At 47.8% G+C, this 274,145-nt stretch overlaps 2 long non-coding RNA genes across 2 annotated transcripts; one reads left to right on the top strand and one right to left on the bottom strand.

Moving 5' to 3' along the window:
* Window positions 1-66,463: 66,463 nt before the first annotated feature.
* On the top strand, window positions 66,464-219,982 carry LOC146812392 (uncharacterized). The gene is made up of 3 exons (XR_014966844.1): window positions 66,464-66,792; window positions 144,024-144,179; window positions 219,775-219,982. It is a non-coding gene; the product is annotated as an uncharacterized LOC146812392 (long non-coding RNA).
* Window positions 104,374-173,450, bottom strand: LOC146812393 (uncharacterized). Its single transcript, XR_014966845.1, has 3 exons — window positions 171,477-173,450; window positions 107,444-107,831; window positions 104,374-107,230 (listed from the first exon to the last, which is right to left on the bottom strand). It is a non-coding gene; the product is annotated as an uncharacterized LOC146812393 (long non-coding RNA).
* Window positions 219,983-274,145: the final 54,163 nt, after the last annotated feature.

Raw genomic sequence — 274,145 nt, forward strand, 5'->3', positions numbered from 1 at the left:
TGTTAGGGTTCAGTTTTAGATGGTTAGAGTAAAACCAAGATTGAACCTTGCTCAGTGTGATGTTAAGATGAAGGATGTCGCTGTGAGATATGATTTTATAGTAGAGTTGTGTGTCATCAGCATAAAGGTGATACCTGATCCCAGCTTGTTTCAAGATGATGGTAAGGAGTTCCTTGAAGAGGTTGAAGAGAAAGGGGGAGAGTATTGAGCCCTGTGGGACACCGAGAGAGACAGGAATAGGAATTGAGAGGCAGGAATTGATTTTAATTTGTTGTGTTCGGTGTTGGAGGTAAGAAGTGAACCATTTAAGGACTGTGCCTTTGAGGCCAGAGTGAGACTTCAGAGACATCCAGTAAGGATGAGTCGTTGACTGTATCGAAAGCCGCTGAAAGGTCCAATGGGATAAGGAGGCAGGCAATCTCTAAGGAACGATGTATGTCATCGGCAATGTTAACATGGCGGTTTCTGTGCTGCCGCCTTTCCTGAAACCAGATTGGAAGGAGTCCTGTAGGTTGAGTTTGCCTATGTGTCTGTCAAGTTGTTGTAAGACATTTCTCCATTGTTTTGGCTAGAAGCAGGAGGTTAGAGATGGGACAGAGGTTGTTGAGATCATTAGGGTCAGACTTGTGGTTTTTAAGTATGGGAGTGATTTGCCCAAGTTGAAGGGAATCAGGTACACACCCAGAGGTAAGGGAGGAGTTAATGGTTTTTGTCCAACATGGGGTGATGATGTGGTCTAGGTTGTGTACTAGTTTTGTCGGGAGAGGGTCTTTGGTGTGTGAGGTTGGCTTTAATTTCACAATGATATTAAAGACTTCTAGCTCGGTCATGGGTTTGAAGTTTGTCCAATTAGCGTCATTTTTCAATTGGGTATTGAAAAGATTGTCTTCGGTTTCAAATTGAGTTGATTGATTGAACAAAGGATCCGGAGGTTGGGTTGTCGTGGAGAGAGGGGAGAAGTTAAGAGAGATTAGCCGAGTAGGACAGGCCAAGACTTGAAGGAAGGATTGATCGATTTTAGCAATTTTGTCTGTGCAGAAGCTGTCAATTTCCTCACATCTTTCTATGGAGGTGTGTTAAATAGTTGATTCTTCCATCAAAGATTAGATGAGAGTAAGTAGATTTCCTTAGGTTCTTTATTCATAAGTATAAAGGTACAACAGCTCAGCCACCCAACTGCCTCTTACTCCGCTCCTCAAGATTCTCTCCACCACCAAGCTCGCTTATCCATTCTAGAACCCTCAGATGTCATCACAGCCATGATAGACAGCTGACAATCTGAAGCATGACAGCTGACAATCTGATGTGTACAAGATAATGAGCATAAACTTTACAACACATCTCCCTCCTTAACACACTAACATTTGGACGAAAAGTCAAAGGAAGAAAAGAACACCATACAATTAACATATAAATATGACTAAATCATTTTACTACATAGTCGTTCAAATATGAAGGAATATGAGAAATTCTGTTAGATTTCCTTAAGGTTCGTAAGCCATCATTGCTATCAATATTTTTTGAAAGATCACTCACATGACGCATCTTGCCACATACAGCGACTCTATTTAAATTCCACACTCTGTTGTCAGAAGTCCTCACAGCATTGTCAAAGACCTTAATTACCTTTAAAGGTTTCGTGAATTTGGCACCAGAAACACAGAAACCAGGTCTTTTGATCATGACAAAATCACCAACAGAAACTTTAGTAGATCTAACAGCATGTCTCGCATCATAATTTTCTTTACTTTTCAAACACTTATAATCCTCCCTTTCCTCCCACGAGCTTACATCCGGAACACCTCCCTTGGCCGAGATACATTTATTAACCCAAGGCGGTTCCAAAAAAGTATCAGGTTGCGTCCCTCTGAACAAGGAAAAGGGAGACCTTCCAGTCATGGTATGAGGCGCAAAGCGATAGACACCAACTCTCCTAGAAACCTCCTCCTTCCAGTCAAGACAATTCTGTTTAGCCAGGGAAATAGTGTCTTTTAGGACCCTATTAAACCTTTCAACAGTGCCATTAGATTCAGGGTGATATAAGGCACATTTTTTGTGAACAATACCACAATTAACAAGGAAGTCTTCCATTTCCTTTGACACCAAATGGACACCATTGTCAGTCAGCAAAGTCTGTGGTATACCTTCCCTTGAAATTAACACTTTCAGAAAATCGATAACGCTTTTAGTATTAGTGTTTCTAGTGAAAGACATTTCAGGCCACCTAGAGTAGAGATCCATGACAACAATAACAAAAGTATCCGACCCATCACCATGCACTGGTCCCAAAATATCTAGAGCTATGTCCTTCCAAGGACCACTGGGGCGCGACCTTTTTTCCATGGGCTGAGTCCTGATCTTTAAACTCTTCTCACTTAGAGAACATTTAAAAATTCATATTTCCTCATTCCCTCCTTGTCCCCTACGGACCCTTCATGAGATATCGATCCTCAGGAATCCATCAATCTGTTCATGTAACATCATTTGCTCTTCTTTCTTCTTACGGGATTTTGAATGAGAACTTGAGTGTGGAATACATGATGTGGCACACAGGCCGCAAATCGCTGGTCCACATTGTAGACACAGGCAGCAACTGAATACTATGAGAAGGGCAATACCTAGGAAGGATAGGACTTTCCATCCCCAGGCTGACAACACGCTCCAGAACCAACCGGACCACGTCCAGGTGCCTGGATTCTGGTGTATCTGACTTGCAATCTTATGAAGACGAGTTATGGCTTTATATACTGATGGCGCGTTTTCTGGAATGAAAACACAGCAACTTGATCCGATGACTCTACAGGCTCCGCCCCTATCGGCCAGGATGACGTCAAGGACGAGACGATTTTGGAGAACAACAATCCGCATCGCAGACTGCTCCTCTGTTAAGTTGCCTAGGGCAGAGGTAGTTTCATTCACTACTGCTTCAAGGGTTCTGGTTAATCTGCGTATCAGTTTACTATTAGAGACAACACCTATGTAGGGGAAGAGACCTTTATTGAAGTCTGTATATTGTTCCCATGCCGTTTCAGTGTAGTCGACAATCGGGAGATCTCTCTGGGGTCTATTGTGTACTAGATGGGTGTTTCTATGATAATCAGGAGGGGCTAGGAAAACAGGTGGCAGAAGGAATGCAATGTAACAGGTACCATCCCAATCTAGAGGTAAACGTATATATGCGGTATGACCACAAATGACCTAAATGTAGACTTGCCTTGATCACTGAATTCGATCACAGTGGTACATTTACTATGACCCAAGTGTACTGTACCATTCTTTCTTACACATAATTCACCTTTGACTGGTAATACGGACATAGCAGGCAAGACTGGTGCGGCTTCGGATTCAACATTCAGAATCATGAGGTTAAGTGTAAAATTACCTAATCCATATACTTCATTTTCTAGATCAGTTCCTGTCCTTTTGGGAAGTCCCTCCTTGTTAGGGTAGCAGGCTTTAAGCAAAACTAAGTTCAGGTTTCCCCATACCCAGTTGCTCTGGTAAACTACGGTATTTGAATCTAAGGAATTAATCAAACTAAACCATGCGCCACAGGAACCATTGTGTGTGAATGGATATGGAAAGAGGGGCAGAACTCCCTTGTATTTCTGGTAGGGAGGGAGTCGGCCACATTTCCAACAATTTGTAGCGTTGTTGGCCTGATGGGAGTGATGTAACATACTAATGAATGTGTTATTGCGCAGCGCAAGTCTGTAGGGCAACTCATGTGGAGGTAATTCGCTAAAAGAGTGTTCGGCAGTAACATCGGAAGCAGAATGTGCACGCTTGAAAATAGGATAGTATATGTGCAACAGTATACTTGCAGCAATAATCAGAAGATTTAGAAAAAACATAATCAATAATGTCACTATACAGTGACTACGAAGTGATTTACAATATGCACGTTTCTTGAGCTGTTTCTGTCTATCTTTCTCTCTGTTTCGGTCTAGAGGATACATGTCAGAGACTAATTTAACCGATTCACATAGGAGAGGACTTAAACAATCAAATTGTCTGACTTGCTAGACCTTAGTTTCAGTTTATATTCTTGGGAAGCAGTTTTCTCGACCAGGGGGAGTTTTGAGTCAGTCTGTGGAGGAGGGTAGGGCTGAGAGTTCAAATCAGAAGGCAGTCCATGAAATTTCTTGATATGGCTCGAATGTAGCCAACCCTTGTGACCCTCAATCTTCACTGCTGTCCTCGTGGTCAGGAGTACTAATTTCGGCGTTTGCCAGCGAGGCTCCAGCGGGCTCCTCCTGTCGAAATTTCTTATGAAAACAAAATCTCCGGGAACCACTTCATGGGGCTTCACCTCGGTGTTGTCGGGAAAGGCTGCAGCTACCTGTGAACGGCAAGATTGTAGTGCAGACATCAAGGAAGCAAGGTAATCTGTCAGCATATTACAATCAACATCAGTGATTTTACGAGGTATAGGCGTCCCCCACATATTTGGTGGCCTACCGAAGACCACCTCGTACGGGGATAGCCCTGTTCGAGAATGTGCTATCATTCTCATGTAAAAGAGTGCAACTGGTAAAGCTACTATCCAGTCGACGCCTTTGTCTCTGCAGATTTTAGAAAGTCGTATTTTCAGAGTCTGATTATGACGCTCCACGAGACCTGCTGCCTCGGGGTGCCGGACACAGTGGAATTTCCATTGATAGCCTAACAGGAGTGAAATGTGTTTCATTAGCTCGGATGAGAATGGTTGACCATTATCTGAGTACACGATACGGGGCAAACCATACCGTGGGAAGAATTCACGAACCAGCTGCTTGGCAGTGGTCGGGGCAGTGTAATCTGAGACTGGATATGCTTCTGTCCAACGGGAAAGTGCGCATACAACTACGAGGACATATTTGAATCCTCGACAACGTTCCATCTGGATATAATCCATCTGGAGGACTTCAAAAGGGTGATCGGGAGGTTGAAATCCACCTTGCTCTACAGGAACGCCTTTACCTGGGTTGAACTGACAACAAATCATGCAAGTACGCACTTTCTGTTTGGCTGCAGCTCGTAAGTGTTTATTAAACCAAATGTTTTGAATACTGTCTAACATAGCTTTCTCTCCTAGATGTGCTGGACTATGTATTGTGTTAACGATAACTTGAACCATGGAGTCGGGGAGAAACCATGTAGATTTTCCCTTCGTCATCCATCCCTGATCTGTTTGGATCCCTCCTAGTTCAGTCCATTTCTTGATTTCCTCTGGTGTAGCATGTGTCTGTATGTCAATTACATCAAGGGCGGGATCCCTAACTGTCATGCAATGTGTCGATGTCGGAACTATTGTCTTTGTCAAGTCAGTTGCATGAGTCCGATTCTGTGCTGTTTGCTTAGCTGTTCGGTCTGCTAGGTCGTTACCCTGGGAAATGATATCGGTAATTTTTGTATGGGCCTTGCACTTCATGATAGATATTGAAGTAGGCAGATGTATTGCATCTAACAGAGCTTGAATGAGGGGACCGTGTTGAATGTTGGCACCGTGAGAAGTTAAATAACCTCTCTCTCGCCAAAGGACTCCGAAGTCGTGTACAACTCCGAATGCATAACGTGAATCTGTGTATATGTTGACTCTTTTATTTTTGGCTTGAATACAGGCTTGTGTCAGAGCGATGAGCTCTGCTGCTTGAGCTGACAATGTGTCAATACAATTCGTTTCAATAATTTCGGTGTCTGTCGTGACTGCGTAAGTGGCCACTAACTCTCCTGTACTTGTTCTCATGCATGAACCATCCACATAAAGTGTCAGGTCCGGATCTGGTAACGGAACGTCTGTCAAGTCTTGTCTGGGTTTCGTCGTAATAGTAACGACTTCAATACAATCATGTGCCAATGGGTCTGTTCCACTTAATGGCAAAAGTGTGGCAGGATTTAATGTACTACAGCGTCTGATTTCTATGTGTGGCTGGAACAATGTTAATTCATAACCTGTCAGTCGTGCTATAGTCAAGTGCTGAGTCTGAGTTCGGTTTAAAAGAACTTCCACGGAGTGTGGAACTTGCACTATCAATTGATGTCCTAATACTATGGAATCGCTTTGTCTGATCGCTAAAGCTGTCGCTGCGACTGATTTCAGGCATGTAGGCAGAGCCTGGGCTACTGGATCTAATGTGCTAGAAAAGTAAGCACACGGCTTGTGTGAACTTGCTTGTTCCTGAGTGAGTACTGACAAGGCAGTACCTTCGCGTTCTGTAACAAAAAGTGTAAAAGGCTTACTGTAACATGGTGTCGCTAAAACAGGTGCTTGACATAAGGCTTTCTTTAAGTCTTCAAAAGCTTGTGTATGTGCCTGAGTCCAAGGGAGGACAGTCGAAGTCGCTGCCTCCTGGGTTGTCAACTGAATGAGTGGCTTTACTAGAAATGCATATTGGGGAATCCATTGCCTACAGTATGAAGTGAGACCTATGAAGGCCCGCACCTCCTTTTGTGTCTTGGGTGGTGGCATGTTTACAATTAACTGGATGCGGTCAGGTGTGAGCTGTCTCCCCCCCTTGGACAGCAAGTGCCCAAGGTACACAACTTGCTGAACACAGAATTGCAGCTTCGAAGGGGACACCTTGTGCCCCTTGTCGGCCAGGAAATGTAAAACCGTCAGTGATGCTTTTTCACATTCGGGCTCGCTTCGGGCGGTGATCAGCAGATCATCGACATACTGAAGCAGGGCAGTGTTAACAGGCATGTGGATACTGTCAAGTTGTCTTTTCAGTGCTTGGCTGTAGATGCTGGGGCTTTCTGTGAATCCTTGAGGTGCGCGTGCAAATTTGAAGCTTCGTCCATTTAAACAGAATCCGAACAAATATTGGCTTTCCGGATCGATTGGGACGCTAAAGAAGGCGTTTTTGAGGTCAATTACAGTAAAGAACGTTGCTTCTGAATCAATAGCTGTTAATAATGAAGAGATATCTGGAACCACGGAATACTATCGTACAATGCATTTATTCAATTCCCGCAGATCAATAATTAATCGATAAACTGGGGGTGCATTTGGATCAGTTCGTTTAAGAATTGGAATAATAGGAGAATTACATACATTGGAGTCGGTTTCCACAACCACTCCTTGTGCAATGAGCTCGTCAATGATTTGCAGCAAAGCCACTACAGCATCTGGAGGTAACTTGTATTGTCGAATTCGTGGTAATACCACTCCTGCTTTGAGTGTAACTCGATATGGTGTAATATGCATACAACCTACATCAGTGGGGCCTTGTGCCCATAAATGTGCAGGGACATTCTGTAACCGGTGATCCACGTCTCTAAATACGTAGTGACCTTTAAAGTCACGCAAAAATAGTCGTACCCCTTCCGGGGAACAACATATTACAGCTCCTAGAGCTTTCAATGTCTTTATACCTAACAAGTTTTCTGGGCACGATTTTGTTAGCAATAAATCTGTAGTCCGTGTCAATGGACCAACTGCAAGAGGAAGAGGTTGCGATACTTCATTAACAATAGGTTTTCCTGAAAATCCAAGGGAAACATTCTGTGAGCCTGAGAGGGGTGCCCCTGGAACCTCGTCGTGACTTATAGTTGTTCTGCTTGCCCCTGTATCAATTAAAAACTTTCTGTCCTTCCCTAATACTTGACTATGTACATAAGGACCCTCTTGATCTACAGGAACCTCAATAAGGGGTAAGCCAACCTCCCTCTCTAGGCTGTTTCATGTGTATCGCTGATAATCGGGATAGTCATTTTGTGCATACTGATACATCTGTTGTGTCGTGTTTTGTGTTGCGACACTAGGCTGTGGTTGTGGTACCGCTACGGTCTGTTGTGAAGCTGGCATAGGCTGTACATTCTGAGGTACTTGTTGTTGGATCTGATCCTGTCTAGGTGGACGCGGTCTCTCCTTGGTTTTACCCGTAGAGATATTATGTTTCAGAACTGCACAATCGTTTATATAATGACCTGGCTGTTTACAATAGTTACATGTCCCTTTAACAGGAACCGCTGAATTACTGGACTGTGTCGCACCCTTTTTATGACTGTCAGCTGGAACTGACTGGGCGACGAGCATTTTCATTTTCGTGTCTTTCATACGTCTTTGTTCGTGTTCTTGTTCTTCTCTAATTCTATTCTGATGGTACTGTAACATTTGTAACATTTGTGACGGGGTGTTAGCTTGCCAAGAGCTCTCTACTTTCAATACTCTGTTCTTAACCTGTGGCAAGGAATTCTCGACTAATTTTGTTACAAAAAGATGTGGATATGAATCGCTACTTGCTTTCAAACCGCTATTAATACCAAAACATTTTTCAAATCGGGAATAAAAATCACTAGTGTCTTCATCGGGTTTCTGTTTGCAAGCTGAGATTGCACCCCAGTCTTCCTTTTTCGTGGTTAATAAACGTGGCAATACTTGTACTAATAATCCTGGTAATGCTTTAGTTTTGTCCCCAAGCCCTAGGCCTGCAGTTCGGGCATTTTCTTTGTTTTCTAATGCTGTCCAATCAATCTTTTGCTCTCCCACCTCCCATTCTTTTTCTTTGAGTTTCTCGTAAATACCGGCAGGCAATAATACTTTTAATATTTTCATAATGTCAGGATAGGTATAATCACCCATGAGTAACATGTCTTTTATTTCACGGTGAAAACCTGCTGGATCCCTGTCATGGCTGGGCACCAATTTTTTCATTTCCAATAGTTCTATTTTAGTTATAGGCGTGTACACAAACACGCGTCTAAAAGTATTATCATCATTTCTAACTGGGTGCACTTCGCGTAAGGGATTCTGTCTGTCTATGTAATACATTTTTCTTTCCATGGAGGGAGCTGGATCAAGCTCTGGACACAAAAAGGCACTATATCTGTGTCGATATTCTAGAATTACTTTAATTAGATCGGTACCTAGACCTCTCCATTTATTCATGAGTAGTTCTATCAGTATATCAGGTAGGGGACCAGGATCGGAATGTTGACCTTTATACAATATAAGGAGGTGTTGTATCATGTACATACCAACTAAACGCTGTTCGTCTGGTGAAAGATTCAAAAACGTATGTACTAGCGCATCATCACTATATTTATCAGAACTGTCAGCCCATTGTACTGCTGACCTGGCTAATTCTTGTTCATCCATAGAATCGAGTACATGGTACCCCATTCGTTCTTGAAGTATTTTATCAGTAGCCTGAAATAAGTGTTCAGGGGTCTTTGGGTTTGACATAGCTGCTTGAAAAATTCTCTTACTTTCTGGACGTATCGGATGTATTGAATTATTGAAGGATCTTCCCTTACCTACATAAGCTATCATTTCTCTAGCTGGTAATTGTAATTGTCCTGTTGTCATTTCTAGTTGTTCCTCCTCCCCCGAGGACTCAGTCTTATCTGCATCTGTTTCTCTTTCAGGTTGTTCTCTTTCACATATTTGTTCTACTGTTTTTCGGATCCTTCGGTACATACTTTCTATACTATTCTGTTTATCATGTTTTCCGTCCGCTATATTCTGACCCCATTTGTTAAGTGCTTTCATTTCTTCCGCGTCTACACCTGGCCTATCTCTGTGTCTTATCAGGCAGTTTATGAAGAAGTGTAACAACAGTTTTTGCGTGTCCACCTTCTGGTATGCCATGGCCTCGCCAATACTTTCAGGACCTTGCCCTGTTTGGACAAAGTGATATATTTTGTCTAGATGATCAATCATTCCTGGTAATATCATTAAATAGTTCGCAACTCGTCGTAGACGTACTGATGATAGCATCATTCTGTCGTCTTTACCGGGTACTGGATCATATCTACAATCTGTAAGAGGCTCTTTAAGTATGTCGTAATTAGCTGTTTGAGGTGTACGTTGGTGTGCTAAATCCCTATAAGTCAATCGACGCGCTGATGGCGGCGTATGAAAACTTCCTGTCGCACCTCCTGAGGTGCTAGGTCCAAAAGGATTCATTGGGTGTAAGGTAGGAAGAATAGATGCAGGAAGGAGTGAAGGAACGGGCGGAAGGTTTGGAACGGAAGGAGGAGTATGTTGCTGCGGAAGTGGGGGCAGATTATCTCGGGGTCGAGCGCCGTTAGCAGGTGGCGTGCGTGGCGGCGGAGCATTAACATATTCGGGGGCTACATCGTCTAAATAGGAAGAAAGGAAAATGTCCTTTGCGGTCTTGGGGAGCAATTTAGTCGGAAGCAATGGAGGTGGCAGATCTTTCGGTACTTCCAGGGTGGCCTTAGGTAAACCCTCGGCCAGAAGAGGATACATACCATTCATAAGAGTGTTTCGTTGTCTGTCTACTTGTTCTGCTTTTACTCGGATACCTTCCTCAATTAATACGTTTTCTCGGGCTTTGTCTGAATCCTCCCTACTTTTCTCTTCTTTTCTGAGCGCTTTCTCTGTGCGTCTATGCGATTCTTTACGCCATAATTCAATGGCATCTTTCTGTGACTGTCTGGCTTTCTTTTTCCATAATGCTTCTTCTACTCTCATGATGCAATCTGCATCCCATGTCCCAGCGGCGGGCCATCTCTGATTCTCTGTTAAATCCTTGGTGTAGTCCACCCACAAATCGAGATATAATACGGCATCTAGGCCATGTTTATGGTACATAAAGTACCCTGGAGTGTCCCTAGGTGGAATGGGAACGGCTTCCTCGAGTATCCCTTTTCTCGTTCTAATCTGTTTTAATTTTGAGAATAACGGCATCTTAAATCTTGCTACTTGATTCTTTCTCGGACTTGAACACAATTAATACAATAAACACAGTAATGAAGATCGAACAATCACTCATACCACGACATTTAAAACATATTAAAACATTTTAAAACGAACAATAATAATTAGAATAAAACTAGCTAACTGCATAATACTAGATGTACTGCTAAACAGTACAGATACACTGCTAAAACAGTGCAGACCGGATCTGTGTACCCAAACCCGTCTTGACCGGCACAAACCAATGCGCACGTCTAGATGCGTCCCCAGCAACGGTACTCACCGGGAAGCACGGAACGGAACAGAAGGCCTCGGAAACTCTGGTCTGGACTAGACCAGACTGGACTCGACTCGACTCGTGACGTAGATACTTCGGAACTTCGGAAACTGGTGGGCCTCTGTATACCTCGGATCTTGCTCTCTCAGCTAGGCTCTGGTCGGGATCCTCCGCACTCCTCACCGCCTCGTCTGGGTGTTGATCGCAGCCTCAGTCACCTCCGTTGGCCTGAGGGAGATACAGGAAATCCTGCAGGTACGCGTAGTTGTCCGTCCGGCTGTGGCAGGAGACCGGGTCTGCAATGCACCTCCGGCGCGTGGGGTGGGGGAGGTGTCCCTGTTCGGGCGCCAATTATGTGGTAAATTTAAATTACCTAGACTTAATTTATGCGGTAAAGTTCAATAAGAATAACTCAGTAAAAATAAGAGGCAGAATCCGTGGTATTTGAGGTTTTAAAAGGGGATTTATTCCTTACAAAGGAATTGGTTCGAACCAGGCAATCGGATTCCGTCACCACGAAGGTTCGGGAAGGGATAGAGCAATACTTTATTGACAGGTTGTCATATATATAGTAAATGCATTACAGTAAAGACATATGCAGAAGGCGTAACAGTTGAGAAGAGAGATAAAAATACACATACGTAATGAAAAAAGGCGTTACAATAGGCGTGCATAAGGGCGTGTGCTAGAAACGTCATTCTGAGGATGTCACAGGTGGGTGGATCCATAAGAGAATCCTGCAAAGTCAGCAGAAATACATGGCAGAGGTGCGCGCACGGCAGCATGACGTGTGATTGACGTGTAACTGGAGGGTGAAGGGGACTTGACATTTAGCCCTACATGAGGAGACAGAAGTCTGGGATGTCAGAACAACCTAATCCCAAATCGTATCTAATATCTTGTGTTTAAGGAACTGTATTATCTGGAAGGAAAGGTCTCTCAGGCAGAGGCTATCCTATACTGACTTCTAGTGCGTGTATAAGTGTCTACGTGTCTACATGAGATGCGAGGGGGCATGGGCCTACCATGGTAACAGGAGCTATGAATTACTTGCACGGAGACAGTAAGGCCGGGCCCTTTGCTCTGTAGCTGGAAGGATGTTTACCTAAACTACTAGACAGGAATGCATTTCTCGAGGAGCGGAGCAGATAACTTGAAGGCTGAATACAGTCTTGGCAGGCAACAGGCCGGGCCAGGCACCGTTAGCCGCGCAGGAAGTAAGACAAAGGTCATGGATACAGATGCAGGTCCAGGCTGGAGCATTCAGAGGCAGAAAGCAGGAAAAGCTCGATGGCAGAATTCAGGGCCTAACTTGCCAGAGCTGAAAAACGTGAAAGGTACTCTATATAAAGACGGTGGCAAGGCATACTTAGGAACGGAATATTCGACCCATTCATGGTGGATCTGAAAGAGGACATGTTAACGTTGGACACAATTGTATTTGCGTCTTCATAGCTTGAAGTGGAGGGAACATACATGTACTTGTAGCATGTACATGGAGCCGTTGGGGTCTAAGATAGGGGACACAATTGATCATAAAAATTCATATTTCCTCAATCCATTCTAGAACCCTCAGATGTCATCACAGCCATGATAGACAGCTGACAATCTGAAGCATGACAGCTGACAATCTGATGTGTACAAGATAATGAGCATAAACTTTACAACACATCTCCCTCCTTAACACACTAACATTTGGACGAAAAGTCAAAGGAAGAAAAGAACACCATACAATTAACATATAAATATGACTAAATCATTTTACTACATAGTCGTTCAAATATGAAGGAATATGAGAAATTCTGTTAGATTTCCTTAAGGTTCGTAAGCCATCATTGCTATCAATATTTTTTGAAAGATCACTCACATGACGCATCTTGCCACATACAGCGACTCTATTTAAATTCCACACTCTGTGGTCAGAAGTCCTCACAGCATTGTCAAAGACCTTAATTACCTTTAAAGGTTTCGTGAATTTGGCACCAGAAACACAGAAACCAGGTCTTTTGATCATGACAAAATCACCAACAGAAACTTTAGTAGATCTAACAGCATGTCTCGCGCATCATAATTTTCTTTACTTTTCAAACACTTATAATCCTCCCTTTCCTCCCACGAGCTTACATCCGGAACACCTCCCTTGGCCGAGATACATTTATTAACCCAAGGCGGTTCCAAAAAAGTATCAGGTTGCCTCCCTCTGAACAAGGAAAAGGGAGACCTTCCAGTCATGGTATGAGGCGCAAAGCGATAGACACCAACTCTCCTAGAAACCTCCTCCTTCCAGTCAAGACAATTCTGTTTAGCCAGGGAAATAGTGTCTTTTAGGACCCTATTAAACCTTTCAACAGTGCCATTAGATTCAGGGTGATATAAGGCACATTTTTTGTGAACAATACCACAATTAACAAGGAAGTCTTCCATTTCCTTTGACACCAAATGGACACCATTGTCAGTCAGCAAAGTCTGTGGTATACCTTCCCTTGAAATTAACACTTTCAGAAAATCGATAACGCTTTTAGTATTAGTGTTTCTAGTGAAAGACATTTCAGGCCACCTAGAGTAGAGATCCATGACAACAATAACAAAAGTATCCGACCCATCACCATGCACTGGTCCCAAAATATCTAGAGCTATGTCCTTCCAAGGACCACTGGGGCGCGACCTTTTTTTCCATGGGCTGAGTCCTGATCTTTAAACTCTTCTCACTTAGAGAACATTGGACACACTCCCTTACCAAACGCTCAATTTGAATGTCCATCCCAGGCCACCAGTAAGTAGAACGCACTCGTTCTTTGGTTTTAGAAATCCCTAAGTGTACCTCATGAGCTAGATCTAGAAGAGATTTCCTTAGAGACAAAGGTGGAACTAGTCTGTGACCTCTCCATAACATTCCTTCACAACAGGACAACTGTTCCCTAACTGACCAAAAATCTTTAACAGCTTGACTTCCTTCTTCCTTACAATGCCAACCCTCATGGATAAGTTTCAAAACCTCTTGAATAACTTGATCTTCATGACAAGCGTTTAGCCAGGAATCTTGAGAAATTACTTTGTAATCAATTTCACACACAAAATCATGGGAATGACTAAATTCAGAATCTAAACTGTCACTAGATTGGGTAACAGGGACCAGTCTTGAAAGTGTGTCGGCAACCAAGTTCTCTGAACCTGGAACATACCTAACTGAGAAATTAAAACCTTGCAACCCAACAATCCATCTGGAGATTCTCGGAGAAATTGAGTCAATACCCTTACTCGTTAGTACCTCACACAATGGTTTGTGATCCGTCCTAACTACAAACGAAGTTCCCCAAAGAAATTTTTTAAACTTCTTAATAGCCCAGTAGACAGCAAGGGCTTCTCTTTCAATAACCGAGTACCTAGATTCTGCACCCTTCAGACTCCTTGACACAAACATAATGGTGTTGTCAGGATTCGTGCCACCTTGATATAAGACAGCACCGAGACCCTTGAGACTAGCATCAGTAGAGATAATTGAACATTTAGCTGGATCAAAATTACGAAGATTAGGCGCATTCTGTAACTTGTACTTTATATCTATGAATTCCTTATCACACAAATCATTCCAGACAAATTTTACTCCTTTTTTAAGCAAATTTCTCATGTTGAAAGTAGCTTCTGCAAAATTCTTAATAAATTTGTTGTAATATTCCACCATCCCCAGGAAGCGCATGAGTTCTTCCTTTGAAGAGGGGGCAATTAGGTCTTTAATAGTGCTTACCAATTCGGCCTTGGGGACAACACCATCAGCTGTTACCGTGTGACCCAAGTAATCAATTTTATCAAGGCCAAACTTGCACTTCTCACGCTTAATAGTGAGATTGTGAGCGGAAAGTCTATCCAACACTTGTCCGACCCTTTTCCCATGTTCTAATTCATCACATGCATAGACTAAAATATCGTCCTGATAGACGCAAACACCAGAAACGTTGACTAACACCTTTTCCATGACTCTTTGGAAAACAGAAGCGGCAGAGACAAGACCAAAAGGAAGTCTTACAAATCTAAAGGTACCAAACGGGGTAACGAATGCAGTTAAATCTCTGGAGGACTGATCAAGCAGAATTTGATGGTACGCAGATGTTAAATCTATCGTGCTAAACACTTTAGCACCACTCACCATGCTTAACAGCTCTGTTATATTTGGAAGAGGATATTTATCAACAAGAACACATTTGTTGAGTTGTCTGAGGTCCACACACAATCTCAAAGAACCATCAGCCTTCCTTGCGGCCACAACCGGAGCCAACCATGACGTTCCTTCAACCTCCTCAATAATCCCCTGTGATTTGAGCTTCTCTAACTCCTTCAACATCTCCTCCCTAACAGTGAAAGGGACATTACGTACCTTACTGGACACTGGGACGGACCCCGGAGACAGTTTTATTTTGTGACAATACCCTTTCAAACATCCAAGTTTGTCACCAAACACTTGTGGATATTCCTCCATCAGTTGGGTTTGCAGAAGGGAATGATGATCTACAGTTTCAACAGTTTCCCTCTCTTTGAGTAAGATAGGAGGAGAGCTGTTAGGATCCACCATGACGCCTAGATCTTTCTGATGCCACCAACTGATTATACTGTCGCCCTTCTTAGAGACATATACTTTCCCAGACGTAAAGCGACCCTCATATTCAACCAAAACCATTAAGTAACCTCTCAAATCAATAGGGTCCCCACCATAGGCTGTGGGGCGAATGTCAGGTTTTAACAGATTGATTTTTGACCTTAAATTATCATCAAAAAATTTGCTTGATACAATGGTAATTTTTGCACCAGAGTCAAACAATACTTTGGTTTTATGACCTTCAATAAGAATATAATCCAAAGGTCCATCACTACCAACCTGGACAATAATCTGACCACACTCAAAATCATGTTGGTCACTCGAATTGTCCACCGCAATTTCATTAATACCTTGTTTGGACGATTTAATTCTGCAAGCAATTACAAAATGTCCCCTTTTCTTACAATACGTGCATATGGCATTTAACGCGGGACAGGATTTATCATTGGCCCAATGACCAGCATTGTTACATCTGTAACATTTATTTCCTTTATTGAATTGTAATCGAGATTTATTTTCTTTTTTTTCTTTTACTGGAGTTTTGGATTGGGTCTCTTTAGGCCTCAAATTAGGAGTTGTGTTAGTACTGACCACCGATACATCTTTACTGAGATCTTTCTTGATCTCCTTAACACACTCAAGAGAGTGTTCAATTCTTTTAGCTATGACCAAAACTTCATCTAGAGACGGCTCATCTTTGAGCCAAAGTTCGTCACGAACCTTTTCTGAAACACAGCCCAACATAAATTGGTCTCTTATTCTCTCTTCAATTAACGTATCGAACTTACACGTTGACCCTAAACGTCTAAGGTCTGTGACATAATTCTCAATACTCTCACCTTCCTTCTGCATACGTCTACCGAAATGGTAACGCTCTAAAATGGTACTGACCTTAGGCAAATAGTGGGCATCAAGTTTGTAAATGCATAATTCAAATTCATTTAGGTTAGCTGCAGCACTGTTGGGGACATCCGGAAGGTGATCAAAAACGTCTTGACCTTCTGAACCCAGGCAATGCATAAATAACGCAGTTTTCCTCTCTACGCTAAGAGAGGTACCACAAACACGGGCATACCGTTCAAAAACCTTTTTCCATTTTGACCATTTTATGGGAGGATCCCCTGATGACTGTAAGAAAAACGGGGCTGCAGTTACATTTTGCATATCAGAAATTGACAGTTATGAGCTTATGTATATAAAAGAGTGAATAAGGTAAATATAGATGTTATAATTAGCAGAGATTTGATGAATGTCAATGAAGAGGAGAAATAAAGAAAAGAAAAGAAAGAAAAGAGAGAAAAAGAAAAACAAATAACAATAATGTTCAACGAAACGTTTCACACTTTAAAATTACAACCTTAAACTAAGCTGTGCGTATCAGCGTGATGTTGACACACACGGTGTGTAACTTGGAGAAACTCCTATTCCAAGTATCTCTTGCTTGAAGATTGTGTTGAGAGTCTCTGTGGCAACCAGTATATAAGACAGGCAGTAAATATATAAGCTGTGCGTATCAGCGCTGCGAATGAATAATAATGTTCAACGAAACGCGTTTCACACTTTAAAGTTACAACCTTAAATTAAGCTGTGCATATCAGCGTGATGTTGACACACACGGTGTGAGACTTTGACTGGAAAGTAAAACCGTAAGCAGAATTATAACCCATTTAAGTGGGGTCAACAGTACGAGTAACTTGAAGAAACCCCTATTCCAAGTATCACTTGCTTGAAGATTGTGTTGAGGGTCTCTGTGCCACGCAGTACATAAGACACGCAGTAAATATATAAGCTGTGCGTATCAGCGCTGTAAGAGACGGCTCATCTTTCAATGTACGTGTTCCAACAGTACGCGCTAAATTCACCGCGAAGGATTATGTACAGCACGCAAGTGAAACACAAACTCTGAGCGTCTGCGTTGCTAAGTAACCACGGAGAAGACACCAACCAATCTGCAATGAGAGCGCGAGCATGCGCATAGGTCATAGAAGAAGATCCTTGGTAGCGCGACGTTGCGTTCCAGTGACGAGTTAGACAATGGGAAGACGTCGTCAGACCACAAACCTCAGAGGGTTACAGGACATCGAATGAAGAGACATCATCTGAGATTGCCAAAGTATGAACGCGCATCAGTAACTCACGAGGCATCCACGCGCATCAGGGGCTCACGGGACCTCCACGCGCATCACAAGGCTCACGGGCATCAACGCACATCAGAGACTTACGGGGCATTTACGCGCGTGAGACAGAAGGTAATTGAAAGTAACCAACTTTAACCGTTGAAAGTTCGGTAGTAACACAAAAGAAAACAAAAAACTTAGATATTTGGCAGTCAAAAGCTGACAAGTATAGTTTGAGAAGATTACGAAGTGAGTCTTGGAGGGCGCGCTTCAAATAAAGTGAAAGTCTTACTTGAAAGCCTTGAAAGGGCTCCTGGAACGGAGAGTACTTGATTCTATCTGTAGTTTACCTCACAGTACGGCATCTCAGATAAAACTTCAGTATCTAGCCAGTCTTCCCTCTTTGTCTTTTTTTAAAGATTTTGAAATGTAGATTTGGTTAAAACTGAGATTTTCCAGGCTGGAGTTGAGCTGCTTTTCCCAGTCGTCGCCAGTGTTAAATAGTTGATTCTTCCATCAAAGATTAGATGAGAGTAAGTAGATTTCCTTAGGTTCTTTATTCATAAGTATAAAGGTACAACAGCTCAGCCACCCAACTGCCTCTTACTCCGCTCCTCAAGATTCTCTCCACCACCAAGCTCGCTTATCCATTCTAGAACCCTCAGATGTCATCACAGCCATGATAGACAGCTGACAATCTGAAGCATGACAGCTGACAATCTGATGTGTACAAGATAATGAGCATAAACTTTACAACAAGGTGGTTCTGTCAGGAGACGCAGATGAGGTTCGTCTTCAGACAATGTTAAAGAGTTCTCAGGGCCTATTTTTTCGCACGGTCAATTTGGGTATGGAAGAAAGATGCTTTTTCTTTGAAAATGTGCTTCTTGTAAGCTAACCTAGCAGTTCTAAGGAGAGCTAAATGTAATGACGAGGGGTTTTGTCTCCAAGTCCTTTCAGCTAGACTAAGTTGTCTTCTTTCATTGTTTAGGTCAAGGTTAAACCAAGATTTGGATTGCTCTTTGTTGTTTTAGTTTGAGCGGTGCAACTTGGTCCAGAACTTCAGTTATCGCTTTGTTGTTGTGGTCAGTGAGCTCATTTGCATTTTGAGAGTGCAGGAGACATTGTGGTTGAGCATGAATTTTTGACGCAAGCTCAATTGGAGGGACTTGTTTGAGGTTTCTGGTCCAAATCTTTGGTTTGTTAATTAAGACTAGGGGAGGGTTGAACATGGTCAAGATGTTGAACAGAATGAGATAGTGGTCAGACCAGTCAATGGGAATGATGTCATTGAGGGTGACCAGTTCATTGTTAGTGATGATGACGTCCAGAGAAGCGCCTTTGATGTGGGTGGGTTTGTTGCAGAGCTGTTTTAGGTCATTCATCTCAAGAAGATTTGCGAGGCGCCTGACTGTGGGATCGTCTGCATTATTCCAATGAATGTTATAATTGCCTAAAAACACATTATTCGAGTTAGAAAGGGAGAAATTAGTAAGAAGGTCATAAAGCTCTTCAGTGAAGAGAGGGAGCATACCGGGCGGGTGGTAGATGTTGTGCAATTTGATAGATGGAGAGCCTTTGACATGGATTTCAACACCAAGGTATTCAAAGGTTGAGTATTCAGCATTCTTTAGAAGGTAGAGTTGGATTGCAGATTTGTGGATTATGGCTAGACCTCCACCAGCTCTGTCGGGTCTATCATGTCTAATGATGGACTACCCGGGCAGTGTAAGTAAGTCAAGATTGGCCATCGAGTGTTTTTTTAGCCAGGTTACTGTGAGGAAAGCAATGTCAATATCTTCACTGAGGATGGTTTCAACGATCTCCATAGCATGTAGTGCTGCAGATCAGCAGTTAACGAGCATGCAAGAAAGAGGGCAGGTATTATCCTTAGTCGAATTGAGGGTGTGGATGATGATGTATTGTGCCAGCGGTCTGGGTGAGTTGTGAGTTGCAGGGGCTCGAATAACGCCCACTATGACTGGGATGTTGAAGGAGGGGAAATGGTCAGTCACCTGGATCTTGGGAAGACAGAAGTTACAGAGGGCATTTAACTCCAGAGCAGAGAGAGTGCAATGAGCACGGAAAGGTCTGTGTGCCCGCCTGCAAAGGGGAGTGGTAGGCCACGGGGGCGTTGAGGGGAATTAGGAGAACAAGTAGGTGAAGTAACATAACGTAGGTGTAGGGGCAGGCCTGGATGTTTTGGTAAGAAAGATCCGTCTAAGATATGTTAATTCTGTAGCCAGAGAGTTGAGTTTCAGTTCCATACGGTTCAGAATCTGTGCAAGAGAGAATTCGAGGAGCAACCAGCTGTGAGGGAGTGGGAGATGCAGGAAGGTCAGTGAAGAAGGGGGAGGGGATCAACACGGTAGGAGGTTGGTCATAGACATTTGGACTAGGGTTTAATATACTCTGGTTAAGAAGCTTAGTGTCCACCTTTAGATGGAGGTTAGTGCTAGAAGGGTGTTTGTTCGAACATGTTCTAAGGGAAAGTGCCTCATCGCACATATAGAGTTAGGTGGTCTCTTTGTTCCCTATGTGGTAGCTAGAAAGATATTTCTGTCCAATATATCATTAAAACTAATTCAGATATGATAATAATCAGACAGGTGTGTGCTCATCTCATGGGTCTTTGTAGTGCATTATGTGTATAAAGTTGTATGTCAGAACACTTAACCACTTATTTTAGTTTGTCACAGGTGTTAATTGCTCCACCTGAGATAGCTGTTCTGTTGAAAGGCATAATTAGACACTTAAATGGCTGCAGTGAAAGGTTGCACATGAGGATATGACATGATCAAGTTAACCTATTCTAAATGGCTTGATTTGTAGATTTGGTGAAGGCTGTTGTTGTGCTGTGAAGTGACAATATGTAGCTCGGTGCCCTGGTAGGTGCATGATAGATGTTAATGGGGCTTCTTCTTTGGTGTGCTGTAGAGTAAAGTCTGACTGTATCTGGATGTGCCTGGGGAGGCTGCTTCAAGCTGGTCATCAACCTACTCTTTTGGAGGTTTTTGAGGCACAAAGTTGAGTTGGATGCTGTTGGTAAAAATGAATATAATGGACCAGAGGCGTATGTGCTCTGTTGGTCTCTTTTGAGATATTCACTGTGGCGTGTTCCATTTGATGTAGGACTGATTTGTGGGAATAATGCAAACGGAGCAAATAATGTAATCATTTATAGGTATACTGACCTGATCTGATATTATTTATTCATACTGTTATTACGACTACCTGGATAATGACAGATCACGCATCTTGCAGGAATTACATTGACGAGTTATAAGTATCAGGTGTTAATCAGGTAAGTTGGAATAGTTCATTACTTAAGCAACCACTGTGCAATATAAAAGTGTCATATTTTATAGATAAATTGATTAGATGAAAAAAACAAAGGGGCTCATTACGATGGCGGACGGACATCAGTCCGCCTGCCATCATTGCAGTGCTGGGACCCCCCGCCAGACGTGCAGTGGTCCCACCACACATATTAGGATGCGCCCGCCATACTGACAAGCGCATCCCAGGCCCTTAACATTGCGGATGGTGTTGCTGGATGCAGCACCATTCTCAATGTCGAATTGGCATGCACTGCATTTCCCTGCATTGCGTGGCAGACACTACGGGCCCCAATCCCCACCATTCTTTCCTTGGCAGCATCGCCTCCATGGAAAGGCCTTTTTTTACCCACATCATAACTTGGTGGACGGTGCCTGCTAGGCACCGCCACCATTTTAGGAGCCCTGCACTGTCCGCCAGGCAATTGCGGCGAAGCAGCGGATGGACTTTGCGTCTGCCACGGTACCCTCCGCCATCCTAATTGGGCGGTGGGTAATACGCTTAGTGATGGCGGAAGGACCGCCACCGCTGGCCTCCGCCATCTTAATGACCCCAAAAGTGATTAAGACAGCTCATTGGACATGAAAAAAATGTGCATATCATCAGCCCATCTCATGTTACAAGATCATTTGTACATTACCAATTTATGTTTTTCCAAACTGAAAACATATTTTAATCAGACCCTCCAGGATTTCGCGATTCGCGATTTGCAAAAAAATCGCTAAATCAGCACTTTTGCCAGCTGATCTACACCTATTGAGGCCATGTAGCTTTCCATTGACCAGACCCCCCAGGATATTGTGGCATGGATTACCAAATTGTGCAGCACAAATGTGGAAATCTTCCTACTTCCATTTAGTGCACTCTGCATGTTGCTTCCTGTGAAAATTCTGTAGCCATCTAGCATTTAATACAATATTATTTCTTCTTGTTTTACAAATGGTATGACTGACGGCTACAATGATGCCAGCAGGTTGGGGACAGGGAGGCAGGGTGGTGGAAGGTGATCATAGTGCAAATGGTGGGCTCTGGGAGGCATTATTGTATGCAGAATAGCAAAATAAAGTGCCGCAAAAATGCGGCAAAATTTCTAAATTTGTGTGCTAAGTTTCCATATTTGTGCCGCACAATTTGCAAATCCATGCCACAAAATCCTGGGGTTCTGTTTAATGAGGCAACTGCGCACAGGCTGCTTAAAAAACACATGTTCTTAGTTTGGGAATGCATTAGCAGGGACGGAGGTCTCCTGCCCCTTGCACTCACCCTTTCCCTGCAACCGCAGTTAACCATAGAGGCTCACAAATTGTGAGAATGCTAATATTCATGAGGCAGGACATTTTGGAACCACTTGTGATTGGACAATTTGCTATGTGATCTATTAGTATGTGAGGGCATATTTATGAGGGCCTAGCGTCATGCTTGCACCACGCAACTTGGTACTTGCACGATGCCAAGTCATATTTATGAAGCCACACGGTGCAGAGACAGAATATCGAGTCATAAATATCGAGTTGCACAAATATTGAGTCAGAAATATCGTGGGTCAGAAATATCGACAGCAAGAATATCGTGGTCAAGAATATCGATTTAAAGTAAGTAATATCGATTTTAAAAATATCAAAGTGTTTAATATCATTTGCAAAAATATAGTTGTTAAAAATATCGTTTTTGTTCATGTTATGTATTTTAGTATGTATTTTATAGGTATGTGATGTGTGTTTATTTGCCTAAGAATTGATTGTATTTTTAATATATGTGTTAAATTTTTAGTAGTTACTTTTTTATCTGAATTTTGCGGGTTTATAGGGGAATAGGGTGGGAAGTAATTTAATTATATTAAATGTATTCATTTATTTGTATTTGAATTTTCCGTTTTTAGTTCCGTAGCGAGTTGTGAGTTTATCGGGGAATAGGGTGAGAAGTAATTTAATTATCTTAAATGTATTGATTAATTTGTATTCATTAATATTTTATAATTTTATGTATTAATATTCGTTTAATTGAGATGTCATAGTGTTAAATGTATATAGTAAATTATATATTATTAATTACTTAATAATTGATTGTTAATTAATTTTAATTAATCAATTAGTAATTAATTATGGTAATTGTGTAATTCATTTTAGGTGTGTGTTGTGGTGTTTATAGGTGTAAAGGGTTGGAAGTAATTTATTTTTAATTTATGAATTAATAATTGGTTAATTAATTTTAATTAATCAATTGGTTATTAATGTTGGTAATTGTGTAATTAATTGTAGGTGTGTGTTGTGGTTTTTATAGGTGTAAAGGGTGGGAAGCGTGGGAAGTAATTTATTTTTAATTGATGAATTAATAATTGCTTGTTAATTAATTTTAATTAATTAATTGGTAATTAATTATGATCATTGTGTAATTACCTTTAGGTGTGTGTTGTGGTGTTTATAGGTGTAAAGGGTGGAAAGTAATTTATTTGTAATTGATGAATTAATAATTTGCTGTTAATTAATTTTAATTAATTAATGGGTAGTTAATTATGCTAATTGTGTAATTAATTTTAGGAGTGTGTTGTGGTGTTTATAGGAGTAAAGGGTGGTAAGTAATTTGTGTTTAATCAATTAATACATAGGGACCGATTCCGATCTCGCTCTGACAGCCCTCCCAGAGCTGTCCGTAGCATTACTTGCCGACCGACTCGTTCCGGGAGCCGGTCCGTCCAAACAATGAAGTACGATACGCAAATCTGTCCAAATCCTGAACGACACGCAAGCAAGATTTCCAGTACGAGGCGTCTCCGTAAAGGCAGATCTGACCCGCCCGGAACTATTACCATAGCAGTTTACGGCCGGGCAAGTACAATGCGCACTTCCTCCGCGCCGAACAGGTTGCCACCTCCAGCACGTCACAGCATCCGGAAGAGCTGTATAACAGGTCCCATTCTCAGCACAACATGAGACGAAGCTGCCATGTATCTGATCGCACATGACATCCCTGTACTGTACAGCAATGACCGCATCAACAACTGGAACCGATGCGTGCGTCGCTGACGGTAAGTCAGACACCTACCACCCACTAATACGTCACCATCCCATGAAAGGCAAAACACACATAGGGGGTGGATGCGCACCCCCCAGCACAGTCCATCCCAGAAGGGTGGATGCCCCTCCTCCAGCACAGTCCACCCCAGAAGGCTGGATGCCCATCCCACTCAGCACATTCCACCCCAGAAGGGAGTCTATATCCACCCCCAGCACAGTCCACCCCAGAGGGGTGTCTATGTCCACCCCCTGCACAGTCCACCCCAGAAACGTGGCTATGTCCACCCCCAGCATAGTCCAGCCCAGAAGGGTGGATGTCCAAACCCCAGCACAGTCGACCCCAGAAGTGGGTCTATATCCACCCCCAGCACAGTCCACCCAAGAAGGGTGTCTATTTCCACCCCCCAGCACAGTCCACCCCAGAAGGGGGTCCATGCCCATCCCCCCAGCACATTCCATCCCAGAAGTGGGTCTATGTCCACCCCCAGCACAGTGCACGCCAGAAAGGTGTCTATGTCCACCCCCAGCACAGCCCATCCCAGAAGGGAGGATGCCCATCCCCCCAGCAGAGTCCACCCCAGAAGGGGGTCTATGTCCACACCACAGCACAGTCTACCCCATAAAGGGGTCTATATCTACCCCCAGCACAGTCCACCCCAGAAGGATGTCTATACCCACCCCCAGCACAGTCCATCCCAGAAGGGTGGATGCCCATCCCCCCAGCACAGTCCACCCAGAAGGGGGTCCATGTCCATCCCCCCAGCACAGTCCACCCCAGAAGGGCATCTATGTCCACCCCAGCACAGTCCACCCCAGAAGCGTGGATGCCTATCCCCCTAGCACAGTCCACCCCAGAATGGTGTCTATGTCCACCCCTCAGCACAGTCCATCCCAGAAGGGTGGATGCCCATCCTCCCAGCACAGTCCACCTCAGAAGGGGGTCTATGTCCACCCCCAGCACAGTCCACATCAGAAGGGGGTCCATGTCCACCCCCGAGCACAGTCCACCCCAGAAGGGTGTCTATGTCCACTCCCCAGCACAGTCCAGCCCAGAAGGGTGTTCATGTCCACCCCCCAGCACAGTCCATCCCAGAAGGGTGGATGCCCATCCCCAGCACAGTCCACTCCAGAAGGAGGTCTATGTCCACACCCCAGCACAGTCCACCCCAGAAGGGGGTCCATGTCCACCCCCAGCACAGTCCACCCCAGAAGAGTGTCTATGTCCACCCCCCAGCACAGTCCACCCCAGAAGGATGGATGCCCATACCCCAGCACAGTCCATCCCAGAAGGGGTTCTATATCCCCCCAGCACAGTCCACCCCAGAGGGGGTGGGTGGCAAACACTCCACCCATACTCCCATGCCAAGTTTGTGTATTGTGTGCAAACATCCTGAATCAGTGATACATTCTGCAAACAAATGCACTTACATTCATCAATCCAGGGAAGAAAAGAAGATTGTGGGGTACAACCCCCCAGCATTGAGAAGCTCATAGGGGAGATGGGGTATCACCCCAACATCAGTGTGGTGCCGAAAAGATGAGCCCAGGGTTCAAACCCCCAACTTAGCCAAGCACATAGGGGACATGGGGTATATCCCCCCATCAGTGTTGTGACCAAAAGATGAGTGTGGATTCAAAGCACCCAGCGTTGGCAAGCACAGAGGGGCCAAGGGGTGTAACACCCCCATCAGTGCATTGTCAAAAAGGTGAGTGTGGTGTCCAGACTCACAGCATGTGCAGACAATCATGTCTGACTCTCTGAGGCCTAAAACCACAAGCAATGTAGTGACAGAATAGTGGTAGTCTGCCAAACAAACACTTATCTGTAGAAGCAGACTATTTGGACCCCACTTAAAAATACCTGCCATGTGGAGACAACCATTGCCATTGTGGGATAACACTGACACTGTTGCATTCAGTTATAGGTGTCCGTATATAGGTTTTCCAGAAACATGTCGTTATATAGGCACATTTCGCATTGCCCTTATATAGGCATAAGATCCCACTCCTTATTTAGGCATTAGCCATGCTACCCAAATACAGGCATGGTCACCTACATCTGTCCACCCCAACGTCACAACGAGTTCTTAGAAACCAGACCCTTAAGCTCTTGAGAGTTCCCCTAGCACAGGATTATTGATTTTGCCAAGAACTAATTTATTATGCATGAACCACTATTCCTTAAGGGTTCATCCCAGACGTCTTCCTCTGCCTGACTTTACATCAATGCTAACAGTCCAAGGCACCTACCAGGTATAAATATACCTTCCCTTGCCCAAGCAAGTAGGAGGAGACCTCGACTTTAGAGGAGCCCGTGTCCCAGCCTGACGCACTGACAAGAGACACTGTCATCCCTGCTCGCAGAGAATCCAGCTTCCAGTGTTCTGACTCCCTTCACGGGGTGTTAGAGTTTGAGACCCAGAAAGAGATTCCCACCTCTCTCATTCTCAAGGTATGGCGCTGACCAGAACCTAGAGGGACTCTTGGAATACCAGACTTGGCCTACCATACTATAGAATACCATACTATAGAATACATCACCTACTTCTTACCTTGTACTACACTTAGGTTAGGTACACTGGGGTAGAACTAGTTAGAGAAGCATCTTAGGAGTACTCGCATTTTTAGCCTATGTTATCTATGTATATGAATATATGTGTCATAGATAAAAGATAATGCTAGTGCAGTATTATTTCTTCCTACTGCTTACGCTGTACATAATATATCTCGCATACTGTCTTATAATTGTCTCTTACACGAGAAACAAGACTGTTCAATAAATCCTTTTATTGAAACGCCTGTCTATTCTTTCTGTGTAACTCTGAAGAAACTAAGCATGCACGATTAGCTGAGTGAAACTGATATCTGTTGTTTCCACGATTCTGAGAGTGTTCCGATTCTAAAGGGAAACAAAGCTGTCATGTTTATGCGGTTGCCAGAAACTACTCCCTTCTTGTTTACAAGGAGTTGCTAGTAGCCTCTGAGTTAGCTCGCACAAAATAATTAAGTTTAATGTACTCGATAGGGGCATACTGACCTCAGTCCTATGCCAAACCTATAGGGTACATTATTCCAATGCGCAGAGCTTATTAGGGAAATAGGAACTACACTACACCCCCAATGTGCATGATTTGGCCTTAAACAATGTTAAAACAGCATTTGCAGTACAATCCTCAGCAACAATATGTACACCCAAAAAAGTAGCCAAATTAAGAAAAATTAACTTATGAAATCACGAATCTGGAAAATAAACAAGGCCAATGGTCAGTCCATGAAATTTAGCCCTTCAGGGTCTACATCGGATGAGTTCCAATACATTCCTTGCCTGTACTTACATCACTAGGGGACAACTCCCCAAGGAGGGGCATCTTCTGGGACAGGCCAGGCACCTCAGGTACAGGATTGATGTGTAGCAGGATGGGTAATGAGAGGACTGGGGGCAACTGGAGTGTCTGTAGCAACTGCAGTGGACAAATCGGAATGAGGGCATGCTGGGGCAACCGCAGTGGACATGTTGGACTGAGGGGTTGGGGGCTACACTGCAGTGGCCATGTCAGATTGTGGGGGTGGGGTATCCACTGCAGTGCCCATGTCAGATTGTGGGGGATCCACTGCAGTGGACAGGTCAGATGGGGGGCTAGGGCCCCCACTGCAGTGTCTGGAAGTGAAAGAATGTGTGGTGTTGTGTGAGTGTAAGTGCCAGTGGTTGGGGGTGAGGGCCTAATAATCTTGGGGATGGTGTAATGTGTGGGTGATCTGGGGATGGCTTTTGGTGTGTGAACTTTGGTGGGGGTGGTCTTAGGTTGGGCGGATGCAGCTTAGGGGGTAAAGTGTGTGATGGTGGTGGGGTTTTGCCTTTCTTCTTCTTGGGGGATACACGGGTGGGGGCCTCTATGTTCCTACTCTTAGGGGAGAGTGTGCATGTGGTGGGGGATCTCCTCTCTGTGCGTGGAGACTTCCTCTTCCTCTTGTGAGTTGAAAGTAATGTGTCAGCGGAGAATAGGCATAGGTTACAGAAGAAGACGATCTGGAAAGGGGGGGTTGCAGGAGTAAAGTGTAGAGTTTTTGGACGAAGAGGTAGATGAGGAATGCGCAGTGGTTTTGGATGGCTGTGTGTTGTTCTTCCCTAACCCCTGTGTGTGTGATGTTAGTCCCCTGAGTGTGCGTGCATGTTTGTTTGGACTTTATCTTTGCTTGCTGTGTGCTGCCTTTGTCTGTTGGTGTGCGTGCATGTGACTGTGTCAGAGTGCTTTGGGCAGATAGGTCAGTGTGGACTGTGGACGGGGCAGAGGTCGGAGGAGTGAGGGACTGTTGTAAGAGGGACACTGCTGCCGTCAGTGAGGAGGCCATGGACAGATTTGTCCGATGTAGGGCAGATATTTTTGTTGATATGCCCTCCATGAATGACACCAATTGGGTCAAAAGACTTACGTGTGCATGGAGGACACTCAAAATGGATGCCTGCCCCACATGCAACTCTTTCAGCCAGTCCACAGTCTCCACACTCATGGTAGCAGCGGTGACAGATACAGGGTGTGAGGTGCCTGGACCAAAGGAGACATGCTCCCTCATACCGGAGTGTCCACGGACCTTTCAAATGGGAGAAGCTGGGAGGGTGGAGGTGGTGGTGGTGCCAGGGAGAGACTCTGTGGTTGCGTCCTCTGCTCTGGTAACAGCCAGCACCCCAAGGGAATCATCACTGAAGCTGGGTGGTTCATCAGCTGATGTTGATGTGTATGAGCGGGTATCAGTGTGGCTCCCTTCACCCTCTGTGCAACTGGGTCCCTCATCTTCTTCGACAGGGGACCCCGTCTGGCTCGCTGCTTCCTCCTGGTCCGTGGAACTCTCTCCTCAACTTGCCGATGATGCTGTGAACAAGGAGGGGAAACAGGTTCACATCAGTCATCTGCATATACTTGACACTAGATTTCAGTTACCAACACATCACAGAGCAAGGCGTAGCACAATCGCAAACCCAATAGTCCTTTAACTCACACCTGTGTAGATAGGTCACCTGTCAGTCTGCTTGTGATTCATGGTTAACAAACACTTTTTGGCAATGGAAAGATCTGTCAGATGTATCTCAATTTAAACTAAGTACATTCCCAACAGGGCACTGTCTTGCCTGTTATCTGATCTGTAATGCTCCTGAGTGTCAGTCCTTAACACAAATATGTCCCATCTCATGCAAGAGAGTCTGGAGTTGGGCACGCAAATGGGATGGACAAATACCTACATGTACATGATGAACAAACTCCCATTCCACAGTAATCAATATGTTGTGAACTCCAATGCTAAAAAGGTCTGCATGCAGGACAACTGCCTAGTACAAATAAGCATCTGACACATTTTCATGTGCCACACTATGCCACAGACCTGTCTGCCTAAACAGTCCGTAAAGACTTTTGTTACCGGGCCAGTGAAACAAGATGCACCAGTCAGCACCAGGTCGCACTCAAGTATACACTGTGCAAGTAACAACTGTAGTGCACAAGTAGATATGTCCCCTAAGTGCCACATAGAAATCAAACACTTTGACAAGCTCATGTTGTTTACCTGATACCTTTCAGTATTTGAAGTATGATATCTCAATACAGGAGCATTTTGCATACTCACAAAAAATATAAGTAATGCAGCATCCACATATCCGTTTAGTCCAGCAATATGCACATTCAAGGGAGGACACACACATGATTTGTCCTGTATACCTGAGCCAATTCACATCAATGAGATTTTTGCCCATATCCGTTACATTGCCCACATGTCAAATCAAAATAGCTTGGCCTGTACACACTGACACAGAGTCAGACACTTGAATCTTCTATTGCAATGGTTACAGTGTTTCCTGACACTCAATAATTGGATATTACACTGTCCCTGATGGCCTGAGTTGGCATACCTGTCCCAGTCCATGTGAAGCATGGGATTGCTGGGAGTACGTGGCTGCTTACCATGCATTATTTCAGCTAATACAATTCATATTTCCTAGACACCAAGTTGGTCTAACATGCTGCACGTGTGTGCAGTATTCATGTCACAACCTGTGTTCACCCCAAGCATCTCACCCTCCAATTAGGTATGTACCACACAGAGTGCAGCTCATATGTCTGTCAAGTTGCTGAAACGTGTCAGACACGCACATCACTCATGACGGTCAGCTCAATGCACATGTGGTACATGGTGCTGTACACAGTGACCTTGGACTACAGCTAATACACAGGAGTCAACACAGACGAAAAGGGACACACCTGGGCATCAGATGACAATGGGGCATCTTTGTATTTTGCAATGCAAGTGTTGTCTCAGCAGACACACGACAGCTTGAGGGAGTGCAACCCTTTTGCAAGGAGGTGACAGCTTCAGCTGGACTCTAGCAATCCTCCAGGTCCAGCCATGGAGGTCCTGCCACCTCTTCTGGCAGTGGCGGATGCGGCGTTTGACTACCCCCATAGATCTCACAGCTTGGACGATGGTCAACCAAATCTCCTGCTTCTGATGGGCATCGACCTATAAGGATGACATAGTGACACACCATTACTACACATGTGACATGTTTGTTCTTCACACACGTGGACATATAGGTCATTGGCAGTAGGGCAGAATTTTATAAAGGAGGTTCAAGTATCAAGAGTGGGCCTTCACAACATGAGTACAGTGCATGAGATGAAATAGCACAGGATACTCTTTGACGTCACTGTCCCTGTCCAGTACATGATCCCACACACTGTGAGAATTACAGTGACTGTGTGTGCATGCATGTCCTTGGTGATCAGAATGCTAGTAGTGCCTGTTACGGAAACATAGTGCACTGAAAAGTCAGTGCAATCAACACTCACCTGCTCCCCTGGTTTTCCATAGAGCTTGCTGTACTGTGGAAGGAGGCTGTCCAGCAGGGCCTGGTTTTCCTCCTCTGTGAATGCTGGGGCCCTCTCCACAGTATGGGCCATTGCAGACTCCAGGAGATGTAGAGACAGCAGCAGTGGTAGGTTGTGATGTAGTCAAGTAGCATGTAGTGCAGGCAAGTGAAGTCTCTTGGGAACAGACAGCCTTATATCTGTGCTGCAGAGGCGGTTTCTGTTCCATGAGGACAAAAAGATAGGTCAGAGATGTTTGCATTATCCTAGTTTGTCCAATCCATCACATTGCACGCCTCGGACACGCCTACCGCGTCCTTCAAAATTTCAGCATCATGACACCATAGATTTGGATACATTGTTGTTGCTTCTCAACCGAATTAGTGTGCACGCGAGTCGTACACGCTGCAAAAACGCCTCTGTCCTCTTGATGACCAAGATCCAATGTATGCGCCCGGCTAGGTCTTGGAGTGTACGCCGCGTATTTTGAATTGTCACCCGCGTCTGTACCTATGACGACCAGTATCCAATGTATGTGTCTGGCTTGGTCTTGAAGTGTACGCAGCGTCTTTTGAATAGTTACCCACGTCTGTCCCACAGACGGCCTATATCCAATGTATGTGTCCGGCTTGGTCTTGAAGTGTACGCCGCGTCTTTTGAATAGTTACCCGTGTCTGTACCAATGACGACCAGTTTTCAATGTGTGTATCAGGCTTGGTCTTGAAGTGTACGCCGCGTCTTTTGAAAAGTTCCCGCATCTGTCCCACAGAAGGCCTATATCCAATGTATGTGTCCGGCTTGGTCTTGAAGTGTACGTCTGAATTGTCACCCGCATCTGTACCCATGATGACCAGTATCCAATGTATGTGTCCGGCTTGGTCTTGAAGTGTACGCCGTGTCTTTTTAATTGTCACCGCGTCTGTTCCACTGGAGGCCTATATACAATGTATGTGTCCGGCTTAAGTCTTGTATTGTATGCCACGTTTTTTGAATTGTCAGCCGCGTCTGTACCCATGACAACCAGTATCCAATGTATGTGTCCAGCCTGGTCTTGAGTATAAGCTGCGTCTTTTGACTTGTTACCCACGTCTGTCCCACAGAATGCCTATATACAATGTATGTGTCCGGCTTGGTCTTGGAGTGTACACCACGTTTTTTTAATTATTACCCGTGTCTGTACCCATGACGACCAGTATCCAATGTATGTGTCTGTCTTGGTCTTGGAGTATATGCCGCGTCTTTTGAATTGTCACCCGCATCTGTCCCACAGAAGGTCTATATACAATGTATGTGTCCTGCTTGGTATTGGAGTGTACACCACGTCTTTTTAATTGTCACCTGCGTCGGTCACCATCACAGAAAACAGCCAAGGGGTTCCATCCACAATATTTGGCCTGAGCCTTAGGCGCTGTACAGCAAACAATAAGCCTGTCACACAGTATAGATAAAAACATTTCATGCTTCAACACATGTGTGTGTACATAGCTTCACATGTTATATTGAACAGAGCTCCTTGTAGCACACACTCCCGGGTTGTGCCCTGTTTCATGGGGACAAAGTCCATTGTGTGAGATGCACATCACAAATGTGAGTGTTAAATTTGCAGATCCCCACCCGAGGCCTGGACACAGTTCCAGGGGCACATTGTGTGATCACATGTAACATACACCCTGATTTACAACTGAAATGTACTGTGTGTTATAAAGCGTTCCTGAGTTACTATTGTGGGGTTGATCCAGAGTTTTAGTGCATTGTGCCAAGGACATTATTCATTTTGTATGTTGTAAATGTAAATCGTTTCAAACGTCCATCTGAATTTGGCGAGTGAGTTGCTGTTGTGTCTGTGTGTCACAGACATACATGTTTGCCATGCTAACAAATCTGGTAGCACATCATGTGTGCTTCATGTGTATGATGGTATGTGTACATCAGGCATTACATTAATGACAGTGTCCATGTGGCATTACAAAATCCTTGTGTGTGGACTTTACAAACACCTGTCATTTGAACAACACACCGATCCTCAATAGTCACTGAGGTGTGTATGGTATATGACATTTGCTCAGATGTACTTTGACAGCCCCTATAGATTGTTCACAGCACAGCACCGCACTTGTTGTGTCACCATCAGTAGCTGAAATGTTCGGTGAGGGGCACATAGCTAGCATATGTGTCCATGCTCAACAGCACACACCTGACTTCATTGAGTCTTGCTATGATGTAGCATGTGAATCTTTGCATGTTCATTGCCGCATAAGAAAGCAAAATGATAATCTTTCTCTGCTCACCTATGTACCGCAGGAGACCAGCTGTCCACAGAGCCTTCCCAGACCTAGAAACCATGGCTGAACGTGACAGCACCTGACGTTACCACCTCACCAGACCAGTAATTGAGGATTTAGCTGAGCAGTTGGCACCACATTTGCAACCTAGACGGCCATATCCATCAGCGCTGACCCCCAAGGTGAAGGTGATGGCAGCCCTACAATTCTTTGCCACGGGAACCTTCCAGTACACTGTGGCTACTACTGGTGTGATGTCCCAGACAATATTTAGCCATGTGCCACGTGATGTTTTGGAGGCAATGTTGATTTTTCTGAACCGGCACATTAAATTCCATGTACAACGACAATTTACTGATATCAAGAGTGACTTTTATGCTCTGGGAAGGATGCCAAATGTTATTGGCTCCATAGATGGGACACATGTGGCTTTGGTACCACCACAAGCAAATGAACAGACATACAGGAATCGTAAACATTTTCACCCCATCAATGCCCTGGTGGTATGTCTGCCTGGCATGACAATCTCACATGTCTATGCACGTTTCCCCGGATCTGCACACAACGCATACATCATGATGAATTGTAGAATCCCACAGATGATGTCCCAGCTGCAAAACCTGCGTGCCTGGCTTGTTGGTGTGTAATGTCTGTTTACCTTGTCTGCTTTTTGTTTCTCTGATTTTAACCCTCTTCTCAGACCCATGATATGTTTGCCTGTTTGTATGTAGGTGACTCCGGATACCCCAACATGCCGTGGTTGCTGACACCACTGAGGGACCCTGTTACCCCTGCTGAGATACGTTTTAAAGAGGCACATGGGCGGACCAGGTGAGTGATAGAGCGGACATTTGGGCTACTGAAAAGCAGATTTCGCTGCCTAGACTGTACAGGAAGGGCCCTCCAATATGCACCTGAAAAGGTGTGTATGATCATCATTGTCGGTTGCATGCTACACAACCTGGCAGTGAGGGAAGAGCTACCTCTCATCCAAGATTATGACGACCAGTAGCCGCCAGCAGGGGAGGATCCAGCCCTGGGTCATGTTGCCAGTGATGATGAGGGTGAGGGTGGTGTTCAGAGCCAGCTCATCAACAACTTTTTCTCATTATTATGAGTATACGGTGATGAGTTGGCTGACCGCTTTTCTTTGCCTGACGTGTCTGTAGTGCAATGTCTCTGCATACGTGTGGCTGCATGCTACTTGACATGATCCTTGCTGTGATGTGTCTGTTGAGCTAGTATGTTCTCCATTACCATGTTGACATGAGCCCAAGGTTGTTGCCACTAATCATGAGACTTGTTTGTGGAATTTCTATTGGAGATGTATGCAGATATTTATGTATTTCAATACTGTTCTCTGTCTGTCCTTCACAGGGGCCATTGGCTGTTGTCTGTTGTTATGTGACCTCCAGTACACACAATGCTGTTACAGAGCACAACTTTTCTTGGAACCCGGATGCGGTGCCACACACCCCAGTACTGACATTCCTGACCCTCTTGGTTACTTTGTGCTCATTGTCACAATGATGTTACCTTGCATCTGTTGTTGAAGTGACATGGTGTGATTGTGTAATAAACCTGTACTCCACATTGGGGTGTGCCTCGTCTGTATACACACATTCAACATTCCTTGGCATACTGTACCTGTGGCGTGATTGACACTTTCTCTGAATGAGTTTAGTGTATGTGCATTTCAGTGTCTTTTCAGTTCACAATGGTGGAGGCAATAAGTATGTGTGGCAGGGAAATTATGTGTTGTGTTGACCTTGCAATGTGTAGCTCTCATATGTGTCACATCTTCATGACTCACAAGACTGTGTTTTAATTGTGTTAGTTGTTTTCCTGAACAGTATTTGTTTAGCATTTTATCATCTCTATGTCACAAACCAAGTTTAATTCACCACAAAGGCAAGTATTGTGTGATTATGATTTAATTTAGATGCATGTGTGAAATAGTACACAAAAATTGATAGTGCTGTACCGTGTTCACAGAGGAGTTGTTGGTAGATGAAATTTTCAGAGCATAATCCACATTTATTTGATTTATAGTTCCAGCATAGACCCTCCATCCCATGTGGGAGAGTTCAGTGTCAGTCAACAAGGTGAACGCTTTGCACACAATGGAGGATATCAGGCGCAGGTGTTCACTTCCTGGGGGGGTATGCATCACTTGTCCTTCGGACGACCCCTCTTCTTTTTAGGGGGACCCTCAGGTGCAGGCTGCAGCGGTGCTGGGGACTCTCAGCCAGAGTCCTCATCCCTCCCTGTAGCAGTTGCAGATGTTGTGGCAACAGATATAGTGGGCACACAGGGAGGTGTGGTCATGTTGTCAGCACTCTGGCAGAGGCATGTGAGTATGTCCCTGTGCACCGCAGTGAGGTCATCCATTTTATCCATTTTGGACTCCATCCTGGACAAGTGGGTCTCCACCCTGGACATGTGGAAGTCCATCCTGTACATGTGCGATTTCATTTTAGAATAATGGGCAGCCTGCTGATATTGTATTGAGGATCCCAACTACCTGGCCAAAGTCTCCGGTGCATTCTCGGTAAGCATTTATGATGCGTCCTAACTGTGGGTCATCTTGCGCAGCACCACCATCTTTAGGACTTGACCTCACCCCACGCATCCTCACACCACCCCTACCCACATGACCAGGACCTGCCGTTGCAGACACAGACAACACTGAGCCTCCTTTACTGACAGTGATGTTGTTGTCTGCCAACTCCAGGGTGCCCTGTGTAGCTGTGCCGTCGGTGTCTTCTTGCCTTGGTCTGTCCGTGTTGGTAGAGGTCATCTGGTTGTTGGCAGATGTAGCAAGAGTGGTTGCAGGGTGTGCTGGAGATTCAGCTGCTGGTGCTGCGTGCTGATCCACACCGGAGGGACCAGGTCGTTCATCGTCGCCCGAAGAGGACTGAGAAACATCCACACCGGAGAGGTCAAGGTCAACCAGAGTCTGGGACTGGGATTCTTGTTCTGTTCCTGCAGTGTCCCCAGCAGGCCCTGTCGGTAGAAGAAACACACAATGTATGTTGTGGTTTTGCACACATCAACGGAGCACACACATTACAGTTGCTATTGTACTTCATGATGAGTGTATGTACATTGCATTGTCCTCAATTGTCACAGACAGAGGCCTATATTGGTTAAACACATTGTAATTACAACGTGAAGCGTTTTGATCAGCACGTAGAGCTTTGTGCATGAGAAACTCATGTATTGATTCATTGACTGTACATAGCCATTGAAACTCAAGGGCCACCCTGTGCCAGACACAGGTGTGTAGTTATTTTCTACATTTGTGCTTTAACAATGACATACGTGTACCTACTCTTACAACCTGTGGCAAGATTTGTGTATGTGTGCTGGCATTTGTGCATGTCGTTTTCCATCACATTGGTGTGTCTCACATCATAGTCACAGTTCGGTATGTATGTGGTGAATTGAGATACTATTTTGTTGTATTTGTTCCTAGTTCTTATTTCATAGCACTCATGTGATTGTGTTACCATTGCAAATGAGGTTGCTGCTGAGCTTTGTACGTGATGACATCATTTATCTTGTCCATGCCCTCCATGGAAAGAGGAGTTAAGCAAGGCTGCTTTCTTGCTTTTCAATGCTGATAACAGTGAGGTCCAGAGGTTTGTGGGTCTGTGTTATGCTGCTGTAAGTTGTATGCCTCCTCCAACCCAGTCCAGATTACTCCTTGTGTGGAAAGTGTCAATGACAGTGAGGTGAGTGTAGAGGCATAAATGCTGAGAACGCTGCTGGATGTAGAAGTTGAAAGCAGCTCACTACAGCACTTTGTGTAAATGACACCATGCAACAGTGTCTGCTATCTTTCTGTGGCCATTCCATTCACTGTCAGGTATCCCTTTTCAATGATGTATATGTACCTTTGTGTGTGTGTAGATGTGTGCTACGTCTGCATCTCACCACTTGTCCTGTACTCCACACACCTTCACAGCCAGCACAGGGGGCACCCCGGGACAATACATCCCCAGATAGTGAGTTGAAATTTACAGTTAATATGGCTGAGAGTGTGAACATGTGTGAGAGGGCCAGTGCCTAGGTGTGACTTGTGGGCAATTCATACATCAGCCCCATGTGTCAGCCATCTTGCCAAGGCATTTACTTTCACTGTCATGGAATGACTGGTCCCAAGAGTGCACTTTGTTCTGGCTGAGAAGGTGTGTGTAGAGCAGGCCTTGACAGCAGTTGGAGTCATTGCAGAACCTCCTCCTCCCCCAGAGAATCCCTCACGAACCGTGTTTCCATTTCAGGGAGTCAAAGTTCACGTTCTAGAGGTCTGACAGTGGTGTCCCGGTGTTTGTTTCTGCTAAAACGCCCAACAGGGCCTTGCGCTCCCTACACCAGAGGCCTGTGTCAGCCATCTTGACAGTACTTTTCCACTCCATGTGAGGTGAGCATGGTGCAAGGTGGTATTCCTGAGCCATGTGGGAGGATTAATGTTGACTGCGATCATGCTTTTGGCTACACCCACCTTCCCAGCAAACCCAACTGTTAGATTTGGGAGTCTCTGGTTGGCACAGGTAGGTACTTGTGACAAGCAGGGACCCTCTCCTCTAGTCAGAGTAAGGGGGTACACTCCTAAAATAACCCCTGCTCACCCTCTAGGTAGCTTGGCGCGAGCAGACAAGGCTTATCTCAGAGCGTTATAGGTTAAGCATTTGTGACCATATACAGTAACTCAGTGACAACACCACAAATGGACACCACACTAGATTTATATAAAAAATAGTGATCTTTTATATAAAGACTTAGCACAAGACCAAATAACGACAAAAATGACATTCACAGTTCAAGAATATGATTTCAGAAAGAGTTCTTAGGTTAGCGACAAAATCATTCACTTTAGCGTCAGTTTTAACCCACAGTACCTGGGAATGCGATAAAAGTTCTTAGCGGCGCTCTGGCGTTGAAAATCAAGGCGTAGCTTATCCGGTAGAAATTTCCTCGGCTGGATGTGATCAATTTCGGCACGCTAACGAGCGGGGCGTCGATTTTCCCAGCGCAGATCTGGCTCAGCGGCAGCAGGCTCTGCGACGATGTTCGCAGCGATAGAATTCTGCCCGCTAACAGGCGGAGCGGGGATCGGGGCTGGTAGTGATCAATTTCGGCACGCTAACGAGCGGGGCGTCGATTTTCCCAGCGCTGATCGGGCTCAGCGGCAGCAGGCTCTGCGACGATTTCCTCAGCGATAAAATTCTGCACGCTAACGAGCAGTGCGACTGAAATTTTCTCACTAAGCCGGCTGTGCGTGAAAAAGTGGAGATGTTTGGTTTCTTTCTTCTTGGCCAGCTTCCCAACAGCAGGCACAACTTCCAGAGGCACCACAACTGGTTCCAGCACTCTAGGAAGGGCAGAACTCACACAGCAGAGTTCAGGGGGAAGCTGGGGGTGAAGTCCTTTTGTTCTTGGGACTTCTTAACAGGAGACCAGCTCTACTCAGGCCCTTGGAGATCTTTTTAAGCACAAGTTGAAATAAAGTCTTTTGTAGTCTTTCTCCTCTCCTTCAGCAGCAAGGCAACCACTGCAGGCCAATCCCCCAGGTCAGGGACAGTACTCCTCCTTACAGCTTTCCCAGTTCCTTCTCCTCAGGCAGAGGTTCTTCTTGTCAAGCAGGATCTAATTTCTTGGGAGCAGGGTCCCAATACTTATACCCCTAATTTCTTTGTTCCTCTGGGGTAGAGGGGCCTTTGCCCAGCCAGAACCAGTTCCTGAGCACTTTGTTGACATGTCTCTGACTTTCCATTCAGGGTGCAGGGCAGAGACATCAGCTGCTCCACAGGAGGTGGAGCCAGCATTGTGGTGACAAAGCACAGCCCTATTCAGAGTCCAGGTGCACTCCTCCCCCCCATCTGGATGTCAATCTCTCTATTCACCACCAGGCTACATAGCCCTGGCCTCTGGAATTCCTCAGCCCTGTCACTCACAGAAACCAAACAGCAGATACACATCATAGCAGAGGCGGGCTGAAATGGTTAGGCAAGCAAATACCAGCTTTCTAAAAGTGGTATTTGCAAACACAGAACATTAAAATAAACTTTACTAAAAGATGTATTTTATTATTCTGAGTTCAGGCATACTAAACTCGAATTTCTACCATGTTCCCTGGGTCTGTTAGGATCATAGAATGTAACAATTCTAACAGCCCATTCTGGCCTATGAGAACAGGTTGCCTTGCAATAGTGAAAAACGAAAATGGCTGTAATTCACTATTAGGACATGCCACACACATCAGGGCTTGTCCTACCTTATGCTTACAATGCACCCTGCCCTTGGGTCTACCATAGGGGTAACTCACATGAAGTAAAGGGAAGGTTTTTAGGGACTGGCAAGTGGGTGCACTTGCCCAGTCAGCATGACAGTACCAGACTGCACGCAGGTTCTGCAATGGCAGACCTTAGACACCTTTTACAAGGCTGCTTCAGTGGGTGGCACAACCAGTGCTGCAAGCCCACTAGCAGCATTTGGATTTTACAAGCCCTGGGCACTCCTGGTGCACTTTACTGGGGTCTGACAGTAAAAAAAAATAAGCCAATCATAGAATCCAACCAACATATACAGTTTACAATAGGGAGAGCATATGCACCTTAGCACTGATCAGCAGTGGTAAGGTGCCCAGAGTCATAAAACAGCCAACAACAGGTCAAAAAAAATACAGGAGGAAGGCAAAAAGTTCAGGGATGATCCTGCAAAAAGGACCAAGTCCAACATCAACCTTCCTTCCTGTGAATCAGCTTTCCTGGGAGTGAATGTGTGCAAACAAAATGGCTGCTGCATGTGACTGGTGTTTGGAACCCATTGCCTTGCTGTGAGTTTATGCTGAGTTTTGTAATATTTGTGAATGGTGAGCTTTCCTGTTACATTTCAGGTATGTTGCTAGTTACAATCTGAATTTAAACACAGATACCACCATGGATTAGTGCTCCTCAGCCCAGGGCCCAGTTTAAGGCATCTTGGATGTGGATTTACCTTGAATCTCAGGTTGAGCATAGTCCCAGGTGTGGTGTTTGGTGTTGGTGGGAGGGGTGTGTGTGTGACAGGGCCTGCTGATAGATGTGGTTAGAGCTAGCACTCCTCCTCCACCACAGCCCAGATAGGCCACCATGAATCACTCTTCCATGACAGTGAGTCAGACTTTAAATTCAAGGTGTCAGGCAGTGGGGCCTGGTGATTGTTTGAGCACTACTCCCAACAGGGCCTTGTGCGCCGTACACCACAGCGCAGTGTCAGCCATCTTGGCAGTACTTTTCCACACCCTGTGAGGTGAGCATGGTGCAAGGTGATATTCCTGGGCCATGTGGGAGGTGGGCTGTTGACTGTGACTATGACTCCCATCATGCGTTTGGCTACACCCACCTTCCCAGCCATCCCAGTCTTCCTTGCTGTGACTCAGCTCCCCTGGGACTGAGTGGAACTGTGCTGGAAAAATGGCTGACAGTGTTTGTTGGGGTTTTGAGCCAAAGCCTTGCTGTATTTGTTAGTAAGTTTGTACATGTTATGACATGGTTACGTGTTACTCTGATATTGCAGGTAATGTGTTTATCTCACTGGCATACACATCCCAGGATATTTAGCTTTGGGTTGATATGACTTTGCTAACAGTGAATGTTTCCACTGACCCCCTGACAGTGATGTCTGTGGGTGTGTATTGCCTCACAATTTTGACTAGTTGTTTATGTGCTCACAAGGCTCTGGTAGTCCTGATAATCCATGGATGCCCTCTGGTGGAAGTTTGGCCTGCACCTTCACCTCCTAGGAAGTGAAGTGCGTAGGTTTTGCAGGAGGGCCACCGCCGGTCTACTGGATCAGGGCATGGTCTCTGCCAATCAGCATCTTGACCCTCCTTCGCACATCAGAGTACCTGTTCCTGATTTCGTCCATTGTGCGCAGGCAAGGTGCTTGTGCATTTACCTTGTTAACAACCCTCTCCAACATCTTGGTTTTCTGGGACATGGGGGTCTGTTGGACCAATGTACCAAATAACTGTGGCTCTACTCTGAGAATTTCATCTACCATAACTTCCTACTCACTATCTGTGAACTTTGGATTCTTCTTTGGGGGCATGGTGATGGGTGGTGGTGGCAATGGTTGTGGGTGTGGGTGTGAAAATGAGGGTGAGTGAGTATAAGTGAAGCTAGGTGTTTGTGAGTGTGCTTTTAGAGTGGTGCTAGTGGTGTAAAGGTTGTGTGGTGGGTGAGTTATGAGTGTGTGTCTCAGTGCAGTGTGGTAGTGTTCTCTGCTGGCTGTTCTGTGGAATTTGCACAGGATCATGGTAGGGATTTTGGCCCTTTATGTAGGTGGAGTTGTGGGTGTGTCTTTTTTACTTTGACTTTGTCAATGCTTGTTTGGTCATTTTCTGTCTATTTCTATTTGCTTTGTTGAGCATGACAGAGACGTTCAGTTGACCTGGACGGACGCTTACAGCGCCAATGCGGGGTTATCTGAGTCTGTCACACTAACATTATGCTATGTGGCATCGTTCGCGTAAGAGTCTGTCGCGTCGCACTGATGCTGGGCTAAGTGGCATCAACCGTGTACGAGTGTGTCGTGTCGCGCTCATGCTGGGCTATGTGGCATCAATCACGTACAAGTTTGTCACACGGATGCTGAGCTATGTGGCATCGTTCGTGTAAGAGTCTGTCGCATCACGCAGATGCTGGGCTATGTAGCCTCTTTCACGTACGAGTCAGTCGCGCTGGGCTCTTTTACGGACGAATCACTGGTTTCCGTACGTGTCGTCATACGTACTGTGCTCCGTGCGAGTCGGTTGTGTTTCACACACATTGTATCGTACTATGCCGGTCATACAGCGGGTGTACGTGTCAGTCATTATACAGTCCCGGTCCATGACAGTCGGAACGGTTTCCGACCGGGATCAGAAACAGGCCCATAGTTATTAATTAACCCCTTCCCCGCTCATGACGGAACCGTTCCGTCATGAGCCACGGTTGCCGTGTGCTCATGACGGAACGGTTCCGTCATGACACGCCCGTTGGCGGCCGCTCCGCCTACGCGGCGCTGTTTCCCCGCCTGTGCGAGGGGACAACGCAAATGGGCGGAGTCATGACGGAACCGTTCCGTCATGAGCACAGCTCAACTGTGGCTCATGACGGCGCGGCTCCGTCATGAGCACAGGCCCACCGCGCTGCCCCCCTGCCCCCCCCAGCGCTGCAGCGGAATGTCCGCAGCAGCGAAGGGGTTAAAGGTAATTATTGGATCTTTATTTTGGCTAATTGTTTATTTTTTTGTGAGTTGTTTTTACTTTTAAAGGGGTAAAGGGTGGGTATTAAATTAAATTTAATTATTAGTTAATAGTAATAGTTTTAAATTTTAAAATAAGTTTTCACAGTGTTTCATTATTTTATAGTTTAATTTAGGTTTGTGGTGTGGATATTATAGTGTTAAAGTTTGTGTAGTTAATTAATGTTTATTAGTTTTTTTACTAATAATATTTTTTAATTGATTATTAATTATGTTAATTATGTAAATACATTTTATTTAAAATGTTGAAGTGTGTTGTTATTGGTGTGGTGATATAGGGTAGGAAATAAAATAAATACATTTATGTTTTAATTCATTTTTTTGTTTGTAAATATTTTCTAGTTCAAAATAATTATTTTTTTGTAAATGTATTTATTATTTTATATAACATTTCTAGGTTTTTGTAATATTTGATATGTCTTCTTTATATATGCTTAATATTTTTCATATTTGATTTTTAAATATTGTTTATTTTTTTTATTTTTCTCATTTTTTGTATTTTTTTTTGTTTACGTGTATGTGTGTGAATAGATTTTTTTTTCTCTGCTATCCAACACTTTCCCTACTGTTGCATTCACTGAAGTGGGAATAGAAATTTTTACCCCTCCCCTATCTAGCACTTTCCCTACTGTTGCACTCACTGGACTGGGAATAGTAATTTGTACCTCTCCGCTAACCAATACTTATTCTACTGTTGCACTCAGTGGAGCGGGAATAGTTATTTTTACCCCTCCGCTATCCAACACTTTCCCTTCTGTTGCACTTACTGGAGTGGGAATTGTAATTTTTACCCCTCCGCTATCCAACACTTTCCCTACTCTTGCTCTCACTGGAGTGGGAATAGTAATTTTTACCTCTCCGCTATCGAACACTTTCCCTACTGTTGCACCCTGTGGTGTGGGAATAGTAATTTTTACATCTCCACTATCCAACACTTTTCCTACTGTTGCATTCACTGCAGTTGGAATCGTAAATTCAATTGTTTTGCTATTTAACACTTTCCCTACTGTTGCACTTATTGTATTGGGAAATTTAAGTTTAAATATTTTTTTATAGTTTAATATTTTAATTTATTCTAGAATTTTTTATATATTTTAAATTATTTATATATATTTTATACTTGTATAATTCAAAATTCTAAAATAAATTAAAGATAGTTTATTAATTATTTCAAAGTAAATTTATATGTATAAATTATTATGTTTGTGTGTTACATTTTTTTGATTAAGTTTAGTTGTTATATTTTGTAACAATGTGTATTCAATTTAAATAATTTTGTTAAAGTTAATATTAATATTTATTATATATTATTTTATTTTATATATATATTTAAATCAATATTTTTTACATCTATATTTTTTACATTGATATTTTTGATTCAATATTTTTGTACTTGCCTGTAATTTTTTCAGCTTCGAAAATGAATTTTTTCAGCAAGTGAGAGGTACATCCATGGGTGCAGTTTTCGCACCAAATCTGGCCATTCTTTATATGGATTACCTTGAAGAAAGGACAATCCTTTCCACCACTAACCCATTCTTTCCAGCTATTGGTCTTTGGCGTCGCTACATAGACGACATCTTCTTGATTTGGAATCAAGATGAAACTACACTTGCCCAATTTGCCCACTGGTTGAATAATAACTGCTCTGGTCTCACTTTCACCAATACGTACCACAGGTCACAGATCCCCTTTCTAGACCTTACTATATATCACTCTAATGGGGAATTACTCACCAAACTGTACAGGAAAAGCACTGAAAGAAACACCTTACTTCGGTATGAGAGCCACCACCCTAGAGCCCTTAGAGACTCTCTCCCATACTCCCAATTTCTGCGCATCAGGCGTAATTGTTTTTCAAAGGAAGACTACTTTCTTGAAGCATCTACCCTTACCAACAAACTCAGAGTCCGTGGCTACCCCAAAAGATTAGTGCGAAATGCACAAAAACGAGCTTGGTACTGCCCAAGGGAAGTCCTCTTATCACCCAAATTGAAAACCAAGACCAATCGAATCATGTGTATTACCACCTTTTCTCCTGCCTCAAATCCCATTCGAAAATCTATCCTAAAACATTGGCCAGTAGTCAATGCAGGTAGCCTTTAACTGGAACGTCCTTTATTTGCCTTCCGTAAAAACCGCAATCTTAAGGATCACCTTGTAAAAGCTGCACTCCCTTCTCCTCGACCAATGTCTACTTTGGATGAACTTTGGGGTCGTGAGCCCCTTATTGGTCATACAAAATGTGGTAATTGTAATGTATGTAGTACAACCATTGAAGGAAAGAATTTTGTATTCAACAACGTATCTATCAAGCTGAACTCTTTCTCTAATTGCAATACTAACAATGTGATTTACCTAATATCTTGTCCTTGTAACAAAATCTACATCGGCCAGACTACTCAAAAGGTGAAATTGCGCATTGGTCAGCATAGGAGTAGAGTACGGTGCAAAACTCCCAATGCTCCCTTAATTGAACATTTTTTGGAATTGGGACACAAAGAAGATGAATTCAAATGGACAGTAATCAAAACAATCAAGCAGCCACCAAGAGGTGGGGACATTGCCAAAATCCTGAATAAAGAGAAATTGAAAATGATCATCCGTACTAATAGTATTAAGGATGGTCTCAATCGTATTGAAGACTGGACCAATCTCATTTAACCATCTTCTGCACCTCAATATTTGATTCCTTTCATTGTCCCTAAAGGGCTTGTCAAATTTTTCTGCCATTATGTACAGTTTTCGTTGATAAATGTTTTTCTAACCTTGTTTCCTTTGATCTTTACGGTTCTTTCATTGCTGCTCATAGTGCGTTGGGGTTTTTCTGCCATTATACACTACGGTTTGCAATTCGAAGATTATGTTTGTACCTGAAACCACTGTCTTGCTTATGCAATATTCGAACCTTAATTGCTCTTCATATTTTACTACATCGCTCCAACACCTCGTCCCTCATCTGACCAATCTGGGAATTCTAATGGATATTGTTACTTGAATCTGTTTTTATTGATGTGTTATTAGAACTGCAACCGCTTTCCTCAATTTATATCATCATACGAGCAGCTCTTCCCTCAAATGTCCTCTTAATAATCAGGATTCTTTAATAATCTCGCCTTAATCAATTTCTTACATTGCCCTTCTCATTGTTGTTCATTTTATAATTACTAAACTGTTCTGTTTTACCGCTGATTCCTTTTTTTCCCCCCTTTATTGTTCCCTATCCATTACACCGTTTTCTCCTTTTCTCATCTAGCACTATCGAGTCCCTTCTCTGTTTCCATATTGCCCATTCCAACATGGCGCTGTGCTCCCACGCGTCTCTCCACTGTGCACACTCCGTTGATAAAACCCAGGCAATCCCTTGCCTCCCCGTCACTCGGAATCCCTACCACGGAGGACCTAGGCAGCATTGAGGTAAGCGCCACCCCCGTCTGGCTTAGTTCGCTACCCTTTCTGTCCAGGTTTGCCACATTGTCCGATCCTTTTCCTTTTTTCCCTCCTAGTGCATTGTCACCTTGTCTCATCCCTACCCACGGAAATTCCCGCCCCGGACCGGACTCTCCGGTCGGACTTCTTACTTCTTACAGGTAACATTCTCTTAACTCCCCCTTTATCACTCCCCTCCCCGCAGCTCCCCTTATTCAGGTCCTCTCTCCTTGTTTTTCCCAGGCTACCACATGCGTCTGTAAGCAATTCCCGAGCGCATTTGCACACAACCACTTACGGTCTCACCGTACTTCCCCCTCCGGACTCAAGTGCTTCTTAGCCTATTGGGTGAGCGCCAACCTTGTCTTAACGTGTGTATTGCTTAGCCTCTCTAGGCACGCCGCATGTCTCCGGTCTTCTCGTAAATGAACGCGGTACAATCGCTAACCTTGCTCAGTTACTCACGGACTATACCCTGGTTGATACCGACTCCACATTGCGTTCACTCTTTAATTATTCTGCGCATGACACTTCCGCCGCCACCTGCAATTTACTAGCATGTATCGGAATTAGAGTATGATTTCAGTTTAACCCGTGGCTCATCTAGGCAACCGTACCATCCGCTTTACTGGCAATTTTGAGCACTTGTCCACTGATCGTCGTTCGTTGTGACACCAATTGTTTCCTTGCATGGAAGTACTCACACTACTCACTGTTTAGACCACTTCTCCAACATATGTATTAACATGGAGGTTTTCGTAGTATCATTACAGCACCGTACGTTCTTTTAGCCCTGTATATTGAGCATTTGTCCAAATTTTTGACGGACGTACAAATCTTCTGCCATGAATGCACTCACTCCATCTATTGTGTAGATCACTATCCCCACGTATATCTTCTCTAGCACATCCCCCCGTCTCCGGCTCTTCCACTGGCCGCATGCTCACCTATTAGCATGCTCACTTTTAATTTATTTTCTTTCAGATCTTCCTCTCTTCCTATATCAACCCTGTCACAGGCAATTTCTTATGCTCAGGCCAGCAAATTAATTAGTCCTGATGATGATCCTAGTATTTCACGACAGGATCGAAACGTCGTCGACCTAAGCCAACAACGTGCACATGAATCCACTGTGTTAAAAAAGTGCAATTGTTGTTAAAAAGCTTCTAACATTGGATAATGTACACAAGCTTCCCCCGTCTTGCCTGAAATGCCCTTGTGTTCACTTGTATGTAACTGTTCTGTATGTGATGTCATTTCTCCTTGAAGGATACAGGACTGTGTCCCACAAAACGTATATTTTCATATATGTGTAAATTACATTGAAGAATTAAAAGGTTTGTCCGGCTGGACATCCTCCTGATATAGCAACGATTCTGGACTATATTTATTCTTTCTGTACTCTCATTGTTCCAAGGACCACTGTTTCCTTTAAAAATGCCTGTTTAGGTATAGCAGTCAATATGTTTCTATTCTATATATTTTTTTTTAAATTTAGAACATTGATATTTTTTATATCGATATTCTATCAGTGAACCAAGCAACAGCAAGTCACTTTGCATGGCTTCACAAATATGGAGTAATGCAACGCAGCACAAATCGCTGTGTTGCCTTACTCTGTGCAAGGTAAGCGTTCCATGGGCATTGTGGTGAGTGTTCCCTCGCAAATCCCATGGCTTTTGATGCATTGCCAGATTTATAAGGACTTGTAAACCTGTGAATGCATCAAAATCTTACGCCTCCTAGGAGGAAGTGTAGAGAGGAGAAATATCTTTATTTCTCCTCTTTTGTTCCACTTTCTGTGTGTGCAGCACACATAGAAGGAGGAAACGCCTCTGTGGATTGGTTTGTGCAGGAAGGTGCCCCTTCCTGCACAAAAACAATCCTGCCTAAAACACAGGCACCCTTGCATTACGCTACAAGCGTGCCTGTGTTGATGGTAGACTGCCGAAATGCCACCAGTGCAAGGACAGAAATGCACCATATCAGATAAATGCGGTGCATTTCTGCCTTTTCCCTGTGGCGCAGGGCAGCAAGTTAACTTGCTGCGCTCCCCTGAATCACTGTTCGCATAAATATGCCTCATAGTGCTCAACACAAACTGCAGTCCTTATTTATGAGAAGTGATGCATCGCTGCGTGAAAACAGCGATGTGTCACTTCTCAGTGCGCCCTCCTTGCGACAAGATGGATGCGTCATATTTACTGTATGACAAATCACGTCGCAAGGAATGACAGATACGTCAGTATTAGTGACGTATCTGTCAGTGCAAAATGTATGCATTGCTGGAGTTGTGTCGGAAGCGTGACGCAACCCCAGCAATGCAGTGGGGAGGGCTATGAATATAGCAGTGCGTCACCCTTACACCTGCAATAAGGCAGACGTAAGGATTTGATGCAATATCGTTCTAGATGTGTTGCACTGAAATCTTATAGATTTCAATGTGCCACTTCAACAAGGCTTGGAGGCGGGGAACTCCCACCCTGCATACATTATACCTGATGCAGGTATAATGTAGCGCAGTGGTTTACCAAGTGACGCAGCTGCCTACATGAGTCAATTTGTAAATAGGGCACTACATGGCGGATTTTTTGTGCAGCTGGTGCGTCACAAAAAGTGACTCACCGGCAGCACAAAAGTGTTGCAAGGGCTCATAAATGAGCCCCTTAATTTCCAATTGTAAACCAGACGCTGTTCAAATTGCACATTCCTGGTTTGAGATTGCATTCAGCATATGGGCGCAATATCTCAAAACTAAAGGCGTAACCCACCAAAAATAATCTGCCTCTTGTAACTAATCCTGAATCATAACACTGGGTTCAGATCCTTGTTTGAAGCTTCTTTCCTCTCTACCTAGACGTATGCTATACAAAACTTACACATACATACATTCTCTTTTCATAATAGTTTTGGTTTTTCCAAGCACCGTATGTTGCAATAGCATCATATCTTACAAAACAGTGTCAATATTGTCTTCAGTGCATTCTATCACATATCCTATTACTCTGCTAATCGACATCGGAAGCATGAAATGTAGAGCTGGCCCTACAGGATTCAAAATACCAGTTTCACCATATCTGTATGCTGCAAACTTAGTTACAAGACATTTAGATGTTCTGATGAAACATAAGAATGCCAGGTGATTTAGTCTTGTGATCTTGGGGGCATATCAACAAGGGTTGGCGATATAATTATCGCCGCTTTAGCACCCGTTCTTGGGCGAAAAGCGGCGATAATTATATCGCATTATTTACAAGGACATGCCAGCGTGTGTTTCCTTAATTCAGCTCCCGTTTTGTTCACGCTTCGCTTTGCATCTCTAATGAGATGCAAAGTAGGCGTTCCCTGCAAAAACGAATGGGAAATGGTCGCTAACTGTCTTTCTCCGTATTTACAATACGGCCCAGGACACCCATAGCGATATTAAAAACAGCGCTAACCGCTGTTATCACCGGTTTTGTACATCTGCTTTTTTTAGGACTACCCTATTCTTGACATGGGAGGTGGATTCACTGGCTGAATCCACATCTCGCTATCATCAAGAATCTCCCTAACGCTGCGGGAATATCGCTGGATTTCCAGCGATATTCCTGCATAATCCGCTTTTGATGGATTATTTATCACTCTGGAGAAACGCGTTGTTAACGCGTTATCCAGGCGATAAATTCCAGCGATAGGCAGCAATAAATATTAAAGCGCTAAACGCGCTTTGTGATATTTATCGCCGTCGGTTGCTGATATGCCCCTATGTTCTCAATGACCCAACCAAGGGAGACTCGCCACACAGAGCCCAGAAGTATGAAATGCAGATATGAGGGATTAACTCACTTTCCAATCCTGTCAGGACCTAATGATCTCAGATGGATGAAATGTTGAATAAGCATTGTTCGACAGGCTGTATAGTCCCCATTGCCTATGTCTGAATGTGAACCCTAATATAGCTCCTACAGCAGGAGCGGACTTCTAGCAGCAGGGAAGGGGAGGTTTGCAACTCATCACAATATTAAAGATGGCATCCTGGTTTGTTATCCTTGCACTAGAATCATTCCATCAACACAGGCCCCCTTTTTGGTGCTTTTTTTAAAAACACAAACAATTTACCAGCTTCCCACTCTTGCAAATCTGGGGAAGCTTTGAAAAATAGGGGAAGCTGCAAAGAGACAAGCTTTACAATGTCACCGCCTGCTGAAAAGAACCACAATACACAGTTTCACAGTATTTATCCCTTATATAGATGTAGACATATAGATGTAAAAGTAGCACTATAATCCAGTACCTTCATAGATAAGGTGAAGTTAAACCTTCCTTAAGCTTAAACTTTTGACATATTTGACTAAATTTCACCAAATGTCTAATAACCTCTTTGTTTGCTCTTGTGGTAAAACACACATGGGGGCATACCAACAACAACCGGTGATAATTATCGCTGAGCACACTTAGCGCTCGGATAATTATCGCCGGCTAGCGCCGATTTTTATCGCTGAGATAGCGTGCTATTAGCAACGCTTATCTCATCGGCGATAAAAATCCTAGCGCTAACTGGCTAACGTGAGATTATCGCTGGAAACCCAGCGATAATCTCACGTTAGCTAGTTGATAAGGACTCACAAACTTAGCCATAATATCCACCTTCCATAGGATATCATGGCTAAGTCAGTCCTGAAGCAGGTGTTAGGAAAGTAGCGATAACAGGTGTTATCGCTACTTTTCCTGACGCTATGCTTCATAGCGTGGGGCTTGATGATAGGAGAAATGTCGCTTAGCGACATTTCTCCTATCATGTCAGGTCAGGAACGCCCACTTTGCATCTCGCAAAGTTGGGCGTTAGAAATCCCCACGCTAAAGCAAGGTTCCACGCGTTAGCGGGACCTTGCTAATATAGCGATAAAATTATCGCCGCTTTTCGGCCGTAAACGGCCGCTAAAGCGGCGATAATTTTTTATCGCCTCATTGTTAATATGCCCCATAGTTTGGTGAGCTAACTCATGTATCCCATGTTTATCAGAATCCTGATTTAAACACAATTTATATATATTCTCTCTGAGAAAGGTATTTGTGAACCAACAAAGTACTTTTCAGTATTTATAAATGTGCAACTGCAACAAGGAATTTGCATCACTGAGCTTACATGCAGAAAAACAAATGGACATGCATTTCTTATCCACAGACTGCATTTACAAGGCTTAACTTTAAGTGTACCACGTGAATACACTATCAAAGAAGCCTTGTTATTGTGTTTCCCCAAGCTCGACTCCATCCTGCCCCCCTTGGATAAAAACAATATTGCATGTATGTGTCTGTTAAGAAACGAGCAAAAAAGGATACCTCTTCCGAATACACAACTCCACTCTGTGCAGAAAGTAGCTTTATTTGGTTACTTCACTCACTTAACACAACTTTACTCTTTATAAAATGAGGCATTCTGCACCTGATTTACAAACGCTCATGGTTGTAGATGTACTTCAGGGATCAACAAATCACTTCCACGCCTTATTTGGAAGGCCTTTCCAATCTGAATATGTATTCTTTCCATGCTTGCTTTGTACACACATGCACTATTCTTTTCCTGAATTAATAAGGTTTCTTTTCTGGCCACAGTTTCTCAGTGTAATCCTAGAATATTTTGTGACTTCTACTTTCACATGTGAAAATATACAAAAGCAAATTCTCGCTAGAGAACAAATCTGATCAAGAAAAAAAGTACTTGCTACTTTTTATTAGGGGTGGGTGATATATTCTGCTGCGCTGGTGAAATTGGCAGAATTTTGGCCACTCTGCTTTAGTTCCGTCCAAATTCCACCAACTGCCTTGTGGTGGAGCTTGTCTTCTTGCAGGGCTCACAAACAGTAAGTTGGCGAGCGCGAGCAAGATTTGGCATGTCCCAGCGTGATTTTCGATCACTAGGAGGGCACCCGGTGAGATTTTTCCAATATGGGCACTCGCGGGCAGTCGTGAACGTTCAAGGTCAGAAAGTTGCCACTCCACTAGAAAATCTACTCGAGCGGCAGCAAAATCAACTTGAGAAGCTGCACGCTCTGACGCCCCGCGTGGTACTGTTCTTACTAACTTTTCAGCATTGAACTAAACTACCAGCGCTAAATCACAGCGCGAGCAGCGTATTTCTACCAGTTCCCAGAATGCTGAGGAATCTCACAGTTTCTTTGTAACCCCGCGGAATTCCACAGACTAAAGCTCTGCAAGTTCCATCGAGGTCTACTTTTTACTGTTTTCTCCACAGTGAAAGCTAATTTTCCCTTGGAGAAACAATTCTCTTACACCGCAGTGATTTTGGGGAATTATTCTGTTCCCTCGCCCTCCCATAATGCCTTTCCCTGCCTACCTTGGAAAGGAATGAACTCCAAGTCTTTACCAAATATACAACTGACCAGTTCCGAGGTGGGATTGGGTCATAAAATGATTTTTCAATGGGTGGAAACATTTACGCTTGGTGGTATGTGCAAACTTCAGATAATTGTCCCTGAATTTGTTTCATGTGTGCAAACCTCAGGGCATACTTGCTCTGCCCCATGGCCCCTCCCATACCGGATAAGATTTACATACATAGATATGTCTGTGTGAGTGTACACTTTACCAGCACAAAACCAAGTTTTTTGGATTTGAAAACTGATTTTCCACTTATTAAAAAAGCTATTTGTGTGTGTGTGCCAAACAAACTAACACAAATAACCTTGTGTATAAGACCTAGCGTGTGATTTTTTTTAACACGTCAACTAATGTGCTTGCAGTTTATTTAACACTTCTTTTTAATGTGGCATGGTCTACACCCATTCGGATTAATTTAATTTCCATTAACTCCTTTCATTAACCACACATACACCGTGTGTTTTATGCTGTCCGTGACACAGAATTTTGACCCGTTTGTCACAGTGTAAACAAGTAAGTGCTCCTTTTGGTTGGCTCACTGACAGCCATTTTATCAACCCTAGAAGGTTGAAAGCCTGCGATACCCAGACTGGGATTCAAACCGGTGTCAGGCAGGTGTCACAGAGATCCCTGCAGAAGGCCCATTGTTGGCACGCGCCACTTCACCGCACACATGAATGTCAGACGAATGAGGAAGGCGGGGCCAGCATCGGCCCCGCCGCCATTATGGTGGTCGGCCGTGCCCCCCGTATCTTGCACGTCTCGCTGGCCCCGCATTGACTAGGGGCCGTGCCCCGGAAGCGATTGGATCGCTTCCGGGTCATGGGAGGCTCCCCCCGCGCCCCGGAAGTGATCCGATCACTTCCGGGGCGTGGGGGACCCTCTGGCACAAACCAGTTTCATCTGGTGGATGGGATGACCCTTTAAAGCCGGGGGGAGCGCGAAGTGCAGTCTCTTGCTCTCCGCTCTCCTCGGCAGCACACCCGTCGCGTGTGCCCCCTCCCTCGGGAGGATATTTAACCCTTTTTTCTTTTATTTCCCTGCAGGCTGAGTCTTTGAATCGGACGAGCGGGAGAACGCCGAGATCTCGTCGAGTGCTTGGGTTGTGAAATTGACGAGCGAGGTCCCGTCGAAGGCCTGTTTTGTTGCACGCATCGCGAGGGAACGCAGCGACGCTCGAGAGAGGGCAGAGCGGTCCCCTTTTCACGGAGATTTACACACGAGTTTCAGCGGCAGCGGGCAAGCGAGTGCCGGTCTCTGTGAACACATCGGGAGACACACAAGGATGTGGGGCCGTCGCTGAGGGTGCCTGAGGACACGTACAGGGTCTGCATTCCGGCGCTGCTGGGAGCCAAGCGGGTTAGAGCCTGTTGCTCACCTGCCTTGCTGGGCTAGCCAGTATTGAGGCTCCGGTAGCGTGGGTGCTGTGGCCGGTCGTGTTTCCTCCAACAAACAAGTGGTAACAGTGTGCAGGGTAGTCATGCCTCCCAAGGTTAAGCGCGGCGAACGGCGCCCCAATATTGCGAATGTGTTAGACACCCTGATGAGGAAGATTGGGGAAATGGATAGCACCATGGCGCAGCTGGCGGACAGGCTGGATGCGCAGGAGGGGTCCTCGCGGAGGTCACGCAGGGACGCTTTACCCCCAAGAGAAGCTTTCCCACCCCTGCCAAAAAAGAGTAGGGCAAAGAAGGTACTGCAGGTTGTCCCTGGGAATGGAGGGGGCCCAATTTTGCCTGTAGTGCCCGCGTCCCCCAGCCCACCGGAGAGCGAGCCTTCACCCGTAGATCCGGTGGGTGGGCCTGTCCCCGTGGTCCCGGCATTGCTTCCGTGTCCTGCGACGCCCATTATTGCGCCACCAGCACCGGGGAATCCTATCCTCACGCCGGGGGTTCCAGTACCAGGGGTGCCCAATGTTTAGTTACCTGTTCCCCCCGCTCCCAGGGGAGTACCAACACTTCCAACTGATTTTGTCTCCAGCTTAGCAGCCGTGCTTCCCTAGCTTGGGGGCATGGGGTTGAATTTGAGTGCGGCGGGTGTGGCCGGGGCGGACGCATTGGAAAAGTCAAGACAACTAATCGACCAAAGCAAGCTTAAAGAAGTACCATTGGTCGTTGCCCCAAAAGACACTGCGGGACCCTGTCATGGTAAGCCACAGACGTTGCCATTGTTGGGCATGGGCGAATCGCGCACATCGTATGAATCTCTTTCCCGCCACTTGTCACAGGAGGTTAAGGAGAGAATTTGGAAGGGGACATATATTGACATTTTCTCACTCTTAATAGATGAGGTTGAGAGGGAAGAAATGAGGAGGAAGAAAGATTATATGCCCGCGCGCGAATGGGCGAATGAAATGCTGAAGTATAGGGTGGAGGAGAACATCAGGCATTGGATGCTGGCGTACAATATTTACATGGCTGTGATGACGGAGCGTTTCCCAGAGGAGGCGCCCGCAATGTCTTGTTACTTGTCAAGGATCAGCACGGTGCAGGCAACAAAGGGGGGCACAGGGTGGTTGGATTATGACAAAAAATTCAGGCGCATCAGGGCATCCGATCCAACGCTAAAATGGAATCAGGTGGAGGGGATAGCTTGGTTGGATCATTTGGGCGGTCTGACAGCAGAGCCTGCAAGGGACCCGCCAAGACCGCAGCCCTTTCGGTCGTTCCCCCCAGCTGCACCAGGTGGGGGGGCTGGGAAGAAGGGATGCTGTTGGGATTTCAATAGGCGCACCTGCGATAGGGCACCAGGGACATGCAGATTTAAGCAGGCGTGCAGTTTCTGTGGCAACTCAGGGCATGGCGAGGCAAAATGTCTTAAGAAGCAGACGGATAGGGGGGCCAAAAAATTGGATTGAAGGTGTTTTCAGCAAAGCTAGGTCCCCGATTCTTCTTCACGCAATGATACCCTGGTTGAACAGATACAAATGCACGTCCACGGCGAGGATGCTGTTGGAGGGTTTCAGGGAGGGGTTTAGAATCCCGGTGGCGGATTTTGTGGGTTCCTCCGTTTGCAGGAACCAATTGTCAGTCACTCAGAATGCTGGGGTGGCGGCGGCCAAAATTGAGAAAGAGTGTAGATTGGGCAGAGTGGCGGGCCATTCGACAAGATTCCCGTGCATAACTTTGTGTGTTCCCCCCTGGGGGTGGTCCCAAAGAAGGAACCAGGAGAATTCAGGCTAATTCACAATTTATCGGTGAATGACTCCATCGATGAAGAATTCTGCTCTGTGCGTTATGCATCTATTGATCAGGCAATTGAATTCTTGAGGGGTTTGGGACCGGGGGCAATGATGACTAAATCGGACATAGGATCTGCTTTCAGGCTGCTGCCCATTCACCCGAGCGACTTTCACCTACTTGGATTCCAGTTTGAGGGCAAGTTCTTCATGGACATGTGCATGCCTATGGGGTGTTCGGTGTCGTGCGCATATTTTGAAATGTTTAGTACTTTCCTAGAATGGTCTTTCAGACAAGTAACGGGGCATAGGCATGTGCTGCATTACCTGGATGACTTCCTTTTTCTGGGGCCACCAGGGAGCGCGGTGTGTGGTCAGGCGCTGGAGCAATTTTGTGCATTAATGAAGAGTTTTGGGGTGTCACTAGCACAGGGAAAAACCGTTGGACCATCCCCGGTCATAGAATTCCTGGGGATCGAGCTGGACTCGCGGGGTGCTCACGGCTTCCCACTGATAAAGTGACCAGGTTTGGAGATTCGCTGAGGCAATGTCTAGAAACCAAAAGGGTAACGTTGCATCAGCTACAACAAATGGTAGGGCAACTAAATTTTGCATTACGTATCATACCAATGGCACGGCCTTTTTCGAAATCCATTGCGCAAGCAATGTCTGGCCTTAAGCAGAAACACCACCACACCAGATTGAGCGAGGAGGTCAAGCAGGATATGCGTATTTGGTTGGCATTTCTGCGGGACATCAATGGCTCTGTCCAGTGGCCCGGCCCAGTCACCTCTTGCGCGGAGTTGGGTTTAATGACAGACTCCGCGGGCAGTGAGGGGTTCGGCGCCATTCTGGGCACTCAGTGGGTGGCGCAGCGTTGGCCGGCGTGGTGGAGGGACGCTGGACTCACGGCAAACATTGGTTTCCTGGAATTGTTCCCCATCTGGGTGGCATTGTTCGTCTGGCCGGAGCAACTGGGAAACAAAGCAGTTGTTTTCTGGTCCGACAACATGACAGTAGTGGAATGCATAAACAACCAGTCAGCAAAATGTAAAATGATCCTACGGTTAATCAAGGAGATAGTTTTGAAATGCTTGCAGTTGAATCTTCAGTTTAGGGCGAAACATGTCCCGGGGTATTAAATCACGCCGCTGACGCATTGTCTCGTTTCAAGATGCAGGTTTTCAGATCTCATCTCCCGGGAGCAGCACCACGCCCAACGCCTTTCCCCGAACAGCTCTGGCAGATTGGTGCCCCCACTTACCGGACTTGGTGGCAGCGAGCCTAGCGCCAGGAACAAGAAAGGCATACGAAGGGGCGTTTGGGGCATACTGCAACTTCTTGAAAGACCAGGGGGAGGGGCATTGGGCGGATTCGGCCGGGGTGTGCTCTTACTTGCAAACCTTGAGGGATGAAGGGCGGACAGTGGGGTCTGCTAGAAGACACATGGCAGCCATTGCATTTTTTGCACAAATGAGCGGCAGGTGGGATCCTACTCAGGCATTCGTAGTGCGCAAAGCATTGAAGGGTTGGCAGCGCTTACAGGGGTCTGCGCCTGACACTAGGCGCCCGATAGGTCTTACTACCTTGGCATCAATCCTGGCTGCGCTAGAGCAGACCTGCACTACCGTGATGGAATGCTTATTGTTCAAGGCAGCCTTTACCTTGGCCTTCTATGGTGCTTTTAGGATAGGGGAATTGGTGGCTAAGAATAAAAGGGACCTGGGGGGAGGCCTGCAGCTTGGCGACATACGCTTCCACAACGATGCATTGCCGGTTACCATTCGGCGATCAAAGACAGATCAGGAAGGGAGGGGGCAGGTAGTGTTTCAACGGCGGGCAACGGGTAACCCCTGCTGCCTGGTGTTACATATGGAAGCCTTTTTGCCATACAGACCAAGTGACAGGGGGGGCCCATTGTTAATACACACGGGGGACCCACTGACAAAGTTTCAATTTAAACGGGTCTTGGATTTGGCGGTAGGCAGGGCGGGGCTGGACCCCAGTGTTTTTGGAACACATTCCTTCAGAATAGGTGCCGCCACCGAGGCGGTCGCACGTGGTCTGGGGGAAGGGGATGTTCGCAAGATTGGGCGGTGGGCCTCCAACTGTTTTAAGCGCTATGTGCGAGTCGATCTGTTATGACATTCTATGACAATGGTACTGATGGCACTATTTTCTTGTTTTATTGTCAGTTCCCTCGGCCTGCCACACAGGAAGAGAGACAGCGACACCCTACCAAGAAGAAGACACAGTCAAGACAAAAGTGAATTCCCCGGACGCAAAGTTGAAACGTCATGTGTATGTTTTTGGCCATTCATATGTTTCTCGTCTAAGTAATTTTTTCATGGCAGGAAATGGGGCAGCGCGCGCAAAGCGGTTAGGTGTCAGGGTTTCCTTTTTTGGGCATGGTGGGCTGCGTTTTGACAGGTTCAGAGAACGGATAGGTCACATGCTCACTTCCTTAGGCACTCCCCCCGATGCTATAATTTTGCATCTGGGTGGTAACGACTTGGTGCACCTAAATAGGAGGATCCTGATTGAAACAGTGCTGTCAGAGTCAGCATGGCCGGCCAGGCGCTGCCCAGGTACGGTTATTGTGTGGTCACACATGATACCAAGGCTGCAGTGGCGGGGAGGGGAATCGGTGAAGGTCCTCAATCATTCGGTTCAGAGGATCAATAATAAAATAGACAAACTGTTTAGGACCCCCAGATTACAAGTGATTGCTCATGGGTGCATAAAAGGGGACGTCTGCTACTTGCGAGATGGGGTGCACCTTTCGCAGTTGGGAAACGAGTTATTCCTGGGAAACATTTTAGCTTGGCTGGAACGATTTCAGTGGTATGACCTTGGGTTTTGGGGGGGTCTACTATGCAGGCTTGTGCGGTAAGGTCATCGGTTGGACAGACTAAATTGACTAATCTTTTGGGGCGCCTTATTAAGTGGGGCGCCCAGAGGGGAGGGACATGTGGCTCTCACCAGACTCCAGGGGCAGTTACAACCGGTTGGTTGGAACGGTGCGTGGCCAAAGGGGGGTTACACTTTCCATTGGCTGGTTGGCCTCCCCGCACGCGGGCGTAAGTAAGCTGCGCTGTCTGCATGGCCCCTTTATGGAGTAAGACTTGAACGTATGGGGGTTGCCTGGGGGAAAGTACTTCCGGGTCAGCTGGCCCCCTGCGCATGCGCACTCTGGTTGGGGTGCGCGGGACAATCTGGATTAAAGGGGGAGGGGGCAGCGTGTTGACCTTGCCATAGGCCCAAAGGAATACGCAGAAATGTGATCAGCAATATGTTTAGACTAGGATAGGAACATTATGTATTAGAGTTTTGTTAAAGCTAGGAATAAATCAAATGTACCGAATCCTGTCTTGGCATTTCTGCGTAATTGTATATTTGAGTATAAATATGTGTGTTTGTTAATAAATACGATCGGGGGTCAACGACCCCCTATTCCAAACAAAATGTTATATTGGTTTTGTCACAGTAGAGGGGAAGAGGGGGGCGGTAGGCCATACCGGACCATAGAGGAAGGCGGGGCCAGCATCGGCCCCGCCGCCATTATGGTGGTCGGCCGTGCCCCCCGTATCTTGCACGTCTCGCTGGCCCTGCATTGGCTAGGGGCCGTGCCCCGGAAGCGATTGGATCGCTTCAGGGTCATGGGAGGCTCCCCTGCGCCCCGGTAGTGATCCGATCACTTCCGGGGCGTGGGGGACCCTCTGGCACAAACCAGTTTCATCTGGTGGATGGGACGACCCTTTAAAGCCGGGGGAGCGCGAAGTGCAGTCTCTTGCTCTCCGCTCTCCTCGGCAGCACACCCGTCGCATGTGCCCCCTCCCTCGGGAGGATATTTAACCCTTTTTTCCCCACCCACCGTCCCTGAGATAGAAGTTTATTGAAGCAAAGTATGGTTGATGTGTTTTTTCCACAGGGTGTCAATTATGAAGAGAAGTTGAATGTAAATGCCTTTTTGTCGTGTTTTAGGCGGTATTCCGGGTCGGGCGGTAAGGTCATCGGTTGGACAGACTAAATTGACTAATCTTTTGGGGCGCCTTATTAAGTGGGGCGCCCAGAGGGGAGGGACATGTGGCTCTCACCAGACTCCAGGAGCAGTTACAACCGGTTGGTTGGAACGGTGCGGGGCCAAAGGGGGGTTATGCTTTCCATTGGCTGGTTGGCCACCCCGCACGCGGGCGTAAGTAAGCTGCGCTGTCTGCATGGCCCCTTTATGGAGTAAGTCTTGAACGTATGGGGGTTGCCTGAGGGAAAGTACTTCCGGGTCAGCTGGGCCCCCTGCGCATGAGCACTCTGGTTGGGGTGCGTGGGACAATCTGGATTAAAGGGGGAGGGGCCAGCGTGTTGACCTTGCCGTAGGCCCAAAGGAATACGCAGAAATGTGATCAGCAATATGTTTAGACTAGGATAGGAACATTATGTATTAGAGTTTTGTGAAAGCTAGGAATAAATCAAATGTACAGCATCCTGTCTTGGCATTTCTGCGTAATTGTATATTTGAGTATAAACATGTGTGTTTATTAATAAATACGATCGGGGGTCAACGACCCCCTATTCCAAACAAAATGTTATATTGGTTTTGTCACAGTAGAGGGGAGGAGGGGGGCGGTAGGCCGTACCGGACCATATAGGAAGACAGAGCCCGTGAATGTTCTCGAAGCCAGGTTTCAACGTTTCATCTGTTCACTTTTCGTTGCATTTTCATACACCACGCTAGTTAGGAATGACCCAACAGCAGGGCCGGTTCTAGGGCGGTGCGACCGATGCCACCGCACCGAGTGCTGACTTTGAGGGGGCGCCGTGTTCGGAAGTATTATATGGTTTAAAAAGCACCTGCTGCTGTGTTGCTGGCCTCCGGCAATTTTCCTACAACCATGAAAATGTCAATATAACCCCAGTGATTAATGTTCTTCCTGGAGAGAGAAGGAGTTTTGTCTAGAAGAAGTTTTAACTCATTTTATGGTAGCACAGAAGGTTAATATTCCTGCTGCAAAGAATGTGTACCATGCAGATCACAAAGTGCATATAATGTAATAGGTCAGTGGTTTTTCTCAGAGAGATCCTTTTGTTACTTGCAGGGTAGATGGTAAAATCCTAACATGAAACACTGAGCTAATATCTGTCATCAAAGAGCTGCATGCAAACTGCAAGGTATAAATAAGAGCATTATGATTACCCCCCCCCCCCTCCTTCTTTCATTATTCTAATGTTTCAAAAAGTGCTCATTTCGGTAAAGAAAAAAAAATCTTATTATCAAATGTAACCACCAACCATGGGTTTGTGTTTTCAATTCTGAGTCTGTGCTTCTCTAGATCAAGTACTCTTTAACTATACTGTCTACCCGTATGGATGACGTGTGGCTCACCTTGTAGTCTTCTGGCCCATCTAACATTTCCTATACACGTATTTACACACACACGATTAATTGTCTCTGTGCAATATGTGTTATGTAGAGTGCTCTGACACCGTACACTGCTATAAGCGGCACTATAAAGCTTATTAAATGCATGTGCGAGAGAGCGGTTATTTTGGAGACTTGAGGGGGCACTGTTAAAGGGTGGTAGTGAGGGAGTCCGTGGGGGGCGCCAACAAACTTTGTCGCACAGGGCGCCACCAGCGCTAAAACCGGCCCTGCCCAACAGCAAAGAGAAATATACACCAGAGCACGGCTAAGACTTATTTTTATGTACGCACGCAGTGGCGTCGTGACCACCCCTCCCCTCCCTTTAGCAGCTTATGGGGGTAACCACTAAAGGACTCATTAAAAGCTGCTCAGTTATGCATTTGTTTCTTCAGTCAGCATGGCTGAAGAGGAAAACGATCTCGTCTAATGGGCTGAGGGGTCTGAGTCAAGTGCTGGAATGGAGGCCAAGACATAGAAAGAAGTGATGCAAACGAACACAAACATAAAGAGGGAGCAGCAAATAGTGGGAGAAAGGCAAGTAAGAATGACAGAAAATGTTGTGGTAGAAAAGAGATAGGGGAAAGACTTGAAGGAGGAAAGTATGAAAGCAAGGAAAGGTGGAAGGAAGGCAATGTGGAAAGAAGGATTGGAAATGTGAAAGGCGAAGTTGAAAGAAGGGTGGGTGAAAAGAAAAAGGAAAGGATGAATGCAAAGGCTGAAAGGATAGCTAGACGGAAGGGTGAAAGGTCCAATTGGTGAAAGTAAGGATGGGATAAAGAACTGATGGAGATGGAAAGACAGATGGAAGGATGGACAGACGAGTGAAAGGATTAGTGGTTAGAAGACTGAAAGTATGAATAGATCTATGTGTGAAGAAAATGGTCATTGGATGAATGGATGGATGAACAGACGGACGGAAACACGGAAAGCTGAAAGGATGGAATAATGTGAGAACAGATGGATAGATAGAATCTCAGTGAATGTTTAGAATATTGAAAGGATAGAAAAGTAACAAGCATTTACAATGCAACGGTCTCGGCATTGTTAAAGTTAGAGCTATTGGCATTGCTCATGACATTAGGGAAGTGACGTCACGAAAGGTGGCTTGCACTATCAGTTTCATTGCCTCCCCTCGCTCACCCTGTTAGATGCGATGGCATCAGAGAAGCCAGCGTGTGAGCAGCGTTCTGAATGAGCTCCGATCTCGCCCCAGAGAGGCCAAAGAGTGAATGTGTGGCTCCATTTGCTCCAGTTATCGAGCTCCCGGTAAATTAAGTGGGGGGACGCCGTCCACCCGCGTGATAATGGTACCCCGACTCGAGCCCTGGGTGGAGCTATATGTAAAGATACATTAAAGGGCACACTGACTTCTCGGAAAGGGCAGGTAGCCAAATGTAATTAAACTGAATCTGAAATACAATTAAAACACTTGACTGCATCGAGAGTTAATGGATGCAATTGGTTGCTAACCACCGCAATGTTTCAATTTTAGTTTACTGAGGTTCACTTTAATCAAACGTTAGATTAATTAAGCAGCGCCCACACAAAACGCTCCTCAGTCCAGTGCTCACAGTGAGGCATTGGTTTTTGATATTACTTCTTACATACGCTTCGCGCCAGACTTCTGAGGATTCTAAGTGGTGCAAACAAACGATGCTGATATTACTCGAGGTTGCTACTACTGCTAACATTATAAATTGTTTGTGAATGCAGTTTTGAATAGGGTCTGGTGAACGTTCATAGTTTTATTTTTTAAACGTCTGTGTATTTTGGATATGCCTCGTCTTGCCAATGTATAGATGTATGGTAAATAGCTATTAATATCACATAATACGCCACATGTTTGCATTACATCAAACAACATGACTCGTAGTTTGCCGTTTGCCTTGTTGAACAATTTGCCCTTCATATTTCACATCATTTACTGAACACTACTACATAATCACCCCGCCCCCGCGTAATCCTGGGCATGTTTCATTCCAAGTGACATGACTCAATCCTTGAGAGAGGGGCCCTGCACATGTCTTTCCCCATCCTCAACCCCCAGCACCTCGGTGAGGTCTCCAGGATTAATAAATGCATCAGTCAGTCTGATAAAACGTGAGGACATTCAATCCCGTGACTCGTCCGGCCTGGGAAGACGGCGAGCGGCTCTCCGTGCAGGCCGGTTGAATCCGAGCACCTTTCTTGGGGTGTTAACTCATCCTCTTTCCTTATCGGGGTTAGCCCAGTCCGGGCGGGTCTCTCGAGAGGCCTCTGGTCCAGTCCGTGAGACTGGGTTCAAGTCGTGACTGAGGTATTCCATCTGAAGCGGCCGGACTGAGGCACGCGGACCTTTCATGGAATGGATCCGTTCGGGCACCGTCGGGATTGGCGGCCGCTGGCTCAGCAAGGATGCCGTGGGCTTTAATGCAACTAAATATGTCCTTTCGCCTCTTGGTGGGTCATAAAGGGCAGTCACGAACGGGATGCAGCTGGACATTCACACCCTGGCGCCACTGCACCTGCTGCACTAGCGAGTGTTGCACCGCTGATAGGTGCTGCTGACCAACAGCTGTTCTAATGAACAGGCCTATTCATGCGGGAGGGCAGTTCTAGCGCCATCGCTAGGGGGCAGCCTGTGGTAGAATCAAGACTAAGCAGCTTTGGTACAGACGCCGTGACATTCGAAAGCCTCCTAAGACACCTTGGGCCCTTGCACTTGTATGTTTCAAAGCGCTGGCTTTACCAAACACAGGTACAACGTACCATGGCTGATCAGTTATCAGTGTGCAGGCCTTTAATGCAGGCACAGTTGCCTGGTTAAGGAGCTGTCGAATACTTGTGACTTGATTTAATTTTACCATTTTAATGTGTATGAACCCATTGTTAAAACATGGTAAGGCTCGTCAGATCCGATGCCTGCTCCCTGTGTGCATCCTAATAGTTGATAATCTTGTTCCTGGTTGCTTCTCTCCCTGGGGGTGCGGGCGGGGGCCTGCTAATGGCCGCCTGACAGGAACTGCTCTCGACGTCACACTGGTTCTGACTCATATAAGGACGCGCTTCTGCCCGGCCGCTAGCTTTCGTTTTTTTTTTTCACTTTTCGTTCAGGCGGATTCTATAGGGGCAGCTAAGGAATCATAAACCGGGGCACTGCTCTATTTATGCTAACTACTGAATTTGACTTGAAAATCGCGTCCCAGCGCGTCTTGTGGTCCACACGTTGCCACGTGATTGATGGCTGTCAGGCCAGGCCGCCCTGGCAGATTGTGCTGGGTGGAGGGGGAACAGATGCCCACTGGCTGCAGGGGCTTGGGTGACCGAAGGAGTGCATTCAGAACAAAAGCAGGTTCAGGGCAGGGCGAACATGGGGCCCTCTCTCAGGGGCTTGTCTCCAGGGGATTCCTCTGCTGCGGTCTCCCGGTGTACTGAGGTAATGAGATAAATGAACAGTCACCATCACAGGCTCGAGCGGAGCCTCGCGTCCGCGTTGTCATCCGTCCAAGAGGCAGCCCGTGTTTGAGAGGCGTTTATTTAAAACCTTTCCAAGGCCTTCCGTTGTTTGGTTTTTTTTGTTTTTTTTTGTTTTGCCCCAAGATTCGCATCCCTCACTGGCTCCGGCCTCTGTATGCTGGAGGCTTTCATTTGTGTACGCGGACTTCAGTGCCGGTGACCTCTTCACGCGAGAATTCGCCCCTCCCATCTTCTCGTCCCTTGTGTGCACTTGAAACCAGAGGAGTCTCTTAGCCGCAGGTAGCTAGTGTAAAACAAGCCGAGGGCACCGGAAGACACCACGGCCTTTCTCCGAGGCGAAGCAGAAATGCCTCGGAGAAAGGCAGCGGCGTTTTCGAATTCGGGGGCGTGTTTTTCTTTTCTCTCCTCTTGCCATTGGCTGGAGGAGAAAATGAGAAAAGTAGCAAAAAACACGCCCCCGAATCCGAAAAGGACGGGGCCTGTTCGGAGAGACGATCCTCTTCTCCAATGGCTGGACAGCATTCAAGAGGCCAGCCAATGGAGAAGAGGGGAGAAGAGGGGCGGGTGCAAGCCCCTCTTCTCCAAAACATTAATTCTACGACTTCCGGTTCTGCCTTCGGCAGACCGGACGGTCCTCGACATAAAAAGGATTATTGATGGATGGGCAGGTAGGAGGGTGAAAGTTTAGATGCGTGGATTTAAGGGCAATGAAAACGATTCTAGAAAAGGCTGCTGGGCTCACTTGCTCACATCACTCTGAGGTTTGGTCCAAAGTGGGGGTATTTTAATATCTGGCTACTCCCCTGTATACACATTTTGATGATTCACTTTCATTAGTCAAATTGTTTCTCATTTCTTAGAGAACGTTAAAGCCTTTATCACAAGTGGAATGATAATTCCAATCCCTGCACATACCTCTGTGAATAGCACATTGTGTGAAGTGTACTGCAGCTGTTAATTACAAGATGTGATCATTACGACTGTGATCACCTGCAAAATATTCCCAAGGTTCATACCAGGTCAAACCTGCCCATATTTACCTGGAGAAATTGCCTGGTAAATATGTGGACATGCAGAATTTGGTGTGGGAAGGACCATAATTCACATTATTCGCCATTTTTGAGGAATGAAATTTATACTAGGCAATAATGATCAAGGCCAGCAAATACCAATGCCCATGGTATTGTTTTTTTCAGGTGACATCATTTCTTCCAAGCGCTCCAGGGCACTCAGTCATAACCAGGGTCTAAGAACACTTAGGGCCCCATTAGCAGTCTGTTGGCCCGAGGACCTCCAGACTCGTGGTGGCACAGCGGTGGCGGATCCAGCCACCGCTGCACCTGCAGTTCGACTGCCCCATTAGTAGGTGGCTGGTTGGATCGCCCTGGGACCACAGGTGCTCAGAGGCAGCAATATGCTTGGCGGGACCACTGCGGTCCCACCAAGCATGTTACGAGTTTCCTCTCCTTCAGGGTTTACATGAAGTTTCTCAACCAGATGCGGATGCACACAGAGAGGCATTACATGTGCGTCCCCCCAGTGTGCATGCACATAGGTTCTTGCACGGCATGGACTTTCGGGTCCATGCAGTGCAAGAACCTTGTAGTGTGGTCCAATTTCAGCGCCATCACCGCCTTTGAAAGAGGACCATCTCGGGACCGTCACATCACCCGCTGACCAGACCACTGAAAAGTCGTAATCTGGCAGGTGGGCAGCAGGGACCTTCGACAGAGCGGTGACGTGGCGATTTGCATGCCGCGCCATTGCTCCGCCAAAAGTCGGAATCGGGCCCCATGTAACTGCTGTTCATGATGCTAGCTGAGCATTCAGGCTGAGTGAGCAGGACCGAAATGGGACCCCCATTTAGAGCCAGCTCTTGTCCGCAGAGGCAAGAACTTTAACAACCACCAAGAACTAAGGAAAGCCAAACCAACACCTAGGAAGCTTTCAGCCCATCAACCCACCTTCCGTCTACCTAGCACCGACATGCCCTACACCTCAAGAAGCGCACCTGGCCTGAGGACGACACCTACTTTTTTATCCAATCAGCATGCAACGCTGCAAACAAAAGACAGTTCTACTCTTCCACACCTTGGCCGCTTTCCTACAGCATGAGACACATCTGGCAAAAGGAACAACCCCTAGGGTTAAATTTCACGATGAGCCATTGTACAAGCTCTTTTGTGATACACGTCCAAATGAAACCGCTGCTGGCGGTGGTAGTTTCACTGGAAGCAGATGGATTACGAAACATACAGGTGAAGAAGTAAAGCCACGTGATTGCCATTCTTACCCAGCAACCATCCAGCCCTCCCTTGGTGAGACAATAAAATGCAGACTCAGCAAGCGTTGTACTCAAACAGATCCCAGCGCCACCATGAAGAAAGAATGGAGCATTGTGATCCTGCTGGGAGCTTTCCTCATCCTATCGCTGTGCAGTAACTCAGAGGAAAACCCAGGTCATGGCAACAACCCTCATAAACACTCTCGACGTCCTCCAAAACCAAAACGTGAGTAATAATCTCTTTTCATATTTACCAAAACACTTTGGCAATTCGGCCCCTGATGCAGGGATGTGTTTTGTTCCACAAGTGCCGCCCTTTACCTACACAAGCCTAGCGCTTTCTGGCCGGGTTGGACTTCTCCTCTCCAAACACCCTTTTTGAGAGTGAAAATATCCCTTTATGTCACCCAAGGAAAGCTGAGGACTCGGCTGATGGTCAGTCATTATGAGCTATACACAGTAGTCACAATTAAGCTCAATGATCGAACGGTTTCCAGTGGCGACCCTCTGTTAAACACAGAAAGAGTCTGAGAGGCAATGTAAACATTCAAACAAAGTACAAAGCACAAGTGCCAAGCAAGAACTATATGAAGCGAGAGGATGTCTTTTAGTTTTCTTGATTCTTTTTTTCAGAGGTATAAGATGCATAGACAGGTACAGCCAACGTGTTTCACCCGTTATGGGCTTCTTCAGGGCATTAAGACCAAAGGAATTGTTCCTATAGTCGATGCGATAGATCCTATTTTCATAGAGGTAACAGGAGCAAGGAGTAATGCTTGCTATATGTTTGACGAAATGATTCTTAGTATAGGCCAATCCAGTTTACTCGAGATTAGTTAGTAAGTCGTTATGATGACAAGCGTCACAAAGGGATGTATATCGTAGCATACGTGTGAATTTTAAAAGCGGAAAGCTTGTTCCGGCTTCAGTACGGCCCGAACAACGATAGGGAATGTGGACCCGTCCTCCACATTTCTGGGTTCACCCGTCGAGTCTTGAAGCGTCCTAAGCACTGCAGCAGCAATTTCGAAAAGAGTCATCCAATTTCGAAATTGCTGCTGCAGTGCTTAGGACGCTTGAAGACTCGACGGGTGAACCCAGAAATGTGGAGGATGGGTCCACATTCCCTATCATTGTTCGGGCCGTACTGAAGCCGGAACAGGTTTTCCACTTTTAAAATTCACACATATGCTACGATATACATCCCTTTGTGACGCTTGTCATCATAACGACTAACTAACTAACCTTGATTAAACTGGATTGGCCTATACTAAGAATCATTTCGTCAAACATATAGCGAGCATTACTCCTTGCTACTGTTACCTCTATGAAAATAGGATCTATCGCATCGACTTTAGGAACAATTCCTTTGGTCTTAATGCCCTGAAGAAGCCCATAATGGGTGAAACGCGTTGGCTGTACCTGTCTATCCATCTTATACCTCTGAAATAAAGAATCAAGAAAACTAAGAGACATCCTCTCGCTTCATATATTTCTTGCTTGGCACTTGTGCTTTGTACTTTGTTTGTATGTTTACATTGCCTCTCAGAGTCTTTCTGTGTTTAGTTTAATATTTGTGGTTTAATGGTGGCAAACCATTCTCTGAGGTGGGCAAATGTAAATTAGTCCTTTTGTTCTCTTTAATCAACTATAACCACACAAGTCGGTGCTCCGATATGTTCCCCTGGCCATCATTGTTTGTTTAGTGACCCTATGTTATTGGAAAAAAAAACACCACCATGATTGGAAATCAATATGTGGATTAAATACTTTAAATTTGCAGCACCATTCCTTAACAAGCATTGGCAAAAGCAATTAAATGGTCTTTTTGTTGTTGTTTTTGTTTTACAATGAAGGCTTTGGCGCAATGAGCAGGAGGATGTTTTATGTGTCAGGTTTTGTTCATCTCTTTCTGAGAGGGTGATTTCTTAGAGATAGAGGGTAGTCTCAGCAGAGAGGGCAAAAGATTGAAGAATCACAGAGTCTGACTGGCGTATTACTCTCCTGAGCAGGTATATTGCATACTGCCAACAGTGCTTAATTTGAGCCAGTGGTTGCTGGTGGGGTCCACTGACACTCATTGTCGGGGACCAGCTCTTATTTTTCCTCATCAGGCATTTACAGAGAGCACTAGACGGAAAAACACACGAAGGGGAAAGCAGGAGGACGAGAAAGAAGGAAAAATTGTCACAAAGGGAGAAAGCAGGAACCTGCAATAGTCAAATAAGGGGACAAGGAGTATCTGGTAGTGGCTTAAAGAGGCATGATGTGGATTCAAGACTACACTGGCTTCCTGTTCGGCGCACAGCCATTTAACAGCATAGCTGTGGCACCGCCACTCATTCTTTTACAAATTAAGCACTGACTGGCAGAAAGTGCAGGAAGCTGCCTGCTCCTCTCAAAGGGCCAGCACACTTTTAGAGAGACACTTATGACACTACTCAACAAAGCTGCAATACCTTGGATCAGACATAAGATTACTTATCAGCATTCCTCTGCACCTTAAATTGAGCAGTACCAACACTTATTAGTGGGACTGATGAACTTTCACTGGCAGAGTATGAGCACTTCACGCCAGAGCTGTCAACTTTGTACGAGAATGAACCAGCACTTCTCAAAAGGGCTGGAAAAGCTTTACTGGCCCACAATCGTTGCACTTTTTAGCAGGAGTCTATTTTACTTCGGACAGTATAGGAACTTCTCAGTGGGGATACTTTGCATTTAATGAGGCAGAGCCTGCACCTCAGAGCAAGGCTGCTGGTCCTTTAATGGGGAGTCCAGGGGCCAAATTGTGAATAGTTGCACTGGCTCAAAACAGAGCAGGGCACCTCTGTTTGTTTGCAAAATGTGCCTCTAAAGTATATACAGATAACTAGGAATTTCTGTACGTAAATGCATGGATTGCACACAACACACTTAGTAAACAGAGATCAGTGCTTGCCTCTGTCTGTTTTCGAGCTGTGCTGTCTCCAGTTCATGCATTGACTCCGAAAAACTCTGATAGTGCTGGCTGGTGCTCTTTGAAAGTGGTGGGAAGTGATACTTGCCATGAATTCCGGCGAGCCAGGGACACTGGCGAGCATGACATCTACGAAGGTTTGAGGATTCGCCCCCTGTTTGGATGTTGTGCAAATGAGGGCAAATAGTGTATTATAAGCTCAATTTTCTCAGAAACCTGAGGTTGTAAAAGAGCACTCATTCAATATTCAAGTACTTTCGTGGCCTGCCAAGATTTTGAAGCCTGACACTCCCCAGCAGTTGACCCCATTTATTCCAAATCAGCATTGGGTGCCCCCTGTATGTCTATACCTCTGTTGTGCCAGAGCGAGAATTTTGACATGGGTGACCCCCCCATGCAGTTGATACCTATAAGCCTGGAACGTCATATGATATACCAGTGCCAGCATCTCAAGACCCTCATGGGTGATGCAGCCATGCTCTACAAATCCTGATTGATAAATTGAGTGATTGCTTGAGAATTCTGGCATGCATTGCATACGTATGCCATGTGTGGGCCACATGCAAAAAACAAGCATTGGCATAGACAATAGGTCTCACCTTTGGGACCTTATAAATAGTTAGCCATGCAACAGTTGATGTTGTTGCACCAAGGATACTGTGCTGGATAACTAAACACTTATAAGGTCCCAAAGGCGAGACCTATTGGCTATGCCAATGCTTGTTAAATGATAGCATGTAAGTAGCAATACAGTGTTCTCTGCAGACGATGTCAAGCCCTGAGCACTCTGGAATAATGATATATATGTACCGTTTGAATGTAGCACCTTTATCTTTCTAGTAAAAGCATACGACATACTTAGGTTTTCCACATCATTAAATTTATGTGAAACACCGTGCCTCAAGTAGAAACTGGCGTGAGAAGTAAAAAGGATGTAAATGAAATGTTCACACCTCTTAGCAATTGTACAGATTTACAAATGAGAGAAAATAGCGTTCACTCATACTTTACACTCACTCTAACTGCCAACTACTTTGGCTGGTGAGCACAAAACAGCAAGTATTCAGTAAGAACACGCTCAAAATATCTGCAAAATGATTTGCCTACGATTTACCCCATTTGTTTAGCTACTGTGTAAATCAGATGCACTAATATCATGTCAACACAGCACAAATAACTGCACAGCTGAGATTTGACATACGATTTTTGCAGCAGTGTGCAATAACCCCATATACAGCTATTCCTGATCTTTCACTTCACAAACCATTAGTGTCAGTATACTACAATTCCCAGAATGCATTGATGTAAAAAGTGAAAGCGCAGGGTCAAAATTATGAGGAGGACCTGGCTTGGCAGTTCGGGCTGGACTGTTCTCATGAGGCACAGGGTCAAGACTGATTTGCATATGGCTGGGTTCAAACTGGAATGGCATGGTGAGCAAAAAAACGATGGATTTAGGCTCAGACCTCTCTACTGGGTTGAATGTATGACATTGTTCTGCATTCTGTCCATCAACTGTTGGTTTTGCATTTGTCAAAAATATGATGCCAGCATACAGAGAGAAATCTAGCAAACCAACTACTATGCAGTATACCAAAATTACGTTTACCGGGTTTCCTTCACTACTAAACAATACAAGCACTTGGTGTTTCACTTACGTTTTTTTATCTGCCTCCAAAGCTATTAAACAGTTTCATAACTAAACAACTATAGTAGATAAAGTAAAAAGCAAACACTCCCACATTCTTTGTAACTATGTTACTCTGCTGGTTTATCAAACCTTTTCATAAACAAATGTTTACATTTCTTTGCAGGCTTTGGGTCATAAGCAATACATCCTTCTAATGCAACAAGGAATGTAAAAAATAATCTTCTTGAAACTGATGGTTTGTTACCATCAATAAAAGCGCAGTGATATGCATATATGCAAATAGGCTTCTATCAAAGTAAATGCCCACTTTACAAGTAGTTGCGTAAAGACAGATCTCCATTTCTAACAGTGCAATTCGCACCAATTAAACAGCATATGCCACATTCGCATGAAGATTAGCTTGTGAAAATAGTGAGTACAAAAACGGAAAATGTCTGTAGTAAAAGACGCATAACATCAATAAAAGAATAAGAGCTAAACTTGTTTCCTAAAGCTTGATTCTTGCACACCTTTTTCTAAATTAATGGAAAAATGGTAATTTCATTTGCCGCACCTCAACTTCTATTATTTGTATCCCTGCAACGTTTGTCATGGATGAATGGCACACATAAAACTCTTTAAGTCAATCCTAAATATGTTCCAGTCTAATATAGACAACAAGCCTGTAGGAGATTGCTATTTTAGTATCAAGTAAAACAACGGCGCCACCTGCTGCACACAACTGATATGACAAATGGAGAGTTTACCCAGCAAAAGCAACAAGCGCAGCCACGCTAATTACTAACAGATGGCCCCTGCGCGCCACTGCTCGCTCCCGCAAGGTGGATGCCATGGCATGCATGAGTTTGTGAAAAGTGCAGACCATTTCCAAAAGATCATCTCCTAGTGCAGGACATGCGCGCTGCACTAGGCTCGACCTAATGACTGCCAGGTTGTCAAGTCCAGCTTTGTGTCATGGTTACTTGGCCCCATGCTTCATAGTTGTCTTCTCTAATGCAAAGATTTACCTCCAGTATATTAGTAACTCATTTTGCCAGAAGTGTCTCCTATGGCAAGAATTACCCATAGGGTACCAGTGCTGGCATTTTGCCATGGGTGGCTTATTTCAAGATTTATGTACCATGAGAGACCACCAGCATTTTGCCATGTGTACCCAGCATGCCAAGAGTTACCTCCAATATGCTACCACCAGCATTTTGCCGTAAGTGTCCGTTAGGTCCTGTATACTGGCACCAGCATTTACCATGGACGTTCCTTATGCAAAGAATTAGCTCCAGTGTGCCACCATTTTGCCACGTGTATGTCTTAAACCAAGAATGATGCCCAGTATGCTAGAAGTAGCTTTTTGTCATGGGTTCCCCTTGTGCTAAGAATGACATCTACTATGGCGGTGCCAGCATTTTGCGTTGGTGTCCTATATGTCAAGAATTCCACCCAGGGTTCAACTGCCACTATTTTACCACGAATACCCCTTGTGAAAATGTTTTCCTCTGAAATGACATTTTGCCAGGGGTGTCAGGAATTACCTCCTGCATGCTAGGGCCAGTGGCAGACTCACCCTCATTCATGCTCACTCACATCTCCACTCAACCAGGCAGATTTATTTATTTACTGCATCAGGCTTCAATAAGGGTTGTCATTTTTTATTTATTATACCAGTAACTATGCAAAACCTGTATAATAAACATGCATTAGCAAAGCCAATCGGTTTGACGTTTGCATGGTTCATGCAGAAATGTGCACAATATATGGGCACACAAAGTACGATTATCCATATATGCAGACAACTTAAACCTAACGGCCTGATTTTGAGTTTGGCAGTCTGATGGACCACCAAACCCAGGGGGGTGGTGCGGCAACTGCGGCACCGGATGTCCGACACCATATTCTGACTTTGGCGGTCGGACTGCCATAGGACCGCTGCTACCACCAGGGATCCGCGATCCCTGGCAGTCTTGCAGCAGTCTGAGGACACAATATGCTGGGGGTGCAGCTGCTGCACCACAAAGCATATTAGGGTAAGCCCGCCATGAAAAGGGGGGTGGTGAGGAAACTAAGGGGCCCGACAGGGCAACCTGGTGCCCCGGTACACGGAGTGCATGCAGGGGGGCAAATGGTGTGCCTTCCTGTCATCCTGCCCCCCCAGTTCCTGCACAGCATTGACTTTACAGTCCAAGTGATGGAACGAGCTGTGGCGGTCCCAATTCGCTGCCTTTCTAAAGCTTGCCTATGAGCCTTAGAAAGGCAGTGCCAACTTGTAATCCGGCATGCGGTTGGCGATTGAGTTTGGAAGCCGGGGCGGGACGGTGTCGTGCCATCCCGCTCCCACACCGCCAAACTCATAATCATGCCCTAAGTGATAATCCAATGATGAAACGACAGGGCTTGAGCCACTATAGAGTTAGGTTTCTGCTCCGTCCCCCCACAAATTGCTGAAGATTTCACTTACGACCCACAATATTGGGTGAATGGCTGCTGTCAGTAAAGAAGCTCTGGACTCTGATTGATAGAGTGACATGGTAAAAACATTGATTTCATGTGCTGGTTCTGTCAAGTGCCATCAAGAAACAAGTGAACTGGTGAGTCACATAGATCTGTACGGTTTTTAGGATGTTGAGAAATAAGGGGTAGCCTCTTTATATCATCTTAGGTGAGTCGAAGTCCAAAAAATAAAAAGGTCTTAGTATCCCAAAAATAAAAATGCTTTAGGCTATCTACACAGGATACCACTGATCTGACGTCACCAAAGGCGTTGAGGACATCAGATCTCATGTTGCATAAGAATTCTGGGACTTTGCAATGTCTTTTTGGTGAACTGAATGTTATTTGCAGCTGCAAACATCAATGTTCATATCCAGGATATAATTTCAAAATTCATTCTTGTATTTTGTTTAGGTGTACCAAATACAAATATATGTTTTGTACCATAAAACCGAAGTTACAGTTGCATTCTGGGCAATAATCAGGCCCATTATATGTCTGCCTAGCTGATTTTTCAATCACCATTCAGTGTTTATAAAATACAGTGCACAATCAAGCAGCACACATCTCAAGTGTTCAATGGAATAAGGTGTAGAATAAAATAATCCTGTTTACATTCACAGCGCTTAATCGATCTGCCTTTTGTTCAAAAGGAATTATCTTCAGGTATTTGACTCGGGGCCGGACTGGCCGTAGCGGCACCGGGCAATCTCCCGGTGCGCCGCACGGGTGGGGGCCGGTTTTGGGCCCCTGGGGGCCGTTTTTGTTACAGGGCTGTTTTTGCAGCATAGCTGCATAATCGGCCCTGTAACAAAATCGGCCGAAAACCGGCCCTGGCAAAGAGCTCGGCGGCACCACCAACCCCCCGCGGGAGGGGTGAGCGGGGCCGCTGAGCACTTTGCCAGGGTCGGTTTTGGTTCCCAAATTGTATTCAATTGAGACAATGGATGCCTTCTTCTGCTAACACATAAACAATCCTGCTCTTGACAAACTACTTATCCTCTTTAAACCTTCCTGGCAACACTTTCCCAGACTCAGTCACTCCTCTGCGCTCCAGATCGGAGCTTATACCAGCCAGGACATGAAGAAGGTACAACGACAAACAACTTCTAGACGGAAACGTCATGTCCAAATACTTAAATACCTATGTCATCTAGCAATAACCTGGCAGTATACAGGAATGTCCTATGAGTCACATGGTGTGATTCGTGATAGAGCAAAGAGGTAAAAACAAGACTTAAAAAAACTATTGAACTAAAGAAGGCAAAATCAATGGTCAACTCCCTCTAACCAGTGAATAACACAATCAGGGACAAACTGCACCAGAATTCTACTCCTCTTGTTCCCACTTGAAATCAGAGACATTTGAATAAAGAATCAGCTGCAGCCTGTTGATAATTGTCTATGTATTCATGCTGGAGAGAGAAGCCCAGTGCTTAATTTGTAAACGAATAAATGCCACGGCCCAAATGTTTCTCAGATGCTGCCGGTGTTGCTGCTAAATATTGGGTTACCGAGTACCAAGATTTTTAGTCTTGATGTTACCACATGCTTTTTTCACCCAATAACATACTCTCCCTGGCCCCTGGACCGAATTTGAACGGACTTTCACATCGTGGCCATTGAACTCACCTGGCACTTCTGTCCTGCTGTCTTGAGCGAGACAGCTCTTTCCTGCTTTCCTGCCTTCCCTCCCGCCGCCGCACCGCAAACCACCGCGGCCGCAGTGAGGAGGGACTCCATTACCCAGACTCCTTAGCAGTCTGAGGGCGGGACCCGGAAACGCTGCCTAAGCGCCTGGAGGCGCTATAAATCATTGCCTCTCTCCCGCGTCGCGGGACAGCGCGCGGGCAGCGCCGGGCTAAGCCCGGGCAAAGGGCGGGCCGTCTGTGGCCGTCAGGGGCAGCAGGAGGCAGGGCTGGGCCCTGTATCGTGGCTCCACTACTAAGGACAACCGACGTAAGACTGGTATTTATGTTGGCTGAAGAACACTGTCGCGAGTATTTACTGCCGGGGTGCTCTTTTTTCTTTCCGCCACCCCCTCTGGGGCGTTTACCTCATTGTGCTTTAAGGACTGTTGTATTGTGAAAATCTACTTTGTATTAACCATGTCGTCTCGTAAGTCACAAGGTAAACCATCGCTATTAGGAGGTTCAGTATGTGGTACACTGGACAACTTTCTTATAAGGGCCACATCGGTCCTCGAAAAAGAAATTGCTTTGGCAGAACGACGCTTATCGGCTGACAATCTACCGATTAAGCGTTCTTCATTAGGCCCGATCCAGTTGGCCACCTCCCCAGAGTTTGTCCCACCTCTTCTTTGCCTGGGGAACAAAACAACGAGTGATGCCAGCACTTCCATATTAGAGCAAGATAGCATCCTTGTGGTAAATATGTCTAACAATCAGACAGGGTTACCGATTAATCAATCCCCTGTCTCTCTTTCACTTTCCACCACTCTAGAGAGCCACATACTTAACATCGACACTGTAACTGCTCAGATGAATAAAAGTAAAGTACTTTCCCCTCTCAGTCCACCACCTAAAAAAAGGAAGAGGGGAGGGAAAAAATCCCTTAATAAAACTAATTCATTTAATCTCCCCAAGAGGTCGGTTTCTATACCTTCTTCAAAGGCCGTGGGGGGCGATACCCATTCGAACCCTCGTTCCTTTGATTCCTTAACTGACGATCTAATGGAACGTTTGGAGTCTCTTATCAGATCACTCCTTCTTCCATTTTTGGAAAGAATGAAGAGACTGTCTATTCAACTCGGGTCAATAGAAAATTCATTGCAAAATAATACTAACCAAATAAAACTTCACCTTTCTGATAGAGCGACCCACTCAAATTGCGTGTCATCATTAAATCCATCTCCACTGACCGCTGGTAGACAGAGCAAGACAGTGGCCGTTCAAACAGTACCATCCTCCTCAAGTACTAAATTTCAGAACACTCCCCAGATGGTTGTGACTGGTACAGAAAAGGGCAAGACGAATCCCAGTGAGAAATCTCTTCACACTGTCTCTACACATGGAACTGCTCTTAGTGCTCCGAGTCACTTCGAAGGGGAAAACATCCAGCACATAGATCTCCCTCCGGAGGCGGCTCCTTACGTTGTAGCCTTAGCAGGTGTCCCTATACTAGAAAATGGAAAAAAAGAGGGTTATAGTGACCTAAAAAATAAGGTCATTCACTGGCTGGCACAGAATAGACCTTTACCCCCAAATATTGATGGGCAAATCCTAAATGTTCGTAGACTGGGCTGGCTCAGCCCTAGACCGAAAGATATACAAGGTGATTTGATCATAGTAAATTTTAGAGACCGTAGGGCAACATCCTATATAGTAAACTATTATCAAGGGCCTAGCCAGAGCGCTATTAGAACTTACGATCTGACTTGTTTTTCGCCACAGCCCCTATTGATGAATTTTACTCACCCAACAACCCATTCCCATTTCCTACCTGGGGGTTTAAACTTTAACATTCCCACCTCCAATCGTTACTCAATTCTTCGGGGTTTGGAAGATGTGGATTGACTTTATACTGGGGGAAAAACCTGTGATCTCCCGGGGTCTGTTGACAAGAAAGTAGACAATCCCGACTCTCGGCCCTTCAACCCTAATCCTCCCATAGCTCAAAATAGGACCATACAACCACGAGACTTAACTCCTGTACAACTTAGGGTGGATACCCCATGGGTTTCTCCCCCCCCACCTTCAAATACCATCATGGGTCATAATCTGAAGACCATGAGCCCAAAAATGGAGGTCTTATCTTGGAACGTGGCTGGCCAACGCTCTAAACTTGGGAATGAAATTTGGAGTAACTTTATCTCCAACTTTAGTATCTTATGTTTGCAGGAGACGTGGCTGTCATCGGAGGTTCATCTAGATGGGTTTAAAACTTACTTCTCACCTGCCCAACCTTCCAACTCCGGTAGAGCTAAGGGTGGACTAACCATCTACGTTTCAAATCTGATTAATACTAATAATTTTCGGATAATAAAACTCGACCCCAACTATCAGATCCTTAGCTTTGGATTAAACACGAAGGACCATTTTCTCCTGGTAAATTTTTATAATAACCTCCCAGAGATAGAAGCTGCCAATCTAGTAAATACTATTAGTTCCTTAATTTCATCCACTATAAGGAAACTATCCAGGGGGGTAACCATCTTATGGGGTGGTGACTTCAACCATCCCCCCTGTCAAGTGATCAATCAATTCCTATGCGGTATGAATGATGAGAGTGACAACTCCATTCCTCACTTCAGTCATACAAGATTGGGCAGCGCTCTAAACGAAGCTATGTTTAATTTAAACTTAGGAATGGCCAATAATTTACCCAATCTAAATATGTCAATGGCCCCTACCTTTCATGGGAGAGGTTTCCATTCTACTATTGACTTTATTCTGCTGTCAAATGATGCTTTATTTGGTAACTGCTCTTTCCATTTACATCAGATTGTTCTGAGCGACCACTATCCTTTGAGTGTTTCTTTTCAGCCCTTGCTCCGACATAATCTTAGCATCCATAGCCTACTGGATCAAAACAATTTGGCAATGGATAGGAGTAACGGCTATTCACTTAAGTGGTCTGTTGTTGACCCTGCAGACATCACAAAAGCTGTGGTCACCAACGCATTCTCGTCTATTGAAAAATGTTTGGATTTGACCACAGCAGATATTGATGTTGTTACCAGCTTTGGACTTTTGACAAAAGCTATAAACGAAGCTCTAAGGGCAAAAAATAATAACAAATCAAACAATAGAATAGGCTGGTTTAATCATAGTTGCACTGTAGCCTACTCAAAATTAAAGTTGGCCCTATGCGTGACAATCAGGGACCCTGTTGAGATCTCCAAATTGAGGAGGGCCTATAAGTCCGCTCAAAAAGAGAGAAAATTGGAGTTAAAACAACAACTCTGGGACCAACTGCACGAGAGCTGCTTATCTAAAAATAGTGCCCCTTTTTGGAAAGTGGTAAAATCACCTTTCCTAACGGACAGTGGTGGCACCCCTAAAATTGAGGTCGCCATAGATGAAAAAGATTGGGTGGACTATTTTTCTAAAGTTTTTATGAAAAATCCAGTATTCAATGATGATACGATTGGGGATTCTTCTAATCAATGGTCCTCTCCGTTCCCTCTTGATCTGGATATCTCTCCAGATCAGGTTACTCGGGCCCTAAGCGCAAGTAAGCTAGGGAAGGCCCCGGGCCCCGATGATCTTTGGATTCCTTTTTTGACCAGGGTTTTTAATGCACTATGCATTGTGGGATTTCTGGAATCCTGGAGAAAATCCATTTTAGTCCCTATTTTTAAGAAAGGGGACCGTAACATAGCCTCGTGCTATCGTCCAATCTCCCTCTTAGATTCCTTGGGGAAAATGATGGGCCGGATAATTCTCGCTCGCTTGCAAGAGTGGGCTGAGGATAACCACATCTTATCAGACCTACAATATGGGTTTCGCGAGGGTCTCGGGACCATTGATCAAGCCTTAAATCTATCTCTTCTGATAGATAAATATGTAAACATTAAGGCTGGAGCTCTTTACATGGTCTTCGTTGACCTCTCTGCCGCATTTGACTGCGTCAATCACGCGAAACTCTGGTCTGTTCTGCTTGAGATGGGGGTGGAGCAGAGAGTTGTCACCGTTCTGAGAGAACTATACACTAACGCGACTGCCAGGGTGAGATTCGGGACCAGTGGAGAACTCACGGCGCCGTTCGGAGTGGAGCGGGGCGTTAGGCAAGGTTGCGTTTTGGCCCCCTTTCTCTTTTCCCTTTACACCAATGGATTGGAGAAAGACATGCTGAGGGGGGCCCGCGACCTCCCTAACATAGGAAATCGCCCCATTCCTGCCCTCCTCTATGCGGACGACGCCGTGATACTAGCCCGTACCCCAAATGAATTACAAAGGGCACTTAATAGGAACTCATCCTTCATGACTAGTTTGGATCTTAAGGTCAACATCAGCAAAACTTTTGTCATGAAGGCTGGAGCTGGTAATACTAAAAATATCAAAACCAGGGACATCTATCTGAATAAGGAAAAATTGGCATCTACCGATAGATATCCCTACCTAGGCGTAATGATAGACCAGAAGTTAAACTGGAAATCGGCAGTTGAAGTGAGAAAACTCCACTTCACGAGAACTACTACGGCCCTTGTTAATTTTTCAAGAAAAATAGGAAAAAAGGCACCTACGGAAATGAATAAAATATACAAGGCTAAATGTATTACAGTGGCCTTGTATGGAGCAGGTCTCTGGGGCTATGCGATTTTGGATTCTATCCAGGGGATTGAAAATATCTTTTTGAAGTATCTTCTCGCCTTGCCGAGGAGCGCTCCGATTTTTCCCTGCCACTCAGAATTGGGCATTCCATATGTGGCAGATCTCGCGAGAATTCAGCCACTTCTATTGTGGCATCGAATTTGGACATCGGACCACACAGTCTTCTCTCAATCAATAATTCAAGATTGTAAAGCCCTTGAATATGCACTTAAATCAAGGTGGTTATCTTATGTTAAAAGTTTTTTGACTGATCTAGGGCTAGCAAAATATTACTACGATCCCTTCTTAATCCGGGAGTTATCGAGGAAGGTCTTTCAGAAAACATGCTTAAATCACCTTGAAGAGTTAAGACTTACCTCTGAAGTCGGAAAAAAATCTGTTAGACACAGTCTGACCGTTCAGACGGTATTTGGGATCCAGCCCTATTTAACCTGTAACCTCACTCCTTATGAACTTTTTCTCTTGGTTAGGTTCAGGCTGAACTTTTTTCACCGCCTTGTTGCCTTCCCGCTGAGAAACAATTGGGCGAAAATACTCCCCCTCTGCCCTTGTGACGAGACTTCTATTCAATCTACAATGCATACTATTTTCTTTTGCAAATTTTATACTGATCATCGGAAGAAACTTCTCATCCCATTATTAAAACGACTGGGTTTTCGAACATGTCGCCCAGCTTTCCTTTATTTACAGCAAATGGATGGGGAGGGCTTGGTTTACATTGTCTCAAATCTATTACAATATATTATGCGCCATAGAGCAAACTTAGATTGACCTTGCCGACCTAATGATGTCTGAATGGGAAATGTGCCTTTTATCTTGTATTAACGCTATGATTGAAGTTTTCTTTCTTCTCTTTTTTAATACTTACTGGTTTATTAATATTATGATCAGTGATGATGAATTTTATTGTTGATGTATTTTATTGAGATGTTTTTTTAAATATTGCATTTGTTTCTGTATCTTTTATGACCTTTCTTTGGAAGGTCGAATAAAGAATTCTTTTTTTTTTTTTTTTTTTTTTACTCTCCCTGGCCCCTGGCCTCACTCTTGCAGGATATTTTTCATCCCTTTTTAGGTCTCGCTTGACCCAGCGCATGCGCTGGTCTGGCGAGACTTTTTTGTGAGGGCTCAAAAAAATGCTACCATGGCCAACCTAGAGCTACAGTGCATATGCGCGGGCGCGCGCTTAGGAGCAGAAGCTGGCAAACCTCGTCATGCTCATTAAGCGCCCGCGATCACTTTCACTTTCGTTTGCGATCACTTTCGCGGCGCCCCTTTGATGTTCTCGTTCAAAGAACATCAAACATCAAAGAACATGTTGTTGAGTTAATGCTTTGCTGCGCCCGTTTGACTTACAATGTGCTTTCTCTTTCCACAAACTCGATGTTTGTGTGCATTTATTTTGAGATGCTTTTAGTATTACTGTTTTGTGACTTAAAGAACATTAAGGAAATGTTACTGTGAAACTGGACAACGTTCACAGTGTTTATTTCTGATCGCAGCGGCTGCTTCATGTCCGTTGCACCATTCAGGGAGTCCTTTCGTTGGCGCTTTCATGAGGACATGATGAGGAAGCTGTAAACGTTTGGCACATTCTCTTTAAAAGCACAGCATGTTGGCGACTGGTTAATCGATTAGACCTATGTAGCGCTTTGGATCTCAAAGCGCTATGGTGGATGCAGCAGTTACAACTCATGAAATATGGGGTGCAACTCACAAGGAGGGGGCAGGTTTGAGTGCACATTGGCTGCAATCGAACTCTTAAGATGATGGGCTGTGTGTATCCATTATCAGCACTCACTCTTCGCTAAGTGATCTTGTTTGTTTTGTTGTTGTGTTAATGCTTTGCTGCGCCCGTTTGACTTACAACGTGCTTTCTCTTTCCACAAACTCGATGTTTGTGTTCCTTTATTTTGAGATGGTTTTAGTATTACTGTCACACACACACACAACCACACACAACCACACACACAACCACAACCACACGCACAACCACACAACCACACACACACAACCACACACACACAAAACCACACACACACACAACCACACACAACCACACACACAACCACACAACCACACACAACCATACACACAACCACACACACAACCACACACACAACCACACACACACACAACCACAACCACACACACAACCACACACACAACCACATGCACAACCACACAACCACACACAACCACACACACACAACCACACACAATCACACAACCACACACAACTAGACAACCACACACTCAACCACACACACAACCACACACAACCACACACAAACACACACACACAACCACACACACAACCACAACCACAACCACACACACACAACCACACAAAGAACCACACACGCACAACCACACCCACAACCACACACACACAACCACACCCACAACCACCCACACACACAACCACACCCACACACACACACAACCACAACTACACACAACCACAACTACACACACACAACCACATACAACCACAACCACACACACAACCACACACACAACACACACAAGCAGACACATAACCACACACACATAACCACAACCACACACACAACTACACACACACACAACCAAACACACAACCACACACACAACCACACACACAACCACACACAACCACACCCAACCACACACACAACCACACACACACAACCACACACAACCACACAACCACAACCACACAACCACACACACACAACCACACACAACAAGCACACAACCACGCACACAACCACACACAACCACACCCACACACACAACCACAACCCCACACACAACGCACGCAACCACACACACACAACCACAACCACACATACAACAACAACCACACACACACAACCACACACAACCACACACACAACCACAGCCACACACACAACACACACAACCACACACACACACACAACCACAACCACACACACAACCACACACACACAACCACACATATAACCATACACACAACCACACACACAACCACACCAACAACCACAACCACACACACAACCACCAACAACCACACATAACCACACACACAACCACACACACACATCCACACACAACCACACACACAACCACAACCACACACACACCTACACACACACAACCACACACACACAACCATACCCAGCCACACACACAACCACACACACAACCATACACACAAGCACACACATAACCACACACACAACCACACACACAACAACACAACCACAACCATACACACAACCACACACACACACAACCACACCCAACTGCACATACACAACCACACACACAACCACACACACAACACATGCAACCACAACCACACACACAACCACACACACGCAACCACAACCACACATACAACCACAACCACACACAACCACACACACACACAACCACACACACAACCACACACACAACACACATACAACCACACACACAACCACACATACACACACAACCACACACACAACCACAACCACACACACAATCACACCCAACCACACATCCACACACACCCACAACCACACCCAATCACACATCCACACACACCCACAACCACACCTGCACCCACAACCGCACCCACACACACACAACCACACACACAACCACACACTCAACCACACACACCCACACACACAAACACACACAAACACACACAAAACCGCACACACAATACACACAACCACAACCCCATACAACCACACACACAAGTACACACACAACCACACACAACTACACATCCACACACACCTACAACCGCACCCGCACCCACAACAGCACCTGCTCCCTCAACCACACCCACAACCACACCCACACACACAACCACACACACAACCACACACACAACTACACACAACCACAACCATACACACAACCACACACAACCACACCCAACTGCACATACACAACCACACACACAACCACACACACAACCACACACACAACACATGTAACCACAACCACAACCACACACACAACCACACACACGCAACCACAACCACACACACAACCACACACACAACCACACACACAACCACACACAACCACAACCACACACAACCCCACACACACAACCACACACACAACCACACACACACAACCACACACACAAACACAACCACACACGCAACCACAACCACACACAACCACACACACACACACAACCACACACACAACACACATACAACCACACACACAACCACACACACAACCACAACCACACACAACCACACACACAATCACACCCAACCACACATCCACACACACCCACAACCACACCCAACCACACATCCACACACACCCACAACCACACCTGCACCCACAACCGCACCCACACACACACACAACCAAACACACAACCACAACCACACACTCAACCACACACACAACCACACACAACCACACACACAACCACACACACAAACACACACAAAACCACACACACAACACACAAAACCACAACCACATACAACCACACACACAAGTACACACACAACCACACACAACTACACATCCACACACACCTACAACCACACCCGCACCCACAACAGCACCTGCTCCCACAACCACACCCACAACCACACCCACACACACAACCACACAAACAACCACACACACACACAACCACACACACAACCACAACCTCACACAACCACACCCAACCACACCCAACCACACCCAACCACACCCAACCACACATCCACCCACAACCGCACCCACACACAACCACAACCACACACACAACCACACACAACCACACACAAAACCACACACACAAAATCACAACCATACACACAACCACACACACACATAACCACACACAACCGCACATACACTACCACACACACAACCACACACAACCACACACACAACACACACCACCACAACCACATATAACCACACACACAACCACACACAACCACACACAACCACACATCCACACACACCCACAACCCCACCCGCACCGATAACTGCACCCACAACCACACCCACAACCACACCCACACACACAACCACACAAACAACCACACACACACAACCACACACACAACCACACACACACAACCGTACACAAACACACACACAACCATACACACACAACCACACACACACAGCCACACACACAGCCACACACACAACCACAACCACACACAACCACACACACAATCACACCCAACCACACATCCACACACACCCACAACCACACCCAACCACACATCCACACACACCCACAACGACACCTGCACCCACAACCACACCCACACACACATAACCACACACACAACCACACACTCAACCACAGACATAACCACACACAACCACACACACAACTACACACACAAACACACACAAAACCACACACACAACACACACAACCACATACAACCACACACACAAGTACACACACAACCACACACAACTACACATCCACACACACCTACAACCGCACCCGCACCCACAACAGCACCTGCTCCCACAACCACACCCACACACACACCCACACACACAACCACACACACAACCACACACACAACCACACACAACCACAACCATACACACAACCACACACACACACAACCACACACAACTGCACATACACAACCACACACACAACCACACACACAACCACACACACAACACATGCAACCACAACCACAACCACACACACACAACCACACACACACAACCACAACCACACACAACCACACACACAACCATACACACAACCACACACAACCACAACCACACACAACCACACACACACAACCACACACAACCACACCCAACTGCACATATACAACCACACACACAACCACACACACAACCACACACACAACACATGCAACCACAACCACAACCACACACACAACCACACACACGCAACCACAACCACACACACAACCACACACACAACCACACACAACCACACACACACACAACCACACCCAACTGCACATACACAACCACACACACAACCACACACACAACCACACACACAACATGCAACCACAACCACACACACAACCGCACACATGCAACCACACACACAACCACACACACAACCACACACACAACCACACACAACCACAACCACACACAACCACACACACACAACCACACACACAACCACACACACACAACCACACACACACACACAACCACACACACAACACACATACAACCACACACACAACCACACACACACACACACAACCACACACACAACCACAACCACAACCACACACACAATCACACCCAACCACACATCCACACACACCCACAACCACACCCAACCACACATCCACACACACCCACAACCACACCTGCACCCACAACCGCACCCACACACACACACAACCACACACACAACCACACACTCAACCACACACACAACCACACACAACCACACACACAAACACACACAAAACCACACACACAACACACACAACCACAACCACATATAACCACACACAAGTACACACACAACCACACACAACTACACATCCACACACACCTACAACCGCACCCGCACCCACAACAGCACCTGCTCCCACAACCACACCCACAACCACACCCACACACACAACCACACAAACAACCACACACACACAACCACACACACACAACCACACACCCACAACACACACACACAACCACACACACACAACCACACACACAACCACAACCTCACCCAACCACACCCAACCACACCCAACCACACCCAACCACACATCCACACACACCCACAACCACACCTGCACCCGCAACCGCACCCACACACAACCACAACCACACACACAACCACACACAACCACACACACAACCACACACTCAAAATCACAACCATACACACAACCACACACACACATAACCACACACAACCGCACACACACTACCACACACACAACCACACACAACCACACACACAACACACACCACCACAACCACATACAACCACACACACAACCACACACACAACCACACACAACCACACATCCACACACACCCACAACCCCACACGCACCCATAACTGCACCCACAACCACACCCACACCCACAACCACACCCACACACACAACCACACAAACAACCACACACACACAACCACACACACAACCACACACACACAACCGTACACAAACACACACACAACCATACACACACGACCACACACACACAGCCGCACACACAACCACACACACAACCACAACCACACACAACCACACACACAATCACACCCAACCACACACCCACAACCACACCCAACCACACATCCACACACACCCACAACCACACCTGCACCCACAACCACACCCACACACAACCACACACACAACCACAACCACACACTCAACCACACACATAACCACACACAACCACACACACAACCACACACACAAACACACACAAAACCACACACACAACACACACAACCACAACCACATACAACCACACACACAAGTACACACACAACCACACACAACTACACATCCACACACACCTACAACCGCACCCGCACCCACAACAGCACCTGCTCCCACAACCACACCCACAACCACACCCACACACACAACCACACACACAACCACACACAACCACAACCATACACACAACCACACACACACACAACCACACCCAACTGCACATACACAACCACACACACAACCACACACACAACCACACACACAACACATGCAACCACAACCACACAAACAACCACACACACGCAACCACACACAACCACACACACAACCATACACACAACCACACACAACCACAACCACACACAACCACACACACACAACCACACACACAACCACACACAAACAAACACAACCACACACACAACCACACACACAACCACACACACACAACACACATACAACCACACACACACAACCACACACACACACACACAACCATACACACAACCACAACCACACACAACCACACACACAATCACACCCAACCACACATCCACACACACCCACAACCACACCCAACCACACATCCACACACACCCACAACCATACCTGCACCCACAACTGCACCCACACACACACAACCACACACACAACCACAACCACACACTCAACCACACACACAACCACACACAACCACACACACAAACACACACAAAACCACACACACAACACACACAACCACAACCACATACAACCACACACACAAGTACACACACAACCACACACAACTACACATCCACACACACCTACAACCGCACCCGCACCCACAACAGCACCTGCTCCCACAACCACACCCACAACCACACCCACACACACAACCACATAAACAACCACACACACACAACCACACACACACAACCACACAACCACAACACACACACAACCACACACACACAACCACACACACAACCACAACCACACACAACCACACACACAACCACACACAACCACACCCAACCACACATCCACACACACCCACACCTGCACCCACAACCACACACAACCACAACCACACACACAACCACACACAACCACACACAACCACACACACAAAATCACAACCATACACACAACCACACACACACATAACCACACACAACTGCACACACACTACCACACACACAACCACACACACAACACACACCACCACAACCACATACAACCACACACAACCACACATCCACACACACCCACAACCCCACCCACACCCATAACTGCACCCACAACCACACCCACACCCACAACCACACACACAACCACACAAACAACCACACACACAACCACACACACAACCACACACACAAAACCATACACAAACACACACACAACCATACACACACAACCACACACACACACAACCACACACACACAACCACACACACAACCACACCAAGCATTGGTATAGCCAATAGGTCTCACCTTTGGGATCTTATAAGTGTTTAGCCACGCAACAGTTGATGTGGTTGCACCAAGGATATTGTGCTGCATAACTAAATACTTAGAAGGTATCAAAAGCAAGACCTATTGGCTATGCCAATGCTTGTTTCTACCTTTTCATTGATTTTCCATCTACCTCTTTTTTTACCCCCTCTGCTGCCTTTTCTCTCTTGTTCAATGTCAAAAGTCTGAGGATAAAAATAAGTCTCAGTTCCAAAAAAGACTTACAGTTCCCTCCACCTGCAAGCACTAGCACAAATTAAGCACAGGGTAAGACCCATCCTTGGGCCCCTTCTGCGCATGACAGCATAGATGTTCATGAAAGCCTGTCCAAGAAGAAATTCCATTTGCCAAGGGTGAGCTTCAGCACACCTTAGGAGGTTTGCCACACATTTTGTGGGATATTACCAATGGAAAGTACTGACACTTTTGAAACCGGATGTTCTTTAATCGGAGAGTATCAGAACTTCTCGGCATGGCTAATGTGACACGCTTTGCGATTTATCATAAATAAGTTGGAATCCCTAATCGCATATTGCAGTCTCGTGTGGAGTGCAGTCCCCTCCTCCGCTGATCTCATTCTTTTCAGCTTACACTCAGACCTTTTCATGAATGGTGGCAAACAAACCTGCATCAATTTCCATATCCCGACGATGGTCAATGGGGTTCAAAGAATGTTCATAAGTATGGGCATCTTAAGACTGACAGTCTGAGAGTAAAACTGTGCTTTGTACGTCTTGTCCTTTTATCCTCATTCTTTCACTCACTCTAACACCAACTAGTAAGCCACCAGCACCTCAGGGTTCTTTGCCACCACTTTGTTCTTCGTGTTTTGGGACATGTTTTTTATACTCAGGTGAGCATTTATCAATAAAATAAGCTTACTAGGATCTTAGAAAGGTATACTGACTATTTGCTTACTGAGGACTGATTCTGATATCAGTGCACAGTGAATGACTATTGTTTCAAGTCAGTTTCCAAACTCCACTTTTTTATCTCTCTGAGAAACATTGTTATGTTCTGTTTAACAACATTCTATATGGAATACTGAGTTGTCCTATCTTTTAACATAGATTAGATTGTACTTTTCTATGGGCAGTCCCAGAACACATCAGCACCATTGTTGGTGCCTTATTTTGGCTGTACCTGTTTTTTGAGGTTGGATGGTATCCTTTTGTGGAGGAAACCTGAAAGTCTCAGCAAAGAGAACATTTTTTTTAAGTAGTATGCTGCACACAGGGGTACATCATTTTAAGCGCTGATGCTTCCTCTAGAAGGCTGCATCCATTTCTGCTGCTGATGTGAGCAACCCCTCCAAATTAGAGCTCCTTAGAGTGTGCTTGAGTAACATGTGGTGAAGGGCTCTGAGGACTTGGTCATCGACTGGTACATCAGTGGTCTGAAGCCTCTTTTCATCCGTTTTACAGTACCAGTCGCGCTGCACAATCTTTATGTTAACCTACATACCCTCAAGTTATAGTTTTAACAGTGGCGTAGCAAGGGGGTAGGGCAGTTCACCCTGGGCAGCACGACTTTTTCAGGCGGTGCCTCCCCACTCCCCCTTCCCCCACTCTTACCTGCGGCCATGGCGGCAAACACAGGGATTGCCATCAGCCCCACTCCCCCGCTCTTACCTCCGGCTGTTGCGGCAAACGCAGGGATTGCCAGCATCCCCCCACTCTTACCTGCAGCCATCGTGGGGCGCCATATGCAGGGGCCGCCACGGGCTTCCAAAGGTCTAGCTACACCACTGAGTTTTAACTATCAGTAGCAATCCCATTGGCAACAACTGTCTGCAGCACCACCTGGTGGGCCTGTGGAATTCGGTCAAGATGGGGCTGGTTGGCACCTTCCAACTCATTCATTTTTACTGAAAAACCTAGTAAGGTATACATACAATTGTGGTGATAACTACTAATGTTATTTTCTGATAGAGGGGAAAAGGAGAGAAGACACATCAATAATGCAAAAATGGGAAAAAGGGTAGTAAGAGAACTATGGGGTGCGCTGAATTTATTGGTGCTAACGCTCAACTTAACTTAATCTCTATGTGGCCAGCAAACACTGTACAAGAGAATAATTTCCACAATGTTTCTGGTCAAAGTCTAGATTGGCATGCAAGACTAACTGGTGGGCATATGCTCTCTAACACTAGCTCATGATCCTCCGGAGCCGTAACACGAGGAACCCTGGCATAGGCTGTTCACCATAAGTAGGCAACTGAGAGTTTATGGCTAAATTGTAGCACTTACTTTAACTACATTGGGGAAAAAAACAGAATGAAGAAGCACTTTGAGGCCAAGAGGAGCTAGTTTATGTTCAGGAGACCAAGAGCCAGCTTGGTTGTCAGCTTGCAAGCAACATTCCTGCGGCCTGTCACCGAGGATCAGGGGCTGGTTTCGGTGGAAGTGATGTCAGGCAGAAGTGTGTTGGAGTTAAGGAGGGTGTTAGAACTGGGCTACTCTCCAGATGCAGGTCAGCCTGTTGCTGTCTCACCTCCTCCCCTGGGTTAAGACATTCCCCAGAGCCTATCACATTCAAATCCAGACAGTCAATCCACAACCAGGCAGAGACACACAGAAATGTTAAACCACAAAAACCCAGCCTCTTCTAAAAGAGTGGTTTCTAAACACACAATTCAAAAACCACCTTCAAAAAAAGATGTGTTATTAAATTGTGAGTTCAGGCACACCAAACTTCACCGCTCCATCTTAAGCACATGGGAAGATGGGCTAGAAACATATCACACAGCCTCCCCCATTCTGTCCTATGGGCAATATTGCCTTTTAACAGTAAACAAAATGGAGAGTATTTCACTGTCAGGATATGGTACACACCTTAGTGAATGTCCTACCTTTCACATACACTGCACCCTGCCCAGGGGGATACCCTGGACCTAACATAGGGGTGTCTGATGTGCATGAAAAGGGAAGGGTAAGGCCTGGCAAGTGGGTGCACTTGTCAGGACAACATGGCAATTTAACAAACTGCGTGCAGGCACTGCAGTGGCAGGCCCGAGTTCTCTCTTTAAGGCTACTGGTGTGGGTGGCACAATTAGTACTGCAGGCCCACTAGCAGCATTTACATTACCAGTCCTGGCAAAACATAGTGCACTTTACTAGGGGCTTTACTAGTAAGGCAAGCATGCCAATCATGGACAACCAATTACCATTACACTTTACACGGGGAGCACTTGCACTTTGACACTGATCAGCAGTGGCAAAGTGCCCAAAGCATCAAAGTTGGCAACACCATGTCAGAAAAAAGGTCCAGTGGGAAGGCCTGGTGCTGTGGCCGCTGGCCCTCGGGCTTGCGCCAGCACATGGTGGGCCCTCCTTGACACATGCCGGTGTAGGCAGGTGATCAGTGAGGCCTAGTTGCGCAGGGGCGGGCCTGACGGGTTCATGGTCCAGGGTGCCAGGGTCTGGCAGGCGCACAGCATCACAGGCAACTCCGCTCACAAGGACGGCATCGGCCTCGTGGTGGGGTGAGAGGCGCAGCCCTGGCAGAGACGTTGTGCTTTCCGGAAGAGGACCACGCCCAGGGCTACATGCTTTTTATTCACACCCCTACGCTGGCGTGGCACACTCCAGGCCATCCCACTCCGGTCATGCTTAGGGGGCGTAACAGGCAACATTTTTGCGAAGTCCCCCACTGGCTGGGGTGACATGGTTGCGTCCACAGTCCACCACACTCCATACTCCAGAGGTGTATGTCGCCGTGGATATGTGTGTGTTCTGCATACTGAGATCTGTCCAGCACATCTCTGCCACGCTTGGCATTGTGTACTTTCCGAATCCTGGTTCTACTGCATCCTTCACACATGCCCGGTTGCCACCTCTCCCCACATTCGGCTATTGTGTGGCTGAGGTGCCATGCCGTTGATGGCTCATGTTCAGGGCTTGCCCAGGTTACCATTGTAAGTTGTTCTGTCGTGTCTGGTGGGTGGGCATGTTGTTGTGCATGTTGTATGTGATTTTGTGACGTGTGCATTGCCAGAGTTGTGAGTTGCATGGTTGTGGAGTTGAGGTGAGTGGGGTGTTCATTTTGAACTTGCCAAGGGGCTGTGCATTTCCCTTGTTGCCATCCCGGGGACGCTGGTTGATGATGGACTGTCGGTGTGTGAAGGAATCATGCACACTGGCTGTGTACTTGTATGCGACATTGTTGGAGGTTCCACGGTGTTCTGATGTTGCCTGCACATTGATGTGAGACATGTGCTTTCTGTTTCCGTGATTGTATGCTGGGTCACCAGGGGGCACAGGTAGGACATGTGTGCTGTGGATTGCCCCAATACGTGCGTGCATCCTGCTATGGCGTATGGTCCTTGCTTGGTCTCCAGCGAATCCAGTGCATTGTTTTGGACATATGGGGACTAGGGTACTAGGGTGATGGTGATATCCAGGACAGGTGTGGGGGACTTGGATGTGGCTGGCTGAGAGACTCCTCCGAATCTGGCGGGTGTTGTTTGTGGTGTGCCAAGGGCCAACAGGTGCAGCCAAGCCAGCAGCTTGGTGTGGGGTGGAATGTTGGTTATCCGCTGTATTGCTGCCGTGGGCCAGTTAGGCGATGATGGTCAGGATGCGTAGGATGGTTGTCCCTTTCAGCCTGTGGTAGATGGTGACATTGTCAGATGTTGGGTCTGTGTGGCTGGCACGCTTCCTGGGGGTCCGCTGTCTTTGTCTGCGCTGCATCTGTGGTGGTTCAGGGGGGGGTGCTCTGGGTGTGGGTCGAGGTCCTGGGGTGGTGTGGGTGGGTGTTGTGGCCCTCTTGTGTGACCGGGCCGCATGATGAGTGGCTCCATGGCATCTGTTGCACTTCCGATGTGGCCCTGGGCTGGTCTCCCTTTTGTGACGATGGCTGCCGTCCGACATTACACCAGGTCAGAGCAGGTGTAGATTTCCTGGTGCTAACGAGCCTTATCGCCGGTTTTGTGCTTTTATCGCCGATGTGGCTGGTCGTTTAGAATGTTGTGGTGTGATGTTGTCGCAGATTTTGGCATGGGAACGCCCACTCTGCATCTCATTAGCGATAGTTGCGGTGATCCTCTGTGGCGATGTTTTTTGCGGCTGCTATCGCAGGTAAACTGGTGCTGTGGGGTGTTAGCACCAGGTTGTGAATGGGGAGGTAAATTTATCGCCACTTTGGCTGCGATAAAGTGTCGATGACTCGGCGATAAGTCCTTGTAAATATGCCCCTGAGTTGTCTGCTGCAACTACAGGGTGAAGTACATTGGGAATCACCTGCTCCTCAGACACCCACTGACACCTGACAGATGTCAAACTGGCTCCTGTGTCTCTCAGAGCCTCTACCCTCCTTCCATTGATGGTCACCCACTGCCTGTACTTCTTAGTATTCTCAGGCAGAGAGATTTCCTGGACCATCTCTCAATCTCCTAATGAGACCAGGATCATAACTGCTTGCTCCCCCCATTCCAAGGACTCAATTCCTCCACCAACGCTACACTCACTAAACCCGGTGTTGGAGCACCAGTGGGTGCAGGTGACTTCTTGGGGCATTTAGGGGCAATGTGACCTACTTCTTTACAGAAATAACAAGTAGGAGGACCTCTGTTGTCCCACTTGTCCTTATGAGGCCAGGACCTCTTAGTCTTGGGGGACTGGGATCCTTTTACCTATGAACTACTTTGGGGCCCTTTAGAGAACCCCTTGTGGATACCCGTGTCGTCCCCCACCTTCTACGGGGGACCCTGTACACTTTTGGTAGTGGTACCTCCAATACCCTTATGGACCCTGGTGCTGGTCCAGTGGTCCACCTCTTCAGCAAGCTTACCAGGATCAGTCAGCTTACTGTCTAAAAGATGCTGGTGCAGCTCTGGAACACACAGACTACACAAGTGCTCCCAACTAATTAAATCGCATAAGCCCTTAAAATCAGTTACCTTGCTGCCCTTCATCCAACCATCCAGTGCACACATGTACGCATTCACACACTCATCCCAAGTACTGGATTCCAGTTTCTTGAAGTTCCTGACTTTCTGCCTGTACTGTTCAGGAGTGAGACCATACCTGGGGCATAAAGCCTCCTTCATATTGGCATAGGTCAGGGTTTCCGCCCTCTCTAAAGAGGGGTAAAACATCCCTCCCAGAAGCCTCAAAGTGTTTCCATAGGCCCGCCCCCCTAATGCTTCTCAGGCACCTCATTCATCCTCAGTGCGATCTCATTTACGGTGAACCAACATAAATATCATCACCCGTTTGGTAAACTCCAACTAAGTTTTGGGGAATGTACACCTTACCCACTGGCACAGGTTGTGTGCTGTCACCATTTGAACTGGACTCCCCCTGTTTAGCCTTAATGTCCAGTTTCCTGATGCTTAACTCATGAGCTAAGAGAATATTCTTCTCTTCTAAGGCAAGAGTGTTCCTGCTCTCCTCTGCTCGCTTTTCACTTTCAATTAGCAACTTTTTTTCTTTCGCTTGAGTTTTAAGTTTTAAAACCTCCAACTCATGCTCTCTGAACCTTTGGTTTCCCTCCAGCTCTTCTGGGGGAAAACTCCACCCTGGATGGTTACTACCAGCCCCTGAGGCTGATCTTTCCACTGGCAAATCCTGTGACGCCAAATCCATTCCCTGGGTCATTTTCATACACCTCAACATCACCCGCCCTAGAGCCACTTTGGCTTCCCATCAGGCCCTCAAAGGCGTTTGCAGCTCTTCCTTCTTGGCGCTACTTTTCATGGGACATCCCAAAGCACTGCAGAATAGCCTCAAATGATCAACTTTATAGGTAAGTGTTAGACTTGGGGGTCTCTAGTTGGCACAGGTATGCACTTGTGACAAATAGGGACCCTCGCCTTTAGTCAGGGTACAGGGGTACACTCCTAAAATAACCCGTGCTTACCCCCTCGGTATCTTGGCATGAGCAGACAGGCTGATCTCAGAGGTAGTGAGTAAAGCATTTGTGAACACATACAGTAATCAAGTGACAACACCACAGATGGACACCACACAGGTTTTATATAAAAAATAAGTATTCTTTATATAGATTTACCACATGACCATAAATGACAAAAATACACAATACTGTTACTTTAAGATGGTAGAATTTAGCTTAGTCCTCTTTAGTTCTTAAATGCGACACTTTAAGTCAATGTACCTTTTAGATGTGACACGCAGGGCAACGAAAGCGTTGATGTGATGAAGATTTTGGTGCAAAGAAATAAAGACGTGAAGATCTTTCAGATGCGTCACGCTTCTCCGATGTTGCGAGAAGACTCGATTCGATGCGTCAGCTGCAGCGGCTACACACTTTACGTGATGCAACGACAGTGGCTTTGGCGGCAACACTTTTCTCCGACGTTGCGAGACACTTCCGCTCGATGCGATAGATTGCAGCGGTGACACACTTTACGCCATGCGACGACAACAGCTCCGAAGGCGGCACGCTTTTCCGTGGATGCAAGACACTTTTCTTGATGCGGTGCAATGCGACAACTACGATGGCTGCGAGGGCGACACGCTTCTTCCTTGATGCAAGACTCTTCTCTTGATGGGGTGCAATGCGTCAGCTACGATGGCTGCGATGGCGACACGCTTGTTCGGCGTTGCGAGGCACTTCTTCGATGATGCGAGATGCTTCTGCTCAATGCCCAGCTGCAGCGGCGACACACTTTACGCGATGCGACGATAACAGCTCCGACAGCGGCACGCTTCTCCTTCTTGAGTCGCGCTTCTAGCTCCTTGCGACACGCAGTCCCTCAGAAGGCCCAACAACAGCAGCAGGCACTTCCAAAGAACTCTGGGGAGCAGGGGGGTGAAGTCTGATGTTCCTGAGACTTCAGTAGGAGGCAAGCTCTTTTCCAAGCCCTTGGAGATCCTTCACAAGTTGAGCAAAAGTACACACAAAGTTCCTTTCTCCTCTCTTTGGCAGTAGGCAACCCCTGCAGGACAATCCCCCAGTTTCAGGGATAGAGTCTCCTCAGTTTCTTCTTGGTTCCTCTCCTCATCAGAGTTTCTTCTTGTTTCCCAAAGTGATCTAAATTCTTGGGATCAGAGTCCCAATACTTATACCCCAAAATCCTTAGTCCTCTGGGAAGAGGGGCCTTTGCCGTGTTCAAACCGGTTCTGGTCAGTCCTTGAGCACTTTGTTTACTTGGCTCCTTCTTTCCTTTCAGAGTGCAGAGCAGAGACATCAGACGCACCACAGGAGGTGGAGCCAGCATTGTGGAGGGAAAGCACAGCCCTATTCAGGTCCCAGGTACAACTCCTCCCACCCATCTACATGGAGATCTCTCTTTTCAGCCCTATGCTGACTCACCGTGTCTCCAGGAATTCCCCAGCCCCCTGGAATTCCCCAGCCCCTGTCACTCAAACTCCAGACAAGGAATAGACAGCCTAGCAGAGGAAGGTTTGAATGGTTAGACAAGAAAAGGCCTACTTTCTAAAAGTGGCATTTTCAAACACAGAATTTTAAAACCAACTTCACTAAAAGATGTATTTTATCTTTCTGAGTTCAGGCATACTAAATTTGAATTTCTACCATGTTCCCTGAGTCAGTTAGGATTATAAGATGTAATAATCAAACTGCCCATTCTGGCCTATGGAGAACAGGTAGCCTTGCAACAGTGAAAAACGAAAATGGTTGTACTTCACTATTAGAACATGCCACACACACACCAGGGAATGTCCTACCTTATACTTATAATGCACCCTGCCCTTGGGCCTACCATAGGGGTGTCTGATATGAAGAAAAGGGATGGTTTAGGGACTGGCAAGTGGGTGCACTTGCCCAATCAGCATGACAGTACCAGACTGCATGCAGGCTCTGCAATGGCAGACCTTAGACACACTTTTACAGGCTGCTTCTGTGGGTGGCACAACCAGTGCTGCAAGCCCACCAGCAGTATTTGGATTTACAAGCCCTGGGCACTCCTGGTGCACTGTACTAGGGTCTGACAGGTAAACCAAACCAACCAATCATGGAATCACATATCATACATTAATTTACAATAGAGAGCATATGCACTTTAGAACTGATCTGCAGTGGTAAAGTGCCCAGAGTCATAAAACAGCCAACAACAGGTCAGAACAAATATAGGAGGAAGGCAAAAAGTTCAGGGATGACCCTGCAAAAAGGGCCATGTCCAACACAACCCCCTTCCAGCCAAAACGCAGGGTAGACCAATTACTACCTTGATGGGCTTCCCTGCTTTGGGCGTTAGAACCTGGATCTGGCCCGTAACTGCAGGGGCATATTCCAGTTCTATGCCAATCTGAACCCATTTCAATTCCTCTGTCCATACTCTCAAGGTCCACCAAGCTAACCCATGTAGAACCCTTCTCCTCACCTGTGGACACCATCTGTGCAGCACCTAACCTTAACTTGCTCACAGGTGTGTCCCAACAGATAGACAGCAAGCCACAGTAGCCACTGACAATGGTCAGGGATGAGACCCAGGCCTTATGCCTCTCAGGGCTCTCAAACGTCTGTGGCGTCAGAGAGCGGGGGGGGCAGTATCCCCAGGTGCCTGGCACCCTCTGTTCATTCTCCCTCCTATCAGGTCAGGTATGACACCCTGGCACTGACCCTCCAGCCCTAGGCCTGTAACCGGCGGCTGGACGACAGGAGACTGGGCTGGGCTTTCCCACACCCGGCCCTCCTCTTTCTTGTTGGGGCTCGGTACCCTCCCACCTGGAGTGGTAACCCCTTCCAGAATTGTCAGGGTGCCTGTAGCAGGTTTCCTGCACAATTCACCCACCAGTTCAGGGGTTCTATCCTGCAACTGGGCTTCCAGGTCAGGGGGGACACTCTGAACCTGGCCCTCTAACCTAGGGTCTAAACCCTCTAGTTGAACCGGGGTCAGAAGCGAGGACTCCCTCCCTCTACACCCCCTTCCAGAGTGCTGTACCCTCCCACCTGGAGTGGTACCCCTTGAAGCTACATCGGTCAGGACAGTGATTACAGTTGCCCCTTCCCAACCCAGGGACCAACCCCTGCAGTTGAACACTTGCCTGGCAAAGCAGGACTTCCAAAACACACAAAATGATGGACGGAATGTTGCACAATGGCAAAACATTCACCCCCAGTCACAGATCTGGGTTTAATCCATCGTTATTTTGCTCACCACACCACCCCAGTTCAGACATGGCCATATGCAAATCAGTCTTGACCCTGTGCCTCATGGGAACAGTCCAGCCCGAACTGCCAAGCCATGTCTTCCTTGGACCGGAATCAAGCATCCTAGGACCGGTTTCTGGCTATCAGCCGTCATCAGCCAGGATAGCTTGATTCCAGTGGCGTAGTGAACACGGGACCCACGTCTGGGCATACCCTTCCCACATAGGGTGAACAGCAAAACACACAAAATGATGGACGGAATGTTGCACAATGGCAAAACATTCACCCCCAGTCACAGATCTGGGTTTAATCCATCGATATTTTGCTCACCACGCCACCCCAGTTCAGACATGGCCATATGCAAATCAGTCTTGACCCTGTGCCTCATGGGAACAGTCCAGCCCGAACAGGGGCATATTCCAGTTCTACGCCAATCTGAACCTATTTCAATTCCTCTGTCCATACTCTCAAGGTCCACCAAGCTAACCCATGTAGAACCCTTCTCCTCACCTGTGGACACCATCTGTGCAGCACCTAACCTTAACTTGCTCACAGGTGTGTCCCAACAGACAGACAGCAAGCCACAGTAGCCACTGACAATGGTCAGGGATGAGACCCAGGCCTTATGCCTCTCAGGGCTCTCAAACGTCTGTGACGTCAGAGAGCGGGGGGCAGTATCCCCAGGTGCCTGGCACCCTCTGTTCATTCTCCCTCCTGTCAGGTCAGGTATGACATCCTGGCACTGACCCTCCAGCCCTAGGACTGTAACCGGCGGCTGGACAGGAGACTGGGGTGGGCTTTCCCACACCCGGTCCTCCTTTTCCTTGTTGGGGCTCGGTACCCTCCCACCTGGAGTGGTACCCCCTTCCAGAATTGTCAGGGTGCCTGTAGCAGGTTTCCTGCACAATTCACCCACCAGTTCAGGGGTTCTACCCTGCAACTGGGCTTCCAGGTCAGGGGGGACACTCTGAACCTGGCGCTCCAACCTAGGGTCTAAACCCTCTAGTTGAACCGGGGTCAGAGGTGAGGACTCCCTCCCTCCACACCCCCTTCCAGAGTGCTGTACCCTCCCACCTGGAGTGGTACCCCTTGAAGCTACATCAGTCAGGACAGTGATTACAGTTGCCCCTTCCCAAACCAGGGACCAACCCCTGCGGTTGAACACTTGCCTGGCAAAGAAGGACTTCCAACAGGTGTTGGCATAGCTCTGGAAAATAGGGACTTACAATATGCTCTCCCACAATTGGATTACACAGCCCCCTACAAGGGTTAACAAAACTATCCTTCACCTCACCATCCAGTGCCTCGCACACGTACTCCACACCACTCTCCTGAGATTGTCAAAAGGCAGTATCTGACTGTCTCTGTCGTTCAACCCACACTCTTCTGGGCGGTCTTCATACTCACACACCAGGACTTCAACCATGGGGGAACCCATCTCCCTGCACCTCTCATCTAGAGTCAGTAGAGTGTCCCTCCCGCCGCTAGGACTATGAACCCCTATGCCATTTCCCCAATCTATCCCAGGGACACTGCGCACCACTGGAGCTACCTCATATCCTTGAACCTTCTAGTGTAAATTAACCCCCTCCTTCAAATCAGGCGCCACATCTCTGGGTGTGTGTATACTCTCTCAGCACTAGAAAAGTCTATTTTGCTGCCACCATCTGAGCTGAATTCCTCCTCCAACTCAGCAAAGCTCAATCTCTGGGCTACACACATTTCTTGTTGCTGGGCTGAGACACTCATGGCCTCAAGCCTCTCGAGCTCTAAATCAAGCTCCTTCATTCTCAGCTCATGCTCCGTTTCCATTTTCTTTTCTTCTAGGGCCAATTTCATAATTTGCAAATCAATTTCCAACTGCCCATTTAACTTGAGCTTGGTCAACTCCATTTTGTGCATCCTACACTCTTTTCTATCTGCCAATTCCTCTGGAGACAGATTCTTAACAGAAACACTGCTACCGGCAGGGGAAGGGGTTCTCCTTCCTCTTGGGCCCACTGGCCCTTCCAGCTGCTCCTCTGCATTATCATCATCAGTGGCATACCTTACTTCTACCCAGGCCCTCAGCGCCTTGTAGAACTGTGCCTTATTTTTACATCCAGTAGTGGAAACATTGAATTTCTTGCAGAAGATCTTCAGCTGTGTTACTTTGCAGCTTTCCAGTTTCTCTTCTTCCCACTCCCACTCATTATCAACAGAGACTACAGATTCTGCTCCCTCCATCGTGATTAAACTTGGCAGTACTCAAAAATAGAAAGTTCCAAAAATAAATCTACCAACAAGTATGTGGTCGCATCTTGGTCTGCACTCATTAGTAGTGTTCACCAATCACTGTACATGAGTCACAAATGCAAGTCCAGAATCCTCACCGCTGACCACCAATGTTAGACTTGGGGGTCTCTAGTTGGCACAGGTATGCACTTGTGACAAATGGGGACCCTCGCCTCTAGTCAGGGTAAAGGAGTACACTCCTAAAATAACCCCTGCTCACCCCCTTGGTAGCTTGGCACGAGCAGACAGGCTTATCTCAGAGGTAGTGTGTAAAGCATTTGTGAAAACATACAGTAATCAAGTGACAACACCACAGATGGACACCACACAGGTTTTTTATAAAAAAATAAGTATTCTTTATATAGATTTACCACAAGACCCTAAACGACAAAAATACACAATACTGTTACTTTAAGATGGTAGAATTTAGCTTAGTTCTCTTTAGTTCTTAAATAGAACACTTTAAGTCAATGTACCTTTTAGATGCGACACGCAGGACAACGAAAGCGTTGATGTGATGAAGATTTTGGTGCAAAGAAATAAAGACGTGAACATCTTCCAGATGCGGCACGCTTCTCCGATGTTGCAAGAAGACTCGATTCGATGCGTCAGCTGCAGCGGCGACACACTTTACGCGATGCGACGATAGATGCTTTGGCGGCAACACTTTTCTCCGATGTTGCGAGACACTTCCGCTCGATGCGATAGATTGCAGCGGCGACACACTTTACGCGATGTGACGACAACAGCTCCGACGGCGGCACGCTTCTCCGTGGATGCGAGGCGCTTTTCTTGATGCGGTGCAATGCGACAACTACAAGGGCTGCGATTGCGACACGTTTCTTACTCGATGCGAGACTCTTCTCTTGATGGGGTGCAATGCGTCAGCTACGATGGCGACACGCTTGTTCGGCGTTGCGAGACACTTTTTCGATGTAACAAGATGCTTCTGCTCAATGCGCAGCTGCAGCGGCGACACACTTTACGCGATGCGACGATAACAGCTCCGACAGCGGCACGCTTCTCCTTCTTGAGTCGGGCTTCCAGCTCCTTGAGACACGCAGTCCCTCAGAAGGCCCGACAACTGCAGCAGGCAATTCCACAGAACTCTGGGCAGCTGGGGGGTGAAGTCTGATATTCCTGAGACATCAGCAGGAGGCAAGCTCTTTTCCAAGCCCTTGGAGATCCTTCTCAAGTTGAGCAAAAGTCCACACAAAGTTCCTTTCTCCTCTCTTTGGCAGTAGGCAACCCCTGCAGGACAATCCCCCAGTTTCAGGGATAGTCTCTCCTCAGTTTCTTCTTGGTTCCTCTCCTCAGCAGAGTTTCTTCTTGTTTCCCAAAGTAATCTAAATTCTTGGGATCAGAGTCCCAATACTTATACCACAAAATTCTTAGTCCTCTGGGAAGAGGGGCCTTTGCCTTGTTCAAACCGGTTCTGGTCAGTCCTTGAGCACTTTGTTTACCTGACTCCTTCTTTCCTTTCAGAGTGCAGGGCAGAGACATCAGACGCACCACAGGAGGTGGAGCCAGCATTGTGGAGGGAAAGCACAGCCCTATTCAGGTCCCAGGTGCAACTCCTCCCACCTATCTACATGGAGATCTCTCTTTTCGGGCCTGTGCTGACTCACCCTGTTTCCGGGAATTCCCCAGCCCCCTGGAATTCCCCAGCCCCTGTCACTCAAACTCCAGACAAGGAATACACAGCCTAGCAGAGGCAGGTTTGAATGGTCAGACAAGAAAACGCCTACTTTCTAAAAGTGGCATTTTCAAACACAGAGGGGCCAATTCTGATTCCGTCCGCAAAACGAACCGACCGACACGGACCCGGACCGAATACCGACCGACACGGACCAGCGCCGTACGACCCGTGCAGTACAATGCAACGCGTGTGAATTCCAACCGACACTTACGGAATACAAGCCATACGACCGAACCGTAGGGAAAATAGTGATCCGGCCGGAAAACCGACGCAATTTTTACCGGCCGACACAAACCCAGAATGAACCCGACCGACCCGTACCTGCGCTGTATTAGCGCAGTACGATGCAATGCGTGTACAACGAGACCGACTGGCACGCAGACCAAGCCGCACGACCGACACGCACAGACAACCCGGCACACTAGCAATACAGACTGCCGTGAACGACGCGTACCAAACACAGAAGAGAGGCAGCGTGAACGAGGTGGAGAAGCCTGCACGAGACAACAGCAGTGTCCGTTTCGTTCACATGAACGTCTCCTTCATGCCTACAAAACACAAAGGAAAAAAGACAAAAAATGGACCAAACAAGCAATGACAAAGCCAATAAATACCAACAAAAAAAAATGGGACAAAGACACACCCACAACTCCAACTATATAAAGGACTACAATCACTACCATCATTCTTTGCAAACAGGAGACACAGCCAGCAGCAAACACCAGTACACAGCAACCACAGACACACTCACAACTCACCCATCACACAATTAACACACCATCAGCACCTCATACAAAAGCACACAAACATACACACAGCAAAACCAACACCAACCCACCATCACTTGCACCCTCACACACCCATCACTCACCACCACCACCCATCACCATGCCTCCAAAGAAGAATCCAAAGTTCACAGATAGTGAGTTAGAAGTGCTGGTAGACGAGATCATCAGAGTAGAGCCACATTTGTTTGGTACATTGGTTCAAAGGACCCCCATCTCACAGAAAACCAAGATGTGGGCGAGAATTGTGGACAAGGTGAACGCACAAGCACCAGCAAGGCGCACAAAGGACGACATCCAGAACAGGTGGTTTTACATGCACAGGAGGGTCAAGAAACTCATCGAAAAAGATCACGCCCTGAGTAAGTGCACCGGCGGTGGCCCTCCTGCCAAACCAGTCTACTTCAGGACCTGGGAGGAGAAGGTGCAGGACATCCTACCACCAGAGAGCGTCCATGGCCTAACACACATCCCAGAGCCTGGTGAGAACACAAACAACATACCCAAGATTGTGTGGCAAGGGGACAGTGAAACCATGCACCCCAAGCAAAGCTACACCAACCAATAGATAATCAGCCCAAGATGTGTATGCCAGTCAGACACACACAATACCTGCCATCTCATAGTGACTGGGGACTGTGTCATGAAATGCACCAACCTACAAACAAATAGAGCAAGCCAGTGGCACTAAGCCAAATAGACCCTGCCAGACAGTTTGCCACCACAAACACACCACCTCACAGTGCAGCTGACTGTCAGAAAGGAATAGTGGGGTGCAGGTGAAGTGAGTGTAGCCAAAAGCATGATGGGGCCTGCAGTCACAGATAATGCACACCCTCCTGATTGGCCCATCAAGACCTCTCTGAAACATGCCCCCATCACAGGGAGTGGAAAATAACTGACAAGATGGCTGACACTGGGTCCTGCTGTTGGGAGCACAAAGCCCTGCTAGGGCTTGTGTGCAAATCAGAAGCAGGACACCACTGACTGACATCCTGAAAGACAACTTGCACGCCTTACAATGGAAGCACGTTTCATGATGGGAAGGAGGACTGACAGCCCTGACCATACTACTCAGCATGGGGAGACACCCCCCTTCAACACAAACTCCACACAACTCACCGGGTACAATGCATTGACACACACCTCATTGAAATATCAGCAAAAGACACCCCGTACTGGGTGCTGCTCACTTGGGACTTGTAGCCAAACAAACACCAGGATTTCACAGTCAGCCATCTTGCCATTGCTGTCACACCCCCTCACAGGGAAGCAGAGTCAAGAGGGAGGAAGTATGGGCATGCTGGGAAGGGGGGTGTAGTCAAGAGTATGATGGGAGTCGCAGTCACAGACAACCTACACCCAACCACATGGCCCAGCAAGATCAAACTGACCCATACTCGCCTCACAGGGAGTGGGAAGGGACTGACAAGATGGCTGACACTGGGCTCTGTTGTGGGGAGCACAAGGCCATGCTGGGACTTGTAGCCAAACAAACACCAGGATTTCAAAGTCAACCATCTTGCCATTGCTGTCACACCCCCTCACAGGGAAGCAGAGTCAAGAGGGAGGAAGTATGGGCATTCTGGGAAGGGGGGTGTAGACAAGAGTATGATGGTAGTCGCAGTCGCAGACAACCTATACCCACCCACATGGCCCAGCAAGATCAAACTGAACCATACTTGCCTCACAGGGAGTGGGAAGGGACTGACAAGATGTCTGACACTGGGCTCTGTTGTGGGGAGCACAAGGCCATGCTGGGAAATGGCCAACAACAATATCAAACTCTGTCTGTGACAAGCTGGGAAAAAGCAGTGTACAGGCAGGCATCTGTTTGAAAAGTAGAACATTTCATGTTTGTGAACCAACGATGCATATAGAAACATAAATCACATTGTGTGTCTCTTCCAAACACAGGCGGTGCTGGGCACCCAGCACCAAATGACGAGGATGCCCAGTCCCAGACTCTGGTGGACACTGAGCTCTCTGGTCTGACTCTCTCACTGTCCTCTTCGGATGACGACGACCAACCTGGCCCCTCCGGTGTGAGCCATCATGCAGCACCAGCAGCATCAACATCTGCCCCTCCTGTACCCACGCCTCCAGCATCTGGACACCGACAGTGCACCCCCGCCAACACGGACAGACAATCAACACCCACAGCACAGGGACACAGGACCCCCCCGGAAGCTACAGCCAACACCACCAGCAACACCACTCAAGGGGTCCCAGTGTCACCTGTGCGTACCGCTGCTGGTCCTGCCCGTGTGGAGAGGGGTGCTGGGAGGGATGGGAGGCACAGGGCACGCCTTGCAGAGGGGTCTGGACTGCATGATGACCCCCAACTGGCACGCATCTGAGATGCGTACCAGGATAGCACCGGAGGATTTGGCCAGGTAGTGGGGATCCTCAAGGACATGCAACACAAGCAGGTCGCCCACCATGCCCACATAGAGGTTAAGTGGGATGACATCACTGCAGTGCATCGGGACATACTACAATGCCTCCGCCAGATCAACACCAACCTGTCTACACCCCCCTGTGTGCCCACAACATCTGTCGCAGCACCATCTGCCAGCGCCACAGGGAGGGAGGAGGACTCTGGCGGAGAGTCCCCTGCACCGCAGAGGCCTGCACATGAGGATCCCCCCCCCGGAAGAAGAGGGGTCGTCCGAAGAAGGACATGTGAGAGGCAGATGTCCCAGCACATCCCCCAGAACCTCCAAACCTGTTCTGGACAATGTTCTTTGTGCGCAACCCGTTCACCTTGTCCAATCGCACACAACTCGCCCACATGACATGGAGGGTTCATGTTGGCCCAATGTATCAGATGACTGTGGACTTTACTCTGGACATTTCATCTACCAGCACTTCCAACTCCAATGTGAACTTTGGATTCCCAAACCACTGTACAGCACCCACCATCCTGTGCACATTCCTCACACATGTTTGTAAATAAACTCACCAGTACACCATACTTGCCTCTGTTGTGATTCCAACTTGTCATGTTCAGGGAGATGTCGATCTGCTACACAACACAGTGCATGCCAAATACTGCAACAATGTGACCAACGTAAGGTGAGTCATCGGGATGTGACACACGTGAGGGACACACACCACTATGGCAACACAAAACATACTCACCATGGCCATGTTACTCATCACACACAGTGATGACCTGAAACATATTGGCATGCACAGACACAACACCAAGCCCAGTCAGTGGTAACAAGTCCACAGGTGAGGTAAGCAGATGTCACTCAGATGTGGGAAGACAGAAAACGCACATTACAAAACGTAGCACAGGTTCATTACACATCAGCAACACGTTTATTCCACACTAGTTGCACGGTAATTCTACGTAACAGTGGACACACGCTCACAATGTATTGGAGAATGGAAGTCCAGGGATGTGTGGTACATCAGTTGATGGGAATTGGCAACTTCCACACTGGTGTTGGCTTCTGGGTGTTGGGGGTCAGTGTTGACTACACAACAGGCAAAATACCCTGGGAAGGACAGACAAGATACAGTCAAAAGCACAGAAGAACAGGAGAGAAATACAATACACATGCACAAAACATGTTGCAAAACACCTACACAAACACTAGTTAGCAGTACTACCCTATTGTGGAGTACACACCACCTAAATGGACACATCACAGCACGCAACACATTCCAGGTTACCTCCATACATTCACATAACAACCCTGGAAACTCACATTCAGGTGAAGAAGTTGTTGATGGGCTGGGAGCGGACATCACCATCATCTTCATCATCACTGGCATCTTGGCCCAGGCCTGGATTCTCCACAGGTGCCGGACGTTGGTCGTCGTCATCGTCATCCTGGATGAGAGGCACCTCCTTCCGTACCGCCATGTTGTGTAGCATGCAGCAGACAAGGATTATTTTGCACAACTTTGCAGGCTCATATGGGAGGGTCCCTCCAGTCTTATCCAGGCAGTGAAAGCGGCTTTTCAGGAGGCCGAATGTCTGCTCAATCACCCTCCTGCTCCGACCCTGTGCCTCATTGTAGCGCATCTCGGCTGGTGTGACAGGGTTCCTGAGGGGTGTCAGCAACCACGGCATGTTGGGGTATCCGGAGTCACCTACACACACAAAAATGAACAAGTAGCTGAGTTTTGTAGGAGTGCGGAATACAACAGTGACAAACACACACAATGAGAAACAGTCAGTACACATCGACAAGCCAGGCACGCTGAGCTGGCATCTGTGACATCAGCGTTGCAATGCGACTACTCCTCATAATGTAGGCATCGTGTGCTGAACCAGGGAAATGTGCACACACATATGTGATCGACATGTCAGTAAGATAGACCACCAGAGCATTGATCGAATGGTAGTGCTTCCTGTTCCGGTATGCCTGCTCATGTGCCTGTGGTGGTATCAGGGCAACATGTGTCCCATCAATAGATCCGATGACGTTCGGCATCCTCCCCAGTGTATAAAAGGAATCCTTAATTTCAGGGAGTTCATTTGGGCTCGGGAACTTGATATACAGGTCGAGGAATTGCAACATCCCCTCCAAGACATCACTTAGCACCCGACTAAACATCGTTTGTGACATACCACCAGCAGTAGCCACAGTGTACTGGAAGGTACCGGTAGCAAAGAAGTGGAGGGCTGCCATCACCTTCACCTCTGGGGTTAGTGCTGTAGGGTGTGTCTGGCCAGGTAGCAGATGTGGCGCAAACTGCTCCGCCAACTCCGCAATCAGTGGCCTGGTGAAGCGGTACCGTCAGATGCAGTCGCGTTCCTGCATGTTTGCAAGGTCTGGGAATGGACGATGGACAGCTGGTGCCCTGCAGTACAGAGATGCACAAAGGAAGATTGTCAGTACAACCACACATGTGGCCATGACCACGATCACTATCACATGCTAGTTCATGACATTACACAATGTACTGAGGTGTGTGCTGTTGGGCATGGACACATATGTCACCTACAAGACCACCACCTCACATCTCAATTCCACATGTCCACATGAGTCCCATGTAGTGCAGTGGGCCAATCATCTGGCTGTGTCACCCAACCTATGTGCTGCTGCAATGTTCAAAAAACACACCCCAGTGACAATTGAGGCCTCATGTCTCCCAGGCATCACAGATCTTTGCCATGCAGAAACCCAGGCTCCCTGTATTGCCACATCAACAAAGCAATGGACATGGCGTAGCATGTACACACCACAAGGCAAGCGTAAGTCCCACAGGTAGTGGCCACTGTTGTTCCTGCCGGCCCTACATGTACGTCTCTTAGACACACACCCCATCAAGGCTGATGCATATACCACATGGATGTGGAGACTGTCACCCATTGGTAACATGTGATCAGACACATCTGAGACACAACATGCACACAGACTGTGGGTGCACATTGGTATTGTGGCTACAGGTCTCACTGTGACGGACATGTCATCACCCCCAGGACTCAGGGAATATGTGACATGTCCTAAACATATCCAACCTGACACTGTGGCCTTGACTCATGCCCATTACTCTACAATCGCACATCACAGTGGTAATGTGCACAACACACAAAGGATTCTGCCCCATGTACACGTGCACAGCCTGGGAGTGGCTGCATAAATTGCCAGCCAAAAAAACAGCTGTGGCCCCCCCAGACACCCAGGGAATGCAGCCTTACATGCCATGGAACACTGTGTGGCCAATACTATAGTGTGGCAGGTGTGCGCAGATGTCCATGGCCAGTATATGTGTGTTTCATCCGTATAATAGTAACACTAATGAGGTCCGACACGGGTGACTATGCGTACGCATTGCACGATCATGTCCGAGCCGTGCGTACCCTTTGGCATTGAATGTAATGAGGTCCGACGTGGGTGACAATGCGTACGCATTGCACGGGTCATGTCCGAGCCGTGCGTATGCTTTGTCATTGAATGCAATGAGGTCCGACGCGGGTGACAATGCGTACGCATTGCACGGGTCATGTCTGAGCCATGCGTACGCTTTGTCATTGAATGCAATGAGGTCCGACGAGGGTGACAATGTGTACGCATTGCACGGGTCATGTCCGAGCCATGCGTACGCTTTGTCATTGAATGCAATGAGGTCCGACGCGGGTGACAATGTGTACGCATTGCATGGGTCATGTCCGAGCCGTGCGTACGCTTTGTCATTGAATGCAATGAGGTCCGACTCGGGTGACAATGTGTACGCATTGCACGGGTCATGTCTGAGCCGTGCGTACGCTTTGTCATTGAATGCAATGAGGTCCGACGCGAGTGACTATCATGCATACGCGTCAGACAGGCATGGTCCGAGACAGGCATACGCCTTGACCATTGAATGGTATGGAGACGGGTGCATGTGCACATTCAAAATACGCGTTGTACAGTCAGTTGAACGAGTCGTGCGCACCCATTGGCTCTGGACTGTCATGGAGACGGATGCGGATTCAAAAGTTGTACGAGTTGTGCACTGGAAATTCAGTTGGATGCCTACAACAATATTGCAATTTCAAGTGTTCCATGAAGGTGAAGATTTGAACGATGCGGAAGGCATGTACGGGTCGTACTTTTAAATGGATTGGCCAGATTCATAGAATGCAACCGTGTTGGACCTATCACTTGGGACACATGCCACAGAGGCTGCCTCTGCAGCACAGACATAAGGCTGGCTAGCCCCCAGGGAGCTCACTTGCCTGCACTACATGCTACTGGACCACATCCCTGCTACCACTGCTGCTGTCTATGCATCCTCTGGCTCCTGCTATGGCACGTACTCTGGAGAGGGCCCCAGCCTTCACTGAGGAGGAGAAGCAGGCCCTGCTGGACGGGCTCCATCCAGAGTACAGAAAGCTCTATAGGAAACCAGGGGAGCAGGTGAGTGTGCAGTCCACTGCCTTCCTAATTATGCATGTTGTCTGACTAGAAGTACTAGCAGTGTGTACACCAGTGGCAAGCAGTCTCAATGACTGCTTCCATCCCCCAAAGTGTGTAGGTACATGCAATGAATAGTTTTCCTGCTGCTAAAGTGCATTATTGCAAGCTCAAACTATCCAGGCATTGTTAACATGTCAGACATGCATGTGCTTTTGCAATCCCCATGGTTGCACTACCTGTGTAATTTATTTCCCTTTGTGATGATGACATGTCTATCCAAATGTGTGCTGCAGCAATCTGGGGCATGTGTGCTAATGTACTTTTCACTTTGTCCTCCTCACAGGTTGATGCCCTCCAGAAGCAGGAGATCTGGCTGACCTTCGCCCGGGCTGTTCGTTCTGTGGGGGTATACAAGCGCCAGATCCACAACTGCCAGAAGATGGGGCAGGAACTTCGGGGCTGGACCCGGAGGATAGCTAGAGTCCAGCTGAAGCTGTCACCTCCACGCAGGAGGGGTGGACACCGGACCCTGACTCCCCACATGCTCCGTATCCTGGCGGTGGTCTTCCCGGACCTGGATAGGCAGCTGAAGGCCAGACAGCAGCAGGAAGGGGGTGAGTCCATGTCTGATCTGTGTACTATGTCTGACATGCAAATAGTAGTCTTTTGTCCTGCTCACACTTCCACGTTACGTAGCTCTTGTAGTCCCAAACTCAGGTCCCTCATTTGTGTGATGCACCCTCCTCATCTGTTCCACAGGAGTGGCCCCTCCAATCTGTTGCTTGTGTCACTAGGGCACTGTGTCCCTGCAGTCAGCTATGCTTCAGGTACCGGTCAGCATCAGTTCCCGTGAATCTGTTGTGTGTTTCATGGGTGGGTCAATTGTTTACACAATGCCTGAGATCTGACATGTGATCTGTGTGTGCCCTTGAGATGTGTACAAATTGCTGGTCTGACTCACAACATGTGGCTGGGGTATTCCAAACAAACTCATGCAGCAGGGGACTCCAATTTAGGGGCCTCAGGAGTATGTATAGCAAGTATGTCCCACTTGCTTAGCCACCTGACTACTGTCCAGGGCCAAACACTGTTTCACTTAGTCCTGGCCTGTCATGCCCCCTCAAGGGCATTTACAAACACTCTGTAATCCCACTCCTGTGTATGAAATTGCAGGTTGTGCTCAGTGACATGTGCCCTCAGGTGTCTGCCTCTGTGTCATCAGGGTGTGGCTTGTTGCTACGTACAACTGGGTGTCCATGATTCTGAGGGTCAGCATGACATCTGCGATGTGACTGTGAGAGACAAGACCTGTGTGACATATAGGTGTGTGATCATCTGACAGCGCACAATGGTGTATGCAACTGTGTCCTTCATGCAGCTGGGTTACATGCATGGCAAACTGTGATGTGTTAATATACAGGGATTTGTGTTTGCTGACACTCATATGTCTGATTTGCATGATGTGGGGTCTTCTGGGTCCTGGATATGTTGTTTGCATGGGATGGGCAAGTGCGCCGGTCATCTCCTGAGTTTGCTATACCCCAGAGTTAGGATTGTGAGTCTGTGCATATTGTTGTTGTCTGGATGCCCTGTCCCTGTGACAGGAGACAGTGTTGACTGACTTTCTGGCCATACCAGTGCCATGGCATGTAACTTGCTATGAGTGAGCCTGCATTGTGTTCAAGTGTGCACCATGCACCACATTGTGGCATTGACCATCAGGACAGGAGTACATCATAGTGTGTGTTGCTGGCATGCATCACAAGCATGTGGAATGAGTCTCTGCCCATCCCTTCATCCGGACACCTGTACTGAGTCAGTAGCAAGAGATGTGCTGTGTGTATAGTGACATACTCCTACATGTTCACTTGCATGTACAACTGATGTGTGGGTGGTGCATGTTGGCACATTGGGGTGTTAGCATCCAACATGCAACAGACATATGTGTGAAAGTCAAGGAGGGATATGTGTGCCATGGTTGATGTTGAGAATGACAATTGTCTTATCCTAAACAGTGTTGGCACTTTGAGCCGTGTTCGGCTGATGATGCCAGGGCTTGCCCTGTGATGTGATGTACTCACTACGGTGTGTGCAGTCAGTGCAGGTGACTGATGTAGTTCTGTTACTTCCTATTCCTATCCAGATACATCCACTGCCACATGAGGGGACAGCTCCACGGACCAGGAGGAGCCACAGAGCCTTACAGGGACAGAAGGAGAGGAGTCGGGTGGACCCAGTGGCACGGAGGGCGAGTTGAGCCACACAGAGTAGTCGTCAGCACCACCCCCAGCTGAGGGCCACAGCAGCTCTGAGGATGACTCCCTTGTGGAGGCGGTTGTCAGCAGCCACCAAACCCCAGCTAGTGAGGCTGTCTCCACCCCCGCCACCAACACCACCACCACCCCCCTCCCATCAGCTCCCATCCCAGAGGTCCTTGTGGTTTCCCGTGTTCGTGAGCATGTCTCCTTTGTGCCAGGCACCGCACCCCCTGCCCCTGTGTCCCCTGCTGCCCTGAGTGAGGAGTCTGTGGACTTACTTCAACAGATCCATGTAGGGCAGACGTCGATGCTGAAGGTCCTCCATGCACACACAGGTCTCTTGACACAACTGGTGTCATTCATGGAGGACATTTCCTCGGGCGTGTCTGCCCTACAGAGGACCAATCAGTCAGTGGCCTCCTCCCTGATGGCAGCAGTGTCCCCCTCCAACAGTCCCGCACCCCTCCTACCCCTGCACCACCCACGATTCCTAGCACCCTACCTGTCCCAAGCACAGAAACCCCCAAACCAAGATCTAGACGTGCACACAAGCGAGTGCAGGGGACTGATTCCACACTCACAGGGGCTGGTTTGCTGACACACACACAGTCATCCACAACCACTCCACTGTCCTCCGAGACCTCTCCCTCCCAGCCCTCTTCCCTTGCCTCACCTGCAACCCCATCCCCCCAGAAGCTCTTCCTCTGTGACCATGGCCACTTCCCCACCGACCCTGCCGATCCTGATTACAAGGGGAAGAGGAAGTTCCCACACACAGAAGGGAGTGCCCCTCACACCCGGACACCCTCCCCCAGGCGCAGTCAGACCGAGACGCCCACCCGCCAGTCCCCCTGGCACCAGAAGAGCAAGACCCCCGCCACCACGCAGCTCCAAGGCAAAGTCTCCGTCCTCCATCCCCCAGGCCACCACTCCAGAGGTTCCCCCGCAACTCCCTGCCCTGGGTTCCCCCACACACAGGTACACCATCCCCAAAATGCTAAGGCTATCCCCCCTAGCACTTGCTCCTCCACACCTGGTCAGACAGTTGGTGCCACTGATGTGGGGACCGTGTCCCCCCCCCTGCCGACCTCACCTGTCCCACATTCCGCTCCCATGGATGTAGGCACTGCTTTGGAGTCCACGACCACCCCGTCTGACTTGGGCACTGCAGTGGTGAGCCAATCCACTCCATCTGACTTGTGCCCCACAGTTGTGACAGCACCCACCACTTCAATCAGCTCCACTGCAGTTGCAAGTGTCTCGCCTGCATCCACCACCTCTTCACTGCCTCCTTCTGCTGCGCCCTGATCCTGTCCCTGCGGTGCCTGCCCCCATGTCTGCCCCTCCGAGGGGATGACCCCGGTCCTTAGCAGTGCAGGCAAGCAAGGTGTAACAGTTGTCACTCTAGTTCACCCCTTGGCATTTGGACATGGACTGGCCATTGGCCTTTTGTTTGCACAGACGTTTAGATTTTCATAGACTGAATTTTTCACTCTAGTTCACTCCTTGGCATTTGGACATGGACTGGCCATTGGCCTTTTGTTAGAACAGACGTTTCACTTTTAATATGCTGAATAAAGCTTTTTTCTTTATCCCTGTGAACTTGATTTAGCTGTAAATTATGTTGATGTTGTTTTACATGCCCTTGCACCTGTAATGCTTGGTTTACAATGTTGATTACTGATGTGCTGATGTGAGGTACTCCCTGTGGTCCATGAGATATGTATCCTATTCTGGTGGGTATCCATGTCATCCTTTGCAGCTACGTGGGTGTGTCAGGATCAACTATTTGTGTACATCTCTCTGTGAGCATTTCATTGGCATGGTCACATCTGTGGCTTGCACCCCTGCACATATGATGTGCTTCCCATTGTCCAATGTGTCACTTCCACTTACTTTGTGCTCATCATTACTGGACCTACAGGTGTGGGCATCATTGTAATAGGAGCAACTGGGGCCTCTGTGCAATTTGCTAGACATATGTTTTGGGTATGTGCAGATGACTTAGGGGAGACTCATGTACCCAGGCTGTTGTGACCAGAGCCTTCATTGTGTGGTAACTGATGGCTGACTGACCAAGTGTTCTGTAGACATGAGTGGGACTTGCAGTGAATATGTTTGGCACAGCTGGGCTCCCACAGGAGTTGTGTCCCCTCGTGTCCACATACCTGTTCATACACAGACAGTGTCCCCTTGATATGTTCCTGTTGTTGATGCTTGCTGATTGGTACTGGGTTCATCCCACTACTTTTCCAATGGGCTACCAGATGTGTGGGTGCATGACACACTACTGTTAATTGGTGTATCATCATTGGGATTTGTCAGTTCTTAGTGGTGATGATGTTTTCAGACACAGATGGGACACAGTCAGGCACTTGTTTGTTCGCAATATCATGTAGTTGTCCCTAGGTGGTAGTTTTCAGTGATTTAGACATTTGTACATGTGTGTGACTGCTCTCACTTGTCGGGTTCACGGCTGCGATGCTGGCAGGTGTCAGCATGTGTGCCTTGTGTTTCTCCTTGGCATCTGCATTGTCCTGGGACTGTGGCAGGGATTCTGAAGGTTACATGAGCTTTGCGGTCATGGCCATGTACCGCATACTGTGCAGTATGTCTGTCATTCCCCAGGGTTGTAAACTGTCCTTGTGTGATGTGTCTGTGCACCTTAGCTCATCCCAACATTCCTGTGTTTGTCATGGGTGCATGTGCAATGTCACCTGTCCATGTGGGCTTCACAGATACACATTGTTGCAGTTCAGGGTGTGTGGTGTTGAGGGTGGACTGATGTGAATGTTTGCATGGATGGTCCCCTAGCTCCCGTTTGTCCATGGATGAGGGGCTATGCTGAGTGATTTGTGTTTGTGTATGTGTGATGTACGTTTGTGGCACAGGACACATGTCTGGGTTTCCCAGTTTGTACGACATCTGCCTTTGTCATCACAGTGGAGGTGTCATGCATGCTTGTGTCACCCCACTGTCTGGTCCCTGGGGGTAGTGGTGTTGTGTGTCAGTCCCTTGCTGTGTTAGTTGGTGTTCATTCCAGCTTGTGTCACATGTGTCTGTTGTGCTCCCTCTCATCTCCCAATACCTGATTGCCCACTGAGGGTGTCCCAATGATGGATTACTTTTGTATGGCACTGTGTCCACATCTGTATCACTGTGGATCAGCCCCCCTCATGTGTTGTGTAGTTGCCTGGGGATATTGTGACACACACACACATGTTGTGTCCGATGTGCAGTGTGAGTTTGCCTGTTTGTGTCTGTGCATCTGCACCAGTGCATTGGTATTGCTGTTGTGGGCCTTTGTCTGGATGCTGTTTCTGTGATTTTACATGCTGTCCCGTGAGTCATTTCGCATCATTGTGCACATTCATCCTGGTTGTTGGGTGCCATTGCTGGCATCGAATGTGAGTTTGTGAGCTGACACTTACAGTCTACACATGTTTTAATTGGTGTGTCTATGTTCGAGATGTGTGCATGCTTGGTGATGGTCGCTTCTGCTGTTGTGTCATCGTACGCTGTATGCATTGTCAGCCCCCATGTGTTGTGCTTGTCTGCACATGGCCGAGAGTGTTATGTTTTCACAGCACTGTTAGCCTCACCACATCTCTGTGTGTATGGGACACAACCACTAGTTTGCCCCAGAAGTGTTTGATGTGTTGGGAGCAGGGATCATGCATGCTGTTTGTTATTTGCAGCTTTGACCATGATGACACTTACCTTTTGGTCACTGTGATGAGTGGGGTTTGGTCCCCATCACCACAGTGCTCCATATATGCTGCATTTTGTGAGCCCCCACTAAACTTCTGTTCTACACAGTGAGGGGGTATTCTTTTTACATTGCCACAGTGCTATGGTGATGCTTGCCTTGTGTATGTCACACTCATGTGTTGGTCACGCATGTGCTGTTACTTACATTGTACGCTCGGAGCCATAATCACTGTTGTGGGCATTTGTCATAATGTTATGGGGGATGTATTTTGTGGACATACCTGTTGTTGGAGTATGCTGGATGTGTTGTGCATCACCCATCCTATGGCTGGGGGTGGCAGGGGTGATGGGCAACATCAGCCATATGGGTGTGGATGGCAGAGGTGATGGGAAACATCAGCCCTATGACGGGGAGTGGCAGGGGTGATGGGCAACAGGTCCCCTATGGGTGGGGGTGGCAGGGGTGAGGGGCAACTTCAGCCTGAGGCTGGGGGTGGCAGGGGTGATGGGCAACATAAGCCCTATGGCTGGGGGTGGCAGGGGTGATGAGCAACATAAGCACTATGGGTGGGGGTGGCAGGGGTGATGGGCAACAGGTCCCCTGTGAGTGGGGGTGGCAGAGGTGATGGGCAACATCAGCCCTATGGCTGGGTGTGGCAGGGGTGATGGGCAACATAAGCCCTATGGCTGGGGGTGGCAGGGGTGATGGGCAACATAAGCACTATGGGTGGGGGTGGCAGGAGTGATGGGCACCAGGTCCCCTATGGCTGGGGGTGGCAGGGGTGATGGGCACCAGGTCCCCTATGGCTGGGGGTGGCAGGGGTGATGGGCAACAGGTCCCCTGTGAATAAGGGTGGCAGGGGTGATGGGCAACATAAACCCTATGGCTGGGGGTGGCAGGGGTGATGGGCAACATAAGCACTATGGGGGGGGTGGCAGGGGTGATGGGCAACAGGTTCCATGTGAGTGGGGGTGGCAGAGGTGATGGGCAACATCAGCCCCATGGGTGGGGGTGGCAGGGGTGATGGGCAACAGGTCCCCTGTGAGTGGGGATGGCAGGGGTGATGGGCAACATGAGCCCTATGGCTGGGGGTGGCAGGGGTGATAGGCAACATAGGCCCTATGGCTGGGGGTGGCAGGGGTGATGGGCAACATAAGCACTATGGATGGGGTTGGCAGGGGTGCTGGGCAACAGGTCCCCTATGGGTGGGGGTGGCAGGGGTGCTGGGCAACAGGTCCCCTGTGAGTGGGGGTGGCAGGGGTGATGGGCAACAGGTCCCCTGTGAGTGGGGGTGGCAGGGGTGATGAGCAACTGGTCCCCTGTGAGTGGGGGTGGCAGGGGTGATGGGCAACATAAGCCCTATGGCTGGGGGTGGCAGGGGTGATGGGCAACATCAGCCATATGGGTGTGGATGGCAGGGGTGATGGGCAACATAAGCCCTATGGCTGGAAGTGGCAGGGGTGATGGGCAACAGGTCCCCTGTGAGTGGGGGTGGCAGTACTGATGGGCAACAGATCCACTATGGGTGGGGGTGTTTGTGGTGCTGGCCATGCAACCCCTATGGTGGGCTGTTGTTAGTGGCCAGGATGTGGATCCCCTGTGTGTGTGTGCTATTTTGCAGGTACGTGGCGTTTGTTTGTGTTGTAGGTGTCTGACTTACCGCCTGCGCCGTCGGTCGCTGATCCGGTCATAGATGCAGAGTACTGGTATGACCTGCGTGATGGGATTCATGATGTGTTCGTGTCGTACACGCTGCTTGTTGCTCCGTCTCGTACCCGCTGCAAGCTGGTCTGTCACGTAGCCGTGTATTGATTTGTGGCACGAATCGCAGCTAATATGCTTGTTTTCCGGATGCTGTGACGTCCCGTGCATGACGACCCGTCCATCGCGTAGGAAGTACGCATCGTACTTGTCATGCCGGAAGCTGCTATGGATACTGCTTCCGGGTGACTCGGTCCATCTTTAGGAGGTACGGCTTGGACGGAGAATGGGGCTTGATTCACAGCCTACGTGTCGGTCGTGTTTTTGGCAGTTATGTGCATCGTACTTACTCTACAGGACGGACCGGCTCCGGGTACGTGTCGGTCGCACGGTAAGGCTACGGACAGCTGTCCGACCGGCCATTGGAATCGGCCCCAGAATGTTAAAACCAACTTCACAAAAAGATGTATTTTATCATTCTGAGTTCAGGCATACTAAATTTGAATTTCTACCATGTTCCCTGAGTCAATTAGGATTATAAGATGTAATAATCAAACTGCCCATTCTGGCCTATGGAGAACAGGTAGTCTTGCAAGAGTGAAAAACGAAAATGCTGTAATTCACTATGAGAACATGCCACACACACACCATGGCATGTCCTACCTGAAATACTTACGATGTACCCTGCCCTTGGGCCTACCATAGGGGTGTCTGATATGAAGAAAAGGTAAGGTTTAGGGACTGGCAAGTGGGTGCACTTGTCCAGTCAGCATGACAGTACCAGACTGCATGCAGGCTCTACAATGGCAGACCTTAGACACACTTTTACAGGCTGCTTCTGTGGGTGGCACAACCAGTGCTGCAAGCCCACCAGCAGCATTTGGATTTACACTCCTGGTGCACTGTACTAGGGTCTGACAGGTAAACCAAACCAACCAATCATGGAATCACAAATCATACATTAATTTACAATAGAGAGCATATGCACTTTAGCACTGATCAGCAGTGGTGAAGTGCCCAGAGTCAGAAAACAGCCAACAACAGGTCAGAAAAAATATAGGAGGAAGGCAAAAAGTTCAGGGATGACCCTGCAAAAAGGGCCAAGTCCAACAGTAAGCAATGCCTCAATGTTGAACTCTAATTCTGCAGCCTCACTGGCTTCCTGACTCCTCTGAGACATGATGTGTGGCTTAAAGGCCGCTCAAAAATAGAACCAAAAATCAACGCACACAATATGTGGTTATGTCGTGGTCTGCCCTAAAAGTAGTGATGTACACCAATCTCTGTGAGTGAATTTGCAAATACACATTCAAATCCCAAACCGCTGAACACCAATGTTACAACTGGGGGTCTCTAGTTGGCGGAGATAGGTAACATAGTCCAAATAGGGACACTTGCGTCTAAGTCAGGGAAAGGAAGAGCACCTGCTCAGATAGCCCCTGCTCACCCCCTCGGAGCTTGGCATGAGCAGCCAGGCTTATCTCCAAGGCAAATATGTAAAGTATTTGCAACCCGCTCTCAGTAACCCAATGATGACACCACAAATTGACTCCACACGAGTTTCATAAAAACAAGTATATGTTTATATAAAAAGTTATACGATGGGACCACACGATAAATATCCAACATATGCGCATTTGTAATATTTCGCCTTGTCGGTTATTAGGCCAGCAAGCCCATGTAGGTTCTTGCAGTATTAATGAGCAATTCTAGATGATCCAATGCAGTCCTAATGCAATGTTATGCAGTTCGTAATGCAAGAATCAGGCACTTCGTCATGTAACAATAACGCAATTCGTTATGCAAAAATAATGCATTGGATAATGCAACAATCAGGCTGTAGGAGAGTATGATCTGCTTCACATGGGTACCCCCACTTTTTGCTGGTGTTTCACTGTTTTTCGACCTTAGTCTGGCTGTGGCCCTGCTAATCAGGACCACAGCCTAGCTGCTTCCTTTCTAAAATGGTTTCCATGTACATTAGGTACATATCTAATTGGATTCTGGAGTGCCTTATGAGCCCAAAGTATATGGTAAACTATGTACCTAGGGCATAGGTACCTCGGAGGCCTACCAGGGGCTGCAGCATATATTATGCCACCCCTGGGAAGCACTCCAAAATGACACCACAGGTCTGCTACTGCAGCCTGGGTAAGGGTGTGCTTGCACCCCTTACTGTGGTATAGGCTACCTATATCAGTACCCTATACAGACACATATAAACCTATAAGCCACTCCTATGGCAGGCCTTGACAATGCTGAAGGCAGAGTGCTTGGTTTTATATGAGAGGGTGCCCAAGCATTAGCTGAGCCCCTCTGCAGCATTCGGAAATACTTCCTTATGGCTGTTCTGTGATACAGCCATACCATATACTCTTAAGTGCATTATAACATCGCGGTAAAGCTAACTTTGGGATGGCTGCAATAAGACATGTCGTGTTTGGTGTCAAATGCTTTGGAATTCTACCCCCCCCAGCCAGTTCTGGCGGCGGGGGTAGCATTCCACCCTTCTAGAGGGAGAGACATGTTCACACTGGCTAAACCCGGTTAAAACTTTCGAAAGCCCTGGCATCGCAAAATGGATGCCACTGCCACGGACACAGGTCTGGACTCCTGCTGCTGAGGGAAACTCCGGCAGGGGAGGCCTGGACAATAGGTTTCCTGTCAGAGGGAGGTGTAACCACCTCCCCAGACAGACAGATGTGTATTGGGGCAGGGTGGGTGCATTCAGAGAATGCTTTTAAGACACTGCCTGGGGCACACAAGGTGTCCCTGTGCATAGCCCAGTTCAAACCGGTTTCAGGGGCACTTAGCCCCTGCTCTGGCATGAAACTGGACAAAGGGGAAGGGGTGTAACCACCCCCACCCCAGGTCCACCCACAGGTGGGGCCTTAGAGTTAGTCCATCCCCTAAGCTTAGTATAAGTATAGGAATCCCATCCCTAGGACTTTAGATTACCCTGGACGAACCTCTGTAACATATATCCTGGACCTTCGACTTTCTATTTTGACTAGAAGACAGAAGAAATCTCCCTTGGGGTCAAGGAGTGACTCCCCTGCTTGGCAGGCACCAAAGAAGCAACTGACCGGTCTGCAATTCTGAAGCTCCTGCCGGACACCGAAATCTCTGCATCCCCAGAGGGGAATTTCCAGACTTCCCCAAGGCTACCCTGAGTCCACAGCAAAGCTGAGGCCCGTGGCTATCGTGGGTAATGTGGAACCATGACCCCTGAACACTGTGAACTTTTACAACAACACTACCTTCCTGGTCATCTTCGAAGCTGTGCTTTGGGCTTCTAGTAGCCCCAGCCTTGAGCACCTCCTGCAACCAAGATTGTTGGCCTCTACTCCACAAGTGACCCGTGGGCCAGCTTCAAGTGCAACCGGTCAAGGCTCCTTTGCGATCACTAGCCCATTGGCTAGCAGGTCCCCACGAAGGCAACTCCACTTCTGCTTAGGCTTTTCTGGTTGCTCCAGTCTTGCTCTTATTTACCCTTGCTGGGTGCATCCATCAGACCTTGCTGGTCTGGGCCGCAGTCCTTTCCCTGCATTCCTGTGACTTGCCGTTGCCAAGGCTTGTTGGGTCCGTTCTGTTCGCCGACACAGCAGCACTCGACAGACTTTCTGGGGCAGCTCGAATCCAGCTCGTGGACTTCATCGACACCTCCTGTACCTCGTGGCTGAAGAGTCAACACACCCATCAACTCACCTGAAGCACCCGACATCTGTGGGCATTGGTCCATCCTGCCCTGGGTCACTGGCAAGTGACCGAGACTCTGTACCCTCTGCTTTCAGGTTCCTTACATCCTAGATCCAGGCTTGGATCTCTCCGGACACTTCTCCTCCTCACGGCAGCAGCAGTTCTTTGCAGGCTTCCATTGGAATCGACGACGCAACCCGACACCAAAAGACACCTATGCACCCGGCTTCCCTGGGTGAGATAACTCGAGTACTCCAATGCTCTTGTGGGTGCTAACCCTAGAACTGTCTAAGTCCAAAAGGGTTTGGTCCTGACTCGATTAGAAGTGTCCCTAATCTTTAAAATTCCAACCGCGACATTCTCCATAGAAAATAATAGGAACCCGCAGTTGTGTTTTCACACTGCATACGGCTTCCGTGGGTCCCCTGTGTCACTACCTTGGGTGGTTCCTTGGGGTCCCAGCAATTCTAGAGGCAATAGGCCTAGTGCCTATTACAGTCGTGGTTCTTATACCACTTTTTTAGTATGTGGTTTGGTACGCCCCTACGGCCCAAACGTGTATTTGTGCTTTTACTGATGCTTAAACACTTGTAACTAAAGTACTTCGAACTCCAGTCTCATAAAGAGACTAGAGGGGTGTGTGTTATCTTAAATACATATATTTTAAATATATACCTGGTGTGGTTGTCTTTTCATTTGATCATTCAAGAGATTATATACTGGTAAAACAAGCTGCTTTACATTCCTTTAAGACTTAGCCTGAAGGCTGCTCTCCATAGCTACCACTAGGATAGCTTTCATATAAGGTTGTCTTTAACCTATCACCATAAGGTGTTGTTTGGACTGATACAAGGTGCCCACTAGAACTAGTGGACAGCATATATCAGGCCACCTTCTCACACAGGCAGTCCGTTATGCAGAAATAATGCAATGCGTAATGCAATAATCAGGTAGTTCGTTATACCTAAATGATGTAATGCGTAATGCAACAATCAGGTAGTTCGTTTTGGTGAAATAATGCAATGCGTAATGCAACAATTAGTTAGTTCATTATACAGAAACAATGCATTGCGTAATGCACAATCAGGCAGTTCGTAATACCAAAATGATATAATGCGTAATGCAACAATCAGACAGTTCGTAATATCAAAATAAATTACTCCGGCACCGATCACGGTGCTCGGAACGGTCTGTATGCCACTCCTGCTGACTCGCGGTCAGCTACTGCCAAAATATGCCCTCAACACGGGTATGGTGTAAACCAAAGTGTCGCTCCAGACTCGGCCCCGGTACTGCCACTCCTTGGCAAGTACGGGCCGCAATATGGACTTCAGCGGAGGCTCTCTCTGCGAGAATGGGAAAGGCCGAGAGCGTTTCTCTCCGATCCCGCAACCCGCCCCAGGCCGCAACACAAGCACGCTCGCTGAGCGTTACCTGGGGGGTGCGACCTCACTCTCCTCTCCTCGCGACTTGGGCCTCCGATGCGACTTCATTAATTTTGGGCAGTGAAACTCGGGCCCCCCACGACACGGGGATGGTTTGAGGTCCCTCCTTGGCAAAGATGGGCTCGGACCGGCGACACAGCTCCTCTGGGGATACCGGTCTGGCCGATGGCAATGACGAAGGTCTCAGGCTGCACGAAGCACACGCACCCAGCGCCGCTGAGACTCCCTTGAGTTACGGGTTCACACGATCACAGGGCAATCCTCACAAAGGTCTCAGGCTGCACAAAGCACACGCACACAGCATCGCTGGAACTCACTTGGATTCTAGGCGCACATGATCACAGGAGGATCCTCATGAAGGTCTCAGGCTGCACAAAGCACACACACACAGCGTCGCTAAGACTCACTTGGACTCCTGGTGCCCACGATCACAGGGCAATTCTTACGAGGGTCTCAGGCTGCACAAAGCACAGAAACACAGCTTCGCTGAGACTCACTTGGATTCCAGGGGCACATGCTCACAGGACGATCCTCGCGAAGGGCTCAGGCTGCACAAAGCACATGCACACAGCGTCACTGAGACTCACTTGGATTCCTGGTGCCCACGATAACAGGGCAATTCTTACGAGGGTCTCAGGCTGCAAAAAGCACACGCAGACAGTGTCGCTGGAACTCACTTGGATTCTGGATGCGCACGATCACAGGACGATCCTCACGAAGGTCTCAGGCTGCACAAAGCACACGCACACAGCGTCGCTAAGACTCACTTGGACTGCTGGTGCCCACAATCACATGGCAATTCTTATGAGGGTCTCAGGCTGCAAAAAGCACACACACACAGCATCGCTGAGACACACTTGAGTTCCTGGTGCAGACGATCACAGGGCAATCCTCATGAAGGTCTCAGGCTGCACAAAGCACACGCACACTGCGTCGCTGAGACTTACTTGGATTCCGGGGGCTCATGATCACAGGACGATCCTCAAGAAGGTCTCAGGCTGCACAAAGCACATGCACACAGCGTCGCTGAGACTCACTTGGATTCCTGGTGCCCACGATCACAGGGCAATTCTTACGAGGGTCTCAGGCTGCAAAAAGCACACACAGACAGCGTCGCTGAGACATACTTGAGTTCCGGGTGCACACGATCACAGGACAATCCTCACAAAGGTCTCAGGCTGCACAAAGCACATGCACACAGCATCGCTGAGACTCACTTGGATTCCAGGTGCCCACGATCACAGGACGTTCCTCACGAAGTTCTAAGGCTGCACAAAGCACACGCACACAGCGTTGCTGAGACTCACTTGGATTCCAGGTGCACACGATCACAGGGCAATCCTCACAAAGGTCTCAGACTGCACAAAGCACACGCACACAGCATCGCTGGGACACACTTGGAAACTTTTGCGTTCCTGAGTTTCCACAACAGGGAGCCAGCTCTCCTCAGGCCCTTGGGGATAAGTAACTTTAGGACAGAGCACACAGCAAAGTCCTTTCAAGCAGGGGGACACAGCACACAGCAAAGTCCCTTTAGCCTCTCCTTGGTTAAATCTGCAATCTGCAGGCCAGCCCCAGAACACACAGCAAGCGTCTGTCCTTTCCTTCAGTCTCTTCAGTTGTTTCTTCCTTGGCAGAGGTTCCTCTTGACCACAAAGTCGTTTCAATCCTTTACAGTCTTGAACAGTTCCATTCCAAAGTCCAGGAATTTCAGCTCTCATAGTTATAACCCTATATGTCTTTGAAGTATTTGTTTTAGGGGGCACTGACCCCTATCCAAACCAGTTCTGGGTGTCTCCCTGCCAGTGACACCTTCTTCCTTTGATAGTGGGGGTCTGGATCCTTAATCACTCAGCAAGAGATGGAGCCATTGTTTTATGGTGGCAGCCCAGGCCTCTTCACCTCCAGGGGCTACTCCTCCCCCCTACACTCCAGATGCAGGTCAGCCTGTTGCTGTCTCACCTCCTCCCCTGGGTTAAGACATTCCCCAGAGCCTATCACATTCAAATCCAGACAGTCAATCCACAACCAGGCAGAGACACACAGAAATGTTAACATACAAAAAACCAGCCACTTCTAAAATTGTGGTTTCTAAACACACAATTCAAAAACCACCCTCACAAAAAGATGTGTTATTTAAATTGTGAGTTCAAGCAAACCAAACTTCAACTCTCCATCTTAAGCTGGAAACATATTACATAGCCTCCCTAGTTCTGTCCTATGGGCAAGATGGCCTTTCAACAGTGAAAAATGAAATGGAGATATTTCACTGTAAGGGCATGGTACACACCTTAGTACATGTCCTACCTTTCCCATACACTGCACCCTGCCCAGGGTGGTACCCTGGACCTACCATAGGGGTGTCTGATGTGCATAAAAAGGGAAGGTTAAGACCAGGCAAGTGGGTCCACTTGTCAGGACAACATGGCAATTTAACAAACTGCGCGCAGGCACTGCAGTGGCAGGCCTGAGTTGTCTCTTTAAGGCTACTGGTGTGGGTGGCACAAATAGTGCTGCAGGCCCACTAGTAGCATTTGCTTTACCAGCCCTGGCACACATAGTGCACTTTACTAGGGACTTTACTAGTAAGGCAAACATACCAATCATGGACAACCAATTACCATTACACTTTACACGGGGAGCACTTGCACTTTGACACTGATCAGCAGTGGCAAAGTGCCCAAAGCATCTAAGTTGGCAGCACCATGTCAGAAAAAAGGTCTAGGGGGAAGGCAAAAAGTTTAGGGAACTTCAGCCAAAAAGGGCCAACAGAGGGGAAATGTAGCCTTTGTGGCACCAGAAAGCTACATGCATCCACACTGCTGTCTACACCATTGCATGCAATAACGAAGCGGTGAAAAGAAAAAATGAGAGTTGAGGGCTTCAGGTTGGATCATAGTGAAAGTGATTGTTAGAAATGGGGGTCTCTAGTCGGCAAGGGCGTGCACCTTTGTCCAAGTAGCGACCCTTCTTTCTAGTCAGGATAAGGGAGTTGCACTCCTAAAATAACCCCTGCTAACCCCTTGGTAGCTTGGCACGAGCAGTCAGGCTTATCTTAGAGGCAGTGTGTAAAGCATTTGCACATAACCAACAGTAATACAGTTTAAGCAAAACAAAAGGACACCACACCAGTTTCGAAAAATATCCAATATTTGTATATACTTAAGACCAAAAACAATAAGAAAATCTACAATACAGTACTTAAAACTCTTCAGTTATCAAAATAACGTTGAAATACAGTTCCTTGAAGTCGATTACTCCATCCGGGGCTACCACGGCATTGTGAACAAACAAATCCAAACCGTTCTGGCTGACCGTGGTGTCGCAGGCGAGCTACGGTGTCGGGAAGACCCACAAAACAGTACCTTTAGAAATGCAGGGTGTCGGCGACCTGTCATTGAGCTTCCGAAAGCACAGTGTCTGCAGGTGTCCGTTCCTGAGGTCGGTGCAGGAGTCATGCGGCCCTTGAAGTCACACACGTTGCAGGTCGAATTCCTTGCGGTTGAAGTCAGGAGCGCTGGCATCGGCTGGTGTTGGGTGCTGCGGTGCAAAGTGCAGCGGTGTGGCGTGCAATGCCATCAGGTCGCAGTGTGAGCAGCAGCTCGATGGCGACTTCAGATGGCATTGTCGGTGAGACCAGGGTCGCGGTGCAAAGTGATGCGGTGCTTGTCACGTTGCTGGCAGGTCACAGTGCAAGCAGCGCCGTCATTGTTGCTGAAGCTCTGTTGTCGGCTGACGCACTGGAGTCGATGGCACCGGCATTGGTAGGCCAAGGCTGCGGCGAAGGATGAGTGTGGTGCGTCATGTAAATTTACAAGTGGTGCCTTCGGACCACGGACGAAGCAGCGGCGTCGATTTTGGCGTGGACGGGCATCGTCGGGGATACCAAGGCAGCATCTTGAAACAAGGTGGTGCGGAGTGCGATGCCCACAGGTCAGGCAGCGGCTCGGTGGCGGCATCAGCAGGCATTGTCGGTGTGAACAGGGTTGCGGTGTGGCGTTGCGGCGTTTCCCTCCGCGGTGCCTTCATGACACAGAGTCAGCAGTGGCATCGTAGACGGCGTCGGGTTGCTTTTTCTTCTTTTGCAGCACAAAACACACAGTCCGCAGTGCTGAGGGCAGAAGAACTTGAAGTCTTTGCTGTTCCTGAGACTTCTTGAACATGAGGCAAGCTCTATGTTGGACAGGCCACATGAAGGGCTTGCTCCCTCCCCGCATGACAAGGCCCAAGCCCCGGACTCCCAGGTGTTACCCACAAGGGCAACCCGCACCCCGTCTCCCAACGGAACTCCTGCCCCCGGACATCCATGTATCATGGGGCCGAACCACTACCGGCTCCCCCGGCCGGATCAGCCGCCATCTTGGACACTGCGCCACGAGGCCGCGTGGCCTCAGCTCGACCCTAACCCTGGGCCTGGCCCGGCCCCGACATCCCGGCACCACCCTCCACCCAGGAGGTGAACGGACCACTTGGCAGGTCAATGGGAGGAAGAAGTGTCGATGGCTCTCCCCCGCCAGGTGCCGATCGCCTCCAGCTCCCCCAGGCGCTGGCTCCACCCCCTGCTGGGTGTCTGGACTCCCTCATCCCGGACCCCCCCGACCTCCAAGTGCGAGGGTCCGGACATCAAAGGGCGCCAGACCTATAACTAGGGCAGCTCCAGAGCAGGAAGGCAGTTGTATCCTGGAGTCGAGAGACACCGAGAAGAACTCATCCTTGATGGACTACCGGCGCTGCCGTAGCCCTGCCTTGTGAACTATCGTCCTGCCTGCTGGCGCTGCCGCGGCCTTCTGCAACCTCCATCCTCGTCGGGACCTGCTGGCGCTGCCGCGGACCGTTGTGACTACCACCTTCGTTGGGACCTGCTGGCGCTGCCGCGGCCCGTTGGGACTACCACCTTCGTTGGGACCTGCTGGCGCTGCCGCGGCCCGTTGGAACTACCACCTTCATTGGGACCTGCTGGCGCTGCCGCGGACCGTGTAACGACCACCTTCACCGGGACCTGCTGGCGCTGCCGCGGCCCGTCCAAGCCCGAACACCGAGCTCGAGGATTGTGAGCTATCCATCATCGCATCTACCAGATTGGTAACCAGACTGTCCCGCTACCCTCCTTCCCAAACCAAGAGACTAGAATCGAGGGGACCCCTGAGTCCAGACCTCCTTGTACCATTCCATCGTACCTTAAGAAATCGCTTATAAAGAACGTTAAATCCTACCCTTGTGTGGTGTACATCTGTGGGGGGGAAGTTACTCGTCTGTACGATCGCTGAAGACGGCTCTCCCCGGAGACCTCTCCCCTTGTCCTCGGCCGACCCTCCCGGTCCGTCTAACATTGGTGGCCAGCGGCGCGATCCGAATCAACGCGTAATCGTACAGAGAGTAGCTCACCCCACGACAAAACCACGATGTCAACCAAAGAGAGCGGATCCACCGAGAAATTCCAGATGGATAAATTGGAAGAGTATAGCCATCGTGAACTGAAACAATTCTGCATGGAACTAGGCATTGCTACCACCGGCCTGAGTACCAAAGACGATTTTAAGCACGCCATTGAGTCGTGGGCAGAAACCGGGGTCGCCGGATCCCCAGACCAAAACGGTGCAGCATCGGAGAGGAACGCCACAGCTCCCGAGGAGCGAGGAACGGGCCTCTCGCAGGAAGAGATCCAAGAAAGAGAAAAAAACAGATTACATGAGTTGGAAATGGCACGACTCAAAATGGACGGTGAACTAAAATTAGCCGAGCAAAAACTGAACCTAGAACATCTGCGGCTCCGAGAAGAACGGGAAGAAAAACAGAGGCAGAGAGAGCTCGAAGAAAAAAGACTAACATTCGAACACGAGCGCAAACTGGCAGAAATAGAACTACGGAAGCAGAACAAAGAACCGGAGGTGCCCGAGCGACCACGCACCCCGGGAGCAACCGAAAAGAAAGTCCACATCCCCAAGGATGTTGTCCGAGAGTATGTCCGAGAGGACGACATACAACAGTGGTTCAAAGCCTACGAGATCGCCATGACCTCCCACCGGATCGATCGGAGTGACTGGGGAGCCGGCCTATGGGGGAGGTTCGTCAAGGAAGGCCGCGATGCCCTACTGCAGCTCCCAGACCATCAGATGTCATCCTATGACCACATGAAGGCTGCCCTCCTCACCCGATATGGGCTCACACCCGAAATGTACCGCCAGAGGTTTCGGGACTGCACCCGGATCCCGGGTACAACGTGGGTGGAATATGTCAACTATTTCAGCCGAGCCTTCGAGGGTTGGATCAAGGGAAGCCACGTAACGACCTACGAGCAACTTGCTAATCTCATGGTGTGGGAGCACCTGTCTAACAACTGCTTCGTCGAGCTCAGGCAGCACCTCCTCGACAGTAAATTGACTGACCCACGGCAACTCGCCGCCGAAGCTGACCGGTGGGAAAGCACCCGAGTGGGCCGGAGAGGGCCACACGAGCAAAACCGGAACAACCAAGGTCAGCACCGTCCCCGAGGAGGAGGAGGAGGCCAGGGGCGAGGGAGAGACACCGTCCCGGCCACTCCCGCGGCCAGCACCCCGCCCCCGGCCGGCAGGGGCAACCCCCCGATGCGCCCGGGGTTCCGAGCCAACGTCACGTGTCACCGATGCCAGCGAGTCGGCCACTCCGCCAATGACCCGAACTGCCCGCAGAACCAAACGCCAAAACCCCGCCAGGTAGCTGCCTCCGCCCTGGGGAGAGAACAAATCTCCGAGGAACAAGAAGAATATGAGCAGGCACAACAAGAGTGGGAACCGGCCGCCATGGTTCTAGCGTGCCTAGGGGGAAAAGACATGGTCCCGCGGGCTCCCCTACCCGCCAACACCCGAAAATATAGCCAGTGGGTAAACATTAATGGGCGCCGGGCCGAAGCCCTACGTGACACAGGGGCCAGTGTGACGGCCGTCCGCTGTCACCTGGTAAAACCAGAGCAGATCCTGCCGAACATTCTCTGCCCCGTCCGCTCAGCCGACAATTCCGAGAGTCTATGTCGGATGGCCTGCGTCCCCTTCGAATGGGGAGGGGTCTCCGGCATGTTGAAGGTGACGGTCCGGGATGATGCCCCCGTGGACTGTCTCCTGGGGAATGATCTTGAGAGTTCCCCGTGGGCCGCCGTCGAAAGAAGAGAGCACCTGGGGATGCTGGGCCTCCCGGACTGGGCGTGCGTAACCACCCGGTCCATGGCCGCCCATGCCATCCCCCGACCAGAAGAACCAGAATGGCCTGCACCTCCTCCCCCGATCGCTCCAGTAGAGGACACCGACTATACCGACCCCCCAGAGCCAACCCCCGAAGGGGTCGCCCAGCCCCAGGACCTTCCCGGCCTGGCTCAGTGGCGTCAAGAAGGGGGGCCCACCCAGGAACAGTTCCGCCAGGAGCAGAAGACCTGTCCCTCCCTCGAGGGACTCCGCCAGCAAGCCATCGCCCAGAGCGCAGGGGACTCCACCGGAGCCCATTGGGTCTATTGGGATAACGACCTGTTATACAGTGAACAGAGAATCGCGGAGTTAGGGGCCAGTCGAGTGCTGGTGGTGCCCCTCCGTTTCAGAGACTTCCTGCTAAATTTGGCCCACGATGTTCCCCTGGCTGGACACCTGGGCCAGGACAAAACCTACAGTCGCCTGGTGACCCACTTTTTCTGGCCGAGGATGCGAAACGACGTCCTCAACCACTGCCGGTCCTGCCCCACGTGCCAGGCCAGCGGGAAGAGCGGCCGCAAGCTCAAAGCACCTCTGCAACCCTTCCCAGTGGTCACCACCCCGTTCGAGAGGGTAGGAATAGACATTGTGGGGCCCCTGGACCCCCGCACAGCACAAGGACATCGGTTCATCCTGGTACTGGTGGACCACGCCACCCGCTACCCCGAGGCTGTGCCCCTGCGAACTGTAACAGCTCCGGTGGTCGGCCGGGCCTTAATGGGGATCTTCTCCCGGGTGGGCTTCCCCCGAGAAGTCGTCAGCGACCGAGGCACAAACTTTATCTCGAAATATATGAAGTCCCTCTGGCAACAGTGCGGGGTCACCTACCAATTCACGACCCCCTATCATCCTCAAGGGAACGGACTAGTTGAGCGATTCAACCGCACACTCAAGGGAATGATTGGGGGATTGGAAGAGCCCCTCCGTCGCCAGTGGGATGTACTACTTCCGTGCCTCCTCTTCGCCTATCGAGAAGTTCCCCAGAAGTCCCTCGGTTTTAGCCCTTTCGAACTCCTGTACGGGCACCCTGTGCGAGGGCCCCTCAGCCTAGTCAAAGAAGGTTGGGAGATGGCCCCCCTAAAGACCCCTCCAGACGTCTTCAAGTACCTCCTGGCACTACGCAATCAGACCCGGCGATTCAGGGAAATGGCAAAAGCGAATCTTGAGGCCAGTCAGGAGGACATGAAAAAATGGTACGATCAGAATGCCTCCTCCGACGAATTCGAACCTGGTCAACAAGTGTGGGTGATGTCCCCCACCGAACCATGTGCCTTGCAAGACAAGTGGACGGGGCCCTTCAAAGTGGTCGAACGCAAGAGCCCCGTCACCTATCTCATCGATATGGAGTCTCCCCGGAACCCCCTCCGGGTCCTCCACACCAACAGACTCAAACCCCACTTTGTGCGCTCGGAACTCAGCCTCCTGATGGCTACAGACAGTGGGGCAGAAGAAGACTCCGAGCCTCTCCCTGATCTCCTGAAGACTCAGGAGAAAGACGGTTCCGTGGACGGAGTCCGGCTCTCCGATGCCCTCACCCCAGAGCAACGCCAAGGCTGCCGGGACCTCCTGCTGCAGTTTGCTACTCTGTTTTCCCTCACCCCAGGGGTCACCCCCTGGTGCTTGCACGACGTGGACACTGGGGACAGTCCCCCTATCCGACACCGGGCCTACCGCGTACCAGATCGGGTGCGGGCCTGCATCCAAGAGGAAGTGTCCAAGATGCTCACGCTCGGGGTCATCGAGCCCTCGGACAGCCCCTGGGCCAGCCCGGTCGTGCTGGTCCCCAAAGCCGCTGCCCCCGGCACCACTCCTGAACTCCGATTCTGCGTCGACTATCGGGGCTTGAACGCTGTCACCAGGACCGACGCTCATCCCATCCCCCGAGCGGATGAATTGATCGACCGCATGGGGGCTGCCCGCTACCTCAGCATCTTCGACCTGACAGCGGGCTACTGGCAGATCGGTCTCACACCCCGGGCCCAAGAACGGTCCGCCTTTTCTACCCCCGATGGCCACTACCACTTCAAAGTCATGCCCTTCGGCATGAAGAATGCCCCAGCTACTTTTCAGCGACTAGTGAACCAGGTCTTGGCGGGGCTCGAAGAGTTCAGCGCCGCCTACCTGGACGACATCGCTGTATACAGCCGCCACTGGTCCGACCACCTCCACCACCTCCGAGAGGTCCTGCAAGCCCTCCAGCGGGCCGGCCTCACAATCAAGGCCGGCAAGTGCCAAATTGGTCAGGGGTCCGTGACCTACCTCGGACACCCGGTGGGAAGCGGTCTGGTGGCCCCTCTGCAACTCAAAATCGCTGCCATCCAGTCCTGGCAACCCCCAGTCACGCAGACCGAGGTCCGAGCCTTCTTGGGACTCACCGGCTACTACCGGCGGTTCGTGAGGGACTATGGCAGCATTGTGGGGCCCCTCACGGGTCTCACATCCAAAAACCACCCGAAGAAGATTAACTGGACCCCCGACTGTCAAGCGGCCTTCGAGAAGCTGAAAGCCGCCCTGTGCACCGCCCCTGTGCTCCAGGCCCCCGATTACAGTCGGGAATTCATTGTGCAAACGGACGCCTCCGACCACGGCATCGGGGCGGTTCTCTCCCAGCTGAACCCCGAGGGTCTTGACCAGCCAGTGGCCTTCATCAGCAGACGCCTCCTGGCCCGAGAACAGCGCTGGAGCACAATCGAGAGGGAGGCCTTCGCAGTAGTGTGGGCCCTCAAAAAGCTCCGGCCTTATCTCTTCGGTACCCACTTTCGGGTGCAAACCGATCATCGACCCCTGCAGTGGCTAATGCAGATGCGGGGGGAAAACCCAAAACTATTGCGCTGGTCCATCTCCCTGCAGGGGATGGACTTCACTGTGGAACATCGACCGGGCCAAGACCACGCCAACGCAGATGACCTGTCACGCTTTTTCCGCCTCGACGAGGAGAGTCCCCAAGAGGATGGGTGACTCTCCCCGCCTTCAGCTGGGGGGGACGCATGTTGGACAGGCCACATGAAGGGCTTGCTCCCTCCCCGCATGACAAGGCCCAAGCCCCGGACTCCCAGGTGTTACCCACAAGGGCAACCCGCACCCCGTCTCCCAACGGAACTCCTGCCCCCGGACATCCATGTATCATGGGGCCGAACCACTACCGGCTCCCCCGGCCGGATCAGCCGCCATCTTGGACACTGCGCCACGAGGCCGTGTGGCCTCAGCTCGACCCTAACCCTGGGCCTGGCCCGGCCCCGACATCCCGGCACCACCCTCCACCCAGGAGGTGAACGGACCACTTGGCAGGTCAATGGGAGGAAGAAGTGTCGATGGCTCTCCCCCGCCAGGTGCCGATCGCCTCCAGCTCCCCCAGGCGCTGGCTCCACCCCCTGCTGGGTGTCTGGACTCCCTCATCCCGGACCCCCCCGACCTCCAAGTGCGAGGGTCCGGACATCAAAGGGCGCCAGACCTATAACTAGGGCAGCTCCAGAGCAGGAAGGCAGTTGTATCCTGGAGTCGAGAGACACCGAGAAGAACTCATCCTTGACGGACTACCGGCGCTGCCGTAGCCCTGCCTTGTGAACTATCGTCCTGCCTGCTGGCGCTGCCGCGGCCTTCTGCAACCTCCATCCTCGTCGGGACCTGCTGGCGCTGCCGCGGACCGTTGTGACTACCACCTTCGTTGGGACCTGCTGGCGCTGCCGCGGCCCGTTGGGACTACCACCTTCGTTGGGACCTGCTGGCGCTGCCGCGGCCCGTTGGAACTACCACCTTCATTGGGACCTGCTGGCGCTGCCGCGGACCGTGTAACGACCACCTTCACCGGGACCTGCTGGCGCTGCCGCGGCCCGTCCAAGCCCGAACACCGAGCTCGAGGATTGTGAGCTATCCATCATCGCATCTACCAGATTGGTAACCAGACTGTCCCGCTACCCTCCTTCCCAAACCAAGAGACTAGAATCGAGGGGACCCCTGAGTCCAGACCTCCTTGTACCATTCCATCGTACCTTAAGAAATCGCTTATAAAGAACGTTAAATCCTACCCTTGTGTGGTGTACATCTGTGGGGGGGAAGTTACTCGTCTGTACGATCGCTGGAGACGGCTCTCCCCGGAGACCTCTCCCCTTGTCCTCGGCCGACCCTCCCGGTCCGTCTAACACTCTACCTCAAGCCCTTGGAGAAACTCACAAAAATAGATTGCAAAGAGTTCAGTCCAGTCCTTTCACTGCTCAAGACAGAAGCAGCCACTGCAGGACAACACAGCAAAGAACTCAGCAAAGTGGTAGTTCCTCCTCACAGCTTCTCAAGCTCTTCTTCTTAGCAGTCTTCTTGGTCCAAAAGAATTCTAAAGTTCAGGGGTTTGGGCCCCACTTTTTATAGCCCAAAATCATTTGTCCTCTCAGGCAGAGAGTGTTTGTGCCCAGCCAGAACCAGTTCTGTCCTGTCTGGTGTAGCTTTCTTGCAGGAGGTGGAGACGGCATTGTCAGAGGCAGACCAGGCTGATTCAGGTGAAAGGAAATCTCCTCCCCCTACTCTAAATGCAGCCCAGGTCTATTCAGCCATTTCCTGACCCACCTAGACGATCTGGAGCCACTGCTCCTCCCCAGCCCCTGTCATCCAAAACCCAGACAGTCAATCCACAAACCCAGCAGAGGCCTATTCGATGGCTGAGCCAGAAAATACTTACTTTCTAAAAGTGGTAATTTCAAACACAGAATGTAAAAAAATCACCTTCTCTAAAAGATGCATCTTTAGATTCTGAGTTTAGGAATACTAAACTTTATTTCTCTACCTTGTTACCAGGGCCAGTTATGTTTATAAGATGTTATTAACAAACTCCCCATTCTGTACTCTGGGAACAGGTAGCCTTGCTATAGTGAAAAACGAAATTGACAGTAATTCACTATCAGCACATGCCACACACACCAGGGCATGTCCTACCTTTCACATACTCTGCACCCTGCCCACAGGGGTACCTTGGGCCTACCTTAGGGGTGACTGACATGTAAGAAAAGGGAAGGTTTGGGACTGGCAAGCGGGTACACTTGCCAAGTCGACATGGCAGTCCGAGGCTGCACACAGGCTCTGCAATGGCAGTCCAGAGTTATGTTTACAGGCAGCTTGTGTGGGTGGCACAATTCAGTGATGCAGCCCACTAGCAGCATTTGATTTACAGGCCCTGGCACACTCAGTGCACTTTACTAGGGACTGACATGTAAATCAAATATGGCAATCATGGAAACACCAATCCATTACACAATTTACAACAGGAGCACTTGCGCTTTAACACACATCAGCAGTGGGAAAGTGCGCAGAGATACTAAGCCAGCAAAAACAGAGTCAAAACCGGGAGGTCAGATAGCAAAAACTCAGGGGAAACACGTCAAAAGATGGCAAGTCTAACAGTGATCTACTCAGCCAAAACTCTAGTAGATAGTCAGAGACGAAAGCTACTACAATCCCCAAGCAGCTGGGATCGGCAGGAATTAATGGAGCTCTTCAAATCCCAAACCCATTCTGGCTCCCACCTTCAATCCTTCTGACTTAGGAAGTGGTTGGTTCATGTTGAGTGCTGTATCCTAAAGCTAAGAAGGTGTGAGAGTCTGGAACATTTTGTGAAAGGTTTCAGACAGTATAAAAGAAAGCACTAAATGTCATCCTAAAACTGAGCACCGCCCAGAGAGGGAGAGATGCTTAACAAACCAACCTCATCAGAAATAGCCAGTTTGGTCAGTAGTAAAGTAAAAAAGATTTCCACACTTAACCCTTCTTGTCTCGCCAAGTCAACAGTCCCAAGGAGAAGCAGCCTGCCAAAGAGCCACATAAAGGAAAATTGCACTTCAGAAGGCAGTTTTTTAAAAGCACTGTAAAGTAAATGGGGGCACACAGTCAGAATTTTATCCACAAAACTATGTCAGAGCATCCAAAAGAAATGTTGTCATCACCAATGTGGTCAAACTAACCTAGGAGTGACAATTTGAAAAACAGGTTAGAGTCTGGTTGTACAGCACGATCTGTTGAGGCACCTGTCAGATCAATGACCTGAGAGCTATCAAATGTTCCTAAATTAAAGAATGGTTCACACCTAGAGACTGTATTGTGGTAAGATCTGAGCAACACATCGTAGTGTGAATCTCCTGCAGAACTGTTTGTAGTATTGTATAGTGTAAATATAGCCTAAAAGCAGAGTAGTACTAATTGTCGTTCACTACCGAAACATAAATACGACATTTTTAACCTTTTAGCTGAAAACAATCCCAGTGCCCTCTTTTTAACTGAGACTTGGCTGCACGATAGTGCCGGACCGGACGTTGCTACCGCCCTCCCTGACAACTACGCCATTGCCAGAATAGACAGGAACAAACAGTTAGGTGGCGGAATAGCAATTATTTTTAATAGAGATATAAAATGCACTCTTGAACCAGTAGTTATTCCAGACTGTGAAGCGGGCCTTTTCAAAATTTCCTTGAACCCGAATTTCACGATGTCAGGCCTTTTGATTTATCGTCCCCCAGGAAACCCCTCTCAATGGGTATCAAATTTAGCCAATCTTATCACCCCTCATTATATTACCTTAAGTAATTTTTCCCTGCTGGGCGATTTTAACTTGCATCTAGAGGACTCCACCACCCCCTCCTGTTCTAACCTACTTGATGACTTGAAGGCTCTAAATCTGTCCCTGATCAACTCTAGCCCTACTCACATAGCTGGCCACTTGCTGGACCCTATAATTTCCAACATCAGAGAACTAAAATGTCTCGCCACTATGCCCATATGCTGGTCTGACCATCATCTAATAAAATTCAGCATTACTCTTCCACCCTCCCTCAATTTGCAATATGACTTCCCAGACACATCTAGGAAAAATTGGAAATTAGTGAACTTAGAATTGCTAAATTCAACACTACAAGACAACCCTCCGAGTAATAGCCCAAACATGGACAGCCTAGCGGCTGCAGCACAAAAGTGGCTTAGCGATGCCGCTAACAAATGCTTGCCCTCTTCTTGCATTAAAGGGAGCAGACACCGCCATCCGGCTCCATGGTTTAATGATAGCCTAAAAACCGAAAAATCTAAATGTAAAGCGCTTGAACGCAAATGGCGTAAAAACTACGCCCCTGACGCTAAGAAAAGCTATCATGAAGCCAGAAATTTTTACCACACGGCCTGCGCAAAAGCAAGAGCTGCATTCGTCTCTAAAACCATCATGGAAGCCACTAATATGCCAAAAACCCTATTCAACAAAGTTAAAGAATTGGCTGGTGCTCACACCACAGCCGCAGCACCTCCACTAAACACTCAACAATGCCAGGCGTTAGCATGCTTTTTTACTGAAAAAATTGATAAAATCATCCTAGATATCAATGCTAACAATAAAGAACCACCCTCTTCCTCTGACTCAGAATTAACTCCCCCTTGTGCCAACATACTGGAATCCTGGCCTGCTCTCTCAGTAGACAAACTGAAAGTGATTCTTAAGACCATCAAATCCGGCTCCCCCAGGGATCCTATTCCAATCAAAATCATTAAACAACTTGGTGATAGTTCCTTGGAAATTATTACAAACCTTCTGAACTCCTCTCTTGACCTTGCCATTGTCCCAGCCCTATGGAAACATGCCATGGTTACGCCTCTTCTAAAAAAACCTACTGCAAACCCGGAAATCCTTGCCAATTACAGACCCATATCCCTGCTCCCTGCGTTCTCCAAATGTCTGGAGAGGCACGTGCATTCTGTTCTATCTACTTTCGCAGAAGAAAATTCTCTTCTGCACCCCTCACAGTCGGGTTTCAGGGCCGGTTTCTCCACAGAAACCGCCCTGCTTGGAGTCACTGAGCACATTCGTAAGCTCCTTGATCAAGGTCAGACGGTCGCGCTCGTGCTATTAGATCTGAGCGCGGCCTTCGACACCATTTCCCACGAAACTCTCGTCAAGGAATTGCACAAAAATGGTGTACGCGGAAAGGCACTGGATTGGATCCGGTCCTTCCTGGCAAATCGAACCTTCCAAGTTACCTCTTCACGAGCCTCTTCGGATACCCTGTTGGCACCCCATGGAGTGCCTCAGGGGTCTATTCTTAGTCCTCTGTTCTTTAATTTATACCTTAGACCCCTGGCCGACCTTGTTGAACAATCTGGTCTCACTCTTATGAGCTATGCCGACGACTCCCAAATCATTTTTTCCCTATCCGAATCCTGTCCTAACTCCCCTTCTCTACTCAAAGCAGGACTCCTAAACATCCTGAATTGGATGACGAGAAACCAATTAAAACTCAACGGTGACAAGACAGAGATTCTGGTTCTGGGAAAACATCAAGATCTGTGGAATCCCTTACACTGGCCTGATCAGATGGGCGCTCTACCTACCCCGGTGACCCATGCTCGAAATCTGGGATTTATTCTGGACAACTCCCTTTCCATGAATCAACAGGCCAGTAAAGTTACTGGTCTATGCCTCACCATAGTCAAATGGTTGAGGAAAATCCTCTGGATACTGCCTCTTCCCACGCAGAAGACCGTAGTCAATGCCCTCATAACTTCGAGGCTTGACTACGGCAACATTCTGTATCTGGGCGCCAACAAATCAGTAGTCGGCCGACTACAATTGGTGCAAAACGCAGCAGTTCGTCTATTGTGCAATATTCCTAAAAACTCCGGAGTCTCGAATCACCGCCGGGAACTCCATTGGCTTAGGGTTGAAAACAGAATCCGCTTTAAAGCCCTGAACTTTATGTTCAGAATTAAAGCGGGTACGGCACCTAAATATCTTCTAGCCCTAGCCCACCCCTACACTCCCAAGCGTAACCTTCGGTCGCAGGCGGCAGCCTTTTTCTGTGTGCCGAGATTCAAACGGGCGAGAGTAGGTGGCAGATCTTTCGCCCATCTGGGACCATCCCTCTGGAACACGCTCCCTCCCTTCATCCGAAAGGAGGAGAATTATGCCAGGTTTAGAAAGCATGTTAAGACCTGGCTATTTGAACAATAAATCTCAATAGCCAATACCCTTCTCCTGTCTTCTAACTAGCTGTGTCTAGGCGCCGGGAAACCCTTTTTGGGTAGCTGTTGCGCCCTACAAATTGAAAAATAAATAAATAAATAAATAAGTAGCACTGTACAGAGTCTACAGCCCTGATTATGACTTTCGCAGTCCTGGAGCGTGCCGCCTGACCGGCGCCTGCTCCAGGACCGCTAAAGTTCATCGCCGGCTGCCCACCAGATTACGAATACTTCTGTACTCTTGCAGCCCGTGCTTTGGGACTGCCACAGCAGTTCCTTTCAAAAAAGCACCGCAATGGAAATGTCAGAGCCTGTCCCTGCATGGTATGGACTGTGCAGTCCATGCCATGCAGGAAAGGGGGTGGATGCACACACAGGGGCACACCATGTGCCCCCTGCATGCATTTCACAGGCATGAGGCAAACAGGGGGCCAAGTAGGGCCCCCTTTGATTCCTCACTGCGATTAGTTTCATGGTGGGGTTACCGCTATGAAACTGCTGGCAGTGAGAAAACTCATAATATGCTTGGTGGTGAAGCAATGGCACCACCAAGCATATTGCATCCTCAAACCACTGCGCCACCACTGGGGATAAAGGATCCCTGACAGTTGCAGCGGTCTCACAATAATCTAACTGCTGTACTTGTAATACAGTGGTCAGACCACTGGTGCAGCGGTCCCTGCCCACCACAGTACCTCAACCAAAAGTTCGGTAGTCTCATGGACCACCAAATTTGTAATCAGGCCCCAGGACAAAGAAACGATCAGAGAGTGATTCTAGGTTTTAGAGAGGCGGGCTATTTCTTCAAAGAGGTTGTCTTGAACTCTTCCCTAACATGAAATCAGTAAACCTCCTGTTGATTGTCCTGAAATAGCCACATCTGACTACTGTTTAGGTCAATGGTCAGAAAGTAGAGATTAAGCAAAATATTGACAGTAGGGCCCGATGTGGCGGACCTGGCTGGGATGCAGTAGTGCTGAGAGTTGCAGTAGCTGTCCCGCTATTCCACGCAAAGAGAATTGTCATTTTAAAATCTTCAAATGATACTGTATGTTTGTCAGCATATCCCTTTTTTTCTTTTGTCACAGGTCTCCTTTTCTATAATACTTATTTTCACTTTCCTCTTTCTCTTTAAATGTCCTGGCTTGTCCTGTTATTTGTTTACAATGTGTACAAAAGAGTTTGTTCAGAAACTGTTCTATACATCTACATCTTTGGTACTTGAGAGAGGAGAGGCCAGGGATTATGAGCAATAGCCAGTAACAGACAGGATCTGATTTAGAGTTTTGATGATGGGGTTCTCCACCACAAATGAAACAAATATTCAGACCACCTTATGCCAAGCTGTGAGACCTTGCATCTTTAGGCGTGTTTCCGCTGTCTTTTTGCTTTCTGACCTTCTGTTTTGATGGTATGCTGGAATTCGCTTTGCTGGTTTAGTGTCTCTGTGCACTTTCTCACTGCATTACAATGTTAAAGTGCAAGTGCTCCTACTGTAAATGGTGTTGTGATTGGTATATTTGATTTACTAATCAGTCCCTAGTAGAGTGCACTGCGTGTGCCCAGGAGCTGTACATCAAATGCTACTAATGGGCATGCAGCGCTGGTGGTGCCGCCCACAGAAGTAGCCTTTCAAAGGTGTCTCAGACCTGCCACTGCAGTATCTCGTCACAGTTTTAACTGCCATTTCGGCCTAACAAGCAAAACCACTTGCCAGGCCCTAACTTTATTCCTTTTTCTTACATGTAAGTCACCCCTATGGTATGCCCAAGGCAGCCCCCTGGGCAGAGTACAGTGTATGTGAGAGGTAGGACATGAGCAATGCATTTTACATGTCCCGATATTCAGGGCTTTAAATGGAAAAAAATAAGTGCAGGTACTCACCTAAAGGAGCGGTGGACTGGGGGTGGAGTGTGGGTAGGGATTAGGGGCGGAGCCAGAGACGGGGCTAGGTTTTCAACCCTTCCAAACTTTATACGCAAGAAATCCAAGTGCAAAGTAAAAAAAACTGAAGAATCTGTCCTATGGTTATGGCCCTAATAATAAAACAGGTATGTTCAAAACCGTCTCTGAATTTTGCCATCAAAGATTTGCATGCTGGAATTTTTAGAAACCCTTACTTATAATGAGAAAGGAGAACTACGAGCCCCAGCATGCAAAAGCATTACCAGCTAAAATCTAGAACTGTATGAAAGTCTAAAGCATTCCATGGAGCTGCCTGTCACATTTGGGTTAAACATGGTTTCCCATAAGAAACAAGCGGTTTAAATGCTCCGAACCACCCCAAAAAAAAAAAGTGTTGCCTTTTTGTCTGTTTTTGTATGAGGGTAATAGTAAAATTGGCAGCAAGGGCAGGGATTTACATTCAAGTAAAAATGCTTAATTTAAATTGCTGATGAGCTATCATTTACAGTCGTTTAAAACAATGGCATGCTAAAACGCTGTACTGCCCTAAAGAATGCACCCCACGCCCTCGTCCATTAGTTTTATGGTGGACTCTCAACTGATACTGTGCAGGATCAAAGGGTAAATAAAACACCCTGCCGCCCCATGCTGCTGGAGGAGTGCAGAGAAGCACTACAAGATTACTGTGCCCAGGTGACAAAAGCTGCTGATCTGGCGCTCCTGTGCGATCTCAGCTCAGGATTGCTGAACCAGAGCGGATAGCGTGAAAACTGCTGCATGCGAGGAACGCCACCTGTGTCTAGACAAGGCCCCCATGCATACCGGTACTCTCCTCATCCTAGGAGAAGTTCCGGTACTAAAGGGGCAAAAATTAAAAAGTGCCGGTACTCCGTACCGGTGAGTACCGGCCCATTTAAAACACTGCCGATATTCAAATACTGTCCATTTTGCTTTTCACTATTGCAAGTACTAGGTCTCCCACAGGCTAACATTGGAGCTGCCTTGTACATTTTTACAAGCGTGACTTTCCATTGACAACAGATAGAGATTTGGAGTTTAGTTCTATGAACTCCGAATTTAATAACACACCTTTTAGTGAAGGTGTTTTTTAAATTGTGCGTTTGAAAATGCCACTTTTGGAAAGTGTGTATGTGGAGAAACAATGGTTCTTGCGGGCGATGGGCCTGATTCACAAAAGTAATCTGAGACAAAATCCTAATGTGCAAAGAGGAAATGCAGCAACTGTGCAAGAAGCAAGAGACCAGTGTCTGTGTGATAAGAGTGGGTTGATAATATAAGAGGGAAGTTGTGAGATACTATGAGCAAAGATGAGACCAAGTCTTTGTGTGAGACATGGGATGTCAGAGTCTGTGTGAGCAAATAAATGGCAGTGAAAGTCAAAGAAAGAAGAGGGCAGAGGGCAAAAAATTTGAAAGAGGCACTGGCACAAATTGTGAAAGAAAGAAAGACTGGCTTTGAGAGAGGTGAGGGCTGGAAACTGTATGAATAAGGAAGGATCACAGAATGTATGAGGTGGAAACTGTGAGACCTTATGGGAGAGGGGTACGCAGAAATGAGGAAGAGCCATTATGAGAGACAAGAGTTCAAAGACTTTTACAGAGGTGAGGACAGAGTCTCTATGAGTAAGGACAGTATACTGAGATGAGAGGGCAAGGCGATGTGAAAGACAGTAGTAAATATGAGACAGAGGAGAGAGTTCAGTGCGTGAAACCAGAGGGTATTGATCATGCAAGAGAAGAAATGAGAGTGACTGTGAAAGTGACATTGGAGAATTCAAAAAACTGTTCAGTAAATCGGACCCCAGTGAGTGGAGTGTAACAAGCCCCGCCGTCGACAGAATGAAGGAAGCGGCTAAAAGGAGGTCTTCAAATTGTGGGATGTCCCCCTGGGGGGGGTCAGTGGTTGTATCCCCAGGGGGTCGCAAATGCCTCGCAAGTACTTGTAAATGAAAATGGATTGGAAACAATAGCTTGTTCAATTGGCATGTTTCCAGACGGCAGAAGAGATAGACTGGCGCTCAGGGCTGCGCGTATCATTAGTGCCGGTGCAGTTTAACTGGGACCCACAAGTGTGACGGGCTCAAAAGACCCCAATTATGGGGAGCAGTGTTTGATTACATTCTGTTTTTGTTTGATGCATTTGCTCTTTTATAAGTCTTTCATTTAGTGTGAATTGTGAGCTACAGAAAAAGTCCTCCATAAATGATCTCATAAGCCCCTCCCACAGTCCTTGCCATAAAGTTCTGAAGGGGGACCCGACTTCAAAACATTTTGCTTAGGGTTGCTCTGAGCAAAAAAAGGTTGAGGATCTCTGGTGCAGAGAGAACAAGAACCACAACCCCAATGAATTGAGACCTCAGTGTTCTGGCAAAGAAAGGTTAGTTACGCAAGGTTTCATTAATGTAAATGTTTGCAACAAATGAACGGTGACAGTGGAATCAGTCAAATAACCAATGCCTCGCATTTCTAACGCTTTCATCTCGCCGTGTGTCTTCACTTGCAGGGAAGGATGGGAAGTGCCCCCCGAATAACAATCCCATGAATTTCTGTCACAATAAAACATTCACCCCATGTGATAACGATGAAGACTGTGCTGCGCTGCCAGGCCACGTCTGTTGCAGACGCAGCTACTGCGAAAGATGCCTCCTTGCGATTATACGTATGTATGCACACTACTATGCTTTTATCATGGCCTGTATTTGTAGACAATGCATTATACTTCAACCCTTGCCCATTGCATTCCTCCAGAGTGAGTTAAAATCCAGGGCTGAAATTGACACACCCCGGGGCAGATCTATATCGGAGATGCGCCACTTTTACGCCGCCGTTGCGTCACTTTTGTGACGCAGCGGCGGTGTAAACCCTGCGCCACGTTGCGCCATATTTACATCGTGACGCATCTATGGAGATGCGTCACGATGTAAAGCCCTGCGCCACGTAAAACCTGCGTCAGGTTTCACGTGGGCGTGTCGACGGAGGGGGGGCGTTCCGTCGCAGGAACGCCCCTGAAAAGTGACTCAGTCAAATCTATAAGATTTGACTGAGTCACTTTCCCAACGCTGATGCGCCAAAACCCTGCGCCTGCTTGAAGCAGGCGTAAGGCTTGACGCACCATGTTAGGGATAGGGTAGGTTGGAACAGTGCTGGAGTTGCGTCGCGCTTGCGACGCAACTGAAGCACTGCGCCAACCTTACGCCATCGGATGCGTCACGCATCTGTTTATTCCTGCGCCATGATGCGCCGCATTGTAAATGCGGCGCATCATGTGTGGCGCAAGGGTAAACTTGCGTGACGCATCATTCCTGGCGCATCCTTGCTGATTTGCAGGGATGCGCCAGGCAACATAAATCTGCCCCCCCGTCTGTTGGGATTGCATGTCGGTGTAGCAGACAAGGGGGATGTGCGCCCTGGCAAACTGAATCTATGTCATCACCTCTTAGAGATGTTTTACAAGCAGTGGTCACTGCTGGGTTCGGCCCTCCCCTCCTTGGTCTCTCCTTTCTTTTTTACCTCTGAATACGTAGGTGTAGATGTGTTGTGTGGCCATTTTTTGTCAGTGTGCTCTGGACGGATGCTATGTATATTGGGGGCACTGATATGTCATTTGTTAATCGCCCTGTATTTTGGCTTTTCTTTTTTCTTTCTCTCCTTCTTTCTTACTTCGAGTCTTTTGTCTTCATTTCCTGATAACTTGGGGGCATATGTATCAAACGATTTTGTATTCGCAAACGCTGTGATTCGCAAAAAACAGCATTGGCGAATACAAAATCGCAAAACGTGATGTATGAGCCATTTTCACATCGCATTATTAAGGAATCACTAATTTTGCGATTCCTTAATTTTGCGTAAGCATTTAAGGAATCGTTCCTTAAATGCTATGTAACAAGCACCCAAGTTGTGCGATTTCTCCTTAAGAAATCGCAAATTACCACCAACTTCAAGTTGGTGGTAATTTGCGATTTCTTTGAAAAATGCACTTTTTGGCATTTTTCAAAGTGCCATGTGGCGCACATACATGCCCTTAGGGCATGTATGTGCGCGATATGCGCACACATGCTCATTTCAGGGGTGCATTAGGGTGTCCTTATGACACCCTTGCACCCTTGAAATTATTCTTAATTTGCGATTCTCTAATTGCGAATCGCAAATTGAGAATGACTTCCCATTCATTCCTATGGGCCTCACTTTATGATTAAGTCAACAAGCCAAAGTTAAGTTTAAACATTAATTTTGCAGCCATAACTTTCAGAATTGAGCTTCATTATGAACCGTACAATTCTTTACTCAGACACGTGAAAGAAGTATTTATTTCGAAATATTTGGATTTTAATGAGGCACCCTCAAATTCTCCAAACCAAATCCCAAGATATTTGTATGCTACAGAATATTCTAACTTCTTAGTAGATAAATGGCAGACCCTTACATGGCAATTTTCCTGCTACATGCCAAGCCCTTAGTTTTTTCCCTATGTTTATTACAAGCTTGGTCACGCTGCAATACCCTTCGAGATTGGTAAGGTGTCTTTCTAGTTTTACAATTGTTTGGTGTAAAATTACTGTGAATTCTTCATATTGCAACAAATGGAGAGGTTGCTGTCCAACTTTAGAGAGAAAGCTTTGCTGACACTAAGTGCCCGATTACAAGTTTGGCGGTGCAGTGCTGGGTCTGCCTCGCCGCTGCACTGCCGAACCCGAGGTAAGGCCACCCGCCTTATTATGAGTGTAACTCGTATCTGGCGGGATTTACATGGGTGTTCCCATGGTAGTGCCTTTAAAAAGAGACACCGCAATGGGAACGGCAAAAACAGTTTCTGCATGGCATGGATTGAAAAGTCCATGCTGTGCAGTAACTGGTGTGCATGCACACAGGGGACTACATGTTGTGCCCCCTGTCTGCATCCACAGGGCGCAGAGACACCAAGGAGCCCTGGAGGACCCCCTTTGTTTCCTGTCTGTCAGAGTTTACATGGAGTTAGAGTCCCCATGTAAACCCTGGAGGAGAGGAAACTTTTAATATGCTTGGCGGGACCGTGATTGTCCCGCCAAGCACATTGATGCCTCTCCACCGCAGCAAAACCCGCCAGGGAACGCCGGTTCCCTGGCGGCTGCGGTGGGGCTGTTGCAATTCGGCTGCCTGACTTGTAATTGGGCAGTCAGGAGACTGCCACTGCTCCGCTCCACAAGTCTGGCAGTCCTTGGTCCGCCAGACTCGTAATTTGTGCCTAAGAGTAGAACCAAAGTCTGCAGTACATGAATTCAAAAGGTTAGGGGCAAAAAAGAAAAACACAACTCTGTTTGAGCCCTCTACTGATATAAAGTTTTGCCGATGTTACCATTGAAGTGCTCAACATCACTCTCACCTATGTCTTGGTGTATAATAAGACTAACACTTTTAGAACCTAATATGGAATTCTACAACTTGGACTTGCACAACAGTGTTAAAATAATATTTGAAATTCATTGATTAATAGATCGATTATGCAGTTTTTAATTTGTAAATGATTTCTATATGTATTCAATTAATTTGAAATAATATTTGTGCATATGTTGTTTAAGGAAATATTTTATTTATATTTTTATGGACCCAACGGTGCATTCGGGCTTGAGCGGGTAGTGTTAATTTTAAGGTGTATATACATTTTTGTTTAATGTGTTTAATTTGTTTGGGATGTGTGCTACATTTGTGGAATGGGTGAGTAGTTAAAAAAATATTTTATCATCAGTTTGTTATTATTTTTCTTTTATATTTGTGTGCCTTATGGGATGGTGAGAGATACTGTTTGTTTTAAATGTATTCATTTAAGAAGTTAAAATACATGTTTGCTCAAATCTGATATATTTGTTAATATTTAAAAATGTCATTGCTAATTTAAATGTTTATACATTTAACATTTAGAGAGATGTTATTAATATGTTTGACATTATTTTTAATATGTATCTGAACCTTCCAATGTTTGCTCTGTCCTCAATGTTTATTATATATAAGCAAAAGTGAGAGAGAAGGGTGATTATAGACCTGTTCGCCTTCCAGCCAATCAATACTATGACAAAATAAGATCTAATATTCCAACTACCAATTTCTCACAGTCCTAAAGGCTACAGTGGCTTGGAAGCCGCAGGGTGTTTTAAAAGAACCCTCACTCACCTGCCTGTTAGGTGAAATGCTTCAGAATTGTGATCCCACCCTGGTCCCCTAATGCTTCCATGGTGTGATGCAATGCCTGATTACAACACAGCTGTTTTTTAGGGGTGATCTGTGACTGTGTGTGTGTTAGTTAAGGGTGAATTTTAAAATTGGCTCAAGATTTCCTATCACAACTTGTGAATTGTTCATTGGTGGAAGTCTCGGTCAATGTTAAAAGCAATGGTGGATCACTGTGGGATATTTTGTTGATCTCACTTATCCTAAGTGTGGTCTACATGTTTCAGCCATATTTTTTAATGCCTCTCAGGGCCAGTGTGGCTTTTGTCAGGAGAAAAATCAGAAAGACACATGCACACTAAGGCATGCAAAGAAGGTGTGTGTGGTTTGTACTTACAAACCAAAGGAGTTGTGAAGACAATTGCCTCTTGCATTTCATCTTTTAGAGTGGTAGCTTCTCACCACCTGGGATACTCCAAGGGGGTGAACCCTGTTGTCCCACTTTCTGATTGAATTTCATTCACTTTGGGCTTCACATGTAGCACAATACTACTAAAAGTAGCAAGGAAGCCCAAAAAATTGACTAGACTGCATATGTAAAGTTTCAGAATTAAGACATGAACAACTAAAAGGCGCATTTATGGTTACATGATTATGTAAACCAGTAAACAAATACATACCAAATACAATCAATAAAAAGAAAAAATGTACATTAAATCTGTAGTTATGGTTAGGATTCCTCTGATTTTTGCTCCCTAATAACTTTCCACCCATTTTATCAATTGACACAAAACTTTCCAGACCTATAGCATTTTCTACATTTTGTGCTGATGTACATATGGGTGGTGAATCATTAAGTGGGTGCAAAGATAAAAGGTGGGTCTCAAAACGTGTTTTCCACCAATGCATTTTCCATAGACTATTGCATTTGAAAAACGGCTGAACGGATTTACATGATATTTGGCTAGATTAGACATTATGGTCCACAGATGATCCTTTTGGGCACCGCAGATAAGTTGGGTAAGTATTTTTTTTAAGTTAAGTTAAACACGCAGCTGACATAGCAGACCTCATTCTTACAAATTATCTTGACCTAATACTACTGACCGAAACATCGCTAAAGATAGACTCTGCACCTATCCTTGACATTCTAATACCTCCAGGCTTTGGCATCATAAGAGCAGACAGACCTAAAATATCAGGGGGTGGCATCGCATTAACCTAAAGGTAAACCATTCACAAACCCCACGTCCCACCTCACCTATGAATACCTATGCTTAAACATTGTGAGCAACAATAGTTCCCTATGTAAATTACACCTGATCTACCAACCCCCAGGCAACAACCCCTCATTCATCGAACAAAACATGGAAATCATCTCCACCAATGCTGGACAACACGGCTCCCACATCTTTCTCTGAGACTTCAACCTTCACTGGAACGACCACAACTACCCCACAGTCAATAGCCTAAAAACCTGCCTTAATGACCTCAACCTGGTCCACATATGTGACAGCCCAACGCACAACCTGGGTGCTACTCTGGATCTCGTCATTGCAAGACCAAATACCATCAAACTTGAATTGATCGTCCCCTCTGATTGGACAGATCACTACTACTTCACTTTCCTTTTAACCCAACCAACTTAGACACATACACCCCAACTTAAGAAACCTAAACAATGGAAAAGGAACACCTGTGACATTAACCTCAATGATCTAACATGCCTCAGCAACAACGTACTATTGCCGCCAGTGGACTTGAGAGAGTTCCCTGACCTCACTAACCACTACAACAACTTGATGACTAGCATTCTTGACTCAGTTGCGCCCTTTCAGCTAAAAAGAACACCCTCTAAAGACTCCAAACCATGATTCAATGGGAGCCGAAATGACCAAAGACGCAACCTGAGACTAGCTGAACAGGCATGGAGATCCTCACCATCGCTAGAGCACTTTAAGCAACTGAGATCACAGAGAAGCACTTACAACAAACACATCAGATCCTCAAAAGCAAATTTCTTCAAAGATCAGCTAAACAAGGCTAGAAATTGCCAAAGGAAACTGTTTGAAATTATCAAGCAACAATCCGCTCAACATGCCAATGCTTCAACATTAGGAGGTGGGAGGTAAACTGCAACATGTTTGCCTCCCACCTCCTTGAAATACAAAGCATCCTGAAACACTTTCAAAACTCTCGATGAAAATTACATTCTCAAGATCTTAGCATCACTTAAACCATCAAATTACTTCTGTGACTCTCTTCCAGCCAATATCTTCAGTGAGATCAAAACTTCTCTAGACAAAGATAGTGAATGCCTCCCTACTGCCAGGAACCCTTCCGAGCTGCCTAAAAACAGGTCAGGTAATCCCCATTCTAAAAAACCCACAGCTGACCACACAATCCCAGATAAATACCATCCAATTTCCACTATTCCTACGCTAGCAAAACTACTGGAGAAATGCGTCCATTCCCAACTATGCAGCCACATAGCTCAATTCCACCTCATTGACCAGTTGTAATAAGGCATCCATCAGGACCATAGCACAGAAACAGCCATGACTCACATTGTAGACGATGCGCTCAGAATACTGGACCAAAATGAATCCTGCCTCCTAATCCTCCTAGACCTATCCTGAGCCTTCGATATAGTCAACTAGACTTACTTGAACACAGAAAGGGGTATCTGGGTATGTCCTAAAATGGTGCATCTCCTTCTTAGATAGCCAAACTCAAAGAATCAAGCTCAACCAATCACTGTCCACCATCACCACTGTCACCCTAGGAGTCCCTCATGGTTCCTCCCTATCACGTACCCTCTTCAATCTATTCATGGAGCCCTTAACCAACATTCTGAAACTCTCGGATGTTCACTACATATATGCAAATGATACCCAACTATACCTAAAAGTATCATCACCAGATGATATCCGTTCACTCAACACAACTCTGCAAAAAACCCACAACTGTCTGACCAGAAGCCACCTAAAACTCAATGCTCTCAAAACTGAATTCCTGCTAATTACCCCTCCGCGAGGACACGTCAACATTGAAGACTGGATGAAACCCTCAACAGCCTTCAACTGCCGGCCAAACATTCATGCACACTTAGGAGGGGACCCACACTCCTCCCACCTGCGCAGCCTAGCCCTACCCCTCAAAACTGCCCCAGCACAGAAAAATAAAATGATAATAACATCTCGTTATTATCATTTTATTTTTCCTTGTTTGCCGTGCTGAAAGGAAGTGGGGCAACGCCCCTCCGCCTTAGCGGAGGAGTCGCCCCTGCTCCTACTGTGTCTTCATCTTCCATCTTTCTCCTGTTATTAGCCATTCTGCCCCCATTCTCATTCCTCTTTTTTACACCAATATGCTTTCCTCATGTCTCTTTCTCACCCTATTTGGACAGCGATTAATTTATGTTTTACCTAATTCCTTCCCTTTTGCAAAACTTGCCTCATTAATCTGCGCTGTGTCAAAGGGAGAGAGCAGAAATGCGCCATTTTTGCCAAGATGTGACACACTTTTTCTCTTTCCTAGCCGTGGCACACTTGTGGTTGCCTTGTGCCAATGCAGGCACCGTTGCGTCGTATCGCAAAGGTGCCTGCATTTTGATCAGGATAGTTTTTGTGCAGGAAGGACTACATTCCTACACAAACAACATCCCTTAAAGGTGTATTCCTCTTCATTTAAAGAGGAAGTAATGAGGATAAATAAAGATGTTTCTCCTCATTATGCCAGTCCCGGGTAGGCACACCATTTTAGTGCAAACTCAGGTTTACAGACATTAGTAAATCTAGACTTGCGTCAAAATACAAAGGTGGATGCAGCGGGAACACCCATGTTCCACCTAGGTAACACATCCCCAATACAGGGTTACACAAGGAAGAGCGAGGTGCTGTATTGTGTTACTTTGTGGGTGAAAAGTGTCCCAAGGCCACCCATTTGCAAGGTGACCTTTACAAAGCCATGCTAATTTTTTTTTAATATTCATTAATTAGCTTGGCTTTGCAAAGGTCAGCTTGTAAATGTCACTTTAAAGATGTCTCAGGCCTGCCATTGCAGCCTGTGTGTGCAGTTTAAACTGCCATTACGACATGGCAAAATAAACCTCATGCCAGGCCTAAACCTTCCTTTTTAGGTCTCGCCTTACCCAGCGCATGCGCTGGTCTGGCGAGACTTATTGAGAGGGCTCCAAAAAGTGCTACCAGGCCAGGCTAGAGCTACAGTGCACGTGCGCAGGGGCGTGCGCCGCGCTTTACCGCGATTACTCTTGGCTTCGCGGCCGCATGGCCGCTTTGCATAGCCAATAGGTCTCGCTTTTGGGACCTTATAAATATTTAGTTATGCAGCTGTTGCATGGCTAAACACTTATAAGGTCCCAAAGGCGAGACCAATTGGCTATGCCAATGCTTGTTTCACTATTGCAAGGCTACCTGCTCTCCATAGGCCAGAATGGGCAGTTTGATTATTATTATTATTATATTTAAGCTTAGAAAGCGCGCAGCTACCCGGAGGTTTCCCGGCGCTAGAGACCAAAAACATTATTGGTTAAATAACCAGGTCTTAACTTCTTTACGAAATTTGAGATAACAAGGTTCTGTGCGGAGAGATAAAGGAAGAGAGTTTCATAGGGATGGAGCCAGGACGGAGAAGGAGCGACCTCCCATCCTGGCTCTCTTGACTCTAGGAACTTGGAACCTATGCTGGTTAGAGGATCGAAGGGTACGGGCAGGGCTGTATCGATGCACTAAGGTACTGAGGTATGGGGGGGCATGGCCTGTATTTATCCTGTGCATATAGCAGAGGGCCTTAAATTTCGTGCGGTTTTCAATACGTAACCAATGCAGTTTACGAAGTGAGTTGGAAGTAGGAGATATGTTAGGTAATTTACAGAGCAGCCGAGCCGCCATGTTTTGGACTGTCAGCAATTTACGGGTTACCTCTTTGCACGCCCCCAGGAGAAGAATATTGCCGTAGTCCAGTCTAGAGGTGATTAAGGCCTGGACTACGGTTTTCTGTGTCTCCTGAGGGAGCATCCTGATGATCTTACGAAGCCACTTGATGATGGTAATGCAGGTGGAGGAGATTTTTACCACGTGATGTTTCATGGAGAGTTGATCATCAAAAGTGATGCCCAGATTACGAGCTGTTTTAGATGGTACGGGAAGCTTACCCATTTGTGCAGGCCAGTGTTGGGGGCCCCACAGGGTAGTGTTTTTGCCAAATAAGAGAAGCTCTGTTTTCCCCCTATTCAGCTTAAGTTTGTTTTTGTGCATCCACTTGGCGATGTTATTAAGACCTATACAGAGAGAGGAAGGGGTGGAATGGGAACCGGTTGAGAGAGAGTAAATGATCTGTGTATCATCAGCGTATGAGTAGATGGTTAACCCTGCCTGTTCTGCAATGTAGGCCAGAGACCTGACGTACAAATTGAAAAGGATGGAACCCTGAGGAACACCATGCGCTGATTTATAGATTTGCGAGGCAGAGGAAGGGGAAAAGACTTGAAAAGTGCGGTCTGAAAGAAAGCTAATGAGCTAGTTGAGGGCTGAGCCGGTGATGCCAGATGATCTAAGAGTATTGATGAGGATGGGATGGGAGACCGTATCAAAAGCGTCACTCAGGTCGAGTAGAATGAGTGCTACGGTCTCCCCCTCATCCACCCGACAACGAATGGTTTCTGAGACCCCCAGCAGGGTGGATTCAGTTGAGAAGCCGGATCTGAAACCAGACTGAGATGGATGGAGGATCTTATTGGATTCAACATGTTGAGTGAGTTGTGTGATAATATGTTTTTCTAATATTTTTGAGAAAACAGGGAGGAGAGAATTGGGACGGAAGTTGGATACGTTGTTGGTGTCAGCATTAGCCTTTTTTAATAGTGGCTTGATCATAGCATGTTTCCACGCGGAGGGGACCTTAGCTTCTCTGAGGGAGGAATTAAGTAAGTCCAAAATAGTATTAAGAGCAGGAGTGTCCAGAGTTTGTAATATTTGAGGGGGAAGAGGATTCAGCGGAGAACCAGACTTAATATTGTTTATGATGTTGGTGAATGAGGAGCTGTTGAGAGGGGTCCAAGTACTAATTTGCTGGGCAGGTGGAATATGGATTTCCTCTAGGTGTTCGGATTCAGAAGAGATCATAGAAACCGACCTGTTGTTGGAGCTACTCAGTTGCAGAGGAGTAGTGAGTTTGTCAATAGAAGCCTCTGGGATACATAGGGTGGCTGCATTGGGTAGTTTTGGAGAAGGCGAAGGGGAAAATGGTTTGTCAAAATCAACATAAATGGAGTCAATTTTAGAAATAAAAAATGCAGCTAGGGAATTGCATTGTGGAGCATCTAGGCAAGGCGCTTTGGGTTGGCATGCTGCTCCCGATAATTCTTGTACAGCCTTAAAAAGGGCCTTGGGGCGCTTCTGTGCCTCGAGTATTGTGATATTGACGTAGTCTTTTTTTGCAGTTCTGCAAAGTGTATGATAATTATTTAAGGCAGTCTTGTATCGTTGTTTAGAGCTTGTGTCGTAATAAATGCGCCACTTGCGCTCAAGATTTTTACATAGTGTTTTTTCTTTTTTCAATGCATCTGTGAACCAGGGCGCAGGGGGGTGATGCTGGTTGTGCTTTTTCTTTTGCAGGGGTAGACATATATTAACAGCTTCAGTTAGCCAGGTGTTAACTAGGGAGTCTGCTTCAGTGATGTTTACTTCAGTACAAGGTATGGTATTCTCAAGATAAGCGTTGAATTTTGTAGGGTCCAGATTAGTCCATTTTCTGAAAGGTCGAGATTCAGTAAGGACCAGGGGAAGGTTGGGCGAACAGCTTGTGGTGACAGAAAAGGTCACCAAGTAGTGGTCTGACCATAAAAGAGGTAGAGATGGGCTGCATACAATAGATTCAAGGTTGGAGAGGATGGGGTCGAGAAGATTCCCAGCTTTATGGGTGGAGCCAGAGTTATGTAAGATGATGTGGTAAATAATTTAATTACCGGAACTTAATTTGATGCGGAAAATCTATAACAATAGCTCAGTAAAATAAGAGGCAGAATCCGTGGTATTAGAGGTTCGGAACGGGCTTTATTCCAGAATCAATTTAAATTGATGAGCTCCAATTCCATCACCACGAAGGTTCAGGAAGTGAAGACGCTACTTTATTGACAAGTAATTATTTTTATACAATAGGCATTACAGTGAAACAGATGGAGGAGGCGTAACAATTGATAGTAAAGATAAAACATACATGCGTAGCAAAAGTGGGTGTAACTGGGTGTAACTAAAGAACGTCATCAGGTACGATGTCATAATAGGGTGGTTCCATGAAAGAATTTCGCAATGTCAGCAGAAATACTTGGCAGAAATGCGCGCGCAGCAGCCTGACGTGTGATTGACGTGCAACTAGGGGGTGAAGGGGACTTGACATTTAGCTCTACATATGGCGACAGAAGTCTGGAGGGTCAAGTCAACCTAATCCCAAATCATATCTAACATCCTATGTTTAAAGAACTGTGTTATCCAAAAAGAGAGGTCTCTTAGAGTAGAATCTTATTCTATACTGACTATACTGACTGTTAGTGCGTGTACAAGCGTCTAAGTGTCTACACTAGATGCGGGGGCAGAAATCCTCCATAGTAATAGGGCTATGAATTACTTGCATAAAGACAGAGAAGCCGGGCCTTTTGCTCGGTAGCTGGAAGAATGTTTACTTAAACTACTAGACAGGAATGCATTGGGCAGGGAGCGGAGCAGATAATTTCGAAGGTGAAATACAGTTTTTGGCAGGCTACAGGCTGATGTCAGGCACCGTGAGCCGCGCAGAGAATGAGACAAAGTTCATGGTCACAGATGCAGGCTCAGACTGGAGCTTTCAGAGGCAGAAGGGAAGAAAAGCTTGATGGCAGAATCAGGGCCTACTCGCCTGGACTGTAAAATGGCATAAGTGAACCATATAAGGCCGGTGGCCTTTCATACTTGGGAATGGAATATCCGGCCCATTCATGGCGGATCTGAAAGAGGACATGTTGACGGTGGACGCACATGTGTTTGCGTCTTCATAACTGGAACTGGAGGGAACATACATGTACTTGTGATTTATACATGAAACCGTTGGGGTCCAAGATAGGGGACATAACTGATCATAAAAATCCATATTTCCACATTCCCTCCTTGTCCCCTACTTGCCCGTTAAGAGATATCAATCTTCATCAATCCGTTGATCTGTTCATATAGCATCATTTGTTCTTCTTTTTTCTTCTGTGATGAATGAAATCTTGGTGGTGGAATACACGATGTGGCACACAGACCACAGATCGCTGGTCCACATTGTAGGCATAAGCAGCAACTGAATAGTATGAGAAAGCCAATACCTAGGAAGGATAGGACCTTCCATCCAAAGGTAGATAATACACTCCAAAACCAACCGGACCAGGTCCAGGTGCCTGGATTCTGGTGTATCTGGCTTACAATCTTATGAAGGCGAGTTATGGCTTTATATACAGATGGCGAATTTTCTGGTATGAAAATGCAACAGCTCGATCCGATGACCCTACAAGCTCCGCCCCTATCGGCCAAGATGATGTCAAGGACAAGACGATTTTGAAGCACAACAATCCGCATAGCAGACTGCTCTTCCGTTAAATTGCCTAAGGCGGAAATAGTTTCGTTCACTACTGCTTCAAGGGTTCTGGTTAATCTACGTATCAGCTTACTATTAGTAACTGTACCTATATATGGAAAGAGACCTTTATTGAAATCTGTGTATTTTTCCCATGCTGTCTCAGTGTAATCGACTATTGGGAGATCTCTCCTTTCTCTATTGTGTACTAAATGAGTATTTCTATGATAATCAGGAGGAGCTAGGAAAACAGGTGGCAAAAGGAATCCGATGTAGCAGGTACCATCCCAATCTAGAGGCAGACGTATATATGCCGTCTGACCACATATGAAGTAGGAATGGCGGGAAGCTCTAAATGTAGACTTGCCTTGATCACTAAAATCTATTACAGTGGTGCATCTACTATGGCCCATATGTATGGAACCATTCTTTCTTACACATAATTCACCTTTAACTGGAAATACTGACATGGTGGGCAAAATTGGAGTAGCTTCGGATTCGACATTCAGGATCATGAGATTAAGCGTAAAATTACCTAATCCATACACTTCATTTTCTAGATCAGTTCCTGTTCTTTTGGGAAGTCCCTTCTTGTTAGGGTGACAGACTTTGAATAAAACTAAGTTCAGATTTCCCCATACCCAGTTGTTCTGGTAAACTGCAGAATTCGAATCTAGGGAATTAATTAAACTAAACCATGCTCCACAGGAGCCGTTGTGTGTGAACGGGTATGGAAAGAGAGGTAAAATTCCTTTATAGTTCTGATAGGGAGGAAGTCGACCACATATCCAACAATTTGTAGCATTGCTAACCTGATGGGAATGATGTAACATACTAATAAAAGTGTTATTGCACAGCGCAAATCTATAAAACAACTCATGCGGAGGTAATTCACTAAAAGAATGTTCAGCAGTAACATTATAAACATGTCTAGAAATAGGATAATATGTGTGCAACAATATACTTGCAGTAATTATTAAAAGACTTAAGAAAAACAAAATTAATAACGTCACTGTGCAATGACTACGCAGTGATTTACAGTACGCATGTCGTTTCAGTTTCATCCTTCTGTTTCTTTCTCTATACAGGTCTAAGGGATACATGTCAGAGACAAATTCGACCGATTCACCTTGGAGAGGACTTAAACAATCAAATTGCCTGACTTGTTAGACCTAAGTTTTAGTTTGTATTGTTCATGGTTACTCAGTTCAACCAAAGGAAGTTTTGAGTCAATCGGGGAAGACACGCAAGGTGTGTCGTTTACGTCTGACGGTAATCCATAAAATTTCTTGATATGACTTGAATGTATCCAGCCTTTTCGACCTTCGATCTTCACGGCTGTCCTCGTCGTTAACAATACGAGTTGGGGCGACTTCCACCTAGGATCCAGCTGAGACTTCCGATCAAAGTTCCTCACTAAGACCAAATCTCCTGGAATTACGTCATGGGGTTTCACCTCAGTGTTGTCGGGAAAAGCTGCAGCTACCTGTGAACGACAAGATTGTAGTGCAGACATCAAGGAAGCCAAGTAATCTGTCAGCATATTACAGTCAATATCAGTTATTTTACGTGGTATAGGCGTCCCCCACATATTTGGTGGTCTACCGAAGATCACCTCATACGGGGATAGCCCTGTTCGAGAGTGTGCTACCATTCTCATGTAAAAGAGTGCAACGGGTAAGGCTACTACCCAGTCGACACCTTTCTCTCTACAAATTTTGGACAATCTAATTTTCAGGGTCTGGTTATGTCTTTCCACGAGACCTGCTGCCTCGGGGTGTCGGACACAGTGAAATTTCCACTGATAGCCTAACAAAAGTGAAACGTGTTTCATTAGTTCGGATGAGAACGGCTGGCCGTTATCTGAGTAGACAACACGTGGTAAACCGTACCGTGGGAAGACTTCTCGAACTAACTGTTTGGCAGTAGTCGGGGCAGTGTAATCTGAAACCGGGTATGCCTCTGTCCAACGGGAAAGAGCACAGACAACTACGAGAACATATTTGAATCCTCGACATCGTTCCATCTGGATATAATCCATCTGGAGGACTTCAAAAGGGTGATCAGGAGGCTGAAATCCACCCTGTTCTACGGGAATGCTTTTACCTGGGTTAAACTGACAACAGATCATACAGGTGCGAACTTTTTGTTTAGCTGCTGCTCGTAAATGTTTGTTGAACCAAATGTGTTGAATGCTGTCTAGCATAGCTTTTTCTCCTAGATGCGCTGGACTATGTACAGTATTAATTATAACTTGGACCATTGAATCAGGAAGGAACCACACAGATTTTTCCTTCGTCATCCATCCTTGATCCGTTTCGATCCCTCCTAATTCGGTCCATTTCTTTATTTCATCTGGTGTAGCATGTGTCTGTATGTCAATTACGTCAAGAGCGGGATCCTTAACCGTCATGCAATATGTTGGTGTCGGGACTATTGTCTTTGTCATGTCGGATGTTTGAGTTTGAGCAGTCTGTTTAGCTGTTCTGTCAGCTAGATCATTGCCTTGAGAAATGATATCAGTAACTTTCGTATGAGCTTTACATTTCATAATTGATATTGCAGTGGGTAGATGTATTGCATCTAATAAGGCATGAATAAGGGGTCCGTGCTGAATGTGGACACCGTGAGAAGTTAAATAACCTCTCTCTCGCCACAGCACGCCGAAGTCATGTACAACTCCGAATGCATAACGTGAATCAGTGTATATGTTGACTTTTTTATTTGTGGCTTGAATACAGGCTTGTGTCAGAGCGATGAGTTCTGCTGCTTGAGCTGACAAGGTATTTATGCAATTTGTTTCAATGACTTCAGTGTCTGTTGTGACTGCATAAGCGGCCACTAGCTCTCCTTTACCTGTTCTCATACATGAACCATCTACATACAACGTCAGGTCTGGGTCTGACAATGGGACGTCTGTCAAATCTTGTCTGGGTTTCGTCGTGATAGTGATAACTTCAATACAATCATGTGCAAGTGGGTCTGTTCCGTTTATTGGTAACAGTGTGGCAGGATTCAATGTACTACAACGTCTGATTTCTATATGTGACTGAAACAATGTTAATTCGTAACCAGTAAGTCGTGCTATAGTCAAGTGTTGTGTTTGTGTGCGGTTCAAGAGAACCTCTACTGCATGTGGTACTTGTACTGTCAATGGATGTCCTAATACTATGGCATCGCTTTGTCTGATTGCCAAAGCTGTTGCTGCCACTGATTTCAGGCACGCAGGCAAAGCCTGAGCTACGGGATCTAATGTACTAGAAAAATAAGCACATGGTTTGTGTGATCCTGCTTGTTCCTGTGTGAGTACTGACAAGGCAGTACCTTCGCGTTCTGTAACAAAGAGTGTAAAAGGCTTACTGTAACATGGTGTTGCTAAAACAGGTGCTTGGCATAAGGCTTTCTTTAGTCTTTCAAAAGCTTGTGTATGTTCCTGAGTCCAAGGGAGAACAGTCGATGTGGCTGCCTCCTGTGTTGTCAATTGAATGAGTGGTTTTGCTAGAAATGCATACTGAGGGATCCACTGCCTACAATATGAAGTGAGGCCTATGAAAGCCCGCACCTCCTTTTGTGTCTTGGGTATTGGCATATTAGCAATTAGCCGGATGCGATCTGGTGTGAGCTGCCTTCCCTCCTTGGACAGCGAGTGACCAAGGTAAACAACTCGCTGGACACAGAATTGCAGCTTAGAAGGGGACACCTTGTGCCCCTTTTCGGCCAAAAATTGTAAAACCGTCAGTGAGGCTTTTTCACATTCAGGTTCGCTTCTAGCGGTGATCAGCAGATCATCGACGTATTGAAGCAGGGCAGTGTTGACTGGCATGTGGATGCTGTCGAGTTCTCGTTTCAGTGCTTGGCTATAGATGCTGGGGCTTTCGGTAAATCCTTGAGGTGCGCGTGTGAATTTAAAGCTTCGTCCATTTAAACTAAATCCGAACAAGTATTGGCTTTCCGGATCTATTGGGACGCTGAAAAAGGCATTCTTGAGATCAATTACAGTAAAGAATGTTGCTTCGGAATCAATGACTGTCAGTAATGAAGAAATGTCTGGGACTACGGGGTATTGTGGTACTATGCATTTATTTAATTCGCGCAGATCAATAACCAATCGATATACTGGCGGGGCTATTGGATCGGTTCGTTTAAGAATCGGAATTATCGGTGAATTACATACATTGGAGTCAGTTTCCACAACCACTCCTTGGGTAATAAGCTCGTCAATGATTTGTAGTAAAGCCACTACAGCATCTGGTGGTAACTTGTATTGTCGCATTCGTGGTAGTACTATTCCTGGTTTCAGTGTAACTCGATATGGTGTAATGTTCATGCAACCAACATCAGTGGGGCCTTGTGCCCATAAATGTGTAGGTAAATTCTGCAGTCGGTGATCCATGTCTCGGGACACGTAGTGCCCTTTGAAATCACGTAAAAACAATCTTACTCCTTCTGGAGAACAACATATAATAGCTCCTAGAGCTTTCAAAGTTTTTATGCCTAACAAGTTTTCTGGACATGATTTAGTAAGTAGTAAATCTGTAGTTCGTGTCAAGGGACCAATCGTAAGTGGAAGAGGCTGTGTTACTTCGTTAATGATAGGTTTTCCTGAAAAGCCAAGGGAAATATTCTGTAAGCCTGAGAGGGGTGCCCCTGGAACTTCACTACGTTTTATTGTTGTTCGGCTTGCCCCTGTATCAAGTAAGAATTTTCTATCTTGACCTAACAGTTCACTGTGTACATAAGGTCCTTCTTGATCTACAGGGACCTCAATAAGGGGTAAGCCAACTTCCCTCTCTAGGCTGTTTCATGAGTATCGTTGATAATCAGGATAGTCATACTGTGCGGTCTGATACATCTGTCGGGTCGTAGTTTGTGTGGCAGCAATAGGCTGCGGTGGTGGAGCTGGCATAGACTGTTGCGGGGCTGGCATGGACTGTGCATGCTGCAGTGCTCCTTGTTGGTTCTGATCCTGTCTAAGTGGTCTTGGTCTTTCTTTTGTATTACCTATGGCGATATTATGTTTTAAGACTGGACAATCGTGTACATAATGACCTGGCTGTTTACAATAGTTACATGTCCCTTTTACAGGACCTGTTGAAACACTGGACTGTGTTATACCCTTCTTATGACCGTCAGCTGGAACTGTCTGGGAAACTAGCATTTTCATTTTCGTGTCTTTCATGCGTCTATGTTCATGTTCTTGTTCCTCTCTAATTCTATTGTGATGGTACTGTAGCATTTGTAACATTTGTGACGGAGTGTTACCTTGCCAGGTACTCTCGAATTTCAATACTCTATTCTTAACTTGGGGCAAGGCATTTTCAACCAATTTTGTCACAAACAGATGTGGATACGACTCGCTACTTGCTTTTATTCCACTATTTATACCAAAACATTTTTCAAATCGGGAATAGAAATCACTAGTGTCTTCATCTGATTTCTGTTTACAGGCTGAGATTGCACCCCAGTCTTCCTTTTTCGTAGTTAATAAACGTGGCAATACCTGTACTAATAAACCTGGTAGTGCTTTGGTCTTGTCCCCGAGCCCTGAACCTGGACCTCGAGCTTTTTCTTCGTTTTCTAATGCTGTCCAATCTATCTTCTGGTCTCCCACCTCCCAATCCTTTTCCTTGAGCTTTTCGTAAATGCCCGCAGGCAATAATACCTTCAATATAGTCATAATGTCGGGGTTTGCTGTTGCAGAGGTACAGACGGAGGAGGGTCTTGGCGTTGAACCCCCTAGGCAGGCGGTCTATGTGGCGCAGCATTTGCATACTCGGGAGCTGCGTCGTCTAAATAAGAGGAAAGAAAAACATCTTCTGCGGATCTGGGATGCCCTTTGGGATGTACTTTTATCGGAAATAATGGGGGTGGCAAGTCTTTTGGTATCTCCGGAGTAGCCTTAGGTAACCCTTCGGCCAGAAGAGGATACATACCATTCACAAGGGCATTTCTTTGTCTGTCTGTTTGTTCTGACTTTACTCGAGTACCTTCTTCAATCAATACACTTTCTCGAACTTTATTTGAATTCTCCTTACTTTTCTCTTCCTGTCTGAGCGCTTTTTCTGTGCGTCTATATGATTCTTTACGCCATAATTCAATGGCATCTTTCTGTGACTGTCTAGCTTTCTTTTTCCATAATTCTTCTTCTACTTTCATAATGCAATCTGCATCCCAGGTCCCAGCTGCGGGCCACCTCTGACTTTCTGGTAATTCCTTGGTGTAGTCTACCCATAGATCAAGAAATAATATGGCGTCTAGGCCATGTTTATGATACATGAAGTACCCTGGAGTGTCCCTAGGAGGAATGGGAACAGCTTCTTCGAGTACCCCTTTTCTAGTTGTGATCTGTCTTAATTTCGAAAAGAGCGGCATATTGAGAACTGATCTGATACCTAATTTTGAACACATTTAATACCATAAAACACAATAATGAACAGTCATTCACACCACAATATACAGAACGTATTTTAAACGTTTTAACATTTAACATTTAATGAATAAACAATAATGGTCATTTAGGGAACTAGTCACTAAGCACAATACTCAATATTAACTAGGTAATTCTGAATTATATACTAGACATACTTGATATACTGCTAAACAGTACAGATACACTGCTGAAACAGTGCAGACCGGATTTGTGTACCCAAACCCGTCTTGACCGGCACAACCTATGTGCACGTCAGAACGCCTCCCCGATAATGGTACTCACCGGGTAGCTCGGAACGGAAGGCCTCGGAACTGAACTGAACTTGAACCGGACTGGACTCGACTCGAAACTTCGGAAACTTCGGAAACTTCGGAAACTGGTGGGCCTCTGTATACCTCGGATCTTGCTCTCTCAGCTAGGCTCTGGTCGGGATACTTCGCACTTCTCACCGCCTCGTCTGGGTGTTGATCGCAGCCTCAGTTACCCCCGCTCGGCAGGAGGGAGATACAGGAAATCCTGTGGGTACGCGTTGTTGTCCGTCCAGCTGTGACAGGAGACCGGGCCTGCAACGCACCGCCGGCGCGTGAGATGAGAAAGTGTCCCTATTCGGGCGCCATTTATGTGGTAAATAATTTAATTACCGGAACTTAATTTGATGCGGAAAATCTATAACAATAGCTCAGTAAAATAAGAGGCAGAATCCGTGGTATTAGAGGTTCGGAACGGGCTTTATTCCAGAATCAATTTAAATTGATGAGCTCCAATTCCATCACCACGAAGGTTCAGGAAGTGAAGACGCTACTTTATTGACAAGTAATTATTTTTATACAATAAGCATTACAGTGAAACAGATGGAGGAGGCGTAACAATTGATAGTAAAGATAAAACATACATGCGTAGCAAAAGTGGGTGTAACTGGGTGTAACTAAAGAACGTCATCAGGTACGATGTCATAATAGGGTGGTTCCATGAAAGAATTTCGCAATGTCAGCAGAAATACTTGGCAGAAATGCGCGCGCAGCAGCCTGACGTGTGATTGACGTGCAACTAGGGGGTGAAGGGGACTTGACATTTAGCTCTACATATGGCGACAGAAGTCTGGAGGGTCAAGTCAACCTAATCCCAAATCATATCTAACATCCTATGTTTAAAGAACTGTGTTATCCAAAAAGAGAGGTCTCTTAGAGTAGAATCTTATTCTATACTGACTATACTGACTGTTAGTGCGTGTACAAGCGTCTAAGTGTCTACACTAGATGCGGGGGCAGAAATCCTCCATAGTAATAGGGCTATGAATTACTTGCATAAAGACAGAGAAGCCGGGCCTTTTGCTCGGTAGCTGGAAGAATGTTTACTTAAACTACTAGACAGGAATGCAGTGGGCAGGGAGCGGAGCAGATAATTTCGAAGGTGAAATACAGTTTTTGGCAGGCAACAGGCTGATGTCAGGCACCGTGAGCCGCGCAGAGAATGAGACAAAGTTCATGGTCACAGATGCAGGCTCAGACTGGAGCTTTCAGAGGCAGAAGGGAAGAAAAGCTTGATGGCAGAATCAGGGCCTACTCGCCTGGACTGTAAAATGGCATAAGTGAACCATATAAGGCCGGTGGCCTTTCATACTTGGGAATGGAATATCCGGCCCATTCATGGCGGATCTGAAAGAGGACATGTTGACGGTGGACGCACATGTGTTTGCGTCTTCATAACTGGAACTGGAGGGAACATACATGTACTTGTGATTTATACATGAAACCGTTGGGGTCCAAGATAGGGGACATAACTGATCATAAAAATCCATATTTCCACATAGGTCCTGAAGAAGATTGGATGTAATTGAACAAGATGAGTCATTAAAGTGCAGGTTTAGGTCACCGATAATCGTAAAATTCGTGGAGTCCTGCAGTAGAGGGGCAATGAGCTCGGGAAGGGCAGTTGCCCACGAACTGGCGGAGCCAGGCGAACGATAAATGAGCATCCCAGAGAAGGTAAAATTAGGGGATAGCAGAAGTTTAAAATATCCTGCCTCACTATTCGGTATGTCAAAGTCCTCCCATTTACAAGAATATAATCTGTTGAAAATTATGGCGATGCCACCACCCTCTTTACCCACTCTATTTTTTCCGATGTACGTGTAGTTGTCGTGGAGGGCGGATGCAATATCAGGGCCAGAGTGATCTTTAAGCCATGTTTCGGTGAGAAATAAAGCCATTGGTTGGATAGAGATAAGAAGATCAAAGATGTCTCTTTTGTGTTTCACTAGAGACCTACAGTTGAGACTAAGGAATGTAAAAGCTTGTGGGGGTTTAATATGTGTAGACCGGGATTGGGTGGAAGGGAAGTTGCAGGTCGTAGTGTTTGTTAGTGAAGGGAGGGAGAAAAGGGACAGATTGCAAATGGAGCAAGTGATGGGGGCCAGATGACAACTCAGGGGCAGACTGTGTGAACAGTGTGCTGGTCTGAGGCTAAGTAGGGCATCTCTAGAATAGGTGATAGAAGAATCAGGGGACATGGCCCCTGGTCCCGGCCCGTCGCGGACGGGCGCAGACGGGCTTACCTCAGGCGCGCCTTCGGCGCGCAGACGGCGCGCCCGCTGCGCTCGTCCGCTGCGGGTCCTGAAGATACACATTTTTATGTGTGCAGGAGGACGGCTAGGAGGGGCGTGGCCTCTAAGAGGGGCATGGCCAGCGTGCTCGCCGGTGATGGCGTCGGGGTGTTTGGTTTTTTCCTGCTAGTCCCGTGTCAGCGCTAAATCCGCTGCACGGAGAAAGATGGAAGCGTAGTATGGCCCCGAGTGACGTTCAGAGAATAGATCAAGTAAGTAAAAATAACACACACAGTTTTAAAAAATTCACGAGCTAAATGCACTCCCGGCTTTCCGCCTCAGGAGAATGGTGATTATTACATCTTATAATCCTAACTGACTCATGGAACATGGTAGAAATTCGAATTTAGTATGCCTGTACTCAGAATGATAAAATACATCCTTTAGTGAAGTTGGTTTTAACATTCTGTGTTTGAAAATACCACTTTTAGAAAGTAGTTATTTTCTTGCCTAACCATTCAAACCCACCTCTGCTAGGCTGTGTATTCCTTGTCTGGAGTATGAGTGACAGGGCTAGGGAATTCCAGGAGACAGGGTGAGGTAGCCCAGTGGTGAATAGAGAGATCTGCATCTAGATGGGAGGGAGGAGTTGCACCTGGGACCTGAATAGGGCTGTGCCTTCCCTCCACAATGCTGACTCCACCTCCTGTGGTGCGTCTGATGTCTCTGCCCTGCACTCTGAAAGGAAAGAAGGAGTCATGTAAACAAAGTGCTCCAAGACTGACCAGAACTGGTTTGCACTAGGCAAATGCCTCTCTGCCTTCAGAGAACAAAGGAAAACTTAGTATAAATATTGGGACCCAAACCCAAGAACTTTAGATCACTTTGGGAACAAGAAGAAACCTTTACTGAGGAGTGGAACCAGAAGAAACTGAGGAGAGAATATCCCTAAGCTGAAGTGCTGCTTGGGGGATTGGCCTGCAGTGGTTGCCTGACTACCAAAGAAAGGAGAAAGGACTTTGTGTGCATTTTCATTCAACTTGTGTAAGGATCTCCAAGGGCTTGGAATAGAGCTTGCCTCCTGCTGAAGTCTCAGGGACAACAGACTTCAACCACTAGCTCCCCATAGTTCTTTGGAAGTGCCTGCTGCTGTTTTGGGCCTTCTGAGGGACTGCGTGTCGCAAGGAGCTGGAAGCGCGACTCACGCAGAAGCTGAACAAGGGTGTCGCCGCTGTAGCTGTCGCATTGCACCACACCACAAGAAGGGTCCCGCAACACCGAAGAAGCGTATTGCCGTCGCAGCTGCTGCCGTCGCATCACTGAACAAGGGTATCGCCGCTGTAGCTGTCGCATTGCACCGCATCACGAGAAGAGTCTCGCATCGAGGAAGAAGCATGTCACTGTCGCAGCCGCTGCTGTCGCATCGTGGATGTCGCCGCTATAGCTGTCACATTGCACCGCATCAAGAAAAGCGCCTTGCATCCACGGAGAAGCGTGCCGCCGTCGGAGCTGCTGCCGTCGCATCACTGAACAAGAGTGTCGCCGCTGCAGCTGTCACATCGAGCGGAAGCATCTCACATCGTCGGAGAAGAGTGTCGCCGCCAAAGCTGCTGTCGTCGCATCACTGGACAAGGGTGTCGCCGCTGCAGCTGACACATCGGGTCGAGTCTTCTCGCAACATCGGAGAAGCGTGCCGCATCAGGAAGATCTTCAAGTCTTTATTTCTTTGCACCAAACTTTCATCGCATCACCATAGTTGCAACACTTTTGTTGCCCTGTGTGTTGCATATAAAGGTACATTGACTCAAAGTGTCTCATTTAAGATGTAAAAGAGAACTAAGCTAAAACTACCATTTTTAAGTAACAGTATTGTGGATTTTTGTCGTTTATGGTCTTGTGTTAAATCTATATAAAGAATACTTATTTGTTACATAAAACCTGTGTGGTGTCCATCTGTAGTGTTGTCACTTGATTACTGTATGTGTTCACAAATGCTTTACACACTGCCTCTGAGATAAGCCTGTCTGCTCGTGCCAAGCTACCAAGGGGGTGAGCAGGGATTATTTTAGGAGTTTACCCCCTTACCCTGACTAGAGGCAAGGGTCCCTATTTGTCACAAGTAACTACCTGTGCCAACTAGAGACCCCAAATCTAACAAACCTCAGGATAGATTTTTTACCGTTCTTGAACTTCCGCATCAATACAAATAGCAATACGCTTGGAATTCCACCATCCTCCCTCACAAAGTTTAATCGAATCACCTTGAACTTCAGATACCTTTTAAATGTCAGATAACTTAGAATTACCCTTTCCAGAGGAAGTTGCTATGTGTACTCTAACGTACATACCTTCTTTAAACTCTCTAGGTTTTTTTAATCAACTTTTCATTGTGTCTCCGCTCATATGCTAACTGGTAATCTTCCACCTTGCTCCGTACAACTCTCTCATCCACAATTTTTTTACCACATCTCTCCATCCACGCAGGTACAGCTATGGTGCATGGAACTCTTCCCTTCAATAAACAATATGGTGTTTCACCAGTTACCGAATGTGGAGTAGTTCTATAATTCCACAACATTTATTTTACACAACTCCTCCAGCACAAATTACCATGAACAGCCATTTGAATGCACTCACCTAAAACTCGGTTAAAGCGCTCAACTAAGCCATTTTCCCTTGGATGATAAAGGGGTGTTTTAAAATGTTTGATACCCCATCTTTTCAAAAGATCATTGAACTCACCAGAGGTAAATTGGGGACCATTATCAGATAACATTTCTGCAGGACATCCTTCTCTGCGAAACATTTCCTCACAAAAATGTATTATATTGCTCGTCTTAACTTCACGAACAAAGGTAACCTCAGGCCATTTGGAAAAATAATCCATCATCACTAAGGCATACTTTTCTCCCACACCTAACAGATCAAATGGTCCACAAATATCAATGGCCGTTCTTTCCCACACATGCATGGGCCATTTTACGGAATGAATGGGCGACTCTTGCACCACATGAGTTTTATCACTACAGGAGCATGCAATACACTCTTTCACAAATCTTTCTATGTGTCTGTCCATTCCTGGACACCAAAAATCATCTCTAGCTTTCCTTTTCATAGCGGTCATGCCACCATGCCCCTCAGGTAAAAGTTTCATAAGCCTATTCCTCATAATGAGCGGAACTACTAATTTATCACTTCTTCTCAAAATCCCTTTAGCAACCGATAACTCACTCAAAACTTCTTTATATTGCAACAAGTCATCGTGCAAATTCCATCCATTATTATTAGGTACGTTTTTTATCACCTTACTTATGATTTCATCATCTGCTATGGCCTGTTTCCAATCTGATTCCTCAATAGCCTGACAAACCTCATCCAAATTAGCCACAATCCATTCATCTTAATCAGACCTCTCTTCAATGTTCTCCAACTTATCAAAATGTAAACGAGATAAACAATCAGAGTTTGCATTTCTAGTCCCAGGAACATACTTTAAAACAAAATTGAATTCCTGTAAATGATAAATCCACTTAGCTATGTGTGGAGAGGCTCTGCCTGCACCAGCTGTGGAAAATATATCAATAAGGGGTTTGTGGTCAGTATGAAGTTCAAAATTAGTTCCCCAGACAAAAGTACGAAAATGCTGTACTCCCCACCAGCATGCTAAAGCTTCCTTTTCAATTGTAGAATATGTGCCCTCAGCTCCCTTGAGTGTGCGTGAAGCAAAGGCTACCACTCCTTCCTTCCCTGCATGTAATTGCATTAATACAGTACCCAAACCATAACCACTGGCATCAGTTACAATAATGTTTTTATCATTGGGGTTGAAAGGTCTTAACGCTATGGCTTTAGCAACAGCTATTTTGACATTATCAATAGCCCTTTGACATTCATCCGTCCACACATACGTCACATTCTTCTTCATAGAGTTCACGTAAAGGAAAGACACGATTTGAAAATTACAGCTGAATCTCAAATAATATTCTGCCAGCCCTAGAAATGATCTTAACTGGTCTTTATCTTGAGGAATGGGAGCTCTCTCTAAGTCTTCTACCAGTTTGAGTTTGGGTTTGATCCCATCTTCCGATAGGGTATGACCGAAATAATCTACTTGAGATTGTCAGAATTTGCAGTTTTGTAAACTTATCGTTAGGCCAGCTTCCTCTAACCTGCCAAGTACAGTTCTTAAGGTCTTATCATGTTGACAATTGTTCTCACCCCACACCAAAACATTGCCTTGGAAGACTAACACATTGGGAACATCCTTCAAAACTCCTTGCATCACCCTTTGGAAAACTGCAGAAGCAGATGCCAGTCCAAATGGCATTCGAATGAATTGGTATGCACCTTCAGGAGTTATGAAAGATGTCAAATGTCTAGATTCCGGTTGTAACAAAACTTGATGGTACGCACTTGATAAATCCAAGGTTGAGAACACTTTCCCATTGTCCAAAGTGGCAAGCATTTAAGTAATGTGTGGTAACGGATGACGATCAATCCATATACATTCATTTAAATCTCTCAAGTCCACACACATGCGAATATTGCCATCAGGTTTGTGTGCGATTACAATGGGACTTAACCAATCAGATGCTTCTATTGGTTCTATTATTCCTTCCTTACATAACTTGTTCAATTCCTTCTTAAGAGGTTCTCTTAAGGTCAAAGGAACGTTCTGAACCTTATGTACTTTTGGAATAGAACCGTCTCTAAGAATTATGCGATGTCTAAATTTCTTCAAACAGCCTAACTCTTTTTTGAACAGACTGGGAAAACTAGATATCCATTCATCTATACATTGTGGTTCTGTCATCAACATCAAGGATGGTTAGGAACCAATACAATTTTTAAAGCCTTTTGATCTAACCACCCTAATAATGACTTACCTTTTTCTACAACATATATTTTGGCAGAGGCCTCTCTATTGTGAAACATAATCTTTGCGATAAAATAACCAAGTGCGGGCAATTTTTGGCCACAATATCCTACAGGATTTACATCAGCTGTTTGTAATTCTTTGGAACCCAAATCCAACCACACCTGCCTATCAATTATGGTGATAGGTGAACATGAGTCAGCCCACATAGGTAATTTTACGTTGTCAATACTAATAATGCATTTGGGTAGACAGTATACGTTTTTAAGTTTTTCCTTGCTCTCATTTACTCATCGACCACTAGAACTTCTATGTCACTTTCACTTCCCGAATTCACTACAGAGTTATCATTAATAACATTTACCATTTGTTTAGTACAAGTAGTATCACTGGCCTTGCAAACCCTAGAGAAATTACCTATCTTTTTACATTCGTAACATCTCCTTTTTAGACCAGGACAATGAGTATCATCAGCAGTGTGCCTATTGCTCCCACATCTATAACATGACCTCTTGATATTTTGAATTTGTTTCTTGTCAGTGTTTGTTATCTTCTTGCTGCATAGTTTTCTTGTGGCTGATTACATTGCATATCTTGGTTGAATTAGCCTCCACATTAGACTCTGTTTTAGATAATTCTTTCACATACTGCGACGTGTTCTCAATCCGTTTTGCAATTTCTAAAGATTTTTCCAATGTGGGATCCTTTAAATCCAGCAATTTTTCCTTAATTTTTGAGTTGTTAGTAGCATTTATCAATTGATCTTTAATTATCTCATCTCTGACATCCCTGAATTTACATGTTATAGATAGTCTTCTTAACACAGCTACATACTGTTCAATCTTTTCCCCTTGTAATTGTTTACGGGGAAAAAAATTGTGTCTTTCTACCACTATTCTCAGTTAGTTTCCATAGTTTTCAGCAAGTGCTGCAAGAGCTAGCTCACAGACATCCTCCACTTCTTCTGCTGCATCCTCTCTCGTACTCCTCACATTTATGACAGGTTTGGGAAGGGTTTTTAGGACTTTCCTTCCTTCTACACATAGGCTCAGTTTCAATATTGCTAATTTCTGCTAGAAACATACACTTCTCTACCAATTGCTTCCAAATAGGTCGGGAAAGCATCAAGCCAATCTTCCCAATCCATGCATGTAGGACCAGGTTCCTCCAAAAATACAGGAGGTGGAAGTACCAGTTTCGAGTGAGGCAAAACTTAAATGAGGTAAATATTACTTAAAGAAGTCTTTAGAAAGTGTGAAAAATAAAAACGCACATCAATTGGTAAAGGGCATCAAATTTCAAATATCGTGCAAATAATAAATTCGGAATACAAACAGCCACAAAAAAAAAGTCTCACCCTATGCCACCAAGCTGAAGCTCATAAACCGCACCGCAGTGTTAATCAACAAAAGTTTACAGGTGAAAACTGCATATGCGGAGAAATTACCGATGCTGGCACGCAAATACTGACATACTTCCTCCGAAATGCCAGTGTGCAAAGCGTGATCTCGCCCAATGAGATTCACGAGCAAGTGGTCAGCGTAACGGGAACACAGGAACACTTTACTCTTCCAAAATGGCGGCACATTGAACGTCGTGCGTAGCACGTCACACGTTGCACATAGTACGCTACTCCGCCGTCACACAGAATACAGTCACAATTGGAGCTCCGGTGTATCCATCAAGATGACGACAACGGCTCACACATTCATCACTCGCGCCATGGTGATGATTTGAAATGGCGCGGGTGCACACAGAGACTCCAAAGAAAACTGCCAAACACCGAAATGTACGTTTTTACGCTACTTACATGCGGTCTTCGAAGAAATGTAATTCCAAAATACTTTTATGCACACGCTGCTAGGGGTCTTCAGGGTATCCAAAGCGGCGTTGAAACAAATTTGCCTCGATGAAATACCCAATTAAAAGTCAAACATGCTAAAAATGTTGCCGTTCTCCTCTTCTGCTTCATAAGGCGAATCCCATCCTCGTCGCTATTTTTAACGGGGGTAAACAGCAGAGTTCTTCAATGAAAGGCTTTATTAAGCATAGGAAGAGTAAAATCCAGTCACAGAGCCAGCTGTTGCTAAGATCCGGTTACCAAAGCAATGGAACATAACATGTCATGTTAACATGTTAATAGGACATAACACTTTCTATGTGATGTAAGATCTGTAAAGCACTCTGATACCCTTTCAGGGTCTAGTCCGCACTATATAAAACTTTTAAAATAAATAAACAAAAGGTATTTAAACTTATTAATATCTGCAACCACTGTACTTTGGCAGAATTATGCAAAACTTCATGAACCTACCGCAGTACATGCCGAAGACAAGTCATTATCTAAATGGATAATGACTGCCAATGCAAAAGTTTAAGCCAGCCATGTTATTTTAAGGCCCTTTTGCCTGGGCGTTGCCTTAGGGCCTCAGATATTGGCAGGTATTACATTTTATATTTGTTCCCAAATTCTTACCACTTTAGTAAAGTGGTAATAGATAGAGAATTATTTTTTTTTAATAAACAGTTTTTATATATTTTTTAAATATGTTACTGAGTACCACGTTTCTACCTAGGAAGTATTGTGGCATTTAAAAAAAACAAAAAAAATCTTTAAAAATGAAAAACACTGTACTACACTATATTTCAGAAATATAGTGTAGTACAGTGTATTTACAATTTTTAACATATTTAATTCTGTAAAACAAAAGGGTACGGAGTACCACGAAAATACCCAAAAAATGCAACGCAAATACCATGCAACTTAAAAAACATTTAAAAAATGAAACATTTCCTAAAAAATGCTTTACCTACTAGGTACCTGTGTAGTACTGCGTATACCTATCGAAAACTATGTAAGAAAATATATAAATACATTTCCCTACCCATTGCCACTTTAATAAAGTGGCAATAGGTAGGGAACTACAATAAAACCTACTACTATCTAAGGCCCTAATACAGAACACAGCCAAAGTGTAGTAAAAAAAATATGGCTGCTTTCCATTTTTTTAAAAGCCAATTATATACTGGCTTGTCCTCGCCATGTACCACGATATACCACAAATTTATTGCGGTATACCATGGCCCAAAATATAACTAAGGCCTATCTGTTTCATTATATTGTGGTACCCTTGTTCCACGTATGGTGTTGCATGGGCAACACAATACTTAAGTCAGATTTACAAAGCAACACAAGGCACCATGCCTGGCCCTGTGTTGATTGGTAGAGTTGGCGAAAAGCAGGGCAGCGCAATTTGCTGTTTTGCCTTACTCGGAGCAACTCAATCTACCTTGCTGCTAAATTTCACATACATCCCAGGGACCACTGCCTGCCCTTAAAAAAAAAAAAAAGTTTCATTTTTAAGGAAACGGGCTGCATTTAAAAATAAAAAAGCTGCTTTATTAAGAAGCAGACCCAGACATGGTGGTCTGCTGAGTTCAGCAGGCCACCATCCCTGGGAGGGCTGGCATTCACAATTTATTTATTTATTTAGGAGTTTTATATAGCGCTTACAAGACCTGAGGGTATCAGAGCGCTTTACAACATAAATGAATAGAAAAACAAACAAAAACAGTACAGCAAGTATCAATTGTGATTTGGTGGCCAAAAAGATATAAGTCATTGGCCAGATACAAAGAGATGGCGGTTGAGGAGAAGTTCTTTTAGTTGTCTCTTGAAGATCGTGAAGGAGGGATTAGTCCTGATGTGGGTAGGGAGAGAGTTCCAGATTTTTGGGGCATTCCCAGAGAAAGAGCGGGAGAGGGCTTTTTGTTTGTGTCTCTTTGGGGGGATTAGGAGGAGCGAGTTAGAGCTTCTTGGGTTTCTTGATTGTCCAGCTTTTGTGAGTTTGGCAGCTAGGTAGTCCGGTTTGCCTGTGTGCAGGGCTTTATGGGTGAGACAGGCAGTTTTGAAGGCACAGCGTGCTTCGATGGGTAGCCATTTTAGGGCCTGTAATGCAGGGGTGATGTGGTCGTGTTTCTTGGTACCTGAGACCATTCTTGCTGCTGCGTTTAGGGTGGCTCTCAGGGGGGCTGTATGTGTTTTTGCTGTCCCAGTTAGTGTGGCATTGCCATAGTCAAGTCTGGACAGAACTAGGGATTGGGTTGCAGTTTTTAGGTCATTGGGGGGTATGAAAGGTTTGATTTTGTTGAGGAGTTTTAGGTTGTATAGGGCACCTTTTTTCTGTGGATATGATGTGCGAGCTCATGTTGAGGCTTGAGACTAGAGAGATCCCTAGTGATTTGACTGTGTTTGGAGTGAGTTTGCAGTTTAGGGAGTCAAGGTTGTTTATCCATTCTTGGATCTGAGGGGGTTGTTCGTGATTGGAGAAGACAAGGATTTCGTTTTTTTCTTTGTTGAGTTTGAGGTGATTAATAGCTAGCCAATGTTCTACTTTTGAAAGGGTGGAGTTGAGGCAGAGGATGTCATTGAGGGAGGAGATCTCGAGGTAGAGTTGGGTGTCATCAGCATAGAGGTGGTAGCCGATGCTAGCTTGTTTTAGAATGGCAGTGAGCGGTTCCATGTAAATGCTGAAGAGTGTGGGGGAGAGGACTGAGCATTGAGGGACACCTCGAGTTGAGGGGGAGGTGTCGGACATTGAGTTTTTGATTTTTATGAGTTGGGAGCGGTTATGTAGAAATGAGGAGAACCATTTTAGGACAATGCCATCTGCTCTGACACATTTTTGTAGGGCGTCTAAGAGAAGTTTGTGATCAACCGTGTCAAAAGCAGCTGAAAGGTCGAGGAGGACAAGTAGGCAGCATCTGTTGGAGTCAAGGGAGTTGTGAATGTCGTCCGTAATGCTCAGTATAGCGGTTTCTGTGCTGCATCCCTTCCTAAACCCGGATTGGTGTGAGTCAAGTAGGTTGTTAGATTCCAGGTGTTGGTTCAGTTGGGCGAGAACACATTTCTCCAGGATTTTGGCTAGGACAGGAAGGTTGGTGATGGGCCTAAAGTTTTTGAGGTCATTTGGGTCAGCATCTGTTTTTTTTAGAAGGGGGGTGACTTGGCCTTGTTTGAGGCAGTCGGGCATCAGTCTGTTGTTTAGTGAGCTGCTGATAATCTTAGTCCAGAGAGGGGTTAGGGTGAGGTTGGGGTTCTTAGCTAAGGAGGAGGGCAGAGGGTCTGCGTAATGGTTGGAGGGTTTGGAGTTGGCAATCACATTGGAGATGTCCTCTTCGGAGAGAGGATTGAAGTCTTTCCACCGCTTGGGAGGGGATGGGGGACTAGGGTGAGGGGTGATTTTGGGAGTCGACAGAGGAGCGGTCTCGGCTTCAGGGAGCATGTTCTGAGCTGGAGAAGGGTGAGGTTCCATAAGGGGGAGGATTTGCCGTGTTGGGATTGAGGGTGGTGGTCTAGGTAGAGCTCAATACTGGAGATTTTGTCATCGAAGAATTTGGCCAGGTTGTCACACTGGAGTTTGGAGCAAGGGGGTTAGCTTTGGTGGGCTTGGAGGTCTGTTTCTGGATGATGTTGGAAAGTTCTTTGGGGTGGTTTTTGGCTTTGTCTAGTGCGTTCCGGAAGAAGGAGGCTTTCTCCTTGATTATGTGTTTTTTGTAGTTGCTGCGTTCTTTCCTGAGTTAGGAGAGGTTGATTGTGGATGGGTTCCATCTCCAGAGTCTCTCTGCGGCTCTTACTCTTCTTCGTTCGGAGTTGAGGTCATTATTGAACCAAGGTCGGGAGGGGATGTCTCTGACTCTTTTTGTTTATAGGGGGGGCTAGTTGGTCGAGGGCAGTTGTCATTGTCGTGTTGTACAGTGTAGTGAGCTCAACCGTGTTGAGGTTGTCTGTACAGATTGGGAGCGGTGATGTTATGGTATCTTGAAGGGCAGGGAGGGGGATGTCATGGAAGTTTCTAGTCTGGTGGTGGGTGATTTGGGTTTTGATTGGTGGTGCTACTGTTTGATTGATGTTGAATAAAATGATGTGGTGGTCTGACCAGTCGATCGGGAGAATGTTGTTTATGTCATGGTGTCACTTTTGGCTATGATAGCATCTAAGGTAGAGCCTTTGTTGTGTGTTTGACCCTTGCAGCGTTGGGTGAGATCGTTTGTGAGAAGGAGTTCATTTAGGGACTGTATAACAGTTTCATTTACATTGTTCCAGGGGAGGTTGAAGTCACCCAGGATGATGTTGTCGGAGTTTGATAGGGAGCATTGGGTTAGTAGGTCCGAGATTTGATCACTGAAAGCAGGAGAATTGCCTGGGGGGTGGTAGATGAGATGGCATTTTGTTACTTTGTTGTTTGGATGTGTTATGTTGGTGTTGAGGTATTCGAAGGTTGGGAAGGAGTGAGTTTTGAGTTCAGCTATATTGATGTTGTTCTTATGGATGACGGCAATGCCGCTGCCGCGTTGGTCTATTCTGTCTTTTTTGATGATTGAGAAGCCAGGGGGGACTAGGAGGTCAAGGAGCAGGTATTATGTTTCATTGAGCCAGTTTCGGTGAGGAATGCGATGTCAGTGTTGTTACTCAGTATGGCATCAGCCAGCTCTATTGCTTGCTTAGCTGCGGATCTGCAGTGTACGAGCATGCAGTTTACCATGTCGCTGTTGGAGTGGGTTTGGGAGGGGGGTGGAGCTTGGGGGATGCTTGTGCATTGGGAGGGATGTTTTGTGGGCCGAGGTTGGTTGTTTTCTCTATCTATTCCGGTGATTACTTGGATGTTGGAGGGGGGGGTGGGTTTCTCTGGGGTCATAGGTTTTAACGAGTGTTATTGCCTCTCTCAGAGACATATCCAGGATCGTTTTTTTTGGTCTGAGGGATTGGGTGTTGCGAGGGGAGGAGCGCCAGCTGGGCGTCTGGAGATTAGGCTGTTGAGGTGGCTCACAGGTGTTTAAGAGGGAGGGGGTATAAGGTGTTTGGTGGGGAAGGAGGGCGCATGGTGTTGAGGAGGATTTTGTTGATGGCCCGGGTGATGTTGAGTTGGCTGTGTAGCAGGGACAGGTTATCAGTGATGGTTGAGAGGTGGGTCAGGGTCATAGGTAGGAGGGAGTGGAGTTGGGTTTCTATGCATGAGAGGCGCTCAGTTATTACCTCCATTGTCGCCGGGGAGTGGGGAGGAGTGGGTTTGGGTGGCATATCCGATTGAGGTCGGGTGTAGGTTAGGCGGGTGCTCGAGTTAGTGATAGTAGGGGGTTTAGGGAGGATTATTTGAGAGGGCTCAGGGGGGAGGGGCAGGGGGATGGTTCTTGGGGCGGGAGGTGTGGTGGGGGGTGGGAGTAGGGGGTAGAGGGCAGTCTGGGCTGGGGGAGGGTGGAAAGTCTGTGGAGTTAGGTAGTTGAGGGCTTGGGGTAGAATTTGAGTCTGGTCTTTCTTGGGTTGAGGTCTGGGGGTCGAGGTCAGGATGGATAGGGCAGTTAGGTGGGGTCAGGATGGAGTTTCGCAGCTTGGGGAAGGTGAGTTCAAATTGGTGTAGGTTGAAGTCGTTGGTTGGACCATGACTTTGCCATTTCTGTATAGTGTTATGGTGGCGTTAATTGTGAGTGGGGATGTTGGTGGTTTTGGTAACTTGCAGGTGGTTAGGTAGGTTAATTCTCCATTTGGCTTGGTGGGCAGTGTAGAAGATAAGGTCTGTTTTAGTCTTGCCATTGGAGGAGTTGTAGTAGAGGTCGGCTATGAGTGTTTCAGGGTGTTGCTTGAGTAGATTATGTTTGCAGATTTAAGTGGCGTTAGCTGAGAGGTTGGGTGGGTAGTTGATGTAGAAGGAGTGGGGGCCGTGGGGTTTCAGGTTGGAGGGAGGTCGTGGGGTGGGGGTTGATGGGGTGGTCTGGAGGGGATGGGCTCGCAAAATGCGAGAGGCTATTTCAAATGAATGAGCCTCACAATTTGCGACCCCATTGGGAATCGCAGAACAGTGTAAACACACTGTTGTACATTTCATTTAGCGCCTCGCAATTTGCGACTCGCAATGTGTCGCAATATGCGACGCACTAAATGAAAGGGTCGTACATCTGGCCCCTGGTTCCTAAGGCAGGGAAAATATACTCAAATGTACAAAAATCCTAGGCAAATCTACATTCATGAGATGTAAAATCCATCATAATAAGACTTAGGGCACAATGTGCAATGACCAGAGAAACAATTAATATCAAATTTGATACATTTATTATTCAAAATATATGTAATATTTCATAGATATTTTGAAAATAGTTTGTATATCATCTAAAAAAAATCATTAGCATTTCAATGTAATACTATTATAACCAGACAGTCTCTCATACCCTCTCATCCTTCCACAGCATACATCTAATTTAGAAAAAATGAGAGAAAAAAGACAAAACTAGTTCAATAATAGTAGTAAATACAAATAATCTGCATGGAACACAGAGACAATTTGCTATAACCTTCCTTTTATATTATTTGACACGGTAGCTCCTATATAGGTGCCGATTACTATCCTGTAAAAAATTGCCCCGTACGACTCGTATCCGGTCTTTTTCCCGTACGAATCGTACAAGTGCCGTACTAACTGCCAATCACGATTCGCATGGGAAAAAGGCCATACGAACCGCATTGGGAATTATTCCCCACACGTCCTCGGGTCGGAAAATGTGTGTGACACGTCCTCGGACGATATACCGTACAAATCTGAAAAGTGAAGTCCGACCGCGGAATCACGATCCATCCCGTGCGTCCGAAGTTACAACCGTATGGAAAAAACACCGTCCGCACCGAACTCCCATAGCAACCGTGGAGACATGTGCCCGCATACGCGCCCAACACCCCCCCAGCCCTCCTATGTATGAGTCGAATCCCCACCCGTGTATGTACGACCCGTACCCCCACCCGCGTACATATGGAGCGTACCCCCACCCCAACCGTGTATGTACGACCCATACCCTCACCCGCGTACGTATGGAGCGTACCCCCACCCCAACCGTGTATGTACAACCCGTACCCTCACCCGCGTACGTATGGAGCGTACCCCCACCCCAACCGTGTATGTACGACGCGTACCCCCACCCGCGTACGCATGGAGCGTACCCCCACCCCAACCGTGTATGTACGGCCCATACCCTCACCCCAACTGTGCATGTACGACGCGTACCCTCACCCGCATACGTATGGAGTGTACCCCCACCCCAACCGTGTATGTACGATGCGTACCCCCACCCGCGTACGCATGGAGCGTACCCCCACCCCAACAGTGTACGTACGGACCGTACCACCACCCCGAATGTATGGAGTGTACCCCCACCCCAACAGTGTATGTACGGACCGCACCCCCACCCCGTATGTATGGAGCGTACCCCCACCCCAACTGTGTATGTACAACGCGTACCCCCACCCCAACAGTGTATGTACGGCCCGCACCCTCACCCCAACCGTGCATGTACGACGTGTACCCTCACCCGCGTACGTATGGAGCGTACCCCCACCCCAACCATGTATGTATGACCCGTACCCTCACCCGCGTACGTATGGAGCGTACCCCCGTCCCAAACGTGTATGTACGACGCGTACCCCCACCCGCGTACGCATGGAGCGTACCCCCACCCCAACAGTGTACGTATGGACCGTACCCCCCCCGTATGTATGGAGCGTACCCCCACCCCAACAGTGTACGTACGGACCGTACCCCCACCCCCGTATGTATGGAGCGTACCCCCACCCCAACATTCTAAGTACGGAGCGCACCCCAGGCCCCAACACCAACACCTTCACACAACATCGCGCATGTACGAGTCGTACCAAGCCAGACACCAGGACAGCAGTGTACAACAAAATTCCCGAAGTACACACCGTACACACGTTAAAAACGCACGTACGCCACCAGGACAAAGCAAAACAACACAAGAATACACCATTCGAATGGCACAAAGCCACTAAACATGTCCAACAAGCACAAAAACAACACATTCCCTGACCTGCAACTGCCAAAATCCAAAACAGAGGCCCAAAACACAACCACTCCTTATAACACACCCACCCAAAGTTCAAACACAGCCACACCCACCAATGGACCAATAAAAAGGGCCCACACACACAACCCATGAGCCTTTGCAACAGACTCACTGCTGCCAGACCCCACAGACAACCTACAGCACCAGACTTGAACCATTAATATACCTTACGCTTGCACACCTTCACACACACACCTTCACAAACACCCCCTCATCACATTCACACACACACACAAACAACCACATCCACACACCCACAACCATTAACACCCACACCCCCCACAACCATCCACACCCACACCCCTCACCATGCCCACTAACAAGAATCCAAAGTTCACTAGCCAAGAGTTGGAGGTCCTTGTCGATGAAATCCTCAGAGTCGAGCCACACCTCTTTGGAACATTGGTCAGACAGACCAGCATCTCCGACAAAACAGCCATGTGGCGGACGATCGTGGATGCTGTGAATGCTGTTGCGGCCACCAGACGGACCAGGCAGGAATGCCAATCCAGGTGGTATGATCTGCGGAGGAGGGTATGTATAATTATTTGTAGAGCGCACTGTAACCCTACGGGCATCCTGGCGCTATAGACATGATGCAGGGCAGAAACAGAGTAGGGGGAGCAAGGAGAAAATTAGACTCTGGGAAAAAGCCAGGTCTTGAGCCGTCCACGGAAAAGAGTCAGATCCTGAACCTGTCGTAGCTCTGAGGGAAGACCATTCCAGAGTCGAGCAGCCGCGGAGCTAAAAGCTCTGCCTCCCAAAGTGGCTCTCTTTGTCTTAGGAATCAAGGCCTGCCTAGCTGAGGAAGAGCGCAAAGTGCGCGAGGGGACATACCATCTAAAACGACTTTGTAATGGTACAGGGCCAAGGCCATGAAGAGCTTTGAAGGCTACACACAGGGATTTAAACATAATCCTCTGTTGCACAGGCAGCCAGTGAAGCTCAGCCAGAGCCTTGGTGCTGGAAAAATAGCGCGGTCTTTGAAGGGCTAGTTTTGCGGCAGCTGCCTGGATGCGTTGAAGCCTCCGGATCAGATAAGCCGGGGACGCAAGCAACAAGGCGTTACAATAGTCCAGACGACTAAGAATGGTGCAACGAACTACTGTGCCTCGCACATGAGGGGGCAGAAGAGGTAAGATCCTGCGGAGACCTCTCATGATCATGTAACAGTTTGAGACCACCTTGTTAACATGTGACTCGAGACTTAGCTTCTCATTGAAACAGACCCCCAGATTACGTACAGTCTTTACAGGAACCAGGGGGGTGTCCAAAGGAAGAGGCCAAAAATTGAGAGGCAGGGGTGACGATACCCTGCCCACTGAACAATGTAAGATCTCAGTTTTGGCACCGTTAAATTGCAGATCATTGTTTTTCAGCCAAGTCGTCATTTCCAGCATGCAGTTATGGAAGGTGGGTAGAGAATCCGCCTGATCACCTTCCAGGGAAATGATTAATTGTGTGTCGTCGGCATAATTAACAGCCGTAATGTTGCAAGATTTAATGATTTGTACCAGAGGTCGCATGTAAACATTAAACAGTATCGGGCTGATAGAAGAGCCCTGTGGGACACCCTGTTTGTTAGGCAAAAATTCTGACTGATATGGAGGCAGAAAGACCGCCTGCCGTCTGTCCGACAGATAGGACCAAAGCCATTTTAGGGCCAAGCCAGTGATCCCCATCTCTTCGAGCCGATGTAAGAGAATCTTATGGCTAACAGTATCAAATGCAGCGGATAAGTCAAGTAAAATCAACGTTGCAGATTGTCCCTTATCCGCTCGCATTCGCAGGTCATCCAGGGCAGTGATCAAGGCAGTCTCAGTGCCATGCCCTGGACGGAAACCAAATTGATTCTCCTCCAAAATACCTTTACTCTCTAAAAACCCAGATAGCTCCTGGCTAACGAGGCGTTCCGCTATCTTGGCTGGGAAAGGCAGCAAAGAGATAGGGCGGTAGTTCCCATAGCAAGTGGGATCCAGGGATGGTTTTTTCAAAAGGGGGGAAACCAGCGCATCCTTCCAGCCGGCCGGGACCTCACCACTAGTTAGTGACTGATTGGTAATCAGGTGGAGGTGCGGAAAAGTTTCTGATCCCAATTCCTTCCATAATTTATGCGGAATAGGGTCAAGAGGAGACCCCGAGCAGACTTTCTTGGCCACATTGGAAAATTCCTCCCAAGAAGGGCACGTCCAATGATCCAACCGAGGCCCTGCTGCTACGTCCACATTTAGACTAGGAATTGAGTGATTCAATGGCTCCACTGTTGATAAGACTACGTCAGCTTTACAGCTAGAAATAGGATCATACTGCAGGCCCTCAAGAATCCCCCTGATTTTATTGTGAAAAAAGGCCGCCAGCCCGTCACACAAATCCTGCGAGGGAGAAATCTTATTGGCCAGACATTCAGGATTATTAAAACCTCTCAGAATGTTGAAGACACACTTAGCACTATTCGGGGAGTTTTGAATGAGGTCAGCAAAATATAGCGCTTTAGCAGATACAATAGCGCACTTATATCTGCCCAGCAGATTCCGCCAAATGATCCTATCACTAGTTAGGTAGTGACAGCGCCATTGCCTCTCTGCATGTTTACACTGAATTTTAAAAGCCCTGAGTTCCTCTGAAAACCAAGGGGCCGAAGGGGTAGCTCTTTTCCTAAGTTGTTTCATTGGGGCGATCTGATTAACCGTATTCTTAATGTAACTGCAGAGCTCCTTGAAGTTAGTGTCAACCGACTGCCCTGGAACAGGGAGAGGAACCGCCTTAAACAGAGAGGTACCGTACGCTCTCCTTCGTAGGGCTTTCCAATCCCTGCTCAGCACACTATCAGCACCTTTGGACAGAGGGGGTTTACCTTTGGAAATTGTCGGGATACTAAAACTGATCAAATAATGATCAGACCAGTCCATAGGGAGGATATTGTCGAGAATCACTACATTCTCGCCCGCAAATATAAGATCAAGGGCATGCCCTGCCGAGTGTGTTGCCTCCAACACATGTTGTACTAGATTGAGATTGGCGCAGGATTGAACAATATTGTTATATGCCGTTTTCATCGTAGCGTTAGGCCAGAGATTGAAATCGCCCAAGATCAGCAGACTATGATGAGTGAGAGCCAAATTGCCAATCACCTCCAGAAATTGCTGCTGTGTCTGTTCGCTCACAGTTCCCGGGGGTCTATAACAAAGTATTCCGGTCAGGACATTGCCAGACTTGTCCTTCAGCGAGAAGCCCAAGGTTTCACACTGCGAGATCTCGTCAATGTCCAAAGGAACAAAATCCCAGATTTCTTTAAAGATAATGCCGGTACCACCACCCCTGCCATTAGATCTGGGTTTATGGAAGGCTTTAAACCCAGTGGGGCAGGCAGCACCAAGTTCCCCATCAAGACCAGGCGACAGCCAAGTTTCCGTCATAAACAGAACATCGCAGCTATGCTCATCGATAAGCATCTGGATTTCTGTTGAGTGCTTGGGGAGAGACCTAACGTTTAAGAGTCCACATTTCAGTCCCTCTTCTTTGTCGGGGCAGCCAGGACTCCCTGGTTCTTGTCCCATTGATAACGCTTCCGGAATCAGGGCACAATTATTCAATTGGAGTAACTGTCCGAGGGTCCGAGCCAAAATGACCGAAGACCACAACCAGGCCAACATCACTGGACGAGGGCCGCCCCGCAGACCGGTACACTACCAGCCCTGGGAGGAGAGGGTGATGGCCATACTGCCGGTGGTGGCAGTCGACGGAGTAGAAGGACTCCGAGAGCCTGGTGAGTACACAAACAACTCACCTCACATGGGGGGAACGTCATCCATAACCAAAATCACAATCATGCACGCAACCACTCCAAGCTATTGCATGACTCACCCACACTCCATAAACACGCACATGCCACTAGCGCCACCATGCCACATGCACCCGGCTGGACAATCCCAAGTCACAGGCCACAGAAAACACCAACACAAGACACGGGAACCCGGATGGCGGGAGGGTGGGCCTCAAAAATCACATAGTGCAACTCAGAAGCAGACAACTATGCCCTCAGCCCATAGGGCCTAGGTCACAGCCAGACAAACAGTGTGTCCCCACACAGGAAAGACTTGCCTGCAAATGGCGCACGCCTTGCATGAAGACATGGGGCTGAAGGAACATTTCGCACATGACAGCAGCTAATGAACAGCCAACACTGTGAAAGAGTGGCAGCACACACCACCACAGCAGCAGCGCAGACACAGACACTACACCCAATGGGTGCCTGGAGATCAGAAACAAACTCGCATGAACAAGCCAAGGGCCATTCAAAGAACTGCAAACAGTGTGTGCCCAGGAAGCTGGGCTGAGGTGACAGAGGGTGACACACAGAGGGAGGGAGAGGGGGAGAGAGAGGGAGGGAGACACAGGGAGACGGACAGAGAGAGGAGGCTGACACAGGGAGGGAGGGAGAGGGGGACAGAGAGGGAGGGAGACACAGGGAGACGGACAGAGGGAGGAGGCTGACACAGGGAGGGAGGGAGAGGGGGACAGAGAGGGAGGGAGACACAGGGAGACGGACAGAGGGAGGAGGCTGACACAGGGAGGGAGGGAGAGGGGGACAGAGAGGGAGGGAGACACAGGGAGACGGACAGAGGGAGTAGGCTGACACAGGGAGGGAGGGAGAGGGGGACAGAGAGGGAGGGAGACACAGGGAGATGGACAGAGGGAGGAGGCTGACACAGGGAGGGAGGAAGAGGAGGACAGAGAGGGAGGGAGACACAGGGAGACGGACAGAGGGAGGAGGCTGACACAGGGAGGGAGGGAGAGGGGGACAGAGAGGGAGGGAGACACAGGGAGACGGACAGAGGGAGGAGGCTGACACAGGGAGGGAGGGAGAGGGGGACAGAGAGGGAGGGAGACACAGGGAGATGCACATAGGGAGGAGGCTGACACAGGGAGGGAGGGAGAGGGGGACAGAGAGGGAGGGAGACACGGAGACGGACAGAGGGAGGAGGCTGACACAGGGAGGGAGAGGGGGACAGAGAGGGAGGGAGACACTGGGAGACGGACAGAGGGAGGAGGCTGACACAGGGAGGGAGGGAGAGGGGGACAGAGAGGGAGGGAGACACAGGGAGACGGACAGAGGGAGGAGGCTGACACAGGGAGGGAGGGAGAGTGGGACAGAGAGGGAGGGAGACACAGGGAGACGGACAGAGGGAGGAGCCTGACACAGGGAGGGAGGGAGATGGGGACAGAGAGGGAGGGAGACACAGGGGACGGACAGAGGGAGGAGGCTGACACAGGAAGGGAGGGAGAGGGGGACAGAGAGGGAGGGAGACACAGGGAGACGGACAGAGGGAGGAGGCTGACACAGGGAGGGAGGGAGAGGGGGACAGAGAGGGAGGGAGAAAATGCAAACCGTATGTGTCCGAGGGCAGTGTAACACACATTGATGCCATCATCACATTCCACAATCCCATCACTGATGACTGTCAACAAGTCTGACCATCTATTCAGGTGTACCCAGCTGCATGTCATGTGTACCATGGTGATGCGACATGTCTGCAGAGGAACCAAACATCGACAGGGGCAGTGTGCATACATCGTAAACAACTGCCACACCCAATACACCCCTGATGCATCCCTTACCCTAAGGAGACTTCCAAACTTGTCCGTGCGTGTAACGCTGAGTCAGCACACGATGACGTGTCCATGAGGAATAGCAGTGCCACAACAATGCAACCAGCAGATGGCATGCGCAAGTACCTGGGGAAGAGAGACACACAAGAAGTCAGCCACAAAAAGCACAGCCACTTGCATGTGCATGTACTCGACACATGTAAGGATGACAACATGCTAGGTCACAATTATGACTGGGGAAATTCACATCACTGGCACCATCACTCCCGTGACACATCCACACACACCTGACTCACGTGGCATACATGCAGATGGACACACACATCGCAACACATGCCACACGGGGACCAATGCGTGCACACACAGACACTGGTACTCACCACTAAGCAAAGACGTAGGATGAGTGGCACAGCTTTCTCAACTGCCATGTTGTGCAGCATGCAGCACACCATGAAGATTTTGCAGACCTTCGCCGGGGCATATGGGAGGGCGCCGCCGGTCTTGTGGAGGCATCTGAATCGGCTCTTCAGGAGGCCAAATGTCCTCTCTATCACTCGCCTTGTCCGGCCATGGGCGGTGTTGTAGTGAAGCTGGGCCGGCGTGATGGGGTTGCGGAGAGGTGTGATCAGCCATGGCATGTTGGGATAGCCAGCGTCCCCTACATGGAAAGCACATGGACATAAGTAGGACAGGAGAAGCGGTTGTGCTGGAAGTCTACGCAAAATACAGGACAGACAGAGTGTACCCACCAGCAACACATGCTCGTTCGTTGCGCAGCTGCGTCATCATTTCAGGCACCCTGCTACGCCTCATGATGTAGGCATTGTGTGCTGTTCCTGGAAAACGAGCACAGACATGTGAAATCACCATGTTGGACAGACACACCACAAGGGCATTGATGGAGTGGTAGTGTTTGCGATTCCTGTACGCTACCTCCTGTGCCTGTGGTGGTACCAAAGCCACATGTGTCCCATCTATGGACCCAATGACATGGGGCATCCCTCCCAGGGCATGGAATCCACGCTTGACAACAGTCAACATTTCAGGGGTTGGGAAATGGATGAACTCATCCAGGTGAAGCAACATGGCCTCTAAGAAATCATGCAGCACATGGCAGAAGATGCTCTGGGACATGCCACCAACATGAGCAATGGTATTTTGAAAGGTACCCGTGGCAAGAAAATGTAGGGCTGCCATTACCTTCAGCTTGGGTGTCAGTGCCGTAGGATACCTGTGCAGCGGTTGCAGGTGTGGTGCCAGCCTCGCCGTCAACTCCAGAATCAACGGTTGGGGGAAGCGGTAGCACCGGATACAGTCATTCTCCCGCATGTCAGCCAAGTCCGGAATTGCTCTGGGAAGAGGCGGCGCTCTGCAGTAATTTGGAAGTGACAAGGAAGAGTGAGTGCACTACAACAACAATTTTTTGGTGCTGAGCACATGTTAATCTGTCAATACACATATGCGACATACGGAGTCAGGTATGTGCCACATGCCCTGGACACGTATGGCTGCCAGGTGACACTCCTACCAAGACCCAGCTACACACGGAGATTGTTAACCTCCACATGCCATGGCATGGGATTAGCTGTGTCCCAGTGTAAGTGAACAGCCAGACGCAACACAGGAGTGACATACATCCACACATCAGCAGAAGTAGGATGTCGATAGCAGAGACTGGTCGCGGAACACTAGAGCCACAGGTCACATGACATTACACTAGGACAGCCCACACACCTTGCCATGAAGGTGTACATGTAATGACTCACCACACATTCATAGAGAGGATGCAGACATGTCCTTGTTATGCTACTCCGTGTCCCATGCATACATACGCACCTCACATCCGATACCACATGTGGCCTGGAGTGCGTAACAGTGTGCCATGTCCATCTACACACAGACACATGTTGGTTGCTGCAACAGCTGATGCTTTTGAGGGAGCTCCAACATCAAGCTAATGGGAACCCCCGACACATACATGACATAGTCACATCATGCACCGTGGGTAGTGACATGTTTGGTGTGGTAACCCCTGTAGCGGGCATCAGGGGACACTTGCGTGTGTTGTTGACCGTGCCATGCCAGTGACGCTCATCCCAAGTGTGCAGTACGACATGCACACATGTCAAAGCAGTCAAGGGCATGCCTGGCACACATTGCACCGTCACACATAACATCTGTACACATCTCATCATACATCTGGTGCCTTCTCGACTCAGGAGTAATGTGCCACATCACAGCCTCTCACACCTGTGCCCCACACATGTAGTACTGCCCAGACAATGCCTTGATGTCCATCCATGGACAAGTATGTCAGCCCTATTCCTTCCTGTGTGCTGCCTGTCACCACTGTGATGTGTGCAAGGCACCGTACTTTCGCTAAGAGGGCCTGTGTACGTTCCCTATCACTATGGGAGTGCTGCCGTATGTGTACCCATAGTGATAGTGAGAGTACGCACGCGTGTACGGTCCGTACCACTATGAGTACGCATACGCGAGAACACCCATAGTGATAGTGAGCGTACAGGCGTGTGTACGGTCCGTACCACTATGGGTGTTCTCGCGTATGCTACTCATAGTGATAGTGAGCGTACAGGCGTGTGTACGGTCCATACCACTATGAGTAGGCATACGCGAGAACACCCATAGTGATAGTGAGCGTACAGGCGTGTGTACGGTCCGTACCACTATGGGTGTTCTCGCGTATGCGTACTCATAGTGATAGTGAGCGTACAGGCATGTGTACGGTCCGTACCACTATGAGTACGCATACGCGAGAACACCCATAGTGATAGTGAGCATACAGGCGTGTGTACGGTCCGTACCACTATGGGTGTTCTCGCGTATGCGTACTCATAGTGATAGTGAGCGTACAGGCATGTGTACGGTCCGTACCACTATAGGTACGCATACGCGAGAACACCCATAGTGATAGTGAGCGTACAGGCGTGTGTACGGTCCGTACCACTATGGGTGTTCTCGCGTATGCGTACTCATAGTGATAGTGAGCGTACAGGCGTGTGTACGGTCCGTACCACTATGAGTACGCATACACGAGAACACCCATAGTGATAGTGAGCGTACATGCGTGTGTACGGTCCGTACCACTATGGGTGTTCTCGCGTATGCGTACTCATAGTGGTACGGACCGTACACACGCCTGTACGGGCCGTTGATATGCATTTGGGGTGCCCTAGGGCCCCGGGACGCACCGTACCTGTGTGTGAAGCTCAAAATTACATAGGGGACACATGAGGGACAAGTATAAAGGCCTACATGCATGCTGGTTGTCATGGAGACCAAGTTTAAAGTTTGAATTTTGCAAGCAGGTGCACAGCAGTAGTCAGTTTGAATGAATCTACTTTGTTGCAATGTGGTTCTGGAGTTGACATCATGCTCAAGAAAAAAACACAATAAGAACACACTGACTGTGCTAGGTTTGAAGGGATTGGAGGAAACATAGGATGCAAATGTGAGTGACCAATCACTCTGTACTCCTGTGCATGAAACAGGCCAGCAAGGCAGATATAAGGCAGCCAGGTCCCATGAGGGAGCACTTGCCTGCACATCTCTGTATTCGACGACCCAGCTGCTGCTACTGATTCCCTGGAACCATGTCAAGGTCTGTGGAGAGGTCACAGCCTTTCACCCTGGAGGAGAACCTGGCTTTGCTGGATGTGATCCACCCACAGTACCCCCTGCTGTATGGGCGACCAGGGTATCAGGTGAGTGCAGAGTCCACTAGCACAGACTGTGTCCCTTTTTTGTGACTGTGACTTCTGCCATTGTGTCCAGGTGTGACACACATGCTATGTACTGTAGGGGGGGTCCCAGGGGTGGGAATGCGTGATGTCTCCCAGCCAGAGCATGCTGTGGTGCATGTCTGCCGTCCTCACTTTGATTGTGTTTACTGTGCCAATCACTGCATGGTGAATGCCACATTCTGCCTGTCTTGTCCTCCAGGGAATGTAGCCTCTACAGTCCTCATGTGATTATGTGCTCACACCAGTGTGACAGGTGACTGTACCCACAGATGTGTGTTTGCTCAGTGTACCTGTGCTGATAGTGTCCAGATGATGTGTTCGTACCCTAGACATCGGTGTGTGTGTAAGTCCCCTGTCATGTGGGTGGGTGCATATGTGTAGTGTGGCACCCGGCCTGCATGAGGGATAGATATACCCTGCCCATGTGATGTGAGCAGGGAGCAGTGCTGTGTGTCTGATGTGCAGGGCCAGCCCCACACCTGTGAGCCCCCCCCCCCGTCTAGTGGCACATGTGCAGAGTGAGGTTTGTTGCTGCATTTGGCAATGGCAGGTTAATGTCCTGTGCCTGTGTGTGTCTGTGTACTCTGCTGCGGTAGCGTCAGTGGCCTGTGGCATGTGACTGCTTAGAGGTGCTGCACATTATCCTGGTGTAGCTTGTGATGCACAGTGTGAGCCTGGATCATTGATTGTGTAGTTGCCCTCATTCTACCTGTGTACTTTCAATGGCACGTACTGCTTTTGCCCTTCCCCAGAGGATCATGTCCCTATGACAAAGGTGCAATGCGTTGGATGCATACTATGCCTTGTTGTAAACAGCAAATCCGTTCTAATATGTCTCTCTGTGACATGTGCCTGGTGTATTGATGTAGTGTCACTTGTTCATCCTCACAGGTAGGCGCCTCTGCAAAGGAGCAGATATGGCTGACCGCCGTCAGTGCCGTGAGGAGTGTGGATGGTCGCAAGCGGTGCCTGTCCCAGGTGAGGAAACGCTGGCAGGACATCCGGTGCTGGACGCGGAGGATCGCACGGGTCCTGCTGGGGGACTCACCTGAGACCCATAAGAACCGCGGGCGCCGCCGTCTGACCCACATCCACAAGCGTGTGCTGGCGGTGGTATTTCCAGACTTGGAGAGGCGCTTACAGGAGAAGCAGGAAGGGGGTAGGTACATGTGTGTTTGTTGTGTGTCACCAGCATTTGTAAGTGCACAGTTGCATGGATACACTGCCAGGGTTTAAAGGTGCTGTGCAGATCCTGTTTCCCACAGTATAGCGGTGCTCTCCTGCCTCCCTTCCCCTCCTTGCAATGTGTTCCCTGGTCTGTGTGTAGTCACTCCTTCACAAGGTAATGTAGGCTGGCGCTTTCTCCACGTGAACTATGCCTGTAGCATCATGTGTGGGGGTGGTGTGTAACAGTTTTTGGGACCTTGCCTGTGCCCTGTCCAGTTCACTGCATGTGGGTTCCATGTCAGTTGGCACTGATGCTGAGTCCAGACATGGGAGTTAGTCTCTCAAGTGTCATGCCTTACAGCGCGCATGTCCTATGTTGTGGCCTGTGACATGATGTGCATGAGTGTGCGATACGCATAGTGCAGGGATGGTGGCGTGTGTTGCAGTCATTCCCATTCAGGACCATGGAGTTGTGTGGCCACTACTGTCCCCTGGGGCATATTTTCCTAGGTGTCATGTGTGTCATCACAAAACGTGGACACTCTCAGTGTCTACAGCATAGATTGTGCTCTGTGCCATTGTCCCCTGGCACCATGTATATTGACGTGAAATGTAGTACAAGTGTCCACTGTACAGCCTGACCTGATTTTCCTTGTTCATACTCACAGTGGCCAGTGCCTGTGTGTCTTGTAACAATCATCTGATGCTGGCAATTTGTACATGATTATTTGGACAGGCGCACCTTGGGTATTTGGCATCCAATCTTGCAGTAATGCAGCCCCTGTGTATTTCACCCAGACTAAGAGATGTAAGTGCCACCTGTGTCTCAACAAATTGTCTCATGTAGGGGTTGGTTGGTGCGGGCCAAGCCTACATGTCAAAACCAGAATTCTCCTTGCTAGGTCTGGCCAGTGTGTGATGTTTGTCTGGACATACACTCAAGGTGCAGTGAGCCAGTCATGGTGGGCATGTTTTCAGTATTACCTATGCAGCATGTGCCTCAAGTTCATGGATATGGTCCCTGCTCATCCCTCTTTTCGGCACCGCTGTGTGGTGCAGTTGCAGTGCTGGATTGTCCCCAGGCCCTGGCTCCTCTGTCAAAGTACATTTCATGTCATTTGCTATTGTGTCATGCTCTCCGTAGTTTTTCAGTGGCATGGTGGGTCAACCAACTGTGTGTTGCATGCCCTACATCTGTACCTTGTTTTGTAGATGTTACTGATCTTCCTTTTCAGGCTATGCACTGTAACCTATGTATATTGGACTCATGTGACATATGTATACAGGTGTATGATTAATTGCTGTCTCTTCACCTTGCCCACAGCATCGTCGGGGGACATGGAGGGAGACATGAGCACAGACGGAGCGGAGGGACCGAGCACCAGTGGCAGCGTTGACATCGTGGCTGGCACATTGAGTGGCACTGAGGCGGAGGAGAGTGAGGCCGAGGACCTGTCGACTGGCACGACAGAATATGAAGCTGACGGGTCCCAGGATGAACTCTCTGAGTGGGCGGAGGCTGCACCAGCAGCTGAGAGCGGCACAACATCTCACCCCGCCCCCTCCATTGCCATCAGCCGCCTCCCACTTGCTTGTGTCCCTTCCCAGCGTGCCCGGTCACCACATGTCTCCTTCCTGCCAGGCACCGCACCCCCTGACCCTGTGTCCACTGCTGCCACCAATGCCGAGTCTGTGGACATCCAGCGGCAGTTGCAGGTCGGTCAGGCTGCGATCCTTAATGTCCTCCATGGCCACAGCCAAGTGCTGCACAACATGGAGGCATACTTGGAGGGCATTTGTTCATCGCAGGCTGACCAACGCAACTTGCTGAGGTCCATTGACTCGACACTGACTGCAGCAGTGGGTCTCCTGCAGCGCTACATCCAACCCCCTACCCCTGCCCCATCCACACTTCCCACTCCCATGCCTGTCCCACGTACACCCAGACATCAGCATGCACCCACCACTACAGACACAGGCACCACACCAGCAGGGAAGGTCATACGCACACCTCCTGGCACGCACACACAGCGTGAAGTAGGCACACCCACTGGGTGGGGGGCAAACGTAAGTCACGCAGCCAGAGTGGGAGTCCGCATTCCACCAAATCCACTCCCTCCAAATCCCCTCCCCTCAGCTCTCCTGGCCACATATCCGGCAAGGACTCCTTCATGGCCGCTCTGTCCCTGAGCCCCACTGTGACACCACCCCGCAAGCGGTCAAGGGAGTCCCCGGTCAGGGTGGTTGAGTCCCCCCCCTGTCCACACCCTCCCCCAGTGGCGCTGCAACCCATCCCTCCACCCCACCCCCCTCCTTGGGGCCTGTGGTTCCTTCGGGTGCAGGGGAGTCTCTGGAGGACCTTGCTAAGGTGTGCAGCGAGATCCTGGCCTCCGCCTTTGGCCCTGCCCCACCCCCTGTGGCGGAGTCCTCCATCCCTGCACCCACGACGCCTACCCTTCGCCCTCCTGTCTCTGCGGTGCCTGGTCCTTCCCCCCCACATGATGCCCTCCCCGCTGTGGAAGACGATTGAGTCCGACTGTGCAGGCAAGCTAGGGGACACGCGTCCCACTGTGTCCCCCATCCAGCTGTGACTCATGGACTGCCCTATGGGCTTTGTAAATATTGAATTTTATCCACACAAACTTTTTTGGGAAATGCTGAATAAAGCCTTTTTTTTCCCCTTAGAACACTACTGCTTTTGTGGTGTTGCCGTTGGTGGGGCTCCTCCATGATTTTGGGTGGTGATCATGTGTTGGGTGTGTGGGAAATGTAGTAGTGTGCTGGTCATAGGGGGTACCCTGGTATCTGTGTGCCATCACAAGGTGTTAGCTAGGTTTCTCTGTTCATGTAAGCAGTTACTGCATGGTGAAATTGTCCCAAGGTGTATTCCTTCCTCTGTGTACCCTGACATCTTCCCTGCAGGGTGTTCCCAATATTTAGCGCTGAGCTGTGTCTACATTAGCTGGGTGTGTGACGGACCCCTTCAACTTTGGCCATGCATGCAGAGCTATGTCTCCACCTGCATCATTCGTGGCATCCTTGGTGATCACTGTACTTGTGTATGTAGTCCCTTGACATGACTTCATGTGGACATGTTCCCTTTTCGGCTGTATGCATGTGTGTACTCCCAGCCTCGCACACATGTGTTACATGTACTGCAGGGTCTTTGTGCACCTGACTGACAATTGTAGCAATTGGATCTGTGGGTACTACAGCCTTTTTTTCCATGGGCACTGCTGGGGGCCTCTGCACCCACCCCTCCTGTCTCTGGGCACTGCTGGGGGCCTCTGCACCCACCCCTCCTGTCTCTGGGCACTGCTGGGAGGACTCTGCACACACCCCTCCTGTCTCTGGGCACTGCTGGGAGTGATAGGCACCCACCCCTCCTGTGTCTGGGCACTGCTGGGAGGACTCTGCACCCACCCCTCCTGTGTCTTGGCACTGCTGGGAGGACTCTGCACACACCCCTCCTGTGTCTGGGCACTGCTGGGAGGACTCTGCACACACCCCTCCTGTCTCTGGGCACTGCTGTGAGTGATAGGCACCCACCCCTCCTATGTCTGGGCACTGCTGGGAGGACTCTGCACCCACCCCTCCTGTGTCTGGGCACAGCTGGGAGGACTCTGCACACACCCCTCCTGTCTCTGGGCACTGCTGGGAGTGATAGGCACCCACCCCTCCTGTGTCTGGGCACTGCTGGGAGGACTCTGCACCCACCCCTCCTGTGTCTGGGCACTGCTGGGAGGACTCTGCACCCACCCCTCCTGTCTCTCGGCACTGCTGGGAGGACTCTGCACACACCCCTCCTGTCTCTGGGCACTGCTGGGAGTGATAGGCACCCACCCCTCCTGTGTCTGGGCACTGCTGGGAGGACTCTGCACCCACCCCTCCTGTGTCTTGGCACTGCTGGGAGGACTCTGCACCCACCCATCCTGTCTCTGGGCACTGCTGGGGGACTCTGCACACACCCCTCCTGTGTCTGGGCACTGCTGGGAGGACTCTGCACACACCCCTCCTGTCTCTGGGCACTGCTGGGAGTGATAGGCACCCACCCCTCCTGTGTCTGGGCACTGCTGGGAGGACTCTGCACCCACCCCTCCTGTGTCTGGGCACTGCTGGGAGGACTCTGCACCCACCCCTCCTGTGTCTTGGCACTGCTGGGAGGACTCTGCACACACCCCTCCTGTCTCTGGGCACTGCTGGGAGTGATAGGCACCCACCCCTCCTGTGTCTGGGCAAAGCTGGGAGGACTCTGCACCCACCCCTCCTGTGTCTGGGCACTGCTGGGAGGACTCTGCACACACCCCTCCTGTCTCTGGGCACTGCTGGGAGTGATAGGCACCCACCCCTCCTGTGTCTGGGCACTGCTGGGAGGACTCTGCACCCACCCCTCCTGTGTCTGGGCACTGCTGGGAGGACTCTGCACCCACCCCTCCTGTCTCTGGGCACTGCCGGGAGGACTCTGCACACACCCCTCCTGTGTCTGGGCACTGCTGGGAGGACTCTGCACACACCCCTCCTGTCTCTGGGCACTGCTGGGAGTGATAGGCACCCACCCCTCCTGTGTCTGGGCACTGCTGGGAGGACTCTGCACCCACCCCTCCTGTGTCTGGGCACTGCTGGGAGGACTCTGCACCCACCCCTCCTGTCTCTGGGCACTGCTGGGAGGACTCCACACCCCTCCTGTGTCTGGGCACTGCTGGGAGGACTCTGGACCCACCCCTCCTGTGTCTGGGCACTGCTGGGTGGACTCTGCACACACCCCTTCTGTCTCTGGGCACTGCTGGGAGGACTCTGCACACACCCCTCCTGTGTCTGGGCACTGCTGGGAGGACTCTGCACCCACCCCTCCTGTGTCTGGGCACTGCTGGGAGGACTCTGCACACACCCCTCCTGTCTCTGGGCACTGCTGGGAGGACTCTGCACACACCCCTCCTGTCTCTGGGCACTGCTGGGAGTGATAGGCACCCACCCCTCCTGTGTCTGGGCACTGCTGGGAGGACTCTGCACCCACCCCTCCTGTGTCTGGGCACTGCTGGGAGGACTCTGCACCCACCCCTCCTGTCTCTGGGCACTGCTGGGAGGGCTCTGCACCCACCCCTCCTGTGTCTGGGCACTGCTGGGAGGACTCTGCACCCACCCCTCCTGTCTCTGGGCACTGCTGGGAGGACTCTGCACACACCCCTCCTGTGTCTGGGCACTGCTGGGAGGACTCTGCACACACCCCTCCTGTCTCTGGGCACTGCTGGGAGTGATAGGCACCCACCCCTCCTGTGTCTGGGCACTGCTGGGAGGACTCTGCACCCACCCCTCCTGTGTCTGGGCACTGCTGGGAGGACTCTGCACCCACCCCTCCTGTCTCTGGGCACTGCTGGGAGGACTCTGCACACACCCCTCCTGTGTCTGGGCACTGCTGGGAGGACTCTGGACCCACCCCTCCTGTGTCTGGGCACTGCTGGGAGGACTCTGCACCCACCCCTCCTGTCTCTGGACACTGCTGGGAGGACTCTGCACCCACCCCTCCTGTGTCTGGGCACTGCTGGGAGGACTCTGCACACACCCCTCCTGTCTCTGGGCACTGCTGGGAGTGATAGGCACCCACTCCTCCTGTGTCTGGGCACTGCTGGGAGGACTCTGCACCCACCCCTCCTGTGTCTGGGCACTGCTGGGAGGACTCTGCACACACCCCTCCTGTGTCTGGGCACTGCTGGGAGGACTCTGCACACACCCCTCCTGTCTCTGGGCACTGCTGGGAGTGATAGGCACCCACCCCTCCTGTGTCTGGGCACTGCTGGGAGGACTCTGCACCCACCCCTCCTGTGTCTGGGCACTGCTGGGAGGACTCTGCACACACCCCTCCTGTCTCTGGGCACTGCTGGGAGGACTCTGCACCCACCCCTCCTATTTCAGGATATGTACGCTTAGAACATACACGGGTGTGGGTTCGCTCCATGCATACGAGGTGGGGGTAGGGTCCGTACATACACTGTTGGGGTGGGGGTACGCTCCATACATACGCGGGTGAGGGTAAGGTCCGTACATTCATCATCATCATTATCTTTATTTCGGTCACTGTGGACCATAAAAGCAATAACATTTCACCATATTTACAATAAAAGAGTAAGATTAGATGAAAATCAACACATTAATCCAGAAAAACATTTTTAAACAACATAAATTACTTAACAATTGGTACTAGTGGCTTTCATTAATCGAATTCGGATGAACCACATCGTCGTTAAAAATTTGGCAACGACAAATACAGTTGGTGCGGATATGTCTGACTTTAGGACTCTGTAAGCAGGGTAATGTTCCCTAAAACCCAAATTTCTAAGAAGTGGGGTAAGCCAGTATTTTCGAGGTGTATTGTATGCAGGGCAGAAAAAAATAACATGTATATCATCTTCTCGCCTAGATGGACAGTTTGGGCAAATCACTGTAGAGTGTGTTTCAGACCAATGTGCAACATGTGCCCTCAGGGGAAGTGTACCATAGCGCCACTGCATAAAGAGCTTCCTTGTAAGTTGGGGAGCTATATCGTCAAGGACTATTTCCAGATGGTAATGATCTTTGATGGTAAGAAACTGATTAGAAAGGGATTCCTGGCGCAGGGACTCAATTGCAACCTGTAGCTTGTATTCATAATACACCTTTGATAGGGTACTACGGGATATCCTGCAACAAGCATTCTCCGGGTTTGACCACAGATCCGGCCTCCCCAGCATATCAAAACTATGTTTGATATATTTAAACCAGGGTATTTGTAACAGTTTGGGGAGGCGCAGAATTTCTGCCAGTTCGGCTCTATAGCTGGCCAGATCAGGTGAGCTCCATAATCTACGCCAAAAAGTCAGGGGTTTAAGACCCAACTCCTCGGAAATAGGTCTAATACCAAGGTCAAGTCTTAACGGTAGAAGTGGGGTGCTAATCGGGAGTGCAACCAGTTGTCTAATAAAGTTATTTTCGGTAATCTGTAATTTCTTGCAGGGTATGTGTCCCCATATCTCACCCCCATAGGTTACTGCCCCTCTAGCCTGAGTTTTATAGATGTGAAGGGGAGGGCCGAGGGGTTTGTATGTTGACCCAGACAACATCCTGCATATGCCACCCGTGCGTTGCACAAGTTTCAGGTTCGCCTTGTTTATATGAGAGTCCCAGGACATAGATTGAGTAAGGGTTACCCCCAGGTATTCAAAGGATGAGACCCGTTCCAATCTAACGGACCCTATCAAGGGGCTTGGACGTGATGAGGGTAGCGGGTTGAAAATCATGAACTTGGTTTTAGTCGCATTAATTTCCAATCCGCGACCCTCACAAAAATTTATGAAACCGTCCAACACCCTCTGGAGGCCCATGGGGGATTTAGAAAGCAGCAGGGTGTCATCCGCGAACATAATGGCGGGCACCCTGCTGCCATTCAACCTGGGTGCATCAATGTCTCTTAACCCTCGCAGAAAATCTATGACCCCATCGACGAAGAGGCAGAACAGGGTTGGTGCAAGGACACAACCCTGTCTGACCCCCGTGTCTACGGGGAAGCTATCGGAAAGGGCTCCCCCTCTACCACACCTTACCCTAGCGAAGTTGCCCTGGTGCAATCTCATTAGCATAGATGTGATATCGGCCGGAACATCTAGATCTTTTAAAACTAACCATAACTTGTCTCTGGGTACCAAGTCAAACGCCGCTCTTAAGTCAACAAAGACGCTATACAGAGTACCGCCCTCAATTAATACAGTCTTCCAGTATAACAGGTTAAAACGGAAGATCTGGTCGGTGGTGGAGACCCCCTCTCTGAACCCAGCTTGATACGGGCTCAGTATCTCCTGTTCGTCCATCCAGACCTGTAGGCGATTTAATAACAGTCTGCTGAACAGTTTTTGGGGAACGTCAATCAGACTGATAGGTCTGTAATTGGAGGGGAGTAGGGGGGCGCCCTTTTTATGTATTGGTACTATCTCAGCACCCAGCCATGTGTTTGGAATCTCCATCCATCTAAAATAGAATTAAAAAGAATTAGTAAGTAAGGAGCCCATACAGCGGGTTCATGTTTAAATAAATCTCCAGGAAGGCCGTCTAGGCCTGGGGCCTTTCCTGAGGGTAGCCTTCCTATCACATCTTGTACCTCTGTTAATGTAAATGATAGACTGCTCGGTTTATTTGTGTCGAGGGTAATGGGGTTAGGTCGGGGATCATCAAGTGCACTATATAAAGCTTTAAAATGGTTTTCCCATGCGGCGGCGGAAATGTTCGGCTCAGTTGCACTGACCAGCAGTTCTGAACCTGTGTTCACAAGCCGCCAGAATAGGCGGGAGTCTCCTCGTGCCAAAGTAATGTTGAGTTTCTCCCATTTGTCATATTCCCATTCCTTTTTGGCATGGTGAATCAAAAGTTTATAGGCAGAGCGTTTTGCCCTAATGTCCTCGATACCCTTCCTCTCCTTTAATGCATTCAGAAGGGCGGTTTTAGCCTTCCGGCATGTGGAATTGTACCAAGTAGGACGAGGGAGGCGTCCAGTATTCCCATGTTGGGGTGAAAAGAGGATGTCAGACACTGCGGATATTAGTTCGTTATGAAGCGTGCCCCACTCTATCCGATTTTCGGGGATAGTGTCGTGCTCCATACTTATGGAGGCTTTTTCAAATATAGGAGCAACCCGGGCAAAGAGCCTAGATAGTTTCTCTGGGGAGGAGGCTAATCTATCCCATTTTACTCTACGTCTGTTATTTGCCAGGGCTAGCTCTTTTTGAAAGGTCGGCCTCTGTTCCCTCATGATCACGTGGGCGGGGAGGTTATATTCGAGCTCCAGAGCATTGTGGTCACTCTCCATCCTTGGGGATACCCGGAGGTCCTCAATGAGTGGCCACGTTGTTAGGGGAACAAGAATATAATCCACTCTTGATTCCCTGCCAGCTCTGTTATATGTGTGTTTCGGAGGAATATCAGATTTTATCCGACCATTGCAGGCCCGAACTCCGAACTTTAGTGTAAATGTTGTAATTTGGACAGCCAATGGTGTCCAGGCTCGAGGGCCAGGTGCCTCAAGGGGAGGTATAGACTACAAAACATTCTCTTCGTCAGTCAGGGCATCGGTTGGACCGTAGAGTGGCTCAAAGTGGCAATTTAAGTCACCACCAATCAAAAAAGGGATGCCATCCGGGATTTCTCTCAAGACATCCGTGAGTTCCTCTATAGTGCGGGATTCATGTCCGTTATTTACTGGGCGGGAATAAACATTTATCAAAAGGAGTTTATTTAGGTTAGACCATTCCAATAACACAACAAGGATGTCCTCCTTGGTGAGTGGGTCCATAATTGCACTACACCCTAAGTCTAAAGCCACCCAAGTTGCGAGGCCACCGGAAGGACGTCCCATGCCACCCCATTTTGCCCTAGTGGAAAATGTGGCATAACCTGTATAAGTTAATTCATCGCGTGCCCAGGTTTCTTGGAACATACATATGTCTTTGCTTTTGACATATGCGTTCCAATCTGGGCAGTCCAGCTTATTAATTATGCCCGCCACATTCCATGATAGTAGTTGTAATGGAGGGGATATGGTACTATCATTATATCCAATTAGGGGTTGAGTTCTGTTAGGGGAGTTCTGCTGGAGTGGGCTGGCGTGTAAATTAGAGGCTTGGGAAATCGCCGGCCTCCCATAGGGAGAAATATCAGGAACTGGGCAGGTGGGTTCATCCGATGTTGGTACAGCCTTCAAGAAATTAACTTCCTCAGTTGGAGAGTGGCTGTACACATCCATTTGCCTACCATTCCTGCACTGTCAATCTACCAAATCTAAGTTAGTATATCTATTCTCGGTCGGGAAAAAGTCAAGAAGAGGTGTCCCAATCGGGTATGGAGGCGTAGATTTCCTATGACCCCACCTACAGCCTCTTCTCAATACTGGTTCCCAACCTCCCATTACCCGATCTTGTAGTGGTGGTGGATAGAAGAAAGATAGTGGTAGAACTTGAATAGAAGTTCCTCTGTCACGGTGTGGCCAGTTAAGTATGTGGGTGACTGTCCTGGGGTCTCTAAAATTAACCAAGATACAATCTCCATCAATAGATTTCCTTGTACCTCCCAGCCACGAAGCTCTTCTAACCATCAGGATCTCACTCTTTGCACCTAAAGGGAGCGGTCTATTAGTGGAAAGCCAGTTAATCACTTTGTTTTTAAGGGCTTCCACCGGTTCTTGTGTAGAGTGTTTAAGCTCGGGTGTGCCTGCTAATATAATTATGTAAGGACTGGCTTCTGGTGGTAAGTTAATTGACCCCTGGTTGGGGTCATTTTCTTTGCTATGACTCTTTATTGGAGGTGTGGTGAGCTTCTCTCTCACACTACTGTTTGGTATCCGGCCAACAGCCTGTAGGTCGGGTTGTGTGGGAATGAGTGGGGGCTTTAAGGTGTTGGTAGGAAGGGATAAATCTTTGGTTGCGGGGTGTGTTTTACTACCCTCATGGCACCTCCCTGTAACCAGTGGTCTATTATCTTTTGAGCAAGTAACTGGAGAATGACACAGTTTCTTTTCAATGGTCTGGAGTACAGTTTCGATCTTTCCTAGCCGTACTTCCAGAGGTTTGAGCATTAACCTCATCAAGTTACGTATGTCAGAGAGGGTAATGTCCTCCTCACCAGGGGCTGGACAGGAATCAGGGGATTTCTCAATTAGGGCATTAGATGGAATATGACCTTTATTTTTAGGTGTAGTTTTCCTTTTATATTTTGTACATTTCTTCCCCCCCTCTGTAACGTTGGAGTTATTCATCAATTTCTGGTTTTTCCCACGTAAGCTCTGGGCATTCTTATTTTTGGGGACAGCTCCTTCTCTCTCCCCCAACTTAACGGGTGTATTCCTTTGGGCCTCAGTGAAATTTCCCTCCCCGGCATATGACGTGATGTCAGAAGCAGTTGTAGGATGCGTCAGCTTTGGTAAGGGTAATGACATTATACTGAGGTCAGCTGAAGACAAAGTATTACAGGCTGTGTCAGAAGCAATGGCACTGCATGTGCCGGGTATATCAACCATGTCATCAAGACCCCTGTCCCCGGCTACTAGTAAGTTACTTTCAGATCTTGGCACAGGGGTGGTTACAGAAGCTAGGGGACCCAGAGACGATCTCCTTACCCACTCAATTTCTTGGGAGATGCGTCGTTCAAGCGTTGTAATATCCTCGATAAGTAATGTTCCTGCTTTGGCAAAGTAGCTGTCCAGGGTGCTTTGGGGCTTCCCGGAAGCAAACATAGTCTTACTTCTAGTCTCCCTAGAGGTCATATTTCGAGTGCAGTAATTAGCAGCTAAAGAAAAATCTAGTAAAGGGAGTAGATATAGAGTGGCCCAGGTCCGCTCTCGTCCGTTCTCGAACGGCCTCAAATGGCCCGCTCTTTGCCCGGTCTTCGCCCCGAGCTACGTCCCGCGCGCGTTCCGCTAGCGCGTTCAGGCGGGGTCGAACAGAAGAACAGGCAGGCAAGAGGGGGTGGGGTCGGGAAGAGGAACCAGGTGAGTCTAATCAGCTGAGCGCTGAGCACCGTGGTCCTCGCAGTCCCGCAGCAGAGTAGTGAAGCAGCCTTCCCCCTTCAAACAGCAGAGCGTCCAGGCAGGTCCTGAGGCAGTGAGAGGCACAATGGGATTGAGCACCAACCAAGTTTTTAAGCAATCAGACCCAACGAGCGGCTCCCGCGAAGCGGGGGCCGCGAGGCGTGGCGTGGATGGTGGAGGCAGGAGCGGGAAGAGGAACCAGGTGAGTCTAATCAGCTGAGCGCTGAGCACCGTGGTCCTCGCAGTCCCGCAGCAGAGTAGTGAAGCAGCCTTTCCCCTTCAAACAGCAGAGCGTCCAGGCAGGTCCTGAGGCAGTGAGAGGCACAATGGGATTGAGCACCAACCAAGTTTTTAAGCAATCAGACCCAACGAGCGGCTCCCGCGAAGCGGGGGCCGTGAGGCGTGGCGTGGATGGTGGAGGCAGGAGCGGGAAGAGGAACCAGGTGAGTCTAATCTGCTGAGCGCTGAGCACCGTGGTCCTCGCAGTCCCGCAGCAGAGTAGTGAAGCAGCCTTCCCCCTTCAAACAGCAGAGCGTCCAGGCAGGTCCTGAGGCAGTGAGAGGCACAATGGGATTGAGCACCAACCAAGTTTTTAAGCAATCAGACCCAACGAGCGGCTCCCGCGAAGCGGGGGCCGCGAGGCGTGGCATGGATGGTGGAGGCAGGAGCGGGAAGAGGAACCAGGTGAGTCTAATCAGCTGAGCGCTGAGCACCGTGGTCCTCGCAGTCCCGCAGCAGAGTAGTGAAGCAGCCTTCCCCCATCAAACAGCAGAGCGTCCAGGCAGGTCCTGAGGCAGTGAGAGGCACAATGGGATTGAGCACCAACCAAGTTTTTAAGCAATCAGACCCAACGAGCGGCCCCCGCGAAGCGGGGGCCGCGAGGCGTGGCGTGGATGGTGGAGGCAGGAGCGGGAAGAGGAACCAGGTGAGTCTAATCAGCTGAGCGCTGAGCACCGTGGTCCTCGCAGTCCCGCAGCAGAGTAGTGAAGCAGCCTTCCCCCTTCAAACAGCAGAGCGTCCAGGCAGGTCCTGAGGCAGTGAGAGGCACAATGGGATTGAGCACCAACCAAGTTTTAAGCAATCAGACCCAACGAGCGGCTCCCGCGAAGCGGGGGCCGCGAGGCGTGGCGTGGATGGTGGAGGCAGGAGCGGGAAGAGGAACCAGGTGAGTCTAATTTGCTGAGCACTGAGCACCGTGGTCCTCGCAGTCCCGCAGCAGAGTAGTGAAGCAGCCTTCCCCCTTCAAACAGCAGAGCGTCCAGGCAGGTCCTGAGGCAGTGAGAGGCACAATGGGATTGAGCACCAACCAAGTTTTTAAGCAATCAGACCCAACGAGCGGCTCCCGCGAAGCGGGGGCCGCGAGGCGTGGCATGGATGGTGGAGGCAGGAGCGGGAAGAGGAACCAGGTGAGTCTAATCAGCTGAGCGCTGAGCACCGTGGTCCTCGCAGTCCCGCAGCAGAGTAGTGAAGCAGCCTTCCCCCATCAAACAGCAGAGCGTCCAGGCAGGTCCTGAGGCAGTGAGAGGCACAATGGGATTGAGCACCAACCAAGTTTTTAAGCAATCAGACCCAACGAGCGGCCCCCGCGAAGCGGGGGCCGCGAGGCGTGGCGTGGCGTGGATGGTGGAGGCAGGAGCGGGAAGAGGAACCAGGTGAGTCTAATCAGCTGAGCGCTGAGCACCGTGGTCCTCGCAGTCCCGCAGCAGAGTAGTGAAGCAGCCTTCCCCCTTCAAACAGCAGAGCGTCCAGGCAGGTCCTGAGGCAGTGAGAGGCACTGTTGGGGTGGGGGTACGCTCCATACATACACGGGTGGGGGTTCGCTCCATGCATACGAGGTGGGGGTAGGGTCCGTACATACACTGTTGGGGTGGGGGTACGCTCCGAACATACACGGGTGGGGGTACGGTCCGTACTTACACTGTTGGGGTGGGGGTACGCTCCATACGTCCGCGGGTGAGGGTACGGGTCGTACTTACACTGTTGGGGTGGGGGTATGCTCCATACATACGCAGGTGTGGGTTCGCTCCGTACATACACGGGTGGGGGTAGAGTCCGTACATACAATGTTGGGGTGGGGGTGCGCTCCGAACATACACGGGTGGGGGTACGGTCCGTACTTACACTGTTGGGGTGGGGGTACGCTCCATACGTCCGCGGGTGAGGGTACGGGTCGTACATTCACTGTTGGAGTGGGGGTACGCTCCATACATACACGGGAGTGGGTTCGCTCCATGCATACGAGGTGGGGGTAGGGTCTGTACATACACTGTTGGGGTGGGGGTATGCTCCGAACATACACGGGTGGGGGTACGGTTCGTACTTACACTGTTGGGGTGGGGGTACGCTCCATACCTCCGCGGGTGAGGGTACGGGTCGTACTTACACTGTTGGGGTGGGGGTACGCTCCATACATACGCAGGTGTGGGTTCGCTCCGTACATACACGGGTGGGGGTAGAGCCCGTACATACACTGTTGGGGTGGGGGTGCGCTCCGAACATACACGGGTGGGGGTACGGTCCGTACTTACACTGTTGGGGTGGGGGTACGCTCCATACGTCCGCGGGTGAGGGTACGGGTCGTACATTCACTGTTGGAGTGGGGGTATGCTCCATACATACACGGGAGTGGGTTCGCTCCATGCATACGAGGTGGGGGTAGGGTCTGTACATACACTGTTGGGGTGGGGGTATGCTCCGAACATACACGGGTGGGGGTACGGTTCGTACTTACACTGTTGGGGTGGGGGTACCCTCCATACGTCCGCGGGTGAGGGTACGGGTCGTACTTACACTGTTGGGGTGGGGGTACGCTCCATACATACGCAGGTGTGGGTTCGCTCCGTACATACACGGGTGGGGGTAGGGTCCGTACATACACTGTTGGGGTGGGGGTACGCTCCGTACTTACACTGTTGGGGTGGGGGTACGCTCCATACGTCCGCGGGTGAGGGTACGGGTCGTACTTACACGGTTGGGGTGGGGGTACGCTCCATACGTCCGCGGGTGAGGGTACGGAAAGTACTTACACTGTTGGGGTGGGGGTACGCTCCATGCATATGGGGGTGGGGGTACGGTCCGTACATATGCGTCCCCACGCTATGTGATGCTTGTGCGGGCCGTACCCAGGCCTTTGCCACGTGGGTACAGCCGTCCCGCCATTGTTGGGATGACGTAGGTGTGGGCGGGGTACGACTCGTACCCACGCTCTTAAGGCGTGGGTACGGGACGTACCTGTATGGTTGTGTTGCCGGTTCGCATCGTCAAGCACTTCCGTTGTGGCGGACGCTGGCTTTGCTGGACACGCCCCCACCTCCTCGTAGTGACCAGGGCCTGGGGGTCAGGTATGTCCAGGGCATGTGTGCTGTGTGACTTGGGTGGGGGTTTTGTGGCCTGCCCCTGGTCCTGCCCCCCCCCTTTCCCCCCTCCCTTTGTTGTTCTGACCTTCTGCGGCATCTGCGTCGTAACCTGTGGAGGAGGTCGACTGCTATGAGGGCCGGAATGACACGTAGGTTCGGGTCCATGTCTGTCCGTCACGTACAGGTACTCCTTGTTCGCGTCGTCCTGATTTCCCGGCAGTTTTTGGCTGGCGGAAAATATTCACCGTTCGGGATGACGTCGGTGCGAATCGTGATTCCTGGTTCGTGATTGGCAGGCTGCGTGCGTACCGACGTCGCGTCAGCGCTTTCCCAGATCACATTTTTATGGTTTTTTTAGTCGTTCGGGCTTTTGTTCGAAGCGTACGGAACTGTTGCGTCCGTGCGAATCGTACTTCCATGTTTGTATTTTGTTGCGACCGGGTACGCGTCGGACGGAGAATATGCTCCGTCCGACGGTTCGTACCCGGTTTTTACAGGATCGTAATCGGCACCATAATGTATTTTCCTCTTATACATTCTAGTTCTACCATATACTAGCCACTGTTTGAGAAATACACTGTACGGTATTCCACTGTACGCTATTTCACTGTATTCTCTTCCACTGTACAGTAACCCACTTTATGCCACTATAATACAAGCCACTCCACTCTACTCCTCACCACTGGAGGACACTCTCCTCCACTCTATATAAGTCTACTACACCTTATGGCACAAGACTCAATTTCACCCTATCCTCGTACACTCCCCTGTCCAACTCTATACTCACTCTATGCCTGTAGACTTCATTGTACAACATTTAATTCTACCATAAAACACTTTCTATGCTACAACACTGCACTCCACTCTATTTACTGCCTATTGTACCCCACTACACTACACTCCATGCTGCTCTACTCTATGACACACCAATGCACTCTATTCTACTTTAAGTTATGCCACTCCACTCGACTTTACTTCGCTCTTTAAAACTTTACCTTACCCTGAGCTACTGTACCACATTCCACTCAAAACAGCTCCACTGTTTGACACAATACTGTACTCTAAGCATCACCCATTTCACAACACTGTATGCCACTCTCCCACACTTCACTCCAGTCTAGACCCCATAAATTCCACTGTACAACACTGAAGTATACTTTATGCCTCTAAAGAACACACTACTCAACTCTATGCTGTGCTACAATATTCTAGTCCACTAAACAACACTATACGCAACTCTTTATATGCCACTGCACACCACTTAACTGCACTCAACTCTATGACACAGTATTCCACTCTACACCATTCCACTCTATGCCACTCTATGTCATTGTACTCTATAAAACTCTATATAACTGTATGCCATCCAAATCTGCCACACTCGACAACACTGTACTGTACTGTACACCACTCCACTCTACAAAACATGACTAAATTGTATGCCACACTAAACTGTCTACACTCTAATGTGCAACATGGTACTCCAATTTATGACACTTTACTTTAATGTCTGCTATGCCACTCCATTCTACTGTACTCCACACCACTATAGTCTATGACACTCCACTTCACTCAATGACACCACTCCACTCTACGCTTGCCCACTCCATTGTACTCCACTTCACTATACTACACTCTTCTACACTTTATCACACTCTATGCCACTGTACCATACTCTATGCCACTCCACTGTCCGACACTCCAGTCTACAGTATGCAACTTCACTCTATAACACTGTACTACACTCATTGTCCCTCTATGACACACTACTCCACTCTATGCCCATCCACTCTACCCCACTTTACTACACTGTATGACACTCTACAACACGCCACTCCTTTCTACAATACACCACTCCACTACATGCCACAGCACTCCACTCTACGACCCTCTCCTCTACAGCACTCTACGACACTCTGCATGATGATACACCACTCTATGGCACTGTACTTCATCCTATTGCTCTCTAAAACACTCTACTCCACTCTATGACAGTGTACAACATCCTTCTTTACTGTACAACACAGCTGTCCACTGTACAAGTCACTTCTCCACTCCGCAATACCTGACTCCACTATATGAGGCATCATGCCACTACACTCAATGACACTTTACTTCACTGTACGCCAAGCCACTTCACTATACTCTACTCAACTCTATTCCTCTCTAAAATGCTCCACTCTATGACAATAGACTTTACAACACTCTCAGCCACAGTAAACACTATAATCCACAGTACAGTATGACACTCCACATAACAACACTCCACTTGACGACACTGGACTCTAGACTTGAAACTCATTTTTATTAAACCTTTTTTTTAAAAAACATCAAAATTCTATGAAAAAAACAAAGTTAAAGCTTAGCTATAGTTAGGAAAACATACAAACTCTTTTCAGCTCACTAACCAGATAAATCTAAATATAACTCGCCACTCTACCATGCACTGTTCTCACACATAGTGAAGGAGAGTGAGTCACAATCAAAACAAGCCTTTTGTAACATATTAAGTAGCATACTACAGTAGTTATGCTTACTTGTAACAAAATTTAGTTCACAAACCTATGGGTGGAAGCATCCACCTACACCTCTTTCTTACTTTTCTAGGGAACATCCTCACATAAGAAAGTCTACTACGTAGTAGTAAATGTGGAAGAGACCTGGGGTAGCTGGAAAATTGGAATGCCTACTACTAAATGGGAAGGCTTTATGGATGAGTAAGGAGTATATTAAGGAGGGACACACCCACATGCCCAAAGGAGTAAGCCCCCTGCTAGCCACTAACTAAACTTCTTAAGTTACTACTGCCAAAGAGGAAACAAAACAGTGGTAAATTTACTCCAGCTCAGAGTTGGAGTAAGTCCAGTACCATGCATGGTGAAAAACTCAGTGACAAGCTTTATGAGCACACAAAATGTTCATGAATTTCTGGGTAGAAAGGCCAGCCCCAGTAGTGGCAATAGCACCTACCACAAGTAAACACAAGACCAACAAGTTGTTGTGGAGCAGGGATTACCCATAGACCTCTCCTTTAAATCAATTCAATTTCAATTCAATACGTCTTTATTCGATAATTTCAATCATAAAAGACACGGTACAATAATAAAAAGTGTCGTGAAAAGAATATTAACCTAAAAACATACAATTCTGATAAGGAAGGAATAATTCCATATAAAACCATATAAAACCATTTAAAAAAAAAAAAACCTACAATGGGAATACCCGCATGCCAGTAGTGTACTCAAATAGTAATTCCTGAAACAGGGAGATTTTTTCTTCGCAGTGCCCAGGACCAGCTAAGCAATTTCGTCACGGCAATAACAATATCTGCTTGTGTGTTTGTTAACAAAATGCGCAAAGCTGTCATACCCGATCTGCTGTCTATTAAGCACAACGGCTTCAGCCATCTTCGACGAGGGCCCTTGTAGGCCGGGCACACAAACAATATGTGAGTTATTAACTCCTCCTGGGATGAACACGAGGGGCAGTTAGTTTCTGACACCTTATTCCATTTTGCAGTGAAAGATCTTAACGGGAGAGTGCCCACTCTGAATTGGTGATATAATTTCCTGTCACCAGGTTTCGTAATCAGATTCCAGTAGGCCTCAACTTCCGCTGCAATCGTGTGTTCCAGAAAGATACCTGTGGGCGAATTACTGCCCACCACCGGCAGAGTCTTCTTAGTGTTCATATCCCAGTATAGTGCTTTATACTCTTCTTTATTGGGGAATGAGTTCCCTATCGGGTCTTCCCACAGGTGTCTAAGGCCCATGTCAAGCAGATTGCACTTAAGCTTCTGCAACCATTTAATTTTTGAAGACAGATCAGCATTTCTAATATACATTAAAGCATTAGCATAGGACGCCAATTCTGGGGTGGTCCATAGCCTCCTCCAGTATGCTAGAGGTCTAAATCCCGCCACCTCATCAATAGAAGTACAACCCAGGTCTAGTAACAAGAGCCTAATTGGAGTAGATTGTGGGAGGGTGGTCAATGTTCTCAGAAACTTGTTTTGTGCCGGAACTAGGGCTAGTACATTTTCGAACCCCCAAAGTTCTGCACCATAAATTATGGAGGCTCTTATTTTCCCATTATAAATCGTTATAGCAGGCCCTACCGGTTTAGTGATGGAAAGTCGATGTTGTTTTAGTAGGGCTCCTGCTAGCTGATTATGTCCAAGAACTAGGACATCTAACTGTGGTGTCCAGTTCATCCTCCTACCCATAGTCACTCCTAAGTATGTACAGGTATCAGTTTGTTCCAAAGGAGCTTTTTTCATTTCTACTCTGCCTTTTATTGATTTACGTTTATGCAGCTCCATGAACTTAGTAAATCTGTCCAGGGCTCGTTGAAGACCCGATTGAGTTTTAGATAAAATTAAAGTATGGTCTACAAACATTAAAAGGGGAACCCTTGAACCGGCAAGAGATGGAGCATCGGTTGGAAAATCAGTGTAATAAGTGATTACCCTGTTTATAAACAGGGAGAATAGGGTAGGGGCAAGCACACATCCTTGGTGCACTCCCTTATTAACTGGGAACCTATCAGTCAAGTCGCCCTGCTGTCCCCACCTTACCTGGGCATAGTTCGCCTCATGCAATTTGATAATGAAGCCTAGAATTTCCAGAGGCATCCCAGCCTCCTTTATGGAATCCCATAGCTTATGACGTGGCCCTAAATCAAATGCTGATTTTAGGTCAACAAAACCTGCATAAAGGGTCCCCCCTGCAAGGATTACGTATTCCAATAAATCATCCTAAATCTAAAAACTTGATCAATGGTGCGGACGTGGGGTCTGAAACCCGCTTGGTAGGTAGATAGAACATTCTGGTCTATTGCCCATTCATTAACCCTACCTAGCACAAGTCTTGCCACTATTTTCTGTAAAGTATCGATTAAGCTTATCGGCCTATAGTTACTAGGACTGGCATGGTCACCCTTTTTGTAAATGGGAATGATTTCAGCCCCATGCCATGTATCTGGAATTGGTGCACCTCTAGCAATTGCATTTATGATGATAAAAATATATCCCGTCCAGTTCTTCCTTTCATGTTTATAGATATCGGCCGGGATACAATCCGGGCCGGGGGCCCTCCCTGCTGATATCCCATCTAAGACCCTTTCTATCTCCCTTTTGTCGAATGTTAGAACATCCTCAGTGTTGATTTCAGGGTAAGTTGTTTCATTACCAGTCAGGGAGGCAAATTGAGCTTGATAATGCTCGACCCAGAGTTCAGGAGGTACATTATTAACTGGTGTAGGATCAATCATACCACTGCCCCATTTGACTAGTTGCCAAAATTTGATCCAGTTCTTCCCCTTGCTGGCATTGATTAAACTTACCCACCTATCCTCGTCAAAGGCCTTCTTAGCCTGCAATTGTGCTTTATTGTAATTTGCCCTTGCTATTTTGACCTTGTGAGGTACTCCTGACTTAATTGCATTTGAGAGGTGCTTAAATGCAACTCCACATGCCTCATCATACCACTTGGTTAATCGTTTTATATTATGCCTGTAAGGTCTTCTGTTTTTTGTAAACAGGGACTTTAATGTAGCACATAAATCCTCGTGAGCCTTCATAAGGTCTAGAGAAAAATTGTCTAGACTAACTATAGAGCCAATAGGGGATAAGGTGCCTTCAATAGTGGACTTAATCTGCTTTAGAGCACCTTTGTGTTCAAGGACTACTGCCCATTTCAGCCGTCGGCAATCTAGGGACATAGTTACATCACCTATTGCAGATTCCAGGGCAGCCTTAGGGTGATCCAGTCCCTTCCCAACTAAAGTTAGTAAGAGTGGATCGTGATCGCTCTCTGGTCTGTGATGGACCAACATGTCCACAAGTCTAGGCCATAGCTCCAAGCTAAGGAGGATATAATTGATTCTGCTGGTTCTGATCCCGTCAGAAAAGGTATTAATACCTTCCATGTCTGAGGGAGATCTCCCATTAGCTGCCCTAAGCCCCCTCCACAGGGTTAGACTTTTTAGCTGTAGTGCCGCCTCAGTCCATTTATTAACCGGTGGCAGCGATAGAGATGGTATCCCCCAATTCTGATCTTCCTCCATACTAAGGCTGTAATCATCTAAGCCTAGGGGCTCGAATGTGCAATTTAAATCACCTACGATAACCAGGACATATGAGCCATCTAAATCATTTACAAATGCATCCAAGAGGGCAATAGTTGGTGAAGCTTTTCCTCCCGCAATCCCTCTTGCATACACATTACATAATATAAAGTCTGGTTCCCCTTTAAATCATTCTTTGGTGTTTTTCAGCAGAGTCAAGGAGTGGTCACTGGAAATGTAATAAAAGCAGGGAAAGTGACGTACAGGAATATAATTTGTGTTAAACAGTGCAGCATTATTGGATTGAATTTGACACAGCCATTAAGAAAGACATTCAAAATGCTATCCTTTGCTCTCCTTTGGAGATTCTGCTGGAATCTGTCAGGAACCGGCCGCGGACCATAGAAGAATAAATCCAAGCCTTCTTGACAACCAGTTAATGGAGAATATCTATTTTATAACAGTGAAAGGCTGAGTGATGAGTGGAGAGGAGACTGATACATGAGAGAATGTGCGCTGCAGATTGCTGGCTCTGTGCTCGTCTTTGATAACAATTCTGCGAACAAATCTAGAACACGTTTCCTCCCGCCCTAAAAAAAAAGCTTTACTTTGAGCCTGAAATCAATGAATTTAGCCATTAGTAGAAACACTCTTGAAAAGGACTCTGGACATAGGGCCAGATTTATTTCTTAGCAGAGAGGGAACTCCATCACAACGGCGATGGAGTTCACTCCCCCACCAAGAATATGGTTTCTTTAAATCTAGGGGACCACAGTTTGACGATTGTGGAGATTATTCCATCGTCAAATTTCTTTAAAGGCCCAAAGAAGTAAGGGCCGTTGTAGGTTTGGCTATGAGTTCGCCCGGCTTATTTAGATGGGCAGACATATAGACGTTTTGAATCCCAGTCACTGCCAGGAAAAACCTGGCGTTAAGGAGTACTGAAGAGTGCTCAATGTGCCCTCGCATTGGAGGGAAACTCCTATAGTGAGAGGGCGCACTGTATTTTTTATTTTCAGAAAGTAAAATTCTGCTTTTGGATTTTCTTTTTGAAAATAGAATTTTTGTTTTACTTAACGTATGATTCTATCATGTTTGAAGGAGCCGTCCAGCAAAGTTACATTGCATTGGCAGGAATAGCCTTGACAGCGATTCCTGTAAATGCTTGAATCGTCCGTCGGGCCGACTTACATGTCAAAATCTGGCATCCATCAACTACGTCAGAGTGATGGAGTCATTTACTCTGTCGCCCTGGCATAGGACGGGCAGTCTGCCAAAAACGAAGGGGCTGATTACAATGTAGGGCAGACAGGCCGCCGATGGTGGTCCGCCCAACAGACAGACCATCAGTCCAACCGCCGCATAACAATGCAGGTAGTTAGACTGCAGAGGTCGGGGGAAAGACCACAGCCTCCGACAGGATTCAAGATCCCATGGGGGCGACGGTCAGAATCGTATTCCTACCATAGGGGCAGTGCCATTTCGAAATCCCTTTCCGACTGCCTTTTCATGGTGGTCTGATTGCCATGAAAAGGCAGCTGGAAAGGGAATTTTGGGGCCCCAAGCAGGGCCCCTTGAGCCACTTTAAAGTGGCAACGAGGGCACATGTAGTGCCCCCGACACATCCATGCACCATGTGACATGCACCACATGGTGACTGTCATAAGGTGCATGGATGTGCACAAAGTGCCCTTTTACACTGCAGCTTGTGCTGTAGCCTTTTTCCTAGGCCGCAATACGAGCCGCAGTGTAAAAGGGCACTTTTATGACCACCATCACTGGGCAGGTGAACCGCAGACTGCTTTTTCGGTCGGTCTCCTGACCACCGCAATAGCGGTCGGCGGACCCAACATTGTAATCGGCCCCATAATCAGAACCTTATTCTCAGGATTAAACTTGCAATGTGGTGCAAAATATATATTGACATTACAAACAGTGTATCTAGTTATTCTCATAGAAGTTCTGGTCACAGTATACTATTTATTTATCAACACTCTATGGCACTAAATTTCCAGTGCAGCGTTTGGCTGGGCTGTTCAAGTTGTCCTTAAATATATATAGACTATACAACGGAGAATATGTTTCAAGATGCGTAGTTTAATAATATTTATTTTTAATGTTTCTCTAAATACTGCATTACTGCAATACTGCACCATTTACCCACTTGGGAGGGATGGAAGGGTGAGCCTACCTTGCGGGAATTAAATTCACAGACTTCAGAGAGCCACATTTGCAAGCAGGGAACTTTTAGCTCACTGAGCCATCCACCATAAAATATTCTTGACTCTTTTTGATGAGCTAGAGCCCACATTTAAATATAACAATAGTGTTGCAACTGATGATCATAGAAGTACAACATTTAAATGCTCTGAACCACTGTCAAAGGCTCTGAACTGCTGTCAACTTCAACGCACTAAGGCCTGAATACGAGTTTCATGGTGTTGGTGTGATGCAAATTCTGCATCTGAAATTAATATTACTGTGCACACTAGTACCTTACCATAATGGGTTAGATCCCCACAAAATGGGGAATAATTGTGTCTCAGTTGTTTTACTGGGTGGAATTCCGCAAAGTGTTCCTTGATCCAAGGGATTACTGCTCACATTTAGCACCTGTTCAAAATAGATGCAAAAGAATGATATTTTAGCATTGTCGTGAGGGTGACCAATAGTACTAATAGAAGTTTCAACCATGGTACATTACACTCCAAAACAAAAGGATTCAAATTGCTGACATCAGGATGCACTCCCATCCCCACTGTAATGAAGATAGGTCTCATAATGTCATTAAAGATATATCAGAGAACGTGCTGACTGCAACAGATAAGATACATCAGCTAGAAAACAAACATTGCTAAAGCCACTAGTTATGGCACGGGACACAAGCCGTTCGGTTTGTTTTGTCATGGTTTTTTCAAAACTGTATTGAAAGGAAAGCTACTGGTCCCTCTTCAGTCTAAAACTTTGTCTAAAAGCAAAAGTATTTTTGGTCTAAAAAATTACACATCCACATAGTAGACCTTCGCACTTAAGAGATCATCTACCTTGTGTGTGGATGTGCTCATGTGAGAGACCAAAATGCCAGCACTTAAATTTAGGCAATAGATGAATGGGCTAGCAATTACCCATGCCTATGCTGCAGTGGGCAGGTAAAAAAATGCAAATGACAGAATAGCTGACCAATGGATGACTGGGGCTGGCTGAGACCCTTATAAGTAAGTATATTAGACATATAATTTCAGTAAAATCAAAACACCAGACCTAAACATTTTGCATCACAGCTGAAATGTCTTCAACAGGTGCAAAGGGGAAGCATGCTACACAGACACAGTAACACAGAAACACATATAATTTGTCAGATAGGCTACTACAAATCAGAGTACACATTTTCATTGAAACAAAGTACATGAAACACAACGCACAAATTAAAACTTTCAGGTGTAAATTTATCAACGGGTGGTATCGCTTTGTAAAAAAACAAGAAGAGACAAAAGAGACGCAACTCGTAAGTTTGATTTATCAAGCCACGCAAGGCCACCTTGTGTAGCCTTGCGTGGCTTGATAAGTCTAGATTAACGCAACGCAGGGCAGATCACTGTGTTGCGTCACTCTGCCCCACAGAGGCATTCCATGGGGGAGCACGGGTGTTCCCACACACCACCCATGGATTTTGGTGTATTCCCAGATTTACCATCTGTGGTAAACCTGGGATTGTGTAAAAATGCTGTGCCTCCCCAATTTTAGACATAACAAGAAGAAATATCTTTATTTTACTTCGTAACTTTCTCTTTCTATGTGTGCTGCATTCTTCAAGGGTGCCTGCATTGGTGCTAGGTAGCACATTGTGTTCCAGCACTGGGAAATACATGAATGCGCTGTATATTTTTAAGTAGAGCGCATTGCTGCTCTTTCCCTTCTACGCAGCGCAGTAAGGTGACTTGCTGCTCTGCGCTGCATGATTATTTGATAAATATGCACCTCAGTCCTCACTACCAAACTGCAGACGTGTAGCAAGACAACTGGGTATGAAGTTTACAGTTGCCTGCTAACAGCAGCTTTATACTCACTTCAGATGTTAAAAGTGTTTGAAATACATTCTTGACTTTACAGCACAAACAACAGTGCTTTGTTATTTTCATATGTACATTTGGATGTTGTTCCAAATAAAATTAGAAACTCCACTTAAAAGTAGCAGTGGGTAGCAGTGGCATCAGGCTGATGAATTGCTGCAACCCAGAGTGCATGACACTGAAAACACCCAATATTTGTCCTGCCGACTGACTAAAAATGTGAATAAAGCTGGCAGTAAAACTAATGGCTGAAGGGGCTTATTGGTCACTCCACTCTGTATGCTTCCGGGGGGGGGGGGGGGGGGGGCAGAACAACAAGAAGAGTGACACTTCCAGCAACCAATGGCTGAATGCCCTTACTCATTCCTCCACACTGTATGGTGCCTATGGGCTTAATGAACCACAATGTGGATGACACTGTCAATAACCAATGGCTGAAGGCGCTTAGTGGTTCCCAAACTCTGTATGGTGCCTGCGGGCAGAACCACAATGTGGATGACACTGTTAATAACCAATGGCTGAAGGTGCTTACTGGTTCTCCAACTCTGTATGGTGCCAGTGGGCTGAACTATAAGGTTGATGGCACTGTTAATAACCAATGGCTGAAGGTGCTTATTGGTTCCCCAACTCTGTATGGTGCCTGTGGGCTGAACCACAATGCGGATGACACTGTTAATAACCGATGTCTGAAGATGCTTACTGGTTCCCCAACTCAAGAGGGTACCTGTGGGCTGAACCACAATGCAGATGACACTGTTAATAACCAATGGCTGAAGGTGCTTTCTGATTCCCCAACTCTGTATGGTGCCTGTGGGCTGAACCACAATGCTGATAACACTGTTAATAACCAATGGCTGAAGGTGCTTGCTGGTTCCCCAACTCTGTATGGTGCTTGTGGGCTGAACCACAATGCGGATGACACTTTTAATAACCAATGGCTGAAGATGCTTACTGATACCCCAACTCTGTATGGTGCCTGTGGGCTGAATGAACTACAATGCCGATGGCACTGTTAATAACCAATGGCTGAAGGTTCTTACTGGTTTGCCAACTCTATCTGGTGCCTGTGGGCTGTACCACAATGCGGCTGACACTGTTAATAACCAATGGCTGAAGGTGCTTACTGGTTCCTCAATTCTGTATGGTGCTTGTGGGCTGAACCATAAGGTGAATGACACTTCCCGAGATAATTTTATGCAGCCTAATACATTGCCATGTTAAACTCTTGAACAAACGATCTTCCATCAGACACTATGCATTCCTCCGATTTAATGAATAACGGCATTAACACTGCATATAATTAGCCCTCAACTGTCTACAAATCTCAATGTTTTGGCAGGAGGCCATGTATTCTTTGCAACTAGTAGTATCCAGTTGCCTTCCCTAAATCAAACAAGGAGTACAAGTCTTAGAATCATTCGATTCATGTAATGAAAGTCCAGATTAAAATATTTTTTAAATTAACTATGCCGACCCCCATATAAATATTGATTCTAGAGCGCTGTGTCTAATCCAGTAAGTCAGAGCTTGACTTTCAAAAGTCTTCTTTATATCATAATGCATTAGAAAAATAATGTCTGGGTAATGTGTGGTGTGCCTTACTTTTAGGCTGATTGCATCATTATAGTACTGTTTCTAATATTTTTCGAGGACTGATAAAAATAAAAGCTTCCCTTTATTTGGTAAAAAGTTTGCATTCCAACTATCCACCCATGGCAGCCTACCTGCTGCAGAGTAACACAAGGAAGCGATTTGTTCTACCTTTCATTAGTCTAGATTTTTCAAGCCACTGAGGGCCACACAAGGTGGCCTTGAGTGGCTTGATAAATCCAGTTGCGGATCCTGGAGGGAGTGCTGCGGGGCGGTGAGGCGGGCCGGGGGAGGGGCAGGGTGGAGGGTAGTAAACTCCGGCATACGTTAAGTAAATAAATAAATAAATAAAAAGAATTACATTGCGCGTTCTGCAGCGCAAATGGCGTTATATATGGCCAATAATAAAAATTTTAAAATGTGTTTTACAACCACAACATACTTTAGTGTTATTCCTTAGTATCCGACCCAGTGGTGGTATTATAAGTTTTCATTACTAGCTGCCACACTCCTGGCTTCTCCCAAAGATGGCTGCAGCCTTCCCAGAACTTCAGTCTCCTGACCCATTCCAAAGATGGCTGCAGCCTTCCCAAAGCTTCAGGCTCCTGATACCTCCCAAAGATGGCTGCAGCCTTCCCAAAGCTCCAGGCTTCCGTCCCCTCCCAAAGATGGCTGCAGCCTTCCCATAGCTTCAGGTTCCTGGCTTCTCCCAAATATGGCTCCTGGCTCCTCCTAAAAATGGCTGCAGCCTTCCCATAGCTTCATTCTCATGGCTCCTCCCAAAGATGACTGCAGCCTTCCCATAGCTTTAGGGAGTTTTCTAACTTCATCTCTATGCAGTGTAGAATCTAGCAGTTGATGGTAGCAGAGGAGGTGCTCTCTAGTGGGCTCCTGGACACATCAGCTAGAAAGGCAACTGGGAGGAATGCAATACTTCAACAGGTCTAAATAGCTTCCATCTTGTTTTGAGGGGAGGTGAGAATTTAGGATGGGGAAGTTCATTGTATAGAAAACATGAGGAATCATAGCATTTGTGCGTCTAAACAAAAAGACAATCCCAGCCAACCTGCCAGTTGTACAGAGGCACAGACGTATGCCAAACAGTAGCACCATGTTGTAGTGACCCTGGTCTGCAAACGTTTTTATTCTTCACAAAAAAAACTCTATAGTAACTGTTTGTTTCTGGAAAACAAACAAAAAAAAAACAAATGGCCCTGGTGTGGTGAGAGTTCTTTTGCATTGTTGCTTGTTCTGGACCTTCATGCTTTTCCTTGAATATTATACATCAGAAGGACCACCCCAAATAGGGCAGTCCTTCTGCTGTCCATTGACCGATGGCCTTGTGGTGGACTGTCCATCAGTGAAACTTTCCCAATGGCAAAGCCATGCCTCCAGAAACTTGAGGGCATATTTACAAGGAAGCCTTCCTGGCTTAATGCTTCACTCTGCCACTTCAGAAACGCAGGGCTGCACCATACTTACAAGAATACAGTGCAGCCCCTGAGGTTTGCCCCTGCGCTGGCGCTACACTTAGCCGCCTAGTGCCAATGGAGCACCCTTGCACCATAGTGCAAGGGGTCTGTATGCAGCACACATAGATGTTGCAAACCTGCATTTTCAAAAAATTATTGTTTATGTGCAGGAAGGGGGACTTTGCAGCACACATGAAAACAGCAAAAACTAGGAGAAATTAAACATTTCTCCTCGTTGAACCAGGGTAAGACCAGGTCCCTGGTCTTAATTCTGGCGCTGCCTCCTATTTACGCCTCCCTTGTAAATAGGGGGCAGTCTCAGAATCAATGGGTGTTCAGGTGGACCGCCCACAGCAACACCCATTACCCACCCCTTTCACACCAAGCATAGCGTGAAAGGGGGCCATATTTACAAAGCAGCATTAAGCCACTTTAAGTGGCTTAATTCTGCCTCGTAAATAAGGTGAAGCCCCTATCGCCACTGGAACATCGTAAAAAGTGACTTTCCCTTGGCGATAGGGGCTTGTAAATATGCCCCTTGGTGTTTTCCCATGCAGAATGAGGGGGGCAAACTGTGAAACTGGCGGGGAGGGAGTCTTGCCAATTTATGATGGGCTCCCACAAGGTCAAATTCTAAATGAGTGTGAGACACTGGCCTCAACCTACTTGTGAAATTTCCAAGCACATGCATCAGATTTAGTCAAAATCAGGAGTAAAAAGCAGAGAAAGCATCAAGCACCAGCGAAAGTTTAACAATTACCTTACCATTTGAAAAAAGGTGTACTAAATATGTAAATATGCTGTATGATTGTGGTAAAGGAGCATATAATGGGGAGAAAAAATATCCACTTCTCCTAGTCCTGCACAACCACCAATAATAGACATTCCCGAATGTTACATTGTCTGATGATGCCCATAGGGGCTTTGAGATGCATTTTGACAACATTCCCTGGATGTCTTTTTACGTTAGTGAAAGTGATGTATCATTAACTTTGTTTGAGGATTTGGTTAATGTTAATGCACAAAAATATGGATATATTAAATATGCTTCATACAAATTTGCTATTGTTAAATGATGTTGAAAATATGTTGTGTTGGTTTCTTTTTCTCAGGTTAGCCGGCCATACCAGTGGGGACGCCAAAACGGCAGCCAGGTCGATTATGCACAGACCAACAGGATCCAGAGATTGATTAAACCTGTTGAATCTAATCTGTTGCTTGCCTCTGTCTGCTAAGCCTCAGCTTCACTTCCAAGGCATGAATGATGTCTTTGCATGAAGATGTGTTCTATTCAACTATTAAAAAAGGCAGAACACTAAATATTGTGCTGAGTAATTCATTCTCTGTCCTTACAAATATATGCAAATAAAATAAACTGAGCCTGTCTGTGACAATATGGGTAATCTTTGTACTAAAGAACATTTCCTTATTTGAGAATAGATGTTGAAACATGTTGTTTACCACAGAACGTCTGTCAGACTATGGAAATTCCTCCCTCCAAACATGGCTGCGGTTTTCCCCTAACATTTGGCCTGATTTAGAACTTGGGGGGAGGGAGGGGAAGGGATTACTCCGTCACAAATATGACGAACATCTCATCCGTCTCATTAGAAGTTCATTATATGCTATGGCACTTGCAATGAGGTAGATAGGATATCTTTAATGTGTGTGACGGAGTACCCATTGGCCAAATTCTAAATAAAGCCCTAAGGGGCAGATTTACAAGGCCCTTGCCAAATGTTTGAGCCACGGTTGCGTCACTTTTTGTGATGCAGCAGCAGCAGCATACAAATGCAGCCCATTTACAATGTGACGCTTCTAGAGAGATACATCACGTTGTAAAGCCCTGAGTCACATCATACCTGCATCAGGTATAATGTATGCAGGGTGGGTGTACCCACGCAAGAAAAGCTTCGTAGAAGTGACACAGTGAAATCTACAAGATTTCACTGCGCCACTTCTAGGGCACCACTGCGTCAAAACCTTACACCTGCTTGGAGTAGGAGTCAGGAGTGACGCAGCACAATGAAGATAGGCCCCCCCCATGCATTGCTGGAGTTGCATGGTGCTTGCGACACGACTCCAGCAATGCGTGACTTTTGCGCCAACAGATGCATCACAATTTCTGATGCATCTGTCAATCCTTGCGCCATGGTGTCCGTATTTTAAATACTGCGCATCCATGGTGGCGCAAGGGTTTCTCAGGGTGGCGCAGGGAAAGTGACGCATCTGTACATATGCATCACTTTCTTGTAAATGTGCCCCTAAGTCTTTAAGAAAGACAGACATATCATATGAAGGTGATTTCTCATGGGCTTCTCTGCACACTTGGGAGAGAGGAGCTGCAGGTCATAGGGTGCTGCAGCCGCTCTCGTTGTCCTCCATCTTGTTTTCAGGAGCAGGACATGGTGGTTGTGGCAGGCATAATGGCTTCCAACAGAAAAAACAAGGAACCCTAGTAATTGCACATCAATACTAAGCAATGGCACTTAAACTTGCCTATCTCACAGCCCTTTGAGTGGACATCAGCAGAAAGACCTTTTTTTTTTTTTTAGATAAGCCTCTCTCCAGATAGACCTAACAGATTTCAAGATCCCTATGGAATGCGTTAAACTAAGATGGGGTCAATTGCCATCTCTAAAGGTTATTAGAAAAGACCTCAAATGGAAAAGGAACCCCAGAAGTAAGATATAAATCACACAGTTTAAAAATAGGGCAAGAAAAGAACATACACCAATTAGCCCGGATTTCTGTTAATTTGCGAAAACAGGACTAGCTCCCAGTGGAGAATTGTCTGTTCTTTAGGGTGCTCTTTGCTCTTTTCTCTTTCCAAATATTTTATGTGGCTACAAGCTGTCTGTGCACCTTATCTTTACCTCTTCAACTGGTGGCAAAGACCTCCTGCGCCCGACAGTGCTTAATTTGAGGTTGATCGGCACCGGCACTTAATTGCCTACACCTGCGCTTCTGACAGTCTGTCTCAAGGTGGCTTGTCTGCTAATTTCGAAATGACCACAACAGGTAATTATTAATTCAATCAACATTAAAAATGACTATTATCTGTATTAACTGCCGCCCAAACCATTCTTTTAGCTTTATCAGACTTGTAGAAACGTGATGGTTAGTATTTGTGTTTGTTCTGTCATTGAAAGCATGGCAGGGGCACTGTGTGGTGCAAGCTGCTGTGGCCTCCTAGCGAGAGCCCTGGAACTTATTCTTTTACAAATTAAGCACTGAGTCACTCCATAAAAAGACTGCCTGCCCCACCTTCGGCATCATTAGTTTTCTTATATTTCGGTGTCTATTTTGGATTCAGCATCTTCTTACATAGTAGCTCAGCTTCTTGTACTTTGGGTTACTATTTATCGAGTGTACCATATCTGCAGTTCAATAACATCCACAGCTTGTACTTTTTTTTTTTTTATTTATTTTTTAATAACACGGTTTGTTTCAAATTAGCTGTCCTTCCACTCGGCTGCCGAGGACACGTTTCTGTATTGGCCATTTCACACTCAATTGACAGTTTAATCTCTTTTTTCAAACAAACTGACCGTTTCTCGCCTTTTCCTCGCTCAAATGTCTGTTTTAAAAATTGGATATTTCTTTCTGCATTTTAGCTCTCTTTCAGACACATCCTCAATTTATCTTTAAAATAATTATACAATAATTAATTAAATAAGTTAGATAAGACCAGCATTCCCAGAATAAATAATTGTATAAATAATTAATTAAATAATTACGATTAACCACCATTCCCAGGATAAATAATTGTATAATTAATTCATTAGTTAAATAATTTTGATAACCTGCTTTCCCAGAATAAATAAAACAATTTATAAACACTCTAATACTAAGGAATGACAATCATCACCAGTATAAAGAGAAATTTGATCTAATAAAAGTGAATACTTGGAACACAAAAAAATGCCAACACCAAGGAACTAGGACAGGATATTTAAAAGAAATAATAGGACATGATAATTGGTTAACGTAAAGCTTGTATTCAAGGGCATAGATAGTATCATTCACTGCAAGTCTGAATTTTTAAAAGGTAATAATAGACCTTGACGCAAAGAGTGCGTTCAAGGGCATAGATAGTATCAGTCACTGAAGGGCACTTTCAGCAGTAATTACGCGAGTACCATTTCCATTAAAACATAAACGCGGACAAAATAGCGGAGGAAACTCCTCAAGAGGCGTTATATGCGTTATAGGCGTTATAAAAGGAGCAAATCTGATTCCTGCAGGCAATAACGCCCGAGAGATAGCTTTCCCCTCCAGTCTCTCTGAAAATGCTTCTAAAACCTTTAAAGACAACCTGCTTAGGAAAAACCCTGAAACACTTATCTCAGACCCCTCCTTCAACTAAAAAAACGGAGTGATTATAAACGGTTTAATTTTCTACACTAGATCACTAGCTAAACGGCGCACTGCAATGTCAAAATTGGTACACATCAAAGAATCAAGAAACATCCCTCACGGAACAAAGTTGCTTACAAAACCTTCGGAAAATCTAAAGGCCACACTAAATATAACCTACTACAAAAATGGCACGGTACTCATCCAAGCACCCAACAAAGATCTTGAGCTATTTACAGTGGCGGCTGGTGACATTTGAAAGTGGCTTGGCGTAAAATTATTGCCGTACTGCACTATGGCAAGCGAGCCCAAATCACTTAAGAGGGGTTTGGGGAGGTTCTTCCCCAAGACAATTTTGAAAAAAATAGTGGACATATGGTGCATTTTCAAGCAAACTTGAAGAAGCAGATGGTTAATAAAGCAATACGATTGAATTATTTATCATTTAAGAAATTGCCAATTTTTATGAGTTATATAGGACAATCTTTGCGTATGTTGATGTGGGGGGCATATTGTGCCTGTGCGTGACTGCCCCATGTGTGGTTTGTGTGGAAGAGTCACTTGGAGGATTGCTTGCTAAATGGCTAAACAGCTACCCTGTTAGCTACTTTTTGGAATGCTAGGCGGCTGAATCTTGTTTTGAAAGCTAGCAAAGTTTTGTGGCAAAGAACGGAGGACAAAGAGACATTGCCACCACCAACCACAACTGAACACAAAGCTATTGAGTAATTAATTGCCACTTCTTACCCCACCAATCCACCACCCTCCCTCCTACTCACACCAAGGATTTTGTAAAGACCAACCGGCAGTGGGAGACATTTTAGATTTTTGGGCAGCATGAAAAACAATAGGTGCTCTCATACATCCTGCATTTTCACACATCTCCTGGAGTTTCACATATCCAGCTAACAGATATTTTATTATTAAGAGTGTCCAAGCACAGACTCAGCAGGATTCACAGAAAGATTCACAGGCTGAACAAGTCACAGAATCAGGGCAAGCTGGGTTTATCACTTCTATCAATGATTTTACAAGTACAGCGCGCGATGAATGTTCCATTATAGAGCATGTTTTCCTCTCATGCATTTTGATTTTAAACCTCTTCGTGCAGATGGAGCCTCTAATGAATGCAAACAATGCTGTCCTGGAATCCAACTGAACAACATGCCGCTTGTCCTTGGCTTGAAGGTATGGTTAGCACAAGGAAATATTATTGTTGGTTCCAAAACAGCACTCGAGGAATGCTTATTCGACTCTTTCTCCAACCCCATCTACTATCATCAAGCATGCCCTCGCCTGGGAAACATAAAATTTAAAGTTAAGGTTCATAATTTCGGTAATATTTGGTTATAATTTACTGGAAAATATTTTTCTATATTCAAAGGGGTTTTCGTGCTTAGTTCCTATGCCAATAAAGTGGTCAAACAACAGCTCTTTAGGTAGCATACGTGACAAATTAATTGTGCTCAAGCACGTTAATAGAATGTTATTATTGCATATCATGAAATAGCCACTTTGTCGAGTGCTGAAAGACTGAATCAGCCCTGCTGTAATTCAAATCTGAGACTTGCAGGACTCTGAGTGAGTGAGTGCTCGCCCCACTGAGCGCTCTTACCCACCAGTGGGAGACAGCTTAAACATTGTGAAATGCTAGGTTTTCTTTTGTCACTATATATATATATATATATATATATATATATATATATATATATATATATATATATATATATATATATATATATATATATATATATATATATATATATATATATATATATATATATATATATATATATATATATATATATATATATATATATATATATATATCCAACAACACAGTTCCACCAGGCGGCCGAACACAGCGGCGGGTGCATCCGAAAAACGGCGGGTGAAGCCGTCATGTTCCACAACAACTACGAAAAGCAGAGCACTCCGGGGATCTTTAAAAACGGTTTATTCTCCCAAATGCATTTCGGTATGTAACCTTCTTCAGTGCTAAAACCATTTTGAATTTCGCTCAGTTTTGAACCCTTACTCATATGCACTCCATTGGTGGGGCGAGAGCCAATAGGAACAACCCATTTCGCATCGGCATGAATAACAGGTGATGGGGGCCTCAATGTCCCATAATTCACCATTTTTCCATTTCCGTTATTCAAGTCTTCTATGGCCTTTGCATTGGCCCAATTTGGTGTTGTTTCAAGTGGGTGGCCGCTATTCACTATTTCGGAAACTGAGCTCTTCCCCTCGCCAGCCGCTGATTTTAATTTGCACATGCATCTGTGGATGTCCCGCATATGGTCGAGGCATCCCAAACTCCATAGTCCGCGCCCTTGCAGGACGACAGGCGCTGGCAGCGGCGGTTCAGGCACGCCAAAAATATCCAACAACACAGTTCCACCAGGCGGCCGAACACAGCGGCGGGTGCATCCGAAAAACGGCGGGTGAAGCCGTCATGTTCCACAACAACTACGAAAAGCAGAGCACTCCGGGGATCTTTAAAAACGGTTTATTCTCGCAAATGCATTTCGGTATGTAACCTTCTTCAGTGCTAAAACCATTTTGAATTTCGCTCAGTTTTGAACCCTTACTCATATGCACTCCATTGGTGGGGCGAGAGCCAATAGGAACAACCCATTTCGCATCGGCATGAATAACAGGTGATGGGGGCCTCAATGTCCCATAATTCACCATTTTTCCATTTCCGTTATTCAAGTCTTCTATGGCCTTTGCATTGGCCCAATTTGGTGTTGTTTCAAGTGGGTGGCCGCTATTCACTATTTCGGAAACTGAGCTCTTCCCCTCGCCAGCCGCTGATTTTAATTTGCACATGCATCTGTGGATGTCCCGCATATGGTCGAGGCATCCCAAACTCCATAGTCCGCGCCCTTGCAGGACGACAGGCGCTGGCAGCGGCGGTTCAGGCACGCCAAAAATATCCAACAACACAGTTCCACCAGGCGGCCGAACACAGCGGCGGGTGCATCCGAAAAACGGCGGGTGAAGCCGTCATGTTCCACAACAACTACGAAAAGCAGAGCACTCCGGGGATCTTTAAAAACGGTTTATTCTCGCAAATGCATTTCGGTATGTAACCTTCTTCAGTGCTAAAACCATTTTGAATTTCGCTCAGTTTTGAACCCTTACTCATATGCACTCCATTGGTGGGGCGAGAGCCAATAGGAACAACCCATTTCGCATCGGCATGAATAACAGGTGATGGGGGCCTCAATGTCCCATAATTCACCATTTTTCCATTTCCGTTATTCAAGTCTTCTATGGCCTTTGCATTGGCCCAATTTGGTGTTGTTTCAAGTGGGTGGCCGCTATTCACTATTTCGGAAACTGAGCTCTTCCCCTCGCCAGCCGCTGATTTTAATTTGCACATGCATCTGTGGATGTCCCGCATATGGTCGAGGCATCCCAAACTCCATAGTCCGCGCCCTTGCAGGACGACAGGCGCTGGCAGCGGCGGTTCAGGCACGCCAAAAATATCCAACAACACAGTTCCACCAGGCGGCCGAACACAGCGGCGGGTGCATCCGAAAAACGGCGGGTGAAGCCGTCATGTTCCACAACAACTACGAAAAGCAGAGCACTCCGGGGATCTTTAAAAACGGTTTATTCTCGCAAATGCATTTCGGTATGTAACCTTCTTCAGTGCTAAAACCATTTTGAATTTCGCTCAGTTTTGAACCCTTACTCATATGCACTCCATTGGTGGGGCGAGAGCCAATAGGAACAACCCATTTCGCATCGGCATGAATAACAGGTGATGGGGGCCTCAATGTCCCATAATTCACCATTTTTCCATTTCCGTTATTCAAGTCTTCTATGGCCTTTGCATTGGCCCAATTTGGTGTTGTTTCAAGTGGGTGGCCGCTATTCACTATTTCGGAAACTGAGCTCTTCCCCTCGCCAGCCGCTGATTTTAATTTGCACATGCATCTGTGGATGTCCCGCATATGGTCGAGGCATCCCAAACTCCATAGTCCGCGCCCTTGCAGGACGACAGGCGCTGGCAGCGGCGGTTCAGGCACGCCAAAAATATCCAACAACACAGTTCCACCAGGCGGCCGAACACAGCGGCGGGTGCATCCGAAAAACGGCGGGTGAAGCCGTCATGTTCCACAACAACTACGAAAAGCAGAGCACTCCGGGGATCTTTAAAAACGGTTTATTCTCGCAAATGCATTTCGGTATGTAACCTTCTTCAGTGCTAAAACCATTTTGAATTTCGCTCAGTTTTGAACCCTTACTCATATGCACTCCATTGGTGGGGCGAGAGCCAATAGGAACAACCCATTTCGCATCGGCATGAATAACAGGTGATGGGGGCCTCAATGTCCCATAATTCACCATTTTTCCATTTCCGTTATTCAAGTCTTCTATGGCCTTTGCATTGGCCCAATTTGGTGTTGTTTCAAGTGGGTGGCCGCTATTCACTATTTCGGAAACTGAGCTCTTCCCCTCGCCAGCCGCTGATTTTAATTTGCACATGCATCTGTGGATGTCCCGCATATGGTCGAGGCATCCCAAACTCCATAGTCCGCGCCCTTGCAGGACGACAGGCGCTGGCAGCGGCGGTTCAGGCACGCCAAAAATATCCAACAACACAGTTCCACCAGGCGGCCGAACACAGCGGCGGGTGCATCCGAAAAACGGCGGGTGAAGCCGTCATGTTCCACAACAACTACGAAAAGCAGAGCACTCCGGGGATCTTTAAAAACGGTTTATTCTCGCAAATGCATTTCGGTATGTAACCTTCTTCAGTGCTAAAACCATTTTGAATTTCGCTCAGTTTTGAACCCTTACTCATATGCACTCCATTGGTGGGGCGAGAGCCAATAGGAACAACCCATTTCGCATCGGCATGAATAACAGGTGATGGGGGCCTCAATGTCCCATAATTCACCATTTTTCCATTTCCGTTATTCAAGTCTTCTATGGCCTTTGCATTGGCCCAATTTGGTGTTGTTTCAAGTGGGTGGCCGCTATTCACTATTTCGGAAACTGAAATATATATATATACCGAAGCTCCAACTCTCCAGCAACTGTTCACGGGTAAAGCTTACGTCACGCTTCACGCTTCAGTTTCCTTACAGCCTTAGTGTCGCTCGTTACTGCCTGACGCGTTTCTGGGTATCCGCCCTCATCAGAGGCTCGACAGAAATAAAGTGCACGTAGAACACACCCACATTTATTCATCATTACCGCCCGCGAATGGGCTTTACTCAGGCGATTCGAAACGTAATGCCTTATGGGCTTTGTGGTGCGTGTTAAATTAAAATCCATGATGGTTTGCATGAAATGTCACTGTTCATAAGACCCTCAATGGGCCCCGAGGTGTGGGTGAACTGTGCAGGATCTATAAGCAGTACTCGTATGCTGAGGCCCATCTGAGGGCTTGAAATTGTGTGCAACAGCAGTCATGTAGTGCACCAATATGGAAAGAATTTCATTGACAACACTACAAGTCCCACAATTCAATGCGGGCTCATCTGAGTAGCCCATTGGAGGGCATTCATTTTTAAGTGGGGAGGTGTGTCAGCATTGCACACCAGATTCTCGTGACTCTGAAGAAGTGCAAGAAGCACTGAAACGCATCAGGCATAAAACGACACGTATGCTGTAATTGCAGATCGGCATGCTGATCCTGTTTCACCTTAATAAAGACTTGTAGCTCACGAATGTGGAGTGCGTCTTTGCCAGGTGGGCAAACCTTGGAGCTTCCATATATATATATATATATACATACGCATTTTGGACAAATACGTCAGTCATGGGCACCTGGCAAAAATGTCAAGGGCCCTTCCTAGGTCTTTGGGAAAAAACTGGAGAATGTGGCACAGGAGGGCACAGGCACAGTGGTCTCCTCTAAGAGTGGCATAAGCTACTATCAAATGTGGGCTAACGTCCATCTAACAGGAGCACAGTTCTCATCGAGAAACAGGGGCATCCATGCAATGAGGTCTACAGGAGTACATGCTGACGACGTGGAATAAGGCCATTCATATTACCAAAAGAGACCAGTGTTCACAGAAACCAGGGCAGGAAATGGCTGTTTACAGACCACTCGGTGTGTAGTAAACTGAGATCCAATTACCATCCACAGTGTAGGCAGTAAGTTAATTCTCACTCAAATCACTGCACTCAACCAGTGACTCTGAGGGGTCCATTAGGATGTAGGGCGGATCACCACCGCCCACATGGCGGTGGCGATCCACCCTACATCCTTCACCGCCCACCACCCATTTCCCCCCGCCATATTAGTATGGTGGGGGGACCCCGGCCGACGGAAAGTCCGTCCGCCGGTTTTCCGCCGGTCGACCAGGCGGAAAAGGTGCTCAATATGGTGGCGGTGTCTGCATGACACCGCCATCCATATTAGGCTGCAGGCGGAGACGTGCCCTTCCGTGGCAGCGATGCTGCCATGGAAAGGCATGCAGGGTTTGCTGCAGGTAGGGGGTGAACATTGTCATGGACATGGTGGCAGGCACCTCCTGCCACAATGCTGGGAATGGAGGATGCCACCGCCACGGTGGTAGTGGAATCCTAATTGCAGGTGTGGGACCGCCGCACCACTGGCGGCCGGTCCCAGCACCGCTAGGGTGGCAGGCAGACTAAAGTCCGCCCACCATCCTAATCGGCCCCTGAGTCTTCGATTTGTTCTTAAAAAAAGAAACAAGCACTTCAAGTTTCTGGCTACTGTTCTTCCAAAGTAGGCCATCTACGTTATGTGCGTCTTTATTGAAAGACATCGTGTGAGACGTACTTTAAGGGAGGGTGCAGTAAATGTATGGTGAAGGGTGGGCTACATTTCCACCTTAATGGAGGAGTGTGCGTGTAAATGTGCATATTGAAAGGCACAGTGTAAAATGTGCGTATTTTCTAGGAGATGATGTACTGGGGGCAGCTACCGGCATATTTGTATGGGACATTTGTGTGTACTTTGCAACTTATGTCGACGTGCCCCCCTGGTGCTTCCATCTAATTTAAAAGATTGCACATAGAGAATTTTTTAGAAGAATGAGGAATGAATGATACAGGGACTACAAGGGTTTGTGTGTGTAATCCCTCACACAAATATCGAGGAACTGGCAAAACAGGGAAAGGTTTAGACAGAGGCATCACAGAGAGTAATCAGTCACGGCTCACATTACTCATGAGGCATCACAGAGAGTAATCAGTCACGGCTCACATTACTCATGAGGCATCACAGAGAGTAATCAGTCACAGCTCACATTACTCATGAGGCATCACAGAGAGTAATCAGTCACGGCTCACATTACTCATGAGGGGGGGGGGGGGGTCACGCGAGGGTGGCCGGGGGGTTTAGAATTAAAAGAAATGAAAACTTACCTACCTGAACGGGTCTGCGCCACCTCTGCTCCTGGGCCGGGCACCCGCGTTCAGCTTCTTAACAGGAACAGGCATGCTGCAGCTCCCTCCGTCCTGTAAGCCAATCACAATGCTGCAATGGCAGCGTTGTGATTGTTGCGGAGTCCCGCACGGTGCCAAGCCAGGCACCAGTAGGGACGAAATTTTTTCTATGTAGGTTGCATGCAGCCTACATAGAGAAAATGTAGATTGCGCATGACTGCTTTGGTCGGCCCCAGGGCCGACCAAGAAGTCAGGGCACTCAAAATGGTGCAAGCCACTCCTCGTCGACCCGCCCACCCCCAACCAGGCATTCGCTCATGCCTGCCCCCAACCAGGCATACCCCAGCCATTTTATTTTCTGCTTCTCGCACTGCGAGAAAGCAGTGGGGTGTCGCTCCAACGCTCTAATGGAGTGGCCGCCACTGGCTATTTGATGAGTACTTTACCAGGATCACTGACAGAATATCTAGTATCGAGTACAAAAATATCGTATCACCAGAATATCGGGACATAAATATCGATGTCAAAAATATCGACCTCCTATTTTCATAATGGTAAGTTCAAAATATCGTTTTTTTATATGTATAAAAAATAATGTAAAATAAATTAAATAATACATCTAACTTAAAAAAATATTTAGAATTATTTGTAAATGTTAACAATTATAAGTAATACATTTAATGTAAAAATAAATTAAACATACATATATAAATTGTTATATATATATATATATTTACTTAATAAACAATTATTTTAATTAATTACAAAATGTTAGGAAGATATTAAAAATAATAAATATATATATATACATACACCTGTAACATGGAAAAAAAATGTTATAAATTAAAACATAAAAATATTTATTCTTTTTTAAAAGTGCACTACATTGAGTGCAACAGCAGGGAAAGTGTTGGATAGCGTAGGGGGGAAAAAATTACTATTCCCAATCCAGCGAGTGCAAAAATAGGGAAAGTGTTGGATAGCAGAGGGGAATAATTTACTATTCCCACTCCAATGAGTGCAACAGTAGGGAAAGTGTTGGATAGCGAAGGGGAACAATTTACCATTCCCACTCCAGCGAGTGCAACAGTACGAAAAGTGTTGGATAGTGAAGGGGAATAATTTACTATTCCCACTCCAATAATTGTAACAGTAGGGAAAGTGTTGGATATCGAGGGGAATAATTCACTATTCCCACTCCAATGAGTGCAACAGTAGAGAAAGTGTTGGATAGCGTAGAGGTGAAAATTGCTATTCCCCCTCCAGCAAGTACAACAGTAGAGAAAGTGTTGGAAAGCGGAGAGATAAAAATTACTATTCCCACACCAGCAAGTGCAACAGTAGGGAAAGTGTTGGATCACGTAGGGCTAAAAATGGCTATTCCCACTCCAGCGAGTGCAACAGTAGGGAAAGTGTTGGATAGCGGAGGGTCAAAAATTACTATTCCCACTCCAGCGATTGCAACAGTAGGGATAGTGTTGGATAGCCGAGAGGAATAATTTACTATTCCCACTCTAATGAATGCAACAGTAGGAAAACTGTTGGATAGCGGAGGGGAATAATTTACTATTCCGACTCCAGCAAGTGCATCAGTAGGGAAAGTGTTGGATAGCAGAGGGATAAAAAATTACTATTCCTACTCCAGCGAGTGCAACAGTAGGGATCGATTGGATAGTGGAGGGGTAAAAATTACAATTCCCCCAAAAAAATTAAATTTAAAAACAAACAAAATATCTACTACAATACAAAATTAGATTAAAAACCCAAAAACAAAACATATATAAATATATCAAAATTTACAAAACATAGAAACATAATATAATTTAGCAAAAATTTACAATTTACAGAAAAATATTACTTTTTTAATTAAAAGAAACAAACAAATAACTATCTTGTAATAAAAATTAATTTTAACCCAAAAAATTATAAATTACATAAAAGTAATATTTTTTCTCCTTCCCTATAACACCACACAATTTACAACAAAACATCTAAATAAAAAAAAAGGTTACCTTCATTAATTACACAATTATTTAACAATTATACAAATATAAATCATTAAAAAACACATTTAAAAAGGTCAAAATTAATGTCCCTACAAAACATTACAGCTATTGAACAGAAATACCCAAACAAAATAAAAACGAAATTAACAAAAATATTTTCAATAAATGAATATGAATGGTCAAGTAATGATTAATTAATTTAAACTAAACTACTTTCCACTCTAAACCCCAATAAACACCAAAACACACAGCTAAAAACTATTTACATAATTTACATGACTAATTTTACATTAATAAATTAATATCAATTAACAACAAATCATTAAGTCATTTAAAAACATTTACTTCCCACCATTTACTACTATGAACCCCACAACTCGCACATCAAAATTATTACATAATTGACAAAATAAAAATTCAATTAATTAATTAGCACCAACTAACAAAGAATTAATGAATTAAAAATAAATTACCACCCACCATATTCCCCTATAAAAGCCACCACCAATTTCGTAAAAAAATTACACAATTAATTAATTAATTAATAACAATTACCAATCAAAATACAAATATTTATTAATAAATTAATTCACACAATTAACACTATAAAATAATAATGTATGCATATTATATAAAAATAATAATACATTTATTAAAATGTAATTACTTCCCACCCTACTCCCCTATCAACCCACAACCCGCTCCTAAAAAAAGACACAATTAACATAATTACCAATTAAGTAATGATAATTAATAACAAATTAATACATAATTAATAATACATTATTTTCCACAGTAAACAATACAAAATATTACGTAAATAAATATTAATTATGGGAAAATATTAATAATAAAATTAAATTACTTGCCATCCTGTTCCCGTATAAACCAACAGCCCACTCCAAAAGAAATGACACAATTAACATATTTACCAATTAATCAATCAATAAACATTAACAGTCAATTATTAATTAATTATTAATGAATTAATTACCATAATTAACACTATAAAATCTAAATTAAATAAATACTGATAAATACAAATTCATATTTAATTTATTATAATTAAATTACTTCCCACCCTATTCCCCAATAAACCCACAACCTGCTACAGAACTAAAACACAAAATGTAATTACAATAAAATTAATATTCAATGTATTATAATTAAATTACTTTCCACCCTATATCTCTATAAACCCACAACACGCTACGCAACTCAAATGCAAAATGTAATTAAAATAAAATTGATAACTTCTAAAAATTTAACATATACATTAATGGGGGATCCACAGCGTACCTACGGGGGTGGTGGTACACTCCGTACCTGCGGGGGGGAGGGGGTACGCTCCGTCCATAGGGGGGCTGGGGGTACGGCGCGTACATATGGGGGGCCGGGTGTACGGCGCGTACATACGGGGCTGGGGGTACTGCGCGTACATACGGAGGGGTGGGGGTATGTGCTGGGGGACGGTGCTACCTACGGAGGCTGGGGGTACGCACCGTCCATACGGAGGTGGGGGTACGCACCGTCCATACGGGGGTGGGGGCACACACCGTACCCTCAGCACCCCGTATGTACGCACCGTACCCCCAGCACCCCCCATGTACGCACCGTACCCTCGGTTCATGTATGTACGGCATGTACCCCCAGGCCCCCACACCCTGCCCGTTCCTGTACGCACCCTACCCGAGGCCCCTACACCAGCACCCTCACCCAGCCGTGTGCATGTACGAGTCATACCAAGCCATAGCAAATGTGAGCACTGTACAACAACATGGCCGATGTACGCACCGCACAGACGCGAAAAACACACGTACTGAACCAGGACACTGCAAAACACCACAAGGAGAGTCAATTCGAATCGCACAACACTACAAAACACGTCCAACGAGCCCAAATACATCCAATACACTGCAACAGCCAAACAGGTAAACAGAGGCCCAAAACACAACCACCCCTTTTAACACACCCACCCAAAGTTCAAACACAGCCACACCCACAAATGGACTAATACAAAGGGCCCACACACACAAACCATGAGCCTTTGCAACAGACCCACTGCTGCCAGACCCCACAGACAACCCACAGCACCAGACTTAAACCTTTACTACACCTTACACTTGCACACCTTCACACAACCACCTTCACAAACACCCCCTCATCACATTCACACACACACCTTCACAACCACACACACACACCTACAACCATCCACACCCACACCCCACACCATGCCCACAGACAGGAATCCAAAGTTCATAACAGCGGAGCTGGAGATCCTTGTCAACGAAATCATCAGAGTCGAGCCACAGCTCTTTGGAACATTGGTTAGACAGACCAGCGTAGCAGCAAAATCAGCCATGTGGCAGAGTATCATCGAGAGGGTGAATGCTGTTGCGCCCATCAGAAGGACCAGACATAAATGCCAAGCCAGGTGGTACGATCTGCGGAGGACGGTCCGCCGCAAAATGACCGACGAATACAACCAGGGGAACATCACTGGAGGTGGGCCGCCCCGCAGACCGGTACACTACCATCCCTGGGAGGAGAAGGTGATGCGCACGCTGCCGCTGGTGGGAGTACACGGAGTAGAAGAAGTCGCCGAGCCTGGTGAGTACACAAACAACTCACCCCACATGGGGGGAACCGCATCCACAACCCAACTCCCGATAATGCACGCAACTACCCCAAACCCATCACCGGACGCAACCACATTCCAAAAACACGCACATGCCACTATCGGCTCCATGCCCCATGCACCAAGCAAGGCCATGCCAAGTCACAGGCCACACAAAACACCAACACAAGACAGAATGTCCGTGATGCCGGGAGGGGGGGCCTCCAAAATTACATTGTGCAACTCAGAAGCAGACACCAATGCCCTCAGCCCATATGGCCTAGGGCAGAGCTATACAAACAGTGTGTCCCGACACTGTACTGTGTCGCCTGCAAATGGCGGCCGCGTCGCAGGATGACATGGGTATGAAGGCCAAATTCGCACATAACAGCAGCTAATGAAGAGGCAACACTGTGAAAGAGTGTCAGCACACACCGCCGCTGCAGCGCAGACTCAGAGACACTCTGCCCAATGGGGTCCGGGAAATTCTAAACAAAACCACATGAACAAGCCAATGGCCTTTGAAAGACCTGCAAAGTGTGTGTGCCCAGGAAGCTGGGCTGAGGTGACAGAGGGTGACAGACAGATGGAGGGAGAGGGAGTGAGACAGAGGGCGACAGAGGGCGACAGAGGGAGACAGACAGACGGAGGGAGAGGGAGAGAGAGGGAGGGAGACAGAGGGCGTCAGAGGGAGACAGACATAGGGAGGGAGGGAGAGGGAGAGAGAGGGAGGGAGACAGAGGGCGACAGAGGGAGACAGACAGAGGGAGGGAGAGGGAGAGAGAGGGAGGGAGACAGAGGGCGACAGAGGGAGACAGAGGGAGGGAGGGAGAGGGAGAGAGAGGGAGGGAGACAGAGGGCGACAGAGGGAGACAGACAGAGGGAGAGAGAGGGAGGGAGACAGAGGGTGACAGAGGGCGACAGAGGGTGACAGACAGACAGAGGGAGAGGGAGAGAGTGGGAGGGAGACAGAGGGCAACAGAGGGAGACAGGCAGAGGGAGGGAGAGGGAGAGAGAGGGAGGGAGACAGAGGGCGACAGAGGGAGACAGACAGAGGGAGGGAGAGGGAGAGAGAGGGAGGGAGACAGAGGGCGACAGACAGACAGAGGAAGAGGGAGATAGAGGGAGGGAGACAGAGGGCGACAGAGGGAGACAGACAGAGGGAGGGAGGAGGGTGACAGAGGGAGACAGACAGACAGAGGGAGGGAGAGGGAGAGAGAGGGAGGGAGACAGAGGGCGACAGAGGGTGACAGAGGGTGACAGACAGACGGAGGGAGAGGGAGAGAGACAGAGGGCGACAGAGGGCGACAGAGGGAGACAGACAGACGGAGGGAGAGGGAGAGAGAGGGAGGGAGACAGAGGGCGACAGAGGGAGACAGACAGAGGGAGGGAGGGAGAGGGAGAGAGAGGGAGGGAGACAGAGGGCGACAGAGGGAGACAGACAGAGGGAGGGAGAGGGAGAGAGAGGGAGGGAGACAGAGGGCGACAGAGGGCGACAGAGGGTGACAGACAGACAGAGGGAGAGAGAGGGAGGGAGACAGAGGGCGACAGAGGGAGACAGGCAGAGGGAGGGAGAGGGAGAGAGAGGGAGGGAGACAGAGGGTGACAGAGGGAGACAGACAGAGGGAGGGAGAGGGAGAGAGAGGGAGGGAGACAGAGGGTGACAGACAGACAGAGGAAGAGGGAGAGAGAGGGAGGGAGACAGAGGGCAACAGAGGGAGACAGAGGGAGGGAGGAGGGTGACAGAGGGAGACAGACAGACAGAGGGAGGGAGAGGGAGAGAGAGGGAGGGAGACAGAGGGCGACAGAGGGTGACAGAGGGTGACAGACAGACGGAGGGAGAGGGAGAGAGAGGGAGGGAGACAGAGGGCGACAGAGGGAGACAGACAGATGGAGGGGGGAGGGAGACAGAGGGAGACAGACAGAGGGAGGGAGAGGGAGAGAGAGGGAGGGAGAGGGAGAGAGAGGGAGGGAGACAGAGGGAGACAGACAGACGGAGGGAGAGCGAGAGAGAGGGAGGGAGACAGAGGGAGACAGACAGACGGAGGGAGGGAGAGGGAGAGAGGGAGGGAGACAGAGGGAGACAGACAGAGGGAGGGAGAGGGAAAGAGAGGGAGGGAGACAGAGGGCGACAGAGGGTGACAGACAGACGGAGGGAGAGGGAGAGAGAGGGAGGGAGACAGAGGGCGACAGAGGGAGACAGACAGAGGGAGGGGGAGGGAGACAGAGGGAGACAGACAGAGGGAGGGAGAGGGAGAGAGAGGGAGGGAGAGGGAGAGAGAGGGAGGGAGACAGAGGGAGACAGACAGACGGAGGGAGAGAGAGGGAGGGAGACAGAGGGCGACAGAGGGAGACAGACAGAGGGAGGGAGGAGGGTGACAGAGGGAGGGAGAGAGAGAGACAGAGGGAGACAAAATCACCCTTGGGTGGTGTGGGCATGTCCGCTCATCAGCAGGTGGACTGTGTGCATGTTGACAAGGTCTGGCAGTGCGTGAAACACCCCTCATTTGTTTGGAAAGCACTGGGCCATGTGTCAAACTGTGCATGAGTCGATCCTCGCTGCAGGCACAAACCTAACCTCACACCCAGTATACCCACTCACTGTGTTTGTTAGAACCCAGTCACAAATGCATAAGTTTCCTACCTGCATTCTCCAATAGACATGACAAAGCAACATTTGGCCGCGGACAGTGCAACACGTAAGTCGGTTCTGCAGCGCTCGCTACGCACGCTTGCCACACTGCTCACTGCGTTCAAAACTGATGCAACAACAAAGAGTGTGTCACATATAGGAAAAGTGTTGACAGCCGTGGCCAAGGGACATATCCATGCACCATGCACAATGCACAGGGACTTGCCAAGTACAGACAAGGTAGATGACACTTGGCCCTGCTGTAGACAGCACAAGGCAAACCTGTGACCACTGTACACTCAAACACCAACTCCACATGACACCTAACTACCACAGGAACTCACATTCACTGTCATGCCAGCAGGCACCATGAGGGGATAGACACATCACCTGGTAGACCCAATGACAAATCACACCACACCCAACAGCATGCCCGGTCACACACACACACCTCCTTACACAAGCACACACCCCCGGGGCAGCCAACGCAAATTGGCACTCCCACAATGGATATGTGACACAACAAGACCATTCCATAGCCAAATAAGCATCCCAACACTCATTAGACAGGCCAAATAACCAGGAGTACATATCAATCTGACCCCCGCAACATACCCATCCACAAGTGCACTGTGAGAGGAATGCTAGACATATCCAACTACCCAGAGGAACTGTGCCAACTTGAATATGTATGAAACATGGATGACACATGTAACACCATTAACATTGTCTCTCTCTCACACACAGGGCAACGTCGTCGATCTCCCCCCAACACTGGGGGGGAAGACACACAGGACCAGGCTCGGCGTGACGATGATCCCACCGGCAGCGACGACTCTCACCACACCGTGGATGACCCCGACCAACCTGGCCCCTCTGGTGCCCAAGCACCTGGAGCACCTGCGTCAGGTACAACTATGCCAACCACCACCCCCATTCCTGCCACATCCCAGGATACACACAGGAGCCCTGCTCGCACACAACACAGCCAGTCTGACCAGGAGGGACGAGGTACCCCGGGCACCCAGGAGGAGGCAGGCGACCCCGCAAATGCCATCCCTCAGGGGTCCCAGAGACCCGACGTGCCCACAACGGCAGGTCAGGCTCAAGTGGGCAGGGGTGGTGGGAGTGGAGGACGGCGGAGGCGTGAACCTGACCAGACAGCTGAGGAACTGGTTATGTCACACGTCCGCAACATCCTGGACACATACCGGCGTGACACCAGGGGCATCAGCCAGGCCGTGGAGGCCCTCAACCAGATAAAGAACGTGCAGGCCGAGCAATATGCCAGTCAACAGCTACACCAAGGACGGATGGAGGCAAGACTGGCTGAGCTCGTGGCGGTGCAAATGGACATGACCCGTGTACTCCGTCGGATTGCCGAAAACATGGGCAACCCTCCCTGTGCCACCAGGTGTAGATCACCACCAGCCACAGGGAGGGATCAGGAGGAGGAGGATTCGTCCGACGGAGCATCCCAGACATCGTCACGGCCTGCTTCTGAGGGTCCCCGGAGGAAGGTGGGTCGTCCACGCAAAAGACCGTGAGAGTCAGCGGACCATCACCATCTCCCAGGTCACCTGGCCTGGCACCTGGCCCTCTGGCGCAACAGCAGCACCTCATCCAATGACATTCTCTGCCACATGGACTTGCTGATCACTGTCTGACCAATGTTGACAAAGACTGTGGCATGGACTCTGATGACTTCCAATGGCAAGGATCCCAACTCCCCCTGTGAACTTTGGATTACAGACACCCGGCGAGCACCACTTTGCATCCCCCCAAACACGTACCCCACCACCAATAAAAATATTAGAAATCACGAGATGATGCCGTCATTTAGCATTATTCCATTACATGTGTGTGTTGGCAAGTCAAACCATGCCTGAGTTTTGAAGTAACTCCAACCATGCATACCCTGGGTTCTGAGTCTGGCACAGGACACACATGGGTCACAATGTATCATCCAATACAGACATGGAGCACCATACTCACCCGTGATGGGCCCAACCAGCTGAGGGGGTGCCTGCACAACTGTGCGGACAGACCTATTACGAAGAGCAACAGTCATGCGCAGAGGTCAGGGATCATGTGGAGTATCCTGGGATGGGAGTCCCAGGTATGTGTAGCCAGGTGGGAGAACTGTGTCCTGCAAGCAGGAGTCAGGTGGATGTGGAGAATGGTGGCCAGGCCAAGTTTGGATGCATGGAGATGGCACAATGGGGTCTTGGATAACAGTGCCACAAGGTTGTGTTGGGGGCGTGGTAGTGGGCTGCATCCTGAGTGTGGCCGTGGATTGTGAAGGTCATCCTGCAGATGACAGTGATCCATTGCCGCTATCCCTGTTGGATGGTGATGTGGCTGGGCTGCCGGATGTTGAAGCAGAGCTGTGCAGATGCACCCTGGATGTGGACAAGTGTCATGGGAGTTGTAAGGTACTTCTCCCTAGAGTGCAGGGTAGGATTGGACACGGATGTCGAAGTTGACCTGGGGGATGGTCTGTCTTGCCTTGAAGTGGATCGAACTGTGGACCTTGTGCATAATGCAGAGTGTGCTGAGGCCCGAGGTACAGATGCCGGTGATCAGCATAGCACATGTGAGCAAGCATTTCATGAAGCACACCAGCCTGTGTGCGTGGACACTGTGTGCCTGTGCAGGGCCCTTGCGGGTGGGACACAAGCAGTTGACCCAGCTGTAAGGGGACAATCCGCAGATGAACACCTCAGTCGTGTACAAGTCCAGCATCAGGTGGCCAATGTGCAGCCATCTGCCAATGGATACCATGCATTATTCAATATGAGAACTGGCAAGGACTGCGTCTTTGGGGAGGGTGAGGAGCACCTGCCTGTCAATGGGACACCAGATGATGATGAGAAGCAGTGCGCATGTCATGGTGTAGAGGGGTATCCTGGACACATTGTAGACTGACACGCTGAGACATGATACCTGTGCCATGTGTCCCACAACAACACCATACTACATGCAGAGGCCTGGAGTACCACTCACATGGCCATGTTGGGGTACAGAGCCGGTGGGGAGTAGGAGGGACATGACCTGGTTGGTGTGACAGGGCCTGGAAGGCGTGCCAGCGCTGTGTAGGCAGTTGGAGTTGCACACTCATTATGCAAAGGTGTTGTGTGGGCGATGAGTGCATGCCTGAGTGCATGCAACAGATGTATTGGATGGACATTGCTTGGTGGGTGGCCTCAACATCATGGTGTAGCATGATGTGGCACATGCAAGGACATGAGGCACGTGCAATGTGCACGTAGCATGTGCAGATGGTCCAGCCTTTGCCACCGCAAGCAGATTAGACCAAAATGAATGGGTGGAGGGAGGAATGGGGGTACGTCTTAGAGGCGTGTGTGTGAGGGCAAATATAGAAACTCTGTGTGCCCTTGCTGCAGGGCCTGCAGCAGCAGGCGCCATGTCCTGAAAACCATGCCACAAGTTGCACACAAACACAAGCATGTCAGAAAGGACTACTGCAAAAGGTGTATGAGAAGGGAGGAGTGTCTGGTTCAACATGGCACACACACAGACAATGGATGCACATGCAACAAAGTGGCCGTTGTGGGGACTGAGATGGCAAAATACCTACACAGCCATGTACATCGTGCACAATACATATCATAATCCCTGACACACAGCTTGCATCTTGCTACCCTACACATAGACTCATATGCACAATCTGTGACAACTATGCCAGACATGCCGCATGCACAGTGGCAAGAGACCTGCATTGACAGAGATGAGGCACCTTGGAGGCTGAGGGACACCTTTATTAGTCATGTTTGCCGGAAGGCAAATGCATCTATATTAACAGATGCACAGGTCATGTGGATGAACATGTGGAACCTACACTGGCACCCCCCTTTGCACCACAGATGCAGGAAACCCATAGAACTGGAACACAAGTGACAGGTTTGAGGCAAACACCCCGTGCTGCTCACGGAGAGGCTGCAATTCACCATTGAGCCACTAATGAGGATGTCCCACACTATGTCAACCCGGTGCATCCCGTATGTTTCCAAGGGCAGTGTTACACACATTGATGCCTTCATCACAATCCACAATCACATTACAGATGACTGTCACCAAGTGTGACTATCAATTCAGGTGAATCCAGCTCCATGTCATGTGACCCATGTCATGTGACCCATGGTGATTCTACATGTATGCTAAGTAACCAAACATGAACAGGAGCAGTGCACACACATTCCAAACAAATAGCACACCCAAAAAGCCGTGGTGCATCCCTTACCCTAAGGTGATTTCCGACATGTCCGTGCATGTTACGCTGATTCAGCACACATTGCTGTATTCATGAGGAATGGCAGGAGCACAACAATGCCACCAGCAGACAGCATGCGCAAATACCTGGGGATGAGAGACTCACAAGAAGTGAGCCAAAAGAAGCACATCCGCATGCATGGGCATGTACTCGACATGTATAAGGTTGTCAACATGCTAGGTGAAAATAGTGTCTCAGGTAAGACATACTGTTATTACACCATCACTCGAGTGACACATCCAAACACACCTCTGACTCACTTGCCAGACATGCAGATGGACCCACACATTGCAACACATGCCACACAAGGCTCAATGCGTGCACACTCAGACACTGCAACTCACCACTAAGCAAAGAAGTTGCGTATGAGCCGACTCCGGATGTCCTCTTCCTCCTCCTCCTCAACATCACTTGCCTCGTCACCAAGCCCCTCGTCCTCTACGGGTGGATGTTCCTGCTCATCCGGATCCAGGATGAGTGGCACAGCTTACTCCACTGCCATGTTGTGCAGCATGCAGCACACGAGGAAGATTTTGCAGACCTTCACCGGTGCATATGGGAGTGCGCCGCCGGTCTTGTGGAGGCACCGGAATCGGCTCTTCAGGAGGCCAAAGGTCCTCCCTATCACTCGCCTGGTCTGCCCATGGGCGTTGTTGTACCGGTGATCGGCAGCCGTTCTGGGGTTGCGGAGAGGTGTGATCAGCCATGGCATGTTGGGATAGCCAGAGTCCCCTACATGGAAACATCATGGACAGAAGTGGGTCAGGAGAAGCAGTAAGACAGAAAGATGACGCTAAATACAGGAGTAACAGAGTATACCCACCAACAAGACATGCTCGTTCGTTGCGCAGCTGCAGCATCATTTCAGGCACCCTGCTACGCTTCATGATGTAGGCATCATGTGCTGATCCTGGAAAACGAGCACAGACATGGGAAATCACCATGTTAGCAAGACACACCACAAGGGCATTAATGGAGTGGTAATGTTTCCTGTTCCTATAGGCTACATCCTGTGCCTGTGGTGGTACCAAAGCCACATGTGTCCCATCAATAGACCCAATGACATGGGGCATCCCTCCCAGGGCATAGAAGTCACCCTTGACACCTGTCAACTGCTCAGGAGTTGGGAAATGAATAAACTCATCCAGGTGAACCAACATGGCCTCTAAAAAATCATGCAGGACACGGCTGAACATGGTCTGGGACATGCCACCAACATGAGCAATGGTATGTTGGAACGTATCCGTGGCAAAGATATGTAGGGCTGCCATCACCTTCATCTTGGGTGTCAGTGCAGTAGGATACCTGTGTAGCGGTTGGAGGTGTGGTGCCAGCCTTGCTGTCAAGTTCAGAATCAACCGTTGGGTGAAGCGGTAGCGGCGTATACAGTCACGTTCCCTCAGGGCAGCCAAGTCTGGGATTGGTCGGGGGAGAGGCGGAGCCCTGCAGTAATTTGAAGGGACAACGAAGAGTGAGTACAGTACAACAACACTGTCAATGTACTGAGCACATGTTGAACAGCCAATACACATATGCTACATGCAGAGTCAGGTCTGTGCAATATATCCTGGACACGTATGCCAGGCAGGTGACACTCCTACCAAGAGCCATCTACAAAAGTGGATTCACAAGCTCAACATGACATGGCATGAAACTAGCTGTGGGCCAGTGTAAGTGAACAGGCAGACACATTACAGGAGTGACAGACATCCACATGTGTGCAGAAGAAGGATGTTTATCATACAGACAGGTTGCGGAACACTAGAGGCACAGGTCACATGTCCCTGAAAAAAGGACAGACCACACACCTTGCCATGAAGGGGTACATGTCAAAATTGATCACACATACATTGATACTACGCAGATATGTCCTTGTCTCGCAAGTCCATGTTCGATGCATACATACACACGTTACGTCTGATTCCCCATGTGTCCTGGTGTGCATAATAGTGTGCCATGCCCATCCACACACATGCACATGTTGGATGCAGCAACTGCAGATGCATTTGATGGAACACCAACAGCAAGCTTATGGGAACACATGACACACACATGACATACTCACATCGTGCAACGCCGGTAGTCACATGTCAGGTGTCATTATCCGTGTACCTGGCATCAGGGGACAGTTGCGGGTGTTGGCGACTGTGCCATGCCAGTGACGCAGTGCTCAACAAGTCTGTACTACATGCACACATGTCAAAGGTGTGAAGGGGATGTGTGGCACATAGTGCGGCTTGACACATGACATGTGTACACAGCTCATCACACATCTACTGGGTTCAAACATGAGGAGATTTGTGCCACATCACAGCCTGACACACCTAGGCCCGAGACATGTAGGACTGCACTGACAATGACTTGATGTCCAGCCTCGGCCAAGTATGACAGCTCAATTCCTTTCTGTGTGCCGCCTGTCACCAGTGTAATGTGTGAAACGCACCGTACACACACTCTGAGGGCGTGTGTAGGGTCCTTATCACTATGGTAGTGCAGCCGGTGGCGTACGCCATGGTGATACGGTCCGTATACGCGTGTGTAGGGTCCGTACCACTATGGTTGTGTCGCCGTAGGCGTACGCCATAGGGATACGGTCCGTACAGGCTTCTGTAGGGTCTGTATGGGAGACCAGGGGAGCAGGTGAGTGCTGACTCCATTAGCTTAGACTGTGCCCATTTTTTGTGACTGTCACTTCTGGCATTGTGTCCAGGTGTGACAGACATGCAATGTTGTTTGGAGTTGGTCCCAGGGGGGGGAATGCCTCATGTCTCCCATGCAGAGCATGCTGTAGTGCATGTCTGCACTCCTCACTTGCATAGTGCTTACTTTGACAATCACTGCATGGTGCATGCCACATTCAGCCTGGCTAATCCTCTTGGGAATGTTGTTTCTACAGTCCTGATGTGATTCTGTGGTCCCCCCAGTGTGACAGGTGACTGTACCCACAGATGTGTGTGAGTTGAGTGTACCTGTGGTGAGAGTGTCCAAATGATGTGTTCATCCCCTGGACATTGGTGTGTGTGTAAGTCCCCTGTCATGTGGGTGAGTGTCTATGTGGAGTGTTGCACCCCAGCTGCATGAGGGATGCATATACCCTACCCATCTGATGTGTGCAGGGAGCAGTGCTGTATGTCTGACGTGCTGAGCCTGCCCCACACCTGTGACACCCCCCAGTCTAGTGGCACATGTGCAGAGTGATGTTTGTACCCGCTATTGCCAATGGCAGGTTATTGTCGTGTGCCTGTGTGTGTCTGTGTACCCTGCTGAGGTTGCGTCAGTGGCCTGGGGCATGTGACTGCTTTGAGGTGCTGTACATAATTGTGGTGTAGCTTGTGATGCACAGTGTGAGCCAGGATCAGTGATTGTGTTGCACCCCTCATTCCACCTGTGTACTTTCAATGCCACGTAGTGCATTTGGCCGTCCCCAGAGGATGATGTCCCTATGACAAAGGTGCAATGAGTTTGCTGCATACTATGCCCTGTTCCAACCAGCCAAATTGTTCAAATGTGTGTCTCTGTGACATGGATCAGGTGTATTGATGTTGTCTCACTTGTCATCCTCACAGGTAGACGTCTATGCCAAGGGGAAGATCTGGAAGCAAGCCGTCAGTGCCGTGAGGTCGGTGGAGGGTCGGAGGCGGCCCCTGGCCCAGGTGAGGAAACGCTGGCAGGATATCCGGTGCTGGACCAGGAGAATCGCCCGGGTCCTGCTGGGGGACTCACCAGAGAGCCATAAGAACCGTGTGCACCGGCGTCTGACCCACCAGATGAAGCGTGTCCTGGCGGTGGTCTTCCCTGACTTGGATAGGCGCTTAGCGGAGAAGCAGCAGCAGGAAGGGGGTAGGTACATGTGTGTTTGTTGTGTGTCACCAGCTTTTGGAAGTGCACAGTTGCATGGATACACTGCCAGGGTTCATATGTGCAGTACATATCCTGTTCCCCCCAGTTAACCGGTGCTGTTCTTCCTCCCTTCCCCTCCTTGACATGTGTTCCCTGGTCTGTGTGTAGTCACTCTTGCACAAGGTTATCTAGGCTGCCAGTTAATCCAAGTGCCCAATGCTTGCAGCATCATGTGTGGGGGTGGTGTGTAACATGTGTTGGGTCCTTGCCTGTGCCCTGGCCGGTTCAGTCAATGTGGGGTCCATGTTAGTTGGCACTGATGCTGAGTCCCAACATAGGAGTGTGTCTGAAAAGTGTACTCCCTTACAGCATGCATGACCAATGTTGTGTCCTCAGACATGATGTGCATGAGTGGGAGATATGCATAGTGCAGGGACGTTTGCTTCTGTTGCAGTCATATCCATCCAGGACCATGGAGGAGTGTGACCACTACAGTCCCCTGGGGCACCTTTTCCTAGGTATCATGTGTGTCATCCAACAATGTGGACATTCTCTGTGTCTTCAGCATAGGTTGGGCTCTGTGGCATTGTACCCTGGCCTCATTTGTATTTACGTTAAGTGTGCTACATGTGTCCACTGTACAGGGTGACCCAATTTGGCTTGTGCATACTCACAGTGGCCGGTGCCTGTGTGTTTTGGTACAACTATCTGATGATGGTTGTTTGTCAATTATATGTGGGGACAGGCGCACGAGGGTTAGTTCGTGTACATTCAGGATTCATTGAAGGGCATTTTAGTAATCCCCGAATAAGAGGTGTAAGTACTTCCTCTGTGTCACTCACATTGTTTCAGGTAGGGGGGGGTTTGTGCAGGCAAGGCCTACATGTCCAAACCGTATGTGTCCTTGCCAGGTCTGGCCTGTGTGTGATGATTGTCTGAACATACACTCAACATGCAGTGACCCAATCAGGTTGGGCAGGGTTTAATGTATTTGCTAAGCAGCATGTGCCAAAAGTTAAAAGACATGGTTCCTGCTCATCCCTTTTTTGGCTACGGTGTGTGGTCCAGATGCAGTACTCGACTGTCCCCAGAGTCTAGCTCCTCTGTCTAATTTTATATCAAGTTCTTTGCTGTTGTGTCATGCTCTCCATTGTTTCTCAGTGGCATGGTGGGTCAACCAACTGTGTGGTGCAGGGCCTACATATGTGCGTAGTGTTGTAGATGTTACTCATGTTGCTTTTCATGCTATGCACTGTGACCTATGTAGTTTTGAATCATGTGTCATATGTATACAGGTGTCTGATTGTTTCCTGTCTCTTCACCTTGCCCACAGCATCGTCGGGGGAAACCGAGGGAGACACTGGCACGGACCTTGAGGAGGGATCCAGCAGCGGTGCCACCAGTGCTGGCGAGTCTGGCTCAGCGAGTGGCACGGATGCGGAGGGGAGTGCGGCGGAGGACCTGTCCAGTCCCACCACCGACTATGACGCTGACGGGTCCGTGGCTGAGCTCCCAGAGGGGGCGGACGCTGATCCCAGAGCTGAAAGCAGCACTCCATCTGTCGCCGCCCCCTCCATTCCCATCACCCGCCTCCCAGTTGCTCTGGTCCCTTCCCTCCGTGCTAGGCGCCAACAGGTCTCCTTCGGGCCAGGCACCGCACCCCCTGCCCCTGTCTCCCCTGCTGCCGTCAATGCCGAGTTTGTGGACATTCTGCGGCAGTTGCAGGTTGGTCAGACATCGATGCTTACTGTCCTCCATGGCCACACCACACTGCTGACATAGATGGTGTCATACTTGGAGGGCATGTCAGCAGCGATGTCTGATCAACGGAGGTTGCTGAGGTCCATAGACTCGTCACTGACTGTATCAGTGGATCTCCAGCAGCGCCCCGTCCCCCCCTACCCCTGCACCATCCACACTTCCCACTCCCATGCCTGTCCCACGCACACCCAGATGTCCCCATGCACGCACCCCACCAGACACAGGCAGCACACCACCAGGGAAGGCCAAGCGCACTCCTCCAGTCATGCACACACAGAGGGAAGTAGGCACACCCACTGGGTCTGGGGGCAAACGGCAGGCACGCAGCCACAGTGGGAGTCCACAGTCCTCAAGACCCACTTCCTCCAAAACCACTCCCCTTAGCTCCCCTGCCCAACAGTCGGACAAGGGGTCCTTCATGGCCAGTCTGTCCCTCAGCCCCAGTGTGACACCACCCCGCAAGCGGTCGAGAGAGTCCACGGGCAGGGGAGTTGAGTTCCCCCCCTGTCCACACCCTCCCCCAGTAGCGCTGCAACCCATCCCTCCGACCCCCCACCTCCTTGTGCCCTGTGGTTCATTCGGGTGCAAGGGGGACGCTGGGAGACCTTGCCACCGTATGCAGCGCCATCCTCACCACCACCTTTGGTGCTGCCCCACCCCCTGTGGTGGAGTCGTCCGTCCCTGCACCCACAACACCTACCCTTGCCCCTTCTTTCCCTGCGGTGCCTGGTCCTTCCCCCCCCCCATGATGCCCCCCCTTCTGTGGATGAAATGGAACAGTGAACTGTGCAGGCAAGCTAGGGGAGACACGTCCTTAAGTGTCCCCCACCAGGACTTTTCACATGGCCTGGCCTATGGGCCCTCTATATTCTGGACATTCATTTAGCAAATATTATTTTCTGCTGAATAAAGCATTTTGCTTTTCTTTTGCACACTAATGCTTTCCTGGACTTGCTGTTGGTGGTGCTGCTCCATGATTTGGGGTGGTGATAATGTGTTAGGTGTCTGGGAAATGTTGTAGTGTGCTGCTCATGGGGTGGACCCTGGTATCTGTGTGCCATCACAAGGCCTCTGCAAATAATCCTTGGTCATGTGTGCTCTTACTGTATGGTGATTTTGTCCCAAGGTGTGTTCCTTCCACTGTGGACCCTGACATCTTCCCTACAGGCTGTTTCCCAATTGTTGTGCTGAGCTGTGTCTACATATCCTGGGAGTGTGACGGATCCCTTCAACTTTGGCCATGCATGCTCAGCAATGTCTCCACCTGCATCATTGTGGTATCCTTGGTGGTCACTGTACTAGTGTATGGAGTATATTGACATGACTTCATGTGGACATGTTCCCTTTTACGCCCTATGCATGTGTGTACTCCCAGCCTCGCACACATGTGTTACATGTTATGCAGGGTCTTTGGTCACCTGACTGACAATTGTGGGCATTGTATCTGTGGGTACTCCACCCTTTTCCTTCCATGGGAGGCAACAACTTGTTGGCTGCCCCAGCACCTGTACATTCCTATCAGTCCTGGAATGTGCGTGACAGTGTGTGTTCCCCTTGGGTCTCTTAGTTTAGTAGGGTGGCACATGAGTATACAGTCTTGTTGCATGCTCTCATTGTGTGTATTGTGCTGCCAGCACCAGGGGTGGGTATGCATGTGTCATTTGTCATCATGCAGTGGGGGATGGACATCCACCCTCATGGGAGTGGGACACTGCTGTCAGTGATGTGTTGGCATGCCACTCTCAATATTGTCGCACTTTGTGTATGCCTTCATGCACCCATGGTGTTTTGCTAATTGCAGGATGGTGTACACACCACCATGTCTCTGTCCACTGCTGGGGGGACTCTGCACACACCCCTCCTATGTCTGGGCACTGCTGGGAGGACTCTGCACCCACCCCTCCTATGTCTGGGCACTGCTGGGGGGACTCTGCACACACCCCTCCTATGTCTGGGCACTGCTGGGAGTGATAGCCACCCACCCCTCCTATGTCTGGGCACTGCTGGGAGTGATAGGCACCCACCCCTCCTATGTCTGGGCACTGCTGGGAGGACTCTGCACCCACCCCTCCTATGTCTGGGCACTGCTGGGAGTGATAGGCACCCACCCCTCCTATGTCTGGGCACTGCTGGGAGTGATAGGCACCCACCCCTCCTATGTCTGGGCACTGCAGGGGGGACTCTGCACCCACCCCTCCCATGTCTGGGCACTGCTGGGGGGGACTCCGCACCCACCCCTCCTCTGTCTGGGCACTGCTGGGGGGGACTCTGCACCCACCCCTCCTATGTGTGGGCACTGCTGGGGGGACTCTGCACACACCCCTCCTATGTCTGGGCACTGCTGGGAGTGATAGGCACCCCCCCTCCTATGTCTGGGCACTGCTGGGAGTGATAGGCACCCACCCCTCCTATGTCTGGGCACTGCTGGGGGGACTCTGCACACACCCCTACTATGTCTGGGCACTGCTGGGAGGACTCTGCACCCACCCCTCCTATGTCTGGGCACTGGTGGGAGTGATAGGCACCCCCCCATCCTATGTCTGGGCACTGCTGGGAGGACTCTGCACCCACCCCTCCTATGTCTGGGCACTGCTGGGAGTGATAGGCACCCACCCCTCCTATGTCTGGGCACTGCTGGGAGTGATAGGCACCCACCCCTCCTATGTCTGGGCACTGCTGGGAGGACTCTGCACCCACCCCTCCTATGTCTGGGCACTGCTGGGAGGACTCTGCACCCACCCCTCCTATGTCTGGGCACTGCTGGGGGAGACTCTGCACCCACCCCTCCTATGTCTGGGCACTGCTGAGGGGACTCTGCACACACCCCTCCTATGTCTGGGCACTGCTGGGAGTGATAGGCACCCACCCCTCCTATGTCTGGGCACTGCTGGGGGGACTCTGCACACACCCCTCCTATGTCTGGGCACTGCTGGGAGGACTCTGCACCCACCCCTCCTATGTCTGGGCACTGCTGGGGGGACTCTGCACACACCCCTCCTATGTCTGGGCACTGCTGGGAGGACTCTGCACCCACCCCTCCTATGTCTGGGCACTGCTGGGAGGACTCTGCACCCACCCCTCCTATGTCTGGGCACTGCTGGGGGGACTCTGCACCCACCCCTCCTATGTCTGGGCACTGCTGGGAGTGATAGGCACCCACCCCTCCTATGTCTGGGCACTGCTGGGAGTGATAGGCACCCACCCCTCCTATGTCTGGGCACTGCTGGGGGGACTCTGCACCCACCCCTCCTATGTCTGGGCACTGCTGGGAGTGATAGGCACCCACCCCTCCGATGTCTGGGCAATGCTGGGGGGACTCTGCACCCACCCCTCCTATGTCTGGGCACTACTGGGGGGACTCTGCACACACCCCTCCTATGTCTGGGCACTGCTGGGGCTGATGGCCACACCCCCCTATGTGTCTGCCCACTGGCGTGGTACGAGCCGTACCCACGTCCTACGGCCTGGGTATGGGCCCTACCCCTACGGCACCCCAACAATGGCAGGACGGCCTGTACCCATGCCTTTTGGACGTGGGTACGGGTCGTACCCACACTCGGGGGGCCTGGGTACGGGCCGTGCCACCATTGTGGCAGTGACGTAGGGGTACGCGTGGTACGGGCCGTACCCACGCTCTTCAGGCATGGGTACGGTTCGTACCCTTACGTCACCCCAACAATGGTGGTACGGCCCGTACCCATGCCTTTGGGACGTGGGTACAGGCCGTCCCGCCATTGTTGGGGTGCCGTAGGGGTACGGCCCGTACCCACGCCTTAGGAGCGTGGGTACGGGTCGTAGCACGCCCACCCCTACTTTACCCCAACAATGGCGGGACGGCCCGTACCCATGCCTTTTGGACATGGGTACAGGTCGTACCCCCATTGTTGGGGTGCCGTAGGGGTACGTACCGTACCCATGCCTTTCGGACGTGGGTACGGCTCGTACCAAGCGTACCCCTACATCACCACTGCAATGGTGGTACGGGCCATACCCATGCCTGTGGGACGTGGGTACGGGCCGTACCGCCATTGTTGGGCTGACATAGGGGTGGGCGTGGTACGACATCATCACTTTCCAAATACCAGCCAAAAAAAAGAAAACAATCTCGCAACCAATCAAACCCAAAACATTGGGTGAGAGACACTAAAGATCTGAACTCGGAGAATCTAACAATACAAGGCAAGAAGGAACTTCAAGCCCCTTCTGAAATTACGGACATCAGTGAGCTTGCGGATCATTACAATCGTACGATATCTAAAATAATTGACAACATAGCTCTCCTAAAACTAAGAATACAGATCAAAGATAAAACCCCTGGGTTCAACGGGTCACTTAATGAAGAAAGACGTAAACTCAGAATAACATCCCCCCACTTAAAACAATTAAAAATGTCCAGAAAAACCTACAATAAAAGCGTACTTAAATCAAAAAAATAATTTTTTAGAAATGAACTTGAAAACGCAAAGAACAGACTGAGGAAACTCTTTGATCTGCTAAAAGAACAATTGAAGAAATTAGCCAAATCTTCCCTATTAACATCTAAATCAGAACTGAACTGTAAAGGATTTTCAACATTCTTTACCGATAAAGCCAGCTCATTGGAGAGAGAACTCAAGAATAACGCTGAAAAAAGCCTCAAACCTAAGGCGTAAACCCTGCCCTACTGACACAATGCCCAAAAATAATGCTCATTGGTCGACCTTCAGACTATATGATCAGCATGACATTACCAAAATATTACTATCTCTGAAACCAAATAACCATTACAATGACCCTCTGCCTGCAAAATGCTCCCCTTTTTGCAACCATATGGTCATCCCCTCCTGGACTAAGAAAATTAATGAATCGCTTGCCCAAGGATCATTTCCGGACTGTCTAAAAACTGGCCAGGTTATCCCTCTCTTAAAAAAACCTACAGAGAACCCATCGGACCCAAACAACTTTCGCCCGGTAACAACCATTCCCCAACTAGCCAAAGTACTAGAAAATTGTGCTAAAAAACAAGTAAGTCAACACATCATTGAATTTGAACTACTAAATGACTGCCAATCAGGGTTCAGATCAAATCACAGTACGGAAACAGTAATCCTGCACATAGTAGATGACGCTCTGCTGGCTCTCAACCATAATGAAACCTGTCTCCTGATCCTTCTTGACCTATCGTCTGAATTTGACACAGTAAACCATCCCAAATTATTAGAACCCCTGAAGAATAGGATGGGCTTACCTGGAACAGTCCTGAAATAGTTCTATTTGTTCCTAGAGAACAGATCGAAAGATTCCTGGTGGACAACAAGCTATCCCGCCATCTCCAATTCAAATAGGGATTCCACCAGGATCAACTCTATCCACTTCACTATTCAATCTGTACATCGAACCATTAACTGAAGTATTGCATCAGGCTAACATTTCCTTTCACATGTATGCAGACAACACCCAGCTGTATATGAAGATATCATCGCCAGAAGAGATCATCACTATGAACCAAGCACTTAAGAGAACCGTTGAATGGCTAGCTGACAATCATCTTAAGCTCAACTCACAAAAAAATGAATTCTTTCTGATCTCCCCTCCTAAAAGTTCAGCCAACATTTAAGAGTGGACCAAGATGATCACGGCGCTAAACGGTACCCCGATTACAGTTGACTCAATTAAATCCCTTGGTATCACGCTGGATGAAGAATTAAACATTCGAGCCCACATCAACACAATGGCAAAAAACTTTCATTTTCATTTGAGTTACCTCAGAAACCTGAAGCCATTCATCGATCCCGGTGACCTTAAAATGGCAGTCCAGGCGCTGGTCATATCAAGAATTGAATATGGATGCGCAACTCTATCAGGACTTCCTAAGATCTCAACAGCTCCCCTAAAAGCTTGTCTCAATGCAGCAACTAGACTTATAACGGGATCAAAAAAATACGATCACATCACTCCACGTCTGAAAGCACCCGATTGGCTACCATACGAGGCAAGAATAGAGCTAAAAATTGCATTTATTCCATAAAAGGTAATACACCACAAAACTCCACATTACCTGGCCCATAAAATTACACTGTCCGGAGGCAGTAGACCCTCGAGGGGATCTGAGGATTTTTTACTGAATCCAGCATTCTTCCGTAAGAAAAGATCTTACGATAGAGAGTTCACGGAAGCTGCACCAAGGATTTGGAATTGGCTCCCACCAAATATCAGAAGAATCACCTATGCTCCACGGTTCAAAAAGGAGACTTAGGGGCTCATTAGGAAGGCAGACGGACTTGAGTCCGTCCCCCATCCTGGTGTAAACTGGGACCGTCCGCCATGCATGCGACGGTCCCGCACACCAGATCAGGATGCGACCGCCACTGTGGCGGTCGGATCCTGCATCTTAAAGTTGCAGCGGTTGCTGCAACCGCCGCGATGCGAAAATGCTATGTTGTGCATTTCACAGCACTACGTGGCAGGCACCACACGGTGCCTGCCACGTAGTGCTGTGAAATATAGTGGGGTAACATGGGTACCCCCCAAGTGCACCCTGGCTGCCCCCAACACAAGGGGGGTCTGCAGCGGGCCTCCAAACCCAATCCCCGCCAGCCTTACCATGGCGGTTCCACCACCATGGAAAGGCTGTCTCCAGCCTTCATCGTAATGTGGTGGACGGGGCCTGCTAGGCACCGCCCCCATTTTACCGGTGAAGATCGCGCCGCCAGGCAATCCTCCGGATTGCCTATGGCGGTTCCGTGTCGGATGATCTTTGTGACCGCCACGGTCGCGGTGCGATTCCCCCCCCCATCCTAATTTGGTATGGGGAAACTCGCAGTCGGCATATGGAAGGACCGCCACCGCATGGCTGGCGGTGGTGGTCCTTCCACCATCGACCCCTAAGTACTTTCTGACTGGTAAATTTCTCCCATAACAAAAAACCGGGACTACTAAGACTTTACGGAAATTTGCTGTCAACCCGGCGATCCTTAAACTCAGCTGTTCAAGTAAGCTATTGTGAGCAGACTTACAGCACTGCTAGTCACAGAACAAAGAAACTGATCACCTCATGAATCAAGCTACGGTCCTTGATTGAGCTCTAATGGCTACTTTCAGCTAGAGTGGATACAGTTAGCCCTTCGTCCATCAAAACTGATGTTGTCTATGGACAGGTACCTCGATCAATCCACAGATATAGTTGATTAGACTAGCAATACTATAACCAGTTTGGATATCTAGGACCTCAGGAGTGGTCTTATTTAAAATGTAATTACGATACAACATACTTGACAGTAATCTAATGATTTCTAATATTCTTCATTCTATTTCTTTTGTGTATGGATAAGCATATGCCAATGTTAATGGAATTCTTAGACATGTTCTTGACGTGAAAGAATTGAATATCTGCTGATGTTGAAGGTCGTTCAAATGTAAAGCGCTCTGACACCCAAACTCTGGGTCTTGTTCGCGCTATCAAAAACATTGAATAAATAAAATAAATACAAGCAAAATCTTTCCAGTCTATCTTTCACTCAGATTCCACTTGGTCTTGTTGAGCCAAACACAATGGCACCTGTCAATCCTGCTGCCGAGGTTTATGTGGGTTCGAGGACGAGAGCCCCCTGACATCTACAGACACTGGGGTGAATGTTTTACATTGATCAGCATTCTATCCATCAATTGTTCTGTTTGCATCTGCAGGCACCGCCATTATGTCAGCTGGGACATAGGAGGCACTACATAACTGCAGAGGGTGCGAAACCATTATTTTGTTATGCACGAGGGCCATACAAGGTGTGAAAGCACAGCCTCTGCACTTGTCTTGGATATGCCGATGGGTTTTATTCTTAAAACAAGCATTGGCAATACCAATTAGCCTGATTTTAATTTGTGGCACTTTGCAGACACATTAGCACACCTCTCACCCGTCACTCTTATGGACAAGGTCTATTAAATCTAGAGTCATGCAAATAGGTGTAAGGATCAAGAAAGGGTGCCTGCCTGCTCTCGTTCAATGAAAGGGAAGAGGAATATTGCTTATGAAAGGCAGTGTAGAGCTGCGATACACAGAAAATGTGCCAGCCAATGACTTGCACACTAAGCAAATTGTGTAAAACATCTGTTTATTCACTTGTAATCAGAGAAGGAATTCCAACTGAGATTTAGCAGCAGCACAACGAGGTAAGGTAAGTAACAGATGTGGTGGATGAGTGGACTAAGTGCCAGTGAGTACCAAACGGAGGTCCAGATCTAAGGATGATCTCCTAAATTAAGCAACTCTTTTTAAACTAGTTTCATCTTCAAAAGGCGATTTTGATCCAAGGTGTGACTGACGAAGGACAAGTTTAAGAGGGGAATCAGAGTTACCCCCACTCAGTTGTATTAAGAACTGCATATCAAAAGCATAGTTAAAAATGAAGATTTACAATGCAATAGGTCTCTCATTTGTGTGAGTTGGAGCTATTTGTGTTGTAAATGATAATGCTGTTCATTTATATATTTTGTTTTGTAGTGTAGTATATGTATGTGTTGTGTAATGTATTTATGTGTGTAGTTTTGAAATTGTGTGGTGTTTATTGTATTTGTGTAAAAGAATGATGTATTTTGTGAGTAGATAGTGGTGTTAGTTGTTTAGTTTTGATATAAAGAAAGAATGCGAGGGTTGATTATTTTTTGATGTAGCTGTTATTGATATTGAGAAAGAGGAGTATAAACAGTGTGTGGGAGAGAAAAAGTAGATTGTTTTGCATGTATGTGTGAGAGAGAGAGAGAGTGAGAGATGGAGGGAAGCTTAAACAGAGAGAAGAGAGATAAATTCTAAAGAGGTAAGCTAGAAAGATAGCTGCGTGCCTGTATGCATGAGAGAGAGAGTGAGGCAATGAGAGGGAGGTGGAATGGAAAGACGAGAGATAAATTCTAAAGAGACAAGTGAGAAAGAAACAGCTGTGTGAATATATGTTTGACAAATACAGAGAGAGAAGGAGAGGGAGCTAGAATGGAGAAGAGAGATAAATTGTAAAGATACAAGTGGGAAAGAGAAAGGTGCATGTATGTGTGAGAGAGAGTGAGAGAAGAAGAGGGAGCTAAAATGGAGAGAAGAGAGATACATTGTAAAAAGACAATTGGGAAGAGACAGGTGCAAGTATGTGTGAGAGAGAGTGAGGAAAGAAGAGGGAGCTAGAACATAGAGAAGAGAGATAAATCATAAAGAGACAAATGAGAAAGAGACAGGTGCATGTATGTGTGAGAGAGAGTGAGAGAAGAAGAGGGAGCCCGAGCAGAGAGAAGAGAGATCAATTGTAAAGAGGGAAGAGAGAAAGAGACAGCTGTGTGCATGTATGTGTGAGAGAGAGCGAAAGGGAGAGATGAAGAGGGAGATACAACCAAGAGAAGAGAGATAAGTTGTAAAGAGACAAGTGAGAAAGAGAACGCTGCGTGTATGTATGTGTGTGAAACAGAATCTTTTTTAACATGGCGGTACCCAATATTTTATATTGGGTCTGTTTTGAAGGTGCTTAAGTAATACTTTTGAAGAGTTTGCACTTGCTGCCAGTGAAAGCAGCTTTTGCATTTGAGGTCTAGTGAAAGGTGACATATTAAATGTTTTTGGTACCGAAATGAGGTGTGTTCCCACTGTTTGGGAGTGTGTCCCTGAGGTTAGGACCTGTAGCTTGAATGTTAAGGGGCCGATTCTGGCCGCAAAATGAACCGACTGACACGGACCTGGACCGAATACCAACCGACACGGACCAGCGCCGTACGACTTGTGCAATACGATACAACGTGAATGAATTACAACCGACACACACGGAATACAAGCCGTACGACCGAGCCGTAGGGATAATAGTGATCCGGCCGGAAAACTGATGCGATTATCACCGACCGACACGAACCCAGAATGAAGCCGACCGACCGGTACCCGCGATGTACGATTTGCGCAGTACGATGCAATGCGTGTAAAACCAGACCGACTCGCACGGAGACCAAGCCGCACGACCAACACGCACAGACAACCCGGCACACAAGCAATAGAGACCGCCGCGACCGACGCGTAACAAACACAGAAGATAGGCAGCATGAATGAGGCGGAGAAGCCTGCACGAGACAACAGAAGTGTCCGTTTCCGTCACATGAACGTCTCCTTCATGCCTACAAAACACAAAGGAAAACAGACAAAAAAAGGACCAAAAAGCAATGACAAAGCCAATAAATACCACAAAAAAAAATGGAACAAAGAAACACCCACCACTCCAACTATATAAAGGACTACAATCACTACCATCATCCCTTGCAAACAGGAGACACAGCCAGCAGCAAACACCAGTACACAGCAACCACAGACACACTCACAACTCACCCATCACACAACTCACCCACCATCAGCACCTCATACAAAAGCACACACATACACCCAGCAAAACCAACACCAACCCACCATCACTTGCACCCTCACACACACATCACTCACCACCACCCATCACCATGCCCCCAAAGAAGAATCCAAAGTTCACAGATAGTGAGTTAGAAGTGCTGGTAGACGAGATCATCAGAGTAGAGCCACATTTGTTTGGTACATTGGCCCAAAGGACCCCCATCTCACAGAAAACCAAGATGTGGGCGAGGATTGTGGACAAGATGAACGCCCAAGCCCCAGCAAGGCGCACAAAGGACGATATCCAGAACAGGTGGTATGACGTGCACAGGAGGGTCAAGAAACTCATCGAAAAAGATCACACCCTGAGTCAGTGGCCCTCCTGCCAAACCAGTCTACTTCAGGACCTGGGAGGAGAAGGTGCGGGACATCCTACCACCAGAGAGCGTCCATGGCCTAACAGACATCCCAGAGCCTGGTGAGTACACAAACAACATACCCAAGATTGTGTGGCAAGGGGACAGTGAAACCATGCACCGCAAGCAAAGCTACAGTAACCAATAGATAATCATCCCAAGATGTGTATGCCAGTCAGACAAACACAATACCTGCCATCTCAGAGTGACTGGGAACTGTGTCTTGACATGCACCAACCTACAAACAAATAGAGCAAGCCAGTGGCACTAAGCCAAATAGACCCTGCCAGACAGTTTGCCACCACAAATACACCACCTCACAGTGCAGCTGACTGTCAGGAAGGAATAGTTGGGATGCAGGTGAAGTGAGTGTAGCCAAAAGCATGATGGGGCCTGTAGTCACAGATAATGCTCCCCCTCCTGATTGGCCCATCAAGACCTCTATGAAACATGCCCACATCACAGGGAGTGGAAAATGACTGACAAGATGGCTGACACTGGGTCCTGCTGTGGGGAGCACAAGCCCCTTCTAGGGCTTGTGTGCAAATCAGAAGCAGGACACCACTGACTGACATCCTGAAAGACAACTTGCACGCCCTACAATGGAAGCACGTTTCATGATGGGAAGGAGAACTGACAGCCCTTACCATACTTATCAGCATGGGGAGACACCCCCCAACACAAACTCTACACAACTCACCGGGTACAATGCATTGACACACACCTCATTGAAATATCAGCAACAGATACCCCATACTGGGTGCTGCTGTGTGAAGCACAGGGGCTCACTTTGGACTTGTAGCCAAACAAACACCAGGATTTCACAATCAGACATCTTGCCATTGCTGTCACACCCCCTCACAGGGAAGCAGAGTCAAGAGGGAGGAAGTATGGGCATGCTGGGAAGGGGGGTGTAGCTAAGAGTATGATGGGACTCGCAGTCACAGACAACCTACACCCACCCACATGGCCCAGCAAGATCAAACTGAACCACCCGCGCCTCACAGGGAGTGGGAAGGGACTGACAAGATGTCTGACACTGGGCTCTGTTGTCTGGAGCACAAGGCCATGCTGGGAAATGGCCAACAACAAACATCAGGACTTCACAGTCAGCCATCTTGCCATTGCTGTCACACTCCCTCACAGGGAAGCAGAGTCAAGAGGGAGAAAGTATGGGCATGCTGGGAAGGGAGATGTAGGAAAGAGTATGATGGGACTCGCAGTCACAGACAACCTACACCCACCCACATGCCCAGCAAGATCAAACTGAACCTACAGGGAGTGGGAAGGGACTGACAATATGTCTGACACTGGGCTCTGTTGTGGGGAGCACAAGGCCATGCTGGGAAATGGCCAACAACAATATCAAACTCTGTTCGTGACAAGCTGGGAAAAAGCAGTGTACAGGCAGGCATCTGTTTGAAAAGTAGAAAATGTCATGTTTGTGAACCAACGATGCATGTAGAAACATAAATCACATTGTGTGTCTCTTCCAAACACAGGTGGTGCTGGGCACCCAGCACCAAATGATGAGGATACCCAGTACCAGACTCTGGTGGACACTGAGCTCTCTGGTCTGACTCTCTCACTGTCCTCTTCGGATGACGACGACCAACCTGGCCCCTCCATTGTGAGCCATCATGCAGCACCAGCAGCATCAACATCTGCCCACCCTGTACCCATGCCTCCAGCATCTGGACACTGACAGGGCACCCCCGCCAACATGGACAGACCAAGCAAAATCAACACCCACAGCACAGGGACACAGGACCCCCCGGAAGCTACAGCCAACACCACCAGCAACACCACCCAAGGGGTCCCAGTGTCACCTGTGCGTCCCTCCACTGGTCCTGCCTGTGTGGAGAGGGGTGCTGGGGGGGGTGGGAGGCACAGGGCGTGCCTTGCAGAGGGGTCTGGACTGCATGATGACCTCCACCTGGCACGCATCTTAGATGCGTACCAGGATAGCACCGGAGGATTTGGCCAGGTAGTGGGGATCCTCAAGCACATGAAACTCGAGCAGGTCGCCCACCATGCCCGCATGGAGGCCAAGTGGAATGACATCACTGCGGTGCATCGGGACATACTACAATGCCTCCGCCAGATCAACACCAACCTGTCTACATCCCCCTGTGTGCCCACAACATCTGTTGCAACACCATCTGCCAGCGCCACAGGGAGGGAGGAGGACTCTGGCGGAGAGTCCCCTGCACCGCAGAGGCCTGCACATGAGGATCCACCCCCCGGAAGAAGAGGGGTCGTCCGAAGAAGGACATGTGAGAGGCAGATGTCCCAGCACATCCCCCAGGGCCTCTAAACCTGTTCTGGACAATGTTCTTTGTGCGCAATCCGTTCACCTTGTCCAATCGCACACAACTCGCCCACATGACATGGAGGGTTCATGTTGGGCCAATGTATCAGATGACTGTGGACTCTACTCTGGCCATTTCATCTACCAGCACTTCCAACTCCAATGTGAACTTTGGATTCCCAAACCACTGTACAGCACCCACCATCCTGTGCACTTCCCTCACACATGTTTGTAAATAAACGCACCAGTACACCATACTTGCCTCTGTTGTGATTCCAACCTGTCATATTCAGGGAGGTGTGGATCTGCTACACAACGTGACCAACGTAAGGTGAGTCATGGGGATGTGACACATGTGAGGGAGACACACCACTATGGCAACACATAACATACTCACCATGGCCATATTACTCATCAAACACAATGATGTTGACCTGAAACACATTGGCACACAACACCAAGCCCAGTCACTGGTAACAAGTTCACAGGTGAGGTAAGCAGATGTCACTCAGATGTGGGAAGACAGACAACGCACATAACAAAGCATAGCACAGGTTCATTACACATCAGCAACACGTATATTCCACACTAGTTGCACGGTAATTCTACGTAACAGTGAACACACGCTCCCAATGTGTTGGAGAATGGAAGTCCAGGGATGTGTGGTACATCAGTTGATGGGAATTGTCAACTTTCACACTGGTGTTGGCTTCTGGGTGCTGGGGGTCAGTGTTGACCACACAACAGGCAAAGTACCCTGGGAAAGACAGACAGAATACAGTCAAAAGCACAGAAGAACAGGAGAGAAATGCAATACACATGCACAAAACATGTTGCAAGACACCTACACAAACACTAGTTAGCTGTACTACCCTATTGTGGAGTACACACCACCTGAATGGACACATCACAGCACGCATCAAGTCAAGTGGCACACAGACACACTCAAACAGCAACAGAGCTGGCACAACATACAACCAAGCTACCTCCATACATTCACATAACAACCATGGAAACTCACATTTAGGTGAAGAAGTTGTTGATGAGTTGGGAGCGGACGTCACCATCATCTTCATCATCACTGGCATCTTGGCACAGGCTGGGATCCTCTACAGGTGCCGGACGTTGGTCATCGTCATCGTCATCCTGAATGAGAGGCACCTCCTTCCGCACCGCCATGTTGTGTAGCATGCAGCAGACAAGGATTATTTTGAACACCTTTGCAGGCTCATATGGGAGGGCCCCTCCGGTCTTGTCCAGGCAGCGAAAGCGGCTTTTCAGGAGGCCAAATGTCCGCTCAATCACCCTCCTGCTCCGACCATGTGCCTCATTGTGGCGCAGCTCGGCTGGTGTCACAGGGTTCCTGAGGGGTGTCAGCAACCATGACATGTTGGGGTATCCGGAGTCACCTACACACACAAAAATGAACAAGTAGCCGAGTTTTGTAGGAGTGCGGAATACAACATTGACAAACACACACAATGAGAAACAGTCAGTACACACCAACAAGCCAAGCATGCTGAGTGGGCATCTGTGACATCAGCGTTGCAATGCGACTACTCCTCATAATGTAGGCATCATCCGCAGAACCAGTGAACCGTGCACACACATGTGTGATTGACATGTCAGCAAGACAGACCACCAGAGCATTGATCGAATGGTAGTGCTTCCTGTTTCGGTATGCCTGCTCATGTGCCTGTGGTGGTATCAGGGTAACATGTGTCCCATCAATGGATCCGATGACGTTCGGCATCCTCCCCAGTGTATAAAAGGCATCCTTTATTTCAAGAAGTTCAGCTGGGCTCGGGAACTTGATATACAGGTCGAGGAATTGCAACATCCCCTCCAAGACATCGTGTAGCACCCGACTAAACATTGTTTGCGACATCCCACCAGCAGTAGCCACAGTGTACTGGAAGGTACCAGTAGCAAAGAAGTGCAGGGCTGCCATCACATTCACCTCTGGGGTCATTGCTGTAGGGTATGTCCGGCCAGGTAGCAGATGTGGCACCAACTTCTCCGCCAACTCCGCAATCAGTGGCCTGGTTAAGCGGTACCGTCTGATGCAGTCGCGTTCCTGCATGGTTGCAAGGTCTGGGAACGGCCGATGGACAGCTTGTGCCCTGCAGTACAGAGATGCACAAAGGAAGATTGTCAGTTCATCCACCCATGTGGCCATGACCACGATCAATATCACAGGCTAGTTCATGACATGAGGTGTGTGCTGTTGGTCATGGATACATATGTCACCTACAAGACCACCACCTCACATCTCAATTCCACATGTCCACATGAGTCCCATGTAGTGCAATGGCCAATCATCTGGCTGTGTCACCCAACCTATGTGCTGCTGCAACGTTCCAAACACACACCACAGTGACAATTGAGGCCTCATGTCTCCCAGGCATCACAGATCTTTGCCATGCAGAAACCCAGGCTCCCTGTATTGCCACATCAACACAGCAATGGACATGGCGTAGCACGTACACACCACAAGGCAAGCGTAAGTCCCACAGGTAGTGGCCACTGTTGTTCCTGCCTGCCCGACATGTACGTCTCTTAGACACACACCCCATCAAGGTTGATGCATATACCACATGGATGTGGAGACTGTCACCCATTGGGATGATTTGATCAGACACATCTGAGACACAACATGCACACAGACTGTAGTTGCACATCAGTATTGTAGCTACAGGTATCACTGTGACGTACATGCCATCACCCCCAGGACTCAGGGTGTATGTGACCTGTCCTAAACATATCCAACCTGACACTGTGTCCGTGACTCATGCCCGTTACTGTCCAATTGCACATCACTGTGGTAATGTGCACAACACACAAAGGATTCTGCTCTCATGTACACGTGCACAGCCTGGGAGTGGCTGCACAAAGTGCCAGACAAAAAAACAGATGTGGCCCCCCCAAACACCCAGGGAATGCAGCCTTACATGCCATGGGACACTGTGTGGCCAATGCTGTAGTGTGGTAGGTGTGCACAGGTGTCCCTGGCCAGTATATGTGTGTTGCATCCGTATATTAGTCACACTAATGAGGTCCGACGCGGGTGACAATGCGTACGCATTGCACAAGTCATGTCCGAGCCGTGCGTACGCTTTGTCATTGAATGCAATGAGGACCAACGCGGGTGACAATGCGTACGCATTGCACGGGTCATGTGTGAGCCGTGCGTACGCTTTGTCATTGAATGCAATGAGGACCGACCCGGGTGACAATGCGTACGCATTGTACGGGTCATGTCCGAGCCGTGCGTACACTTTGTCATTGAATGCAATGAGGAACGACGCGGGTGGATATCAAGCATACGCATCGGACAGGCATGGTCCGAGACAGGCGTACGCCTTGGCCATTGAATCGTATGGAGACGGGTGTATGTGTATATTCAAAATACGCGTTGTGCAGTCAGTTGAATGAGCCGGGCACACCCATTGGCTCCGGACTGTCATGGAGACGTATGCGGATTCAAAACTTGTACGAGTTGTGCACTGGAAATTCAGTTGGATGCCTACAACAATGTTGCAATTTCAAGTGTTCCATGAAGGTGAAGATTTGAACGATGCGGAAGGCGTGTACGAGTCGTACTTTTAAATGGATTAACCAGATTCATAGAATGCAACCGTGATGGACCTATCACTTGGGACACATGGCACTGAGTCTGCCACTGCAGCACAGATATGCGGCTGGCTGGCCCCCAGGGAGCTCACTTGCCTGAACTACATGCTACTGGATCACATCCCTGCTACCACTGCTGCTGTCTCTGCATCCTCTGGCTCCTGCTATGGCACGTACTCTGGAGAGGGCCCCAGCCTTCACTGAGGAGGAGAACCAGGCCCTGCTGGACGGGCTCCTTCCACAGTACAGCAAGCTCTATGGGAAACCAGGGGAGCAGGTGAGTGTGCAGCCCACTGCCTTCCTAATTATGCATGTTGGCTGACTATCAGTACTAGCAGTGTGTACACCAGTGGCAAGCATTCTCAATGACTACTTTCATCCCCCAAAGTGTGTGGGTACATGTAACGAATAGGTTTCCTGCTGATAAAGTGCATTATTGCAAGCTTAAACTATCCAGGCATTGTTAACATGTCAGACATGCAGGTGATTTTTCGTTCCCCATGGTTGCACTACCTGTGTAATTCATTTCCCTTTGTGGTGATGACATTTATATCCAAATGTGTGCTGCACAAATATGGGGCATGTGTGTTAATGTACTTTTCACTTTGTCATCCTCAAAGGTTGATGCCCACCAGAAGCGGGAGATCTGGCTGACCATCGCCCGGGCTGTTCGTTCTGTGGGGGTCTACAAGCGCCGGATCCGCAACTGCCAGAAGAGGTGGCAGGACCTTCGGGGCGGGACCCGGAGGATAGCTAGAGTCCAGCTGAAGCTGTCACCTCCACGCAGGAGGGGCGGACACAGGACCCTGACTCCCCACATGCTCCGGATACTGGCGGTGGTCTTCCCGGACCTGGATAGGCAGCTGAAGGCCAGACAGCAGCAGGAAGGGGGTAAATCAATGCCTAATCTGTGTACTATGTCTGACATGCTAATTGCGGTCTTTTGGCCTGGTCACAATACTAGTCCAATACTCAGGTCCCTCAATTGTGTGATGCACCCTCCTCATCTGTTCCACAGGTGTGGCCCCTACAGTCTGTTGCATTTGTCACTAGGGCACTGTGTCCCTGCAGTCAGCTATGCTTCAGCTACCGGTCAGCATCTGGTCCCGTGACTCTGTTGTGTGTTACATGGGTGGGTCAATTGTTTACACAATGCCTGAGATCTGACATGTGATCTGTGTGTGCCCTTGAGATGTGTACCAATTGCTGGTCTGACTCGCAGCATGTGGCTGGGGTATTCCAAACAAACACATGCAGCAGGGGACTCTAATTTTGGGACCTCAGGAGTATGTATATCAAGTATGTCACACTTGCTTAGCCACCTGACTACTGTCCAGGGCCAAACACTGTTTCATGTAGACCTGGCCAGTCACGGCTCCTCACGGGCATTTAGAAACACTCTGTAATCCCACTCCTGTGTATGAAATTGCAGGTTGTGCTTAGTTTTTTTTTTTTTTTTTTTAAACTGAAAGGTGTCAAACAACATTAAAGTTCAATACAGAAAATATAAAATTACAAAAACCAAAACATCTCTCATACAATGAAACAACGTCCATCTAAAATAACAAAAACAATTTTAAAATAGCATTAATGAAAAGAGAGTCAAAAAAAGTTTCCCCAAATTTTTTCAAATTTTCTCCCCCCTCCAATCCTCGCCGCGTAGTTACACTCACTAATCTTAACTCTTCGCATTTTACGTAGCCATTCATGGAAAGATGGTGTCTGAGTAGATCGCCAATTCTGGAGTAACAATGATCTGGCCACTGCCATGCAGATGAATAGTAATTTAGCGAGTGAGACAGAGAGATTAAGATTCTGATCGAAGCCATAAAGCATCAATTTAAGATTTAAAGATATCTGGATATGAAAAATAAAACATAAGAAAGCAAAAATGTCTGCCCAGAACTCTTGGACCATACTACATTCAGCTATGACATGTGTCCAATTAGCTGGGGCGAAACTTCGACAACGAAAGCAGATCGGTATATAATTACTAAACATTTTAGCAATTGCCGCCGGGGTATAATACAGGAGCCATTTTCCAAAAAATAGCATTCTGCACCAATTGGCTCCCCTTAATGTGGAAAAATTAAATTTATTAATAGTCCGCCACGTCGTTAATGATAAAACATGTTTTTCGTGTTCCCACCATTTTTTGACTTTGGAAACTAGATCGTCTTGTTTAGACTGGGCGAGATAACGTTTCCACTCACCAGGTTTCCTTATTAAAGTACTGTTGAAAAAAAGATCGTTGTTTAAAGGGGAAGTCTGAGTAAAGGAAGTGGGAGCATACTGCTGCAAAAGTTTATAAATTGTATTATAAGACCCGGCTAACAAAAAATTTCCTGAAAGTAGTAAACGCATCTCGGGCGGAGTTAACCACCTAGAATAATGTAAAAAATCGCCCACTTTGCTAAAGCCGGCCTTGAACCAATAGCTTATTAAATGCGAACTTACCCCCTGCCCTCTTGATGAGAGTAAATTAGTCAGCAAGGAGGAGGTATTAAAAAGAGAGAGAGAGTATCTGCTAATCATGGCCGAACGCTTCCTAAAAAACCATGCTATTATTTTATACCTGACCAATTTTGGAGATTTAGGTACTTGAAGAGGGGAAGGTATTTGACTCTCTGAGAAAATTAAATCGAAGAAAAAACTAATATAATCATTTGGGTTCGGAGTTGGGACCTTAAATCGAGTCAGGTACTGAGCAAAATAGGCATTATAATAATCTCTAATGTTTGGAAGTGCAAGGCCACCATTATCTAAACCATCATAAAGAGTAGTCATCGCGATACGAGGCTGTTTATGTGACCACAGAAAGCTTGAGAATAAGGATTCTATTTTTGAAAAATATGAACCTGGAAGAAAACACGGAGTGGTTGAAAAGAGAAAATTATATAATGGTAAAATAGACATTTTAGGCAGGTTGTGCTTAGTGACATGTGCCCTCAGTTGTGTGGCTTGTTGTTATGTACAACTGGGGTGTCCATGATTCAGAGTGTCAGCATGACATCTGAGATGTGACTGTGAGAGACAAGACCTGTGTGACATATAGGTGTGTGATCATCTGACAGCGCAAAATGGTGTATGCAACTGTGTCCTTCATGCAGCTGGGTTACATGCATGGCAGACAGTGATGTGTTAGTGTACAGGGATTTGTGTTTGCAGAGACTCATATGTATGATTTGCATGATGTCGGGTCTTCTGGGTCCTGGATATGTTGTTTGCATGGGATGGGCAAGTGCGCAGGTCATCTGCAGAGTTAGCTTTACCCCTGAGCTAGGATTAAGAGTCAGTGCATATTGTTGTTGTCTGGATGCCCTGCCCCTGTGACAGGAGACAGTGTTGACTGACTTTCAGGGAATCCCAGTGCCATGGCATTGAACTTGCTATGAGTGATCCTGCATTGTGTTCAAGTGTGCACCATGCACACCATTGTGGCATTGCCCATCAGGACATGGGTACATCATATTGTGTGTTGCTGGCATGCATCACAAGCATGTGAAATGAGTCTCTGCCCATACCTTCATCCGGACACCTGTACTGAGTCAGTAGCAAGAGATGTGCTGTGTGTATAATGACATACTCCTACATGTTTACTTGCATGTACAACTAATGTGTGGGTGGAGCATGTTGGCACATTGGGGTGTTAGCATCCAGCATGCAACGGACATCTGTGTGAAAGTCAAGGAGGGATATGTTTGCCATGGTTGATGTTGAGAATGACAATTGTCTTATTCTAAACAGTGTTGGCACTTTGAGCTGTGTTTAGCTGATGATGCCAGGGCTTGCCCTGTGATGTGATGTACTCACTGTGGTGTGTGCAGTCGGTGCAGGTGACTGATGTTGTTCTCTTACTTCCTATTCCTATCCAGATACATCCACGGCCACAGGAGGGGACAGCTCCACGGACCAGGAGGAGCCACAGAGCCTGACAGGGACAGAAGGAGAGGAGTCGGGTGGACCCAGTGGCACGGAAAGCGAGTGGAGCCACACAGAGGAGTCGTCAGCACCATAACCCCCAGCTGAGGGCCACAGCAGCTCTGAGGATGACTCCCTTGTGGAGGTGGGTGTCAGCAGCCACCAAACCCCAGCTAGTGGGGCTGTCCCTGCCACCGCCACCACCACCACCACCCTCCCATCGGCTCCCATCCCAGAGGTCTCTGTGGGCTCCCGTGTTCGTGAGTGTGTCTCCTTTGTGCCAGGCACCTCACCCCCTGCCCCTGTGTCCCCTGCTGCCCTGAGTGAGGAGTCTGTGGACTTACTTCGACAGATCCATGTAGGGCAGACGTCGATGCTGAAGGTCCTCCATGCACACACAGGTCTGTTGACACAACTGGTGTCATTCATGGAGGGCATTTCCTCGGGCATGTCTGCCCTACAGAGGACCAATCAGCCTGTGGCCTCCTCCCTGACGGCAGCAGTGTCCCTCCTCCAACAGTCCCGCACCCCTCCTACCCCTGCACCACCCACGATTCCTAGCACCCTACCTGTCCCAAGCACAGAAACCCCCAAAACAATGTCTAGACGTGCACACAAGCAAGCGCAGGGGACTGATACCACACTCTCAGGGGCTGGTTTACAGACACACACATAGTCATCCACAACCACTCCGCAGTCCTCCGAGACCTCTCCCTCCCAGCCCCCTTCCCTTGCCTCACCTGCAACCCCATCCCCCCAGAAGCTCTTCCTCTGTGACCTTGTCCTCTTCCCCACTGACCCTGCTGATCCTGATTACAAGGGAAAGAGGAAGTCCCCACACACAGAGGGGAGTGCCCCTCACACCCGGATACCCTCCCCCAGGCGCAGTCAGACAGAGACCCCCACCCGCAAGTCCCCCCGGCACCAGAAGAGCAAGACCCCCTACCACCACGCAGCTCCAAGGCAAAGTCTCCGTCCTCCACTCCAGAGGTTCCCCCACCACTCCCTGCCCCGGGTTCCCCCACCCACAGATAAACCATCCCCAAAATGCTAAAGCCATCCCCCCTAGCACTTGCTCCTCCACACCTGGTCAGACAGTTAGTGCCACTGATGTGGGGACCGTGTCCCCCCTGCCCTGCCGACCTCACCTGTACCCCATTCCGCTCCCATGGATGTAGGCACTGCATTGGAGTCCACGACCACCCCGTCTGACTTGGGCACTGCAGTGGTGAGCCAATCCACACCATCTGACCTGCCCACTGGAGTTGTGCCGGCACCCACCCCATCTGACTTGTGCCCCACAGTTGTGACAGCTCCCACCATTTCAGTCAGCTCCACTGCAGTTGCAAGTGTCTCGCCTGCATCCACCACCTCTTCACTGCCTCCTTCTGCTGCGCCCTGATCCTGTCCCTGCGGTGCCTGGCCTGCCCCCATGTATGCCCCTCCGAGGGGATGACCCTTGTCCTTAGCAGTGCAGGCAAGCAAGGTGTGACAGTTGTCAGTTGTCAGTCTACTTCACTCCTTGGCATTTGGACATGGACTGGCCATTGGCTTTTTGTTTGCACAGATGTTTAACTTTTAAAATGCTGAATAAAGCTTTTTTCTTTCTCCCTGTGAACTAGATTGAGCTGTACATTATGTTGATGATGTTGAACATGCCCTTGCACCTGTGATGTTTTGTTTACAATGTTGAATACTGATGTGTTGCTGTGAGGTACACCCTGTGGTCCATGAGATATGTATCCTATTCTGGTGGGCATCCATGTCATCCTTTGCAGCTACCTGGGTGTGTCAGGATCAACTGTTTGTGGACATCTCTCTGTGAGCATTTCATTTGCATGGTCACATCTCTGGCTTGCACCCATGCACATATGATGTGCTTCCCATAGTCCAATTTGTCACTTCCACATACTTTGTGCTCATCAACACTAGACCTACAGGTGTGGGCATCATTGTAATAGGAGCAACGGATTCCTCTGTGCAACTTGCTAGACATATGTTTTAGGTAAGTGTAGATGACTTAGGGGAGACTCTCGTACCCAGGCGGTTGTGACCAGTGCCTTTATTGTGTGATAACTGATGGCTGACTGACCAAGTGTTCTGCAGACATGAGTGAGACTTGCGGTGAATATGTTTGGCACAGCTGGGCTTCCACAGGAGTTGGGTCCCCTCAAGTAAGTGTGTTGTCCAGTGACATGGCCTGGGCCCATGGTGTGTGTTGCATGAGCATGTGTATGTGTCCACATCCCTGTTCATACACAGGCAGTGTTCCCTTGATATGTTCCTGTTGTTGATGTTTGCTGAGTGGTACTGGGTTCAACCCACTACCTTTCCAATGGGCTACCAGATGTGTGGGTGCATGACACACTACTGTTAATTGGTGTATCATCATTGGGATATGTCAGTTCTGAGTGGTGATGATGTTGTCAGACACAGATGGGACACAGTCAAGGTTCCTCAAGGCATCTGTTTATTTGCTAAATCATGTAGTTGTCCCTAGGTGGTAGTTTTCAGTGATTGAGACATTTGTATGTGTGTGTGACTGCTCCCACTTGTCGGGTTCATGGCTGCGATGCTGGCAGGTGTCAGCATGTGTGCCTTGTGGTTCTCCTTGGCTTCTGCATTGTCCTGGGACTGTGGAAGGTATTCTGGAGGTTACGTGAGCTTTGAGGTCATGGCCATGTACCGCATACTGTGCAGTATGTCTGTCATTCCGCAGGGTTGTAAACAGTCCTTGTATGATGTGTCTGTGCACCTTAGTTCCTCCCAACATTCCTGTGTTTGTCATGGGTGCATGTGTAATGTCACCTGTCCATGTGGGCTTCACAGATACACATTGTTGCAGTTCAGGGTGTGTGGTGTTGAGGGTGGACTGATGTGAATGTTTGCATGGATGGTCCCCTAGCTCCCGTTTGTCCATGGATGAGGGGCCATGATGAGTGCTTTGTGTTTGTGTATGTGTGATGTACGTTTGTGGAACAGGACACATGTCTGGGTTTCCCAGTTTGTACGACATCTGCCTTTGTCATCACAGTGGAGGTGTCATGCATGCTTGTGTCACCCCAATGTCTGGTCCCTGGGGGTAATGCTGTTGTGTGTCAGTCTCTGGCTGTGTTAGTTGGTGTTCATTCCAGCTTGTGTCACATGTGTCTGTTGTGCTCCCTCTCATCTCCCAATGCCTGATTGCCCACTGAGGGTGTCCCAATGATGGTTTACTTTTGTATGGCACTGTGTCCACATCTGTGTCACTGTGGTTCTGCCCCCCTTATGTGTTGTGTAGTTGCCTGGGGATACTGTGACACACACACTCACATGCTGTGTCAGATGTGCAGTCTGAGTTTGCCTGTTTGTGTTTGTGCATCTGCACCAGTGCATTGGTATTGCTGTTGTGGGCCTTTGTCTGGATGCTGTTTCTGTGATTTTGCATGCTGTCCCTGTGAGTCATATCACACCAATGTGCACATTCATCCTGGTTGCTAGGTGGCATTGCTGGCATGGGGTGATGGGCAACATAAGCCCTATGGGCGGGGGTGGCAGGGGTGATGGCCAACAGGTCCCCTGTGAGTGGGGGTGGCAGTGGTGATGGGCAACAAAAGCCCTATGGGTGGGGCTGGCAGGGGTGATTGCCAACAGGTCCCCTGTGAGTGGGGGTGGCAGGGGCATTGGGCAACAGGTCCCCTGTGAGTGGGGGTGGCAGTAGTGAGGGGCAACATAAGCCCTATGGTTGGGGGTGGCAGGGGTGATGGGCAACAGGTCCCCTGTGAGTGGGGGTGGCAGGGGTGATGGCCAACCGGTCCCCTGTGAGTGGGGGTGGCAGGGGTGATGGGCAACATAAGCCCTATGGGTGGGGTGGCAGGGGTGATGGCCAACAGGTCCCCTGTGAGTGGGGTGGCAGTGGTGATGGGCAACATAAGCCCTATGGGTAGGGGTGGAAGGGGTGATGGGCAACAGGTCCCCTGTGAGTGGGGGTGGCAGGGGTGATGGGCAACAGGTCCCTTGTGAGTGAGGGTGGCAGTAGTGATGGGCAACATAAGCCCTATGGCTGGGGGTGGCAGGGGTGATGGGCAACAGGTCCTCTGTGAGTGGGGTTGGCAGGGGTGATGGCCAACAGGTCCCCTGTGAGTGGGGGTGGCAGGGGTGATGGACAACATAGCCCTATGGCTGGGGGTGGCAGGGGTGATGGGCAACAGGTCCCCTGTGAGTGGGGGTGGCAGTGGTGATGGGCAACATAAGCCCTACGGGTGGCAGGGGTGATGGGCAACAGGTCCCCTGTGAGTGGGGGTGGCAGGGGTGATGGGCAACATAAGCCCTATGGCTGGGGGTGGCAGGGGTGATGGGCAACATCAGCCCTATGGCTGGGGGTGTTAGTGGTGCTGGCCATGCAACCCCTATGGTGGGTTGTTGTTAGTGGCCAGGATGTAGATCCCCTGGGTGTGTGCCATTTTGCGGGTACGTGTCGTTTGTTTATGTGGTAGGTGTCTGACTTACTGCCGTCGGCGTCGGTTCCTGATCCGGTCATAGATGTAGAGTACTGGTATGACCTGCGCGATGGGATTCATGATGTGGTTGTGTCGTACACGCTGCTTGTTGCTCCGTCTCGTACCCACTGCAAGCTGGTCCGTCGCCTAGCCGTGTATTGATTTGTGGCACGAATCGTAGCTGATATGCTTGTTTTCCAGATGCTGTGACGTGCCGTAAGTGGCGACCCGTCCGGCGCATAGGAAGTACGCATCGTACATGTCATGCCGGAAACTGCTATAGATACTGCTTCTGAGCGACTCGGTTCAGCGTTAGGAGTTACGGCTCAGAAGGAGAATGGAGCTTGAATCAGAGCCTACGTGTCGGTTGGGTTTTTGGTAGTTATGCGCATCATACTTCCTCTACAGGACGGACCGGCTCCGGGTACGTGTCGGTCGCACGGTACGGCTACGGACAGCTGTCCGACCGGCTATCGGAATCGGCCCCTAAATGTAAATAAAAATGGAGCGGCAGATTTATAACAGACTTGCGCCACTTTTACGCCGCCGTTGCGTCACTTTTGTGACGCAGCGGCAGCGTAAACCCTGCGCCATGTTGCGCCCCATTTACAACGTGACGCATCTAGGGAGATGCGTCACGTTGTAAAGCCTGCCCCACATGTGGGCGTACCTGCACAGGGGGGAACGTTCCGGCGCAGGAACGCCTCCGAAAAGTGGCTGAGTGAAATCTACAAGATTTCACTCAGTCACTTTTCCGGCCATGCTGCGTCAAAACCCTGCGCCTGCTTGAAGCAGGCGTAAGGATTGATGCAGCATTGTAACGATTGGGCACCCCCGAGCCTTGCTGGAGCTGCGTCGCGCTTGCGACGCAACTCCAGCAATGCGCCATCCTTCCGCCATCAGATGCGTCACGCATCTGTTTATCCTTGCGCCACGATGCGCTGCATTGTAAATGCGGCGCATCTATTGTGGCGCAAGGGTAAACTTTCGTGACGCATCTTCCCTGGCGCATCCATGCTGATTTGTAGGGATACGCCAGGGAACATAAATCTGCCCCGGAATTTGCAGGGTGGGTGAGTAAGAAAGAGGAGGGTGGTATACTTATGGGAGGAGAAAATGTAAATGGTATGGTAAATTTAAATAGGTATGATGTGCGACTTGCGCTTGGGGGTAGTGTCCGGCTATATGGAGGTTCAATATATATACTGGGTGCAGGTGAAAGTTATACATTTTACTAATGTATAAGGCATGTGCGGGCTGCACAAACGTGTGCTGGAATACTGAAGCTAACTGCTTGCAGCTATGTACAAACGCGAGTTCCTTCCCAAAATAAAATCAACAGCACTTTGTTTAAATAAGCTTTTAATTATAAAAAAAACTACAAAATATACTATAGGGTCCATGCAGTGCAGGAACCTTGTAGTGCGGTCCAATTTCGGTGAAACCACCGCCTTTGAAAGAGGCACCACCATCTCGGCACAGCCACGCCA

This window comes from Triturus cristatus, chromosome 7 (genome assembly GCF_964204655.1).
Source record: "Triturus cristatus chromosome 7, aTriCri1.1, whole genome shotgun sequence".
In the NCBI taxonomy this organism is placed as follows: domain Eukaryota; kingdom Metazoa; phylum Chordata; class Amphibia; order Caudata; family Salamandridae; genus Triturus; species Triturus cristatus.